Source organism: Colletes gigas, unplaced genomic scaffold (genome assembly GCF_013123115.1).
Source record: "Colletes gigas isolate AHSC1104 unplaced genomic scaffold, ASM1312311v1 Colletes_gigas_Sc00010, whole genome shotgun sequence".
NCBI lineage: Eukaryota > Metazoa > Arthropoda > Insecta > Hymenoptera > Colletidae > Colletes > Colletes gigas.
The window spans coordinates 4,657,956-4,946,313 of NW_025106639.1; the positions used below are offsets into that span (position 1 = coordinate 4,657,956).

At 43.4% G+C, this 288,358-nt stretch overlaps 14 protein-coding genes and 1 non-coding gene across 36 annotated transcripts; 6 read left to right on the forward strand and 9 right to left on the reverse strand.

Moving 5' to 3' along the window:
- Nucleotides 1-4,655: 4,655 nt before the first annotated feature.
- On the reverse strand, nt 4,656-37,747 carry LOC122397798 (LIM/homeobox protein Lhx5). 2 transcript variants are annotated; one of them, XM_043397204.1, is made up of 8 exons: nt 37,675-37,747; nt 29,533-29,725; nt 12,387-12,619; nt 8,601-8,801; nt 7,016-7,257; nt 5,937-6,222; nt 5,379-5,567; nt 4,656-4,778 (listed from the first exon to the last, which is right to left on the reverse strand). In XM_043397204.1, exons 2-8 carry the CDS (start codon nt 29,703-29,705, stop codon nt 4,663-4,665), a joined length of 1,440 nt encoding a protein of 479 aa, XP_043253139.1. In that variant the 5' UTR covers nt 29,706-29,725; nt 37,675-37,747; the 3' UTR covers nt 4,656-4,662. The 2 variants fall into 2 exon arrangements, with proteins under 2 accessions (XP_043253139.1, XP_043253138.1); XM_043397203.1 differs by having other exon boundaries at nt 8,601-8,822.
- Nucleotides 37,748-42,689: 4,942 nt separating this feature from the next.
- Nucleotides 42,690-44,862, reverse strand: LOC122398007 (mitochondrial fission process protein 1). The gene is made up of 5 exons (XM_043397577.1): nt 44,781-44,862; nt 44,580-44,694; nt 43,509-43,616; nt 43,173-43,300; nt 42,690-43,099 (listed from the first exon to the last, which is right to left on the reverse strand). Exons 3-5 carry the CDS (start codon nt 43,564-43,566, stop codon nt 42,791-42,793), a joined length of 495 nt encoding a protein of 164 aa, XP_043253512.1. The 5' UTR covers nt 43,567-43,616; nt 44,580-44,694; nt 44,781-44,862; the 3' UTR covers nt 42,690-42,790.
- On the forward strand, nt 44,422-46,748 carry LOC122398006 (N-acetylglucosaminyl-phosphatidylinositol de-N-acetylase). Of its 2 annotated transcripts, XM_043397576.1 has the most exons (6): nt 44,422-44,716; nt 44,938-45,063; nt 45,145-45,226; nt 45,343-45,539; nt 45,606-45,736; nt 45,796-46,748. In XM_043397576.1, exons 2-6 carry the CDS (start codon nt 44,988-44,990, stop codon nt 45,934-45,936), a joined length of 627 nt encoding a protein of 208 aa, XP_043253511.1. In that variant the 5' UTR covers nt 44,422-44,716; nt 44,938-44,987; the 3' UTR covers nt 45,937-46,748. The 2 variants fall into 2 exon arrangements, with proteins under 2 accessions (XP_043253511.1, XP_043253510.1); XM_043397575.1 differs by having other exon boundaries at nt 44,422-45,063.
- On the reverse strand, nt 44,992-49,438 carry LOC122398005 (neuronal membrane glycoprotein M6-a). 2 transcript variants are annotated; one of them, XM_043397574.1, is made up of 6 exons: nt 49,182-49,438; nt 48,499-48,635; nt 48,233-48,415; nt 48,007-48,157; nt 47,598-47,867; nt 44,992-45,091 (listed from the first exon to the last, which is right to left on the reverse strand). In XM_043397574.1, exons 1-6 carry the CDS (start codon nt 49,183-49,185, stop codon nt 45,024-45,026), a joined length of 813 nt encoding a protein of 270 aa, XP_043253509.1. In that variant the 5' UTR covers nt 49,186-49,438; the 3' UTR covers nt 44,992-45,023. The 2 variants fall into 2 exon arrangements, with proteins under 2 accessions (XP_043253509.1, XP_043253508.1); XM_043397573.1 differs by lacking the exon at nt 49,182-49,438 and adding an exon at nt 48,815-49,062.
- A 772-nt stretch (nt 49,439-50,210) lies between these two features.
- On the reverse strand, nt 50,211-53,522 carry LOC122397744 (serine/threonine-protein kinase PLK4). Of its 2 annotated transcripts, XM_043397106.1 has the most exons (11): nt 53,322-53,522; nt 53,159-53,254; nt 52,835-53,048; nt 52,648-52,760; nt 52,468-52,560; nt 52,112-52,393; nt 51,493-52,038; nt 51,122-51,427; nt 50,772-51,053; nt 50,526-50,708; nt 50,211-50,451 (listed from the first exon to the last, which is right to left on the reverse strand). In XM_043397106.1, exons 1-11 carry the CDS (start codon nt 53,367-53,369, stop codon nt 50,275-50,277), a joined length of 2,340 nt encoding a protein of 779 aa, XP_043253041.1. In that variant the 5' UTR covers nt 53,370-53,522; the 3' UTR covers nt 50,211-50,274. The 2 variants fall into 2 exon arrangements, with proteins under 2 accessions (XP_043253041.1, XP_043253044.1); XM_043397109.1 differs by lacking the exons at nt 53,159-53,254; nt 53,322-53,522 and having other exon boundaries at nt 52,827-52,860.
- Nucleotides 53,523-54,100: 578 nt separating this feature from the next.
- Nucleotides 54,101-58,516, reverse strand: LOC122397655 (tudor domain-containing protein 3). Of its 2 annotated transcripts, XM_043396947.1 has the most exons (12): nt 57,705-58,516; nt 57,441-57,597; nt 57,254-57,338; nt 56,975-57,174; nt 56,751-56,898; nt 56,458-56,691; nt 56,252-56,385; nt 55,937-56,173; nt 55,206-55,860; nt 55,028-55,141; nt 54,851-54,947; nt 54,101-54,769 (listed from the first exon to the last, which is right to left on the reverse strand). In XM_043396947.1, exons 2-12 carry the CDS (start codon nt 57,479-57,481, stop codon nt 54,603-54,605), a joined length of 2,112 nt encoding a protein of 703 aa, XP_043252882.1. In that variant the 5' UTR covers nt 57,482-57,597; nt 57,705-58,516; the 3' UTR covers nt 54,101-54,602. The 2 variants fall into 2 exon arrangements, with proteins under 2 accessions (XP_043252882.1, XP_043252881.1); XM_043396946.1 differs by having other exon boundaries at nt 57,441-58,515.
- Nucleotides 58,517-60,412: 1,896 nt separating this feature from the next.
- On the forward strand, nt 60,413-77,395 carry LOC122397796 (CD151 antigen). Of its 2 annotated transcripts, none has more exons than XM_043397201.1 (7): nt 60,413-60,729; nt 71,842-71,937; nt 72,373-72,567; nt 72,648-72,818; nt 73,256-73,348; nt 75,821-75,961; nt 76,413-77,395. In XM_043397201.1, exons 2-7 carry the CDS (start codon nt 71,860-71,862, stop codon nt 76,458-76,460), a joined length of 726 nt encoding a protein of 241 aa, XP_043253136.1. In that variant the 5' UTR covers nt 60,413-60,729; nt 71,842-71,859; the 3' UTR covers nt 76,461-77,395. The 2 variants fall into 2 exon arrangements, with proteins under 2 accessions (XP_043253136.1, XP_043253135.1); XM_043397200.1 differs by having other exon boundaries at nt 60,417-60,725; nt 76,413-77,393.
- Nucleotides 77,396-83,866: 6,471 nt separating this feature from the next.
- LOC122397637 lies at nt 83,867-132,218 on the forward strand. 3 transcript variants are annotated; one of them, XM_043396909.1, is made up of 14 exons: nt 83,867-84,190; nt 117,380-117,617; nt 118,102-118,210; nt 118,804-118,828; nt 118,904-119,105; nt 119,189-119,538; nt 120,450-120,516; nt 121,204-121,512; nt 122,042-122,180; nt 123,151-123,482; nt 124,702-124,818; nt 126,243-126,329; nt 130,660-131,274; nt 131,709-132,218. In XM_043396909.1, exons 1-14 carry the CDS (start codon nt 84,153-84,155, stop codon nt 131,883-131,885), a joined length of 2,805 nt encoding a protein of 934 aa, XP_043252844.1. In that variant the 5' UTR covers nt 83,867-84,152; the 3' UTR covers nt 131,886-132,218. The 3 variants fall into 3 exon arrangements, with proteins under 3 accessions (XP_043252844.1, XP_043252842.1, XP_043252845.1); XM_043396907.1 differs by having other exon boundaries at nt 83,868-84,190; nt 122,027-122,180; XM_043396910.1 differs by having other exon boundaries at nt 83,868-84,190; nt 118,925-119,105; nt 122,027-122,180.
- Nucleotides 132,219-133,128: 910 nt separating this feature from the next.
- Nucleotides 133,129-135,778, forward strand: LOC122397855. Its single transcript, XM_043397305.1, has 4 exons — nt 133,129-133,256; nt 133,321-134,289; nt 134,349-134,975; nt 135,109-135,778. The coding sequence occupies exons 1-4, from the start codon at nt 133,129-133,131 to the stop codon at nt 135,776-135,778; spliced, it is 2,394 nt and encodes a 797-aa protein (XP_043253240.1).
- Nucleotides 135,779-136,937: 1,159 nt separating this feature from the next.
- LOC122397638 (probable phospholipid-transporting ATPase IA) lies at nt 136,938-161,445 on the reverse strand. Of its 9 annotated transcripts, none has more exons than XM_043396915.1 (23): nt 160,787-161,443; nt 148,594-148,942; nt 145,795-145,887; nt 145,241-145,479; nt 145,049-145,147; nt 144,869-144,979; nt 144,531-144,778; nt 144,177-144,457; nt 143,805-144,099; nt 143,498-143,646; nt 143,035-143,411; nt 142,810-142,947; nt 142,600-142,752; nt 142,323-142,520; nt 142,153-142,252; nt 141,830-142,074; nt 141,622-141,747; nt 141,398-141,538; nt 141,181-141,299; nt 140,965-141,099; nt 140,768-140,872; nt 138,248-138,345; nt 136,938-137,616 (listed from the first exon to the last, which is right to left on the reverse strand). In XM_043396915.1, exons 2-23 carry the CDS (start codon nt 148,925-148,927, stop codon nt 137,519-137,521), a joined length of 3,882 nt encoding a protein of 1,293 aa, XP_043252850.1. In that variant the 5' UTR covers nt 148,928-148,942; nt 160,787-161,443; the 3' UTR covers nt 136,938-137,518. The 9 variants fall into 9 exon arrangements, with proteins under 9 accessions (XP_043252850.1, XP_043252846.1, XP_043252847.1 ...); XM_043396911.1 differs by having other exon boundaries at nt 143,498-143,724; nt 160,787-161,441; XM_043396912.1 differs by lacking the exon at nt 160,787-161,443 and adding an exon at nt 150,888-151,821 and having other exon boundaries at nt 143,498-143,724.
- Nucleotides 161,446-162,243: 798 nt separating this feature from the next.
- LOC122398003 lies at nt 162,244-169,300 on the forward strand. 6 transcript variants are annotated; one of them, XM_043397567.1, is made up of 17 exons: nt 162,244-162,532; nt 163,330-163,447; nt 163,526-163,665; nt 163,754-163,852; nt 163,948-164,061; nt 164,474-164,818; nt 164,897-165,196; nt 165,254-165,502; nt 165,590-165,722; nt 165,787-165,921; nt 166,006-166,438; nt 167,173-167,292; nt 167,372-167,629; nt 167,722-167,896; nt 168,430-168,618; nt 168,695-168,781; nt 168,857-169,298. In XM_043397567.1, exons 3-17 carry the CDS (start codon nt 163,588-163,590, stop codon nt 168,953-168,955), a joined length of 2,814 nt encoding a protein of 937 aa, XP_043253502.1. In that variant the 5' UTR covers nt 162,244-162,532; nt 163,330-163,447; nt 163,526-163,587; the 3' UTR covers nt 168,956-169,298. The 6 variants fall into 6 exon arrangements, with proteins under 6 accessions (XP_043253502.1, XP_043253504.1, XP_043253505.1 ...); XM_043397569.1 differs by lacking the exon at nt 162,244-162,532 and adding an exon at nt 162,545-162,823 and having other exon boundaries at nt 163,330-163,453; nt 163,544-163,665; nt 168,857-169,300; XM_043397570.1 differs by lacking the exon at nt 162,244-162,532 and adding an exon at nt 162,545-162,823 and having other exon boundaries at nt 163,562-163,665; nt 168,857-169,300.
- A 311-nt stretch (nt 169,301-169,611) lies between these two features.
- Nucleotides 169,612-171,034, reverse strand: LOC122397842. Its single transcript, XM_043397281.1, has 2 exons — nt 170,457-171,034; nt 169,612-169,834 (listed from the first exon to the last, which is right to left on the reverse strand). Exons 1-2 carry the CDS (start codon nt 170,863-170,865, stop codon nt 169,740-169,742), a joined length of 504 nt encoding a protein of 167 aa, XP_043253216.1. The 5' UTR covers nt 170,866-171,034; the 3' UTR covers nt 169,612-169,739.
- Nucleotides 171,035-189,474: 18,440 nt separating this feature from the next.
- LOC122397912 (GS homeobox 1-like) lies at nt 189,475-190,541 on the forward strand. The gene is made up of 2 exons (XM_043397409.1): nt 189,475-189,736; nt 189,802-190,541. Exons 1-2 carry the CDS (start codon nt 189,475-189,477, stop codon nt 190,539-190,541), a joined length of 1,002 nt encoding a protein of 333 aa, XP_043253344.1.
- A 7,320-nt stretch (nt 190,542-197,861) lies between these two features.
- On the reverse strand, nt 197,862-197,933 carry Trnap-ugg. Its single transcript has one exon. It is a non-coding gene; the product is annotated as a tRNA-Pro (tRNA).
- A 49,292-nt stretch (nt 197,934-247,225) lies between these two features.
- LOC122397793 lies at nt 247,226-277,448 on the reverse strand. Its single transcript, XM_043397195.1, has 8 exons — nt 277,182-277,448; nt 261,670-261,897; nt 260,745-261,447; nt 256,373-256,524; nt 255,188-255,434; nt 252,387-252,608; nt 250,937-251,132; nt 247,226-247,892 (listed from the first exon to the last, which is right to left on the reverse strand). The coding sequence occupies exons 2-8, from the start codon at nt 261,874-261,876 to the stop codon at nt 247,883-247,885; spliced, it is 1,737 nt and encodes a 578-aa protein (XP_043253130.1). The 5' UTR covers nt 261,877-261,897; nt 277,182-277,448; the 3' UTR covers nt 247,226-247,882.
- Between the last annotated feature and the right edge of the window lie 10,910 nt (nt 277,449-288,358).

The following is a 288,358-nucleotide window of genomic DNA, read 5'->3' on the forward strand; positions in this document are numbered from 1 at the left end:
TGGATTCTCTGAGAGCTCGGCGATAAGGCAAATTGCGATCAATTCCGTTCGAATCTGAATATCTTGTAGTCTGTGCGAAAATAGGGAGGTTTGAGCCATCGCTTCCACCGATTTTTTTTAAATCAAATCTACTCAAATTTACGACTCTGACGCGAACGAAACGAATGGGATCAGGGTTAAAAATGTTTGTGGCTCGCGGGAAATCCAACGATTCCATGACAAGAGGGTTGTAAACGAAGGGGCGCGATCGATCGAAGTTTCAAAGTCGTTGGTAAGAACGTATACCGGAAAGAGGCAGACGTAACGCGTCGCCAAAGGCGGTATACCGAGAAAATAGTGGCAATCGAACGGCAATAACGAGGGTTAATTCCAATTACCTTCCAAGCATTGGTACGTTAATTCGATCCGGCGACGATCAGTAGGGTTGGAACGTGCACGGTAACCAGGGCGTGATTTGTAAGAGCTTCTTGCATAATGACGGAAGAAGAACGAAGGATTTGCCGCGACAGGGGCTTGTTTCCCGACACGTGCTCGGACACGTGAGCGTTCGAAACGCTTTCGACTGTGACACGCAGCAGCCCCAGCGTCCTTCCAACCCCTCCACGGCGGGCTGCCTCTACGGAGCGTGCCTGGGTTCTTCCAGAAAAATTCTCCGCTCGTAAATAATTGATCCTCTGTTTAATTTCTCGTGGATCGTCTTGCGTTTAAATTCGAACGAATATTATTCTCGAATATACTAGATTGTCGAGGGTGGAAATTTTCAAGACAGCTACAGTAACGATTATAGTGGTATCGAAGCTCGAAATATGGGTTTCATACTGGTTTATAAAGTCGTAGTTATATTTGGAGTATGCCAAGAATCTCCCATCACTTTAATGACGATAGTAGACAGAGCTAATTGTAAATGGCATCGCGTCATTTACCCTTGAATATGTCTTTCCACGCAAATGTGCTAAATATGGAAATACACGTAAAGAATGGCTATGGCCGCGTCACGTTTCCATGTACATCGAAACAAAAATCAGTTCTCTATATTAACATAGTTCTAGTCCCAGCGAGCTTATTATCACGTTGACTGCCAGTCTAAAATCCTAAAATTGTTCACGAGACCAGAACTCTGATTTTAGGCAATTGTAAACCGCACAACTTAAACATTGTCGAAATAGTTACTTTTCTAAACTCATTAAAATTAATTTTCTTTAACATTTTAACTTGAGAATTCATTGTTTTAGTTCCACTGTTAAAAGTTCTGTCACCCATATTTGACGTGGCAGTCAAAGTGTTAAGGATATTTTTACTACTCTGAACCAGGACGTCTTCCTTCTGAAAATTAGTTCTTTTTCGAAACGCGAGTGTTATTTGAAGGATCGCGACGTGTAAGAATGTCCTTCACCTTGCGTTAACAGAAGGGTAACAAAGAAATGATACGATAGGGTGAATACGGTACCCGCTGGGACGGTTTGTCTCTGCAAAGCTCCCGCGGGACCCCCGCGGTAGTTCCTGGGGCGCGGAGGCGGGCACGCATCTGTCGAATCTCCCGACGGATCTTCTGCAAGAGATCCTGGCAGGACACGCATTACACGCTACGGTGACGCCCTTCGTCCTGCGAATCGCTGTTACAATGTACACACGCTGTACGAGCCCGCCACTCGATCCAGTTAAATTCCACGATAAACTCCCGCGAGGACCCGCAAACGATCGGGGGACCAAGCTTCGAACTATCGCTTCAAAAAACTTCAATCGCTTCAATTATTCTATTTTATATCGTTCAGAAGAATCTTCTTGATATTAGAATTAAAATCTAAATCTTCGTCTTTGAGCTTCTTCGTTCTTTAAAACCATTTTACCTAGCCAACGAAAGTTTAGCCTCTGGTCCACAGAGAAGTTGAGATCAAAAAGGGATAAGAATCATACCGAATATCCACCGTGGCATAAAATTGTCCCGAAACAGTGCCAAGAAGGGAAACAACGGGGTTTGCAATATTAAAAGCGTCTAGCTTGTCACGTTTTCGCGTTGAAAAATACACGACTACCTGGGGATGCGACGGTAAACTGTGACAGCGGGCCACGAGCTGTGCACACGTACTTGATAGACACGCTTGCCGAGGAGGTCGCGGGGGGTCGATGGCATGTATGTACACAGGCTTGTGCGCGAAACAGACACGGGGGATGTAGCAGCATCGTTTCTGTCCCCAGCGGGACTGTCAGGGATACGGGAACGGCGCCACGCAGCCCCGAAGAACTCGAACAGCCCCCGGAGGGCAGAAACACATCAAAATCGAATTCACCAGATGTCCAGGAAAACGAATCGCCCCCTTTCCTCGTGGAAAACGACGTTGCACCGACTAACGACGTTAGGGCACGCAACCACCCCCAAGGCGCAGATGCGTTTGCGGGCGACGATTTAGAGGGTAGAAAGATTCGACTACGGGCGTCGATGGTCTCAGGTGTTTGGCCCGCTGGGATCGACGATGGAAACCGAGATTTTCGATTTCTTTACGATTACGATACGAGAAGAGGTCCACCGATTTCGACGTGGTTGAGGTCAACGTTCCGGGTATGCTTATAACTGTCGCTCGATCTCAGTTTCAGAGATGCATGCAAAAGTAATTATGCAGAGACGCGGGCCACCTCGCGATTTTAATATGACACACACACAGAGAAGGAATATGTGAAAATGCGTGTACCTTCGAAGCTAAGGTCGAGCAGTGGTTTCATGCGGAACTCAAGTCACTCAGGACGTTGATCTTGACAACGTATCACGAGGTATATATTGTTAATGTGTACTCTTGCCTCCTGTGATACTTATTTAAATTAGTGGATACCTTATCCGTAACCTTGATCCTCGTTATACGCTACACAAGATTTTAAATCTATTCGATTTCTACGATACCACGTGACAAAGAGGTGCAGTCACAGGCTGGGTAAATATAGGAAACCTCTTCAACTAGCCCTGTATTTGAGCTGAATTAACCCTCTGAGACTCGAATTAGTTACATCTTCTAGGACCAGTACTGTTTTAAAGCCACAATGACGGACAATGGTAGGAATATGGAATTAGACTTTGAAAATACAGGTATTCGAATGTACATTGCACCCGGAATATATCAAACTGTAGTTTTAACACCTACCTTACTCACTTTGATTCTCCTCTTTCTTCCATCCATACACACACGCGTCACGTGTCTCCCAGAGCCAGAAATCTCTCGATGCGTTTCGAGCACTCATTTCGACGCGCACTGCGCTCGATACATTACCAATATTGTTGTTGAATAACTGAACTCTAGCTGAAACATCCACTCGATCTCTCCCTCTCTGTTCCAGACACTTGTCATTCACACCTAGCCACACGATCCGCAACGCACAGATATTACTCGCACCCTTCAACAGACAATTATGATAGAATAGCATAGTACGGAGCCTGCTCAACCAATCGATCGCGATCTACCAATGTTATTTACTATAACTTTCTCCACCCTCCACTATTTCTCAACTATCGAAAAACGCCCCTTTTTATAAAATATACACGTGAAACTCTTCTGAGAAAAATATTTGACGTCAAACCTTGTTTCATGCATGAGTTGGAGGGACAAAAATTACGATACCTTCTAGGTGAAAAGGTGAAACGTGAACTTACTTTTTTCGTGGTGTTCCAGAGATCTGCCGACGATCCACGTAGTACGATTCTAAAATGTAAAGAGAACGTGAACAGTATAGTCGGGTGAAAAGAAAACTGGACACAACTGTACGTATACGGAAATACGAGGTGGTTTATTATAATAATATTTATAATCATTATGCATCGCGGCGGCGTGTCTCTTTCCATCGCGTGTTTGTTGCGTTGCAATTACAATTGTAACAGACTTTAATTCGGTGACCAACCACTTGACGTTCGCTCGCCCGCTTTCCGCAAAAAGACAGTTTTATTTACATCGATCGCCGCCTTAACAGTTACGAGTTACACATTCCTATTTATATTTATACTTTAATGATAATTAGTACAGCGTCTTTAAGTGTAGAATTACGCGTGTGTTCCTGTCTGAACCGTGTATATATATATAATATGTTGTGTGTATGTGTGTAACTGTTACAGCGTGTGTGATAACGTACGCAGCTGGTGTGCACGCCGTTCCTTGTACGCGTGTACGATCCTCGAATGTATAACAGCAGATATCTACAGGGTGTCTCTTAAAATTAACGTCGAAAAGTAATCAACAGGGAGGGTATAATATTACACGATAGGACATTCGAAATTTTATACACAATAATATTAATAATAATATTTAATCATTTTTTCCTCGTAATAATAATAATAATAATAATAGCAGCGCCGGCGTTCGCCAACTACCGTAATAATGATAAAAAAAAATAATAATAAAGATAATAATGTTGATAATGACAATGATAACCGTGACGGAAACGAAGTTTAACGGTCGATCGTCTTATCGTATGTACGTGTATCTTACAAAAACGAACGGTACAAGATGCAAGGTCGATCTGGCGACGATTACGTTTGCCGCTCGCCGCCGGGGAAAAATGTCTCTCGAGAACCGGAACAGAGTCAGAAGGCCTCCCCGTCGGGCCAAGACGCAACGATCGAGTTTTTCGCTCGACCGACCGGGGAGCAACGAAATTTCGAAACAACGTTAATTAAAACTCGTACTACCAGGCCAGCCCTTCGCTCTGCATCTGGTGCGGCTCCAGGAACCCACCCCCGCCGCCGCCGCCACCTGGACCGCCACCATTCCCACCGGCACTGGGATTACCCTGTGCTCCACCTGAGAAATATCAAACCCATCGAATCGGTTCCGTTCGCAGCTTCGATCTACCGGGAAACGTGGGATCCCGAAGGTACAAAAGAAAAGAAAACACGTCCCTCGTAGGGCGCTCTATTTCGAACCACAGGATGCAGTCAAGATCCCTACACGGCGCGTTTATTAAAACCACGGTTACAACAAACGCGCGTTCAAGGATTCACCTCACCAAATGGGCCGTGCGCGATATTTAACGCACTTCAACAAGTATTCGTTGTCTTCAAATGGTACAGTCGATATTAACAATATTTACAAGCTCGATGCCCAATACGGGGAGTACAATGTATCGTTAAAATGGATTCTTAGTTCACCGTGCTCGTACTCGTTTTAATTACAGCTCTGCCGACGAGTTAATTGAATGCAACTAGGTATACTGGCCGCGTAAGGGACTTCTCTGAACATCCTGCGCTTCGATCGAAATCCAATCGCGTTACATCGTATCTTCGATGACTGACGTACGTAACGAGGCCGCGAGAAAAACAAAAGGAACGCTTCCCACGCGACTGCGAAAATAGATTCTGCGTTCGTTCGTAAGTATAGCCTTTCAAAAGGATCTGGTCGTACCTGAAGGTGCTAGGAACTCTCCGGGGCTACCGCCAGGAGGTGCAGGGGGCCCCTGTCCAGGAGGGCCCGTGAGAAATTCCGGAGGGCCGCCTCCCGCACCCGGTGGTGGATATTCCCCTGTCACCGCCACTGCGGCCGCCATACCCGCTAAACTCGCAGGGTCCAAACCTGTCAGAAACAGATTACGTACTATTCAGAGAGGATCGTATCCGGCTCGCTATCTCCGAACCCGGGCTGTCATAATTATCGCGACCTACCTACCCGCTACGATGTTTATTATACTCGCGATGGGATCCCGACCAGGCTCGTTCGATTCCAACCGAGCAGATTGCTGGCTGAGGTTTCGAAACTGACGCGCGTAACGCGCGCACTTTAATCGATCAAAATTGTGAAAAATTTACTTGGAAAGTTACGAGAGACCGTAGAAAAGGATAACATTGAAACAGACTTATTTTCTTTGTCGCTTCGTAAGATCGAAAGGTAAACGTATTTTTGTTAATATAAGTTCGTCGAGAGAATCGCGTAAGAGACGAGATTAGTCGGAATTTCGGGACTCACCAGGATTGCCCGGTCCACTGAAGGGCGGTCCGTGGGGATGAGGGGGCGGATGAGCACCAAAGTATTCGTGATGAAACGCCACGGGCCCGCCGTAACCGAATTCGAACTTGTCCGCGCCGAAATACGGGAAACCGGGCGGCGGTCCGTCCTCGCCGCCCAGAGCACCGGGATTCAGGTTCAGGGGGAAGCCCCTCATTTTTCTGGAACCGCCGAAGAACGGGCTCCTGCCCATCGACGTCAGTTGCTTTAACCTACGCTCCTTGCTCCTCTTATTTTGAAACCAGACCTGCGCAAAACGGATACGACCGACTGCTTTCATTGAATTCACCGGCCTGAAAGGGATTACCGTCCAACTTCCCGTTACCCGCGAAAGTTCGATCGCGTTATCCCGCGTGTATCGTCGACAGGAAAGTGGGCTACGTTTACCGCCCGGTCGTAACGATAACGAGAAAAACGAATCGCCGGTTAGACGCGAATGAAATACTGCGCGTTCCTGTTTGAATTAGCGCGACCGATAGGTGTTTGGACAGCGCGGAAAAGATCCAGCGATTGCAGGAATCCGTGTAGGAGTTTCGCAGGCAAGGACGAGTGTCAAGATACAAATTTCACTCGAACGAGAGTGAGAATTTCAATCGAATAACGTCGGGAATATCTTTAGGGGTTGAAATTGAAATTTTTTTTTTATAGAGGATGGCGTAATAACTGTGATTATCGTTATTCTCTTGGTTAATTTTAGAGAAAGAACTTTATTCGCAAGGATATCGCGAAGGTGCAGATAATGGCTTCCGCTAGTGCATTATTCATCGAATTACATACGAAGTATCAGCGATCTATATACAGTGTGTTCCGCGAGGAACTACTGTATCACAGGGGATAATTCTAAATCGAAACTTATGATTCGTACTGCCTTAAAAATCACGTAATTTTTAATTTCAATCGAGGGCAAATTAGTATCGCGTTGGAACAGAGAATTGAAAAGTCGGGACTAGAGGGTAAAACGAATCGTATATTCTTTGAAGTAACGCGTTTCCCATAATCCACGCGATGCAAGGTTACGGAAACAAGTGAATAATATGAACCTGTATCACTCTCATGGGCAAGCCAGTCTCTTTCGCCAACTGTTCCCTGATGTGCCTGGTGGGCTTCGGAGTCGACGAAAAGGCAGACTTCAGGATCTCCAACTGTTTCGCCTTTATGGTCGTTCTCGGACCTCGTCTCTTCGAGCCGGCGCCGCCATCGCCGCTACCACCCCCAGCACCGCCGTCCGGACTTTTGTTCTCCGTTTGGCTATCCCTCGTCTCGGGATCTCCGTCCAGGGAACCTTCGAGCAACGCAAACAAAGCTGTTTAACCCATTGGGCACTTGTGACGCGTGTAAACTTTCGAACCATCGGCCCCGCCTCTCAACATTCGCTGAATATTTCATTACTTCTTTTATTCCCTTGCAAGACAATGCCTCCCAATCTTTGATCGTATCAAGAATTATCATTTTATCCAGATTTCAGAAAGGAATTGGGTATCAGTACAGAATCGTTAAAGGCAAGAAGTCGAAACGAAGATTGCAATACGCCCCAATCTTTGATCATATTATCGCGAAAAGGAATTGGTTATCGATGGTTAACGACACAGAATTATCAAAGTGAAAACGAAGATTATGCTAGAACGTACTATTTCGATCACGATCAGGAAGTGCGCGTGAATTGTTTAGATATTCCTCCTCCCATCGGCCCGGTAAGGGGATTTCCAGCGACAACGAGAGTTATCGGCTGAACAAACAATAACATTTTTTCCGTCGAACGGTTTCTTAATAACGTATACATGTACGGGCACATAATATACATATCTCGGAATCTTGATCGGCTGGGATCGAGGTAACAACAATCGGAGCCAATCCCCCGGAAGCGATGCGAAACCCCCATCGGATTACCGTGGCTGCTCCTCGGTTGAAAGCTATACTCTGCGCCGTGCGTGCGCGTCTGCGTGCGCACGCACAATGTATAAACGCTTACGCACGCACACGGCCGCGGAATAGGGCCCCAACTCTTCACGATAATCTATATACCCGGGGAGGTCTTAACCACGGGACAAAGAAAATGTTTGGACAGTGTCACACCGCGCTACAGGGGCGACCCTTCGCGAAGACACCCCGATTCCCCCCCTCCCTCGCTGGTGGCACGGGAGATGGTTGTACCGGGTGTATAGCGTGGCTCGAGAGAGGCAAAAGCGGAGGGGTCATTGTTGCGCCCGCGATAAAAGAGCAGAAGCGAATAATAGACCCCGGAAGACCTGACGCGCTTAGTAATTCGAAGAGACGCGCTCTCAGGGTCAAGCCCACGAATTTTCCGCCCTCGAGGACTCCGCGATTAAGTCGTTGGACGACCTCGATCGTTTCACAAATTGAGTTTCATTCTCAAATGAATGTTAGGGGTAGAAACCACCTTCGATCCGTTCGAAAATATTTTAATTGCCGGTTTTTAATTTACGAACGAATCTGGAATCCTCGCGGGGTGGAATGTCTGTTATATAATCGATGCGGTAATAAATAAAGGGTTTTATCATTTGAGTGTCAATTCGTGGCTCGCGAAACAGGTATTCTAAAAATTATAGCAGTTCGTAGAAAATGGAGACGCCTGAAACAGGTTCCCGTAGAATATGTAGGACTCACCTTGATCCTCCGAGTCTTCCTGCTTGCAAGGATCGCTCCCAAGAGGTAGATCGCCAGTGTGGCCAACCGTTTGGTCACCAGCACCGGCCGGGCCCAGATTGTGAGGCCCCAGGTGAGATCCACCGACGCCGCTGTGGTGATGATGAGCGCTACCGTCCTCGTCCTCGTCTTCCGATCCCGAACCCATCAGCGAGTCGCCCCCTGCCGAAAGGTTGGACGATTCTGCTCGTGAACGATTCGAACCGTGCGTTTTAATCACATCAATCATCGAATCATTGTCTTGGAAAAGCCCCGCCAATCACTTTTCCCGTTCAACGATCCGTGTACGGTATAATTCGAGCCCGAACATTTGTCCCGCGTTTCGTAATTTCAACGTATTCGCGACACTCGGATTATGTAACGATAATCGATCTTTCGATATATATTATTTTGGCATATAGAAGACCCACAATTTTATAATGATAATTCTTACAAAAATGGCCGATCTTAAGTTTGGCTATCGAAAGGAACACGAGATTCCCGTCCAGCGTATACTCAACGAAATTCTCGTTTACCCGTCGGCAGGCTCGCCAATTCCTCGACCATCGACGATACGTACAACGTCGTACAAAGTTGCAACCGTTATCGACATATTATTCACAAGACGACGTTGAAAAAATTTTTTTACCGCGGAATAATTACGTCGATCAACGTCGAGTTTGGACGCGCGAGGCGTCGTGGCGACTCCATGGCGATCGGCACGATAATTTATCAGCGGCCGCGAGGAAATTTGTCGATGTTCCGTACGAAATTAGCAATTAAACGCGGCTACAATTATTTCGCTTTTGAGCGCGTCCGCGCGCGCTGCCACGATCCACGGGGTTCATTACGATTTTTCGAAAGTAGAAAATTATGCGGCGCACGGTGGCGGGATTTGCATCGTAATACCGCGGCGACAAAAGATGCTAAAAGTTATCGATAAACGTGTTACTGATTAATCGACGCCGCGGTAATTGCCGCGCTGTAAATTCGACGACTGACAAATGGCGGCAACGACGATAGAGATTAATGTCGGAAACGCGCGGAGTATCCCAGACGCTCGGCGGATATCTGATCGTCGTGTAATCGTCGTACTCTAGCCGCACGCTTTTGCGTAAGAGTCCGCGACGCAGTTGAAACTGCTGGAAGTTTCCGGGGTGCGAGTCGTGTCATCTTGGGAAACGATATTGACGTTTCGCCGGCATTACAGTTAGCTTCGCCGAGAGTCTCGAGAACGCGCTGATTACGACGCTGATACCGGACTGGAGAACTTCGCGGTTTAGACGAGCGTTTCCTGAACGGGACTGCGCTCAAATTGCAGTGATCGATGAGTGTAAACCGTCCACGGAACGTTAAGGATGTCAGCTTGGACGGTTTCGTGAAAAGTGGCTTTATCGAGGATTGATATTTCAATGTCCCTCGCACCAATTGGCTAACCCTTCTCGAAAACATCGAAAGGACAATACGGCACTGATTGCCCACGTTCTAACGCTACGGATGTGTTACGGACACTCTTAAACAGCTATTAAGTATTCTGAGCTGGTCTTAACGGTGTAAAATATTTGATAATCTACATTATATACTCTCCAAAGTTATTTACGACCTCTGACATTCTGATTTTGGAACCAATTTCCTATCATTGTAGAAGTTATACGAAATCTTGGGCAGCCATTTTCATTTACTCGAGAACGAATAATGTTTAATAGCGGAGGACGACTTAAATCCGCCATTTCGCGTGCAACAACCAAATGATTTGTTTCCAAAGAGGCAAGTTCCCGAACACGAGCGTGTTTCTGGGCTCAACGAACCAGAACCCTGTCTCGAATCAGACAATTTCGGAGGAATATTGATATTCCGTAAAGCGCGATCGTCCCAGGCATGGTTCTCCTCCCGAAGTTAATCGCGAGTTCAGCCATCGAGACGTCAGAACGATTATGACGCCTTCGTCCTGTCCGTGATGGTCTGACGCGCGTGGAGCTCGCGTCTCGAAGACGAAGGCTCCTCTCCCCCCCTCCCCGCCACGATGGAGAAAACGAAAAAGGAAACGAGTTGTCGGACGTTTTGCGGTTTCGACGTCGGCATCGAAGCGACAAAAGGTTCGCCCCTGCCTAACGACCTTTCGGTTTTCGTTTCACGGCTTACGCACGAACGAGGTCCTCGTGAAACCGAGCTCGCCTCCTCGTCTCTCTCTTCATCCACTATTTTTTCCTTGTGCGTCTCTCTCGACCGGTAGGCCGACGGGTGCTGGTACACAGTGTTTTCACAGCTTGTCGTTCGACCGGGGGTAAAAACCCCGTGAAAACCCCCGTCCATGCCCCTCTGGCCCCTCTTTTTTAGAGCGATCCTGACTCCGTGAAATCTCGGGCGTCGGACGCGTTGAACTGTGATCCCCCGGACTCTCCTAGCCTCCGATCCCCCCACCCTTGGCCCACAACGCTCCGAAACAATGAAAAATCCCGACGTTTGGGGTTTGTTTTTCTTTACCGGCGCGCCAGAAATTATTCCGTGCCGCGAGAGTCACGGGGGGACCCCGACAGGGGAGGAAGAACAACCTGTCCCTCCGCGATTTCAACTTCTGCGGAATGGTGCACGCGGAATAGTCAGGGTAGATGTTATCGCGACGGTGCAGAATACCTTTTAAATACACTGGGCGACAAAGTTGAGATCGTGAAACGAAATCGTAGGTGCACCCTTGTTCGTTTCGAAGGGCAGAGCCTCTACCGCTTTATTCTACGTTCGATAATCTATTCTCGCGTACTTTCGAGACTCCTGTAAACGTGAAACTCGAGTTAATCGACTCTGACCCACCCTGCGACAGGACCTGTTCTACACCCTGCGCGGTACTGTCTCTTTTCCCGCAACGAAATCGAGCAGACTTCGCGCGCAGAACTGTAGGCGAGACGGAACTGATCGAATTCAAATGGGTTTTTAATTACACGGCTCTCGGCCAGTCGAATCGACGACCGTTCGAGCCGAAGAAATACAGCGTTAGGAGCCGATTCCATCGAAACGCGGCTGACGCGGATTGACGCAAGAACCGAGGCGTTTCTCTATAACCTAGGGCACCGGTAACCTTAATTATCTCGAAAATTATCGAGTGACAACATCCCGCGTTTTGCATACTGTGTGTAATCCAAGGTACGCGGTCCTTAATTGCTCGCATCTCGCGCGTTACATATACATCGTTCCGCAAAAACGGTATTAAATCGAGGGAAGACGAAGTTACCGAAAAAGCACGACAATTAAGATCCAAACGATCGGGATCTAATTTACTCGCGTCGTAACGAATACCGTCGATCCCGCGGGGAGGCTTTCCGCCGCGTATCGTCGTCTTCGGGAGTTTTTCGCGCGTTCCTCCGCGAAATAACGACCATTTTAATGCGCTCGCCGCGGCGCTGGGCATTATACCTCGTATCGTACCCTCGTTTCGCGCGAGCCGTATTTTATTCAACCCTCGTTACATGCTAAGACGCTATTTACGCTCGAAAGCGGTATAAAACCCGAGAAAAAAGAAACAGCCTATTGCTCTACTTTTCCGCTATTTCCGGGGCAATGTCCACCGCGGCACGATTCAAGACGGATAAAATAAATTTCACGTTACAAGCCATATTTTGATTTCCTAATTTTGTAGGATCGATATCGTGTCGCGAGCTAGCGTTCCCCCGAAATCTGAAAAAACGAAACACCGACGAGGAATCGTCCCTTTCTCTAGCCGTGGCGATAGTCCCCGCGGTGGATAACGAGGGGCCAATGACACTTGTAACTCACCATGATGACCGTGCACGTGATGCGTGTCCGGCAGCGGCTTGCCCGACAGGTAGTCCTGCTTGCAGACGAACTTGTTGTCGTCCAGGACGTAGAGCTCCTCTCCGGTGCTCATCTGCTTCCGACACACCACGCAGGTGAAGCAATTCAGGTGGAAAACCTTGTCCCTCGCCTTCCTCACGAGATCCTGAGGGCTTATCCCTTGGAGGCAACCGCCGCACTTGGTGCCGTATCGCCTGCAACCGACCAACAACAACCGTGAACAAACGAGAAACCGGCCGGGTACCACGGAGTTTTTAGATTTATCCGCGGCTGCGCCGAAAGGCGGCATAACGAGCACCCGGGCTCCCCACGGGGGCTTTCGAACGTCTCGTGATTAATCGTGCCGACGAGGTTTTCCCGCCGCGAGTGTTCCGCGCCTCCTGGATTCCTAGCTCCTCGAGACCACCTTCGCCGAGCGTTTCTTTCGCCTCGGCGTCGCGCGTTGCGTAACCAGCCTGCGCCTGCACAGGGTATTTCGTAACCCTGCCTACGAGGTGTGACAATAAACTTTCGAGAATAATTTTCTTCCGTCCTCGCTGGACGTCTTTAACATTCAAACTACGTCGATCTTCCCCCTGCAAGTTACGTCTAATCGTTTCCTACCGGACAAACGTTGATACATCGAGGCTGAGGCAAGAAATCTGACACGGTGGCGATAATAAATAGAGCAAGCATGAAACGCATATTTGATGATTACCAGGGATTCCAAGCAAAACTTCTCCGTGGAATTGTGCCTACTAAGGGTAAAGGGACTTTTTAAGAAAAGAAAAAGCCACGATTCGAAAAGAGAGAACTTGAGAGCTTTGTCGTTAATATAGGGTTTATTTTGTTTTGGAAAAGTGTAATAGTCCCAGTTTCGTACCAGAAAAATTGCTATAACTTTTCCATCGATTTTATGCTGTTTATCCCGTGTTACGAAACACCCTTTATAGCTCGGCGACTTTGGAAAAAATCCCTGAAAGGGATAAGACGGGGGACGCTCGGCTATTTATTCTCTCTTTTTTTCGTTTAACGACTTCATTCGCCGTGACAAGACGAAATAACATAATACAAGTTCCTGGAAACGTAACATAGAAGAGGCAGAAAAACGAGAATATAGACATTGGTTAGGCGACGGTGAACGGGTGAGGTTCAGCGAATTGCTATTTTACAACCCGACTCTGGACAATAAAATGCTGCCGAGCACGAGTAGAAGTCGAAAATTAAGAATTATGGGAAATGGGAGGGATTGAAACAACCGGTCGGGACGTTTTTAAAATGCTCGCGTCAATCGAAACAAGAGTAATAGGACAGTCGCTGTGCTCGCGTATTATTATATCGATATTCGTATACCTGCTGAATGTTTAAACCTTCGTCGATGAAAAATGCCTGCATCGGCACTCGTTCGGGCGAAAACTTGGAAATAATTCCGTATCCTCGAATCTGCCAAGTGCGCGGATAGATTTGCATAATGTCCTATTTAACGAACCTCGCGAATACTGGACAAATCGTGTTGAGAATGATTGCAACATTATCCTTGTGTCGCGGCGTTCGCGTCAAGATCGTTACCGCGTGCATAAAACGCAGCACGAATTAAACGTTATATCTCGTAAACCATAAATTGCGCCATCCTCATGTTGCACCCAAATTCAACGCCTAACGTAGCTTACGTAATCACACGAAGGACGATTCTCGAAACGATCTTGGTGTTTTCTTCTCGAATCGCGGACGTCGAAGCGTCACCGAAAAGTGGCCGAAACTTTTAAAATAAAAAATACACATGACACTTTTAGGCAACTTTGAAATTAAATTTAATTCGAAACCTTAAGGGGGTAGACATGGGTAATGCAGAGCGCTGTATACCGACAAAATTTGGCCCGAAATATGGGTTTACGAAATAAGAGATTTTGCCCTTATATGAGCAGCTTTTGGGTCGAATGAGGTCTCGTTCGAAAGAGGAAGGTCCAATGCAGCGTTCGCTGGTCGGTATCGAACGAGATTATGTTCACATATATTAATATCAACGTCGAAAGTCGAGAAAAAAATTGACAAAATACAGCCATAGAATCGAGATCTCTTTAGGTCACTAAAAGAGTTATTTTACTGCGTGGAAAACGGAACTGAGCTGCGAATCTAATTTTTCGAATCATCGGTGAATCGAACCTTTTTGTTTGCCGTCGAAAACGATCGGTAACGCGTGGGTACGCGCACGAGACGAAAAGGAAAGTCAATGTTGTACGACGACGACGTTTATTGGCCTCGGAACTTACAGGTCCTGTCATTAAGCCGCGCCACTCGCAAACGTCGATAAAAGAAATACAGCGGTTTTAAAGAGACGAGACTTTAACGTCTCGATAGAGCATAAAAAGTTTAAACCCTTCGGTGCCGTAACGGCTCGTCTCGCGGTTGCTCGTTCGACGTCTTCCTGGCTGTGTCACACTTGTTAATTTTGTATCAGCCGCTCCTTCTTTCCCGACCTTCTTGCTTACTTTGTCGTAAAGTGCCCCCGATTCCCGAAGGAACGAGTGGAGAACACCGAATCGCGCAGGGAGGGATGATTAGCTTCAAAGAAATTCGCGGATGGAACATCGTGGTTCGCCAGAGATTTCTTGAGCAAGGATTTAGGTATTTAGATAGATTTGTTACGAAAGTAACGGGGGACCTTCTATTTTTTGCAAGAAATGTTACAATAAACAATTCGAGTCAGGGCAAAAGATGCAACAGGCAAAATCTAAGCTCGATTGCATCGTTGACTAAGATTGAGAATGAAAAATTGACCATTTCGATGGACATTGGAGCACATGCGGAAGAGGAACGTACCACGGAGCGTACTCTTTCTCCGATGGCGTACGATCCGATTCGCTCGTAAATTCCCCGAAGAAAAATCTGCGTACGCGTCCGGTTCCTCGGCGCGGCACTCGCGTGCTAATAAATCTGACCAAAACGATTCGTCTGTCCGATCCTCCCGCGGCTGTATTATTACGGAAGCATCGGGACCGTATACTTCTCCGGCCAGCAATCCCCGATCGCTTTAATTACAGGAATCACGCGATTAATTATAGCAATTACCGCGGTCCCTTAGGGCTGCCGCCTTTCGAAAGTAAATATATCTCAATTGATGTCTGGCCTTCCTTTCTCTCTCTCTCGCTGCACTTCCGACGTCGACGACGAGCATTCAAATTCCCCGGTGCACGCGCGCGAACCACCGCCACGCCGCGACGCGTAGGATCCAACCCGCCTAGCGTTTTCGAGCGTATCCGCTGACCCCGATTCCCCCGGCCCGAGGACGCTATTATTTTATTGCTATCGCGTCGACGACGGAAACGCGCGTCCAACGTGACCCGCGACCCACATCGCGAAATTCTTCGACGGCGAATCGAAAGCCGCGTCGAAGACCGGAAAAACTTCCACGTCGAGACCAGCTCGCCCCCGTTTCCTTTTTAACGACGACACCGGGAAAATCGACTTCTCGTTCACCGTCCCCATCCCCGCCTTGCTATCTCCCGTCACACGGTCCGTCAAATATTTTTACTTTCCCGGTTATAGAACTTGACCCCCTTCGGTTGCAAAATTTAGCGCGTACGGAGTTCGATTTTTATCTCACGGTTCTGGTGGGTCAAGAAATTATAAAATATGCGACATGCTTGCTATGTTATACTAATGGTACCCCGTGTGTGTGTTTTTCTTAGGGTGAAGTAGGTGGTCCCAATCTTGGTAACATATTCTACTCTGATCAAATAAATGTAATAAATTTTATTTAAGACGAAGGGGCATTCAACGAAGAATTTGGATGTACCCTCTAAGGGATGTACAACGATATTATTCTATTAAAACGAAATACATAAGCGGAGAATGCAAAGAAAAGATGTGCTTGAGTTAGTAATAGATCAAAGAAAAGTCTCCAAGTTAAACTCTTCTTAAATAACCAAAAATAGATTTAACGATTTTCCATTAACTTCGTGTATTCAAAGTGTTTCTAATATCGCCAATGATGGCATAAATCAGAGTCCGGACTCGATGGATCCATCTCCGTCGGGAAGTTTGAAAGATGCGGTCGAATTTACGAGAACAGTAAAAATAACGAAGACGCGAACGCTGAGAGAGGATCGAGGGGTTTAGAGCGGGTTGACAAAACACGGGGGGGGGCATATAAAATCCGTGAAGGGGAAGAAAAAAAACGCGACCTAACGAGCAAAACAAAGTATCGCTGACAGCCGAGAAGAATGCCCCCGAAGAGTGCAACTCGGTAGAAATGATTCCGGTCATATTTTACCCATCTGCGCATCAGTGGCGGGATGGACAGCGTCGAGGCGAGCGTACGATAGCCGATTGTCCCGGCTGTTTGCTCGAAAAAGAAACTCGCGACTACAAAGAACGAAAGCGACGGGGAGGGAGGAAAAATTGAAGAGAGAAGGGAAAATAAAATACGCTACAAACTACGCGCGAATTCCCTTTATCGATCGACACGGTCATCTATAACTATTACGCGCAGTACTTACGCGGGGCATCCTATAATCAACCGGCACACTTTTTCAAACTATTCATCAACCTGTCCAAATTAGCAGTGGTACACGCAGTGTTCCTAACAATCTTCTCACGGAAGCAGAAGCCGAAGATATTTCTTGACCGACGGTCATTACACTGCCTCCCTTTCTCTCCTCCCCACCCCGTTGGTCGTCGATCTCCGGCACGGTATCGCCTCGCGTATCCCTCTGGCCTAATTACCAGAATTATTTAATTAATTATAGCAATTAGTCGGTCCCGTGTCAACTTCCACGAATGCATACGTCACCGAGCACGTCTCTCCAGCACGAGATTCGTTCCCTTCTAGACCCTCCCCTCTCTCTTCCCGTTCTTTCCGTGCCCCCGCGATTTTCTCTTTTTAAGGGAGCGCGCGAGGGGCAGCAGTCCTTTCTTCCTCGATGGAAGAAAAAGAAACCGGGGGGGGGCCGGCCCGTAAAAATCATTAATAGAAAGGCTTACGTGGTGCTTTTCGTGGCTCGGTTCGTGTGTGAGAAAACGACGGCCGCGGGCTACCACGGGTGGAGGAGGGGGGCTCGAGAAGGGGGTGTGGGCTTCGGGCTCCCTTAAAGAGGAGAGCGTAAAGAGCCACGCAGGAATTCTGACCGTGTAGCAAGAAATATAGGACAGCCGGGCCCCGGATGAAAAAAAAGGGGGTGGGTCCGGGGCCACGATTTGCCACGGACCCTGGGAGTTTATGTGTGCGCGGTGCGTGCGTGCTGGTTCCACGGGGTCCCGTAGACGACCCCGACGCGCGTCTCTCTCTCCCGTGAACCTGTCCGTCGCGACGGCTGATCGTTATACCCCTCGGTGGTGTGCCGGCCGTTTCTCGTTTCTCGATCGATTCGACGGAAACGGCACCTGCCCCGCCATTGCGTCGTTAACTTACGTGGGACGAGCTGTTCAAAGAAAATCCCCAAATCTAGTTTCTGGACGACCAGCTCGAGCAATGTAAACAAACTGCACTCGATATGGCCACTCTTAACTCTTAACCCTTGAGTGGATCATTGGGACCTTTCACAAGTTTAAACTAATATCGTACGATATATGGAAATTTTTGTAATCCTCCATTAGTTTGTTATTTTTTAAACGCTTTAAAGGTTTCTCGTTTCTTGATCAATTCGACGGAAACGGCACCTGATCAAAGAAAATCCCCAAATCTAGTTTCTGGACAACCAGCTCGAGCAATGTAAACAAACTGCACTCGATATGGCCACTCTTAACTCTTAACCCTTGAGTGGATCATTGGGACCTTTCACAAGTTTAAACTAATATCGTACGATATATGGAAATTTTTGTAATCCTCCATTAGTTTGTTATTTTTTAAACGCTTTAAAGGTTTCTCGTTTCTTGATCAATTCGACGGAAACGGCACCTGATCAAAGAAAATCCCCAAATCTAGTTTCTGGACGACCAGCTCGAGCAATGTAAACAAACTGCACTCGATATGGACACTCTTAACTCTTAACCCTTGAGTGGATCATTGGGACCTTTCACAAGTTTAAACTAATATCGTACGATATATGGAAATTTTTGTAATCCTCCATTAGTTCGTTGTTTTTTAAACGCTTTAAAGGAATGTAACGAGAAAGTTATTTACTGAAGGCGCCTTCGCCTTCAGTTTCGGAGTTATCAGCCTGTTGTCCACCGGTCGAATTAAACGGAGGCTCGGGCATCGAGTAGCTGTCGAACGAACGCGTTTATACAGCGACGGAGAAAGCAGGATCAAGTGGAATCGTGCATACGAGAAACTTAAAAGTGTTACGTGTCGTTCGAGCGTTTGTGAAATATCCAGATACCACCGGCGAACAATTAAAACAGTCCCAGCCTCGATGCAACCCTGTCCGAGCGCACTTGGAACGCGAATTAACCCCTCGAGCTCGATAAAAGAAGCGAAGGAGGAGAGGAATATCGGCCGTCGAGAGCGCAATTGTTCCTCGAGGAAGTTTCACCGCGATGACTGTGCTCGCGGGTCAACTCGCGACGACCGTGGCGTCCACCTTGACCCATTGCAGAAACTTTAATTACCCTCCAATTCATTATTTCTCTGCGAACACTCGACCGCCACTGTCGCCACCGTCTATCGCCTTTCCCCGTTTGGCTGCCATCGACGCACATGTGCCGACGTCTCGGACACGACCATCGAGGAAATAAACACACGCGAGATTATTCGCAAGACGGGAGTCTAATTAACGGAATCCAATTAGCATGGAAAGCGAGAGTTCGCGGTCGTCCGGTTATTCTACTCGTAATGGCTGGCGATCATGTTTCCTCGTGATTTATCGCTCTTCGAAATTTGGAGTCCTTTTCTAAACGAAAATGCAATAAAATTCCAGCTGACGCTCAGGACAGCTGAACGAAACGATGCTAATATGCGAGTGTTTCTAATTACTAGACTGCGGATGTTTATGCATTTATGGGAAATTTTAATCCTCAAAAAACTACAGAATGCATTTAATATGTAAAAATATAAGAAATACTTAAAGTAAGATACGAATTATTATATTTAGGGGTTGAGACAGCCCTCTGCGAAGCTTCCGTTTCATTAATTCTATTAATAAAAATGTGAATTTGCATGAAGATCCGCAGTCTACTAATTACTATATAGTAAAATAGAATTAGTCATGGAAACACTAGGCCTAGCTTTCGCCTGTTACTCGTGTATGACTATGTGTTGCTTTAATCGATAGTGTAATATGCATTATATTACCGACGAAACGGTTATTAAAGAAATTCTCTGTCAAGCTGGAAAGCATGACACGTAGGAGTGATTATCGAGTAAAATGTAACGAATCGAAAAACGAACCATGGTCGTGGCCGGTTTCCAAAGGGATCAAAGCTGTCAGAACGACCGCAGGTTTTGAAACGAGCCGCGACTACGCGCGATTTTCGCTCGATCGCGCGGAGATCATAATGCCCGGCCGTTGTCGAGACGAGTTTCGACCGGGGCGTCGATTAATTCGTGAAATATAGACGATTACGGTCGGTAGGTGAACGCATGCTTGCGAAACGATCCATAACAGTTATGCTAATACGCTGCCAGCACCGCGGGCAAACGAGAGTTTTCTGTAAATCTTTGGGAGCCGCGACAGCGACGAAACGAATTCGTCGAATTCGGACCGTACCTTTTCTCGCCATCGCCCTCATTCTTCGTCCAACTTTCTCGATATCCACTGCTCGTTTATTATCACTTTCCCCGTGTGTCGGGGCACACGGATAAGGAACATCGCAGCGAGAAGGCTACGATCGTCGATCGTGCCACGACGCTGAATCTCGACTAACCGAGACGCGTGTGACTCGAGTCGGATACCGATCGATCTAGAACGGATTGGGTCTGTGAAAAAATGTTTACCTTTTCCCTATCCGTGTTCGCGCGATCGCTGCCCCGTGGAGTTTAATCGTTTCTCAAGTTCAGGATTCTTACTTTGAAAAATAAAAATCGCCTCGAGGGATTGCACCCCGAGCGATTCAAAGAATCGAACTTTTCCCCGGTGTCTTAAAAATATCAAACGTTCCTGCGTCGACGTCTATATTTAAACAGATAATATTCCTCTTTAATCCTAAGTACGCACCGGTGAGGATTAACATAATGACACACGCGGTACTTAGCAGGAAAAGAAGATCTTCATTGTTGCAGGGTTTAGCTTACTTAATTTTATGTTACGGGGGGAAGAGTATCGACCTGAAAGTTTAATCATTGAAATCACTCTGGACATAGCGAGAATAGGAGTGTCCAAGTACTTGAAGAGTTTAGTTTTTGTTAAAATAACGCTCGACACGCGATAATTTAAAATTGCACATTAAATCGATGGCGTACGTTGCCGCCTACAACTTTGAACGAAGGTTACAGCGATTCGCCGTAGATTATGGGTACAATTATTAGTTCCAATGCCACCGATGGGGCTCGAGATACGTGGCGAACGGGTGCAAAATACTGCAAAAGAGGCCGAACGAAAATAATATCCATTTAAAATTTCGATATCGGACTGTGCCATTTTAATGTCTGCAAAATGGTTCCAAGCATGGGTAGGATCCATAGTACCTCTCCCACGAGAATGATAGATACGGATCCGACTATTTTTTAATTAGATAAAAGAAAAATTAAATAACCAACGATAACACAACAGATAGTAGCTATCAATTCGTAATGAAACGAATTGGAATTATATGAAGGTATACCCAGTGCCATTTTACGAATCAACTATTTTGAATGGCGGTCGCTCAAAGACTGATATTACTACTGGCGGTTCCATCCATACGCAAAGAACAGCGTTAAAAGAAGAGAATCATAGTTCAGTAGATGTAAACAGTCGGGGCAAACAAACCGAAACCGTGATTATCGCGTGTTTCACGCAAAATGGACGTCACGGGTACGTTAAGAGGTTGCAGCGGGGTCAACGTCTACCGTGTTTCTCGTTAGCGATATCTCCCCATCAATTTTCAACGAGCGTTCCTCGCGACTCGTCAAACCGACACGGCGCGAATGTTTCGCGATCTCGGTCGAAAATCCCGATAAGGGTACGGGTGTACGGACGTTGTCAGCTGCCCGGGCGCCCCCGAATGGCAATTAGCGCGGTTCGGTGTCGCCAGAAGTGGGTAATAAATTCGCGACGAAACGGAAACAAATTCTCCGAGAAGAGATACGTCAACGCGGGACACGCGGCACATGGAGGGGCCAGTGGTTGGCAAAAACGTTCCCCGGTCGGAATATACGCATCGCGATACATACTATTGCCGAACCTTCCTGGAATGGAAACAACTCGAAGCCTCTCTCGCACTCTATCTCCCTTGTTCCCTGGTTTCTCTTTCTGTACGACCGCGCCGGCCCCGTCACGCCCAACAAACTTCTCCTACGGCTCGTAGCGGGCGTCACGGCGCATTTATAATGTTTCCACGTTCGAGTTTCGACGGGTCTACACCCGAGGAGGCCAGCGCCGCGGGTGGAAAGCAAGGACAATGGACCCCTCGTCGGCGCCCTTTCGAGCCCCACCGAGAAAAGCCTCGCCGATCTATGATTGCCTTCGATCGTTTCGCTTTGATTTCCGTACCCGTGTCCCTCCGGTCCGCGCCCCCGGTCTCCGTTTTCCACACGCTATGCGCGAGAAACGAGTGCTTAGGCACTCGTTCCTAATTAATCCCAACTTTCCATCGGTCCCTCCACCACGGGATTAATTGGACGTAATTGATAAAGAAAGCTACGATACGAGAACACAGATTTCAACCCTTAACGGACAGGGAGGATACGACTCTTACACTTGTAGTTTCCATCAAAATTATATTTAGGAAATTATGGAATATGTGAGCCTCGAGAAAAATTGACGTGTGGGATTTGGAAGTAAATAATTTTGAGACAAGATTTTAATTTCGTAGAATTACCGAGACATGCGTGTTTTAGCGTTGATTTGCGGGATGTTTCCGCGGCACTTGGGCCTAGTTTCTGTTTTCCACAGCCACCCGGATGCTCGACTCCTCTACGACGAACGCTCTCGACGCACTAAACGATCCGCTGAATACGATTCGCAATTAATCCGAACTTTCTATCGATCGGTCGGACGAAACACTCGATGGCAAACTCAACCGGGATTAATTGTCTATCGGAAAGTCCGGTGGAATCAGGGACTGATCTCTCCAAATTCGAACAATTGGGTGAAAAGCACATTTGGCGTTTCTCGTCAATAATTGCTACGCGAAGCAAGAGTGCGAGATACAAGAGCGTGGGGCGGTACTCGCGTGCCCCTTCCTACCTCGACCACGTGACCACTGCAAATAACAACACTCGAAGAACAAATTGCGACATTATTTTTACAACTCTTTCGCACAATTTTCCATAACACAACATTCGGGGAACATGAATTTATCCAAGAAGAAGGTTTGTGCATTTAAGGGTTGAGAGTCATGTAAAATGGTAAAACTAGAAGCGATATTTGACAATTTTTTTACAGCATAAAGGTTTCATGAAAGTTTTTGTCACTTTCCATGTATATTCTTTAACATTTCAAGATATAAATATTTATAAATTTGTCGACTTTGGATGAAATAACAAATGTTATTCCTTACATGCAGTCTAGCATTTTTTTCCTTTGATCTAGAATGCAAAATCGAACGACATTTTGTTCACAATATACTACGAGTCGTATGAACTAACATCCTTCATAATAATAATTATTTAAACTATGTTTATTGCACAGTTAAATTAGAAATCTATTGCAAGAATTATTTTGTTGTGTTCAGAGCCGTGTATCTTCGACAATTTTGCATTTTTTAAGAATTCTAGTTCATACGACGCGTAGTACAATTATAAACACCGATCAACGCGATCGACATATGAAATAACATTTATTATTCCACCCAAAGTCGATAAAACATAACAAAAACGTAATCAACTCCTTATGCTGTAAAAAGATTGTCAAATATCACTCTTTTCACCATTTGTACACGAGTCTCCACCCTCAAGTGTTAGCCATTGTTTCTCTGTGTCTCAGCCTGTGCAGATTCTGATAGAAGCTCTATTGCAACGAGTGCCAAAAGGTGCCATTCTTGGCCATTGTCCTCGACTCTACGGTCTCTGGAACTTCATCTATGACTAATCGTCGCGGTAATGCCGGGGGTTAGTAAACCGTGAAACGATTAGCGTTCTCGTAACTCGGTGTCATCCACCCGGGCCGGGAATGGTACTTTATCGAACGATCGAGCACCTAACACGGGGCCCCGAGCATAATACGCGTAGCAGGGCACCAGCCCCGGGTCCCCGCGTCACGGTGACACATCGTCGTCATCCCCCTAGCCGGCAAGTTAATGTTTTCATCGGCGTATTTCGACGACGGCGCGGACCGTATTTTAAGGTAATAATTTTCGGTGCGCGCACCGAACGGGCCATCGACCGCAAGGCAACCGGCAGTCGAGGCGGCGTTGAAACGGGGACACATCGGTCCTTTTGATCCTGGACCCTTTCGGGGGCCCCCACGGGCCATTATCGACCTTTAAGGACCTTGCTGCGACTCGTAGAGCCGGTTACCATAACCGCGCGTACCGTTCTCTTTCGGCCGATACCTCCGGACCTCCCGGAGGTGTTACAGTATTCCCAACGGCGATTCGTTGAAAGAACGAGCGGGGGGAGAACACTCGAAGCTTGCTCGTTCGGACTCGTGAAACGATATCGATAGATTCGTTGCGTCGTGGGAATCGATTCGACCGCCTACTCTCCGTCTACGCTTCGTACGGGGGCTCCGTTACGGCCAGTTTTGGTACGTTCGTTTCGCTCCGCCGATCAGAACTCGAGATTTCGGGTTATCGCCATCTCGCCACCCAGTGTTCCTCGCTCGTGGATTTTTTCCTATCCTCGATGGACCTCGGATTCAATTTTTTTCAACCGTTTTAAACAACGCTCCTTGAAGTCGATACGAAATCAAAGAAAATGCACTTGTATCATTGGTGATATATGCACTCGTTTTTTTGGGGGGGCTAGATTTCAAGGATTCGATAAGTTCACCCTTAGAATAAAGAAATTAGAACTCAATAGGGAGGTTCAAGCTCACGTGCCCTCCACTGTAAATTTTCTATGCGTTGAAGACACAATGTTAAGACATTATTATCGCCCGTTCCCGAAGAAAGCTCTCGATAGGTGTAAATATACGCTAGATAGGGACCACGTGGCGTGTAACTGTCAACAAAGAGGATCGCGCTAATTAACGAAACGCCATAACGAGAATTATTGCCGACTCGAAAGCTTTTCCACGCCGATCGAGCGTGGCATCATCGCGCTCGTCTTGCGTTTAATGAATTGTTCATCGAGATGAAATGCAAAGTGGCTCGTAAAGTATACAACTCGTTCGTTATACGATCGCTCGTGTAAGTATCAAAGGGCCCCCCTTTAAAGACCCCACTTTCCGCTTGTACACGGTCCTTAGGTACAAAGGGGATCGTTCATCGCTTCCAGAAGTCGCGAAAGAAGAACGAGGCTTCGACGAACACAACGACCAACGTTGATACTCCAATTCGACAACTGACTCCTTCGCTAACTGTTAGGAAGAGGGACAAATATTCTCAGGCACTGTCGATTGTATCATTGTGTCATTCCATGTCTATCGTCTCTGTATACCGCGTATTTAATTTGATAAAATGGAAAATAACGGTCGATGCAATGATCCATTTTTCCAAACGTACGTGAATACAAAACAGTAGAGACCTCGTTCAAAGCGGAATTAGATCGAAAATGTCGATGGTAGCGGGTTGAATCAACAAAGTTGCCTCTCTGTCGAACGTTGGTTTCTCACACCGTCGACATTGAGATCCGTTCTTTCTTGGTTCGTTGCGTTCGTTACAGATTTGTTCCGAATCGCGGCATTGCGACACGGTTTCGCGTTCCTCGGTTCGTTGCGCGTTGGTTAACGGATACAATGTCGTTCGCTTTGTGCTCGGTGGAGAGAGAAAAAGAAAAAAAAAAAGGGCGACGAGAAGAGGGACGAGGGGGAGGAGGGAAAAAAATGGCGAAACACAGCCAGCGGAACCGAAGGAGGGGGACAGCGCACCCGTTCGCGCGTTTTCAGCTCCTTCGATCGCCGCGGTCGTAATTAATTTAAGTGACTCGCTGCCGCTTTTTGCAAATCCGCGGCAAAAATCGAACCGTGGCCTCCGCTACGGCGATCTTCACGCTCACGGGGATCGGTTTCTTGCGCGAATGTCAAGGTCCCCCACCGTACGATCCGCGATTTAGGTTATTGTACCAAACGCTCGGGAACTTCCCGCGAAAGCGACAACGAAAACTTTACGCGGGAACGGCTTAAATTATACGGAGACCGCGTGAGGAAATTGGGACGGGTTTTATCGCGAATTTGACGGAAGATAAAAGGACACCGTAAAAGAAAATACGACCTAGTACCATTCTCCATCCTCGTGTTTTAAAAAATTATCATGGAAACATGAACTATAGTATTTATAAAAATTCAAAACTATAACAACTCTAAAGAGTACACAATTCTCTGTTTACTTCAACGAAAACAATGGGATTATTCGTTTTATCGCGAATTTGACGGCAGATAAAAGGACACCATAAAAGAAAATACGACCTAGTACTATTCTCCATCCCCGTATTTAAAAAAATTATCTTGGAAACACGAACCATAGTATTTATAAAAATTCAAAACCATAACAACGTTAAAAAGTACACAATTCTCTGTTTATTTCAACGAAAACAATGATTAAACGATTATTCGTTTTATCGCGAATTTGACGGAAGATAAAAGGACACCGTAAAAGAAAATACGACCTAGTACTATTCCCCATTCTCGTATTTTAAAAAATTATCTTGGAAACACGAACTATAGTATTTATAAAAATTCAAAACTATAACCACACTAAAGAGTACACAATTATCTGTTTATTTCAACGAAAACAATGGGATTATTCGTTTTATCGCGAATTTGACGGAAGATAAAAGGACACCGTAAAAGAAAATACGACCTAGTACTATTCCCCATTCTCGTATTTTAAAAAATTATCTTGGAAACACGAACTCTAGTATTTATAAAAATTCAAAACCATAACAACGTTAAAAAGTACACAATTCTCTGTTTATTTCAACGAAAACAATGATTAAACGATTATTCGTTTTATCGCGAATTTGACGGAAGATAAAAGGACACCGTAAAAGAAAATACGACCTAGTACTATTCCCCATTCTCGTATTTTAAAAAATTATCTTGGAAACACGAACTCTAGTATTTATAAAAATTCAAAACCATAACAACGTTAAAAAGTACACAATTCTCTGGTCATTTCAACGAAAACAATGGGACTATCGAGTCCATATGGGACCCACGTTATAAAAGGGTCCAGTTATTTATTTCAAGCGTGACAAACATAATTTGGGGTCCGCCAATTTTTCGGACACTCGAACAATCTTATCGTCGCTACCGAAGCGGGAGCAAAGAAAGAAATTTGAATTTGATTAAAACCAGGCGGAACGCTTTGAAACGAATCAACCGCGTAAGTGGAGGACTTACCATACATTATAAATACCGAGATTAGCATTTCGGTCAACTTTTTGGTATTTCCAACCACCGTGCGCCAACGACTTCGCCTTTTTTTTTCTCTTTCCCCGCGCGACGACCAGAAACACTTTGAGAACTGGTTGCACGCGCACTATATTTTTCTTCGATTTATTTTTTATTTGCACACACGCGTTTATCCGTTATGTACGACCAACACCGACTTAACGAGCCGCCGCTGGCTCTTTTTCGAACCGGGACCATCAATTTCCCCGCATTATACATATTCAATACGAGCAGATTTGTCAAGCAACCGAGCAAGTTTTCTGTTTTTCACCGTCAACGTGCGCGTACCCGCTAGGTTATGCGTCCCCATCGCTAATTTCCCATGTCGAATAAGTTGCTCCCGTTTAATATTATTCCTGGCTCCAATTGAATAATCCCCGCGAATAAATTAATCTCTTCCGTTTCTGCCGATTTGCGTTCAACGAAAGTGCGTCAAAGTCGATGCAGATTAATATTTTTCAATTTCGAAAATCCCTTGCATTAATTACCCATGCACCAGCTACTCCATGATTCGTGCTGAACTTCCGATCTGCTCGATCGGCGTTTCCTAGCAAGGATCCGCCGTTCTTTCGCGGTCCCGACGATTCGCAAGAAGCAAATAAGAGTCAATCTTTTCTCGATTGGTTCCGTTCGGTGTTTTACGCCGTTTTCTTTTATCAAAGTTTACAGATCTTCGAAGGTATACGATTCCGTGATTGGTGATCCTGGTGCCGTGGGGGAAGCGCCACACCGCGCGGTCAACTTTTTCCCCCGTTGCTCCATTAATTAATGTCCCGTTTCTTGCACGATTTATGCTAAAAAGTCCGGGAACCCAGAACCGACAGATAAATACTTATAATACTTATAACCCTTCACTGCTATCGTGAGGTATTTTGACGTCCCAATCGCCGCGTTTTGGTAAACATGGTACCCTTGCAATCAACATTATAATCCTCTAACTTCAAGATATCTTCCGTCAGACTTTATTCGATCCATTTTGAGAGAAATAACGCGTTGATCCAAGGCAAACATTTGCATCGAGTTCGTTAAAAGTTGATCGTTCGGTTTAAAAATTTTTAACAGCCGTGTCGATGCATAACCGACCGTATAAAATAAGAGCAATCGTAAAAGGCGGCGGTTTTTTGCTGCCCGGAGGGCCGGAAGTAGCAATAATACCGGTTAGCAGCCAATTGTTGCCTTTTTAGGGGCTCGACGATAGTAAGAAGCCTTCGTCGTCGTCACGGGACGCGATGAATCGGTCGCAGTTCGTGGATCGCGCGAGGAATCATCCGGATAAAGGCGGCGGCGTTTCGCGACACGAAATCGACGAGGATTTTTGCTGGAAACCTTATCGAGCGAAACGGACGACGCCGTGGAAAATGTCAAGGCCTCCTTTCCATTCGAAATGCTTTTTCTCTCACGTCGAACAGCCACACCGTGCTCGTGCGCGCGAGAAGAGAGAAAGAAAAAAGAAAAAGAAATAAAGAATCACCATCAAACGACAAATGTCGCGGCGATTGTCTGCTAATGCATCGATCGTAAATCTTTCGATTTCCCTCGGTGTCGACGGGGCACCGGGTAGCGGCCGCGTGTCGCCGATAGTTTATCTAATTACGCCACCGGGAAACGATTCGTTGCGATGATATAAACGCGCTGTCCGCTTTGAGCGTCGACGAAAAAATCGTAACCGCGGTCTTGTCCGACAACGAGCCATCAATTATCGTCTAGTTTTATCTGTCAACGAGCCACGACGGGACAAGCGGAACACGACAGCCAGGCCCCGATAAATCGGCAACAGTATGCCGATTTGGTTATTCGAGTGGAACCGTTTTTCCATAGTCTCGACAGGGATTGCACCGCGATCTAATTACGCGTACAAACAACCGGCTAACGATTTTATCGGCCGAGATACGCCGCTGGGGGATACCGATTTCGTCACTCGCGAGATGGCTAAATCGCTATCCTTAGTTTAGAATGAAAATATACGAGGGTCGTTCGATAAGTCCTTAGAAAAAAACAAATTATTTTAGGTAGATTTTTTTGTAATTTTCAACATAATCCCTGTTTAACTCTATATACTTTTCCAACCGTTTCTCCAACTGTTCTAGGCCATCTAAAAAGTAAAATTTCGAAAGGTCCTCAGAATAGGTGTCTGTTTGGAGGATGACCTCTTCGTTCGACCTGAACCATTGTCTACCGAGCCATTTTTTTAAGTTTGGAAATAAAAAATGTCACTGGGGGCAAAATCCAGTGAATACAGTGGATGTTGCAATAATTCGAACTGTAATTCCATGATTTTGGCCATCGAAACAGCACAGATGTGCAAGAAAAAGTTCCTTGCTTCGACGATAAAAATGAAACCATGTGGTGGATAAAACCGAGACTTTGACAATTGTCTAGTGAGTCACGATGCTCGCTAAAAACATTCTAAAGACTCACCGAACGAGCCTCGTAACTCGAGCAGATGATCGCAAAAATTGAAAACCGTATCTTCTCCGTGGTCTGCTCCGTATGGGACAGCGGTCGATTCGAGATTTCTTTTTCGAAGAGAGAAAATAAACGAGGCAAGTACCTACCTGAAGAAGTCCTCCCTGCAGAATAGCTTGGCCTCCCTGGAGAAGCACTTGTCCTGCAACGTGATTCTGCAATCGAAGCAGCGTACGCACTCGATGTGCCACGCTCGGTCCAAAACATTCAGCAGGTACTGATCCATAATTGGTTTCTCGCATCCTGCACATGACAGGAGCATCGCCAAACCGCGTCTACCTGCTGCGGGAAGAAAGAGAGCAATTCGTGAATAATCGAGAGGCGGCTACGTGTTCGTATTTTAATATTATACGTCCCCCACGTCCACGGACGCGCGATGCAGTCCGAAAAATATATCGGTTGGAGCACGGGGGAACGTCGGGAAAGGCGGTCGACGAGGTGTTTTAATTTTCCGCGCGTCCAAACGCGACCGTGCACGCGCGTCACGACGCGAAAAACGAACCGGTTAACGCGACAAAATTCTGTCACGCGTGCCACGGCCGTTTTGACAGACCAAACCGACGATGAAGCGTTTTCGAATCGTCCCACATACGGCTCTCGCTGTTCCAACGGAACTCGCGACACATTTCCGGCTATGAAAAGGTCTCTTTAACGCGTCGCTTGGAAAATTGTTGGTAATTTCAATTATAAAGTGCGTTAAAAATTTTTAATCTCTGATACACTGGCAGAGAATCTGTTGAAAATTTCATAACTCGATGAACAAAAATCGTACGTTGACTTTTAAGGGATCGTTGCACAGAGAACACTTGTCCCTTTGAATTAATTGTGAAACGAATCACGAGAAAAATTTATTAAGTTCAGTGGAGTCGTTTGAACATGGACATTTTAACTAATCTAACTTAAATTCAAACTAATAATTATTTAATATACGTCAATGTAATTATTTGACAATTTATGTAATCTTCTGTCAGTTAATTATTGTTTAAACGCTTTAAAGGAAGATTGGTTTCCATTTACCAGTTCGATAAAAATCGGTATTATGTGAAACGATTCAGTGGAGATTGAGAGTCCACCGAAGGGTTAAATTATCGACACCTTAATTTTAGGTAATGCGTTCTAATAAGCATCTCGTCTAATTCTGTCGTTCTACGGACGATGGTCGAAGCCACGGAAATTATATAATTAATTCTTCGTCGGGGACACGTGATTAGTACGGGCGTCGCGACGCTCTGCGCGCAACAATTAGAAGCCGTTTATACGGAACACGTGCTCGGCCACATTGAAACATTCCTCGATTGCCGATCAGATTCCAATTTGAAAGAAAATCACGTCGGTCCGAGCACGTGCATAACGAACACGCGCGCTGCGCCCGGTAGAACTTTTTTGTAATTCGAACGGTTTGATTACCGTGCAGTCTACCGAACTACAACGGAACAGAGGAACCGAGGCGCGAGCGTAAAAGTGCACAACAATGCGACTTCCCCATTGTTAGTGTCGAAGCAACCGCGTCCTAGCCCGATCGGGGAAAAAGCGGGGGTTGGCTTTTTCGAACGATTAAAAACAAATAGAACCTCCCACGTGTCGAACACTGATACAGTTAAATTTAATCCCGGGTGTTCTACGGCCACTCCATTTAATCCTCTGTGTGCCCCAAATATTATTTAGCCACGGGACGACATTATACGACGGGACTTTGTTCGAGGCTCGTATTCAGATTTTCGACCGAATTAGAACGTATTGAATCGTTTCGAAATTTCCGTACCTCTTGACATTGATTATCCTCCGTCAACGTGACCTCAGGAATCATGGTTCCTCAGACGTCATTCGAACAGACGGAAATATCCACGTATCGTAAGAGGGGGGTTGAAAAATGAGTATCTTTTGGAGAACTTGCAATTGATTGAGCTTGAAGGTTTAGGTCAAGGTCAATTTTCTGGGGATTATTTCCAACAGATCTCACTTTACTGGTCGTGGAATATAATTTCCTTGGACTCTGCACGTTTCTTTTTCTAGTTATGCGAGCACAGGGTGGGTAATTAATATTTAAAATTCAATTTCCTTGGTAATGTCTTTCCTGTTGAATTCTTAATGCCTCGAGATTACTTTGGCCCAAGATTTTGGGCGACTCAATCGCGATTTCTAACTGACTATGCAAAGAAAACTGAAACGTTGCTCCAAAGTAGGGAACGACTAAATTTTTAGCCAAAGATACCCCTCGGACAAAGCAAGGGTTGAACAAAGAACATACTGGCGTCGGTACGCGAACTAGAAGTCGTTTAAAGGAGAAACTTAGCATTCTGTTCCAGCGAATTAAACGATAGCACTCCGGGTCTCGATAGTTCCATTAATTGATTGTCGATAATCAACGATTCCGCGAACGCTTTTCGATCGAGAGGGGCGCAATACCGTTCGACGAGCTGTTCCAGCGATTATAGTTCATTGTCGATTAACATTCGTGGCCGAGTTTGCCCTTTATTACGCTTTCCTTGCCCTCCGTCTCTCTCCCTCCTTCTATCTACGCGTTCTCTCCTGTCTCTCTCTCTCTCTCTCTCTCTCCCGCCCGACCTCTGACTTCTTTTTTCGCCATTGCTGAACCCTCTAGGGTTCTCTCCTCTCTTTTTTCCGCGGTTTCCGCCAATGGGCGGAGTTCCTCCCTGCTGGCAGGGTTGTCAACCTAGCAACCCTTCTCCCACCCTTAAGGTCTGACCTTGCGCATCTCATCTCCCTCCGTGCCGCGGGAGGGCGAGAAGAAAAAGGAGAAACGCGACCTCGACCATCCCGCAGTTACCTCAAGATTTAAATCGTTCCACGGGAAATCGACTTACGAGTATAATTCCTCCGGCGAAATTGGCTTTCCAACGAAAATTCGGTTTTACGGGGGGAGGGGGTGAAAAAAAATAAAATCAACGCGTCGAACCAAAGTTCGCAAATTTTTGGGAACTCGTCGATCGAGACTTTGCGAAAAATCTGTAGGAAACACGAGTGTAAATTTGAAATTATTTCTACCCTTAAAAACCAGTAAATTTCTTTTAGATTCTTTTCTAAATTGGTTTCCATTTCGGTTTCGGTTTCGGTTTCGATTTCGAGTCGATGGTTAAGCAAGCCAGCGAACCAAGGATATCGCGATCGTCCGCAGTCAAACGGTTAATGGGTGGAAGAAATGCAAGAAAAAAAAGTGAAAGATTATGTTAGATATTCCCCCGGAGAAGGAAAGTCGAGCAATTTCTGGATAAATTGTATCGAGAACGATGCAGCGGTAATTTCTCAATCGTAGTGCACGCGATGCAAATAAACAAAAACGCTTATTAAATTAGATATTACTCTTTTATTACACAATTTGCCTCTTTTCACGACTCGTTAAATCGAACTTGAAAATATTCCTTTATTTGATTCTTTTCTTACGGGATCTGTCATTCTCTATTAGTATAACTCTTCTGCCTGTATAATTAAACGCCAAAGCCCGTAGAAAACGTGAATGCAAATGTTTCGTGCATCAGGATTAATTAGGATCGTTACATCGCCATACCATTACAGATTATCTCACCAACATGTTGGCATAATTTTATGCGTCTATGGTTTGCATAGGCGGTGTAACTTGTGCGAAATAGCGGTGTTTCGCTCGTCTAATAAATCGGGGAATAAAGAAGCACGTAACAGTAATTCCGCTAATCTCTTGCAAACTATCTTGAGGGGCGCGAACGATGGTTTGACGATTTAAAAACATTGAAAAGTTGTAACAGCAGAAATATGGAGGGGAAAACGTGTCTGTCTACATCGTGGATGCCATAGATGGCGGAGATAATGTTATCAGAAATATCCTCCGTTTCCGAAATCAGATTTCACGGACGAAACGCGCGTGCTGAAGACACACGGTGGAACAGAGGGTAAGATTTCCTTGAATCGTCCAAAACCAGATTAGGATTAAGTCTACGTGAGACGAATGCCTGGACTGTCCGGCGAAAACGGTTCGATTAATCCGATTCATTTCTGCTAAACGTGCGACGCGTGCCACCCTTTACCGGAACCGCCACTTTGTCGACTTAATAACAATCCGAAAATTTCACAAAGCGCGTATCGCAAAATATAATTTCGCGAGGAACCGCGGGTGGGAAATTCGATTGACCGTGCTGATGTTCATTCCCTTTGCATCCGACGCTCGAAATTATCTCACCCCCCTCACCGCCAAAAATGTTCATTCCCTTCTAATTAAACGGAAAAGTACGAAAATTGGATAGCGATACTTAACAAAGCGTTTAAATCGATTTGGAAACGCGCTAATCCGATAATTTCGAAGGCACGTTTCGAGCAATTCGACCATTTTTCAATCGGAATCTTTCGATAACGTTCTTTGACTATCGTTTCGTTTGCCCGGGCGAATTAATGAAGAATCTAACGAGCTTGGGAGATGACCAAGAGTCGATTTGCATTCTTCTTTTAAATATAATCACGCCCGGTCCTGGGAGCCCCGATAAATTATTAGTTTCGGGCCTCGTCGATCTGTAGCTGGCCTCCGAAGCAATAAATATCGCTCGTAACGAATCGATCTAATAACAGAGAGTCCGAAGGATCGAACAAATCGATGCTGTTACAGTCTTTGTTAACGTTAATGTATACGTCCGAACGGCGTATTTGACTAGCGGTAAACGATGACTTTCGAAGTAAAATAAGAAAATCAATGATTTAAGAGACGGAACCCTCGCTAAACATTGTCCCGATGTAATTGATAAGACGATAACTCAACCAGGAGCGAACAATGGATGCTATTTAGGACAAAATTCTATTCGTATAATAGGTAATCAATAAGAGCCACGCGTAGCGATTTAACAATGACGTTCAAGATCCCTTGCCCGTCTCTATTTTTCTTCGACCCTTTCCAAAGGGCAACGCCGCCCTAAAACACTCGCGGTTTGAATTTCCGCGCCGCCGCGGTCGAGTCACGGAAAGAACAAAAACAGAGCGACGCTGTTAATGGAATGCCGGAAGCGCGATTTAATTCCCCTCGCTTTAAGAATTTTAGAGGTAGATCGGACTAATTAACGAGAAAAAGAGTAAAAACGAATCGAACGGATACACGTTTTAACGGGTGGGGGGGGGAGGGACTCGTTCGCGATTTACAACCGGCAACGACACGTAAACACAGCCATTGAACCCGATAGAATGTTTTACTATTCTCCATCGACGCGCTAAGTAAAACACTCGTCCTCTGCCCGTCGCTACCATTCTCGATTCTCTGCTTTCCTAAATACTAAAAGGTCGTCGAAAAAAAAATTCTAATTCTATCGAAACGCTCTGAAGACGAAAACGATGGTGATAATTGTATTTTAAGAGATCCTAGACTACGGGAATATTGTATTTCGATGATTCTGAGCGTCGTGAAGAAATAAAATGGCCATATGGCTGTAACGGGGACGATAGGGTTGACGTATTGTTGGGAATTGGACGTTCCACGTGGAAATGGTTACTTTTATTACGTTACAAATCAGTTCCTCTGTTTCACGTTAATGAAAACCATGCATAAACGTTGAGTTCCGAGTAATATGTACTTGTCCGATCGGTACATCGTTCGTAGCAAAAAGACCACCACTCTGCCGGATAATCGGGTCCGTGCATAATCCGGACCCGCGTTCGCGCATCCGCGAAGATGACGATTTCCTCGGATCGCTAGTTCGTTACGCGCAATGACGCGTATTTCGACGCGTGTTCAACCCTGTCCGAGGCGAATTCATCCTCGTTAGATCCGAACCGCGGGACGATCCATCAACATGGGAAAAAAGAAGACGCATTCTTTATGACATCCAAATTACAGTACGATCAATCACGATAAAGGAACGAACGGCGTTTCTTGCCGTCTACAAAAAGTCTTTAAGAAACCGCTCCTCTGAACTCGTATCGCGGAAAATTCCGTGGGACTGAAAAACCCTCGGCCCTTCGCGATCTTCGACGTCCTCTGCGACCAGTCACCGACTTATTTTTTCATTCCGCGATCCGACGATCTCTTTACCAACGCTTTCGTTTAAGTTTGGGACTTATACACGCGTCAGATATCGAATTTTTGGTCGACGAGTTCTTTCGAGACCGAAACAATACATGATAAGTAAGTTCTATGATATTAAATTGGGTCAATATACAATGAATCTCTACGATAAACCGACACTTCGAATTGGAAAAGGTGATGGAAGAAATAGAAATAATATACCTGTCGAATTACGAATATATATGCTCAAGATGAAAAGAGACCAACGGCAATATAGCACAGTATTTGATAACAGATGACTCATCCCGAAGTATGTAGTATTTTTATTGCACAAGTGTAATTCCGAATATTAAAGACGTGAAAGTTGGCAGCGGGAGAGTGAAGTTTGACACGATGGATGATTGGCGATTGGCGTGCAAAAGTTCATTGTGTGCGCGCGCGCGCGTCATTTCGCGGGATGAAAAATAGAAATCGCGCGATAATGATTTTTGTAACGTCGAGGGTTGCACGGTAAATATTAATTACGTAAATTCCGGGTGTTGATTCGATCCTCCGAATACGATAAAATATGTTCCTTTTTGCGCAACAAATTCTTCTTTATATACTTCATATTTTAATTAAAAAAAAAAAAAAAAAAAATGTTTTAATATTTCGGGCATTTCTGCTAAACGAACGAAAGTTAATCGATAATCAATTAACGGAACTGTTGCAACGGTAAATGTTTATTGCTCGATCCGGTCGTTTGAATTTTTAAAAAAATGAAAATATATTTCTTTTTTTTTTTTTGTGTGTGTACGATGAATTTTGTTTCTCTCTTGAAACAACGAAAAAGAGTCGAAAATTGATTAGCGTGGAAGTTATGATTGTAGTTCGGAATTCCAATATACGCGACACACGAGTGTGCGACACTGGGTGGTCCCCGATCATTTATAGTACCTTCATCGAAAGCAGTATTAATGTCTCGCGTTCCCTCAGTCGCGCTATGTCCGAGTTTCAACTCGTGCAATTAACTTATTCGAGTCCTCTCCTTCCACACGGTAAACAGAAACGACTTTAAACTTATTTACGCGCGAAACGCCGCTAGACGCTGGCAGAAAAAAAATGTTTACTCCGAGCCTCTTCTCCGCAAAGGTGCTCTACAACTACGGAGTATATCCCAACACGATTATCAAAAATTCACTGTTTCGCCCCACCTTATGCAGAACAGCTCCGTTGCAAAGAAGGCGTATTATTATTGCTATAAAAGTATGTAAATCCCATGAATATTCATGGCCCCGTATCCTAATGAATCAGCTTAGTGTATCGTATCTCGAAACAGTTGTCTGAGCTCCGAATAATAAATGTTAGGAAGCGAATAACTATGTCGCCTATGGGGGGGAGTTAATCTCCCCCCGTACACGATTTAAAAAAAATTAATGATTCAAAGGAGTCGGAATCTTCCGTATAAACTTCGAGTGCACGTCACACATGCGCAGTTTACGCTATAAAATTATATCCGTACAAGATTATCAACTACGGAATAGTATGTACCATCTTTACAGAGTTTAGTTTCCCTATATATTCTCCCTAAGCATCTACGCAGGACACAAATCTCTGCTCCTCCCTTTCATACCAACTATGTCAGTAATAAACTTATCTCTAGAATGTGTGCAAACATTGCCCGCTACCATGTGGATTTCTTTACGAACTACAATGATTCATATTCTCAAGGCTTGCAGTCACGTCTATCCGTACGCGTTCGCCACATTTTTTTGTCGCGCGTGCTCCAAAATGACGAGTCTTGGCCACCATTGGTGGGGTAAAACTAGGCAGTGCGCCCCCGCCTTTGGAGATAAAATCAGTAAACAAAATATTTTTCAGTGTTTACGACTAAGACAAGTGTCGTCTGCAACCTTGACACAACAGTGGACCGCACAATATTCAGACGTTTAAAAATTTTACACGCAAGTTCGCTAAAATTATGTTCGAGAGACTCCCAGGGGTGTATTGCTTAATTTTACCCGACATAAATTGGGTGATCCGTATACGTAGCAAATAAAACGGAGTAAACAACTAGAACCCTCGTTCAGCCGATCCTCTACCAAAACATTGCACGTCTAGTGACGGAATCGTTTGTTTAACTTTACTTTCGAGCATGAAAAACACTGACCACGTTCGCGGCCGGACATTAAAGACGCGTATTAAAGTCATCGGCTGTTCGAGGGTTGAACGGCGGACCGATCATAGAAATAAAAAATGTCATAATTGCTTCACTTACTTATGTTACAAGCTTGGGTGACGGGCAGGGGTGCGCAGCAAGGCCCGCCGAGGGTCGCGACCCTTATCCGGGGGGTTCCAACCCCCCCGGGGCCCCCTCCCCCGCCCCCGGCGCCCCCGTAGCCCTCCACCTCCCCAGCCGCGACTGCGGCCACCCCTGCCCCCACTCCCTCGCCGAGCCCGGGACCACCACCAGGCCCACCTTCGACGGGCCCGTATCGGCCGAACGGTCCCGAGGGCCCCAGTGCACCCACTTTTACTGCGGTGTTATCCCAGCGGCCGTTAAATCGCACTTCTCACACTTCCCCCCGTCGGCTGCCAGTTTTTTTTGGCACACACTCGATATTTCGACTATTCGGTCCCGTTTCTCTATATCTGTCCGTCTGTCTCAACTTTACCTCCGTGTCTCCCTCTGTACACGTTTCTTCGTTCTCACTAGATGCTTTCCAACCCCTTCTCTGTCTCTCTCTCTCTCTCTCTATCTTTGTCTTTCTCTATTCGTATCGATACTATCGTTTGTTTATTCTCGTCGGGTTCGTCGTCCGGATGGCTTCGTGGTGTACGAACGAACAATAATCACTGATCGGGAGCCGACTGCTATCGGGCGACCCGATGCTCCCGGCGCCGTTCTACACCCTCGTGTTTCTCAGCTGATGGGCCAGCACCGTCGGCACATCGCGACCCCGGTATCGCGGCTCATGATCGTTTCGGCTGGTTTCTAGACACTCCGCGGCGGATCATGGCGCCGATGGGACCGGTATCGCGGCGGATCTCTGAGACGCGACGTGCGCGTCCGCGCGACGGGCCTCATCAAGAGCCCCTCGTGCGCGCCCTTGTAACCTTCGACGCCGGAATCTTGCCCGATTGCCGGGTACGGGCGTGCGTCGGTCGCGCGTCTCAACGCGTACCAATACCGTCTGCGTTTACGGATAACACTCTCGTGGTCCGCCGCGACTACGGCACGGGAACTCGTGCGTCGGGCGGCGATAGTAATCGAAATATATATAGCGGGGGCGAACGGTTGCGCTATCGATAAGCGGGCGAGGAACGCGGCGATTCCCGAGCACGCTCGCCTCGAGTTCGCCAGCCAACTGGCTGCACCTGTGACAGCCGTGAGGGTCCCCCCTCTACCTCGACGGTACGTCGCGCGCCTCGCTGGAAAGGGCTACGCCCATTGGCCACGACCACGGCGCGGGACCTTCCGCGCTCCCCTCCGATTGGACGGTCGTGGCCCGCTCGGGCGTAGCCAACCCCGTGCGCCGGCAGACATGGCCGTGGAATGGCTGCGGATCTCTGGTGGCGGACGGGACGCTTCTGTCGTTGCTACTGCTTCTCTGGCTGCTTCTGCTGCCGTGTGTTGTTGCTCGAAATAGCCTGCCGCCTGATTCTCCTCGTCTCTGACGCGCTATCGATCCCCCTTCGGCGTATACCGAACGGAAGAGTGCCTCGCGAAATGCCACAGGTTTCAGAGAATCTTTGCCTCTCACGCCCGCGAAATATTCCCCCCCTCCCTTCTCCTCCTGCTCCTCTTCCTCCTCTTACCCATCCCACCATAACCCACCTTGCGTGTCCCTTTCTGTACCGCCGCGCACGGAGGATCCCACTCTCGACCGCACGGACTACGACTTTCTTTCCTTCTCTCTTTTTCTACCCTGTCCTTTTTCCTCTTACAGGACAACGTTCTTCGATTCCCTTTCTCTCTCTTGCTCCGTTACTCGCGCCGATAGCACGCTACACACGTACACGCGCGCACACACACCTGCGCCCCTGTACGTGCATGTACGCGCCCTCTGTTCGACTCGCGAGACATAACCTTATCGCGAGGCTCGTTTTGTGACGGAGGCGTGTACCGAGGCGACGCGTTGCTTTCTATCGATTAAGGACCTCTTCGCGCTATTGTTCGACGGTTTTAAGGGTCGGGTGTCGTGGACTTTTTTTAAGCGCGAGAGGCCAACCGTGAGGGCTACTGTCGACAGTGTTCCGGCGGGGGGGCAGTGAGGGGAAATCGTAAGTCGATGAACGATTAGCGTTGTTTCTGCGAAACGGATCGTGACCGACCGGAATACGCGCGTACGTTTCGTATTGTTCGACGTACGTGTAGTGTGATTTGCTCGAACCACGATTCGTAACAAACTGCATTCGCGAGTAACCCGACGATCGAAATGCTCTGCGACACCGTTGGTTTTCTGATCATGATAAATTCAGATGAACATTGTTATCGAGAAAATTTGGCAATTCCATTTCGAAACGAATTACGCGACGGATACATTGGTAAGACAGCCAGAATCTCGCCATGCTAGTGTTTAAAGAGTGCAACCTCTGAAATTACCATACACGGTGAAGACAATTTTGTTGTACCGTAACGAACAGAGTCGCCAACATGGTCTACGAAAATTCCGGGAGTTCACCTGTCAAACTGAAAGGGTTGGTAACCCTAGTAGCACATTGCATACAAGATTTAGAGGAAGTGCAGCATACTTGGAATACTAGTTTATTTTAAACGAATAAAAAATTATGAAAGAAACTTCGTCCAATTGAGAAACGACTTTGTTTGCAAATAACTAATTATGCAACATTTATATTAAGTTTATTAATTCATAAATCGGGGATCGTGTTGACTGAACATAAAGTAAGATCGATCGATATTGTAATTTTCTCTCTTTATAAACCTTACGCGAATATTATTTTGCGATTCTAATTATTAGGTCATGAATTTTTCATGGGTGGCGAATTTGTTGGGACAAAGTGATGTCTCTGAAAGAATTCTAGGCAGTCTGTTAAAAAATTTGGAAACAACGGACACTGTTACAATCCACCTCGGTCCCTTTCGCCTCCGATGTTCCCAGCCCTGATTTATAATTACGCGAGGCAATGTATTTCAAATCGTTTGAAAAATCTGTAGGGCATAAAATGCACTTCGAAACGCGTGACGTGCAAAAAAATTTAACGATTGCCCGCGTGCCACCATAATTAGCCGTAAATAAGTGGCCACTATAAATTACATCGCCGTGGACTGGTTAAGCGTATTACGAGGGTCGACCATAGACTACTGAAAAGCTGTCAAGATTATTATAGGGTCCTGTGAAAAATCGACCGCCACTTAGATGTGTCAATTCGTACCTAACGGGGCGCCTGAATAAGTATAGTCCTTCGCCATCGTCTCCTGTCTTCCTTCCGCGAACGATAACTGTATATTTAATTCAAGGGCCACCCGTTCCATTCCCGTATTTAAACGTGCCCCTATCCTCTTTGTAAATCAAAGATCGATCGCAAAACAAACACGGAATTAACGTTTCGTTAATTCTATTTCGAATTATACTACGACAGAATATATCTGAACAAACATCGACGACAATGCAAGTTACGGTTTGAAACTAAGATGGAGAATCGGTGGCTGTCAGAGAAAGAAAATGGTCTCCCGAAAATGACTCGAAGACGATGAACACCGTTTGGTACATTTGTTGTAAAATAAATAAACTGCTTACAGAAAACCAAAGGTGTCGAATTTTTCAAATGAATTGACCCCCCCTCCCCCTTCTTCGCCAACGGATCTTAATTAACCTCAAAAATTCCGATCAAAATCTTAAGGTAGCAGGTGATTGTCAAAGTTCTCGTCGAACGTACCTACAAAATTGTTCGAAACAGCTTCATCGCGACTGCACTGCGAATCGTTTCGATCCCCCCGTACGATACTCGTGATAAGAACTGTTATTAACACGTTTTTCAGAGTTTATTGCCAGATTTCACTCATTCGTACCGAGCGCTACCGTGGTCGTGTGCTCTGCGATTCGTACGATTACCCGTACTCGATCCTATGTTATTATCGTTATCGAAATACTTTTCTCCCGATGCATCCCGTTATTATTGTGCCGTAAATCTTTTCAACGAAGGCAGGATACGTACACGGGCATTTCGTAATCACGGGAATCCTCGAGGCTCGGATTCTTTACACGGTTTATTCGCAACTCGACCGGCAGTAAATCGTGTTGCGCCAACTGTTAAAAGGCAATAAAACGCGGTAATACGCAATAACTGTACGAGAATTAATTAACGACGAATTGATGCCTACGCGCAAATCAGATTCTACTTAACCTCTAAATATTTCGTCTATAACGTGTTCGAACGGATCGAACGGGTAGGGTAAGTACCTACTCGACTTTACGAGGAACAGGAATTTATTAAGGCAAATAAAAGAACGCAATAATCGAGGGACATGAATTAGCTCCGTGTATACGGACACTGTTGGTGGTCGAAATTCTAACGAATCGAACGTAACGTTCTATCGATATCTAGCGCGTACGTTCGTCCTGTGCGAATAATCGCGAAGTTGGTTACGCGTGGAAAGAAATACGATCAGTTTTTCTTCTTGACTGACGTGACGATTGTACCTGCGACAAAAAGAAAGATGATTATGTGTCACAGGTATGACAGGCTATTCGTTCCTACGCAATACCGAGCCATTGTTCCGCGGCCGGTCTCGCGTGCCCCGACAAGACGATAAATGGAAAAATGAACGCGGCCTACGAGTTACGATCTTCCGTGCACGGTAATTATTATTGGTTTTCCAGCGATTCCCGTGTAGCTTATTCATCCCTCGAGATCGAACTAGGAAGTCGTGATCCCGTAATTGGAACGCTCTATCAAAAATCTCAGCCACGGATTCGTAATTTCACAGTCCAATCTCGATGTTTTTGTTTATCGCGTATCGTTCGATTTTTAATTTCGTAATGGGCTATAACTTATTCCGCGCGTTACCAGCGGAAAGTATCTCGGTAAAGGTATGCGAATTTGTACGTGAAAGTAACGAGAGCCCGGTTTATAGAAATTTTCGCCGTGTCCGACTATGCGCGGATGATTCTACTTGAGGCGTGTTGATGGCTAGATTTTCACTAGCAGTGACCTGCAGACAAATTAATAATGTAATGTATTCTTTTATTCGTAGGGTGACATGTCCCTGAAATACTGAAATAAAAATATTTAATATGTACAATATAATAAAATATACATAATTCCCGAGTAAATTGTACTATTATTTTTTTTTTTATAATATCGTAAGCGGTAGTACTTTCATTTTTTTTTTTGAAAAGCCTATTAGATCTAGAGTTTATTGTCTAGAATTATCTGTCCTCTGTTGGTGGTAATTTAGGGTGATAACCTATCCACTTTCTATATGTAACATTCATTGCTTCTTCTACCATATTGTCAATGGGATGTATTATGAAAGGTATAGAAGTCAGACCAACAATGGTGGAGATCCACCTATTTTTTAAGGCCACATTGTTACTTTTATGTTGTAAATATTGAACAGCAGCACAGATTCTGTTAATTGTAAAGCCAGGAAGTATCACAGATGCGAATGACTGCCACAATAAGGTGTCTGACATAGTAAATAAAGCATTTTTTGTTCCTGATGGAGTAGCATCCTTCTAAAACACAATACATTCAAGATGAATTATTTAATCGATATATTTAAGTGATCTTCCTTTGGATTTTGCTTACATTGTATTCGTTGAAACCTTTGTGGATGGTGTCTGCAACAACATATCCACTGGATACAATGTAACTCAACCATACAACTGACTTGGGAACTATAGGCCTGAAAGCCTCTCCAACCTCATTTGCATAGCCTAAAACAATTAATAAAAATTATGTAGAACATGCAAAATATAACTTCTGCCTGGAACTAATGAAATGAAAAATGCAAATGTCAAAGATCGTCTATTAAATAATCATAACATACTTTAAGAACATTGGTACATAAACGATGACTGCAATTAAATCGAAACCATGAATGAGAAATTAAATAACAATGCTTGATAATCTGTTCTGTATTACCCAGATATCTGACAGCTGTATCACGGTAAATGTCCACGTCTTCTTTGGTTGTTTTCATAACGTAATTGTCGTTTATTGCGATGGTTTCACGTTGAACAACAACCTGATCTAAGAGGTCGGAAATATTGTTCAATGTTATATTAATTGTCCTAGTACATTGGCGTAAGATCGATTCTTCATAAAACGAATCCCGCGTAAATTTTATTTCTATAGCAATCGACTTAAAATTATATAACTTATTTAAAACAGACAATTCTTTTAACGAAATTATAAAAATGAGGTATAACGAAATACCTATCGCCTTGTCAATAGACCTAGAATGTATGTTACTCGAGTTTCCTGTATAGGGAATTTCAAGTGTTGTTCATCCTGGGATATTACATAATTTAAAATGCGACCAAATGATTTATAAACATGAGGAAATTTTCAGAAATCGATAACTTAAATTTTTAAATAAACATCGAATTGTTAAAGTTCAGGTTGCAGTAGGATCATAATTTATGAACACTGCCAAAAGCTTACTCTTCAATCACATGCATTTTTGACGAAAATTTACTCGTCAGAGTTAGATATCGAATTAAATCCCATCAAAAATTACATGCATAATTGAAATATATTACTTCAACAATTTAATTCTGCTTTAAACTAAATATAGACGGATATAGTAAACATTCCAAAGATGGACAGAATTCTCATCTAGATAAAAGCTTCAAACAACGAAAGAGATGACCAACCTTTGATCCGTTTTCGTTCAATAGAAATTACGATATGAATTTTAAAATAAAAGTATGCGTCGCGTTAAATGAAACAAAGTTTCTTTGAAAAACTGCTTCGTGGAACAGAGGCTGCAAATAAATCATACGATACTTTTTATTTATCATCTATTGTTCGAATAAAATTATGCCCATCTCCGAACAGATATTGCAGATGAGCCAGATATAAATCGTATGAAACTTATAGCCGACGAAAAATATAATTCGGAAAGCGAATTTAGACAAATGTTTAAAAAATGTCGGAAGTGAAAATATACGTATACACGAATGCTACCATAGCAATTTTGTATCGACTTACGCAAGTATGGCGTCCAATCCTATTATCTCGTTGGTGCATAACATAACCATATGATGTTCTGTTAATGAAAGAAATCTTATCCCGAGCTTCGAAGGGATAACACGATCTTCCGGAACTATGACAGGACCGTGACATTCGTAAGTGAAAGTAGTTCGTATATCATCGTTCAAAATGCTAGATATCGATTTTATTAGGGAATACCTTAGTCTGCAAATTAACGAAGCAATTTGTTGGTGGTGGTATTATATCAGAGAAATTTCGTGGCAATTGCTAATTGCCGTTGCCGCGTATCTTTGCGTTTGCGTTTGTCTCTATTCAATCTTGAAAAGGGTCAGCCACACAGCGTGGCAGCTTCCAGGTTCACCTGCCCGTATATTGCTAGTCACTGCTCATCCTGATGATGAAGTCATGTTCTTTGGTCCACTGGTATACTGGGTGACAAGATCAAAGGCTACAGAGATTTACCTCCTTTGTCTTACCACTGGTACGTGGCAAACCCATCTTGCCAATTCCTACAAACAAAAATACGTGTTAGATATATAAGAATCGATTAATATTCCTATAGGTGGAAATAGAAGGAGAAAAGAAGAGCTATGGGACTGTACAAAAATATTAGGGATTCCAGAAGCTAATGTAACTATAATAATGTAAGGAATTATTTTGTTTCGTTGATATGCAACAGAATTTTTTTTACCCTTGATTCGAACACAGCTAAATTCTATCCTCTAATCTTCTTATCATAGTTCAATAAATGCATGTATAGGAGTACAGAGTTACCTGATGACCAAAATGTACAATGGCCAACAGAGGTAGTGGCAGAGTGTATTTTACAACACGTAGAATGTTACAAAATCAATGCAGTTGTAACATTCGACAAGCATGGTATAAGCAGACACAAGAATCATATCTCGCTATACTTTGCCATAGCTGCATTATGCATCGAGAAAAAAGTACCATCTTGTTAGTATCATTTCGTCGCGACGCTAAATTAATATTACGAATGTACTAAGTCCAATTTGTTTTCAGACTGTAAGCTGTACGTATTAGAGTCTGTGAATATAATTAGAAAATACGCGCAGCTTTTAGATTTACCGATTAGTTTATTGTTTGCTTCCTACTGGTATTTGGTAACATATGAACAAAAAAAGATCATAAAGGTGAGTGTTAACATGTATTATTTACGTAAATATTTTATAATTGTTTCTCGCCTTTATAGAACGCCATGACTGCACACAAGTCTCAGTATGTCTGGTTCCGTAAATTATACATGATATTTTCACGGTACACGTTCATCAATACCTTCCAAGAAATGAGCGCCCTCGATTTGGAATTGGACCTCCAGTTCGACGACGATTAACTTGCACGGATTTTTACAAGCTTGTACAAATTGTAATTATTTGTATATAATAAAATAAAATTTGTCTATTAATATGCAATTAAAAGCTAGGATTTTGAGAATACTTTTAAACATTTTTAAAGATTATACATATACACATTTCTAATAGAAAGTACTTTTTATTCGACCTTACAGGAATATACAAATATTTTAGACGAAAAACTGTAGCGCATAGTTTTCAAAAAGTAACGATACATCGACTTTTTATTATACGCAATTCGCGCATTAAATTTTCTTGTACAATCCTCTTTGTTGCAAACTTGTATAAATAACATGTAATCTCGATATGTACTTATCAGGTGTGCGTAATATAGTATCATTCATATCTATTTGTCCTAAATTAAATTTTCCCCCATCCCTGACATTTATTACGCGTTCAAGAAAATTACGAATTATTATTGAAAGATTTGAGCAACTACAAAATTATTGCAAGCTTAACTTTATTAATTTACGTATATTCGTTTTAGAATCTTTCTCGGCAATAACTCGCGATATACGTAATTACGCTTTATTCGTGGTTTTAGATCGCGTAAATTTGGCACTATTCCGTTCTGTGCATTGAAAGTACAATTGGATTTAAATTTCTATTGCCTTCCCGATACTTTCTAATAAAGTTTGATCTCTTTGAGTAATTGTACAATGGCAGTAAATCTATAATGTAATACTTAATCACTCATACTGGAAGAAAGTATAATTAGTAAATTAATACGTGGCATGAACTTTTTCTTTTTAACACAAGCGTAACAAATAACAAATTAAAAATGAATGTAACAGTAACGATTTTTTTTTCTTCTTCCGCCAGCATAATTAGAACACTCGTGTAGCAATATACAATTAGTATAGTTTCCTTACTTCGTTTTACGAAGGTATAAAAAAAGCTGCACTTTTTATTTAAACAAAACTTATACGAATGGTATCAACAATACTTAACATACAGTCTTTGTTGATAAACAGTCTTACATAATTTAAAAACATTAGTAATCGCGAAGTTACCATATCAAATAACATATTAGTGCGCAGCAGATATTTGTGTATATCAATGATAAATATATATATATATATATTTTTATATAGCGAATAGTTTAGAAAGTATATATACTCTGTGCGTTATATTCTTTGTCTTGTATGTATTCACTGTACATCGTCGTTTGAAATAAAATTCATTTTGTTTTCGAATACATACAAATGATGGAATGTGTCGTATGTCGTATGCTATACACGTATATAATATATATATATATATTAACAATATATCGAATTACTCAACGCTAGAATAGACGAAACCTTATATACTTTTAAACGTCATCTAATTACTTTGTAACTTTAAGACGAAGTAAATGCTTACAAGACAGTCGCAGAAAATGGACGGCATAAAGTGTTCCCGCAAGATCCTCAGTCAATAAACTACTGCAACAGCAATCGATTAGTAAAATACTGAGTTTAGGTACGAAGAGAATAACACCAAAAGGTTTTCCGTTCTTATAGAGAAAATATTCTTATAGAGAGATCTTCAGCTCCTGTAAATAGGAGTGCTAGATTTTATAAAGGATTCATGGCGAAGATCTCGCGGGCCGTATCCTAGAATCTATCCTTGGCACGATGTGAGCTCAAAGTTCCCATACCAGGTTGAGGAGAATCTGGATCTCCTGGATCTTGCAGGCACTGAAGTTCCTGCAATTCTTGGAACTTTTCATGGTCTCGAATATGCGCGTAATTGGCGGATAGGCACATTAAATAGTGTATAAGACTTAACACAACCAACATTGCGGCCACTGTTGCCAAGATAAACATCACCTCTGCTTTTTCAACAAAATCTTTACAAAACAGTTTCACCTCTTGTGGTCCGCATACCTTCATGTCTTCAACTCTAGTGTTATTTGGAAATATGAAACCTACGCGAAATAAAATATGAGTATAATGAAATAAATATAAATACAGTAGTGCCCGCTTAAGTGACCACGCTCGGGACTGGCCGCGGACATTTAAGTGGTCACTACTGTGTATTAAATTATTATAAACACTAGAACTCACTGAACTGAGTGAAGTCAATGCATTGATCGAGAGACTGAACTCTAGGATTACTGCACAGTCCCCAGAATATAGTGAATATCCAAGTAATTATGACTAAGAATGCGAATATCAAGAGCCAGCCTAATTGTAGGATGTACGTGATCGTCATAAACTAAAAAATACAGTACATGTATTTCCTGCACTAATCTTTTCTGGAATTGTAATCTTTGATTATATAGATACATACAACTGCACAGGAAATACGCCCACCGACTCTGGACCTCCACGCACGATAGACTTTGTGTCTTGTGGCTCCAGTTGCGAGACAACCGACACATAATATCATAAAACCCAAAGCTGCCATGCTAGCACCAATTGTTGCAAAAGTCAATTGTACGGCTTCTAACCATCCAAGCCGTAAGTGAAACACCTGATACATTATACATATACATTATACATGGTGTATGTTTAATACATACCATTTATAAGGTATATAATAATATTATATTTCACCTGATCCATCATTAAAGAACCCAGTGTAACGCCTCTATACATTGTGCCGCAGAATATGCCCACTCCTAAACAACACATTATGGTTGCAATAAGAGTCGCATATGGCACTCTGGCCATACAGTCATTACACATATTCCCTGTAATTATAGAAATATTACATACAGAGTTATAATTTAATATACAATGGTTCCTTTATCTTGCACATGTGCGAATCTCTTAAGAGTCACGTTGCAACAAGCCAGGTTCAACACAGTTATTGCAGATAAGATTAATTAGTCTTTTACAATAACGTATATATTTACGTGAAAAAACTTACTGCAAGATCGATTGTCATAGTCAAGTCCGTGAAGACTTTTTTCGGAAAATCTATCTATGCTAATATTACTTTCAAACCGTCTACGCAATGGTAAAATGTCAGTTGCTTCTTGATTTCTCATGTTTAATTACAAAAAAGTTTCGACAACCTGTTTGAATGAGGCGTGAAGCGATGACTGAAACGATGAATGAGTAATCTTCTCGTATATACTATAGATAAGATTATAAAACGTACGGTACACGACGGTTTCTGCTATCGAACCGTTACTAGGAAATAGATTAATCTGCGTTCGAGGAAAAGGACTTCTCCTTTTTTATAAGTTCTCTTACGCGTAACGAGAGGATGTTGTACAAATTTGTTTGCTTACCCATCTTTCCAGCCTGTTATTGTTCGAGGTTAGGCTCTCTACAAGTGGGCACTGCCCGTTGTTAATTCCAAGATTATAATACTAGAATTCTCCCAATTACTGCGGCAATTGAATGTCTTTCTTCTGTATTAGTGAATGACATCCCACACGCTTCTCGTAATTACACATCGACGCGTCACACACTTGTTTACAGAGACCAACGAGTCCTTCGGGTCTGCCTCGGACAGGCTGATGTAAAGTGATGCTGTTAACTCACAAAAAATCTTTCAAGATGTTTCTCAATGCTTCGCGTAGAGAATTTGAAGGAATAAAACAAAACCCAACGAAACCGAATGACGATCGAGATATTTCAAATTAAAGGTAACAATTGCTAGAGAATGTCGTTATACGTGTATATTTTTCGATTATTCGTTAAAGCCAGTCAATATGGCGACAGAAAGTAAAAGAGAATGGGATCGTTGCCCTCCCGAGAGTTGTAGGGAATGCCGTACCGTAGCAAATCCAACATAACGTTTCTTTTATTACTAACTACATTTTACCAAAGAATGTTAATAACTCCGGGTGACCCCGATTCGACTATTTAACTTTGTTTCTTCGCGTAGGTCATACGCAATATGTGTTTTACGTTATTCAAAGCTACGAAAAGCTACTAATTACCGATAAAATATCGTGAAACTGCTGATTTTTCTAATTCATAGTATCTGGCGTGTCTAAACGCAGCCATACCTATTCAATAAACAGTAGTTTAATTCTTTGTTTGATTAGGGGTATAGCACAAAAAGAGTGGTTACACCCCCCTGCTATATTCATTTTTAAAAATTTTTTTTTACTCTTCTTTACGAATAAAATTGGTTATGTTTCCTGAAATTATTTCTCTGCAAACTTACAATTACACATTTCAGTGTACTCATCTGCTATCAGTGTAATATTAAAAACTTGCTCTTATTATATTTAAAATATCAACGACTTCGTAATTAATTAGAGGGATACAGTATATTTAATACATCTATAAAAATAGTTTCGCTCTTATTGTAGTTAGACTACTTAAATCTACTATACAAAATAATTGATTATCTAAATGCATGTTTTGGTACTATCGGATATTTTTATGTTTCGGTTGAACGAGACATTTGATAACTGTCGGTAGGTGACGTAATTTTTCTCTAACGATATGCGGCACTTCCGAATTCTGATAATGTTGATTGTATCTCGTGACAGTACCATTGTTACACTCATAAATTATGCCACCGCCGTAGCTTTGAGGACTTACCTAATAATGATAAATTCGATTAAAGTACATGATCGCATATTTCGATAATATTTCTAATTTTAAAATATACTAACAGTTAAAGCAGAACCATCCTTATAATCGAGGCGAATATCTCCCGACGATAATTGTGTGGCAGTACCCACGCCCGGGATAACTACATTATTTGTATTGTTACTTGAATTTCGCATAGAGTTCATTTTACGCGATCGAGACGCCACCGTCGAAATAACGGAACAAGTAGCATCGAAAGACGACATCTGAAATATGGACGGTAAAGGGATAAATTATAATTCGTACAGGGCATGGATTTTGTTACATACCACGGGTGTATGATTTGTTGCCTGCGAAACATTTTCTTTTCCTTGTAAACAAGGAGCATCATTTAAGGCCGCGCTTGGCCTACGTCCAATTATCACTGGGAAACAAGAATGACCGGTAGCTGCTTCCAAAGATGTTAAAGTAGATTCTAACAATAAACAGCGCTGATAACATTCCAAATAATGTTCATAATAATCGTCGAAGTGCGGTGGAAATTCACCGTCCATGTAGACAGGACCATCGCTTCTTTCGATTATCTTTACAGCGCCATCAACGCGTAAAACCTGCAACAGTTGATACGGTCATAACGTGTTCCTCATTTATGTGTAATATCCACAACGCGTTTCAGTACCTTAACCCCGTTATAAAAATGAACTTCACAGTCTGGATGTGGCCCGTTTTCCATAAAAAGACACTTCGATCGTTGCGTGTAGAGCGTCAGTTTCGGGGTTTTAGCCCTCACAAGCTTTATAAAGCGAGACGCGTACACATATTTTCTGTGATGACGCGGCGGTAAATTTTCATAGGAATAAATACTATCTGCGCCGCGGGATGGTAACGGGGGCGGTTGTATTCCGATTTCGATCGGGACGTTCGGTTTATAAAGAATAACTCTTAAACCGTCGCTCGATATTCGGCACACTTCGCTTACTCTTTCCTGATGGTAAAAAAACAATTAATTTTAGGCGTTTCGAAGAGAATTTTAATTCTCCTTCTACTTACCACTCCACTCCTACGTTTGATAAATTCAATGCAAACTTCCCCATGGTCTAAAATGGTAAGAATTGCATTCTTTGTTCTATGTCTAGTAGGTTGAAGTCTCTCTGAAGATATGGGCGGAACTTGTAATTTCCCCCCATCTTCAGCACCTTCGAAACAGTTCTCGATCTTTTCCCTTTTTCTATATCTATCAGTTTTATGTTTATCAGTCTCCTCGTACACATCGCAATTACTATACTGCTCACTTTGCGAGAATATTTTGCTTTGAGGCGGTGGTGGTATCCCAACTAACACAGACGCTTCTTTTGGACGATAATCTATCGGATTAAGGTTAGCTTTACGCGAATGAGTCTTTGTGATAGGCTCGGATAAAGCTTCGCTTCTTGTACTAATCATTGGCCCAAAACCATTGGACATTGTAGGCATCGTCGACATTCGTTCCTCGGATCTGGAACGCATTCTTGGTCGACCATAAGAGGATAGTGTTCTTCCCACCCCTGAATCAATCATGCCATCACCTAACAGTCCTTTGCTTGTACCATTTCTTTCCTATTAATGTAACAATGTCTATGATGGACCAAAAATAAAGTATTACTACCTCCCTATCTTAACTGTTACTTACACTATGCAATTTGCTTCTATCTACATTGGTTATAAATGGATGTTTCGGAATGTCGCGCAAACGAATTCGATCCTTTGGATTTTTTTTCAGTAACTTATCTATCAAATCTTTAGCATTGTCTGATAAATGAGCTGGCATTACATAATCGGCCATAACCACGCGTGTTAAGGTACTTTTAACAGCATCTGTATCGAATGGTGGTTTGCCAACTAGCAAGGTGTACAACATGCATCCTAAACTCCAAACATCTGCCTCTAAACCATGAGATGATCTTGTTGCTATCTATAATGATATAGAAAATAGTATACCGAATATATCAATAACATTAATAATTTTTCATAAATCTTCCAACACACCTCAGGTGATATGTAGTTGGGAGTACCACACATAGTTAAATGTTTTTCATCAGGCCTTGTCAACTGAGTAGCTAACCCAAAATCTGCTATTTTCTATATTAAAATTATTTATTTGTAATTAATACTATCAATTAGAATACCACAATAAAAGTATGTTTTACAACATGTTATTTTTCTCACCACTTGCATGTCCCTCGTTAAAAGCAAATTGGATAAGGACATGTCCCTGTGAAGTATTTGATGGGAATGTAAGTACAACAATCCTTGGACTACTTGTCTAATTATACGACCAGCTGTAATAATAAATATGTGTAATGTGTGCAAAACTCAGAAACAGTGAGTACTATGAATTTATCTACATTTATACCATGTTCTTCAGGTAATGCATTCGAGCCTTGTATCTTAAGAAAACGTTGTAGCTCTCCATTGTGACACAATTCCAACACCAAATAAACATAGTTAGCATCTTCAAAGAATGTGTACAATTCAAGTATCGCTGGATGCTTCAATCTAGAATGAATTGCTACCTCCTGACGTACTCTACCCACCATCCCAGCAGCTTGCATCAATTTCTTGTCGATCTAAAATTGTGCAATGCATTTTTTTTCTCAAGTTCAAATTTACAGGGATAGTGCAACAGGTATTTGTAACCACGAAAGCATAACTTAACCTTAGTAAATTCGTGTATTACCATTTTTATGGCGACTTCTATGCCGCTGCGAAGACATTTTGCCCGATAAACGCTGGCGAAGCCCCCTTTCCCAAGTAAGTTCAGTACCTCGTAATCCTGGGGTCGCAAATGAATAATCGAAATGTTAGAATTGAAGGCAAGCGTACAAATTCAAAATACTAACCTCTATTTGTTCACCGAAACCACCCGACAACGGTGGCATTTCCGGCATCCGGATGATCAAACGGTAAAATTGTTTCAATCACCGAGGCCACCAAGTAGCACTTTAATAGTTCTCATGCATGAAATTCGTTCGAAAGGAAATATATTTAGGAAATATATCAATAAATTTGTAAATAGAAATGACATGGCGCCGCCGCCATATACAAATACTGTACAGTGTCTGTTTACGATAGATGGCGTGAACGTACACGAACAGGTTTCAATTGTCAATAATCAAAAAAGTATTTGAAAAAACTAACGATACACAGGTGAGGTATCTTTATCAATGGTGATATATCATCACATAGCATCGATCCGTCTATTACTGATAATACTATCCAATATATAAACATTTTGTTCTTTTAAAATATCCAAGCAATGCAAGTAGAGGTATTCGACCTAAAACTCCCGAACACGACTCGAGAAATAGAATTGTTCAATCATCCTCAATTTTTGCAGTTTTTGTGTAAAAATGAGGTATGTATAACTTGAAAATTGAAAATATTCGAATGTTAAGTTTAGTCTTGCAAGACACAACGGTATCCTGAATAAATCAGTTTATAATTTTATTAAGTTTCGTGATTCCGAGGGCCTGTAAAATAGTCGTAAGTTTCGATATGTAGAATATCGAATATCGAATAGGAAATAGTCATCCAATGAATATTATAAAATAAAATTCGTGTTGGGTGAATAGATCGAACGTAGGTGATTAAGAAAGGCACTACAATTTTTGTTTGTGAATTTAAATGTGCTATCGATTTTCACAGTTGTAATTCGTTCTAAATAACTATAATTACAAATTAGTTACAAATAATATACAGCACAATTTACATTATGCGTTTAGATTAAGTGTTAGCGGAAGTGGACGAAATATCAAAATGCTGCACAATTATCAGACATTAGTACGCGACTGGTCTACAGTATAAATATTTAATGATTAGAGAACATAATAGACACCTTACATTAATGTCTTTAATTGTTAGTTTCACTTTCACTGCTTAAGGAAATAATTCGTACTACAATTGTACACTTATTACAAGTTTCGTTTACGAATATAAATTATTTTGTGGCACAGGACTCATTTATATTGCGTTTTAATCCATCTGATATCTAAACCATCGTACGCAGAGAGCATGTAGAACATTTTTTTTTTTCCTGAGGTCAGTCTTCCAAAATAACACAACTACAATCAATAATTCAGCGAAGTCCAGTATTTTTACTAAAATAAGAGACTGACGATACATTAAAGTAAGGAATTATTTTGAGTATTCATAGGCGTAGAGCTCTGACATCGTTGCGCGGGAGGCTGATAAATAGGCTGGGCGCTTCTTTGCTGACTGCGCTTCTTATTGTAACCAGCCTTATTTGTAGGAACGATTCCACTTCCGCTTCTTCGAAATTCCATGCCCGCTGGAAAATCCATTTTTAAAAATGGATCGTGTGCTTACAAATTTTAAAATAGACGAACGATTCATTAAATTTATAATTTACCAGCTATATGATTCTGTGTTTGATCATAACGAAGTTGTCTGTTATCGAACCGTTGATCTGATTGTTTCTGATCCATGACATAATCTTGAACTTGATGCTGATATAATTAAATGTAAAGTGGTAATTAGTTTGTAGTCAATATTCTATAATTAACGGAGCTATAAATAATTTACGTACATCTTCTGTTATAGGTAAGCAGTCCATTTGGAGTACTTCTTCATAATTTTCGAATCCTTTGAACTGAACAACACACGTTCTATCCGATACCCCGGTTACTTTGGCATTGTAATACTAAACGCCATAAGTATCAATTATATTAATTATATCGCGCCAGTGTATGTTATTTGTTACTCACCATATTATCTTCCCAATATTTAGCTAAACATTTATCACCCACGCGCCAAACCCAAGTGCCGCCGATAGGTACATTCGCGTTTTGATTGTTACTAAAATGATTTTGGCCTCTTTGGCTGTTGGGCCCAATAGTCCCTTTACCGCCAGAACTATCATTTGGTTGGTATCTATTCGGTTGGTTTTTGTCATTTTTATCATTTGTGGTTACAGGATAAGCTCTATGCGTTCCATCTTCTTGCGCTCGATTATGCCTACCGTAAGAAACATCGTAACTTTGCCTATTCCTGGCATCAGTTTCGTGATGATTATAATTCCTGCTGCTACCAAAACTCTTTCCTTGCTGATCCTGCGAAGCTTTATAATAGTTAGCCGTATCGGTAATGTGTGTTCCATCGGTACGTGTTTGTAAACCGGAATTTCGGGAATCGTTCAAGTTAGATTTTTGGTACATTTTGGTTCCTGTATCTTGCAGACCATAACTATGAGTATCTTGATTTCGTTGGAATCGCGGCGGTTTGTTTTGTTGAGAATTGCTTCCCCCGTTATACTCTGAATATTGGGGGGTGACAAGGCTATTAAAGTTTGATTTTTTATTGTTCCTATTTTCTTCCGAATGTCTGGGAGGAACTTGATATCCGCGCCCCCCTTTTTGAGCTCTATTGAAAGCAAAGAGACACTTACTTTTTACGACCGCTACAATCATGCCATCGTACTAGTTTAAAAAAAATATACCTTCCACTTTTTCCACTTTGTGCTTCGTTACTTTTAGATTCAACCCTATCATAATTAGATTCTGTACTCAGTGTATAACTATTCTGGGATGGATTTCTAGTTTCGGTAGTCTCGGATTGTAAAGGCAATTTATCCTCTAGAAAATCAAAAAGAGATATATTCCCGCTACTTGGTTTACTTTCTTCGGCTTTCTTATCGAATCGTTTAGTTCGGGGTTTCCGTGTTTCTTTGAATGTACTAAAATAGGTACAACAAAAGTATTAAGGAACGAGTCGCGGTAACGCGACAGTTTAGAATAAAAGAAAACAGACATACTTGTTTTTGGTATCTGTTTTCATCAAACTTTTCAAGGCTTTATCAACAATATTTCGATTAACTTTCAACGCATATTCTGCCTGTTCTATAGAAAAGCCTCGATCTACTATTTTTTGTACACTGTGATCTAAAAGCTAAAATCCATCAAGCGACAATAAGATTGCTCTGAATGAAAATTGTACCACTAGACATTTAGCGCAACATACCTGTTTATTTCCCCCACCAAAAATCTTTTTGCTACCTTGCTTAGCAGCTTCTGCTATCGCGTCTTTCCGTTGAGTTTCGAATTCCGTATTCTCTTTGGTAGATTTCTCTTTTTCCGCCAATGCTTTAAAATTGTTGTCATGTTCAGTAACTTTTATAATTTTTTTGCCAAACGGTATCCATGGTGGAGGTCCACCTTCTTCGGCAGATCGCACTCTCGTATGTAATGCCAATTTCTGTTACAAAGTAACCTATTGTCTTATTTCCACGAACACTAAATTTAAATACAACTTACTTTGTTTAATTCCCATTTTTCCACAAGATTTGTTACTTTTCCCCCAAGTATTTGTGCTATATGCGACGGTCTTAGTAAAATAATCCCATGGGATATCGGTAAGTTTCCCGAACCAATTAATATTTTTGTACCAGGGGGAGTGTTTAAACTAAAACACAGTTACAACGATCAAATCTGTTCTTTGTACAAACTCTGTAACACGGTGCCACAATCTAGCTTTGTACCTCAATGACGAGATGTGTTCAACTTCTACAGCTTGGTAGTTATTTTTACCATCCGTTAAAGATAATTTCAACAGACGTGGAGCTGCTCTGGATTCCTCGTTGCTCTTAGCAGCAGAGACATTACGTACTTTTTGTACTTGCAATACAATGTTACCCAGAGTGACGTCTCCTTGACCATTACCGGTTTCTCTTAAATCAAGCTACGGAGAAAATAAGGAGCTGAAAATATTTATATGCCTGCTTGTCTTAGAATAAAATTATATAACGAGCCATTCTTACATCCAGCAATCGCTTTATAATTTTGTGGACATCCGTAACATTTCCATAGTCGCTTGCAGTATTATAACCATGATCTGTTATGTACCTAATTCAAACGTTCATGAATATTTATATGCTCTATTGCTAAAAGATATCTGATCTTACGTGAAATTCGTGCAACTAGAAGAACATGAATGTTTATACACACCACCCCTTGTCCTTTAACTTTTCCATAATAGCCGCTGTCATTTTGTCCTCGAACCAGATTTCTCAACGGGCCAATTCCTTCAGTTCGACGGTTTATCCAGGAGAAATTTCATGTGCGTTACATGCGTGTATTCGACTCGTACATAAACATGTGTCAGCTGACGTATAAACCAATATGGAACAGGTTTTCGAAGCATCAATAATTGCGAAACGTGATCAGATCTTTTGGCAGGTGTTTATTATCGTTCACTAAACGCTCTGATACCTTTTGATTCTTCCAAACAATGGATAAAAAGAACCGCGCCTATTGGACCTCAAATTCTCTGCCACCATCTTGAACGTTTAGTGCACAGTGATTTTAAGATCGATATATCGGTACTCCAACGAACGTCAGTATCGATATATCGTCGAATATTTAAAAATAACACCACTACGGTTGACTATCTAATTAATGAGCAATTATTTGCCTATCACTTTATAAAACATTTCATTTTATCGTTATAAACGAAAAATTCTCTAGCTATAAACGTTTTATTATTAAGTTGCGAACACTTGTTACACAGGACAAGTTATCTTTCCTTGATTTTGTAACTATACAAGACCTTTATGTTTTCACAATTTCTTGATCGTTTGACTCTCGTTGGATATAAACGATAAGGAGTACAGTAGTGAGAAAGTTACAAAGTAATTTTATTAAAAACATGCAGAAACGAGCGTATAACTCTTGCGTGAATTCTCGAAGAAATTGCACGCAAGAGTTCAAGCGTATAAGTGGACCATTATCCGAAAACGATGCTCGTACGGTAACATGCGCAAAAAATGGGTCACGCAGACCTTGCGTCTCGCGCGTTAGGTTCTAAAATCAAGTTTCGGTGAAGAGTGAGAGTCTACGTTTCTCAATGCTTGGAATTCTTTAGATCGTGATCGTTCTTTCTACGCAACTTACGTAAATGGAACGACATGTGTCGTCGGCCATAATATTTCGATACAACGTTCTTTGTCGCGATCGAAGTCAACGATGCATCGAAACTTTTATTTTTAGACCTAAAGGTCTACTTAATTATAATTAAAAAAAAAATAATAGTTACGTTCGAATTAGAAAGGATAATTTTCCCCAAAGGGACACGGAATGTGTCTCGTACGATTCGTGAGCCAATTATGGCCGCCAAGTTCACAGAGGTCATTATCGCCAACAACCCCCATGCCGATGAGGTATAAGAAAGGCATTAACTGCTGATCGGTCCAATTTGAGTTGATGATTATTACACGGGTGGAGTCCCGTTTGAATAAACGATGAAATTAGATCAGATAGGAACTAACTTCGGTGATGACGGAAGCGTATAGGCACGGTTAAGAACAAGAAGACCCGCCCATATCGTTGCACCGACGATCCGTAAAAATTGAACGTGCCCGGAACGCCAATTATCATAAATCACTCGTTGTAATTCTACATAAAGAATTAAATCCCCTTCGTTAATGAAACCTCGCAGGTATAAGCGTACGAATAGCTTTATCTTTCTTGTTCGTCGCATGGATTCATTACGACTCTTTGGAAATGCAAAGATCGTATTTTCTAAAAAAAAAAGAAAGCTCCCGGGTATGTTGTTTTCTACTCGCGGACGTCGTCTTGTACACCTTAATTGTGCGTTACAAACGTGGGAGAGAATGATCTTCGAATTACTAGGTCAGCCTTGTCGGGGGAAAAAAATGATTACGATGCCGAAGGTGCGTCGGACGGGATATAAATAATACAGTACGGACTTTTATGCATTTTCGCGGACTAAAGCCACCATTTCTAACTGTGACACGCATCGATTACAATTATCTTTCACGTTTAACCGTTCGAACGCCGGTGAAACGTCGCCACGATATCGTTTCTGCTCAGAGATCGTAACTTAGGTATTAATGTAAAATAATTTTGTTAGTAAACTCAGTTAAAATGTCTGACGATACGCATTCCACCTACGATTTTCACTGTGAGTGACTCTAGGTGTAGTCAGGGCAGCCTTGAGCAGGTTGTTCACCGCACAAGGGTAGCTAATCAATAAGGCTACATTCAAATCGATTAGCCAAGAGTTAAAACTTTATTTTTAACATCGTGTCGCAACAATATTTAACAGATTTAATACTGTACACGTTATGTCACCAACGTAACTGTACGTTCACCAACAATCTCTTTGCGTACCCTCAGAGGGGATGATCGAGTTGTTTGCTAGATTCACGACGTCCCCCCGGAGGGAGCAGCCGAGTTCAAAGGGTTAAAAATGATGATCTTCAACGGGGACGCAAACATTCGAATTCATTTTTTCTATCGTTTCGAGAAAACATGGCGATTGAAAGTTGTTACCCCCGCTTTAACTGGTTGTAATTGCATTGCAGAGATTCTAATGCCTCTGTAATCATTCGTGAAACTATCGTGCTTCGTTTCTGGAGAGGATAAGGGGTGGTTTAAACAAATATAACGAACAAATTTGAGTTTGAGTATGCTACCCCTAGAAGCTATAAAATAGAAGAGATTAAGATTCTGATAGATTTCTAGGTCAACGTGGGGGAGGCTCGAATCCTTGTTGTTTGTTTCCGTGTCTACAATCGACGTAGGAAAACGATTGAAAGAAAACAACGTAAGTTTGCAGCTTTTGCCACGTTTTGATTTCGTCCCGCTGCTCGACGCCACGTTTCGTTACCCCACTTTCGGCAGGTCTCACGAGAGCGTGGATTCATGGTGCGTGGTAACGCACAATGCCCACACGCGGCACATAAGAGCCCACGACTGCGTTGAGTACACACAGGTACGAAGGTAAACGATGACTCGCGGTGGAAAAAGGGGGATTCGAATAAGAAGGAGAGGTAGAGGGGAAGCGTGGAGTTGCTCGATGGACAAACGGAGAGGGTAAATGCAACGCGCGATAGAGAGGGAAATAATCAGGGAGACCGGGGCAACAGAGTAAAGCAGAGAAGGAGAGAGAGGGAGGGACTGGGACAGAGCGCGAAAGAGCTCACGACGGTTTTACCATTTCAGTTTCACTCAGACCCGGCCTGAAATCGCGCGTGTCCACGCCGATACTCGATCCCGCAGCCTCGTGTGCCTGAATTTAACCGACCGTACGAACAAGCTCGGCGCGTCCACCGCGCGGCGATTAACAGAAAATCGGTGTAACCCAGTGATTTCCCAACGGAAGCCGCAAGTTGCGTGCGTGGTTCGCTGCACGGTGTCGCGTATCATCGACGAAAGAAGTTTCTATCCACCGGGCGACGACGAAAGGGCAGCTGCGACATACGGAGCGCCGTGAGTACGATCGTTCGTCGATCCGATTTACCCGTTATGCTCGATCGTTACGCGCGTAGGAGTCACAAATCCCGGATTCACGCACGCGGTCGAACGACGGTTCGAATCGAGGCTCGATAGAAATCGACTGGTCCTCGTCGATTATTTTTTTCGCGGTAAATCGGCAAGAAGGTTCTGACTGTGATAACGCGCGTATTAGCTTACGCCTACGCAGCACGGAGTCACGGTGGCCAGAGATGTTGCAAGAAACGACGGGGTTCGTTCGAGTTTGTTTGCGTTGCCACACATCGAGGCGAATAATTTCGATTTCGAAAATCGATTAAATAACGCGCTCTCGCAACGCTGTCGATTTCGCTGAAATCGAGTATCGAGAACCCGGGATGGCTCGTGGATCGTCGATCGCGACCGCCAGTGATCTCCCAGCATCCATATTGTTACGGAATGTACCATTGTCGCGCGTGTTTGGTTTATGCGCGGCGTCGGGCGTGCAAGAAAACGCGCACGTAACAGTAGACGGCCGAGCATCATAACGCGTTGCCTCGGCGATCGTACAACGGGGATCGTGTGTAAAACTCGATGACCTCGGTCTCCGCAACCGTAACTTTCGACTGAAAGGATCCCTCCCTTCGACTTTTTCCTCGAACGTTCTTTTTTCGTTTCTTCGCCGTATCGCCCCTCCTTTCTTCTCGATCGGACTCCACGAAACGTATCGATGTATCACTATCTACCAAATTGACCTCCCCCCCCCCAGGCACGACGCTACGCCCAATCTCAGACTTGTTACTTCAATTTCAGCGACTTTCGAATGAGTTACTTTATAGTCAAGATGCTAACAAAAATAAATATGGACTCTAAATATAAATTTAAATGAAGGGCCGAAAGGATTTCATTAAGATTTCACCTGGAGTAGAATGCAGGTGCAAAAAACGTGTATGCTGTTTTGCATCGGTATTTCCCCCTTTACCAAATCAGTTTCGAGCCCCATCGGATTACTCGAGTTGAATTATTAGCTATGACCTAACGTTCTCAAAAGTGGCTATCGACCATCGTACATAACGTCAGCTCGAAGCTAATAATTCGACTTGAACGCTCTAGAAACAGAACCTGTTGAATCATAGTACGCGCCCCAGGCAAGATATGTTGGGTCTTACGAGTTCAACAAGAACAGGGTTACCTCACCAGTAGTCGATCACCGCCTGGTTGATCGATTTCTCAAAATTACCACCAGAACCAGCTCTGTCGCGTACTGGAACAGCGAAACTGAGTAGCAGCCTTCTGGGTTCCACTTTAATCACAACTTCTACCATTAGAGATCGAATATTTTTCATTTTATCAAAATAAAATAAACATCGTGATCCACCCAGACTGTACAGACGAGGCTCAACGTGGGCCCAACCGACCGAAGATTACTATATCACGACGTTTAGACGAGAAAGTCTTAGCTCAGGTTTCGTTCAACCGAATCCCAGAGACTTGGCCGAGTAGAGTTAAAAAATTCAGCCACCATGACCTGTAAAACGAGAGACCCGGAGCCCAGACACAGACTTTGCGGACTGTGACAACATAACGTTCGCAAGAGGGACCGAGAAACACGTTTTTAACGATCTTCCTCGTCGTTGACTTAACCTTCGAGCCTGTTGAAACGATACGACGGTTTCACCGACGTTCCACGCGTTTATTTCCTTTGTTGTTTCGCATTTTTTCGACATAAATCAACGGGCGTTGAACAAACGCTGCGCAAAATACCGTCGTCTCGAGAGAAAACGATTCGCGCGCAAAGTCACGACTCCGGCGTGAAACTCGCGTCTCGCTGCGCGTCGATGATGCAGGTATATTCGATGATGTCAATACCGAGTTGGTTTGTTTTCGTTTAAGTGTCTGAATCATGCACCGCTCGATACGACTTTTACGCAATAACAATTCCCTGCACCGCGCGACAAGGAACAAGATATTAAAAGGCAGGTTGCAAGTTACAATCTCCACGCTATTTCTCATGGTCACCTCTTATTTTTCGAACTCTGTTCGTTCGAAATACTATGGAAACCCCTTCGATCACCGAAACGCTATCATTTAAAATCTATCTAGACTCTATCTCGTGCTAGTATGAATTTCACTAGGGAAAACGTTCGTAGACGTTTCTGGATCACTTTGGTGATCTATAGAGCACGTTGTACAAGTGTCTCGATATTATTAGCTACTTCTGGGTGCTTTGTAGGACACGTTGTAACTCGTCAAAATATTATTCCCCGTGAGAAGGAATTGATTGTTCCTATATAATAATTTCCTTTGCATCTTTGTTACCATTTATGGACATAAGAGTATTACCATAAGTATACACTGGTTCACAGAAGAAATCAGAAGTTTACTAACAGTGACATCAAAGCTGAATCCGTGTATAACTAACGACGTAAACAAGACACAGTAATTTCTAAATTGGAAGGTATCGTAAGATATTGTAAACATTTTCTTCAAGATTCTTGGAAGCACTCGAATCGTCAGAATAACGGATTATATACATTTGACATGACTCATTGTGCTATCTAGATCTCCAAGCAATGCTGTTTCGAAGATCGATAAATCAGATGCAAATGCAACATTAGGATGACCCGGAATTCCAGCCATGCTTTAGCATTCAGTTAACTTTCCTTTGGCACTCGTTGCTGTTTACACACTGCGCGGTCTTCTATATGCTCAATTGTCACTTTCTTCGAGTGGTTATTGTTATTCTAATAACAACCACTTTCGAACAAGTTTTTTGTACCCGTTACATTCTATATTCTTTAACCACCAATGTTTTTTAATTAGAAACTTTCAAGAAGTCTTTGCTGAATCGGTACTCAACTTGACGCTACGGTCGCAAAGGAATAAATTTCTACGCCCGAGAAATATTTTCTATCGAATGGTTCCTGGCGTAGATGCGCCTTTTGCAAATAGATTTTATGGAATTACGACACGATCGGACGGAATGGCGAGAAACGGGTGATATAAACGTCTCGTAACAGGGGAAAAAGGGGAAAAAAGCCATCACTTTGCCCGACGACGGTAATAAGAGTCTTAACGATGGTCGCTAAAGTGATCGATACGTCGAAGCGACTTGGACTCTCGCAATTACGACGCGGTGAGGAATTACATTACTCGCAAGTTCCCTGGCCGGAGGCCCATTAAGCGCCAGGACGAGGAAGGAAGCTCCTCGATGACGTCACGCGCCACAGGTCCAGCCATGCTCTATCATTTTTACGTTTTTCATTGCCCGTGGATTACTTAATGCGGACGGGGAGAAGCCACTTTCTCTCTCGTATAACGTGTCTTTAAGCCAGTATGTCGGTGCGTGACTGAGCCTCGAGAGGACTTCTACAGCTTGTTACAAAACCGGTATATCCTCGCCTAGACCGTAGGGTAATTCGTGTACGGCGTCGCGAAACCGGTGTTCGAGGACTTCCGGTTGTCGTTGTTGCCCGATCCATTGGTTACTCGGAGAACGTCGATCAGTTATTTCTCGCAAAGCTTCTTCTCGAGGCAATTTAATTTTCCCTTAATTTGATATGCACGACGATTAGAGAAAAAAGGAACACGTTTCAACTTGTGCTCGATCCATTGCAATTAAATCTAATTCAACCTTTCGTTAGATAGATCGGTATCGGTATCGTCGAAGTTTGTTTATTTCTCGACTTTCTATGAACATTTACCCGGCGTTGAGATGGAACTTTTGCGATAAAAGTTTGCCGGACTCGATGAGAAATAAAAACGAAAGTTGTTGCGTAACGGAAGACAGAGATTATACAAATAAATGCAGAAGCAACGAGAAACGATAAATGATGAAATATGGAAATTGCCGTTATTCATTTTACGCGGACAAATCGACCCACTTTCAAGTATTGGGATTCAGACATCATAGCGTTCGAAGGGTTGTGAGCTTATAGCGTCGACCACCGGTGATCGCCATAGCAATCGTATTAAGTGTGTCACGGGTTGCTATAAATACACGTGGATAAAAGTGAGGAATAATTTAAACCTTCTTTCTCGTAGAATTCTATATAATTTTCTGCCCAATAAGTTTCTCCGACCCGTAAAAATACTCGTGAAGTTATTAAAAAAACGTGTTATTGCGGGTTTTAATATTCAGACGTTTCGTCGCCAAAGGCAGAAGTAATATTCAACCAGTCACGCGACACGCCCCCCAAAATGTATGATTTTTTCCGAAATAGGGCGCGCTTTCAAATATTTATTAAATCGATTACGATCGCGCTCGATTATCGGTAGAGGATCGCCATCAAAGGGAGAGATCCATCAATGTTTCACGAAATAAAAATAAAAAAAGATAATGAACAGCGTCACGTTTCTTTCGAACGATCGATACGAAGCCAGTTCCACGGAGACGAGAGAAATCGATACGGAACAACGAAAACACACGCAATGTCATGTTCGTCGTTACTTTTTTCGCCCGGTAATAAGCGTGTATTAATTATGATGTAAGTTCGAGCAATCCAGGTTAATGAGAACCACGCACGGTAATTAAACGTACGACCTTCTGGCCGCGGTACACGAAACGGTCGCAGTCAAACGGTGAAGGGGATGCTTCGAACTCGGACCTCGGACTAACAACGACCAGTTCAGAACAATTAAACGACGCTAATTCAATTGTAATTAAACGAGCGATGCGTTGATTTCTATTTTTGTAACCTGAGCGATCGTTTCAACGTTTCTTGCAAGCATAATAAGCGTGTTCGATGCATCGTTTTCTTAATAATGGTATCTGAAAGTTTGGCTAGTTCTTTTCGAATCTACACGAGCTTATTTAGGGTTCTACATACGCAAGACACTAACAACGTGGCTTGCAACCCACAACAAGGGTTTTCGACTCAGAAATACCAGTCCTCTCGACATTCCCCGTTCCATCGAGGTACTTAAAACGACACCATCTTGACTCCAAGTACCGTTGCATGCAAGGACGTTTTCCCTCGAGTCCCTTCTTTTTATATTATTCCAGCGATTCAAATTAGCAAAAAATTTCTAAACGAATATTAGTTTCATTAACAACTATTAACGAGTAAAAGTGATCCACGGTTCGCGAACAATGAAGGCCAAAGGTAACGGCGAGGCCACGATCTACGCGCCAGGATCTATCGCGAAGATCTTTCTGAATCGAACTCACTCTCGCCGAAGCGCAGTTACTCGATCAAACTGGTCTTCTATTGCATAACTCTTCACGAGGATCGCGATCTTCGCGCGATGAAGTACGTCTTCGGAAACGGAAACGCGGCTCGTCGCGTCACGGTCATCGATGCAAATGTCTGTTTGTTGCGGTCGATGGAAAAAATAACGATGGAACGCGGCGTGGAATGGTCGATGATTCACACACGGGCAGGGATAAAGGAAAAATCGCAAATCGTCGATTACGAAACGGGGGGAACAAAATGGACGCGGGAAGCCGTTGTACCGTCGCGAAGAATGGTAATTCTTTTTCCCCCCAGTTAGGCGAGGGCTTTTAAAACTGGTCCAAGTTCTAGATCTAGGTCGGGACCGGGTTTGCAGAAAATTACACGTCTCGTGCGAATTAGATAACGCCGGTGACAGTTGGGTAATGTCGCGTGCGATTAACGGGGTCGGGATCTTGGGAACGCGTCGTCCTCGCGGAAACCTGGAAAGACAAATACATTTGTTTTATTCGTTTTGTACAAACCAATATATACGCTATATATACGCTGGTTATGTCACGACGAACGAGCAACGTCCAGCAACAGCTGCGTTGCATCGTAGTCCTACACTTGTAACTTAAAAATAAAACGGATGTCACGATGCTGCTAAGAACAAGAGTCAAAGGGAAAAGAAAGAGTCGTAAGAGAATCTAAAAATTGTATATGGAAAGGGCTGGAGTTAAAATAGTAGAGCACAATTGGAAGGCGAAAGTTTTAAACGAAATCTAGCGATTGAAGTTATTTTTAGTAGGTAAATTGGATGGAAATAAATCAAATAAATATATGGGATCCAAGATCACGAGATTTGTATACGACGAATAGGAGACGGATACTCGAGATGAAAGACGAGGATCGTAATCAAAGAGGGAAATTATTGAAGACTGTTCACGCATGAGTTTGGAGCTGCTTGACGAAACGTGACGAGAAGGATGTGAGAGAGATAATTAGGAATATTCCAGAGAGTAGCTCTCTTGCAAAGCGAGTGTCAAACAACGACGAAAGAGAAGAGTGGGCGAAATGTTGGTAATGACCACGGAAGTTACATCTGCGATCACTGCAAGTGAAGTCTAAGACTTAATGTATTCCTATGTTACGATGTTTGTAGGAGAAAATAATTCTATTATCTTGTTCTTTTAATTTCATAAAGTGAAAGTGAAATTGGAATGCCGCTATTCCAAATTGCCCGCGCAAAATCGAAATGAAATTCGCGATAAAAATGAATTCGTCGTTAGGAGAGGAAAAAAAACGTGACATAGACGAACGACGCATTAAACCATGTTTTCTAATTATAGCCAGCTTTGTGCTCGATCATTTCGTACCCACGTATCTTCGCAGCAATTGCTCAAAGTGATTAACACACGTCACGTGTGAGCCCGCATGAGTACGATAGATTCTCTAGTATGTTCAAATATTTCAGGTATCTCTGTACGTGTCGCAAGAACACCGTCAATGTCCCATAAATAATCGTGTATATTTTCAGCAGCTGTTGCTACGAGCACTACTATCTAGCCAAAGTTTAATAACGAAAGAAAACATTGTTTCGATTTCCTAAAACATAGGCGAGAACAAGGTCTGCGTGCTAGCAGCTGAGAACGAGGAATGCGAGTTCGCGTTTTAGGTGCACCAGAATTAGACGAAAGTGAATTGCTATTATAGATGCGTGTGAAAAGCATACTTTCGTAGCACTGTAGAGTAATTTCAATGATTCGTTTATTCTACGGGGGATATGTCACGTGATACTAAATATAGACGAAATTAAAAAGTCAGAATTTTAACGAATAGTAATTACAATGTACTCTTCCCTTAGATTCGCAGTTCCGATAAAAATAAAAACGTTACACGTTCGCGAGAGTTAATCAAGGCGTGTCGCGTTATAACGAGAGTTCCTCGATTGTTTAACCGTGTTAAAGCAAATTCGTGTTGGAAGAGTGCCGTGTTATAGTGGGGATTCCCGGAATTCTCGAACAGCGTTAGAGCGAAATCGTGCTGCAGAAGTACGACGATTCGGTGTTATACGGCGGTCGACTGTACCCGCGATACTAATAACTCACTCGTGAAGCGTCCACGATGAGTGCTAATATTAAAATTAAATTTAAAACGTCGTAAATTGGAACAACCCGTACGAAGTAAAGCGTCACCGTTCGTTTCAATTTTCTTTGTAGAAAGGAACGCGTAACGCGTCGCTTTGCAGAAGGAGATTTCCACTTGAATACCAACGAAGTGTTAGTCACGTTAAATTAAAAATCATAATGTTCTCTGGAATGTAATCAATTATACGCGGCACGAGACAAGCATGACAAGCAATCTAACAGTTAAGAATATTGTATAAGTGCGTAACGTTGGTAATAATAAAGACTTCGCGGCGATCAATTTACTCTGGTCATTTTCTTAATATTCCGATTGCACCTGCTTTGGAACGACCTCGAAAGTAAACGAAACATCACTTCTCTTGCTCATTTTATTTCTGTGACCGACAAACATCTCTAAGTATCGAGTTTTTCGCTGTTTTAACATAATTCGCGACTCGGTAGCAGAGTGTAAATTTGCCCCGAAGGTTAAGATGACTTTGACGTGTCCGGTCTAATGATTCAAGTCCACGGAGCGAGCGAGTCACGTCGAGATACAGTTGCTCGCGAAAGTATTCCAACGATTACCGTACACATCGTAAACAAATAAAATACCGTAGATCGTTGATTCTTAATTCGAGGGAATGCAAAATTTTTCGTAAATAAAATTCTGCGATGTTTCTCCGCGCGGAGGTCATCGTCGATGCAGATCCCATCGGTAGCTAGGCGCTCGTTGCAGTACACAATTCCGCCTGCATATTGCAAATGCAATTGATTCCCCGCGCGGCTTTCGTGGCAGCTCGACCACAGAGCAGACCAACCGGCGGTTCGTAAATATGATTTCTACGTCGATAAACACAACAGTATATTGTCTGGCGGTCCGAAGTGACCTACTTCTCGTCGGCCTCGAGGAGAGGTCTAGTCGTTACGCCTCCATCTAGCGAAGGTCATCGTTCATCGCGGCAGGTGCAAGGTGTACCGTAGGTATTCCGTCGGATGCTGCACGATCAGCCCCCCAAACGCGGAGTTCTGCCTCTCGAACGGGAATCGCCAGCATTCTCAATGGCCGCGGCATGCAAAGCGATCGATCTCGATTCTTACGTCACGTAGATCCGTGAGTTGGCTGAGAGTTGTGTACGTGTAAGTACGTGATTCGCGTGACAATCGAGCCTGTCTTACTCATTGGCCGCGATGATCTTGGAACCGTGATCTATAGCGAGCAATCGAGCCAAGCGATCCACTCCGTATATAATCATGAATGGCGAATCGTTTCGATCTTCTCTGTTATTTTCCACCATTCGAATACGGCGTTCCTTTCCCTTTTCGCGCTTTTAACGCTGCAACGTTCGCCGATTACGTTTATCGCGATGATTGCAACCGATTTGGAATTTCTACGGTCTCGCGATTTTTCCTTTATTCCAACAATTTTTAATTTCAAGATCTAAATTTACTCCAGGATCTGTCCATGCCTATTGTTCCCTGCGTTCTGCAGCTGGCCCCGTCCGAAAAGAGTTCTCTTCGATCATAGCCACCCCTCGCAAGCACGAAACACCCTCTTTGTACGCCCCATTACTCTCAGCGTCCTTGGAACCCCGACAATGGCAGCTGCCTTGGAATAATTTTCTGCGGGACCGCGACCCGTATCTGGAAGCCAAATAGCTATTCCTCCAAATGGTCCCACAACTTGTACGTTTCATTTTGCAACAGAGCAATTTCTTCGACTTATCAATATATGGATAGCAGCACCTCTAATCGAGGACTGTCCTAATCGCAATGTTAATCGCGAGAATGTTTCGACGGTTGCTCAACGGATTGTTAAACCAAGCCTCGTGCCGCTATCTCTTGGCCTCTAATTCCGCGTACCCTTAATCAGGACCCGACGGGATCGGGCACCGATCAGCGATTAGAAATTAAAAGTGACGAGACAGTGGCGTAACCGTCGCCAATTGCTCGCAAGAATGTAGGCCGGCGGAAGGAAAAAATTGAGGACGATCACGAGGTGCATAGAATACACGAAGAAGTCTTCAGCGCGGTGTGACATCAGCGCGGAAACAATTACTAAACCGACTAAGCAATGTCTGCTCTTTGGGAATCGCAACGACGACGACGATTACGCGATCGCTGCGATCCTGATTCGGGCATCGGAACACGAACGTGGCTGCTCGAGTGAATTCATTCTTCGCCACGGCGATAGCCAGACCAAATTGTTTATATTTTAAAATGGAAGTTCGTGACTCGTATTCAGATTACATTTCAAGAATTTTTGCATCAGCTTTCTAGCAAATGTCCTGTGACTCATATTGTATATGAGGTGACGTGACAATCGACTTGTTAAACGTATTTATCGTATTGCTTCCATCACGACATACAGGGTGTTTTAATGGGAGATTCTAGAGGCCAAAATAAGACGAAAATCAAGAATACCAACTTGTTGATGGAGGCTTCGCCATAAAGTTATTAACAATTAAATTCGAACATTTCAAATCGTTCTGGAAAAATTATTTTCGGTTGCGGGGGTCAATTACAATCATTTTTTATCATTAGAATTACCCCCGAAATCCTACCCATTTTCTAGAAAAAAATTCGAGAAGGTGTGAAATTTTTCGACAGGAAAAAAACATTTCAAATCGTTCTGGAAAAATTATTTTCGGTTGCGGGGGTCAATTACAATAATTTTTGGTGAATACACATACCCCCGAAATCCTATTCATTTTCTAGAAAAAAATTCGAGAAGGTGTGAAATTTTTCGAGGGAAAAAAAAAAATTCAAATCGTTTTGGAAAAATTGTTTTCGGTTGCGGGGGTCAATTATAATAATTTTTGATCATTAGTATTACCCCCGAAATCCTACCTGCTTTCTAGAAAAAAATTCGAGAAGGTGTGAAATTTTTCGACGGAAAAAAAACATTTCAAATCGTTTTGGAAAAATTAGTTTCGGTTGCGGGGGTCAATTACAATCATTTTTGGTGAATACACATACCTCCGAAATCCTATCCATTTTCGAGAAAAAAAATCGAATAGGTGCTGAAATCATTCGTCGAAAAAAAAATTTTTCAAATCGTTCTAAAAAAATTATTTTCTATTGCGGGGGTCAATTACAATCATTTTTGGTGATTGGACATACCCCCGAAATCCTGCGCATTTTCGAGAAAAAAATTCAGAACGGTTGGAACTTCAAACGTTAATAACTTTTTTAACAAAGCCTTCATCAACAAATTGGTATTCTTGATTTTCGTGTTATTTTGACCTTTAGAATCCCCCATTAATGTATAAGTGACAGGATTACAAAAAAAATCAATCTCGAAACGTTAAAGGAAAGAAATTTGGAGTAGATTCAGAAACAAGCGCCAAGGCAAATTTTTAATTATGCAGTCTAAAGTCACAGTTTCGGTGTCGCTGGCTATTTTACGGTTACGGTCTGGCTGTGGACGTGTTAATCGCGGAGTCGTGCGATTACCTCGCCGGACTAATTTACGAGTCAAAATAAAATCGCAAGGGCATCGCTCAAAAACAAGTTTACGATATTTCGCGACTCCGTGCAGGGGAGAACCGCCATTATCTGTGTATGCAGAAGCAGTAATCTGACTTTATTTCGCGTAGTCGACTGCGCAACAGACGTCGTCGCGAACAATAAAGTGCCAGTTATGGATGTCTGCCCAATTATGGGATTAATGTTCGATTGCAAAACCTGGGTGTACACCTGGTGCAATCGAATGCCCCCTGTGGGTCATTCCTCGGAGATTTAAAAAACGATACAATTATAACTAGCACTTTATTCCGTAGATTCTTTGCTTTTCCGAGCAGAAACAGTTTCTTTGAATAAAATAATAATCTTACGGTTTATTTCTGTTTATAGATCGAGAGATAAAGCAGAATGGGATACGGGACGGAGATGGACGGCTGCGGCCGCTGTATGAAGTATTCCCTGTTTTTCGTCAACTTCGTGATCTTTGTAAGCACATCGACTGGCGATAAAATTAATTTTTCAACGATGTTACCACGATAAATCGCTGACCATCACTCTAGTAAAATTTTACTCGTCAAGGATTCCTTGGTTACTTAACGAGTAAGTTAAGTGAATCAGCCGGATGTACACTTTTCCATGGAATAATATTATTGTTCCCTTTGTCGATACGGTCACGCGAGTTACGTGAAAATACTCGCAAAGAATACAGTGACCGTCGCGTCGTTCCGACCTCGTTGCATTTACCCAGTCACGATCATTATTTCCTTATCTATAAATTTGCGATCTTGCAGAAAATTCTTCCACCCTTTCAATTATGCGCCTGATAACTCGTTGGAAAGTTAATTTTTTACACCGCCCAATGTCGCTGGGTATCTCGCGATATTTCAGTCCTCGACTGACGTTACGAATATGTGTCTTCAGTTTGGAGGAGTTGCAATAGTTGGATTGGCGGTATGGGCGCTGTTGGACAAGGTGCCATGGATCGGCGAACTCGTGGGTAACGATTTGCTAACAGGCGCGATCTACGTTCTGCTGGCCGGCGGAGTGATCGTCGCCATGATATCGTTTTTCGGTTGCATCGGAGCGTCGCGAGAAGTCAAGTGCATGCTTCTCACGGTAAATCCCCTGTTCATGCTAGTCGTAATCAACACGGGAATCATTGGGTCGATTAAACGGCGAGGGAATCATTTTTCCAGTACTTTATCATCGTGTTCCTGTTGTTCGTGACGATGCTAATTGGTGGTGTGCTCGCGTACGTGTTCCGTGAGAAATTGGTGAACACGCTCCAGAGGGAAATGTCGAGTTCGATGAGAGTCTACGATAGTCGCAAAGCAGTCAGAGACGCCTGGGACACGACGCAATCCACGGTGAGCACGCCCGGCCAGGAAGTACTTTAATTCGCGTAAAGTATCGCGTGATTATTCCCCTCCCTTGACGCGCGACGATAAAACAATGATGACCGTTGTCTGTCGAATGGTGATCGACGATCGAGAACAATTAATTTTCAACACCTTGCACGATCTTTGCTTAATGTCATTCGTTTGGTTGTAAAAGTCATATCGCGAACAGGCATCATTTGTCCGAAATGACTTCTACTCTGGTGCATGGCATAAAATATTTATTGCGTTACAAAAGCAGTCGAGTCTATCGCGAAATAAATTCCCAAAAAGTGCCTGCAAAGGATGGAAAAGAAGATGACTGCCTCGTTAAAGTTTCAAATAACCGTAGCCAAACGCCCTGTATAAATCAGTGCTAAGTGGGGGTATAAGGTGCAATTAAATTAATTTTTTCTAATCACTTTTAGCTTCACTGCTGCGGCGTAACTGGCTGGAGAGATTGGAGTGGTCTGGGGCTGGACCTGCCGCAGAGTTGCTGTCGCGAGATCCAACCTGGCCAGGTAAAGATTAATTTCGTTAACGAGTCCGTATTCGCGGATGGAATAGTTAGCCGTTCGCAAACTCGTGCATACTGGATTGCAGCAATTAGTAACCCACCGCGCCACTCATCGGGAATATATACGTTCTAACATAATTATCCTACCGAAGTCTAATTACATTCCGAGAGAGTGAAATTAATATTTCACCGCAGAAATAATTGCCTCTGATTTATGACTGCCGCTTTTACTATCTATCGCTCATCGTGGCGAGCATGCGTTTAAAAGAAATATTCATGAACCGAATTTCTAGCTCGTAAATCCTACGAGTGCATCGTTTAAATGTTGTTGTGAAATCTCGAACGAACAGTCACGTTTTTCTATAGATGATATTAATAGTTAATGAAGTAATTCAGAAAAGAACGCGGCTTAACGACTTTACTCACGGTACATACATATTGCATTTTTTTTTTCCACCAATTAGAGTTAAATCGATCATTTGAAAGTATGATCAGTTTAAAAATTGCACCGCTAATTTACTGTCTCCGTTATTGATGAATAAATGCATAATACTTTTGTGGACGCGTTTTATGTCATTTTGTTCATTCGTTTGTCATTCGTGTCAAAACGAACAAGCAAAATTATTTTGGAATACATAACTGGAACGAGTAACATCGAAAGTATATTCCGACCTTTCGTCACAGACGAGGTATACGAGTAGACCTTACATCAAATGTATTTTTTCGCTAAAGAATTTTTTTTCTCGAAAATGCGTAGGATTACGGGGATATGTCTATTCACCAAAAATGATTGTAATTGACCCCCGCAATCGAAAATAATTTTTCCAGAACGATTTGAAATTTTTTTTTCGCCGAAAAATTTGTCCATCTACTCGAATTTTTTTCTCGAAAATGCGTAGAATTATGGGGTTATGTCTATTCACCAAAAATGATTGTAATTGACCCCCGCAATCGAAAATAATTTTTCCAGAACGATTTGAAAATTTTTTTTTCGCCGACAAATTTGTCCATCTACTCGAATTTTTTTCTCGAAAATGCGTAGGATTTCGGGGGTGTGTCTATTCACCAAAAATGATTGTAATTGACCCACGCAGTTGAAAATAATTTTTCCAGAACGATTTGAAAGTTTTTTTTTCGCCGAAAAATTTGTCCATCTACTCGAATTTTTTTCTCGAAAATGCGTAGAATTATAGGGGTATGTCTATTCACCAAAAATGATTGTAATTGACTCTCGCAATCGAAAATAATTTTTTCAAAACGATTTGAAAATTTTTTTTTCGCCGAAATATTTGTCCATCTTCTCGAATTTTTTTCTCGAAAATGCGTAGGATTTCGGGGGTGTGTCTATTCACCAAAAATGATCGTAATTGACCCCCGCAATCGAAAATAATTTTTCCAGAACGATTTGAAATTTTTTTTTTCGCCGAAAAATTTAGGCACCTACCCCCTGTCGATTTTTCTTAAAAATTCGTTTCTGATTTTTAATAAATTTGTTAGTACTTTTCTGTAGGTACCTATGAGCTCTACTTCAGAAAAAAGTTTCATTGAAATATGTTCACTATTGTAGGAGTTATAGCCGTTTGAAAATTGGATCACTTCTATGGGGTTTTTCTTACTTTACGGGGTTAAAGAACAACTTTTCGAATATTCTTTGAATGCCTACATATTCTACATTAAAATACGCGTTATTTGCCGTTTGAAACATTAAAATCCTTCAATCCGTTCAGAAGTTATGACGTTTTAAACATACGCATAAAATTTCAGTGAAACTGGTCAACGATATGGTCAGACATGAAATTTTCGGTAATGAATTTTTTTCTCGAAAATGCGTAGGATTTTGACGATATCTCTAATCACCAAAAATGATTGTAATTGTACCACGCAGCCAACAATAATTTTTTTAGAACGATTTGAAATTTTTTTTTTCGCCAAGAAATTCTAGCATCTCAGGTCAGTATGGCAGTCGGATTGGGTCACGAAAGTTCACAAGGTGTAACGTCTACCCGTATACCTCGTCTGTGCTTTTGTATCTGGGGCATTTATTGTCGCCTAAATAGAAGCACCCTCGGTTCCATGTCGAGGTAAAATAGATTTAAAAAAGGGAGCACAGCGGAGAATTGAGAGTAAGCTCTGCTTTCGTATAATTAAGTTTCGGCGAATTTATGGAGCGTCATTAACGCGATACCTGCAGTCGGTTCGGTAGTGCTATCTCGATACCGACAATCGATAATATCGCCGTGGGTGGAACCCGCCACGGATCGATCTCGACTCGAGTCGAGGTTTCGGGTCGAGGCGTTCAAACCGATGCCACGAAATTTCGAAACATCGGCGACCTATCGATTACTGGCAGAAAATCGTCATTTGCAATCTCCCGATCCGGCCTCGGCACTGTTTCGCCTCTCACGCTTTCACCGGGTTCGATCGACTTTCCCAGGCCGAATTGTTTCTCATGCGGCTTCTCATCGATTTGTTGCAGCGATTCAACTGCAACGCCGGACCAGACACCGTGAATCCCTCGAATGCCTATCTCGAAGGTTGCATCAATGGGACGCAAATTTACATGCAAAAGCACGCGTCGATCATGGGCGGCGCCGGCATCGCAGTCGCGTGCCTGATGGTAGGTGAACACTTCCTCTCTATCCATTTGCATTTTCATTGAACTTAACGCCCACCGTAATCCATTAACAAACACTCCTCGAGCATTGCTAATTCTTGGACATTCCTATTTATTGCGATGATTCTGGAATTTATATAACATCCTCTTCTGAGAAGAACATCTCTAACAAGAGGGCACCAACTACTTCAATTTTAACGATCTATACGTAGGATGATGGAATACGTATCTTCAAATTTTCAGAATTGCAAGGGTAGAACACTCATTTGAGTTCGTCCCCAAATCTCTCTACATGACACGTGACTGTCCTGATTTTGTTGCAAGTAGCGAGGCACTACTGACGAGCTAATTTTATTTCGCTTTAAACATATTTTTTTTCATATTGTACGAATTGTATTATGTTTTAAGTGTGATACTGTTTCCAGTTGTTATTTATTCAACGTTTTGTTCGCAGTTCTTCGGGATGATATTCTCCTGCGCGCTCTTCAAGATGATAGAATGACGCGGGGGTCTCGCGATCTAAAAAACACCAGCGTTCTTCGCGACAAGCTAATGAAGAGTAAGCGGATGACAGCCGTTCTCGAGCGACTCGCATGAATTCATAATCAACGTCATCGTCATTGAGTGTACCTATCCGAAGTACCGAGAATCAAAATGCATCTCCACGCGCATCTTCTTTCCCATGTACAGTCCTCATCATTTTGTTACATTTACCATTACTTAATGTATCTTTATTTACCGTTTCTCTCTCTCTCTCCCTCTTTTTTTGTAATGTATAGTAATATGTTAAACCGTTCTCGTTTAATTCTATATTGTACTATATTCTTACGATAACAAATTATGTACCTTGTACGCGTAATAAATACAACGTGTATAAAAGTATCCCGCCGGGGAGGAAAAACGATCCGTGGAGTCCGCCGTTTCAGTTCCAAGGGAGTCCTTTGTCCTTGGAACCTCGTCTGTCTGGGAACAGTCTCTGAATTCTACCTAAATCGATACTTTTTAATACACGACTGGCCATCGTCTCTCCTTCCTCGTTTTCTACATTATTCATCGCTCGGTGATTTTCTACCTTTGAGATACCCTTTACCCGTGTCTAGTAAACGAAATGGCGGACATTCTCTCTCTCTCTTTCTGTACAAAGGTCCTGTGTGGGGACTTTTCCGTTCTCCGTGCCAATCGATCGCTTAACGAATGGAAATCCACCGCGATAACGAGAGGTTTATCGAATTTCAGCGTCTGGCACGAGTGTTTGTACTTCCTCGACAGATATCCAATCGCGCTCTTTAATTTCGTTAGCGGGACGCGAGTGCTTCAGGACTCGTTCCCCGTACGATTACACGCCGAAAATTCTATTCAAACGACCCTTTTGCATTCGACGTAATCCCGCCTGTCCAACGACGAGACAGGCTTGCACGGAACGATTTGTTATCGGTGAACTCTGGGCGGGGCACGATATCAAATTATTGCGTCAAAAAGATCCATTTCTCTTTTAAATCTTCGAGTCATCGACCTTCTCTCCAAACGAGACGCCAGATAATCTTCAAATATAAATTAATGGCTAAATATTTGTCTACTCTATCGGAAGCTACGAAATGTAATGGCGAATAGAAATGAAGGAAGGGACATTACGTTCAAGAATTGCGCTTATTAAAGTCGCGAGTCCAATTATTCGACGGAAATAGAAGCGCGGAATAGCGTTCTTATTACTTGTCCTTTCTTCGTCGTTGTTTCGTGTTTCTCCGGGGATGGGGAAAAAGGCAACAAAAGTCGGGTAACGTGGCCACAATCTTCGGTAATGAGAGGGCGTATATAGCTTTTGTTTCGGAAACAGCCAGCACGTTGCGAGTCTCCGATACAAAGACACGATGGACCAATCCGAGCCGTATAGAGAGAACGCTGCGCGTCGATATTCCAGACGGTCATTGGTGGTACAGTGGAGGCAAGAAATATCCGCTCGAAAAACATTCGAGTGTCTCCTCATTTCGCTCCACGATATCGCAAAATTGCCTATTAAATTCGAATACCAAAATAAAGATTCAAATGGTCGCGGCTGGAGGCAGAGAACGTGAAATCGTAGATTCGTATCTTGATTGTACTATTGTTCGATACCCTAACTTGGGTTTACCGTTTCAAACTGTGCGTGTCTGATAATAACCCTTGCTGTGTGTTTGCCCACAGCTTATTCACCCCTTTGTCGACAGACTACGCGCCTCCTCGCATCGAAGCACGACGGGTTGTCGTAATTCAGGCGCCTCGCCAAAATAAACTTTCGTCGCTCGGCACACGACGTTCAAAAATTTTTTTAAAAAGCCACAGGCGTTTCCAGTCACCTGAGACATGCTTCATAGAATTCTATCAGATTTTTAAAATACAAAAAAAACAATTTTTCATTAAAGAAAATTATCGAATGGCTAAAACGCGAATTGAATTCGCCTCGTTCTTAAACGGTTGCACCCCTTTCGAGCCGGTAGTATCTACGTGTTCAACCATTATTTTTTATCACACGCTTTCAGCTGCTCTTCTGACAAAGTGCTTTTGCTGATCTTACGATACACAGTCGGGACACGTCATATCGCGGTGCGTTAAAAGATTCACGAGGACACGCGTGTAAAGAGCACTGTGCCTGCCAAATTTTCCAACCCCTCGAGGGCAAGCGGTACAGTCGACCAGGAAACTTTGCGCGCCCCGTGCGTCTCGTACAACCCACCCTTAAAATTTCTACGAGCCGTGCTCGGGATCTCGACTCACCCCGTCGCGTTTGATCGAATTTCCCCGCGACTCAGTCCTCGGTTCCTACGCCGTCTTTCTAATTATTCCGTTCGTGGACTGCCCCCGATACACAGCGGGCGTCCGTAATTTTCCAACGGTGTGTCATCGTCGTTCGCGGGGCTCGGCGTCCTTCCTTCCCTTTAGGTTTATTCACCCCAGCGTGCGTCACCCTACGCGCGTCTTTGCGCCGAGGCGTGACTGGCTGCCATTCCAAAGGCGTTCGAACGACTCGTGCGTGCCGGGACGATTTTCCACCATCCATCCTAGACGTTTTCCCCCCTATTTACGAACCTCTCTCCCATTGTTTGCAACAGTTTCTAATCCCGTAATGGCAGTCTGTAAATTCTCGACGGGGAAAACGTCTTTTCGTAAGGACGGACGGGGATAAAACGAATGTAGAGAATTTCAGAGATGCCACGACTGGAAAGCAATACGCCCCGAAGTATTAGCGGGTTCGCCTCCGACAGTAAAGTATGATTTATTGGAAAAGGGAGGGCTGGTGGACCCCAACCCGGTGGAGTTATGTGCTTCGTTCGAGTGGTGGAAAAAAAGCCCGAAGAACATCGGTACGAGCGAGTCGAACAAACTTCGAAATCACGCGCTCGAACGTGCCGAAAATCGGAGCAACGCGACTCGACTGCTTTTTATTCCAACTCTACTTTCACCATGATTTTCTGCAGTTTCGTATCGTCCCGCGTGCCACGCACGATTTCACGCCTTCGATTCAACAAAAAACCGTACTCTTTCCTCTGCAGTCACTACCTCCACGAGTTTACGTCCGTTTATAAATACATACAGTTTAGTTTTAGAACAGACTCTATTTGAAACGCTTTCGACCACGATTGCATCCCCCCTCGGTAAAAGTACGACGCGTGTTTTATTCCAGCGACGGTGCTCGAGTTTAAAGGGTTAAACTACCCTCCGAGTCCGTCCCCCAAGGCCATCTTGAAAACTATAGATACATGGAGGACCCTCTACGTACTGCGATTTTACCGGGACGATCCGTATTTATAAAAATATTGCACACGAATATTTCCTTTTTCGCGACTCGTCCACGGGGTAAAATAAGAATCGCGTGTACGTGGAACGGGCGGTAAAGTGTGAGCCCGCGTCGTAATCCCACGCGTTTGTGCGTGCGCTCATGATACTCGCGCGTTTACTATTCTCCACCGAATAAGCCTATACGCGCCCGTGAGCCGTTCCCGCGCGTTCCCACAAAGGGTTCTCTCGGACAATGACGAATGAATCGCAACACACTACGGGGATAATGCCACTCGTCCCGTGGTCCGATCTCGACGAGTACCCACGTACAGTCTACTTACCTCCATTCTTTTCCGCGACGCTTGCACGCCATCCCACTTCGGGAAAAAACTGAAAGTCGTTTGCCGCGACAAACGATTGAAATTGAAACGTACGATACTCGCGTCCCACCATCGATCGTTTAATTTTAATAATTATTGCGGAGAAATCAAAATCACTACCATAGAACCGCCCTTCCGCATCGCGGACAAAGGAATAGGAATTTTTAATTGGACCTCGACGAGACATTTGCATGTCTGAGTACCATGAAAATTGAATTTCGTAAGCCTTTCGAGGCTTCCGGCTTGCCGCGGTATTTTTCTTCTCTTTATCGGGACATTTTCCGTCCTGCTGACGTTGGGCTCGCGACGACGGAAACGGTGGAAAGGGGAGGAAAAACGGGAGACACCGGGGCTCGGCGAAACACCGAGCAGCCGAGATATCTATCTAGGTATTGATTTCGTCTCGGGCATTAAATCCCGAATAGGCCGGAAACGGTCGGAAGTCGTCCAGGTGAAACCGAGAGAACCGTCTAAGGCAGTTCGGGAGGCGTCTCCGTTGCAAATTAAATTGTTCTCGAAACCCGGGGAGCCGAGCTACCGAGTAGGCCAATGCAATTGCCGCGAGACCGAACTATTATGCAAGCTAATATTGTCGCGTTTGCGTCATGCGACCATTGTTGGCGACGCCGCTGTTCTGCTCTTACTTACGATGGCGATGCGACGAATCGAGGCGGTCTATCGTAATAATGTGAGAATGGGCGGACCAGACAGCTTAAACAGAACTTCACCGTTGACTAATAACGTAAACAGCTCCGGTGTTAAACAAAGAAACGTAATTAAGGACCAACTTCCATTCGCGGTAACAAGAGCGGAACGGTCCTTTGTTACGAGTGCACTTTTGAACAGTTGCTTATTCGCGTTTCATATTTTGGCACCAGACGTTACGTGGCGTAAAAAAGAGCGAATCGGGGTTGCAAACGGATTGCTCAAACGTTACGATAACATTTAATTCGCCGTGGCAGCTCTCGGTCACGGTTTATTCGACGCTTTGATTAATCCGACCAACCGCGCTCGGAATATGTTTTTACGGGACTTGGCAAATATTTGCGTTTCGCCGCGAAAAATGGCGGTCGAATACGCGTTGTAAGGGTGCATCCGAGCCTCCCCTGGAGTCCGACGGTGGTGGATTCCCGGCTCGAATACGAGGAATCTCGCGGGGGCGGAAAGTAGAGCAGCAGAGCGAGCCCCGCGCGCACACAAGCTCGCCGGGAAAACAGGGAGCAAGACCAAGGAACGAGCAAGAGGGTGGGATTAAATGGAAAAGGAAGTAATAACGAGCTGCCTCGAAGACACGGTTGAAACGCTCGCGCGAGCGCGTGACCTCTCTTCTCTTCGACTTCTTTTCGAGACGAAAGGGTGGCCTGCAACCGAGGGTGACTCCCTTGGACGAGTTAAAGGGTTACGCCACCTTTACGACGAAAACAGAATCGAAATTTTTGTTCCGCGTAGGTTACCAGAGAGAATTTCGAATGGGGTGAAAACCACCCTTGAGTAAAGAGTAGGAAGCAAAAACCATGACGCTGCATAGCTTCGTTCGGTGGTTCCCTGGTAATCAATGGATGAATCCCGGAAGCAGGAAATTTGTACGAGGGTGAAATTCGCGGTTGCGGAATTAGAATCGTTCGTGTACGACGAAGGAGCACAAATGCCCTCGATAGAGCTTCGCGAAGCAACGCCAGCGTTTTCGTGCAAAGACGAGTTCGAGGATGCTTAGCTCGAGGAGATAATGAAGAAGGGTAGCAAAATGACACAGTCACGGGGTAGAAACGAAACTGGATTCGAGCTTCCGAAGTCTTCGTGACAGTGCATAAAAGGGACGGGGAGGGAATTAACAATTGCTTCGTGATTGATCTCGTGCGTCGTAACTTAGCGTATCAAGAAAATTCATTTTCCCTGACACTGTTGAAAACCGTGCCGTGAACTCGAGAAGGTGAAAAACCCACTAGCCCTAGGGTACGAGCTGAATCGTGGAACGAAATATCAAAACTGACACGGGCCATAAAGGGTTAAAAAGTGGGCGCAGAAGAGTTAGCGCGACCCTTTGAAGAGACTTACGACCCCTCCTTCATCGAGGAACGATAAATCCTCTTTGGTCGAGGATCGTAACGCGTCGATCTACCCGTTTATCTTCGACAAATAGATGGATGAAAAATTCGGCTAACTGCAACTTTACGAGATCCGTTTAGCGATTCGACGGGCGTCCTGCACGCCTCGCGTATCGTCGGCTCACGCTTCGCGAACAAGTTACCGCACAGGTGAAAAGGCAGAGGAAAAGGGCGGATCGTTTTATAACTGATTACACGATAGACGCCAGATACGCCGGGAGGAAAACATATTTGCGTGGTTTCGCTATCGCGATGCTGTAACCGCGTCAGGACGCCTACAAGAAAGTTATTAAAGTTCAGCGCACACGCTTAGTCTCCAAAACGAGAGACTGCGATGCTGGAAGAAAAAAGAAGAGAAAGCAAATAAGAATTACCCGGTTCGATAAAATGCCGCCGTAAATCTTCGATTGGAAGCAACGGGGGAACAACGATCGGTGGAATCGCTATCGGTTTCGTGACTGGGGACGACGTATAAAAATTGCTCGAGACGATTTAAAAGTGCGCGCCGTAAATAATACCGATGCGCGGCGTGTTATTAGCGGGGTTCGTTTCAAGGCCGGGCTCAACACGGTGAAATATTGCAAAATGTGCACCTTGACTTTTGAAACGCGAACCGTAGGGCTTTTCGACTCGAGCGCAAGAACTTTCAATTGTCGTGTTAAGCAATGCATCGTGTCGATACATGGATTCCACGACGTCCTCGGGAGTTAGGCATTCCTCAAACTTCCGAAGACTTAGGTCTTGGCCCTCGCGAGATCTAGATAATTCAAGAATGGAAGCTTGGCAAACGTGAGAAACTTTGGCGTAGATTATTCTGTTATGAGAAATATTTATACGCTTTCTATGGTGATTTCACCGCTTGATTTAATGTTAAGAAGTGTTCTAAGCATACAGAGTGTTTCTAGAGGCCAAAATAAGACGAAAATTAGCAATATCAATTTGTTGATTTTGGTCTCTAGAATTGTCCATTAAAATTTTTCCTATGGGTGGCTGAACACCGTGTATATTCGTCACTGTAGCTAGGGGAAAGGAACACCAAAAGGTGTTAACCTATCATGGCTTCCATTAGTGAATACTCGCGTTCAACCCCATCGTTGTTTCTGAGTTGTTAGGGACGTATCGTAATACATGTTATTATTATGTTGGAGATATGTTAATCCTTTGTACTCGGCTGTTTCCTCCGAAGGGACATCCAGCAAAGTTTGGATGTACCCTCTAAGGGAGTACAACGATATTATAATAGAATGCAAAGAAAATATTTGCTATCTATTTCGTAAGAAAGTGTGTGTCGAGTTAGTAGTAGGTGGTCGAAGGGTTAGCAAGAGTGTGGAGAATTTAAGGAAGAACCGTGCAGGGTGTACTGCCCCAAAAATACGCCCACGACGAGTAACCCATAGGTGGCATCGATCTCCGAAAGCTCATCGACCGAGACCCGCGCCATGTGAATGGAACCTTAGGTTTCCTGGCAGCACCTGGTTGTGAACGCGCCAGAGAGCCGGGCAGACGGTCTGTTCTGTCAATCCCCACCATCGTCGTAGCTACCGGAGCTCCTCCGTTGCACTACCACACCGACAGCGTCCCCTGCACCGTCGCCACCACCACGACCGCCGCCTCCACCACCATCATCATCGGCCACTACCATGGAAACCGACGAATGCGCATTCTGACTTCAGTTCACCCGTCGGTTTCAACCTGCCAAGTCGTGCAGGTGTCGAGGAACGTTCGTTGTCGCCCGTCCACCGTCGGATACCGCGGATATTCCCCTCCCTCGGGAATCAAAGAGACGAGTTATCGGCGTGATATCGGGCGATCGCGGGACCCGCGAGAACGAACGCGGTCGTTTCGCGGTTTCGTCGTCGCGTAAAAGGGTGCCACGGTTTTTACCACGGCGGGAAAACGGTCGAGTGTTAAAGAGCCGTGCTGCCTTGGGAGGGCTGCGATTTATGGAACCACCCCATGGATAATAACATGTCGACTGCCGCCTTCATGCACCGGTATGGGAAAAAATAAACACACACTTTTAAGATCGATACTCGTACAACGGGCGTGGGGTTTCGGGGGCCTCGCGGGTATCCCGCGTTCCGTGGTTTCTGCTAGTCGATCGCCGAAAAGTTCGCTACCCGAAAACGCTACCCGCGGTGTCGATCGATCGGTTTGTTGCTATGCAGCAGACCCCGGGGTTCGGTTGAACCGTACTCCGGGGAACACCGACGTCGCGGCGCGTGCATCGTGCCCGATCGGCCAAACGGACGCCGGAATAACCGCTGTTTTTGTCGAATGTTTGCTCGCGGAACGGTCGCCGCGCCGGGGCAAAGAAACGCGCCCACTTCCCGTGTGCCGCGAATCGATTTCACGGATTCGAAAAATTTGCCCCTCGAACACGACGCGCGCGAGAGAGAGAGAGAGCTCGTCGCCGGAAACTGTATCGCGGAAAACCAGTCGATGCCGTGTGGACGTATTTTTATCGAGCGACCGACGACGTTTCCACGGGGCGTTGCGCCCGCGACGAATCTTCGAAATCCAACGACGACCATGGGGAAAATTGCACGCTCGTTTCGGGTGGTCGATAAGACCCACCGGCTGGCAAAGTGCGACGCGCGTATGGCTTTTTACGCGCTTATGAAAGAGCTCGTAACAATGAGATTCGTTGCCGCAATACCGACGGTGGCTTCGAAACAATTGGCTTCTAGTACGATTCCATGTACCGCGGTTGTCGGCCCCGTTTCGACGGCCACCGACCATCCTTGACCGTTTCGGAGCCGATTGACGGAACGTACGACGCGTATCCTACGCGTGTCTGGCGATCGTCGATTATTTCCCACCCAAGGAATTTCGTCCACGTATTTTCGAAACCTTAAACTCGCGTTTTGAATTAATTTTCGAACGATAGAATTTGTTTCGAGTGCGACTGTTCGAACATTGTCGGAGGAAACATGAAATTTTGAACGTTCTGGAACGTTTCCTCGGACGAGGACGCGTGCCAGTAATTCCGAGACTCTTTCTAGACGGCATTCTATTAACCTGCATTTTCACGAGCGCGTCACCTGTTCAGTTCCCCCCAGAACGACACGATGTCGAATCAGACCAGCCCGCTTTCCTTGAACCTGCGGATACCGCAGCCATTGACCGCAGCTCCGCTCCGTAACGAAAGGACCTAAGTGCAGTCATTCTCTATTCCTCTCTTCTCTGTCTCTCTTCCACTCTGTTCGTACCTCTCGCTCTACCTGGGCTGTGTCTCTTCGTGCCTATCTTCACCGCTGGTGTCCCTGTCTCATTTGAATATCAGAATGACGCACTCGATTTATCGAAGGCCACGAAAAATTATTACTAGCAACGCCCGAGAAACCCGTATGTTTCGAGACTATCGGTTACCCTTATTACCGGAGTCTCTCACAGATAATGTCGTGGTTTATTGCAGTCTCCTTTTTACCAGGAATTCCTATTATTCACGATACTCTCTAAGAACCTTGTTTTTAGTGCTCCGATTGCAACCATCGCGCATTTTAAACACGCTTACCCACCGATAACCAACATTTCACTGCAACGATGGTTTTTCGTGTTTGAAATTTTTAAGCCAATATGGCGGGGAGAGAGATAGATACGTATAAACGTATAAGCGAGGTCACGTCGAGGACCCATCATATTCTATAAAACGACTAAAATAGAAACTTGATCTTTGACTCGGAATCGAAATAGTCACAAGTCTCTTACGTAAGCCCGAATTATTACCATCTTGGATTCTTTTCATCGCGCGTCTAGTGTCTTTTCAAATTTTCATTGTTTCTTTCTATGTAAATTCAAATTCAAATAGCGTTCGTAAACGAATGTTTTAAATATTAGGACGGAAGCACACAACAACGACCAATGAATAATAAACGGTGATATAACATTGTAAACGCGAAACAGTTCGCGAAGCAGCAAACTTCGATGAATGGTAAAAGGCCAACTTTGTTCCGCGATCGCACAATACACAGCATGTAGCAATAAAGAGCCCCGACAAAATTCGAACAATTGGGCTACGGAACTTCTTCCTCGTCCGCCTTATTCACCGGTGTGCTATCTACGTAGAAGTTCTCAGCAACTTAAACAAAAGTTACACGTCGAACCGTCCGCGGGAGAAAAATTTGAAGCTAACTTCGAACAAAATTTCAATAATTGGACCACGAACTTCCGTCGAACCGCGCTCTGGCGGATCGCCGTTTAAAAAGTTTCGACGACTCCCGGAAAAGGGATCAACCAAGGTACCCCAAAAATAGATTTTTTGATCGGGAATCACGTAGGCGGAATCATACTTTCACTAATGAAAGTTGCACGCTCGGATAACACGGATCCGTAAGAATCGCTGCGATTCGCGACGCCTAACGAAGAGAAGAATTGCAACACGTATTAGTAGCCTCTGCAGACTGCGAACTTCTTTGCCCGCGAGCCAAGAGAACACGCCCTCGTCGGCTCGCCTCGGATCGCGTGCATTTCCAGACGCCCCGGAACCTCCGTTGCAGCGTACGTTATTTCGTCTTCTGGTTATTTGTACGCGAGTCGATCGAACGACGAAAGTTTGATTCTACAAAAATGTCGATGCGCATCGAATATCGTAAATAGCATCGATATCGACTCCCATCGGTCGGGTACACGCACCGGCGAGTAGTATTTTATCAATAGCACGCGCGCGGAACGCTCGTTCCTTGGTTCCGGCCGACAACCGGCCGCTTAGTCATTCCGCATTAATTCCAGCCGCGTTACCCTCCTATCTTTGACCCCTTCGCGGGCGTATACGCAAAGTGCATCCCCGTGTTAGGAACGGCCCTCGTGTCGCGTACCGGTTGCGTGCCGCGTTTAAAAGCGAAACGCGGAATCGATACATCAGGCCAGGATACGCTCGCGTCCGGCTCGCCGGGATGCTATCCGATTACGATCCTGACCGGCGATCGGAAAAATTTTCGCCGCGGCCAGCCTTCCCCGATCATTTCGTATTACACTCGGGACGAGCGAAGGTTGCGATCATAATTCACGATAGGAGCCGTGCAACGATATTTCCGAGGATACCGACGGATGCGCGTATAATGGAACTATAGCGAGAAGGGAGGGAACAGTCCCGGATTAAGGGGAATGCGGTACCACCAGTAAGTAGAATGTGGACAACGTCGTGCAATTTCGCCTTACGAAGGCTGACTCGTAACGTCTGACCCAATACGACTCGCGCGGAAGGACTTTTTCACTCCACTTAACGATTACTCCCGGCTTTCTCTCGTTCGCGATCTATATTTGTAAACTGCTACGATTTTCGTTCGCTGACGGTCGAAATTTCAAACCGATACGAGGGGGGTCTCTTGTTCGATTTACGAAACCTGATAGAATTCTGTTCCTTTGATTTTCGTTTGGAGGAAAAATTAAGACGCTGGTTGGGTCTCGATTGAGTCTTGAAAACGGTGCTCATGTATGATTCATTAGCCGGGGATGTCGGATATAGGACGCGAACGAGCCACGGAACGAGCCGTGCCCGCTTGAAATCTATTGTCGTCGAAAAGGTAACTGTTTCTCCAGATGGTCGGTGCCGGGGAATACACTTTTCCCCGGTGTACAATGCATACCTTGGGGTCTCGGGCATTTCGCGTCAGCTGTCGGCGTACACAGAATTCGAGGCGACACACGATCGCTAGGCGGCGATACGCGCTGGAAGGCGCGAACGAAAGTCGATAAATTCCACGTAATCGCGTTTTCTATAGGTGTTCGCGCCGCCTGGTATCGGCCATCTACTTTTTCGCCGGTTCGACTGGAATACCAGCGACCGGCGAGAAACGTATCGACGGGCTCGATCGCGCCTAAAGCTGCCACTGTTGCTCGTTCCATCGCCAGGCGAAGAAGACGTGAAACATACGACGGGGCCCTGCGCGTATTAGGTTGTCCCATAAGTCCCCTCCCGTAATTCGCACCCACGACTTTTACGGACTTCTGGAGAAACACGCGACGGAGACCTGACTTTTCTTCAAGTTGGATGATCTCCTAGGGCGAAGCATGAAAACTAGAGGAAACCATTGATGAGATTCGTGACGATTCGAACTATCGAGAGTTCATCGTTTGATTAATCTTGGGTTCCTCAAAGTTCGATCGAGTGTCTGTTGAATTTAAGGGAACCTTTTGGGAAGGAATTAGTCACCGGTGACGAAACTTGGACTTTTTGTAGCAACGTGGAACGCAAAGGTCGAGTCGACAGAGGGCCCTTTACCTGTTGCTTCGTTCGAAAAAAGGTCTGCTGTCCATCTGGCGGCGTTGGAAGGGTGTCCACCAAACGAAACTATCAATTTAGAAGCGAAGGCAGTCGCTAGAAGACACTCGTCGGTGTTTTCATCGTGATAACGCCACATGTTTCTCTGCTCGAAAGAAGCTACGAGGGTTGATCGACGACTTAGGTTCCCAACAACGCCATTGTACGCCATTGTAAACTCAAGAGTTTATTTCAACGTGCAAAGTTTCAGTTTCCTGTGTAGCTTCGTAACAATTAAAAGACAAACCTTCGACTCTTTACCTGATACAATATTTCTTGCTTTAACCATAACCATCCTACGACGTGACTAGTTTATAAATTTATTTTTATAAATTTTATTAAATACCCTACAGTTACTCGAACTTACGGGACCCAGAGTGAAGCATATATTATTGCACTCGGTTCCTTTAGGACGGTAAGGAAAGGTGAAAGTAATTTTCCATCGTCGGAGACTGTCAGTTGAATAGCATAACTGTGCGTTGTTGATGATACCCATTGAACTTTTCCTTCTATTGTTTTCGTTCCTTCTATTGCTAATGATCTTCCGCGGTGTATTTTAAGATTGAAGCCACTTTGATCCTAGTCGAACGCATTAGCAGGCCTGTTCCGTACAATACACTGCCTCGTTTAAACTAAAAATGTACCGTAACGAGACCTTAAATCTTCTACTCGTATAAGTACTCCTGTTAATGGATCTTCCGACTTTCATTCGCTCGTGATATCTAGCCGTACGTGTTCAACGCTAATTTTCAATAAAAGTAAATCCACCATTTAAGGTTCATATTACGCGCGTATATGTTAGATTTACTTCCTTCCATAAATTCTGCAAACGTGTATTCGCAATACACCGACCTACAATTTGATTATCTTCTTTATTGTAACTTGTACATTATAAGCGTTTTAATTAATGTATCAGTGTGAGTGTCGTTTCGTCTAACCAATTATTTTCTGCAATTAACGTGCTATTAAAGTGATTCAATTCGCACTGCCCACCCAGGCAATAGCTATTAAACCTTCACCGTGTTGAATCCAGAACGGATTCTAATTTAAGGCGCTGGGCTTTACCGTTACCTCAATATTCCACGGGTTTTCGTTTATAATCGAAGTCGACCGATTCCACGGCAGGTATACACCGACACTGTTCCTAGTACGTAACATAATAAGGTGTCTCTATTTTCTTCGCCTTCGTCAGGAAATTCTTAACCGCTGTACCGTGGCATACCACCATGGCTGCGAAACCGGCTACACACTTCATCATCCGATGTTCTGTTAAATATTTATTTTTAACTGTTCTTTCTCACATTTCTGTTATAATCTTTCTAAAAATTAAAAATATTCCGGGTCGAAGACCCGTAACTCGCAACTCTTGATCTCACTATAATGTTTTCTAATTTTCCTAAAAATCGAGCTGCTTGCTTCGAATTGCAAAGGGTCGAATATCGAAGTCGCGTTTCGCGGACAACATTGTCTAACTGGAGCAACCGATGGAAGAAAAAAAAAAAAGAAAAGGGAACGAGAATAACTCGGCGACCAACCGGTCGTCCTCTCTACTTTTCCAAGATAAGCGTGACACTTCGCGACGACGGAGAAAGAATAAGGCCATAGCCGTGGAATAGTCGTATTAGGACGGCTCGCGTTGCTCGCGTTGTTCGAAGTGCATTCACACGCGGCTGTGCAACCGGCCAGACGAAGCTACTGGCAAGATGCGCTCGATAGGTGCGTGTAAACCAGGGGTCGGCAAACTTTTTCCGGACAGGGCTGAATAATGCAAACACCGACCGCGATGACTCGCGAAATCAATCAGGAACAACATTTACAAACACTTTACTATGTTTTTAGATTACTTTTGGAGCGCGTTACTTTCATTCGCAAGATATACCGCGTTCGAACGTGATCTGGACGGCTTTCGTTACACCACAGGAAAGCCAGGAACCGAATATCAATGTCACTAATGGGATAAAATATGATACACGAGATTGCTACTACGTCAAGTTGAAATATTCTTACATTGTTCCTGTTCCTGTATTACTCTATTTCTAGTACTTAGAAGCTCTTATGTGTTAATTTGAGCTTCCACGAACTTTGCAAGATCGCTAAGAGGGAAAGGATGAGAAAGGGGGTTAAAAATCGGGTATGGACGATAGTAATGTCCGTCGAGGATAGTTGCAACCCGTTTGGATCCGTGACAAGGAGCCACGGGACGAGCCCCGGTAACGGAGAGCTGCAAAGTGAAACTCGCTGAAGGTTTCCTATAGGGTTACACGGCCATCCATGAGAGAGTGCCTCTGCCCTGCCCCCTTTATGCCGTACCGAAACGAGTTTTACTCGTCGGACGATATCGGTTACCGGCAAGTCGAGCATTTATTACTCGCGTGGAACCCGGAAGATCGATCGAACGGAAGTGGCCCACGAACTTGACTAGCGTCGCGCGAACCGTCCGTTGCACCGTCTTCCCCGAAACTCGAGGCGTTGTAATCACCGAAAGTGGAGTGACTCGAGCGATCCACGCTGACCGAAATTTCTGTAAGATCCTTCCGCGGCGCACGACTCGCCAAAGTAGGTAGGAATGCGCGCAAGATAGCGTACATCGATCTAGGAATAGTTAAAGCGGTACGAAACTTGTTTGAACAAAGATATCGAAGTAAAAGCAGCCAAGTCAATTACATGGAAACTAGTTCTAACCCGGTGGAGTTCGTTTCCAGTTCTACTTGTTTACACGACCTCTTTCAGTCATTCTAATGATTGGTATTCGGCCACTATTAAGTACGATTCTTTAAATAAGCGTATATTTAAACCGGTGGATATTATTATCGTGGCTGCAGCAGCGATGCTAATGAAACGTTACAGGATACCAAATTATTTATAGCGGCTATTTTTACGTTTTCTTTTATATTGAACAGATCGGATGGTATTCTTAAGTCGAAACGTCGGTGTATCAACTAAGAATGGACGCAGACGACATTTACGAAGTGCAAATGCTTACATGTTCATAGAGAATGGATGAATATACGTAAGATATGGGCTAAAGCCTGTACACTCGAGAGAAAACGATAAAATTTACGGTTATGCGATCGCCAGGGAAATATCCATAATATTTATGACTTCGTTGAAGTATTCCTTCTAGCCTTTATCTATTTTTTAGTCGAAGACGAAGTCGATCGAGATATTAATATCGGAGTTAATCTTTCCATTATTTCGAAAATAGTGGTTCCCAGAGAGAGAACTTTCGTAACTTCGTAACTTTCACAATTTTTCGACTTCGCCAATAAAATGGCGACTCGCCCCGTGGACTTGAATTACCGATTTATGGATAAAAAATCGAACATCTGCTCCATCGTCGATGTAATAACGACGAGAAGAATTTTGTCGAGAATTACTATGGTTCTGGAAAGTGTTCCTAATTATTATGAATTGGATACTGTTTTATGAATGGCCAGGCATGAACGGGATGCTCTCATAGACAAGACTTTTTCGATAATGTTCGCTCGGCTATACGAGAGAGAGGACGGTTAGCAGTTACTCGGTTTTGCGGCACGCAGAATCGAAACTCGTTTTACTAGTCGGTCGTTGTGGAATACCGGTGAATCGAGCCGTTCGCTACTTACGTGGAACCCGGAAGATCGATTGGACGGAAGTGGTGCGTGTAACATCGAACCCGATTCTCATAAACGCGGGACAGTAATTAATTACGTCAAGCGCGGAGCTCTTTGCTTTGAAGTGTACGGCGTTGCTCGCTGCCTACCAGTTTCCGATTTCAACGTAAACAACCAGTATAAGGTATAATCGAGTTTCAAAACGATTACGTAAGTCGAGCGGTTAATTACCAGTTTAACGTGCATTAGTTGAATAGTCGAAACGCGTTAATTTGTGCATTCTGCTGTCGGAAACAGTACTCCCGATACTCAATTATCCGCGAAGTAGGCCAGCCCGCGAGACCAAAATGTCGCGAACGTATTTTACCTTTAAAGGCAATACGTCCGTTATGTGATATTAATTTTAATTTGCCGCTATAGAAATTTTCGATGGGAAGTTTGGGCCCGAGGAGGATCATGAGTCGAAAAATTCTGTGTTTTGCTCTACCAACTAACAAGTTCTTATCTCCTCACCCATTACTAATTTGAACATTTTAGTGTATTAATGGGTGTACTTAGATAGAAATTTCATGCATTTCGATTAAATAGCACTTCAGGTTGCTCCAAATCTCAACCATGGAAAATATGTTTCGCGATAGAACGTCTACTGTTTATTATCGTGGTTACAAAGTGTTCTGGTGGCTGGTTTAAGGAACCCGGAAGGATACGCGTAGAAAACCAGCGCGACGCATCTCTGAAAGTCGAGAGTCGGTTCGGGGAAGCAAAGTCGCCCAGAGCTAAAGTGTTTTCTATCGGTTTCATTCGCAGTAACCAGAAGAAAGTCTGAATAATATGGTCAACATTCGCTCGGTCGTAAAACGGGGCTATCCGCGTTCGCGTTCGCGTTCGTGTTCGTGTTCGTGTTCGACGTTTCTAGTCGTTTGAGAGACCTCGGAAGATCCACGACGTTGTAAAAACTTCGACGAAAGGTGACTCGCGGCGTCTCGGTTTTACGAGTCTGCGGGCAACAACGACGGAAACGTTTCGCCGTGAAAACAATTTCTGAAATTTGCTTTTTACGGTCCGTTTCGTACGGCTCGCCGCGAAGTGGAAGGCAATCTCTTACGATCGATGGAATTAAACCGCGTTTTAAGTTCGAGCACGCGGCACGTATCTCCTCTTGCATACGAGGGGCACGTTCCGCGCACAATAGAGAGTCCGGGGCTGGCTTTGCTCGTGGAAACGATATCGGTTACGAGCATTTACCGTACGTACCCGGAAGATCGATCGAGAGGAAGTCGTTCTCGTGCATTAAAGCCCGCTTGCTCCCCTTTTTTTTTTCATAAGCGTTCTTACCACTTCTCCAACTCCTTCCTCGGGCTACTCTATAGAAATCGCGGCGCTCGTTTTCGTGGAGCTGATTAATCGCTGGGCCCGAAGTCGAACAGCGTTTTCAGCCATTCAGCGGCCGTCTCCCGCGGAAATCGTCCCTTTCTGGAACGACTCTTTGGAACAAAGCGGTTGGAAACCCGCGACGTGGACGAAAATTCAACCCTTTGAAGACGAACGTGTATCTAAATGTACCATCGTGTGCTACGTACGACTTTGCGAGCTGTTCTCTCGAAAACTCTCGGAAATAATCGTTTTTATTTATCGTGCCAAACGAGTTGCAGAGCGAACACGCGACGCGAAAGGGCACAGGAATGGCGGGAAGATAAAATTTTATGGGCTCGAGCATCGATCGCTCGGAGGATTATCGACGTCACGAAGGATATTCGTTTCTTGCGTTATCGAAGAGATTGGCGTTTATTAATATTCGATGCAGATTTATTTCTTCATCCTTTAACGCGGCTAATGTATTCCACGTGGCTTTTTGTCTTCCACGGATGGTTACTGCTACGCTTCTCGTTCTTACTAAATCACGATGGGATGAGTCGTCCCTTTTACTCGTACCACGCGCGCTTATTATTTTCAAACCCGAAGAAGAAACTTTCGTTGCTAATATATACTCTTTACAAGCAAAAATATTACTTTCTTGCAACCCGTAACCGTCTTTTTAGCAGTTCCCACAGCGGCCCATGGCCACCCACTACTCCATCTCTCGCTACGCTCGTTCCACACGCTCCTTTTTCTCCTCATCCTCGCCCACCTCGCGATGTTCCGTACTGTGCATATTTAATCGCGTTGTTTCTTCTGCAATCGCTCTTAACACGTCGGCAATCGATCACGAAGATCGCCATTTTTCGACATGCCAACAAGAGGAAATCTCAATCTTTGCATATACTGGGTGTCAATTACTCCTATACACATATAATACAATTTTCTCGTACGAATCTCAATTCTCGGGATATTGCTGTAGACAAGCTTGTTCTACTATTGTCAATATTCGACTATTAAGAAACACAGCTCGAAAAAAACTACTAAAATACTCTCTTCAGAAACTGAACGATCCGCTTCTTGCATACTCTCAATTACCGAATACAGTACTGCCTCGCTTCTTGAGTCAATTTGCGTTAGGGATATTTGCAACGGAATTACTCTACAACTGTTTATGTTTCCTTGGCTCCAGCAACCATCAACTCCTAGGGGCCGACAGCCGTGTAATTAAAAACCTATTTGAGCAGTTTCAGTTCAACCGTGTCCAAGAAAAAGTCTCAACATTTCGTTGGAAATCTATCTATGTGAAATCTAGTGATCCCGAATTTGCAGCCAGAGATTCCCGTAAACTCTACAAATTAAAAAATTTAATATTTCTATCAAGTAAAAATCGAAACGACCATGCATGAAGCAGGAATTTAAACAGCCCATCGTCGACGTGTATTTATCCTCCGTTTATTATCCATCTCTCGACTTGAAAGTAAAGATCGCAAACTTTGACGCCTGGTATTTTCCAAACAAGCTCGAAACCCCTCGAAACGATGACTTAAAGCTTTCCTGATTTCGCGTGGACCGAAGCGTACATAAATCTCGACGAGATCGCTGGGCTCGGACGATCGATTCGACGCTGAATGACCCTACGTGTGCTATGGTTGCGTACCGCGATAAATCTATCATCGACGCAATTATCCGTGACAACGGAAACGCCTGTCGCGAAGGACGAGGCGTCGTGGCGTCGGTCCCGCGAACTATCTGGACGCTTCCGCGCTGAGCGGTCTTTGATGCGGATTAACATTCATCGATTCAAGTACCCCGGTGTTTCGAGGCGTACGACGACAAAGGGAGGAGCACGGGATTATGCGCCGAGCACAGTCATTACGCCGAGAGCGTGTATACGATACACGGCAATAACAGTGCATTAACCATAGCGTCATGCATTGTGGGAGATGATAATGAGAGGAGGCTCGTACGCGCTTTGGAGGCAGAGCTTCCTTCCACGGACGACGGTACGAATTCGAGACGACCTTAATTTCGCCTTTGGCGAGGGCCAAAAGTCGGACGGTTCTCTCGCGTTGAAATTTTCGAGGCCCGGGCCCCCCGGGCACTCGTACGAGGATCGCATCGACGATTTTCAGGGGCGTTTTCTCTTCTTTGTCTTCTACGTTTTTGAGACGACGAACACAGGCTGAATAGAGATATCCTCGGGAGCATTTTATTCGTAGAAACGAGAATGGATATAAAGGATGGACGCAATTTCCCCGTGTTTGCGCGCGTCGAATATCTGTAGAACCCGGTTTCCGTCGTTTTCGTGGAAAAAACTCGAACAGACATCGACGCGAAAGACGAGACGGCTTTCTTAATAACTCTCTTCCCCGTAACGATTCTCGGTATTAATACTTGATATTACAAGCTTCAAATTGCCGGGTGTTTAACGACGTTTATACCGACATCTGCAATTTCTTTTTAAAGGAACGTGTTTCCGACGAGCGGTCTTCGTCGTCGATATTCGTCGATGGCCGTCCTGTAATACTTCCGTAATGCGCGGTTGCACGAACTTCGGGATAAGTGCGCCGGCACGACACGATCGGTTGCAACCGAGTCTCGTTACTGGCCACAATGTGCATTTGCATATCTCGTTAACCGAATGCGAGTTGCGCGTCACGTTTGACCATCGACGAACGCGAGATAGACTTACGTACGTTCGATTCGTGTTTTATACGACGGACACCTTGCAGAGAAGACTATGGAAAAATGCTGAGTACATTGCAACGATGTTTGCAACACTACGACTCTCGTATTAAATCCAAGTGTTGTTTACGATTATCGGGGCAACCGATGCACAAACTATCCCCATCAGTATGCTCAACTTCACTTGTTGCTTAGCGAGCGTCCCCTATACTTGTCGACAGCGTGCAATCAGCGAGACTCTACCGTACAATTACTGAATTTCAACCCAAATAATTAATGTCTCGACCACAGAAATCTTCCACCACTACGTAACAGAAGAAACACATTATATAAAAGTATTACGACTTCTATTATGCGATTCCCTATCTCCAAAACACATAATGCATGGTTTCTATACGGAACTCGTGCATCATTATAACACGCAAATGACGCGTACGAGTGTCGTTAACCCTTTGCCATATACAAGTCTGACTCGTCATAAGTTGTTTGCGGAAAGTTTCACAATAACGAGGCTACGCTCGTCGGGAGATCCAATACGTTAAAATCGAATAATTTTCGAGGTGAATTTTGCAATCTTGCTGTAAAATACAGTAGTTTGCACGGGTCCAAGTTGACCCATGACGAATGTTTACCGTTCGTGACGTGAGAACGTTCCTCGTTCCTTAAAAATCGACGATGGAATTGCGGCGCGCGGAGAACGCCGGTTAGATTAGCCCGATGCAATTTAATGCAACAACGTCGCGGCCTCGGCGCGTACGTATCGGTGGCACTAAACAAACGAACGAAGGCCTGTTGCAGTTCGTAAGTCATTATTAACCCGCGTATAATTATACAGCCCCGCCGAAGCGGGCTTCCAGCCATGCCTAGGAAAAGAAGCCACTATATCGCGGAAAGGTATTTAAATTGGCTTAGTATAGAGATACGTCGTCCTTTAAGAACTCGCCGCGCGATTATCTCGGCCGCTCTTGATGCGCTTGTACAAAGATGCGCGGTGCTCGTACCGGTATGCGCGGTCCGAGACATCGTGTTATTCGATCGAGCATTCCCTTCGACATTCGGAGGTGAATATTCAGGAATGTTATATCCGGAGACGGGCGAAATCCTCCGGGAGCATAACGGACGAACGACGATCATTTATTTCCAGCCGAATATATTTTTCCCACGACGACAACTCCTATCCACTAAACGGTGTTTCTTCTTTTTTTTTTATTCCACCGTTTCGCCGAACATTTCCGCGAATCGAACAATGTTTAATCCTGATTTACGAAAGAAGTTAAAAGTTAGCTAATTTACGTGACAAAAAGTTCGATCCACCTGCTACCATCTGGGCGAAAGGTTAATCGAATAAAAACCTGTGAGATTAAAATTGTCCAGGATCGCGTCTCTCGCTTTTTTTTCCACGAATCTGTAATAACATAACGAGTTAAACATCTGCCATCAGTTTTACGGGATCGTTACAGGGGTTAGAATCACGACAACGGTTTTCAGCTGGTTTTACAACCATGTTTCTTCGGCAAACGCACGCGCGCCCGAAGAAAAGAGCCACGCAGGTTTTACGCGGGTAATTACGATACGACTCTCGCTTTTGCTTCGCGGATGACAATAATGGTCCGCGTATATTTCAAAGAAGCAATGAAAGTCCGAGTGAAAGTTATAGTTTACTGTCACGAATTACGAATACCTGGGCCCGAACGCGCAATTTCTCTTTCGTATTTGCACTGTTAAAACGTACGTTCGATCGGCGCGGAAAAAACAATTCCGATTTTACAACGACGATTATCGAAAGTGAGATGCATTTCGCGGGAACACGCAACGATGACTGCGCGAAGTTACAAGCGGCGGTCGGATCGCCGAGGACTGTCGATTTCTATCCGATGGTGGATTTGCTGGATCTCGGATTTTGTGCAGATTCCTACCGAACGAGTTTATCCGGGCTTATCGTAAGCAAACGCTATTCCAAGGACAGCTTTCTCGTTTTGCGCCGCGCGGTAGAATCGCGCGCACGATTTATGACGCGATCCTTCCCCTTATAAATTGCAAACGACAGGCTTATACGATTGTTATGGTATTCCAATTGGACGCAATAAATTTTCGATGCTACGACGACCGTGAGACAAAAATACATTATAACTCGCGTGCGTGATAATGTTTGCTTAGCTGTCGGAGGTAAATTGATACTCGATAATGCAGCCTTGAGTATTTGAAACTGAAACGACAAGGTAAACACAAATGTTCTTACGGATTAAAATAAGAATTCTCTCGACATTTGTTCAAATTTTAATGTGGAAAAATTTCTAATAACAGTGTTATTTACGTTCGAGTATTTCTTCGCGATCAAGTGACCACGCGAGGAACACCTGTTCTCAGTTTTCACAGCAGGATTCTCGAGCCAGGACAATTCTGGGATTCTAGTTACGAGTTAGCTTCCAGAGTATACTTTTCTGTCGCGAAATTTTTCCGGCAATCGTGTCGGTTGCGCAACAAGACCATTGTCTCCATTTTGAACGACGAGTATAGATCGTAACGGAGGCGCGTAGCGCGCGAAACGAGTATCGAACGAGATAAATCGCTGCCCGCCCGTGAAACGATACACGGGTACGTAAATACGTCGCCTACTTCACGCGCGTCGTTTATATCGCGCATTCGGAGCGGTTCTCAATATCAAGAATTCCGAGAGTACACTCTCAAGGCTCCCACCGAGGTCGATCACCCCATTTGTTTACAATTACCTACTCAAGGCTGAACCACTTACTCCGGGAAGAAGTGGCACGGCAAAAACAACGAGAACGCTACGTTTTCGTTTAACCTATGCGTCTGAGATCGTTCGCGGCGCGTAAGAACGTGGAACGACGAGGGGAAATCTTTTTTCTGGGAAACGCGTCCACGGGACCGTCCAATAAAGCATTCATAAATATTGATTCATTGCCCCGGGTAATTTGCAACCGCGAGCGTAACTTTCAACCGACGGTTGACCATTTAAGCAAGCAATAAATATCGCGAATATTTAAGACGGTTGCAAAATATTCGCCGCGGCGACTCGCGTGAAAACTTTGCTCGCGGCTTTCCCACCGCGACGTGTGCTCTTTTCCCGGCACAATTTATCGCTTAAATTATTGGTATCCCGGTACTTTTGTCATTTTCGACTCACCCCATCGACGCTACGTACTTTCACGAAGACACCATCGGGCGATTATTTCGTAAACTCCTGTTGCGCAACGTGGGACGGTCCGTGCGCGTTAACGAGACGACTCTTCTCGCTTCCGCGTCTCTGCGCATCTCTCTCTAGACACACCTGGCACTTTGCTGAAACGTACAACTTTTGCACATCGCGTGTCGATGATACGCGAGCGTGCACAACCTGCACGCATAAAACGAAACGAAATACCCGGTAACACGATCAAAGAAACGTGAACGCGCGTCGAAGGAAATTCCGAAGACCGCGTTCGTCGTCCTTGTACGCGTTTCAATGTCGATCGAGACGTGGAAACCCGAGAGACACGCTCGCCGATCGCTATCGCGCGCGTTCCAACACGCTCAAAAGTTGACACGTAACTGAACGCCGGAAAATCGTCGACAAATCAAAGGTCGCGGCTCACCGTACCGTTCGCAAACCGATGTCTTAATTAGGTGTCAGAAAATTCGCACGCCGCGCATGCGCGATACAGCGAACCTTCGGGCGCGTACGTCTACGGCTTCCGAACAATTACATCGCTGGATTTGTTTTGAAAAGAAAAAACGTGACTTAAGGACAACGGAAGAGAATGGAAATTTCGTTTATTATAAAATGAGATATCCCTGTGGATCTTGATTATAAAATATTCTACGGTCTTCCCTTAAATGATCTATGACTAATTCTAGAAAGATCAAAAACCCCCTTCCCATGATCCTTCGCGCGATCATTCAACGGTTTAAGTATAATAAACTGTATTTATAGGGAAATTTGCAAGGCAAATCGGCGCGTCGTGTACGCAAAAATAGTAAAAGCATGTAAAAGCAGTTTCAGGAACATAATAAAATATTTCACGACGAGAAGCGAAAACGCTTCCTACTCGATCCACTTTCTTGCGGTAGTAGAGGCGGAATGCAGATGCATCACGCAATCGGAAACGGTTTACCGAGAAGAAAAATACCGTCGTTCGTGACTGGATTGCGCCCGATGCGGCAACGGGGCGTTAAATAGCGCGCAAAACGCTGAAAATGCCGCGGCAAACGGCGATCGGTGGAGCTCGGCATTCGGAAACTCAGGTGCGTGAGAAAACTCACGCTGCCTTGACGAGCAAAGCGAGAGAGTATCGGGCCGAGCCGCGGCTGAATGAGAGAAGAAGAAGAAGAAGAAGAAGGTTGCATAATTAGGGATTGCGATGCCGGTTACGTCGCGGCTAACCTCTCGTGGAAGTGAAGCAAAATACACGCGCCCCTTCTCCGCCATCGTCCTTTCTACACGCGTCTTTCTCCCCCGCGTGAACACGTCTCTATCGGAGATTCCCAAGCGAATGCCACAACATTTTTTTTTCGTTTCGCGCCCGTCCACAATATAGTCGTCAATCCCTCGATCTCTATCAGCCTCGTTTTCTTTTGCAATCTGATTCGGTATTATCCGGCGCCCTCGCGCGAAAAAATTCACTCGACTTGTAGAGAAGAACTCTGTCCGATGGTTGAATGGTTCGATGGTGGAGACCAGTGGTTCTTAACCCGTGGATCCGCGAATCAAAAGGGGTAGATAGATCTTTAGGGGTTCACGAACTTGCACGTAAATATTTATCTATGGAAGTCTTTGACACTAGCTGTTTGACTAAAATAAATCTTGTACAAAGAAATTACAAGCTTCCTTGACTAACAATGTTCGCAGTCTTTTCTTGACCACCATAAATTATCCAGGTAGAAAGATCTGTGCAAGTTTCCACTCATTTCCAACATCGATTAAAGAACATTTAACTAATATTTAAGGACTGTATTCAGAGAACTATTGCACAACAAAAATAGGTTAAGAGCCGCTGGCGTAGACCAGTGATCTCTGCAAGTAATAATCGAGAAATCTGTACGGTCATTTCTTCCTACGCTCTTTAGAAATGGGGGTTTCTTGGTACTCTTACTTCTCAGCGTGTATCGTGACATGTTAATCGCGCGACTGACATTCTAGGATCATTTACGATTTCGAGGTTTGCTCATCTCTAATTATCAGCCTGAAATTAGCTACGATTTGATTGCACGGACGCATCGTGCAACAGGAAGCATTTACCAGGGAGAAAAATAGCATTTTTCCTAACTGCAGAAATTGCAACCGAGCGCTAAATAGCTTGCAAATGGCTGGGAATTTCGTGGAAAACTTCCAACTCTGAATTACACGCCATCAACTCTTTCAGCCCGCGAGTCTCTTCTTTCCTTCCTCCCTTTCGCTGTACCGAATTTTCTGGTTCCTTATCGCGTGCAGCATCTCGCTATTACAATCTCTTACGCGAACGTATCCACTCGGTGCTCGCCGCCTTTTACTTCAAGCATGTGGCTAAAAGCTTCGTCCTGAATCATCCCCTTTTATTTTAACGTATCTTTAATTACATACATCTGATCGTGAATCCTCAACGCATCTGTGCCTCTATAGGTTAGGCTTAATAGCAGCCTCTCTTTTATACTACTCTCTATACACGTACGATAAAACCTCTGCAACCGACGCACAGTCTACATTTTATTTCTTGGGTCAGGAGGATCAACAATTACGCGGGTAATTCGAACAATAAACAGCTTTCTCGTATCATAATTATCGTGTCTCGTTTTCACAGATATCTAATTTAATTTTCCACGTATGTCTGATCCGAATTTATGACGTAATAATAGATCCATTCTTCGAGCCATCGAAGGAAAGCAACAGAGTCTTGATCGATGCCATTGGCGTATAGTTTACGGAGCATGTGTGGGCACACATACTGGGAACCACACTTCGATCGTTTATCCGCAGGTTGAAGCAAGGTGCGCGCACTTGTGTCATGGGAAAGGTCACGTAAAAATGTTCGCTCGCTCGTTACGTTAGCGCGGCAGCATTAGCGGAATAGAATTGTTACTCGGGTACGGATGAGGCTGGTTGGCAGCTATCTCATCGGTGGGCCAATCTTCCGTCGAGATAACGTCCCGATCGGCGTTGCCCAATCGTGAAAGATGGTTCGTAAAATCGAGTAGAAAGCCAGCGGGGGCTGGGTCCGTCGCGAGGATTCTCGCGTTCTCTTTGTTTACGGCGGAGCGGAGTGAAAAATTGGAGCGATCTTATTGCGGGCGAGTTATAGGCATTCGGTAATTAAAGCTAGGGAAAAGGAGGTCGACGGTCACACGGTTCGGTGAATTTGCCCAAGTGGAGTGCAACGTTTCCGTGGCAATCAACGTCGGTAAAGGTCGGCTCGCACCTTTTCTACGGTAACTGTTTATGATCCACGAGTGTAAACAGCCGTGTTCTCTTTTACGCGAGAAAGCCGCCCCGGTACTCGCGATCTTTAAGTGTCAATGGCGTCGCACCATTAGCATCTTAAGCGAGCCGCTGACGGTCTCGTTTCTACGAGCGGTACAGGAAAACCCGCGTACGAAATATAGATCGATCCGAACGAGTCCCGCGAGGCACGAACCATCAAGGCGATGTTATGTCACGGAATGGGGTCGATGATCTTGAGAACGGACCAGAAACACATTGAATCGAATCCTCGCGATTGCATCGCCCATTATGCACCGCGATTATAACGAACGGCCATCGCCGAGAGTAACGCGCCGCGTTACGTAACCGCAGCCGGGGTACGTGCATATCTGCCCGAAGGGTTACGTGTGTACATTCTAGCCCGAAGAACTTGGAATTAACGAATTGACGCCTGGAACTTTCCTTTCCTTATAAGACGGACCGGAGAAAACCGAGCTGCCCGTACTTAAATTAAGTTCCGTCTGCCGTGGACGTAAAAGGAGACTCTGGTTCTCGTCGATCTTATAACATCGTCCAGGATTACCGGCGATTCGATCTGTTGGCAAATATCTTCCATCGACCGCGTCCGCGATGTTGCTTTAATTAACCGTAACGACCGGCCGTGTTAGAAAAATAGCAAATAAAAATGGAAAGTGGAATTGGAATTTAACGACCAAACGCGATTTAATTGGCGATTTAACTCTCGATTGAAAGCGGTTTTGTGTCTTTGCTTAGTTTTGATAGGCCATGAATCTTCCACCTACGAAATTCGAGCATCAAAAAATGATACCGCGTCCTGACACAGATTCCACGCGTAACTGTAGTTCCGAACAATTAATTTCTGCGCGCACCTCCGGCTGCGGCAAATGCGTCGTGCGCATCGAACCAGCACGTATAATATGTTTAACAAAAATAAAAGATCCCTGGTTGCCGTGGTGTTCGTACCAACAACGATTATCGCGAGATGCTCCTTTGGTGGTCGTTAAAATTGGACGGAACGTCCTTCGTCGGGGATCCAACTTTCACCCGGCAAGAACTCGTCGTCTGGTGAAAATGATAATAGGAACCATTGTTTGATAGCCAGACGAGAGAGCACGAATGGCGATAGAAAGCGTAATGGCGGAGTTTGCGGTTTTGTGGAAAACCTTGCGGACGAATCCCACAATCCAAACTATAGTGCCTGACCCGTTGGTGACATTCCAGATGGATCTGCAAGGATGGCTCGGGTCGAAACTTTCATCCTGAATCGTCTCTCTTTACATTAACAGAATATTTTTGTTCCTCTGGTTTCTGTTACTCTTCAATTTTCCTTATTGTGGTTTCCATTTAGATTCTTTCATAAATAATAAATAGAGCGTCTGTTTCGCGAAGCCGGAAAATCGATCGCGTTAGAATGAATCGTATCTTCTAGGATGTCGTTAGAGACTGGAACGCAAACCAGGAAATTTTGTTGTAAAAGCAATCTTCTGCAGTTATGTTCGAAGAGAGAGTAGTAATCCAGGGTCTTGGCGTTCTTCCTGTGTACTTATTTTTAACGTTTCGATCCTCCTCGAGCGCGAAGAAAAAGGCGTAACAATGTTCCGACGATGATTAATAATTCCCTATTTATCACAGCGACGCGAGCCTCGCCTTTTGCGTCATTCCAGTACACGTATCCTTTTTGTGTCGTAACAAGGACGTTGCTATTATCTTCGTATCTGTAAACGATTCGCTGGGAGTCCCTGATCGTCGGTGAAGATCCTCGATCGCCGGTTTCGCGATCGTTTTGTCCGCGATTGTCCGCAATTTGCCAATCGGCCACGAGATGCGACGTTTCCAATGCTGAACGTCGATTTAGAAAGCGCCTCGGACGCGGATCGACTCGGAGCAAAACGATTGCAATTAGCAGCGCGACGGTGCAGCGGACCAAGTCAAGATATCCCGATCGCGCGTTAAAATCGGACGAAAGCGATCGAGCGATTTTTTTCTCGCGTCTAATTTATCGAACTCGTCGGGAAACAGCGTCTATAGGGGGGGAGGGCGCAGCTTCTGGACGGTTTTCTAAATTACACGTCATTAACGTGGAAAGTTGTTCGTTTCAGTTGCATTGCGAAAGCGTGCGTGGACCATGTTTAAACGAAAGTGGTTGCATTAGACGATTAGTAACGTTTGCGACCGAAAGTGTATCTTATGGAGTTGGCCTAATCGGTAAAGAAATATTCCAGCCCGAACATGGTGGGCTGGAAACTGCGAACTTTGAGGGTTTGCATTTTTTAAACGATTACGAAAACAGAGAAACTACGACTGAGCCTAACTTCGATCCTCTATGGACCAGTGTATATTTAAATATCGCAACAATTCACGGACCCCAAGCACGAGAGGTTTTCGATTCAACGGTGAAACGGCCCGTGAAGTTGAACGTCGTAGACCGATTTTACCAAGGGAACGTTCGGGTAGATGATTTTAATCGATGGCTCGTAATAATCGACAAAGGATAGTTCGTTTCACGGTTCAGCTGTACTCCAATTAGGTGAACGTTACAAGGCCGATAACCAGCAGCTAAACATCCAAGTTTGCTGGCCGCTAATGGGTGTCACTGACCCGCTGACACACATCGTCCTCCCCGAACTGCACGCACGTTTCTTGCCCGGTTGCGTGCTTCCTTCGCGGATACTTTTATAGTAGACCACCATATGTCAACGATCGTGCGTCTGTCGATCCGTATCCCCGATAGCCAATAGGGGGGGGGGAGAGGGGGAAAGAGGAGAATTTCTAGCCCGGAGGATCCAGTTGAAGGATTTATTGGTTTTCTGGTCCCATCGATCACGCGCGGCCGTGGTCGATCTTATCTGTATTCGATACGTATGATTCCTACTGACGTAATAAAATATAAATACGGGGGCGTACGATTCCGCTCCGGAAGATTCATCACTTTTGACGATATCCGTTGCACTTGATCGGTAGTCGAAACGGGACGGGAAGATCTATCGTGATATCTATCTCGCGAAATTTTCTGCAGTTAAACGGAATTGAACCGTTACCGTTGCGGAGTTATACTGGCTGGACGATGGCTGCTGCCCACGACCGGCAATATATTCGTATTTTCTTTGGACTTTTCACAACGAGATTAGCGTAACGTTGGTTCTTCAACGTTTCGGCCTTGTTACATATTTAGGTCCGCATCAGGAAGTTGGATAATTAATGTGGCTTATATAAACTACATGTTCACGGTCTGGAATAACCGAGGATTACGGAAAATGAACGTTGTGTCAATTTGTGAGAATTCGTAGCATTAGATGTGAACGATGTTGCATGCGATTTAGTCATTACCGTGGTCATCCTTGGTACAGTAGGTCGGTACAGTTGATATCCGACAAAAATGAGTCGAGTAACTGTCCTCTTTCATCGAAAGTGTAATTATTACTTTTAAATATCGTGGAATTGTAGTTCCACATTATTTCTGACAATTGTAAAACAATCGTACATCCGAGACACGGTAGTAAAATGCAAATCGTGGCTCCGGAGGCCAAAGTGATTGCGAGTTTGACATGGCTGACATAAACTAATGGTTAACAGCATTACTATTATGACAACGCGATTTACGACCGCACGGCGGCTTTTAACAGCTCATTATGAAGCCAATTATAAAACGCCCACCCTGGGTATAGTCTTGTTTTCCAGAGACAAGCATGTCAAACTCGTGTTTGTTCTCGGGCCAGATGTACAAATACTTTACAACGCTCTGACGATACCGTAACAGGCCATATTTCAGCACGAAGGAAAGTTTATAATGGAGAAAAAAAAAAATGTGGGTAAGTTAAACGCTTCGCTATATTATATAACATTCCTTCGATAATTTGTAATTGTAATTTCTCGCCGGTGCAAGCAAATCTTGATCAAAGAAACGCGATGCTCCACTACGAAATAACCGTAACGCGTTTCTCTAGTATTTTTCTTTTTTCGAACGATTTATCTCGGGTGCAAGAATCTTCCATAATTAAAAAAAAAAAAACGGTAAATTGGGAAAACGAGCGCGAATCGCTCGAAGAAACGAGTGGGTCTCGCGTACCATCGTTTTGACACCGCTCCTCGAGACTCTTGTCCTTAATTACTCGGCAGGTATCGCGTAATAAAAAATTAAGTCAGAGATACGATCAGCCGCAACGCGTCACTTTCCATCGCGTGAAAGTGAACACATCCGTTTCGCAAGTCGAAAAGACGCGAATGGTCAGTGACACGGTGAAACGATTACGTCGCGATTCTTTCTCCCCCGTGGAAACGAAATCGACCGTGTCGGTAGGGGGAACAGACGCAGAAAAACCAGAGATTTTCGCCGCGCCTCGTTTCGACGCGAAGGGAAATCGATTCGATCTTCTGCATTTTAATCGAAACCGCGAAACGCCCGTTTCTTTCGCCGAGACGCCGCGATAAAGAACGAACAATTTTGCAAACCCGTCGAATCGTTGCGTCACCCTCGGGTTTCGTGTTAATTACCACGACTTCATTCCTGATTGTGCTTTACGACGCGTATAAAATATACGGACATACGCGACACGCGTACGTTGTTCGAATCCTTGTATGCTTTTCCACGATGAAATATGTCGATTACGGAATGCGGAACGGAATCGCGAAAATATGACGGTGGACGATAACGAACGCTCGGGAATTGTTTCCACCTCGAGGTTCCAACGATTTCGAATTAAAAAGAATTTTTTAAGTTTCTTAGGAAAATTTTCCTTCGAATCGATTAAACTGCTCGAGCTCGGAATTAATTGCACGCAACATCGTTCAAACTTTTTGCCTCCGAATGTGACGTAAAACTGTTGCGATCCGATAAATTTTTCCCTAGGATGATTCATCGGAATACTGCCCCCTCGTTGATTGTTGATCAAAGGACGCCGTAATTACAGTATGTCTTCCTACACACGCAAGGACTAATTCAGTTCATGAGCGATAAATTTTAGTGCTCGCGTCCCGAGACGTTAAGAGAGGCCATATTAGGAGCACGGGCTCTGTATTAGGTACCCTTAATTTATGCACAGTGGCGGCCATTTACCTATCCGTATTTTAATTTCTGAGCGGTGCATACTTGGAAAGCTTGCAAAAATATCTAAGCTACATTGCTGTAGAATTCGTACCATCTGTTACGAGGTTGCGCTGATCGGAAAATTGCAAACCGGCTCTCGTTTTCTCATACTTTCGTTATTACTTTTACTTACGATAAACAACGATATGGAAAAAATAAGGTTTTATGGAACCGTGGATTCTTTTCATGATTCCTAGCATTCTTATTCTGAAAACTATGCTACGACAATACTTTCGTGCGGCGCAGTTCTCCTAACAAGCTCCCACTAGCGTCTACGAAAGCTACTCGAGCTGCGCACGCTTTTCACGTAACGAGCACAAATTGGTTAAGAACGAAGCTCGATGTTAACGAGGGAATACATTTGCATTTTACGAAGTTTCAAGGATGCAGAAGAGGTACCACGAATCGGCGAGCGTTCCCGTTAGACGCGACGATGGAAATTATTTACCATTCTATCGGCGTTTCGCGGCATTAAAGACCATAATCGGACGCCTAGGGACGAACCCGAAGCCTTCGAAAGATGATCACCCGTCGCCGTTCACCGCAAACACGGCGACCAGCGTTGTCGCGGTTCGTCCATCCGGCGTCTCTCGACGCTGCTCGATGCTTTTTTTTCTCCGTTTTCTTTTTTGTCCCCGCGAACGACGAAAAGAAACCGGTAACGAGGCCCGTAAATCGCGAACGTTCCAAAAGAATCGCGGAAACAAAACGACCAGGTGCATTCTTCTTTCGCTCCGCCGGAGAGAGTTTCGATCGATACGCCAGGCGTCGTTTATCACGATCGGACGCTGGTCGCGTTTCGAGCGCTCGATCGTTGCCGTCACGTACACTCTTTTTGCTCTCGTTACCTTACGCGGAAAATGAACGTTAATAACGTCGAACGGATCGTGGTCGATTTTGATATTCGCAAAACAAACATGGCGGACCACTTTGCGGCCATATACCGACGATCAACAATATATCGCGTACTCCGCGCTGGAATCGAACGGGTCAACGTTCGCGTTGAAACTATAATCGCGTAATTCATCATACTATCACGTAACGCTGACGACCGTGATTACGTGCGCTAAGTAAATAGCGCAATTTATAAACGCGCTTTATTCGATTCGTGATGGATCTGCATCCTGAGTGCTCTTACTTTCCAGACCTATTAACTGTCTCTAGGAAAGGTCTATTAACTGTGCTAGGTTGAATTAGTTTCGAACATAATTAATTTTACCCAGGAATAGAAAGCTCTGACCGAACGCAACAGAGTACTAATACCTATAACCGGCAGTGTATTTAAAAATGATCTATATTTGCTTTTACCCCCCCAAAAATTACGTTTTATTTCGAGTTCAGGGCAAACATAACGCGCCATTATTCGTCGAACATGGCGTTCGCGTTCGTTAAAGTCACTCGCCGGAACAATGATCCAGTGAACTTTAAAACGCTCGCGATCGTACTTTTCCGCGCCTCGTTTCTCTCCCAGGTTGGCCGGGTACATCCAATAAACGAGAATATCGGAAATATCTCAAGGCCAGCACCGGCTGTTCAATATCGAGTTAATGGCAAATAAAAGGATGCAGGGGAAACTTGATTACAGTAATTCCATTCTTTGATCAGCGATATCCGGTTTATCGGCATTGCCGACTGGCCGAGGCGCTATATAATTTTTCACTCACCACTCGTACGAATAGTAAAAAAAACACGAATGAAGAAATTGCACCGCGATGATACCGTACGGCGCGCGAATCGGCCAACTTTTAGTGTTCATTTAACACTGGCGCAAACGACGAACCGTTTAAACGCGAGGCCCCCGATTTAAATTGGAAGACGTACCTAGAAACCATAAAAAATGTACCATTTATGTACAGACCAAATTTGGTATAGTTGCATCTCGGTTAGAATAAAATTTAAATAGTTTGACGGGGTAAGATTACGGAATAGATAGAATCACTAGAAGTTTGCAAAACACGACACTTGACACGGTGCGTTTTCCAGTTCAAAGGTTGATTTCACGGCGGTCTTCCATTTCACCTGATGACTGAAGGCTATCGAAGATCATCCTCTCTCTATTAAATACTTAAATACAATCGCAAAAAAGCATCTAAAGAGAGATTTAATTCGTACTTAGCGAACGCTATTTTTCACCCGTTAACCTCAACGTCGGAAGTTGTTTTTAAAAATACGACATCTATCAAATTAAACTTCCTAGCATGAAGGACCAATAATCTTATGAAAATTTATGAACAGAAGAACTCGGGAAAAATGCGACCGGTGCGTGGATCAACGACCTCGTGCGAGAGGATTGATCGATCAAATGGCGCGGATTCTCGATATCGAATGGAACGAGATCGGTCGCGCGTGAAGGGAAGAAACGCGAAACACGCCCGATTCCGTAGCGTTGCCCTTTTCTCTCCCCCTTACCGCCGTGGTAACTCGTTCTAGCCATGCATCACGAGTCCCCGGCATAGTTAAGGCGGCAATTCGGCCGTGACGAAAACGAATTCAACTTTAGAAATGGTAACGCGACGCGTGATCCACGATAACAGGTTCTTCGTACGACGTCGAAACGATCGCAATTTCGTCCGGAACACGGTCCGCGATATCAATTACGACGTTCGCCGATGATACACGGATATCGTCGACCGGCAATTAGCGACCACAATCTAGCAACTTCGGAATTATTTATTCTTCTGCTAAGATCGTAAACACACAGCCCTCCCCGACGATTTATCGCGTCTGCCTCCCGTGGGTCGAATGCACCAACTACCGAAACAAATGTATTTCGATCGTGTACTTTGAAGGTGAAATTAAAATTACGAATATTAATTGCCGCGTTGATCTTTTCTGAAACACGAGATCGACTGGTCGCGCCCTCTAATTCCCGTTCATCGTTAATTATACGCGTATACACGACGCGAATCCGTAACGAACGAGGACGTCGCATAAAATTCTTGTAAACGAGATAACTCATTGGAGAACACGAAACATCAATTAGCGTCCATAGAATATTCTCGTGATTGCTTGGTATCGAGCATCGCTCCGTCTTTTACGCGACGATCGTCCCGGCCGGTTGCATAATAAACTTCTTCATTCACAGAACCGTTTCGCGGTGGAATGGAATTCTTTTGAGGAACACCGATATCGGTTTTATCGCCGGTTTACAAGCAATACCGCGGCTGGAGGAAAACTTCGCGTTGGCCTGCGACAAAGTCGTGGCTTTAATATGCCACGGTCGATTCGCGGGGCTTATTCGATTCGTAGAATTATAACTGTTTCCTTCTGCTGGCAACGAAACACGACCTACGGTCGAGCCACGAAAGTACCGTTTGTTCGCGTCGTAATTATTATTCCTATTACCGTCTGCCTTGTTCGCGTCATAATTAATGTATTTGACCGGCGATGCGGCCCGGGGAGGATGAAACGGAGCGATTACATCCCCCTCGGCGTGCTATAAATTTCCATTTTTCATCTATTAAATTTTTTGTACGCTGTAATAAATCACGGACACTTCCTCCGCGGTGTTTAACAGCGGATCGTAAATATCTCGCGTCGTGTATTTTTTCCGTTACCGTTCGTACGAACCTCGCGGAAATAAATAGTCAAGAACCCCGGATCTGAACGAATATTTTTTAAATATTGTTCCATCAGCGATCGTTGAGAAAAAGGAAAGTGCTCCAGCATTCGAGCACGATCGTGACCCGGCGTCTTCTATTCGGGATCTGCGCGAAGCACGGAACGAGACTCGAAAGGACGAGAATACTCGTCAGGGCGTGTCTTTCCGTGTTCCCTGCAGCCAGCATCGACTTTCTCTGCATTGTTAGCGAGCTGGACGTTCCCCGGGCATCCCTTCGAACGCGGGCAACGCGAGCTCGAATAATTATTCGAGAAACCCGTGTCACGAGCACGGAACGAGGAAAAAGAAAAGTGAAACCTTAAACGAGTCAATAACTGCACCGGCGATTACTTGCATGCGCCTCGACGCGAAGGACGAATAAAGACCAAGGCCCGCTCGCTGAGAAGGGCTGATGCAGGTGTCGGGGAACCTTTTTTCATTAGGGGACCCCCCTGTTTCTTTATAAATTCTTCACGAGCCCACACGCTTCGCGTACGCCGCCTTTTCGCGAAAACGATACCCTCGTCGATGGAATTATTAGGAGTTCCACGCTACCGTCTATTACGAAACATCGATCAGACCGATGGAACACGCTTCTATTATTTAGTTCCCTACATATTTTAAGTATGAAGTAATCCTGGAGAGAGTCCAACACGAATTTCTCAGATTCGCATCGTACAAAATGCATAATACATCGCCCTATTTAAATCACGGCTTCGATATCGAACGCGATTAGCATCGCAACATTGGCGGAATGTAGAACGCTATTAGATGCTCGCTCTTATTAAGTCTCGTTGATTTTCACGCCCCACTTAGACCAATGGTTGCCAAACGTCTGGAAAGCGCAAACCTGCAAAAAATGGCGGGCATTATTGCGCCAGAGATTTACAGACCAAACACTTTTCCTACGTTCGTTTGGCCATGACTAAAAAGTAAGCTAAATTTTGACGAGTTAAAATAAATTCCCTATCCCTGAACTAATGTATCCCTTTTTCTGTGTCATCACACGTGCCGTGTTTTTGTGTCCCTTCGAACGGGCCACAATCATCGTAACGCGTGAACGGAATCCCGATTCGTTCGTTCGAGTATCCTGTTAGATTCATTACGTTAACGCGCGCACGAATGATCGGCATTCGAGCACGGTGTGTCCCGAGCATCGTAATTGATTCGCGATTACAGCTGTTCCGTCGGGTCGACGCGTTGCATCCTGATTAACTTAGACTTTATTCTTTCATATTTCTGATTCGCTTTTTTTACGAAGATCTCGTATCGAATTAAACGCGCGAGCGAATTTCGATTTCTTTCGACGATGCTTCTCGCGTGACTTCCTCGGACGCATTGAAACAACGCGGTTGCTTCACACGCGTCGTTACAGCAACCGGCGTATTAAGAAACAAAATAATTTTAACGAAACGCGTGGTGTTTGTTAATTGCACGGCGTCGAGGGTTCTCTACTTTCCCTCCGAAAACAGACAGAATTGCGGTAGCCCGAACGAGAAACTTTGGCTCTACCTCGTTGACCCTCGTTCCCCGTAGACGAGCTATACAATTAGCATAAAATAATAGAATTTATTAATAGGGTTTCTAGTTAACGTTGTCGCGTTATTCCTGTTTCTCGTTAACTCGTCGGTGGACGTGCTTGTTTTCGAATACCAGTTCTTGGGATCTTATGAATTTTTTATGGAAGGTCTTCTTAGCACGACTTTTAGCAGAGAATATGGCGATATTTCTCATTAAATCAGTGTTATTCAAAGTAGTGGTCTTCCCTCCATTTTGATACGCGCCTCGATCCTCATTAAGGTTCGCGGACGCTCGAGAATGCGTACGCTATCTATCAAAATAAATAAAAAGAACTGTTAGTAAACAAGTTTAGGATCAAACGGTTTACGAGTTCTAACGAAGAGTTTTACTTCGTCGCAGCAGGTGTTCATAGAGACTTCCTTCCATTTTGATACACGCCTCGATAGGTACGTGTTCTCATTGAGGATTACAGGCGCTCGGGAGTGCGTACCTTATCAAAATAAGCACAGAAGCGCTGGTGAACATAAATTTAGAAAACCGTTCGCGAGTTCTGACCAAGTATTTTATTTCGTAGCAGCAGGTGCTCGTCCTCCCTCCATTTCGATTCGCGCCCCGATACGTGTCGTTGAGATTTACAGTCGCTCGAGAATGCGTACACGGTGGTTAGAAAAATAAGCAGAAAAGCGTTAGGAAACAGTGGTCTAGAATTCAATAATTTCCAAGTTACAAGCTATAATATCGCGAGCCAGATATCTCGAGTCCCCATTTTGCTTGAGATTCCAGAGTTTTTCTCGTCGAGAAATGGGGCATTTAAATTTCTACGTATGAAAGTTTTGATTGAAAGTAGCGTTCCGCGGTGAAGACCGCGGCGAATTAACAGAATGTACAAAGAGGAATTTTCTATGAAACCTGCTCGACGCGCGCGATGACGGCTGACGATGATGAGTTTTAGACAGAAAGTAGTGGATTCGCCGCGAAGGTGTGAAAGAGGATCGTAACAGTTGTAACACTTTCGTGGCATGATCGTTAAACAGCGATATCGACGACAGTAACGGTATGTCATTCTATATCGACGAACTGGCTGCTCGTCGGCCAAACCTTTTCAAAAATCTACGCGCGTCCATCGACCGCGAGATTACATAACAGATTTCATCGACATCCAACAGCGTCAGAGACGAACAAAATATAAATAAAAGTTTTATTCGCTGCTCTACTTCTCATACAGAATACGATTATTCTAAAAAAGAGTTTTTAATCAACCTCTGCGGTCGAGTTCGCGTCGAGGCTGAATATTGTACTTCGCCATAATCCAGACACGGCGCAGAAATTTAAAAAACGTAATCGCGTACATGGAAAACAATCTTTGGCCTCGTTTCGAGAAGCGTACGCGGAAACGTTGCAACCAGGAAAACGACATTGTTTAATGCCACGCGCGGGGATCTATGACCACAGAAATTGCGCAAGTCGTACGCGTAATTGATCGATGGAAATCGAATGATTTTTACTCCCGGCCATAGAGTTAACGATCGCGAACGAAATGTTCGAGTTTCGAAGTCCGTTGGGTGAACGTTTCCCAGAGAGATTCTTACGGGCGAGGGTACAGAGCGCGTTTACCGAGCTGTCGAGAAGTGGTACAAGTGTCAGGAGTTGTTGAAAACGCACGGCGTCGCGACTATTTTCCAACGCGTCTGAAAAGGTGGCTCTTCGTCGCAGCAACAACGACTTCCTTAAGAACGTCACGAGGTACGCGTTAAAAATGCGTTAACAGCTTGTAACGAGTGCCTTTCGTGTCAGTGATCCCTGGCCGAGAAAACTTGGACGTCTCTCGGTAGGTGTCGTCGACAGGTATTTCACCTTCGCGCCGAGAGTCGAGCTTCTTCTTTGTGGTGCTTTTCTCTTATCTGCCCGGATCGACGATCCAGAGAGACTAGTCTTTCAAGATCGAACCGAACGTGTGCATACAAGGTTGTGCGCGCCCGTGCAGAAGCCTGGAGCCCGTCGTACGCGAAACGGTTTCGTTACTCCCGATGCTAATTCTTTCGTACATTTTTTTTCCCCCCCCCCGCTCCGCGTCGCCGTGGCCCGATAAGGAACTTTGCAATTTTCCGATAATTGCGTACAAGCTCCCGGGGTCCGCGGTTAACGTAAAACGGTAATTACGCCCGTAAACAGTCGCATGCAAAGTACCTTCGAATAGAAAGTTTCTGGCCTTCGCGGCGCGAGACGTCTGCCCCAGAAGGCGAGCACTCTAAAAAGACAAACCCCACCCGGGGGCACCGTAGGAAAGAGCAGACGATGGAATTCCCTTTTGCCTTCGGTAACGTTCGACGAGCAAAAAGAGCGACGCAAAGGCCACCAGGGTACAAGAGACGGAGGGCAGAGGGGAGGGTGTCGGTTCAAGACGTCGAGCCCTCGGGCTAGGCGGAGTCATTCTAAAACTAGCGTCTCTCGTTCTTTCTAATGACTGTCATTTACCTGGTGTCGTCCTCGTGTCCTGCAGCATCCGACAATCCGCGACGGGCCCTCATACTGCACGTAATCTTTTCAATGTCCGGGGCAAGATGGATTCCCGGCGTCATTAGGGAGCATAAAGTGTCTTTCTTTCCCTGCCCCCGTTCCAACCCCCCTCCCCCCTCTTTCCGTCTTTTCCGTCTGTCCGTGGAATTTGCCTCGACTCCTCCGCCCCTGGCCCTCTCGTAACCGCCTCTGCGCGGCGTTCCTTGCTCACCGTTGGCAATGGTGCGTCAGGTGTGGTCATTAATTTCGCAGCGAGCCGGAAAAAGTTCGCGGGGAACCGAACAAAGGTAACCGAGCGGCGTTCGCCTCGCCGCCCCGACCTGGAGGCTGAAACCAGGATTTTTGCGGTACAATTATTCGCGAAGGCGAGCCACGCAGACGCGCGGAATTACTGTAATTCATCGTCGACGCGAACCCCGGTTCGAGTTTTCCGAAGATACGCAAAAAACAACTACCGGTTTCTAAATTTTTTTCGAGCGTTACCCACCTCCTGAAAAAAGGATCCGTGCGATCGATGCGAGCGACGATACCTGAAACCATACGAGAAAATTATTATCTTGAATTGCGTAAGATCGAGCAGTCGAGTCGAGTACGGGGAACCTTAACGCGTAGTTTCATCCCTAATTTGGCGCTGCGTTCGAAGCCAGAGAAGCGTGAAAGATCACGAATGTTCGGAAAAGGTAATAATGGGAACGCGAGCGAGAGAACGTGGCTCGGAATTTAGATATACGGATTAATCCGGTTAGTGTGTACGAAACGCGATCGTTCCTTATAATTAGCCGGGTAGCAATGAACTCGGGAGAAGGCGGAAATCAATCGGAAACGTTCGATCCACTGCCATTACCGCCACCCCCGCAAGGTATTCGAGGCCACGCGATCGTCTCGCCACCGGCACGCGAGTTACGTTATATTATATACCGAAACGCGTGTGTATACATACCGCAGGCTAGACGGGATCGAGAATTTCCAGCGTTGCGACACACCGAACCAGCCCCGCGACAACGATTTTCAGCTGTAAAAATAATTGTAATTATTAGCGGTGTCCACGATTTTGTATGATTTCGCAGAACGCGCGGGAATAACGGCGAGAAAGTAACGTTGCTCGCTTTACGTAACGAAAAGAAGAGGCTTATTAACGCGGTTAAATCCGGGGTAACATTATTATTGCGAGTATGTGTACTTCGCGGAATCATTCGGGCAAATGAATCGCGCTCCACTTTCTGCGCCGAGTGGTAACGCGAACCGCGAAACAATACGTGCAATAACGACGATCCACGATGGAACTCCTCGTTTTATGCATTAAATTAATTTAAACAAAATCTCTTCTCTTGTCGGTGTTCGATTAACTGAATTCTCGTGCGATTGAATCCACTCGTCTGTACGAGGACTCGGATTGTTTGAACAAAAAAGTTAATAGATTACGGACAATAAATAATACCCCTTTGACAGGTGCAAAATGAAAGCAAGAAAATTATAAAATAAGGCGTAGGTCAATACACGGTTGAGATATTCGAACAATAGATTACTCTTAAGTGTGTGTTGACCTACGCCTCGTTTTATCATTGTAACGAGAATGAAAGGGTCGGAACTTTGAAGAGAAAATTTCTTCCTTTCCTTTTGCACCTGTCCAGCCTTCTATTATTTATTATCTTTGATTCATGGACTACGACCGACCATTAAATTAATATATGATTTGAACAATCAACAGACAGTGGGCGGAATTAGCGACTACCTATTATACGAACGTGTCTAAGTATTTTGGTGCCCGGGGCGATAACGGAACACGGTATCCTTTGCTCGGAATAGATACGCGTGTAGTATCACCTTCCTTTAAGAGGTCGATTGTTATTTCATAATATATATATACTGTCTCATAAAAATGTCGATCTTTCAAAGAAGGAACCGGAGTTAATAAAACAATCTTTTTGTCCGTGTTATCGCAATTCTATTACGAACGATCCAGTTATACTGCTTGGCCCCCGGGGCGGATTAGATAAATAGAGCTCTACTGTGCTCCAGGTTTAAAAGTACAAGTCCCTTTGTTACTCGTTCCGTTCACCGGACAACCTGTATACCAGAACGACGTCGACTGGACACTCGATTACGTACGAACGAAGTTGTGTTGACGTCGCGTTTAATTGTTGCAGGTCCGGTGGTTCGTCCAGCACGCCCAGTGCTGGCATGGTTCCATCGACCGGTGGAGGTCCTGGAAACCCGACAGGAGGCGGCAGGATGGCCGTCATCGGTGTAACCAGGAACGTGAGGCTGAGACGACGCGGAGCGTCGGGGTTCGGCTTTTCTCTGCGCGGCGGTCGGGAATACGCGGCTGGATTTTACGTCAGCGACGTTCAGCCTGGAGGGGAGGCACACAGAAACGGACTAAGGGTAAAGATTTGTATTACAGAGTTCCTTAGCGAGTATCTTAAAAATATACCGTAATAACAGAGATAACTAGACTGCAGGATCTTTATGCAAATTCACATTTTTATTAATAGAATTAATGAAACGGAAGCTTCGCAGAGGGCTGTCTCAACCCCTAAATATAATAATTCGTATCTTACTTTAAGTATTTCTTATATTTTTGCATATTAAATGCATTCTGTAGTTTTTTGAGGATTAAAATTTCCCATAAATAACGATAAATGTCGCAAGGCTCCAGTTACGATTTCCAATACTAATTTGCGTACAAACTAGAAAGTGTAAAACAAAACGTTCGATTTTGACAAATCCCCGGCAAAGACTCGGTCTGGTTAAATCTGTGCAATTGGCGTTAACCGGCACGAATCGATTTTGCAATTAAGAAACGGGTTTCTGCTCTATTTCGTCGGGCACGTTTCATGCAGTTTCACTCGACGCTTGTTGCTTTCAGGTCGGCGATCAGATCATAAGGGTGAACGGGTATCCTGTGGAGGACGCCGTCCATCAGGAAGTCGCGCTTCTGGCAAAAAACCAGCAAGTGCTCGTCCTCAAGATCCGAAGTAATTACCACGTTTCTCAGATTCCCCGGGCAACGCCAGATGTCATCCGTTATCCCGCCAAGGGGTTTTTCTACCACGGACGTTCAAAAACACCGACTTTTTTCGTCGTACCCGCTTGTCGATTCCAAGCATCGGAAACGCGGCTCTGAATTATTACATTTTATATCGTGCTAAATTTTTTGCAAGCTTAAACCGATCGCTGAATATCTGCGGCGAGGATCGTTACGGTATTTACAGTTATTTGCACGGACACGCGTCGCTGTGTCCAATTTTAACGCTGTTTTTCTCAAAACTACTTTCTCCGAGACGATGTTCCTAAAAATTCCAATACTAACGGACCGATCTCCGCGGAATTTGGCACACGTTTAAAGCAAACATATTTTTTGCTGGAGCTACGACCAGTATCATATCTGGAGTCGTTCTCTTTTAAAGAAAACCAGAGATTACTGAATATAAATAATTAAGGAACTTAAAGTAATCACTCCACACTTTAAGAAAACGCAAATTTTTTTGAGACCCCCGTAGTAAGAAAACCCCTCGATCCTGTCTCTGTTATCGACGTTGTGAACTCAATAACCCTGTTTTTCTTTCAGGCGTGGGAATGATACCAGTGAAAGAGTAAGTACCGATCGGTCATTAAACCTTCCGCAAGACAATCCGCGTTCACACGAGGAGCGTTTTCTCGTTTTAAAGATTACCTTATGATTCGCAAAGCAATCCGAACGACCCGGTCACCTGGCACATGGTCCAACAGCAGCAACAGCAATTGCAGTACAACGAGACTGGCGTGGGAGTTGTGCCGAGCACCGAGGTCAGGATTCGGATCCTCGTTGGGGAGAAGGGTCGACTGGGATGCGGCGTTTGCAGGGGCATCGTGCCTGGCCTGACTGTTCAGGTTAACAAAAAACTCTATTAACAATTCCGGATTCGTTGTTACGCAAAGTGACGGCGAGAACTGATCGGATGAAAATTAAACAGGGCACCAGAGACGACGGGCCAGCGAGAGCAGCGGGCTTGAAAGCTGGCGACGTGATCGTCTGGTGCAACGGGCAGCGACTCACCGATCTTCCGTTCGAAAGAGCTATCGAGGTAATGAGAAGCTCCGCCGTTCTCGATTTAATAGTGCAACGATCCGCGCCCAATCACCTTTACGACTGCCCCGAACCTCTCTGGACCCGGGGATCGAGCGGCTACGACTCCGAAACGTCGAGCGTGGCTGCAGCCAGTCCTCAACCTCAGCAGAATCCTTCTTATTCGCCGCAGCATCACCACGACGCCAGGATGAACCATCGATATCCCCGCGACGACGCCTGCAACCGAAACGGAAGGTTAGTGTGGTATATATCCTGTCGATCGCGACGGATATTGCATCTTCCGTTGCACTTACGGGTTTATAGATGTTACAAAAAGCTCTTATCTTTTTATACTGTTGCTGGAATAATGTAGTCTCCAACCGAATAGAAAAGACGACACGAAGAATGTGAAGAGGTCTGGTGTAGTGGTAGCTTCGAGTACACCAAGGTGTCCACACTCTGAAATCTTGAACCAATTGATATTTAGCACACTGTCCTAAGTTAGAACATTTACAATTCTTTGTACGTAGAAATCGTTGTTACGAAATCCACTCTGAAGGATGAATTCCCTTGTCTTAGAGTTCTAGCATACAATTAAGTAACGTAAAATAAGATTCCAGGTTGGAACAGCCGGTGAAGACCGATTACGACGTTCCAATACGATTATCCTAGATTCCTTCGAATAAAAGTTCCTTGACATTCGCGAAACGTCAGCGATTAATTGCATGAATCGCGTGACGCAATCGCGAACGAGCTATACTGTTACAGCATCGTCGAACCTGGGATTATTGTACGTAATTCCAATTAACAACGATCGGTTTGAACGTAGAGTATACAGAGGATCGGAGTCGTACGATCGGCAGAAACGATCGTTTGCGCGTTTTACGGCACCGGATACATATCTCTGTCGTTACGAACCGTTATCGAATGGCATCGATGAATTTACAACGGGAGAAAGTCGTTCTATTAATAGGACATTTCGCGATAATGATCGCGGTGCTAAGCACGACGAATTCCTACCCGCCACACGAACGTTCATCCTGCTCTTAACCCAGCTCGGCCGGTCGAGCTTCCTCACGACGTCGTTTAATTGGGAATTAGAAAGTACCAGCGAGGTGCAATCGACGATGAAAAATCACTCCACCACGTGTCATTGAATTTTCTAGGATCTGCTGTCCATTGGCCTTGTCCACCAGCAGCTGCAGCTCCACGGAATGGGCTCACGTGGATCAGGTAAACACTCTTTAAATCAAAATTAAATTACACGTAACGCAAGAACGTGGACTATAACGTTACGTCTTATGCGATCTTCCTTCGTCGGATGCGAGGGAAACGAGAGGAGCCGATGTTTTTTCAAAGAAAAGCCTACTTCTGTAAGAAACGGAAATAACGACCGGATGAAACTGCACAAAATTCTCTCTGTATTCTTCGTGCGCTCTGCTCTCTTTCCCAGCTCGCTAATTACTATTACCGTCTTCTCGCGTGCCACCTGTTCTTTCTCTCTCTCACACCGATTTCGCTGACATTTGAACCCAATTCCGACGCAACCTACCTCGCTAGTCCCATTGTTGGATCCTTCGGCCTTCATACGTCACTCATCCCACGATCTTCCACGAAATTTCGATGCTCGCGTAGAAAACAAGCACAACAAAATAGAAGCCTCCTGAATCAGCAGACGGTGTCTATCAAATATAATGGAAAGGAATTCACATCGCGAGGAGGAAGATCGCAGATACGTTTAGATCTCGATGAGAATCCTATCTGATCGTATACAGCACGGTTGCTAACTCGGGTAACCACCAGAAAATGTACACTGGTTAGCCTCGAGTGACAACTTGCTTCACCACCTTGCATTTTCACAGTGGTTATCCCTCCTAACCGTTGTTTACCTTTTTTAAATCGTCTTGTTCCGACTTGCAGGCTCAAGAATGGACCCGCAAGCCAAATAACACCACTGTAATCCGTATAAATCAGAACCAGAACCAAAATCACAGGCTCATCGGCGGCCCGGGACACCCGAATTCGCGCGGCAGCTACGAGGACGACATCGACAACGAGCCTCTCTACGATCCGGTGGCGCCCAGGATCGACTACGAGGTGCACGATTTCGACGCGAATCCGCGCGACGAGGCGAATCGTCGATTGGCTTATCGACGTGACAACTGCAGACAGCAGGACTACATGTACGACGGACCAGCGGACGATGTTCTCCCCTATCACGGATCCAAAGTAAGGAAACGGCCGCTTTCTAAACGCCGGCACTCTTTCGGTCGTTAACTTCTTCCACTGGAACGTAAACAAAACCTCGTGGAATTCCCGGTGAAATGAAAAAGAAACTTGTTTAATAATTAACGAGTCATCGACGCGTGCGCTTTCTACCATCGAGCGCCCTCGTAATCGTGCCGATCGTCTGATCGAATTAGCGTGACGATCGACGAACGGTGCACCTTCGGCGCGACTTCGTTAAAAAGAGAAACTACCTGCGTTTCGAGACTGTTAAGAGGGTGGTATGATACAGAACTTTAAAAAATAGCTGTTAACAAACGAACCGTTGATACTAAACTTTTTAACTCTGGTATTGAAATCTCCGTTAACCAGACTTGTTCGTGTAGATTATAATATAAGACGATAGGTCTGATACTGTGTTTAAAATTAAGAGAGCCTGAGTTCGCGTGCTCTGGATCAAGCTACCCCCGTAAACGGGTAGGTTTAATGCCCCCTTCCTGGAACTTGTGTGCTGTAGGAAAACGGTTCGCAGGACGGCAATCGGCTCTCCGACTTGCAGATGATGCAAAAACCGATCGAGGGAGACAGGAAAACGGTGACCACCGTGGAGGTGCATCAGACTGTGTGCCCACCGGCACCTCCGCCACCTCTTTCTTACAAATGGCCGGCAGGTTTGTCAAACTTTCCTGAAACAATTCGCTACATGTACAGAACGATCTGGATCGAAACGGTGAAACAAAGTTTGATAACCATTGCTAGTCGACACATCAACGACGCAGATAAGACTCGAGTGGATTAGACTCCAAACAGTCTTACCAACGTAGCACCGACGCTACATAAATTGATGGGCGTTATCAAAGAAATTTCCATAAACGTCAATTGTTTGACGCTACTAACGTAATCACTGCTGGTTGATTCACCCAACAACGTAGATAAAGTTCCGGTGTATGTGTCTGCCAGAGAAACTCTTCTGTAGGTCGCGTAGAAAATCAAACGATTATCTGCTCCGTTAAGTGTGATACAAGTCCTTAGCGTAATGCAACAACGCTAAACGTCGATGATTATAGCTGTTTCTTTGATAGCGTCCATCTAATTAAATCTATACCTTCTACCATATGTTTATAGAGGTACTTGAACTCTATTCCACAATGGGAATCCTCTTCCTTGTCGAGATCATCTTCTTCCAGATCATTCTGCCACTAGAAAGACCAACGAGAATTATTCTATCAATAAAACATAAGATATACTAGTAATATATGCTACAGACAAACAAAAAGTACATTTAAATAACAGAATCGGGCAAATATCATTCGCCGACAACGAGTACAAATTTTCATCGCTCGTAAACCAGCATCATTAGGAAATTCCTTCGCAAATAATAACCCGTAAACGTAAACGAATTTTTTTAAAGCTACGCGCGGCCGATCGGAAGCTAATTTACGAACGGATCTAAAATTTCGATGGTCGTGCCGCGATATAAAGTTTTCCCAGCCCCGGCAGCCAACCGTGCGCGGATTTTCCGCTTATTGGACGATCCCGGCTCGTTGCACGGTCGATTGAAAATTTCATGCCGCGACCGCCACGGCGACTTCCGAAACGCTGATCGTAAAGTGACACGAGCACCCGGTGATATTCACGCAGAGACCAAGCCAATGAACGCCATGGGTATGCAAATGGGTAGCACGATGTCGATGGGCAGCACAGGCTCGACGGAGACGGAGTCGAGCCTGGAGTCGTCCTGCAGCAAGGACTCGGCGTCCACCTCTTCGTCCTTGTCGACGTCCTCCTGCGAACCACCGTCGACGGTTTCCTACGGCTCGGTGACGGCAGCCTCGACCGGGACCAATAAAACCAACGACACGGCGACCACCGTACACGCGACACCCCGCAATTGCGCCGCAAGGACGTCGCCGATCGCCTGCACCGACCTAAGCACCGCCATAACGCAAGAATTGCAGAGGCGAGCGCAGCAGGTAGGAGCAACGCATTTTTCTCTCCGCGGCACCGAATGGTATACTGCGTCGGTGCCCCGTGCGTGTTTCTAGCATTATCTGCAAGTTTATACGCGATACCGGAATTTTAATTTTCGATACGTTCCCGTGTTGTCGGGGGATCCTTTACATTTTATTTCATCCGAGCAAGCGCGCCTCGGGGCAAGACATTGTGATCCGAGTTTATCTCTGGGGCCGTATCGAGGTTTAAACCAACGTTAGATGCGGATAAAGTACGTTCTTTCGGGCTTAAGAACAATGCATAAATTCTCGTATTTCGAACATTCGATTTACGTTATTAGACCCGAAAGAAGGTCGTCGGGACAATTACAAATGTAATTTAGATCTTTGAATTCTTTTTATCGTAGAGAACAGATACGAATTTTATTAGCGTAGCTTGGATTTAGAATAGTCGCTGGAAAAGTAAAAATTTCTGTCGGGCACAGTGTCAGTCACGCTTTCTTGCGTTTTCGTGCACCGTCTCCTATTTATATGTCTCTTCAATAATTATAAAAACAAGTTTAGTAAAAACAAGTTGCTCGTTTTTTCGTAAATATGACGATACTTTTGACAATATTCTACGCAGTATCTTATACGTGTTGCTTCCATATTTATTACATATTTTTTCATGCATAAATGTCATGTCTACATTGCATATATTGAGTGCATAAACATTCCCACCCTACTTATTACTGACTGCAATAGTTTAGTATAACGTTCGTAGTTTCTAAAATTTAATAAAATAGAATTTAAAATTCTCATCCTCAAATAACTTTAACCTTCTAAACTCGAGCATACAATCTAGTACAATGTGACATTACAGTAATTTTCAAATAATTCTATAATGCTTGACACTTTTCTTTACCAATACCCTATGCGTCACCTTTGAAGATAACGTTTCGCGCTACAGATAATATTTTCTGAGAATCTAGACCCGGCGTTAACAATAACCAATGACTTACTTGTACGCTATGTGCGTTACGGTGTCAGTACTCGATAACAATGACTAACCGAAAAGCGTTCTTTACGTTTACGCAAAAATCGAAGGCAAGGCAACGATCTGTCCTTAATAATATCTGAAGCAGCGATTGAGTCACTTAATGCTTCCGTGTCTACCGGTAGCCGTGCCTAATCGTTTCGTTCTTCCGCGAGATAATTGATTATCGACGCGTGTCACGTACCTATCGGCATTCCATTACAGAGGAGCATGAACAACGCAGCCAAAATGGAAGGTGCTAAGGAGAGGACGCAGGAGACGCGAAAGCCACAAAATCCGGAAGCTCTGAGGGCGCAGGAGCACAAAGTCACACACGACAAGGTACCTTGGAAAAGCTAACAATTACTCACGCTTTACTCGCAGTAAACGTAAACGTAAACGTAAATGTGAATCGAGAGTCGCTTTGCATTGGAACACCATGGTACCATAGGAAGTCTAAAGCTTGTAAGATCGCGAGAAAGGTAAAGAAAGATCGAGTGGATCGGGTATTCTAAAATTAACTACGGAAATGCTAGAAGAAACTAGAAAGATTCCGCGTATATAGTATGATGAGCGTCGAAAGAAAGCAATTACGACGGTAGAGTGGCTGGCAAAAAGCAATACACAAATGAAGTAAATCGTTGGAAAAGATTGCTGTTTGCTCTAGGAAATATCTTTTTCCATAGACTCCGGGTCACTTCGATCCGGAGTAATATAATCGTGGATTAAACGGACGGTTCGTTCTTTCGAAATTTTGGCGTTAATTTGTTTGCTAGTTATAATCGAAGGCCGAGGAAACATTGGTAAATAGAATGCAATAGAAACGTACACACGTGTATCGCAGGTAAATCCAGGTTTTGATCGTCGCAGACAATCCGATAACGGTATTCACACTCGATTTACTTTGATTTTTAATCGCGTATTACTATAGATAGGCGTACGAGGACTCGTGTGAGTGACTGTATCTACGATCGTTGACAACCAAAAGCGCAATCGCGTCTCGTGGTTACGCACGCTTACGATCGACTTCGATCGATTTTTAATCGACGAAGCGTGGTACGGATTTTCAACTGCAAGAGAAACAACGCTCGCGAAAAGTGCAAACGTCGTTAAACGCGAACGGCCGCTGAAAAGATCCGCGGCAATAATGAGTAGAGAGCCGATCTAATTAAAAATTATTGCACGATGTTGCAAACGATTGAACTTTCGTGGGTGAGCGTTCAAACGACGATATTCACAGGCGCAGCGCTCGCTCGAGTATCCTTGCGCAGTTTATAACCGTACGCGGATGAAGCGAGCGGCGCACTCGCAAATTCGTCGTCCTCTTTGCTCCGTTTTCGATACGTTTCGCTTCTATTTCCAATTACAGAAGTAAAAGTGCAGTTACAGAGTAATAACATCGAAACTTTCACACGGAGAAAAGTTCGCGACTGATACAGTCGCTTCGACTTCGGTGCTGAACAAAGCTCCTCGTTGGTCGCCCAAGCATTTATCAAAAACTGTTCAACAAAGTGTTTAAGTGTTTTAACCTTGGTCCTGAATTGTTCTTTACCTTTGGACGTGAGTGAATTGAACTTAATTTTTTAAGAAGAGGCGAAAATAAAATATAAAAAAACGCTAAATCTACCTAGCAAACGACCCAATAAAATTAAATCGTATCGTTTCTTGGTATTATTTTAAATACCGAATTTTTAATAAATGCTCGACCAACGAAGAGCCTTGTTTAAACGTTCGTTAAATCAATTCGATAATTAAATTGTTTGCAGCTGATGGAGGAGTTCAAGCGTGCTCACCGAAAGATGTTCAATTCCGCGCAGCAGAAAGTTCATTTCTCCGATCAGCCGTCCGAGCAGGTAAGAGAACGATAAGCTTATTATCGTGTCGAAAAACAATATGCGACGAGTTCCCGAAAACGTGCTTCTTCGATCGATCGAAAGTCCATTATCGAGTGCGATACCTCCGCGCAACGATTGCAACATTGTCGTTCGAGCCACTAAAATTAAAATCTCGCGGTGCTTATTAAATTAACGAGCAACGGTGCACTTTTTCCGATTACAATTTCGCCGCTTACGACTTTCACCGTTTCCTTCTTTCGCCGACGAAGACGTTACAGCTTCTGATCGCTGAAAAGATCCCCGCTAGCGAAGGTAAAATTCCTCGTTAGATTACGGAACGATAGGCGCGCGCGCGATGGAAAAAGCGGAACTAAGGATACGTAAGCGAGCAATTAAAAAATCCTATTAGCAACACACTCGGAATCGCGACTCTGCGGCAGAGAAGCTTTTTCGATCGGGATTACGCTTAGCAACCGAGGCCAATTATGTATTGATATACAGGGTGCTCGAAACCTTCGAATGTGAAGGAATGTTTCGATCAGATTTTACGCGAGAACGTCGACAAAATTTTCCTGGCCTCTTTAATAAACAAAATAATTAACACGTTCGCTATCACGCATCGCATACCCGTGGGAGACCAACAGTCGCACAGTGATAATTTTCTATTTTACGCCGAGTATAAACAAACGAGTGTTACATTATGGGAGACAAACTATTCAAAACATTCCGCTGACTTATATAATACTATTTACTTGTACGTTGCGATGCTTGCTATTTTTATATTGGTTTATCATCCCTTAAAGTTTGGGGAGCTACCTGTAGTCGAAAGAGGCGGAACGAGATAAACAGCACACGAGCATCCTTCGTCGGATAATACGCGAACATTCTTACTCTGTTAATTACACAACCACGAAGATCTGGCAAAGTAAACAGATAAGGCCTCGAAATTACGAAGCCTTCGGTGCGGTTATTGTCTGCGCGGCGCGAACGAACTGCGCTTCCCTTGTGTTGGTGCACACGCTCAAGTGCACCTGAATTTACGTAGAAGCGTGTTATTAACTGTTATACACACGTACGCGGATCGTTGGAACGAGATAGAGAGCGATCTGCCGGTTATAGTCACGTACATTTCACCGTTTTGTCTCAGTATCTCAATCTCCGCGCGATAGAAAGCATCGACGGTCGTTCGGTCGCTGAAACCACTAAATCACTCCTTTAATTGAGACGTAATTAAGTGATTACAATACATTAACCGCGCGCGCTGAGGACAGCGAAGACTTTCTAAATCGAACCGTTTATACAGGCTATTTCATAGCACGTGGTGTCTATTCCAATAGTGAACAGGGGGCAGAAAAGCAATGTAAAAAGGTCGAGAGACAACCAGAAATTGTTGACAGTTTTGTGCAAACAGTTTGGTAGAAATTGATTAAGAATTAGCGGAGCACAAAAATGGCTATAACTTGAGAACAAGGTAAAATAGGGCACACGTTTACGTGAACTTTTTTCACTGCTTTTACGTCCTTTGTAAACCATTAAAATAGAAACTACGTATTATAAAATAGCCTATATGTCAACGAGCCACTTGATCGGGCGCCTATCAGTGATTTATCGTTCGTGATTTCGCGACGGAACGATCGGAATTGAATTGTTTCTAAGGTGTTCGATGTTCTACGGAAAGATAGAAATAATTGTGAATTCGATGAGTCATTATACAGAGTGTGTTAAAACTGATGGTCCAAACTTTGGGTACGCGTGATATCATCAAAGTAAACAGAGGAAGAATCCCCCCATCGTTTGGGCTCTTCTAGATCCATCACTGAGAGTAAAGAAAAACATGAACATTGATCTAGAAATCAACGATCATCGCAGCAGGTGCCAGAAGCGTTTTCCGCCTATTTCAATAGATGCGTCGAGATTTACATATACTCAGTGAATGAGTACAGTATTCATCAAAATAGACAACAAAGTACTCGATACGCGTATCCAAAATTTGAACCATCAATTTTCGTAGAACGTCACCCTAGTTCGCCTTGAGGGAGCAGTCTGGGGAATTCAGATCAAAGAATAGATGTTATAGGACTTTGAACAGAACTCTGTATCAGTGGCACACAATCTTTTCAATTACTGGGCCAAACAAAACGAAATGTGTGAACAACAAGTGTACGAAGAATGGCATAGATTCTGCAGAATAAGTTTAACACTTGGCCTTAATAAGGTTGTAGAAAATTGCATAATAGAATTTAGATTGCTATCTTTCAATTAGTTCCTGGTTTTGTTTACATTCTTATTCGCGACTAAACACCTTCTTTAAAATTGTAAATACTACCGGATACGAAAGTTACGTTTTACAAAGATTATTGTAGACATAGTACAAGCACATAATGATAAAATTTATCGATAACTAAATTAATCTCACACTCGCTGATAATGATAATGACTTCATGTTTACAAATACCGTAATACCCAACTTATTTACCCAGTAACAGAAATGTAACTAATAAAATGTTAACTATAATGACTCTTGAAGCAAACATCAGACGTAAGATCAAGATCTGCTGAAGTCTTTTTTATCTACCTCTAACCACGTTAGAAAATACAACTTGTCCCAGTCGCGTGGGGCATCCTGTACAGATAAGATTAGAATTAAGTTACTATAAAAGAACTGCATGGCCATCGACTGTCATTTCGATCCACTTATTCCCACTGATGAGTGAAAAAAAGAAAAATAACGAAGGAAGAGTAATTTTCGGACCCGATGTACCAGACTGCCCCCTTAAGTACACGTGCGTGCGGTCGTTCGTCGATTCCGCTTCTTCTTGCAAATTGCGGCAGACGTGCAAAATAATAGGAGGTTACGTAAGACCGCGAGCAACGCTCGTGACCGTTTTCAGTCGACTCGAGTCGCGTCGTGCGATCGGTTTCAAGGCGGTCGGGCGTCAGGATACCGCAAAACTGCGGAGGACCTCGCGCGGCTATGATTAACGAAAACGCCGGGTCGCGATCATCGTTCGCGAAACGCTGCAAAGTGTCCGCGTAATTCGGAAGGGAACGAACGTCTCGCGTCCTCGAATCCCGCGCGCTGAGCGATCCGTCATCGTGAACAGTGGATCGCAATCGGTTTCGATCGCCGCGAACATTTCCTCGAACCGTTAATTGACGCGGCCGGTATAATTTATACAAATTCGTCGGCGCAAAAACACGCTCGGAAATTAACCGTTATCGATCCATTAAAAAGAAGATCGCATCGCCGGCAGAATGGAAAGTTAATCGGGGAGTGATAGCTTTTTGAAACGCAGATGATGAACAATTTAATGAGCAACGGTGAACGGAGAAGGAGCCGCATCTTGGTCACCATCACGCCTTACGATGTTAGTTATCGACCCAATCAGTTCGCTCGATAGTTGGTTAACGTCTTTGATCGCGTGCAATTCGCGTACGAGAGTAATTAACATCGTGAGACGAAAAGTGCTGATAAGAACGTTCGAGCCTGTTATTTTAGCTGAAGTTTTAGCATAATTTGTAGACTGGTGAAAATTACAGAATACGTATTTACTAGTAGCTATAGAGACTGGTTTAACCTTTGGACGTGTGGAAAATTTGCGGTGAATACAAATCATTAATCATAATCCGCGTTTCCTACCGACGAACGATTCGATATTGCTACAAATTTTGTGTTTTTCAATTACCTATTTTATGAAAGTAATCTAATCTGTTGGCAAAGTATGGAAAGAATATTCTACTTCATTAAGTATTTTCATCGTCATCCTTGGTGCACAAGGCCTCGCTGTTATCATGCAATAAGATAGGCTTCCTATCTACTATTGCACTACATTAACTAAGCCATATTTGTTCCTGACGCGGGTTTCACAAATAAAACTTAAGTGACATAGCTTTTTTTAATCAGCGATTTGTCAATCGCGAATGACCGACTTCAAACGAGGAAAGTTTTAAATTACTTTCATTTTATCGTTTCCTGTAATATAACGCGTTTACAAAGTAATGGCCCGCATATCATAAACGAATCACATTTATCACAGTACTTTATTCGCATTGTTGGAGAAATATCTTCTCCTTTTTTGAATCTTATCTCTGACGGTTTTCAGCATCGTAAAGAAGTACATTCCTTTCATTTTATTACTGTTCTCTGTATCGTAACTTACGAAGCTACGATCCGTATATCATTAGCAAATACGCGATATCTATATAACTTCGTGCATGTGCTAACCTTCGTCCACGCAATTCCATTTCATTTCAAATTACCTCTAGGGATAACACCTCCCACTTTAAAGAACATTGTCCGCGCAAAGGAATTTTTCCCATTACCTGAATCTCGTTATGTCACCTGCAGGAACAAGAGAAGAGGGTTTTGAACGCATCGACGACCTCGAACAACATTCCACCGGCGCCCCCAGCACCACCAGTGGTACAACCAACACCTCCCGCGCCTCCTGCGCCACCAGCACCGCCGCCACTTCCTCTTCTAGCGAAGACCAAGAGCAACGAGGACTCCGTGGAGATGCAGAGCATCGAGTCCTTCAAGCTGAAAGAAACGCCAAATCCAGTGATTCCAAAGCCACCGCCCACCTACTTCCCCATACAAAACTCGACGACCACCGTGAACGGAAGTCCCCGACACACTGGGACCGGAAACAAACCACAGGTGAACGGTAAAGAGCCCTCGACGAGTCCCGTGTCGGAGACGCCCAAGTCGATCGTGCCGCCTCCGCCTCCTCTCGCTGTGAACGCACAAAACTTGAAGCCAGCGGGGGGGAAGGTCGCCATCAGGATAGGGGCGTACGAGGGTGAAGCCAAGCAGCCATCCAAGCTGGAATTCCTGTCCCAGCAGGCTCGCGTTGACAGGAACGGGACCAGCGAACTGGCGAACGGCCCGGTGGTGTCCAGGCTGCAAAACGAACTGGCTGCCACGCTGCAGAGATCGAACCTAAGAAGAAAGACTGACGGGGTAAGCTGTTCCCATGTTTATTATAGTTTTATCGAATCGAACTCACCGGTTGAAATCACCTCCATGTGCCTATGCGGCAGCGTAACCGTGTAACTCGAGGATTTACTGTAATCAAACAATATGGTTGGTTAATGATTACATATAAACACGAGTCTATAATTTTACTTACAATTGAAGTGTTTCGTGCATTATGCAGATGTCTCCTGCAATTTCCATAACAAATATCGAGAGCTTACAAAACACTTGAGTGGAGAACCGCGTCTTTGAAAGGAAACGGAGGCACTGGAAATTAAGTTAATAGTACACTTGTTGGGGAACAATGCGATTGTAATGCAGATAATAGTCGTGTATGCGAGACAGATGAGAGACCGACGTGCAGACAGTTCGAGTTTATGGCTAGAAATTTTCTGACTTTTGTTCAAACTTGTTTGCAGGAAGCACAACCAGGCATTAAGCCGATCCCCGAGAACGCAGCAACGACCAACAACGAGACAACGAATTCGGAGTTGCCGCAACCTGGCAAGTTGCCGCAGAGCAACATCGAGAAGCTCGCGTCCGCTCTGAGCAACAAAGTCACCATCAAAGTGAACCCGGATCATAATAATCGATAAAGTACCTAGCTTTCGTTTAAGTCGGACGAATCGATTAGGAAAGTCCACCTTGTACCTCTGCCACAATGTACATTTTTGCACGCTCTTTTGAAACCCTACATCGATTATATTCTAGACGAAAGAGCGCTCCCCCTATTGGCGAGCTTCTTTTTTACGTCTTTTACCCGTACGTCTTTTTTTACATGTTATTTATTATCGTATTATAGTGATTAAGGAGAACCTTAAAAAAACCGGCTAATAATCCTTATTAACCGAGACAAGGCACTGCGGAAACTTTTACCACGTAGGACCGGGTCTTTAAACTTAGTCCCCTCTGTCGCTGACTTTCTGTACGAGTCGTGATACTCGATAGAGGCATCGAACTGAAAAATAAAGACACTGATATAAAGATTCTGCGTTTCGATTTATTCCCGTTAACGTAGAGAGTAGATCCCCTTACTGTGAATCGCGTCAATCTTAAAATAAAAATTTCTGAACACCCTCTATCTTCGATCCGTCGAGAAGTTGTTCGATCATTAATTTTCACAGATCTGTTTATTCGAAACTCGTTAACCTCTCACGAGCGAACATCGGTCGGTTCGGGGCTTTTGAAAAATTCTCCGGTCGCGTTGAATCCCGTACACGACTCGTCCAAACGATCCTGCTCCCCGCGCGTCGAAGGAAAATTGTACTTCATGAATACGTCGCGCAAAGCTCAGACGCCCAGACGTCGAACGACGCGTCGAGAAACGGAGCACAACAGGATTCGGAAGCTGCTGGCCTCCGAGTACTCCGACTTCTCGGATATCGTTCTCGTGGAATCTCCGTTCGCGGAGACCACCAGAAACGGACGCGGAATCCGTCAGGTTTCTCTCGGTCTCACGCCGTCCAAATTGATCGTGGCCGCGGACGTTTTCAAAGGCAACACCGAGTACTTCTGCCCGCGCGGCCTCGATCCCAGCATCGAGAGTTTCGAGCTGATCTCGGTGTATCCTTTGCAGTACGTTACCCTGAGCGTGTTCAGCAGGAGACACCGCAAAACATTAAAGGCAAGGTAGACAGTTCGTTGATAAATACGGCCCGGTACGCAACGTTTAACGGTAACATCGTAGTCGCGCGGATTATTGTTTTATATCTGACCGACGTTGACGCGATTAGATTCGTGAACGGAAGGACCAACTATTACGAGCTGGGCGGTGTACAGAGGAGACAGATTTTCTGGATGAAATGGCGGGAGGAAGTGGAGAGCTTGCTGGCCAGAAGGATGGACAGGAGCTCGTTGTCGGAGACCACGGCCGCGAGTTCTTCCAGCTCCACGACGTTGTACGTTCTCTCCTCGGGGATCGAGATTCGAAAGGAGGCTAAAACTGACGGGAAAATGGCAGTGTGCAGGTTATATTTCAGGGTAACGGTATATAAACTTACTTTAAGGTACTAAAACGTTTAATACGTACAGAGTGTGGACACACTACGGCGGAGCTGGCGATTACTCGTCTCCGACTTGGACTCGAAAGGATCTGTACCTGGGGCGCTCTTACAACGAGTTGTCCAGTGGCATGTACGCTCCAGTTCCCGTGCGATTCGCTGGCGCCAGCTTGGAGGACATAAAAAACGAACTGAAGGATTTCTCGCCGAGCAAAATCGAGAAAGTCAGCCGCAGCTGGCCGACGTGCCAGTGTTTCGAGAAGAAGGATCAAAACGACGGCCTGTGCGACGTGTTGTTCATCAGGGACCACAATCGTAAATACTATAACACGAGCAAGTTCTTTGCTATCTGCCAGAGCTGCCCTCGAAATCGCGCGAACGACGACAAGTGTAACGAGAAACGTAACGTGTGGTACGAGGACGAGGCGCTGGAAGTTACCTCGACGAAAAGGGACAAGGACGAGCGTCGTGGAAAATCGAAATGTGCTACGAGATGTTTGGCAGGAAGGATATCGCGTTTTGGATTCGGTGTACCGGAGAAGTGTCATTCGGGGCTGGTACTCAGAGATTGCAGCCGCGCGAAATCGGAGGCGAAGAAAGCGCAGAATTTCTACGTTCTCATGGAGGAAGGCGTGAAAGTGTGGGAGAGCGAGGGAAAAAGACGTTGCAGATCCACGAAGCGTCCCAGACATTTCAGGAGATACGGCCTTTGCGCGACAGCGCATTTTCTACGCTCGTTGGGGCCTTGGACCGTTCAACCTGGCGAACGAAGCTGCCTCCAAGGACGCAGATCCTTCAGCCAGGTCACCATCCGTCGACAGCCAAGCGATATCGAGCTGAGGCTTCCGGTGTCGAGGCGCCAGCTAGCAGCCAGTATTTCTTACACTGCTCTTCAATCAGGTAGCTTTGGGTCTATCGGATCTACGGCGAGAGGACGCGTAGTACTGTTCTGGACACCGGAATACTGGTACAGACCCAGACCTGCCTCTGCTGCCTACAGGTAGTAACCACAGATGATATCCGGATCGCGATCGATCCTTATCAATTGTATTGCAACAGGGAACTGAGGCAGCACTTGAGCCACCTGAGAGATTATCGGCAGGAGAAGGAACGACCGTCGAAACGGAAGTTATTCTGTAAGAGGAGAAAATGCCAGTGCGAGGAGGACCCCATCATCGTGGCGGAGGAGAAACCTAGCTTCTTAGAACGGATCTTCTCTGGGAACGGATCCGGCAAAAAGAAAAAGAAATACGAGAATCAAGAGAACAGTACCACGGATCAGTTGAGAAGATTGCTGAGAATGGATTTCAGGATCACCATCTGGGACATAGACAGCTCGACTCTGGCCAACCAGCTCACCCTGATCGATCGCGATCTCTTCGTTCGAATTCCTCCGGAAGAGATCGAGATCTTGGTGTTTCAGAGAAGCTCCAGGAACGCTTGCAACTTGGCCGCGTGGATAGCGTTCAGTCACAGGGTGTCTTGCCTCGCTGTCAGCGAGATTCTCGCGATTAAAAAGTTAGGCGTCAGAACTAGAATGATCGCGAGGCTCGTGAACGCGGCCAGCAAGTGTTTCGCCATGGGAAATTTTCATTCGTGCAGGTCTATTCTGGCTGGGCTGCAAGCGCCTCCGATTTATAGGCTGAGAAGCAGTTGGTCTTACTTACGCGTCCATCATGCCAACAGGTATGATGTTCTTTAAACAGATAACTTTGTTCTCAGAGCACGCTTAAGTAAATCCTTACTGCGTACAAGCTACGATCTTTGTCTTCTAATATTTCCTTACATTCTCTCGTGCAAATTATTTTCACGCTTATAGGTACGACACCATGGAAAGGCTCTGCAAGATTTACAAAAGTCCATGTAGCCTGGCGTATCGACGAGCTTGGACCAAGGCAGAAAGCAAAGCACCTTCTATGCCATACGTTGGTGACTTAATAGACCAAATCCTTGGCTTGACTTGCATGGAGTGCCATCAAGACAACGATAGCTTGTACGCAGTACCGGACAAAGCGATTCGGGAACGCTCAAAATATACAGGCTCGGTTAACGTAAACAAGGATGCTGTAAGTCTGAAAAGTAACGAGGATTTAGAACAGAAGCATGGTTTAGGTAAACGTATCCTGGTGTCTGTCATCGCCAAAATGAAATATAAAAAAAATCAAATGACCATCTACGAGGAGGAAAGTGATTTGTTGTGGACGTCGAGACAGCAGGATTTAGCATGGAAGTATTTTTACCGTTGGAATAACATCGTCCTGAAACGCAGGGCTCTTGCGAAGGAACAGGAACGTTTGAGGGATATGGAGCCAAGGATGAAACTGGTCCTCGATGTCGTGTCCTGGCTGACGGATTGCCAGAGACGCGCTCGTGGATACGATTTCCCAGGACACTCGTTTACGCGGGAATTTCTGTTGAAAACTCGATACAGAGAGGATCGAGAGAACTTCTTCATTAGCCTCAAACTGGAACCATCGAAGATAACTTGAACGAGAGTATTTAAATAAATTGGCAATACATTATCATTAATGGAAAGGAAGAGGAAGACAATGAAGTGGATTCTTACGTAATTATTAATCTTCTTAGTAGAATCGTTGACATGTGTAAAAAAAGATATATAAAAATTTCGTCTATATTAATGATTAAGTCTTCTGTACGAATGTTCAGGTATTTTCAACGTAATGGACTTCAGCGTATTCCAAGGACAATCCATTGGCATCGTTAATCTCGTCAACGACGATGAGAGGTACACTGTGTTCTATAATACAACAATGCAGTAAGTAAAACGTACAAACGATGAGCAAATAAAAGAAACGTAAAAGAATTGTAGAAATTAAGTAAATTTATATATATATATATATCTATATGTATATATATACACACACATTTTATATACATCAATCGCTTACTGGAACAGTGTATCTACATGTGCTTTGTACTTGCATACTTATTATCGTTTTAATAAAAATTTCTGATTCACTTGTACAAGATTTCCTCGGAATCTTTTTACAATTAAAGATAACAGATTTCTTCATCATCACTTTATTCCGAACATAATATATGTTTATATAATTGTTGCTATACATATGTACGTATAATCTTTCTATTAAAATTCAATCAGTCGTAAACTTAAAAAATGAGTGTTCGCGATGGGCGGAAGAGTGAGTCCCGAATGGAAAGATCCATATCAAATTCTTGACTAGATAACAACGCAATCATCGTATGTACAGTAATAAAAACATTCATAATCGGCGGTAAAAAATAAAGGGGAACGACTACAGAAATTATCGAAATACGTAGAACAAGTGGGAACAGTCTTTTTCTGGCACGATGTTAAACGTGGTCCTCCTACGATCGATCGATCGCGATCTATAGGAGCGGTAAAATACTCTGTTTCGTTAAAAAATATAATCTATTACTTTCCAAGAAGAGTCTGTGTTCGAAAATGTGCTCGACGACAGATTGCCGTACGATGACTGTTCTAACGCCATTTAGTTCGTTTCTTAGTTTCTGTAGTACAATACATGTTTTAGAACAAACGTTTGCGTTCACGATCGATAATCTAACTCTGTTGCCGCCTTACGTATACTCCGATCGCGCGTTATGCGATCCTCGCGATCTTACATTTTTTTTTTTTTTGTTTTTATCTTTTTATCCATTTAATTTATTCGATAACCGTACGTTCCCGTTGCGCTACGAAAAACGAAAAATCCAAGCGTGTCCCGGTGAGAGACGACTTCCCTAAAATTTCGAATGAAAGTGAAATGCGCTTACAAATGCACTGCATCGAAAATGCACGATAGCAACAAGAGTTATCACGAACGAGTATATAAGGTTTTACAAGACCAAGTTCGAGGTACGCTATAAATACAATAAATCTCGTAGAGTATCAAAAAGAAGTATCTAGGATATCGTCGGAGTTTCTAATGTAATGTTCACGCGCGTAACCGTGTTATAATTTCAAAAAACGATTCGATCGTCGTTTTGATAGTCTTGATAATACTATTTGTTTTGAGGCCCATCGTCGATCAAAAACAGTAAGCTCCCGGTCAGAGGTGAACGAGCGAAACATCGAGTCAGTCGTGAAACGTAGACAGGCGTTACGTAGGGGGCTTACGCGAATACCGTGTATTCCCTAAACGCTTCTAATCTGTTGGTTTTTGATCGGCTTGAGAAGAGGTACCTTGTTTATAATATACATCTGTATAGTTCTTTCGCTATTATTAAGATCACATGCCGCCTGGTTTCGGAAGATTTGTGTCGTAAGCTCTGATCACATCCGTCTGAGTCACCGAGCCTCCTTCCTCTTGAGAGAATGCAAATCCATCTGCATGGTGCAGCGTGTGCAATAATAAAGATCGCAACCTATTAGTCTCTGTTGTCATAACACCAAAATAGTCAACATACATGCAAGATCTACAGGATTATTAGTTTTGAAGCTAGAACGATATTCCTTGATAGTCACTCATATTATAAGGAATTAGTTTCACAAAGGCAGAAATGGACAATTTTTGTCTACAAGATTAAAAATTACAAATGACGAATAAAAGACAACCTTATATTCGTTATTTGAATTTTATAATAAAATGTTGCCCATCTCTGCACGAAAGATTAGTAGGAATTGAAAGACTCTTTGAGAAGGGATTGTTAGTCTACGCTAAGATCTAGTAACATATATGTACACTGTTCAGACATGTGATAGAAACTAGTGCAAGTGCGTTTGTCGTGGAATATTATTCGTCTATCGAAAGACTGCCTTTTATCTAGAATTGAACGAAAGCCGTGGAAGATTGAAGCGCGTGCCTTTGAACATGTTTGTTAGAAAGAAAAAGAAGGTACCGTACGACGAGATTAGAAAAGAAAGAATCTGTACAATCTGATTCGCTTGGAAGTATTTCATGTTTGCTGTTAGTTTTCCTTCTCAATACCAGCCTATTCGTGTAGACAAAACAACTTACGTGATAGCTCCACCTCGACATTAACTCTGGAGGCGGTGTTCGATCGCCTGGTGAAAACACTTTTTACGTTTTTCAGTAGCCGTGCCGTCTCCGTCAATCTGCAAAGCCGTGCATCCAAAAATCGTTTTAGAAACCCTCGACAGACCATTGGCCGTCCTCATTAAATCGTATTATCGGATATTATTTTGCCTCGAGAACTTTTTCGAATCGATGATCTGTTAAACTGTCGCGCGTTGCCTTCTCTTGACAATCTATCTGATGATTAACTATCTATAGTGACTCATGCGGTGCGATTGTTGCTGAATAATTTGCGGTGCGCGACTTTCCTAATGCCTCCTTCCGACCTTCCATGGAAAATAATCATGCCGAGATTCTGTTCAGATTCTTGAGGCTTTCACCGCTTGGGTTCTTGCAGTCGCAAACTATTCGAAATAACCGTGTCCTTTCCGGAAAGAGGATTTCGACATCGCCGCCAACGTCGCGGACGGCGTTACCAAATGTTTGAGAATACCGTGGAATATTTACATTCTGAAGAACCGAAGTGTGTTCTCAGAGTCCAAGAACATAGTTTAAAGACAAACAGTCTCGATGCGATTCTTACAACCTCAGTGTACTCTGAGTAATCTTGAAAGTCCCAATATGGTATCCATAATCCTTCGATTACGCGGTTTTAACTGTGTTTACTCTTATGTCCTCGGAATGAAACATCATTCGGCAAAATTATTTTCCACGTGGTCGCAGCTTACACCTTACACCTTACACCTTACACCTTACATCGTATACCTGGAAGCTCACAGTTTTAATTTAATCGCCATGCAACACCTTGATACAGGAAAGAGTGTTAAAGAAGCGTGAAGAGTATTAAAGACTGCGAGTGGAATACGTGATAGCAGTTGCGCATACCCGCGGTGCACTCGCTAGCGAAACGCTGAACGATCATGCGGTTTGATTAACTAGCAGTGCTTTCGCCGGAAGGTGCAAAATTATAGGAGTGCTACGAGTTACGTACTACTAGGGGTACTTACACCTCGCGAGGTCGGCGATGGCATGCACAGGCCTTCACGGGATACCGCGAATAAAACATACCAGAAAACCGTATTAACAAACAGTACTTCCTTTTGTGCCAAGTAGTTAGTGATCCCCAGCGGGAGAATCGGTTTATTCCCAATATAAAAATCTGTACTATTTACATTGTTTCTGATTACGCCTTATTCTACAGAAGCCTACGTGTGTTAAACGAAATGTAAATTAACGTGCAGGGGTTAAACGATAAAACGTAATTATGTAAACAAAATCATCACTGCGTATGTACGCGTAGTATTTTTTTGTGGAAGCCTGGGTATCTGCACTGCTATTTACAAATATAAATATCGCTTATTAATTCCTACAACAAATAAGGGATAATTAGGTGTGTGCACAACGTTGTGGTAGGATTAATTACTAACAGAGTGAAACGATGAATCGAGTAAGAAATAACATAGGAAATATTATTGTTAATGATAGAAATGATATGTGGTAGCCCAAAACAATTCCTTAACCTTAGAACCCGATTTTACTTCTAATAGGTAGAAGAAGAAAACATTGTATGCCTTATTTGTATATAAATATGTAATAGACTTTGTACTACATAGGTACAAAATTAGTTATAATCACAGCGACATATAAATATTAGGTAACAAGTACGAAACAGTAAAAAAAACTTCAAGGATAGGTAAAGAGGTAATATGTTGGAATGCTTACTGGATCCAGATTAGGTGGGAATTTGTAGAAATTCTTTAGGGTCTTGGAATACGGAATGGTGCAGACGAAGCATGCTCAGTATGATGGGTGAGCCATAAATCACGCCAAACGAACGCAAGTGGGAAGATTCTGATCTTATTACGCCTTCGCGGCGACCAAATCGAGAACCAACGCCAAATTAACCATCGCCTCCTCGAACGTGACTTCGACCACCTGTTGTAATATTTATTTTTCTACTGAATGGGAATCCAATAAACATCAACCGTATTGTTATTAAGAACTTTAGCGGCGTTATTAGCTGTGACTTTATCGCCTGATAAAAAATTGCTACAAAAACAAATCATAAATATCACTTCAACTAACGTTAAAACGATACACTGCGATGTGCATGCACCTAAGTGTTCGTTTTATTAACAATGAATTTTGAAAATTTAATAGGAATCTGAATTTTCTTTTTTTACAAACACGAATTGCTAAAAAAAATTACACCCAATAAGCCATGCATGTTAAAAAATAATCAATGTATTTTTTGTTAATCTACCAATACATCATGCAATGTGTACACTGTCGCATGTTTGTTATTTGCCAATTTGTAACATTTCTAAAAAGTACGACCGGTAACTTGTAGATATTAATTAGTAAGTGTAGTTTCTCGATCCATGTACAACATTCATTAAACATTAGAACCTAATGCGTTTGTATGACGGAATTTGATCTTTGAATGATAACCGTTTGTGTAATACTGACAGATCGTATATAATAATAATAAAAAACACTTACGAGCTTCTATAATCATGGCTGTTAAATATGTCTCCAGGGTCGGATTTCCGGATTTCATTTTCTCTAGCAGCCGCGGTTACAGACTTCCACACTGTATTCTTCACTCTGGAACAGGGTACATTTGGCATACGTTTATAGAACACCTAAGAGATTTAAACTGGTTAGATAATATTATATTATAATAGATATGTACTTACGCCTTAACTGTAACATCCAAAAGCAATACTGCTAACGGTATAAGTACCAAACCCAGCCAAAAGACAGGCGAAGAAAACAGCATTCTATCATTGCCTAACATTACGGCACCCACATTGAATGTAGGCCAAAAGTTACTGAAAACACACAAATTGTTAAGGATATCTTTGACTATCTTCAACACAAACAACGTAATAAAAATAAGTCGCAAAATTTACCTATATATAAGAATAAATAAGAACCAAAGCAAAATAGATCCCCATGTTGCTAAATGAGTGACCCACGTCCAAGAATTTATTATTAAACCTGCCTTTCCGCACACTGTCACTACAACATACTGTTAACAAACATAAATGTTATTACTTGTCCTTTAAAAAAATCGGCTTCATTAAAAATCGATAGTGTACCAATACTATCGTGTAATTTGAAACGTACAGTATACACAAAATTTCCCAAGACGATGTAACCACCCTCTCTACCGTTTCCCCATATTACGTCCTCTTTTAGAGCCATTAGTGATAACCAATAAAGCAGAGATGAATGTATTAAAGCGTTTATGATCCATACCCAAAATACCTAAACAAGTAAGGAATACTTAAATTTTATACAATACAGCATTTCACGTCCAATTAAATATCATCGAAGAAATAGTATAATACCTTAATATTAAATGACGACTCTCCAGTATTCTTAGTAGCATATAATCCCGGATGAGCTAAATGAGTTTCTGCTGAACATACTTTATCAAAAAGTCCCATAGCTAATGGAGGTGCTGCTGTAAATACCTAATGTAAACGATGTACCGTCATTTATTTGTTGCGCTATAACAATTGTATTAGAATGAAATAAAATTACAACGCGACTTACAACATTGTAGAGACCGATAGACCATCTTTCAAAAAGGATTTGCCCGGACCAGCCGGAATACATAGCAAACCACAATTCAATTACATACAGACAAATATTTTTGTAAAATGAGTATAATATCAGTTTACACATTCTACTATAGTTCCAAGAACCATGAACAAACAATAGGCGTTTCAGAAAACGAAACTGTGCGATAGAATAGTCAGAAGCACAGGCTGCTTGAAGACCTTCAACGCCAGAAATTCCTAAAGATACAAAACCACAAAATGTATGGTACATATTCCTTTTTATTTCTAACAAAGCTAAAATACTATGAATCTTACCAACGCCAATATGGGCTTTCTGAATCATTGCAACATCGTTTGCGCCATCTCCGATCGCAAGCGTCACGGCTTTTTTATTACTTGTAATTAAATCAACTACCTAAAAATAATTTCTATGTTAAGGACACAGTAATATGTACACTGCGAATTTTAAAAATTATAAAAATCACCTCAGCTTTCTGCATTGGTGAAACTCTGCAACAAATAACAACTTTGCAAGATGAACATAAATCCAGAAAGTCCATTCTAATATCACAGGATAATGCAAAATCTAATGTATTTCCATCTATAATAAGGGCTACTTCATTCTGGCATTTTAAATCGATCCCGAAATCGAGGCAGCGTTGTATTATAACCTCTCTCGTTTTCTAAAAGTGTATGCCGATTTCAATAATGTTTGCAAAGTAAATTTATGTGAACGAATGTAATCTCATTATTTTGTCTTACATCTAATGACGACTCATTAATAATGTACAATGGCATTCCATGTGTAATCAATCTACAGGAGTAGCCAATATTAATGGCGGTCTCCTGCTTATCCCCAGTTAATACCCAAACATTGATATCAGCTTGTAACAGTGATTGTATCGTTTCTGGTACCTTAAATAAATAATCATTTATTTTTAAGAATATGTGTATTCAATAAAAATTATATACCTGATCCTGTAACTGATCTTCAATTGCAGTGGCTCCTAACAATCTTAATTTTGTTTCAATAAGATTTGCTGCATTATCGATCATTTTCTCACGATTCCCCAAACTGATTGTTGCCGTATGATATGTTTCACGCCACCACTGTTACAGAAAAAAAACAATTCATCATGTTATTCGTGATTTAATACAGTAAAACGAAATAACAAAATAGAAATAAGTAACACATACTTGATAAAAATTGTCAGGTATATCGGCAACAGCAAAACAAAGTGTTCTTAAACCTTCAGTTGCAAATAATTCCAAATGTTCCAGTGTTGCATCTCGGAAATCGTCTAAGCTAACCTGATCCGGATCGCTATTTTCCACAGGAGCCGGGCATAGCCTTTCGTAAATAACGGAATCAGCTCCTTTGCAAAAAAGTTTGATTTTTCCTTCTGGCGTTTTTACGATCAACGACATTCTTTTTCTAGCCGACGTGAATTCTATTACATTCAATACGTCATATCGAAGCCTTTCGCCCAAAGTTACTATTTCCACATAACTTGGCGTTCTAGTATCGAATACATAATTAAATTTACGCGCTCCATCTACTAATGCTCTTTCATCTATGAAATGAGACAAAAATAATACATACAAGATTAAAACACGAACAGTGTTTTACAGAATGCTTATTTGTGAATTAATAAATAACCTGGAGATGCAGCATGGTAAATTATAGTATCATCTATCTTTTCGGGAATAACAGTATGACATACTGATAGCAGAATCATAAACTCATGCACTACTGTTGCATGGTTTGCAATTTTCTTATCACCGGGACGAGAAGAATCTTGTACAGCTCTTCCTTCAAGTATGTCTTTAACTAGTTCATTGTTAACACTACTACCACCCTCATCGTCATTTAAAGGATTTGGCAAACTGCAAGACACAACCGTTTGAAACAAAACTACGAGGTTAAGTATGTGATAAGGTAAGCGATATAATTTAAAAAAACATACTCGTATATTTTACCACCAATTGAACATCGTTTAAATTCCATTACATTTTTCGTAAGTGTTCCAGTTTTATCAGTGAATACATAATTAACCATACCAAGCTCTTCGTTAAGATTACTGGTACGAGCCATTGCAGGAGTATCTGTTTCTGCATGATACATTTCAATGTCCATATTAATGAATGTAGCTTGAACAAATCTCACAACTTCCAACGTGACTTGCAATGAAATTGGTATCAAATTGTTAAATAAAATAATAAATGTTAATAAATTAAAAGCAAAGTTCTTAGTCATTTCCTCTGAAATAAATAAATGATTATTTAATTTTCTAACTATAATATGAAGAAAAACATAAATCAATTAATTAATTTCACACCTTTTAAACCTAAATACCATAATCCGTCCTTGTTAGCTTTTGTCCACAAAACATTAAACACAGCAGATAGAACACACAGCAAAAGAAGTATAAAGAATAACATGAGTATTTGTGTATTGGTCAGTCTGTCTAAGGTCGATCTTTTTAATGGTGCAGTTGTAGTATTGTTCTGCATAAGTTTTGTATCATGTCCTGTATAAATTACCACACCAAATACCCAACGCGTATTCCGTAGCATTGCACCGCGAAGCAGTACTTGATCGGGTCCCAAAGCTACGCTTCTACAATTGTACAAATATGTTACCTTACGAAGTGGTAATATTTTTTAATTTTTATAAGAAAAAAGAATCATACTGTTTATTAGTTTCCCGTAACACTCCATTAAATTCGTATAGATGCCTGTTTGGTGCTTCACACTGGACATTTGCATGAAGATTCATTAATTCTGCAGTATCCAAATAACTGGCAGTATCAGGATGGGCTTGCCGGATTTTCAAGTTTGTCTCCCCATCCAAATTGGCAGTCTCTATGAAAGACATACCCTGTGGTTCTGATGACGATAATAAGATCAAATCAGCAGGGAAGAAATTATTGTTGTGGACCTACATAAATTAAAAAAGAAAGAAACCAATTCTAGCAAGAGTGTATTAATCATTATCACGTTAATAGATCTAGTAAAACTAGTGTACAACCTTAACCACATCGCCAACTGCAACATTTCTCCACTGAATCCATTGCCATTGACCATTCCTCAAAACTTCCACTTCTCTCATGTTTATTTCATCGTCTGCTCTGTGCCTTTTCTGTAATAGAGAATACTAATACAACATATTTTATTAAACAAAAGGAATGTTACAATATAGAATACTTACAATGTCTTCAACTATCTCTTTCAATGCAGATACACTAAGAATAAAAATTAATGGAACTAAAGTTGTGTATCGTCCTGTTGGTGACACATCTGGTATTTGCTAAATTTAAAATAAAGAAATATAAAAGCACTCGATAATTTGTAATATTTCTATTATATAAAATAGGGAAATGTATCTGTATTTTAAAAGTACCTGCATAAGAGCAATGAACAGGAAGAAGCAATTACTATATCGCCGAAATTGTTCAAAAAGGAACATAGGTATGAACGAAAGAAATGAATATTTCGCAGTGGAAATGCGATTGTTTTTATATTTCGCGGGTTGATGAGGGGCATTAATAAAAACCACCCGTTCTTCATTGTTATCGTGTTGCCGTGAGGAGCGTTGATCGCCACCTTGAGACCCGCCATTTTCCGCTCTTATTGGACCAACTACATAAAAAAAAATAATGATTTTCATTATACAAACATAATTTGTCACCGTTTGCTATTATTGCTTTCTTAAAACTTCAATATCGTTGCAATATTAATTCGTTATAGATAATTCGAAAGGTTTCGTAAACGTTCAAACGATTCGAAGAACTGTGCTAATATTTGATCAAAATTGTTATCTAAAAAAAAAAAAACAACGTTATATTTCTTCTCGGAACTTTACTTTTCTTATTTGATTACGATAGTCACGTACATGTTACACGTCTAACCCGATCACTTGTCTAAGTATATTATTTTTTTGATACATTAACTTACGATTTTGAGCGTGCAAATAAAGTTGAATGCGGGAACTGAGTTCGTTGTACCATTGTATCACCTTAGTACGCACTATTTCCATATTGGTGTTTGCTAAATTAAACGTCTCTCACATCACTTCGTCGATTCGAATCATACTTAACCAACGATAAGAAAACACTGTACAAAGATATACTAGCGCAGTACAATGTTGATAAAGCATTGACAATAATACATACAATCTAGTGATTTCAAGATTATAGCGATAAGGATTTTATAATTCGTTCCGAACAAATTTCATCGACCGATAAATTACGTGAGTCAACTTTACGTCAACCACGGCAAGAAACATTTTGTTACGTTATCCAAGAACAAAATGACATATTTGACATGATTCGGAAACGTGTTATCATCTTCGAGGTTATAGCTGTGTATTTAAGGAAGGTTCCATTAAAATGAAATGGTTTATTGCGGTCAGTGGGGATCACATCATCCGGGGAAAAATACTTGGTGAAAATAATCCCCGTATACCTTAGTGTGTTGGGCCGGTTTAAAATACTTTTGATGCGACTATATTTGCGTACGTTACGACTGGAAAAAGAAAACCGTTTATGTCATCACATAAAATTATATTCGTGATATAAGCAATGCAAGGTGATTGTATTAGCAGAGAATGTTTAACCACACGGGCACACACAATACTGTGATAAAGTCCAATTTCGAATCAACTTAATTACAGACCATGCCAAATTACACATTTTTAAAATCGATGGTCTCTCAAGGTCATGGGTATGTTACTACAAACAACATGTGCTAACATAAATATTATCACTTTGTTATAATCACGCGTTACACATTGTTACTGATACGATATACTACGCTGGATCACATTACAGGGAACAAAAAACGTCACTATCAAATTTCAATATACACCGACCAATTACGATGCTATGCATACATCGTTTCGCGACACGAATCCAAGCAAAATATTTGTGCTTGTGTATCTCACAGTTTTTCAACGCCAATCATTGTATAATAACTTCCGGCGATATATTATCTATCTGTACGTCACCACTACTGAAACAAGTTGTATAACAAGTACATGAACGAAATTGGAAGTGAGACAACAGCCTGCTCGAACAAGGAAAATAACAATTAAATGGAATTGAACGGAAAAACAGGAAGTAACGACCTATACTAAATTTAAGAGGCGGATATCAGTAGAACGAGTACCCTCAGATATGCATCTTCGTTCGCTATTGATCAGGTAGTAACGATCGAAATTAATCTCCGATATTGTTTTGGCATCTCATAAACGATTTTTCAACTTATATAGATGGTCAACGTTCCTGCGAAACACGTACATACGCACTGTCACCACGAAACAGTAGTTAACGTACATTAATAGTACGCTTTATCCGCCCGAGATAACGATCGGTTAAACAAACTACATATCTGCGTCATTGTGCCGGAGTGAGCTTCGCGTATCTCGCCACACCCCTGTTGACTCGCAGAACCACGAATATGAGTAAATACAGACTTATAGATCGATGCACAAGAAACAACGTCAACCGAAACTAAACATTCGTATAAGTTCTGAAACTGAAGATTCCTCTGCTCATATCCCGCTTGCAAATTTGCTCGCGATACACTGATTCGAGCCCGTAGGTGGCACTGGATATACAGTGGCTTCTCCGCCGTGGTATATGTGACCCTCATAGATTGTCGACAATCGAATAATTCATGGATGCTATTTACGATACTCATACGATACTTATTTCAGACGTATCTTTTTAATAAACTTTAACATCCGGCATTAATGAATTTCTACTGGCACAAATGGATGGAAAAAGTCGAATATGTTGTTGCAGCTATGAATAAAGTGTTTGGAAAAATGTACGGAAACGTAATAATGCGATTAAATGCATCAATGTCTTCGACATAAAAATTGTACACGTTGGATCAACGTGATCGCAATACTGGAAATGAGATTTGTAGAAGGCACGGGTTTCGTAATTGTTTGATACAACACTGAGGAGGGGGTGTCCACAAAATGCGACAGCCCTGCACACGTGCTACCCCGAAAACGCATGCGCTTGCAGCCGGCAACAAGTTGATGTCAGCACCGTGCTGTACTCCACTGGCACTTGCCGCGTATACGGGGACGTGTACGGTAAGGTTGCGTCAATAAACAACCACGATGTCCGTAGACTACGGGCCAAGGACAACTCCGCTGGGGTGGCTCCACACGAGGGATATCAAACCTTATTGGACAATCCGCTCACGCTACTTTGATAGAGGTGCAGCGCTTCGATGCGTTCGCAAAGCGTGACGCATATAGGAAAGCTATGAAACGAGCATCAATGCGATACAAACTCATGAATATTTAAAATTCCTTTTCCGATTTAGCTGATGTCTATCCCATTCTTTGGAAGTAATTATCATCAAATAAGGAAAACGCATTTTAACACAAAAAATGTTTCTTAATATTAAACCTTTAACCTTTAACGTCGCGCGTGTAGATATCATTAATTTCATCGATGTCTATCACTTTTACAACATTGTTATAACAGTGAAAAATGTTTTATCTTGACAATATTGATCAGCCGCGGTACAATAATCCATTTATAGACCGCCTCAATATTTCCCTGACCTATGCGTCTTTAGTTTAACAACGATCACTCCACTTCGACTCTGTATCCAATGATAGTTTCTACCTCGTTTTTAATTCTTGCTGTGCAGTCACTACTATCGACCATAGAAACAGTTTACAGGCATCGAGTACAGAAAGCATTATTAATACATAGGATGATATCTCACCTTCGGAACTCGACACGGGCGGCCCAGCCTCCTGCAACTCGATGTGCTCGCGTGTCCTTCGCCGTCCGCTCGATAGAGGGTCTATTCGTAGGCCGATATTGTCAACGTTGTCGATACTCCCCAGATCGATGGGACTACCAATTATATAAGGCCCGGGCTGTTCCTGCTTTCCGTCGTTGCCACGGCCACTGGCGGATGAGAAACTGCTACGAACACCGCTGCCTTGCGGGGGTGTACCGTCCATATGAGGTATGGAAGAGAGATCCGGAGGTGTGAAAGGACGCAACGAGCCAGGACTGGGAACCCGGGGGCTCCCCCTGGCAGTTGGTTGCATTGAATGCAGCGGGGCCTAAAAGCAGTTAAAATTGGTTAATGCAGACCGCGGTCATAACGGATGTATTAGGTTTAAGGAGACAGAATCTGCGAACAGTCTGAATGGATCAATTGATAGACCGGTTATCCAGTCGTTGATACGGTTCAGGTTCAAAGCCCGGTTAAACAATCCAGTTTGAATCTTTTTCTCTCTAGAGAGGTTTCGAGGATCGGTATATCGTGTTTTGAATTTTAAGCGTGCGTGACCGAGTACGGTCACGGTCGCCTGGATAGTCGCACTCTATGCGGCAGCCATTTTTCTCAGCGGTGGTTATCCGAACTGCGTGAATTACGGTTATTTGGTCGTACGGTCAGAAATGTTCGCAGTCGAGATATAGAAGGGATACATTACGAACTTACCCTCCCGCCCTTTCATTATCAAATAATCAATATTTTATCACATATTATCTCAGTAGTATAATACAAAACGTACGTAAAAAAGGAAGCCGTCATACAATTTATTTTATTGAATATTTCCTTTCTTTGAACTTCGATCAAAGCTTCCTTGGTGAAAGCTGAAAACTTCTGATATTCCGCCTCCTATTTCTTATTAGCATAGAAAGTAGATGTTACTTATGATCTCGATCAATACCACATCGTACGTTTTCACACAAACAGACGTATAACTTGTTTGGTTTATAACAAAGATGGGCAAAATTCCATTCGAATAATCGATAACCACCAAGACTGACGTGTGCTAATTTATTCCTGGCGTTTATTTGATCGAACAATTAAATTTTCATCTGTTCGTTAGGAAATATTCCATTTTATCATTGAAACTTTAGTTGCTTGGGCGCGCAATTGTAATCGTATAGTGATAATGTAAGCAAATGCGCGATATTGTACAGTCTGTTCGTGAAAGATACGCGCACCTGTATAAAAAAAAATTTGTGCCCGTAGCAACAGCCAGGCAGTAAAGTACAACACTTTACCAGTATGTCGGTGATACGAAGAATGCAGAACGACAATTACATAACGTCGAAGATAAAAGTATAACAATGGTACGGAACTGATAAATATTGACATTTCTTTTTCTTTTACATTTTTGAATAGTTCAACTATTTCAAAATATGTTCACGAAGTTTCGTTTTGAAATTTAAAAAAGTAACTTTTCAATGGTCGTGAATACTTTCGTAACCAGCGAGTTACGTAACAGTGTTCATTTAGATGAAAATGAAGATAGACAGATGTATCGTAGCTAGATGGAATGACGGAACATAAAAAAAATACTTGGGTCATTGTTTGAACGTTCTTCTCGGATTATCTAGAAATGGTAACTCGGTTGATTCAGCGATATCATTAATACCGCAAGTAAATATTGATGCTCTGGGCGTGTACAGTCACGATTCATGGCATGAACACTGTTAGACTCTGTGACAATTAACGGTTGAACGACGATAAATCATTATGTTCGTATTGGTAGTGTGTACGTGTGTCGTGTGTACGTTCCCGTTAACGTGAAAGCCCATCGGGGGAGAAAAACACCGTTCAAGTAATAAAAGTCGATAGTTTCAGCGGCAGACAGGGCAATCCCTCTCATGTTCAAAGAAGAACTAACGAAGGGAATAAAAAATTATTTTTAGAACGGATGTCAGTAAATTGAATCGTTGACGGACCGGTGCAAGCGTGTTAATTTGCGTAAAAGTTGCCTTAACACCAATACCAACTGTCTCTCGAGTCCTATTTTCATTAGAACGGAGGCGCTATGCAAATTCAAACACCGCGTTTCCAATATATTTGTACCATCGGTTACGCAGAACCGGCAATACGGTCAAAGAAAAGAAATTTCCAAAGCACGGGACAATTCTGCCGCCACGGTTCTAGAAACACAACGCAATCGTGCTGCAAACGTTGTGAAATATTTTTTAGTTATCGAGCGTTACTTTCGAAGGTGGAAGCAAGATCAACGTGTCGCTACTCACTACTTTCAATCGGGTCGGCCAAGGCGGATTTTTGGTGGCCGTGTTGCAATCGGTTTTTAAGATCCTGCTCGTCGAAAATTATTGTCGCGCTATCAGGCTCCCGGTGACGTGTGCGTTCGAAAATAGTTCATTCCACCTAATCTATGCCAGAGCTCCCAGACGCGAAACACCTGCCAGCCTACCGGCGCGTAGCCACTTCCTCGACTACTCTTCACGAAGGCACCTTTGATGTCACGGCGAACGCGGAAACCAACACACATCCCCCCTCCGGCGAAACAAAAATCATCAAACTTGTCGATCCACGCGACAAGCTTCAAAATCGAAGTTCGGTTCGTTCACTGTAGATCGTTCGACGATGGTAACGCGGATATTCAACGGCGAACGCACATTTCTGGCCGGTCGAGTCGCGGGACAGGTATTACAACTCCGTGCACGAGTAAAAATATTCGAAATACGTTTCACGAGCGTCCGATTCAAGGCTGAAACAGATCCGATTCGTGGTCGCGAGCACAGCAACGCCGTGACTGTATATTTTTTAACGAGTTAACCGTACGTAAGAAGGGAAACGATCTGCTCAACAGTGGGAAGAGCCTCTTGTCAATGACGCGTAGTGGCGAGCACTGTGTACAAAACACGTTTGCACTCCACGAAGTCTACTCCACGCGAGAATTCGATTCTTCCCTGTGCAACGATCAATCATCGCCGCGGTAATATTACCGGATCGTGATACATGCAACGAGGGCTAGAGTGTGTTAAAAGCTGGCAACGTGACGGACCAGTGAAAATTGACGCCGATAACGATAACGAACGTGCCGCTCTCTTCACGAGGAGTGTTACAAGTCGCGGGTACGTACGCACTTGGACACCGTAGACGTTCACAACCGACCGCACGCCGAAGACTAGATCAATGGAGGAAAGCAACCATTCACCGCGATCGATACAGCCCGATTTCATTGATTCATCGAGTATCGATGCCGTCACGCGATTCGTGGTAAAATTCTTACGAGTTACGGGAAACGTGATTGGGACACGGACGTTACAGCGAGAGAAAACGAACTCGATAATTTACTACGGTCACGAGACACTTTTTCGCGGTTGCGTTGGCCGCGAGTAGCATCCATCAGGGCTCATTACACATAACGAACGAAGTAATTGATCACGTAGGATGAAACGTTGAACTAACGCAATCGAGGCTAGGGTGAGACAATCGTGAACGGTGCACGCGTGCACGGAATTGAGATCACAAGTAAAATTACGCTTTCTAGGAGGCCTCTATTTATTTTTTCAAACAATACGCCGCGAAACGGGGACGCGGTTCGACGTGTGGCGAAGTCGCGGCGCAAAAACTGAACAAGATTTCCCGAAGGACGATGGTCGAGGGGAACACACGCTGCCCGTGGCGTGGGCCTTTCTCATAAAAATCTCGTTTCAGATAGAAATCAGTGGCCACGGGTGTTCCCGCTGTGTATTATAAAATTTTACGCCGATAAGGTTCACGTGACGCGGCAACTTTGTTTTATGCATCTAATCTATTTTCTACGCGGAAAACCGTGAAACACCTCGTCGCGTAAAGAATCTGGTACGCTTTCCATGGCGCGACGAACTTGCAGGAGAAAGAAAGATCAGTTCTATATTCTTACGAGAAGAGGACTTGAATCGTTTGGATCCTATACGCTATAAATATTATTCCTGGGTCGGATGCGTTGGTCAGTAAGTCACGCTGTCCCACAATCTACTTACTCATGGTAATTCAATCCCTTCGATCAGGCGATAGAACTTTCTTTCTCCCCTACAATGCGTCGCGCACTGTTTATCACCCGCGACGCACCACGATCCTCGACTTCTTAATCGTCGAGGAGTTACGAAAGAGTCGTGACGAACGTCGCGAAGTGTGTCGCGCGCGAAATTATCTCTCGAAATTATTTCACGGGGAATACGGTGCCGGATAACGGTGATTAATTCGTGATTAGATTGCAGAAAGTGGATTTCCGGTTCGAGGAACGGACGCGATACCGTCGAAACGTCGAACTCGCGTCCCAGCGATTATTTATCGACTTCAGTCATCTTTCGTGGCGTTCCTTCGTTCGTCACACGTGCACATGCACTATAGTCCTTTGTCTCCCTTCCTGGACGCGGGTTTCCATGTCGACGGGACGACGCATGTACGCTGTTACCTGACAGACGCGTCGACTCTCTCTCTTCTCTTCGCGATACAAACCACCAGCAAACTTTTGCGCGTGCCACTTGCCAGCTCCGACATCGCCGCGATTGATTCGACAAATTAGACCGCAACGTGATTTCGACCGTTACGCGTTCCGCGTATACTTAATCGCATATGGACGAAACACGTGCTGACGACGGTTACGAGCAACTGGACAAAATGGATGTAACCGATCACGGTTCGTTAGACCGGCTAGGCTATCCATTAACTGTCGTAATATGTATCCCGTAGAATGTCTTGTATACTTTCTCGTCCAACACGTGGGTTTAACAACGTAACATGATCGCCTTGTGTATTTCTGTCGCTAGCGGACCGATTTACATTTCTTGTGTCCGATTATTTGGTTCAGTCGGCCGTAGAGGATCATGATGGCGAATCTCGTACCAGCCGGTTCTCTTCTTGGACGTTTTCAAGGTTACGCTCGAGCTTTTACACGGAACCTTGTAATTATTTTCCATCGTCCGGTTTCGGTCGTTAATTATTTTTGAGCAGTTCCAGGCAAGTTCTGAATGCAAAATATACCGAGAATGAACGTTGCATTGTTTCGTAATAACATGTGTATGCATAGCACACGTGTGCAAATATTTATCGTGGATGGTGCAGTGCCGGAATTAGGCACAGGCAAACCTAGGCAGTCGCTTAGAGGCGCCGAACAAAATGGAGCGCTTCGAGTTCCATAAATCATGGGAATTATTTATATTTATTGCACGCCGGTGAACTGAAATTCAAGATACAATCCGTTAGTCAAATATTGATACTATCTTAAGATCTTATACACACGTTTAACAAATTCTTTCGCGGAGCGCAGTTTTGTATTATTTAACGACTACACGCACTGGCAATATAATCTATTTTAGTTCCGACATGGGGGACGGATCCCGACTATAGTGTACCTTCTCTTCATTTTTTCAAAATAATCGTTTTGATTTTTATTACACAAGCGTATCGAATTGTTGCAAATTTGTTAACGTTGCGTTCCGGTTCTTGCGTTAGATCATTTGGCAGTTACAGGTTGCGCTAAATTTAGCAGAATATGAGAAGATGATTGAAAGATTATTACGTAAGGCAGTGGCTCCAAACTTTTTGGAAAAGATCCTTTTCTAAAACAAACAGAATTTTTGATGTTATTAAATATTATCCAAAGAAATACATGTTTCTGCCGATCACTAGAGAACTTCGAATTTCAAACTATTCGACGTTGTACCTTTCTGGCAGAAAATTCTATACGGAACACCTTTTTCCGCCTGAAAGGAGCATTGATTTGCACCATATTTACTTATTTTTAGATTTCATATTATATACGACGACAAATCGATACAACATATTTCGATTTAATTTCGAATTTAGGTTTTTTTCTTAGAAAAATTCACGGAGACGCAGTGCTCCTTTAATTCCTGATTCGATTAATTCCCGGGCACGGAGCTCTCGTTAATTATTTCGAGCAGCACACCTGATTCATTTCAATAACGCGCAATACACGATTGCGAATTACCATACTGTATTTTGAAACTTTTTAATATTTTCGACGAAGAGAAAAGTAAACACTGAGTGAAAACACGAAACGCAAAATAAATATGGAGATAAATAGAAACTTGAAATAACAGCGCGAAGTTGCAGAGAGGAAACAATAATATTCACCAGTAGTATTATTATTATCGCATCTTTATCGTATATGTTTTATTAACGCCGACAAATTGTTTCGATATATTTTAAACAATGGAAGAAAGGGGAATATTTTGGTCGAACCATTCGCCGAATGTACGTAAAACCTGGAACATTCTCGGAGATTATCGACGTGCAGTACGATGTAAGCCAGCTTTTTTTCACGAAAAAAAAAAGATAATGGCAGAGAATGCAAGGGGGTATCAATAATGAAAATAAATCGATTAAAAGACGTCGTAGGAATGATCAAAGAGTCTCCGGAGTAATTGAATCTTATCGATTCTGGATAAGGCACCTCTCTGTCGGAATCATGATCGAAGAAAAATATAGCCGACCTCTATGTCGGAACCTTTATTAGCAAAAGTCGCCCTTTAGCGAAAACGTGTTGGTTGGGCTCGTTAAGGACATTACCGCGTCAGACCTATCGGTGGAAATGTCAATTCCCCGGGGTGCCATCCTGTCCATCGATTTTTCGTGCTTGGTGTCTGTACACTTTTTATCGTCGAGTTTCGTCTACCATCTGATATTATTACAGCCGCGGAAATGAGTTCATCTTCCGGCGCGACGGAAACGAATCTGCGTTCATTAACCTTCGAGGGTTGAAATTAGACGGTAAGAGATATAAGGCGGATCGAGAAGAGGACTATATTTTATTCAGGGCTTGATAGTACCTGGCCCGGAATATCCACGGCGTATTTCAGAGAGAAAAACTCGTAGTACGCGTCTGATTAAATAATGACGTAACGAACGCGTGTCTGATCTGTTTAATCGCGAAAAAAAATTTACTGGTCGCTTCTGTGACTGTAGAAAAGTTTTACGTTGAACCTGATAGGACGCGAGACGCGTGCTTTGTTATGAGCTTCTCAAACCAGGTGAAACAGTTACGGCGGTTCGTTATCAGCGCCGATTGATCAATTTCAGCGATGAATTGGAGCGAAAGAGACCGTTTACTGGTCAAGGAAACCTACGGGTCATACTGCTGCATGATAACGCTCGACCACGCGTTGCTGAGGCGACGAAGGACGTCATCTTCAGCTGAGGTTAGAATCGGGCAAATTTTATTCATGAATAATGAATACAAATTTTAGATTCATTCGAAAATTAGCCTTTGCCCGTGGTTTCGTTCCCTCAGACGTCGGGTTTAAGTAATCCGCTAATGAATTCTAATTCACGAGCGAATATACAATTGAAACGCGAGCAGAAGTCGGTTTACCGACGAATCGAAAATTTTTATTCGCGGTGTATTAAAACCCTCCCCCTTTGGTATTTCTAAGGTTGACCCTAATAAGTTGAATGACCGGCAGGGTCTGTAAATAAATTTATATATCGATGATGCATTTTATAACTTTATAACGCATAAAACGTCGTTGGTATATAAATTTATTTATAGCCCCTTCGTTTACTCGAACTTGTTACGCGACAAAGTATGGACGGAACTTCGCTGTAAAAATTACGGAACTCTTTCTTGCGCCTAATACACATACGAATATGTGACCTGAGAATCGCATGGAATTACAGGGGGTTAATACGTTGACTAACGTGTCAGTTGTTAGATATGGGTGACGCGTAACATCCATAGAGGGTCGCGTCATCGAAATACGGGCGACGTTCATATATTACCATGTCATGCATGATATTAGTTCGTATTTCTGTCAGACTGCGAGGGAACTAATACAATGATAATAATTATGAAAATGATAAACATGAATTATTTATAACATTTCAACACACTGTCACGCGACCCTTACGGAATATCGAGCAGTAGAAATAAAATATTACGTAAATAGTAGATCGAACTGACCAACGACGAAATAATTGTAATACGATAACGCTCTGATGTTTCGCTGAATAAAACTACGAAATTATTTACACGATCCATACTTCTGACCTATCCTACGATACGTATTTCACATTGGAAGTTTCGCCTGATTGATAAAAGCTGAGCGTTCGGAAGCAATGCTTAAAACATTGATGTTAGCGAATTAGAGTGAAATAGCAAGTTATGAGAAAGTCGCGTGATCCCTGTAATTGGTTCGTGGACGAAACTATTCGTCGAATCGGGAGTGAAAGCAGATAACTTGGGAGAATCGTGTGGTAAGGAGGAGCGGCCCTTGTGGGTGCGTACACGAACAGGTGTGTGGGTTGTCTGTATACGGTGTACGGGCTAGGTTTCGTGTTTGCGATCGAGAACGACGTAGATCTGTCGATAGGATACACGTGATGCCGCGCCCTTCTGATAATAAGGGTTTATACGCTTTCCTATCGGCGTATCAGAGTTACTTAAACAATACGAACAGAAAAAAAAACGCAACGTCACGCTGGAAATAAATTTACTAACTGCTACTAATTGCGCCGTTGAATTCGAAGTATAATTTCTCAGATAAAAGGAATTTATTATGCTGTAATCGTAATGCTCGGTGCAAAAGGTTTTCCACACGCGATATGATAATGAAATTTCAAATGACCTAGAACGACCAATTTAATAGCAAGAAATTAATTTATGTATCGCGGGATGTTGTTTTTTTTAAATATTTTACGTTGCAACGGTGCCCTAGTCGTTTCTAAAAAATTTATCAAGTGAAATCACCGGGTAGCCTAAATCTTTATCTTTATTTCGTAACGACAGATTTCGAGAAACGACGGGCACTCCATCAACAATAAATACAATGTCCAGAAAGAAAACGACGCTGGTGAATTTCATTTTAATTACGCACGCGGGCAAGCTTCCAAATCACGTTTTCGTAATTGGCAACGTCCCTAAGCTTGCGGTTGTCGGCGCAGACATGCATCTGCGAGCCACTTGGAAACAGGTTGCATTTCGACGCATCTGTCGCGCACACGTGAGTTAATCAGTTCCAAACGGCATTCCCTTAAACATCAAACTACCTGTTTGCGTATATAAATCGAGTTACGGTTAAAATCATGATTGCACACACTACGTATAAACGATGGATCAATGCCATCAAATTTCGTCGTTATTATCGTTATTTGATAACGCTGCTCGAAGACTGTTCGAAGTAGTCCGCGATAACATCGGTTGGCACGATCTGTTAAGTACCACCCGCGAAAAGCAACGTCAAGATCGAAGGCGGAACTTTTTGCCAAACCGGATTTTTATGACATCGGCATAAATTCGCTAGAACGGGTGAATGGGTGGGGCTGAAACAAAAGCCGTCCCCATTCTTCACAGAAATAACTTTATGAAATTGGGACAAACGAAATGAAAAGCTGGCCGACGTTCAGCGACATATGCGGCTCACGTGAGAGAAAATTCGTTCCGTATTGCGTCGTTGTCTAAACAACGCGTGCTTTAATCAACGTCGAGGCAATTCCATTCGACAAACGTGATTCGGTCTAATCCCTAACACGAGTTTAAAAATACAGTTGAATCTCCCATTACCTGCGTGTTCCGCTATCAGAACGTTCTACTACATTCCTGTTCAACATAAGCCCCGGAGCTTAGGGATGCTTCCCTCACTTTGTGTCTGTTAGTAGAGAACAGGTCCCGCGTTACAAGTAACTCTAACTGTTGCTGCGTTATGTGTGCGTGCTCCATACAAACGCAATACGGTGTGCGGATAGGCAGGAACAAAGCCACGTACAGGATTCTAGTGCTATCTGTTAAAGCTGATCCGGATTTGAGCCATCTAAAGCTACGTTCTTACTTCTGCGTGTTATTTTATCAAGATCTGTAGAATTGGAAAAAAGAGCCATTTATTTCTGATCTTTTCACTTAAACACTATAATGATAATTCAGTGTCAAAAGATGTCGTCTCAAGCATTTTCTTCGAATTTAAAAAACAACACGACATCCTTGATTTTAGTCCCAACCAACAAGATACTTATTTTACGTGTACCAAATTTTATGAAGATTAATTTATTGGTGGAATTTTTCGGGACGTCAGCTAAGAGCAGGTAGTTTAATTATGTATACTGCAACAAAGTTCGGTATTCAAATTCAGTGATTGGTTTAATCACAGCGCGTCCTTCATTAAATGCAAAAGTGCTGATTTTTAAACACGGCTACCTTAAAATTCTCCAATAATTTAAATGAAAATAAACAAAATTGTTTTAAATATCTAAAGTAGAAAACCCTTTTAAAAGAAGAGGATGTATGAAAAAATAAATGAACGAAATAGAAACTTACTTATGCTCCGCTAAAACAGTATCTTACAACCGATTTTCAGCCTAATTATAATTCCAGACAATGGTTCAAATAGCAAGTTTCAAACGACTCCGGTTGATTTTGAATGTTCCGTCCTCTATTTTAAATTTGCCATTCTCAACTCCGGAACTGTAACGAACGATCTCTGAAAACTCTCAAATAAGTTGTATCACTATAAATATATTCGTATAACAGACTGTAGAGAGAACGAAAGATCAGTTCCGCCCGTCTGTTTCTTACCGGATATGTATAAAATAATAACCGTTGGATACAAATCTTGTCGCATTTAAAAAATTACCTCCATGAACGTTGCCTATTGTGGATACAAAGTTGCAACTGAATAGGATGATACGTGTCTACAAGAGCGCGAGTGTGCGAGCGTCACCTTACGAGCACAATTCCAGTAATTAAAAAATAAAAAGATGCTGTAACATTATATTTGATTGGTTGTTTTCAGCTAACTAGGGAGTTTACCGTTGTACCATTTAATGGATTTTAGCGATATATCGATGGATTTTCGATTTGGTACAATGTAAAGTTGCCTTCTCATCAAATTGTTATTCTGCTTCGAAATTGTGCGCAAGAGGGCCCTCGGGAGGACATTTACCTCGAACCCCCCCTTTTAGGTTAAGAGCGTCTCCGCGTTTAACGAAGAGACGAATCAGCTACTTTTGCAACTTGTTCGAGCGAAAAATGAACATACGATAGCGTGAATCGACCCTAGTATTTAGTATTAACACGCCACCGTGTTTATCGATCATTCCAGGTGAAATTTGCCACAAGGCCAGCAGGCTCATATTGTTGAATGAAAGAAACGAAAGGTATCGACTTTTCGTACGTTCGTAACGAAACGTATGCATACCGGGTGTTTCGTATACCTGCCCGACCGCCGACGTTTACTTACGATACGCGTACGAGAGAAGGAAACGCACGAAGACGTTGCAGAGGTAGTTGAGTTAGGTCATCGTGGTCGGTGCATTATGCAACAAGTAGTCAAGTTTAAGTGCAACGGGTATACCGCAGTCACGCGGATATTCCATAAATATAGATGACATTAGTACTATCGTGATATCGTAGTCGATGACGTTCAACGACTCGCCGGGCAAAATTATTCCATGTGATGTTTCCAAGTCGAGTATGTCCTTATACGATCATTGTAGAAATTAGATACAACATGCGAACATCGCAAGGACGAAGATTCAACTACGACAAGAAGAGGCTTTAATTCGTGTCAAGATCAAATGTTTCGAATTTCTGTTATTGTATTTGTAATAAAGGACACGCGAGTCGTCGACGTTTCACGTTTGACATTTTCACTGGAAGTTGCATGGTTCAAAAGTACGTGATTTAAAAGAAACTTGTGGCAACGTGGATTGAATGAAAGTTACCATTTCTCTTGTCAGATATACACAGTCCTACAATTCTAGAATAGTTGCGTTGTAAATATATATAACTTTCAAAGATCGATGTATCATTTACTATAGAATAAAGGAGAACGTATAAACATTCTCAATGATTTATACTTGTCCTATTTAGTATCGTGAAAGGAGGTATAAGATGATAATACGAATTTCTCAAATACTTATGTCAATAGGTGTGTAATGTCGAACTCAATAGTTGAAAAAAAATAGAACTGTAATAAATTATTTCGTTATACGCGTACGAACGATCCTTGTGACACAAGCATGTGTAAACATCACGTTATCTTTGCAATAGTGCGGCTTCATATTCTACCTGTCCTGTCGTTCTGCGTGTACTTTAAATGTGACCATACGAGATATAACCTCTAACGTTTTGCGTACGCATTTGTCGCAGTAGAACAATGAAATATCTGAGAAAACTAGTACTCACAGATACAGAGCCGTGTGTCCGTATGAACTATACTGCCGTATTCATGTTGCCAGCTTGTCAGCATTTCACAGCGTCAGGAGATAAATCCAAGTAAACTCTAAGGAGCTGCACAGCATACACTCACACGCGAAATGAAATCACTAGTACATACCCGTTCTATACCCGGGTAAACTGGTTTCGAACGAAACTGTATAATATCACGTTCGATGCAATAAGAACATACGGTGAACTGATCGACGATCGACTGATCGTCGACGTCGATGCAAACTGTTATTGTGCTTACTTTCGATCTCTATTTGACTCTCTCTTTCTTTTTGAAACGCTTCAGAGATCTGCGTGTATCAGTTGCTCGCGAGCGATACTTCGAGGAAACGCAAAAAGCCGCGTGTGCGACACCATCGAGGCTTACGTCGTCTGTCATAGGCGCTGCCTAGGTTCTAAAGACTGGATGTAAAGCACGTAGGAGTAGCGTACATGTGACGGAATCGGTTATTTATTATTAACCCCTCGGGCCATGGGCGCGAAACACAGCGTCCCTCTGCAAGTGTCATGGCGCGATGCGCTCAGTTTAATGTTTCTTTCCATGGGCAGGTGTCGCCACGTATCAACATGAGCGCTATCTGTAGCAACGCGGAATATTCGTGTAACTAGCGTGCACCGCGGATTTTAATGCATCGGTATTACGGATTTCGTGTGTGTTTTCTTAAATTGCGACACACACGATATTAGCACAAAATTGTTTATAATATTGAAAATAAAGAAATACTAAAAAAATTATGTATCATAACCATACCCTATTAACAACAGTATTGATAATTATCGAATAATACGAGATTGAATAGAGAAATTTTTTAGGCTGTTCTTCCGAATAGCACTCGTGGACCGATCGATATGATATTTAGATTGGCTCGTAGCCGACCGAAGGGCTGCTTGTAGCCTACAAATTTAGGTTGGGTTAGAATAACATATTCTACACTAACATTTTCCGATGAATAAAATTAAAATTATACTTAAAAAAGGCGAGTCCATTTTCTGTGGAATACAGATTTACTTTTTAGAAGATTCAAAGACGTATCCCTACTGAAACATTGTATGTCTGATAGCAGGAATCTGTTCAACGACGATACGAGGGCTACTACACAATGAAGATACTGTACATGTTAGGCAGCTGTACGTACATATAATTTCTAACATTTCTTTATCAATATCTTGGGACCGATTTAATTCCCGAAGCTAAAATATTATATTTGGCATCCGTTCCCTCTCCTTTTTCCCTCCAAATTTTATGTTGATCAGCCATGGATGCCATTCAGAAGAATATCCATTTCTTATTGTAACATTCCAACTATTGTAACGAGCAGTTATTAAAGTATATCACTTTTACATGAATAATTGCAATGTTATCGTACTGTTAATACATGTTGTAATTAACAACCAAACATGTCAAATAAGTATTTAAAAATGGCCGTGGCCACAAGTAACCATGAGTAACCGAGAGTGATTTGTATACTACAATCGATATATTCTTATAATCATCGCGGTAAATGCGTCAATGGCCTAACTTATTTATAGTATCCAATTCTTTTTATTAGTCTGCCAAGTATTTTGACGTAAGAGTCTCGTGAATACCAATTCATACTTTTATACTACCGTCTTATAACATTTGTTAGGACGAACACCGATTCAGTTATTTATTACATGTTCGAAATGCACCTTCTCGTATAATCGACTCTGTAATAGTTACAGGTAAATGACATCCTCATGTTCGTATAAAGTTACGTTTTTCTAAAACGATGTCGCGATAAAAGTTGTGCAACAAGGTTAACCGCGAAAAGTCAACGAACAAAGGGATTTTCACAACGGTGTAAGAATATTTAAACGAAAAGAATGTCATCGGGTATTAATCATGGTCCACGCAACACGGGTACTCTACCAAAAAGCAATAGAAGAAATGATAGAAACAGAGAACAATCAGATGCTAATCAATTTGCAAACCATTCTGCTTATCATGGACATGCACAGCATTCTAACAATTTGGTAAACTGATTAAAAAATATGTATGCTATCTTTACTTGTTATTGCAAGTTATTTGTTAATTATTTGTTAAAATATATAATTCAATGTATTATACATTAATTACTTTTAAGTTAAGGTAACAAGGTAAATAATGATCTTTCTTGTGTAAGTTTAAATACTTCTGTTGTTGTTTAATTTGTATGTTGCTAATCAGAAGTATAGAATACATTTTATCATTGTACGGTGTTAAACATTTTACAATAATTAAAAATAACATAATTTCTAAATTTAATGTAATTTGAACTTTGTAAATGAAAACTTTATGCAGCATCTGTATATAGCAGTTCAAAAGATAATCTATTAATAGATAGCTGAATAGTGGGGAAGTTCTCTCTAAGAATACATATCCAGATACAATTCTACCTCGAAGCAGTAGAGTTACAGTGTTCCACTCACCATTTCTAGAAATTATAGTCATTTCTCTATATATTCAATCAATTTCTTCTATTTTCCAAATTATCAAACAGTATCAACTTGATTGGAAACCGGTCAGTGAAAGGGAACATTTAGGGATAAAGAAGAATAGTAACACAAGATCAGATTCTTCAATACCATCAACAGCTTATCAAGATATACCCGAATTTGGTAAAAGTTTAAATATTCTGTTTTTCCTTGTGCTTTCATAATTTCTTACCTAATAACTTCTAAATCTTATTGCAATGGCATCGTATACTTGTGGATGACCATACAATCACACAGCAGAAGAAATCACATATAGGCGAAAAATGGTTCCACCCACAGATTCTCAAACTCAATCACCTCCAAGATTTCAAGGAACAAAACCTTCTAATGTTGATAAAATGGTAATACAACACTCTTATTTTACTTAAATAGTTGATATTTTTTAAGATAAAATGGGAGTATAATTTTTTCTTAATGAATTTATTACAGCCTGACCAAAGTCAAGTAGAATCTCGTTTAAATGAGATTAGAGAGTGTATCAGAGTTACAACATCACTGATGGATTCACTTAATCAATCTAGCGATTCGGTAATTGTATAGAAAATGATCAAGCGCACGAAATTTTTTTCCCCCGCGGTATTACATACTTTTCATATTTACGTTTTTGTATAATTACTGTACAGCGTGCACAAGCTCAAACTGAAAAGTTGGGTACATTGCTGGAGGGTCTTCATGACAGTGAAAGGAAATTGTCCAGACTATTGGAGCAATATCAAAATCATGGAATATTCTGCGAGGTTACTGTCTATACACAGGGTGTTCAGCCACTCTTGAGAACTCATTTTAATGGAAGATTCTAGTGGCCAAAATAAGACGAAAATCAAGAATATAAAAAGTTATTAAAAAATTTAATTAAAAATTTCAAATCATTCTGGAAAAATTATTTTCGGTTGCGGGGGTCAATTACAATCATTTTTGAAATCCTACGTACTTTTGAGAAAAAATTCTTTACCGAAAATATACCGTGCGGCCAGAAATGTTTCTATAACCTTTTAACGAAGCCTCAGTCAACAAATCAGTATCCTTGATTTTCGTCTTATTTTGGCCTCTAGAATCTCCCATTAAAATTTTTCCCAGGGGCGGTCGAACATCCTGCATAGAAATTTATCATTCATTGAAAATGAAACTCATCGATTATCTTTCTTTCAGAATGGTGAAAATGACGACGAGAATGGTGAATCAAGTAGGGAAGTAAAACTACGCAAGATGGAAGAATTACAGCGAAAACTTGCACACTTATTAAAACATCAGGCTAGTGTAATTGGAATGCAATTACGTGTGTCGGAAACATTAAGCGAAGCCCGTCAAGCTCGACAAGCGCTTGTACAACAAGTAAATCAAAATTCAATTGGTTTAAGTCAATCATTGCCCGTGAATGTTGAACAACTTGAATCTGAAACTGCAAAACTGGCTCAACTTCAAACAAAAAAGAGACATATGGATCACCTCGTAGCCGCATTCCAAGCTGTAGAGATGTCTGTTAGGGGTAGTTGTGTTAGTATATTACTCTTTTTATTAATTTGATATAGATAATATAAAAAGAAATTATTAGATTATATTTGTATATTTCAGAGTTCTGAAGGTTTAAGAAATGCTGGAAGAGATAAAGTTGCTGAGTTAGAAGCTATGAAAGCACAACTTGCTCATTTGAAAGCATTAATGAAAGAGATAACAACAGCTCGTGATTGTCTCGATTCTAATTCTGACGCTGAACCCGAAGTAGATATGAATGGGGAAACTGCAGCTACTATGGACACTAACGAAGAAGAAAATGGGACGAATATTTCGTTCGAACGACAAAGTGATATTGACGAGATAAATAATGAAAAAATTAGAAACATTGGAGATAGACTAACAGTTGAAGACATTGAGGTAAAATCATGAAACATAAATAAAGTTTGTTATAAGTTACAACAATTTATATTACAGGCCGTTATACAAGAACTTCGAGAACAATCTGCTTTGTTACAAACAACTAGGGCAGAAATACAACGATTGAAACGGCCAGTAGCAGCTGCATCAACAATTCATTCGAATTCCACATCCGTCTTTCCGACATCAACCCCTCCCCCATCAATTACATCAACCTCTTCTGATAAAAAACAAGATAATAACAGCAATTCCGAGATCCAACCAAATCAAGGAAAAAGACGTCAAATTGAAGATCTTATGCGGAAGGTATCTATTTTCAAAACTGTGATTATTTTTACATAAATTATTTAGTATTTAACGTTTATATGATTTATGTTTCATAAAAAAAAATAGGATTCATCTCAATCATCTAGCATCAATCGCGACATGGGAGGACCAACCGATTTAAGTAGTCACCGAAGTTCCAGTTCACATATCAGTCATACAAGTACTCCCGCTAACGTTTGGCCCCCTTCAGCAGCAACAGGTAAATAAAATCTATTTTATATTCACTATGTCATTTAATTTCAAAATTACCTTTTGGCATGCAGGAGGGTCTAATGATCAAAGTGTAGATGGCATATCCACAGAAAATTTAATGGATATAGGTCCTCAAACGGCAGTAATTGAAAATGGATTCAATGGGAATTGGTGGATACCACCCCCATTAAATCAGTCACAAATTGGTAAAATATATAAATAGTAGCAAGACAGTAAGAAACTAAAACACGATAATTGCGAGATGCAATAAATTTGATGTTTCCTTCTAGCTTCGTCAGATTATTATCAGCGATTATTGTTAGGGTCTCAATCTCAACAACTTCAAATGATGGGAACAACATTACAACAATGTTGCCAATTGTTGTGGTCACAGCAACGTGAATTGCAAGCTATGCGTGTAGCTGTTACACAGTTACAAGTGCAACTGAGACAAAACCAATCGCAACAGCGAAGTAACAACAGCGAGAATAATGATGAATATTCTAACTTAAGCCGTAATGTTCATCATCTCGGCGAAACATTAGATTCTACATTGCCACCAAGTTCATCACTACCGAATTTGGTGTCATTACCAAATTCTTCTCCCGCGTTATCTCACAATGCTGGTGCAACTTCTGCAAATTCCCAACAACAACAACAGCAACTGAATAATCAAGTACCACCGGGGAACAGAGCAAACAACTATTGGGATAATTTCAGAAGGTAATAGAACATATATGTACGCTGATATAAATTTTATCATTTGCCCTAGCGCTGTGGAAGTGTTATCGACATTGATACAATAGTATCATATACGAAGCTAAGATTTTTCAATTATGTAATCATTTAATAGAAGATTTATTTTCCGATTTATGAAGTTGAGTTTTACAGATCTTTTATTATATGAAATAAACAATGTTCTTTTTTTTTCTCGATTGAATACCATTAAAAAATACGATTTTTTATGAGTTTAGGTATTTTATAATTATTAGATCGTGCACATCCATCTTCCATCTTTGTGTAAACCTAATGTATCATTACATAAAGTAATAAACTTCACGGTCTATCTGTGCACTTTTTGACTTGTACTTCTTACTTATTACTACCCTCGTTTAAACCATATCGCAAGTAAAAACTATTGATTTTGATTCTATAGTCCAATGGTTAATGAATATGAAACTAAATGAGGATAGTATATGTGGTACGTAAACTATGGGTATGTAATACAATGTGTTCAAGGATAAATACTTCTAAAATATTTTGATCTCGACTAACAATACATGCTAAAACAAAAATAACCAGCTTCCCTTTCTTTTTATGTCACCAATGTGTTACTATTTTGTACCCTTCGTTATGTTTTTTGTTCTACCAGACATTTACTCAAGCATGGTATGCACATTTGAAAAATAATCGTGTAATAAAATTGATAACTATATGTTCGTTTTTTAAATTTTCAGTTACTCCAGACAAAATCTACTATCAGGAAGTGTAAAAACTATGACGGATGCAACTTCAGGACCCATTGGAAATTCAACATCGTCTGGAAATGCTATAGCAAGTGTTAATAGCTCTCTTATGTATGTAATTTACATAAATTATTCAGTAAGCATATACAAATGAAATTCTATTTTCATACATTATGAACTTTAACCGCAGAAAGGACAAACGTAATCGGGAACAAGGAGGTGATAATATACCTTTGCCTTCGTTAAACGGAGCAGAAGCACAGTACTCTTTGAATTTGCAATTACAATCGAACTTACAACAGCAGGAAAGAGAGAATGCTGTTACGCGTAGTAATATTCTAACAAATGAAGTATCCCAACCGCAAGTTGATAACCTTTGGGAAGAAGCACATTCATCGTTTCGTCTCCCATCTATAATAAATGATGAACACCCATTTCAAACTTTAAGGTTTAGTTTCTTTTAAACAATTACCTTTTAATTACATTAATCTGAAAATAATATTCTAACTAAGTATATATATTATTAAATGCATTATACAGCTCTGAAATGAAAGAAGTTTTAAGTTCACTTGTTATAGTGAATAAGAAACAACCAGATTATTTAATTACTGTATTAAGGGAAATCAAGACCATAAGCGAAGATCATAGATTACGACCTCGTTTATTGAGATTACTGCGTGCTTTACAAGATATGCAACCTCCAAGCAATCCATTGGTTTGTACACTTCTCATGTTTATTTATATGCATATACAGGGTGATGCACATAAGATGGATCACCCGAGTAACTCACTTTTGATGATATACGAAAATACATTCAAAAAATTTTGTAAAGGAGAGTGTAAAGAAGAGAGATATTTTTGACATTTGTAATGGTATAACTAAAAAAATTAAATTTTGCAGGATATGCATTTCAGTATTTGCAATTTCAAAGAACAGCATACTGTTTATGATTCAGAGGACGAATTCAACTATGAAATTTAAGGTCATTCAAGGTCAAATAGTAATACTTTAGTAGCCAAATCGCTCGAAAAATGTTAGCTTTAGGATAGACGTGCCATAATATTTTCATACTCAGAATTTATTAGTAATTTTACCATAGAAAACTAGTAGTTTCATTAAAAGAAAAAGATTGACCGTTGCATTTCCTTTACACCCCCAGTTACAAAAAAAAACCTATTGCATGTGTGTGAAAACACGCATATACACATATATTTATGAATCACATTCACTTATTAAACTTTTTATAGAATGAAACGATCGATCAAACGGCTAGTGAAAGTTGTCAGTCTAGCGATGAAGATTCTGAAATAGACGCAGTATTAGGCGCGAGTACAGAAAATCAGTCATCTGTAGCAGAATTAATTGTATCATCTCAAGCAGGAAGTTCATCATCTCCTACTATACATCTACCATGGATAGATCATTGGGATATACCAGTAAGCTGTTTCAATAAAAAAATATTATTTCGTACAGTAGAAACAATATTTAATATTTAATATATTTTTTGTACAGGGTCTGAGACCTGCTATTAAACCAGGCTGCAATGAAGATCTGGCAGAAGCTGATCAATCAAGACCTGAATCATCTGGTAATCAACAGGTATTTCGAAGTTAAGACAATTGAATGAGAATTAAAGTGACTAGTAGGAAATACAATTGAATTGTATTTTCATAGCCTTCTAATAACGAAGAAGAAAATGACCAAGGTCAAGAGGAGGCTGCTGGACCAGTAGCACCTACTCAAGTAGCATTTGGTGAAATAGATGTAGATTAGTTTAATACATATTAAATACTGATGCATTGTTTGATAAAAGAATTTCAAGGTCTGATTGCAAAAGCTGAAGAAAGAGGAACGAAAATCAGTGCAATGATATTCTGATGGATTGTTTGATAAAATATTTCAATTTAGTACTCATTGAACCAATGTATCATACAGGTTTTCATACCTTTTCTGTGAATTTCAAAGCTTCACATTCATATTTACATTGGTCGGAATCCAACCTTTATTCCCTTAGTACGTTCGTCGTCCGTATTTGACGCGGCGATGAACGTGTTAAGTATTGTACTTTTATTGTTTGAAGTAATTTTTAAAGCATTAATAATTTAATTTTAAAGAAAAGTTGTGAAAAAAAACTTTCTTACTCGTAACATGTATTATTTAGATTATAATAAGAAGAATGTAATTTAGAAAAGTAAATATTTATTTTTAATCATACAATACAGTGCAATGACATACGTATGCATAATGAATATACACTTTGCATTACAAATACAAAAAATATAAACATTAAAAATGATTGTCAAATATTCTATTTAAAATTCTGTTTCTGTGCAGTCATTATCAAGCAGTTGTAACCGATGAAGGTGATATATAGAGCACCCATGAGTTTCAAATAAAATCTTCTCATATTCAACATTGTTTTCAATCGATTTGAACCCATTGCTTGACAATAAATGTTTACAATCTGAATTATTTAATAGATTATCATTACCTGCTGCCCAACAGCAGCCCTTGTTTATGATAGCGGCTTGCTCCCAGGTCTCATCACCATTTGTATTTAGATGCAGTAGTTCAGACTCATACGACACCTTGGCCAATCCATTGTTTTTTGTATTCCCTGTACCATAGTGTGTGTGGTGGTTACCACCGCCTCTGAAAGAAAACCCGATGAGTTAACAAAACTAATTTAGTTGGATACATCCTATATGTCTTCCATTTTGTCAGCAAATTATGTCCTTACCATCAAAAAAAGACCAAACTTACTAAGTGTCATTAGTTTATGAAAAAATATTAGCACCTGTGCTTTCCATTGCATACCATTATCCATGGTACAGAAGATGACAGGATGCATTAAGCTTCAAAATAAATTTAATGCCAGGATCGGATGAAAATCTCTGTGGTCACATGTAAATATACAATCCTTGTCCCCCTCAGGAGGGAAAATCGGATATTCATACATTTTAATATCTTAATTATGCAAACATATTATCAAAGTGACATTAAATGATAGCATCATTTAATCATTTTCATCGGTAGCGGTTCGTGTATTTTTGTTACAATAAATGTTTTCCCGCGCTCAAAAATTTTCCCGCTTAAACGCAGAGAGGGCGAAGGAAACAACGACCTCTAACAAGATTATTTGAATCACGTACGAATATGAATTTGATGAGGTCGCAGTTTTGTGTAACGTCCACGTAAATGGAAATTTCAGTCGTCTCTCTTCATCCTTCGTACAAAAATATTCGAAAGAATGAAATTACGAATTCTCTCCTACCTTCACGAAACTTTTTCAGCTCGGTGGTAGGACTGAGATCATCGTTGCACCGCTTCCGGTTCCGGCGTCGAAGCGTATCCGCGTCGCCGTGGGCCGCCTGTTGTTGACGGTGTTGTTGGTGATCGTTAGTTTTCAACCGACACTGTGCCGACGCAGCTAGAATCACGGAAGCGTTATTCATATAGCGAGATGCCATAGAATAATCACATCCGTCATCGTCAGTTTCCATAGCTGTATCGTAAGAACAGCGATCAAATACCGACGTTTCATTAACTTCCGCATGCTCGAGCACAGCGTTAGGTTGATTTTCTTTTCTATAGGGCGGCACGTAACCGTAATATGTATTTGACGACATGAACGATGGAACGACGGTTCGCGCGTTATACATAGCACCACTTGTTAACGCCATACTTAATATATCTTAGAGACGATTTTTTTATATTAAATTGGGGAGTGTATAAAAATATGTGCAGTTTGATCACGCGATGTAAAGAAAAATAGAATAGCACCATAGAACGGACACGATCTTAACACTTCTCGAGGCGAACGACGAATGTAGTTCGGAAATCCCGATTCAGACCTGAACTTCGTATACCAAGCCGAATACACTCGAACGTTGAATCGGCAACGTTCGGTCTTCGTCGCTCCGTTTAGTCCGTTTCTTCAAATCCCCACCAACTTTTATTTCCAACAATCGACCCACACATGGAAATTTATTGCACTTATGTTAGCATCTGACTCAAGCATTTAAAAGTATTTTTGAAGGATGATCCTACTTTAAATATGATTTTGAAATGGTTACAATGAGCTCGAGGTCTCTTCGCGTAGTTTACGGTTGTTGGCAATGCTGTGTTCCCATTGGTTAACGCGGTTGCATAACGAGCGGGATTGAAAGCATTTTATTCACAAGAATTGAATACATCCTCGTGCACCAGTGTAACTGAAATAACAAACTTTTCCTCGGCATTTGAAAAACATTTCTCGAAGGTTTCGCGGATTACCGGTTTATTTTAAGAAATCATTTACGCCTAAAAACTTTCCTCTCGCATTCACAGACTGTAGACTGCCCGATTGAATCGCTTTGCTTGAAGAATATATTGTGAGGGGAAGACTTCACCCACTTGGCACACACGTCGATTATAGAACTGTTGGTGAAATGGTCGATTACCTCACTTGTCTATACTTTTAATCATACAAATGTGCAAAACGTGACAAACTTTCCCATTAAAATTTGTTTCAGCAAACCTGACAACATACGATCTATTTATGAATATCGACTGCCCTATGATTCCTGACACGTTCGGTTAATTTGACAAATTAATGACTTCCAATGAATCTACAGAAACAGGTAAATATAATTAAGACAAGAGCATCTAATTTTTGACGAAAGCGACAGGTCCATGTTACCGACCGCAAAATGATCCATAGATATTCCGTAGAAACTTCTGTGTAAGAATTAATATTACTAATATTAATAAAATTGCGAACGAAGTATATGGTAGACAGGATATGTTCGATGAAACCTTCTATTCAAAGACTCTGGGGACTGTAGAAAACCTCTTTGCCAATTCAACGTTATTGATTTAGTATGGAATAAGAATTCAACGCCGTACACGGTGAGAAATAAAACTAAGTATACCGAGAGTCGAAAGTGATCTAAACATGAATCGATCTGTATTTGACCACAGACGAGTGTATTTGACTCGTATACCTCGTCTGTGATACTACTCCTGAGACCTAATTTTGATTGCTTCAAAAATAATTAAATTCTTCCAATATTTAGTCTTCATTCTAAACACCATGAGTGCTAAATTCGAATTCCAGTGTGCACCGATAACGTTGCAAGTGACACAGAAATTATAAGGGGTCTCCAATCTATGTGTTATGAAAAATAATTTGTTGCAACGTTTATTCTATACCTCGTTCGTGTCCTGGATCTCTTAACACGAGAAAACATTGTTTGCAAAGTCTATTTTATGCATCATCAGCAGATATCTACGGCGTCGATGTACAGAAATATGTTCTCCGCTAGATGGCCATACCATTTCATTGCACATTTTTTCGAAAATTTCTTTTGCCTTCATATGATTTAGGATCTTCCTGAAAAGCGATTTGTTATTTGTTCAAACGTACTATATGTCATTCTCATTTTAAGCAACCCCACAGACAGATATTGGAACAAGTATATTCTGGAATTTGAATTTATTTAATTATATCGTTTGCTCAAAATTGTTCAATAGACGATACGGCAGCAAATAGCGTGGTAAAGTCTTTGGTTTCTAATCGAGATCGGTTTCGATTCCCATGCTCTGATTAGGATTTGATCGTGCAATCTAGTCCGATCTCATTTAGAAGTGCAACAGTTTGCCGATCGGATTCTGATTGGGCTGATCCCACTTAGGATTCCAATTCTGTGGTTAGATTCGGACACACTTCTAATCCCGAATACATCCCATTGGAATCAAATAGCTTCTTTAGGTTTTATTTTCCTGTCATTTTAATTATTCAACGTCGTTGAAACGGCTCCATCGACTATCCTGGCGCGACGAAGAACATCGATCGAACGTTAACAAATTTGTTTATCGTAACAAAACGAGGAGTTTAATAGAAAATTAGAAAATAGTACGCTCAACGATGCGTTTAATACGCACGAACATCGTTTCGGATTCTATTTCCAAAATACCGTCGAGTAATTTCGAAATTTGCTACGAAAGGAATTCAAATTATCTATGAAATCGCGAACGGGTTCAACGATGCTTCGCATACTTTTCGAATTTGCAAAATGGCCCTTGTATTCGTGCACGGTCTCTACCTGGACGAATGATTACACGTTACCGTGATTTTGCGCCCTTTTCTGCCTTTCGGAGAGAGCCCTTCCCGGATAATTTCGGTATTTACGGGATTAATGCTCGTGCTATGAACAATATATATAAAGAGATGGGTTTTCGATAGATCGACGGTACAGCTGCCCCATAGACACACGCCGCTAAGCCGCTTATGTCAACTCACCAAAATTTTTGCGCTTTTTTGGAAACATCGATCCTTAATCCGACAGGCGTTGGAATTATCGGTAATTTCGTCGGAATGAAACGATAATTGATTCGGGTGGAGGGGGTCGAGGGGCGAACAAAAAGCCTTCGGGGCACGTCGTTTCCACGCATATATTTGCACGCGGAAATTTAGCAGCCGCGAGAGTAACAGTGCCTGGAACGTAAAAAGTAAACTTTAGCAAAAGCGACGGTCCATACATCAATTGCAAGAAGCTTCGCGGTCTCGTACAGCAACAGACTTCGTTGCGTCACGCTGCAATTCGCTTTTATGCATCCCAATTTGCCTATCGTGAAAAGCCAGGCAAACAATGGGACGCAGTATGGCGGTAGCATTGTCGCGATCACCGACTGCAGTCGCGATTAACTGAAAACACACCGGTTCCTCGACGAAACATCAGAGACGCGCGTTTCACGGTTGCTTAAAGTTCTAACGCGAATAATTATTGCACCATTCGTAACCTAGGAACTAGCGTTGGCGGTGTGTGTATTCTAACTTCGGGGAGGGAAATTCCAGCGACGCACAGTGGACCCAGAATTCATTACTTTTGCGGCTAAAATACCGTCCGTGGTACCGGAGAATGGAATTTGGGGACGAAGAAACAAATTGCGAATGTTTTACATACCGCGAGAGGAACGTCTAACCCAGAAAACTCGTTTTTAGTTATTTTCCATGGCGACTTTGGCTATCCGTCGGATCTCGTTTTCAAGCAAACTTGCTTACGCAGACTGTGCAGGGTGTTCAGTTGGGAAAAATTTTAATGGAAGATTTTAGGGGCCGAAATAAGACGAAAATCAAGAATGTCGAAAGTTATTAAAAAATTAAATTAAAAATTTCAAATCATTCTAAAAAAATTATGTTTGGCCGCGGGGGTCAAATACAAGCACTTTTGGTGAATACACGTGTTCCCAAAATCCTACGCATTTTCGAGAAAAAAAATTTGGTAGGTGAAGAAATTTTTCGGGGAAATTGAAAAGTTTCAAATCATTCTGGAAAAAATATTTCTGGTTGCTGGGGTTAATTATAATCATTTTTGGTCAATAGACACACCCCCAAAATCCTACCCACTTTTGAGAAAAAAATTCCTTAGCGAAAATAGAATCCGAGGCCTGAAATTTCATGCGAATCTTTAAAGTGGCATAACTTCTGAACGGATTGGACGATTTTAATGTTTTAAAATGCAAACAACGCGTATTTCGGTGAAGAATATGTGGACATTCCAAAAATATATGAAAAGTTATTCCTTAACCCCGCAAAATAAAAAAAAACCAATAAAAAACGTCCAATTTCCAAACAGCCATAACTCCTACAATAGTGAATATATTTCATTCAAATTTGGGGGGGGAAGTAGAGTTCATGGATACCTACAAGAAAGTATTAAACAACTTTTCTGTATAGCGCCAACCAAATTTATTAAAAATGAAAAACGAATTTTTAAGAAAAATCGACAGGGGGTAGGTGCTTAAATTTCTCGACGAAAATAAAAATTTCAAATCGTTCCGAAAAAATTATTTTCGGCTACGGGGATCAATTACAATCATTTTTGGTGAATACACCTACCCCTGAAATCCTACTCACTTTCGAGAAAAAAATTCGAGTAGGTGCCTAAATTTTTCGGTTAAAAAAAAATTTCGAATCGTTCTGGAAAAATTATTTTCGGTTGCGGGGGTCAATTACAATCATTTTTGGTGAATACATCTACCCCCGAAATCCTGCTCACTTTCGAGAAAAAAATTCAGTATGGGCGAAACTTTAAACGTTAACAACTTTTTAACGAAGCTTCCACCAAGAAATTGGTAATCTTGATTTTCGTATTATTTTGGCCTCCAGAATTCAAAGGATGGCCGAATACCCTGTACAATTGTTTTAAATTCCAAAATATGGAATCCTCCCGAGTATTATCTTACACGTAGCTTTGCGTTGAAATCGGTCGATCATTTTCGCCGAGTTCTTTGTGCGAATGCGAGATCGAAACGGTGCGGGGCTAATTCTGAATTATGTCGAACGTTTCGAGCAAGATTACAAGTTACAAACGAGACTCATATATCGGAGGATTACGTCGCGGAATTGAAAGGAGGACCGTGCGGCCTGAACAAATAAGGCGAATGGTAATACGTGTGCCTTGGCGCGGCCAGATTGCCAATAGAATTAAGTTAAACGGGGAGGCCGCGTATCGCGGTTGGTTCGTGTGCTAATACAGGGAAACCCGTGGCATATGTCTGAGAAGGCAATCGCATAATTCACGGGAATGTCATTTCCGAAAGGATCGGTCCGTGATCGGTTTGGCAACGTGCCATAAAAGCTTCGCTCGCTGGCAGACGATATTGCGCCTCTTCCATTCTCGTAATAGACACCGTTACGTATGCAGACCGATTCTAGATTGCGTGTGGATGGTTCCGAAAGGATAAATTTAGAGCACCGTTTGCGCGGGGTCCCGTCACAAAACGACAAAACTCGACGCGTTACTTTTTCACTTTTTTCTCTCGACCCGTAAAGAACAAGGTTCGATCGCGTCTATGCTTTTTTCGATTCCTCGAGCAACTAGTTCGCCGAATACTCGATTCGTTAAACAATGACGCTAGATAACGCGCCGTTATTATCTGGAAACTAATATCCAGCTTTTAATTAAGAACTTATAATTAAGATTTCCGACGGGACAACGCAAAGGAATACGTATCGATTATTTTCACCGGTATTATCTTTCATCCGAAGACTTGGTCGTCCGGCGAGCAGACACAGAGTAAACTGCGCGCCCGGGAGAAATTAATTATTGGAGGGTTGTCGATTTGCTAAGCCCGCGGATTTATTGGTCGAACGAGAAGTAACCGGAGATACAATCGCGGAACTTTCGATAAATCGTCGGACCCGCTAACCGTCAATGTCGACGAACGCGTTTCGCTGTCCACGAGGACAAGATTTTCTCTTTAATTAAGCGGCCTCGTCGGCGAGAGATCGATGTATCGCGATCTAGTAGCACGGCGGAGTCTTCCATTATCAATCTTGCGATATTCGAATAAACTTTAACGTTAAGTGAATGAATTCTATCCGTTCTATAAATACGACACTGATGCATCGCTGAGCTATCCCACGTCGCTATAAATTCTGCTGTCAGTATGTACACCGATGGCACACGCCTCTTTGTAGTACTTGATGCTGCATGTACCGCCTATGCAATATCCAAAGTTGAATCGAATCTTTTCAACATTCACGAATGGTCGGTTTCTCACGGACTGCACACCCGAATCCTTCAAAATCTTCTCTTTGCCTGATACTCTATAATATCGCGATACGTCTCCTGCCCTCCCAAGCAAACATCATCGAGGCACAATCATTTTTCACAAACACGATACTTTGATTCTCGTAACTATCACGTCCCAAATATCTTTCTTCGTAAGCTTTTAAGTTTTTGGTTTCGAGCATAATATATATTTTTTTCTCGTTTATACATACGACCATGTCACTTCGTTTCTCATTGAATCCCGGTTGGCTCAACATGACACAAAGGTGGGCTTTACACCTCTATTGCCTCATGCATAAAATTCCTCGCTTTATCAGACCTCCCTGTCTCTGCAACACGGAGTATTTGAATTTTGAATTTCGGTGCCATCAACTCTCTCAGAATCCTTTCTTTCCCAAATTGCCCGATTCTTTTTCGCATTAAAGCTCGTGGCTGAAATCTATTTTATTCTGCCACAAAAGCAAAATCGTTTCTAAATATTATTTTTCCATTCCCGTTCCCGATATTCGCGCTAATTTGCTCGAAACACAGAACCGCTCGGTCTCGCTAGAAAAGCGAACGTTCGAAGCTATTGTCTGGCAATTCTTTCACACCGACAGATTTGTCTCTCTGTTAGGATTGATAATGGATGCTCTGCCGTGTGATGGTCACGGCTGTACGCAGTTTTAAACATAAATAACGACGGTTATCAGGAAATGGAAGGATATCGAGAACGCAGCGACGCCTGTCACGGGCCAAAAGATATACGGTTAACGCTTTTGCGCGATTGCTCTTCGTTCAATCAAATTCCCAGCCGGCCGACGGGGTCGCAGCGTTTCGATAAATCGAATTATCGGTCATATTTTTCGGTGGACGATTTCGTTACCGCGGACCGTGTAAGTCGCCGCGCTACATCGATGCCGATATTTCACGCAAAAGTACGCTAGATAGAATGCACACCCCCGAAACCGACTTTCTCGATCAAAAAACCCAATATTTCGCTACTCTTCCCCGCGAACCTGTTATTTTAGGCTCGCTTTGACGAATCCCCGCCCCGCGGTGATTTATCGAACGCTCGTTCAAACTCGCGGAACCGCCAGTCAACGTTCAAACTTCACCTTGAACGCACCATAAAAAACTTATATTTTTTTTATCGAGAAATTGAAACGATGGATGTTCGAACAAACGATCCAGAATAGGAGCACCGAAATATAATATCTATTTTTGTACAACTTTCACCGGTATCGAGTTTCCGCTTAAAATACCGATGCCGTCGTTAGCGTCGTCTGCGGATTCACGCGATCGTGAGAATAAATTCGATCGATCCTCGACGTTGTCGCAGCATCCGCGTCTCCTCTGCAGCGGGACATAATTTATCGCCAAGTAAGCATTGCGTAACTAACACGCCATAACTAAAGACGAGCCCTGCCCGCCACTCGACGCCACTCGAGCACAATATCGAGATGCTTTCGCTGAAACGGTGTCTCTCTGTCATTCGAGTTTACGTTGGTAAAAGGGGCTCGAGCGCTGTCGACGTTACGAGCGATTCGATCCGCGTTAACGGCAACGGGGAGAAACGTTAAGTAGTCGCTTGCACGGGGTGCCTCCTGTTTTCACCGGCGCTCCGGCTAAATGAAAGAAAATTAAACGGTACAAAGGAAACACCGTCCGACGGGGGAAAGCTTTTCGACAGGGATTTCCGCAAATTAACGTACTCGCGCGAACTTTCCGCCCCCGGTTCCTTTTTAGCGACGAATCCGAGAGACCCCGATGACCGCGATTTAATTTCAGTTCCTTTGTACGAATTCTCGCCCCCCGGCGTCGTTAAATAATTGTCGAACGAGTCCCGGTCTTGCCATATCCTTTATTCCCTCTCGTTCCATAAAAATTTCGAGACACAGCGACGTAATTATTTTCTAGAAAATAATCTTAGAATTTTAGAATTCTCGGAAGAATTATTTCCCTAGTCGCGTGAGCTATGGTAGATCGTCGCATGTCGTAAAAGATACCGGTTTTATTATTTAACGCTGCTGGTTACACCGTGTCATATTAATATTTTATTGGGCCTCCATTTCCCTGCAAAGCTGCCTTCAGCTCTCTGAACATAAACTGCACCATCTTCTCGGTGAGTTTTCAGAACCGTCGATCTTGCAAAATATTACAATTGTCGACAATTATTTTTCCATAAAATCGGTAGTTCGTATTACGGTTCGACAAACGTCTCCGCCAAATTTCGTGGCCCGGTTGCTTGCAACCTTCTACCCCCAGGCAGTCTGGTAACGGGGCCAAATTAAATTTCCGTCCGTGTTTTAGGAACGGCGAAATCCTACCAACTCTTTGTTATCGATTTGCTCCTTCCTCTTAGCGTCTGTGCTCCTTCGTTGGCGGCGAAATTGGTCCAATAAATCGCGCAACGGTTTAGCGACGTCCAGAACGCTTTATGGTTTAAAATTGCACCGGAACGATTCGGGAGCGTTAAAACGAGCAGGCTTCTTTACCGCGTGATCAAGTTGCTTCTTCGAATCGTGTCGCGCCGTTGGATCCTGCAATTAAAAATCAAACAAATTAGTCGTTTCACGGTTGAAACGCTTTCCACGCGATATTTGTTGCAGGTTTGCTTTTATTAAATATTACAAGCGCGGAGGGGAATTGTTTCGCGGGAAATAGTTCAAGGCTCGAACAATATTTAAAGTCCATTAGCGAAATATCGAGGGAAATGATTTAGAGAAGAATTCGTGTTTTATCTCTACCACGTATTTCTGTCGTTATTCTCGAGGCACCTCTCGTTAGCAATAAGTTCCCGTTCCACGTGTTCGTTAATCCAGATTACATTTTTAATCCCTTCAAATGTATTTTTTTCAATTTTTCCGCGATACATTTTCACGAGACATCCGTAGAGCTAGATATAAGTCTTTGTCGAATATTCAGTTTCATCGCATTTATAATAATATCGCGAACGCATGTAGTCCCGTGAATTACGAGTGTTTTTCGACGGTGACTCACAGAGATGCTTAATGCACACTCATATGAACCCCGACGTATCAAAAATGTCCTTGCCTTTTTCGATGAATGCGATTACGGACCATTGGCCGTACAATCGAGACACGCGTTCCCTCCCATTGTCGTTCGTACCTGTTTTTGTGGAAACCACGTAGACTGCTCATCCGTCGACGTCGACTGTTAATCGAGCAGAGGCGTTGGTTGGAGGAAGAGCGACGAGAACGGGCCGACAAACAGAAAATATCGTCGTCTTCCACAAACGGTAGGAGGAAGGCAGAGGACAGAGATTTTTCCCGACACCTGGCGCCGGAGCGGTTTCATCCGATCGGAAAATTGCCGTAAAATTGCCGCAAAAAGCGATATTTTATTCCATTCAGTGGCTCGATTTACCAACCGCGTCGGGTAGATTCTTGGGGATGTTTATGGGATTTTATGGACTCGTGTCGTGCCGTCTCCCTTATTCGATGTCGCCGAGGGGGAGGAATCTATGGACCAACGCGAGCCATGCGCACCTGGCTGGTTCCGGGCCAGCTCGGTGTCAAGGACAATAATTATTTCCACACGGCCATTATTTTACATTCTCGATAGCGTTTCGGGAGGGTTCATCAATATTTGCTCGACGCTTGTCACCCACAGGGAGCATTGTTCTTAGGATAATACGCTTGATCGATACGATGATCGGGAAATGTACAGGGCGATTCCAAGCAAGCGTCGCGAAACGCCATTAAATCTATTGTTTCCAAAATCAAGCTGGTAAATTATGGTTTGCACGATAATTTATTTTACGCCACTCAGCCTCCAATGTGTGCAACACATCGATGACAAGTTTCTTTCTTGTCGATTCACATTTTGGCAACTTTAACGGTCTGGTGTAGGAAAGGGTTAATCGCATTGGTGATTTCGCGTTTCGAAGCACGTTTCGCGATTCGAAAAGACGCGCCACGGCGGCCACGAGGGCTTTATTGGGTTCCGGCGGCGGCACGGGCGGCCGTGGAACCCGTGCCTGGCCATGATAATGGGATTAATCATGGGATTGACGCGACACGACAATGCGCCCGTTAGCGCTAGAACGGTAGCCTTCATCAGGAGGTGTCTTCAGGAATGATTATCCCGGCACGCGCTTATTATGCGGCACGTGATCGGAAGCGGGCTCCCGCGGCACGCATCGAAACGAAGTTACAACGCAATCTATCGTTTATTGTGCCGCGCGCGCGAGTCAACGAACGAAGTTTCGCGATACCGCCCCGGAACGGATTGACCCTATCCAGGTTCCCGCTCCCGCGTTCGAATCGTCTGATAAAACGTATTAAAATAAATAAAGGAGGGTACGATTATTTATTGGAGGAGACGAGGGTGCAATTGTGTTTCGCGTACAATAGAGTCTCGGGGATGTTTCTTATCGAATTGGTTACCTCGGCATTTACGCGAACTTTCAGCCACGATTTTCTGCAATTATCGAAACGACGGAGTTCGCAGCGCAATCATCGTCGTATTGTCGCTGGTTGGTCCAACTTTTGCGCCACGCGGCGGTTAAAGAAACGATATTCTCGCGGTTTCCGGGCGGAAACTTTCCACGATTTTCAACAGTTAATTGCGTTGAATCAGAATTTTCGAAAAGTTCTCTGCATTTTTCCTTTGCGCGAGGCTTCTACGCTTATTTTATAATAGAGCTCGTTTGACTATCGAGCAAAGAGGAAAGCGGCATAACGAGGGAAGATCTTGGGATCACCCTTTTCCCAGGCAGGCCTGATGAATTTATAAAATGGTAGACGTTGAGGGGCGCGGGTCGAAACATCGACGAGGAAGAATAGTTCTCGTATCGCCTTGTCATCGAAAGTTCATTTTTCGAGTTGTTGCTTAAGGGTAGGGGAAAATGGCGAACTTCCAGGCAGCCGGGTCTCGGTGCATTGAATAAAATACGAGCCCTTTGGTCCCCGAACGCTGCTCTAAATCTTACATTGTTCCGTAAACTTTGCCATCGGTCTTCCTCGTTTGCAAATAGCTTCCGACAGACCGCCCTGGTTTCGTGTCGTTGATGCCGACGGAACACGACTCGCCAAATTGGCTTTCGTTTCAATCTAATCATCCCTTTCCAAACAAGCAACTTTCTCGATTCGTCGATAAAAGTAGCATAAATCATTTAAATTTTCATCCTCGATGTATTACAAATATCAAGTTTTATTCACCTTGCGAAAGTTCGCTAATGAATGTACCGAAGTAATTGTTTTCGCAGAACTTATATTATATTTTAAAGAATTCGCCGAGAAAGTTCTCAGATGTTTTCCCCGTAAAAGTACCGCGGGAACAGAAAACGTTTCTGTATTTAAAAACAAAAGGAGTTAACTGTCCTTTTCGAATCCCCTTAAAAATTCCGTTTCACGATGAATCGTAAAGCAGCGCTGCATCAACTCTTCTTATTTCGTTCGCGATGGATCGAAAAAAAGCACGCGGCGGCACGGGATACTTACTTTTACCTTGTTCCACGGCGCAAACAGCGAGATTTAACCGAACGCCCATGAATAATTTAAAAGAAGTCTGAGCGATATTAGCGATTCTCTCGTTCCATTCTCTCGTCTCGGATTTTAAACATCAAAGAACACGACGGGGCGGATTATTATTCCATCGTTATACCTTTAACTGAAAAGTTAGGCGCATAAAATATGCGTGGAGTACGATAACAATCGTGGATAGTTATACCGTGATAACGAATGTACATTGATCTTTGTTAAAAACAGCGAATTTTCATTGGTGATTCTCCGGACCGTGAGATTTATAAATAAGTCATTTAAAAAAGAAAAAAAATAGAAACGTACGCGCGAAGAGAATCCTCCGGTGAATTTTTCGCTCTCTCAGTCACAGCTCGAAGGGAAAATGCGCTTAGCGGTCCTTTATCCGTGAGCTAAAAGGTACAGGGAGTCTCTTAACCTTCTGACGGGCCGATCATTACGTCTCATGATACTCTCACCGGCCGTTGAGAAATTATGAAGCGAACAAGAAGATCGTGGCCGATTCACCGTGTGCAGGAAACCGTGCTGTATCCATGAACCGTTCGACAAATCCGAATCTGACTGCGTTATTCCTGAAGGCTCCTTGGCGCGTGTCAAAACACCAGTACCAAGAACGGAAATAGCCAAAGGACGACGATCGTCGGTGGAACAAGAGCGAGGGAACGAACCAAACCGGGAGGGAAAGAGGGCGCGTAACCCAGCGAAATTATCGAATAACTCACGCTAGGACGATCATCGCGATTCGGGAACGGTTATTGTTGTCGACAATAGCGCGCGAAACAATACTCTGGCCGCCGACAAAAAGGTCAACGATGCACGCTCGCGCTGGATTCAGGCCAAATACATAGTTTCCGAGCTACGAAACCCCGTCACAAGCTAATCTACGAAGTTTATTAACATCGCGAACCCTTTTGCTCCCCCCCCTCGTGGTAAATAGAACTTTTGACATTTTTCTGTAGCGCGATATTCCTGGAAAAAGAATCCGAAAACAGTTGTATCGATTATCGCTGTGTATTTTTTAGACAATACGCTGGAACAGGGATGTTTTTCAATACCCGCAACAAAAGCTCGCGACGCTTTGTGGAATTTTGTCGTTGCTATTTTGGAACGTGCTCTGCCAACGGAAAATATTAAAACGAAATTAATTTCTATTTTTTTTTACAATCGAATTACATCAACGTTCTATGGAAGTCTCTACTGTAATTATCGAGGTCCTCGAAGGGCTCGTGGTAGCTTCGACCGTTTATTGCGCTCGGTGTTAATTGGACAAATTGATCCTTCTTTTCTCGGAGTTCCCAGTGGAAACTTTGCGGAGTTATAATAGAACGATCCGTTTCGCGGACAATATTATTTCTTGCGCGGAATACACGCGGGTTTGGACACCGAGCCTGTTCCTCTGGAAGCGGGAACTCCCACACGATCGTGCCCTATCAGCTGGATTATCGAGTTGCGGACTCTCGAGCTCGACGAGAGTTGGGGATCGCTAAGTACGTAACACGCTTTGAACTTACGAGTGTGTTCGATGGCCAGACGAATACCAAAACTGGTTTCGTGGTCGCGTAAACCCCTTAGCTAAACGATAAAAAGACGATTTTCTTCCTTTTTATAAACATGGAAGAAACAATATCTCCTTTGGTCACGATAAATGGGGTACCCTATAGCGTATAGTGTATGATATTTTTATTTCTGCAACATGTTGTTTCCAGAAAACACTGCAGAGGAGAACGCAAAAAGTACCATAGTAAATGTAATGCTTTATGCGTCGTACCATGTTTCGAAATTTTTAACACACAGACGTTGTTTATTTTAATTAACTTTTACATAAAATGGTAGAACGTTCCGTAAACTAACGTAGAATAATAATTGTCCCAGCTTCCGTGAGCGTGTTTAATTTCAAGCGCGCCATGGTCAGAGGGCTAACGAGGTAATTTACATCAAGTACTTCATGCTCATTCGGAGAAAACAATGATGGCTTATTAAGTTTACTCGACACACCCGCGCACCATTGGAAAGTAGCTGAATTCTAATTACGTTTCCTTTGTTCTTTTTTTGCGAGACGTTCGAGCTTCGAACAATTTCCAACGAAACATTCGCGATCGACGAATCGGTACGATGGATCGAGGAGCTTTCGTTTAAACCCTTCCGCGATCATCTCGGGCGAAGGGTTCCGGGCGATCGGAGTTTAAAAAAGAAAATAAAAGAGAAAATTGTTGCGAGCGATGGCTCGTTCGGATACGTCCTCGACAATGAAGGGGTTAAAGGAGGAATAAAGGATTTTGGCGAAAGTTCGCTTTTCCCGACTATGGACGAATTATTTGCTCCGCGTGGCAGGGACAGCGAAGATCCAAAATCGTATTTGCCATTCCCATGATTATTTGGCCCGAGCCCCGGCACCGTTTCTTTCTTTCGTTCTTTTCCCCAACTTTTTTTCTTTCCCCTTCATCCTTCACCGAGGCCCTTTTATAGATGACCAATAGCGTGGGTTGTGTCTGGCCTGAATGGGATGCTCCTTTGGGACCGGTTGCATTCTGCCCTAAGAATGCACTTTTCTGCTCCGGTGAAATGAGCCGAGGTAATTTCGGTTCGTTGCCTCGAGATCGAGCGCGGGACCAAGGGAACGAAACCAGCCGAATAATGGGGCAGAAAGGAGTAAGTTTACCGAAGACGACATCGATCTCGCAATTCCCTTTTCACCGCTCACCAATCGGGGAAACTCGATCGATCCACGGGATCGATCGCCGCGGAACGAACCCGAACGACGTTCTCCTTCTGCTTCGTGCGTATCTGTCTCTGACGAAGCCACCGAAGCTTCCTCGAACACGATTACGCTCTTCGTCGAATCTTAAGGGTTATTGTCTGCCTGCGTCATTATTCGTTACGCTTTATCGCGTTCATCTCCAAGGATCAACGTGTGTACGCCACCGGCGACTTCTTCTATCGACTCTATTGGATGTTTTCATCAAACAAATTCATTTTATTTTCACCTGGTACAAGCAGGGGTGCGCTTATTTGTTTAATATGGTACATGCAATCGCAGGCTTCGGCGATTCAGCAAAGAAAACTAGTTTGGGGTGGAAAATTGCGCCGGTTAGGAGTCCCGTTACGCGGTCTCCGGAGTTCGGTAAGTTGAAATGAAAACTATCTCCCGGCATTCTTTCAGTCCGCGGCGTATACGACGAAATTTTATCAGGATCGCTTGTTCCAGCGAACACGACGGGCCGAAAGTTTCCCGAATCGAGAAAATTGGAAACCCCGCTGCTTACCTGTTCGTTATCCGAGACTAGGTATCCTCGAAACTTCGAAGGCACGCGAATATGACGGACGGGGGAAATTGAAACAGTGCCGGGACCATCGTAGAAAATTCTCTTCGAGGAAGAAACAACATAAAACGCGAGCCAGTTACTTCGCTCACTGACGTTTCGCTTTGAAGCAAGTTTTCCAATTATATCGACTTCGAATTTTCATCCCTCGTTCGTTCTTCGTAAATTGTACTCTTTTACGTGAGAAACTTCATCCGCGAATTCCGACTGCGATATTAATATTCGATCCAACGAAGAATGTCCTCCGATTTTCAATTCACTATTGTGTACACGGCCCACGAGCTTCCAAGTTTCCATCATTAACGAACGTAACGAACGTAACGAACGTTCGAAGTATCAAAAATGCGACTACTGTATTGTTACTTTCCACGAGAATAATGCGTTTTAGAAACGCGTAGGTATTTGTTAAGTTGTGCTCCTCGCTGTATTGGGAGTACGCGGTGTCCTCGAAGTTCCGTTCGAGGAGAGACACGCCCCAAATAAAAGGGCCAGCCAATGGGGTGGTCCAAGGTGGGGTCGTGCGCGAAATTAAAATATCCTTCGGTGGTGATCATTCGAGATACTTTGGTAACGATGCACGTGAACGTACGAGCGCGGTACGACGCGAGTGTGTTTGTGGCGTTCCGTGAGCGTACCAAGGGTGGTTCCAACCCCTCGCGGAGGGTGCGGCAACCCTTCGAATCAGCCAGATACGCCGGACATATGCTGAAAGAGAGAGAGATGCGCATTGTATTATTCACGAGCCGCTCGTGAGATAACGTTACCCAGATTTTTAATACGAGGGTCTGGCCACGCTCCTCCTCGCGCTGCCTTGGTAACATTGTAATGGGATTAGTCGCGTTATTAGGGGTTTAAAATCACGGACGTGTTTTCGCTGATCTTTCGCGTGCTCCCGAGGCATCGTAGGGCGATTAACACCGCGACTTTCACCCGTTACAACCGGTGTTTCTGGAAACAAGTGTTTCTCATTTCTTAAAACACAATTTTCCATTGTAAATGTCTTCCAAGAGTCGACAAATTTTCATCGAGAATCAATCGTCCGTACGGTTATCGCGCGGTTATTAATAGTCGAAAGTTACAGTTCAGGAAGTAAATATACCACTCGAGGGAAACCTCGTTAATGACACAGAGGTGACTGTAACTATGGCCGTGGAACGGGACAATTCGTGCGAGTTTGTAACTGCTTTCGTCGGTCGCGCAGCAGGTGCGAAAGGGGGGTCCGGGGAGTCCATTCGCACGAAAATTTAACACGAATGACGAAGTGGAAACCGTGGACGATAGCGATACTGGTCGGCCCGAATGGACGTTTCACGTTAAATATTAATTTTCCGCTTTGTGAGCACCGTGGGCGCCGTTCGCGACACGCTCGATAAAGCACCTACGAATAATCAAGAAATTAGACCGCGGCGCTGTTGCGACTTGCACCCGTGCGCGCATATGCAGCCGCGTTTCGGCTGCACCGGGCACTAGGTTAAATCGTTTAATGCCAAAACGTTGTCGTTTCATGGCCCGTTTTATGTTCCATCTCTCCCGTGGCGCACGACGAAAAGTAACGGATTAAAATTTGATCAAAACCCACTTCTTTAATACATAATACGTGGAGGGTCCTCGCAAAAAGGGGGAACGCCGTTCCAAATTAATTTCGAGTTAACAATAATTTCTCTGAGTTTTACATTTGAGGTGAAACAATTCGTCGGTGGTGAATATAGTCTGTCGATAAATTTTAATCGTTTAGACGTGGTTCAATTACAACAATTATTGGTATTTAGGAGGCTCGGTATGATGCTTGCGGTTTGTCGAATAGGGCGTTGCTGACGTCTTCAGATCATGCAGTATTATATCGTTCCGTTTATGTCAAAGAGCTTTATCGGTAAGCCCCGCCGCTCTCGAACCGAAATGTTTCAAGGATTCAATATCGAAGTTGCAGTCCGCGTTTCAAACTTGCATTTCATAAGTCTATACAGGGCTCGGTATAACTTGCGCAGCGGTGAGTAGTTTGTTTTATGGACTCGGTTGGGAAACGATACGCGGATGCATCGGCAATTTCCGAGCCGAGTGTCTTCCGTGGAAATATTTAATATCCGCGGGCATAGTTTCGGGACTATGTAACCGGGGGACAATTCGACAATAAGTTCTCGGAGCATGTGTCTCTCCCGATGGCGACGATTGAACGCAGACCACCCCTATCCGTCGCATAACTGGGATCGTTTGAATTCTCCATCGCGAAAAAGTCCCACAGATTGCGTAGATTTTCGCGACAGATCTATAACTCTCGTTGCACAGGCTATGAACTTTACAGCATTTACATAACTTTGAGCCAATATTTGTCTATGAACGTTGGAGTTATTAATCACGGGAGTATTTTGAACGGAACTCTGTTTAACAGTTTTGTTGTCGAATCGACGAATGATTCGATTTGTATTTCCCGATTTGAGAGATTAGTGCTTCAAAATCTCGTTAGAAAAGTACACGGAGGCCGGGCGGTACATTTTCCACGAATGCAAATCGTCGAATGGAAAGGAAAGAAAAGAGCGGCCGCCCCTCAGGTAGACTGGAGATTCAATTTGGATCTCCTGAGCTGTTGAATATCGATGCGGGAGGGGAACGAAATTACCTCTCAAACGACTTCGGTACGCTGTCGTTTTGTGCAAGCTTTTAAAACAGCAGAGAGGTACTCCTCTATCGTGAATTATATTTTTCTTTGATAGTTTCGAGGAAACGCATATTCCACGTCACGAACACTAGTTAATTCATAATACAAATTCTGTTCGATTTCACATCTTCAAGTATTGTTGTTTCTTCTTCTATGGATTCGTTCATTCATCATCGACTTGGTAGTGGACGTTTGAAAATTTATTTACGAAGATGGTAGATTTTATACTCGAAGCCGACGGATCAGCAAAAAAGTGTTCTCAAAAGTAATTTAACTTCGCGTTTGAAAATTATTAGCGACACTTTCTTTAACCGCCTTGGAAACCTGCATCAACTCCTCTCAGAAGCTTATCTTGATTGACCGTACAGATTCTTCAGCACGTACCGCAGAAATCTAGGCGATTATCGTCGACGACGAGAAAAGCGTACCCCATTGTTCCTCTCCTCAGTCGACGAAAATGGCGTTCCATCTTCTGGAAATCAACATCCAGGGATTCAGATAGGGAATAAAAATTAGTTGCATTTACACTTGAAACTTCATCGTTGCTTCTGTTAAAAGACACAGAACATCCATCACCCAACTATTAGACTTTTTCTCATCAATTCCAACAGACCACGAACTGTCGACGATCTCAAAGCAAACATCACTCGTGTTATCAATGAGATAATAACCATCAGAGTTTATTTTTTCTGAAAGAATCTGAGGTTCGTTTCCATCGATTTAAAGTCGTGTTTCGAGAAGAAGAGGCCTGAAAATAATGAGCAAACGACGCAGGGGTTGGCTCGCGGGCCAATAATAGTGGAAGGATGGGTAGTCGCGGCGCAGTATAAAGTTTCCGGACGTATTAGCCACCCGTCGAATTAGCGTTGCGAGAAAATGCCCTACTCGGTGTCGATCCCAGGGGAAGCGAGCCGCTTGGTCCCCGGTTCCGTTGGGGTGAACTGAAAGGGGGCACCCTTGGAAAAGGGCGGGGCCCCGTACAAAAGGGGCCCCGAAGGAAACCAACCCCTGGGTGGAGTTAGCACCCCGTATATATTCTTGAGTCGTGGTCCTGCAGGGTGTAGAGCACGGTGTACCGTCGTGTCGCGAAGATCTAGCGCGTCCGTTCGTCTCCCGGAGGCGCCATTTTGCGTCGTTGAAAAAGTGAAATCCAGTGAATCGATGGGATAATCCGCGCGTCGATGCTTCAGTGATTAGCGGGATTGTTTGGTGTTTCGAGACCAGTGTGCACGCTAAACGAGGACTGTAAACAAAAAGTTAACACGTGACGAACATGTCGCGTAGCTTCCTGGTGGACTCCCTGATCGGCAACAATTCGCCGCCCGCGTACCCGTTGCCCTACTACGGGAACCAATTACCCAGTTACATGTTCAACTTCTTCAACCTGGGATTGGGCTACCAACCGATCAGGCCTGTCCCCAGGCCACCCACCATGCCCGTACCGGTTCCCATCAGTCCTCCGGCCTTCGGAGCCTTGCCTGCTCCTGGACAGAGCCCACCGTCGCCTTTGAACACCTCCGCCAGTAGACTATCAGGTAAATATCGAATACAATACAGTCGCTGATCGCGAGTTCCGTGTTACCGAACCGTGATTTTTCAGACGTTTCTGCGCCGAGCGAGTCGCCGTCGCGCAACAGCACCCCGACGCCACCACCGAAGTCCCCGAACTCCACCAACAGCAGCTCGAAGAGGATTAGAACAGCGTTCACGAGCACCCAGCTGCTGGAGCTGGAGCGAGAGTTCTCGTCGAACATGTACCTGTCGCGGCTGAGGCGGATCGAGATCGCGACGAACTTGAGACTGTCCGAGAAGCAAGTGAAAATTTGGTTCCAGAATCGCCGGGTGAAATATAAGAAGGAGGATCTGCCCGCGGGGCAGAATCAGAAGTGTTGCTGTCTGAGAACGTGCGGCAAGAAGAAGGAGGGCTGCGACGACGAGTCGTCCAGAAAATGCGACCGAGAGGAGGACGCTGGAAAGTCGTTGAAGAACGAGAAGGTCGAAGCACTCGAGAAGCCCGTCGATGCGATCGGCCACGAGGAATCCTCGGATCCGCCGGTGGATCGTTTCGAGCAATCGATCGCGTATCAGTCGGACAGCCCGCAGTTCCGCTGGGACGCCGAGGAGAAATTAAATCGTCCCGGTTACAAGAGGGATGCGCACAATTTGTCCAGGGTCTCGAAAAGGTCCAGCGGGGACGCTCGAGACCCGACGGACGACAAAAGGAGACGAATCGATGGGACGTACGTTTATCGGAACGCGATTCAGAATGGCGTCGTCAGTCCTGTGTTTAGGAACGTGGAGTGCACCAAGCACACCGTCGAAAGAATCGTTAATTCGTAGGGAATAAAACGTGCACGGATCGTAGAAAAGAACGATCCGGATTATAGATTTTAACGGCTATCGGATATTATTGTAAATAAACTAGCGCTTTGTAAATTTTGTAGATATATTTTTGTACGATTCGAAAGAACAAGGATGGAAAAATGACACTGTATATTTTTAATATTAATTTAAGGGGAATAAAATGGATCGTTTGAATTTATCTGAATACCTTCCATGATAATTTGCCCTTTCACGATTGATTTTCTATTTTTAAACGTTTACCCGAATATGTTATTTAATCATTTAGTTTCGCCGAAGCAGATTCTACCGGCAACGACAATTTGACAGTTTAATGATTTAGCTACGACGACCTTCCTCGCCGTATTTATACAAGATATTAATTAATTCCCGGGCTTGGCGAAAATCACACGTTAAATTATATGGCCCGGTCGATAAACATTTTATTAGTTAAAATAGGAGAACCCTCGATCCTGGTCTCGCGATACGTTTGAACGAACGTTCGCTGATATTCACGAGGCGAAATACTGATAGAGCCTTGTTATTGATTTTCGCAGACACTCCTGTGGGATGATAGTTATTGCTGACGCCCGCGCGAACGTTACATTCACCGTTTTGGATTATTTATGCGCGGACAGTTCGTCGAAGGAATAAAAAACATTAGTTTTATCTACGTCGAAGCGCACCGACAAATTTATTGCTCGCAAATCTCCACGGGAAAATATCTTTCTTCCAATGTAGATACGGGCAGAAATGTTAAAAAGCTATCCGCGAAGCGTGGATATTAAAAATTCGAACGGCTCGTGCATCGTTTGCTCTTTAAACAAAATTTGTTCGACGAGTTGTCGTATTTTGAATCGAAAAATACAACAAAAATTGATCACCGGATGCTGTACCTCTGGTTGTTTTTATACCTTGAGCGTGGTTTATGAAACAGTCGTGTTTGATGCGGTTGTTTCTGCGTACAGGGCATCGGTGTTATTAAATTAAAAAAGAATAGAAATCAAATGAAATTTTGAAAATTAAATACACTTTTTTTAATTTGTCTATTAAAAAGGGGAACGTTTGGCTCGTCCTAAAAAAATCATGGGAACAACGTTGTTTCCTGCTGTCCTCGTAAATTCGATCGCAACACGCCTCTGCGTCAACGTTATGGTTGGCTGAATACACGGTAGAGATGGTATTTTCAACGTTGTTTTGTTTACATGGTCCTTGCAAAGAAAACTGACGAAATTTATTTGTTTAATTTACTCCCCCGTCGATTTATTTTCACACATCGAGAATACTTCTACCGCCAGGTTTGGTATAAATCTTTCTACCAATCCATCCACCATTTTAATTTCTTTCGATAGAAAACCTCAGAGTGTTCAGGATTTAAAATATATTTATATTCAACCCTCTGCCGCATAATGTGCTCGATCAGGGACTCGATAAAGGTTAATAGCCCTTCAGGTTCTGCCAATCATCGTTTAGTTAGAATATTAATTAATTCTCGAATGTATAAGTAATCAGGGAATAATCTATTCTTTGGAATGTGAAATAAAATTTATGTAGCTAGATACTCGTTTGGAATTAAATTTTTTCCTTTCTAGAATTATAGTGACAGTTTTTAAAATTGTAAAAGATAAAAAATTATCAGGTATATTACGTGCATAATGGGTGGTCATAAATCATTGCTTTAATATAAATGTAACGATTCTTTAAAGTGAAATAAAATCTATAAATTCGATACTGTAATTTTATGTCGTTTCCCTACATTTCCTTGATATTCCTATTTCAAAATGTCCCCGCGGAAAGGGTTAATTCCACCGGTTTTTGCGAACTGTGACACGATTTGACATAAACTAGTTATCGCACTGTACTCGTTTCCGTGGAGATAATTACTCAAATCCGGATCGACATAGAAATGGATTAGAAAGGAGGTGAATTTGACAGTTTCATGAAGCACCTATTATCATTTTGCTCCAATTTTGTTTTCGAATATACGAATATTAAGTATTTTGGAAGACTTTGCTCGATGAGGGTTCGTTAAAATTTGTTTTCCTCGTCACGACCGCAAGCTTTACTGCCAATTACGGATGAAAGGGAAACGAGAGCGAGCCGACAGGAGGGTGCGGACGACGTACACCGACGGACAGGGAGGATCACGGAAACGCGGAGTCGCGGTGACGGGAACGGTGGCATTGTCGCCGGGAAATCGGCCGTGATGCCGTAAATTCTTGAAATTTGTCAAGAGGACCCCCACTTTGGGTTAAATTTAAGGTAAAACGTAGTTAATGGTGTTAAGGAGCGAGGTTACAATGCACGGAGGCACTCTCGTATCCTCGTCGATCGACAATGGAACACTTGTGTCGACTTGGTTCGCGCAGCGGGCGACCGAACGTGAAAACCGGCTGTCTTTTTTTCGGTCCCCGGAGTCGTCGGGGCCCCATTGACGTTCCCGAGGTCCTCCGTGGTCCGTTCGTCCGGCCTCCTCGGTTCATTCAGCCGCGTCGCGAGGAAGAGAGACCCGAGTACCGATGAATGACCGGGCTCCAGGAAAAGTCCGAATCAAAAAATTGTCACCCTCGCGCTCGCTTTCTTTCGTCCCTTCGTTCTTTGAGAGAACGTTTCGCGTTAAACGTAAGGGCGGTCGGTACTTTTGACGACCGCCTCGGTTCACAACTTTAAAGGACGTTCAGCGGCGCTGGGAGCGACGAGTTTACTCCGAATTTCGCGGTCCTTCGGCCAACACGCGGCCTCCTCGAGCGGTACGAGTCTCGTTGGAATTTCGCTGCCCGTGTAGACCGATCGAATACGTTTCAAACTCTCGTTGCAGCGCGGCTATCGCGCTGTCCGACTCCCGATCCCGTAAATCCTGTATCGACCTAAATGATTCTGCGACTGAACCGTCGCCGATGGTTCAGCCGGAATTCAATTTTCCGGGCCCTCGCGTGCTCACCCTCGTGACGCCTCGAATTCAATCCGATCCCTGGCCAGGCGAGTGATATGCAGATCCCGGGAACCCGGCTCCTTTACAAATCTATTAACATTCGAGCCGTGATAGGGACGGGGAGAGACGGGGAATTACCGCGATCACCGGCTAACGCGGAGTCAGATAATTAGGCACGTTTCGACTTTGTGCCACTGGTAACTTTGGCGAAAGCGAATTAAACTGGACCCCGGTGGTCGGGTCGACTCGCTGACGGCATACTAATCTCGTTAGACGAACAGCCCTTACGGTGGCCGCGGCTGCGAGCGTTGAATCGTACACCGTGATGTTTCGCGCGAAACTTTGGAAACCCGTGGCCCTACAGCCTCGACAATTTCGGACACAATGGAACGGTTATGGTATGGAAACGCATCGACGATTATATTACCGTAACACCTATTGGAATTGTAATTACGTGGCGATACGGCGATCAACGTTAGCCCCGGTGGTATCGGCGAATCGAGGATCGCCATTAGGATTAATACGAACGAATTTTGCACGGTTGGACGGGAACGAAACGGTAACACCGTATGATTCAGTTACTTTGATTGTATTCGATGATGGCGGTTCCCGCCACGTTTCCTCTCCGATCTACAATTTTACCATCGATGGTACACGTAAGTTTGGGATTGAATTTAACGTCGAATGATGGTATGCATCGTTTGTCCACGTTGTCCTCGACGATATCAATCGTTCGGTCTTCGAGCGGAACGCGTTCCATCCGCCTGGGCAGGTCACACGGTCCAGTGAAACGACGACGAAGCGGCTTAAACGCAGACAAACCAGCCCGTGAATTTCACACGACGGTGGAAGTCTAACTGTTTTCCACTCGGTGTTCCGTTCGAAAAGGTGGAGCTGCTAGAGGGGGGGTCCTGTGGAGTGGTATTAATGAGTTTCAGCGACTCGCGACACTCGAGAAAAACTGTGGTCGCTGTGCCTGGGGAGGAAACCGCAACGGTTCTCGCGCCTGGAAACAAACGTAGCAAAAGGGGGAGGAAGCCGAACGGAGGGAGACAGAACGATCGAGAGGAACGGAAGAAAAGAGTAACCGTACGAGAGAGACGGTGAACCGAGCTTTCCGGTTCCGGAGCCGCTAATTCATTTCATCTTATGCGCACTGAAGAGCCGCTCCATCAGAGGTGAAAAGAGTCAGCGCGACAGCACTCGAGCTCTCGCAGAATGGCGGGGGACGTCACGGCCACTCGTGGCTGTCGAAGGGGAACAGTGACAAGACGACAGAGAGCCAACAGGACACGGTGCGGGCACTCGAAAGTTGAAACCGTTTGTTCCTGTTTGCACGGAGAGCAATGGCGACGCGCGGTTTCAACGTCAACGTTGAGAATCCCTTTTAGCCTCGTTTCCGCGATCAAAAATTCCTCTACGCGTGAAATCTTGCAGCTCGTTCGAGACGAGTTTTGACCTCCTTGAACAAACAATCGAATTTCATCGGAGTACACGTTTCGGTGAAAATATAATTGGACTTTTAACAGGATAAAATAAATTACGCGTGAATTTTATTCTCGAACAATGCGAAATATTTCGCGTAAACTAATTTTCGTAACGATCGCGCGGAGAGTAAATTGAAACACGGACAACGAGGCGGAATAAGTATTCGCGATTAAAGTTGCGTTTGTGGGATTTATTCGATTTACACGGGAACGAATCGAATTTTTGCGGTCGTACGGCAGGCTGGAAAAAACGCGTTACTGCGTAATTTCGGAATGCAATTTTTGCCCGACCGGGCGCGAGGCTATTGCTTCTAAACCTTCGACCGGCGAAATCGGGTCGCGAATAAAATACAATCGAATTCTGTTATAGCGAACTCGAATGTAACGAGATCACGGCCGTAACGAGCAACTGGCCATAACGATTTCGATTCAAGCGATGTGATTCTGTTGCAAAATCTTTTTCTTAAATTATTGAGAACGATAGGAGGCATATTTATAAGTAAATTTTGATCACCTGGTGATGTGGATTAGGTTGACTGCATTTACTTTCTGATGATCTTTGACCCAGTTCCAGTTATCTATGAACTATTTCAAATTGGATGTACATACAATATTAAACTAATTTGTGTTTGTTTCTTGTTATGATGGATGATGGCTAGCGTGCCCAGCCGTGAAATATATTCCTTTTGACATTTACTTCCAACGACATGACACGCGTCTACAAATACTGTTACCTGTCTGTAAATTTTAGAGTTCGGACATTTCCCGCTGGAAACTGAAATCCGTTGACCCTCGAATACTATATTCACCCCGCGGTAATCTACTTTGCAAATCGATTATTAATGTATATTTAATGCGTCGCTCATAAATTCGTACGAAACGTTACTTTCGAATATTCTTCGCGAGTGTCCACGATACGTTTAAAAATGTTTAACTTGTCGCTTATTTGATCGATTGTGATTCGTTTACGGCGTATCACGGCCCTTCAATGAGAATGTACAATCAGAGTCGAACTTTGTACCTTTCGTTGGTATTCAGCAAACAGGCTCGACGTATAATGTCGTCCTCCATAAAGAGCGAATTATTACGGTCCGTTGGCGAGCTCGCGCGCTCGTTCCATTTTGTCGATCCTTTAGCGTCCCGACGCCTGCCGCCTCCCAATGACGACGCACAAAACCCCGGCTGCTTTACGAGAACGTGAAAATCCACGGAGCAGCTTTCGTATTGTGAGTCTCGGGGCTCATTGTGCCAAGATCGTGTGCGTTGCCGATCTCGTCGACGACCGGTTAGCCACTACAGCTACGCGCACTGTATTCGACCAATGACGCGGGAATAATTTCGCTGCACCGCCCACAAACACGCGAACCTTTCGACGGAATTCGATTTAAACTTGTGAACGCGGGAACTTGTCATCGATGGTGACTAATATTAAAATGTTGTAAAGTCTACATTTCAAATACCGAATATTTAAGACACCCTATGCACACAGTCTCCCTAACTAATTATAAAATGTAGGGAGTCGATTAACTCGAAATAGGCAGGTTCCAGCCGTGAAGAAAGTTCTCAAACTCGAAGTAACGGTTCTCCCTGTTTCAGAATTCGAAACAATGGCTGCTTCCGCCGTGAAATGACCCGATTTTCGTGAGTTTTCTCGATAAAGATAGGGTTTCGACGAGTCATTAGGCGATCATTATGCGCTGCAGGTGCGTGTCCAGCGTGTGTAGCGTTCGCCCGAGCGTTGTTTGATTTTCGTATTCCACCGTGAAACACGCGTGTTCCACGCATCAGCGATGGAAGCGTGTCCGTCTAATTCTGTGCTCGCAACATTCAGGAAATTACTCCGGGGACCATCGGTTCGTTTCAACCGAAAGGTTGGCCAACCGTGACGATCGGGATACTTGAACGGGGTCTACGAAGGGTTAATAATCGAACGAAGAAGGAAGCCGTTGCAATAATGTCGGGTTAGATTCGACGTTACAATTTCACCTACTTTCCGGCGCATGAAATCGATACGTCGTCTAATTCTGTTTATTATACGCTTTTTACGCGTGACTGGGTTCCTATTTCCAGTTATTCAGGGGTTCCCCATAAAAGATAAATGCATCTTTTATTTGTTTGATTACGTTCCTCCAAAAGATATGGAAAACCTGCAGATTGCATTTTTGGAATCATAAAAAATAGTATATTTTCGCCGTGCTTCTAATGCTGTTTTTATAACTCGGCGCGTTTTAAATGTACCAGGATATAGAATATTCAGCGCTGTTCAGTCTGGCAGTAATAAAATACAGAAATGCAAATGAGCATCTGGCGCATCTGCGGCAGAGATTGATTTACGAGTCGGATGTTTCTATTACGGCCCTGCACGTGTAGGTACACGATGATATGTAAAAACTTCAACGCGGAAAGATACTCGCGACTATTCGATTCATCAAACTGTTACACATAACACACACCCGGCCTCTGCAAACATGTTTACTTATGTATCAATTTCATTCAGCGCTCTATTTTTTCCGCGCTCCCATAAAAATACAGATATTTCGCCGTGATATTTACACTTTCGTTGGAAATTTATTTGCTCCCGTATTTGATCGAACTTTTATTATTTCTGTTATTAGACGAGAATTTATCGAACTGTATAAAGCAGTGAAATTGTAAACCAGCTTTTATTCATCGTCGAATTTCGGCTTCAATTTTTGAGCTCTCTTCTGAAAATTGTATTTTTTAATTGAAATTAGATAAACAGTGAGACTAAATACGGATTACTCTAGTGTACGTTTCTTGAATGTAATCTTTCGCTGTAAAAAATTATAGTTTTAAATATAATAGGTATTTTCATAAAGCACCATGGAAGAGATGATACAGGTAATAGTGTAATACTTTTTGGGGGGAATAAAAAAAATTGGGCTCAGCCGGGATTTGAACCCGGGACCTCTCGCACCCAAAGCGAGAATCATACCCCTAGACCACTGAGCCGGTTGAAGGAATAGTGAGTTATTGTTATACATCACCGATTATCGTAACACATTTGCAATTATATAGATATGAAATTAATTACTACGTTTCGAGATTGCGTCGCGGCACGACATCAATTATACGGACGGCAGACGCATCAGGCTCTATGATTAAAATTGTTTGGTGTGTAATTCATCATACCCAACGCAGGGAACAAAGAGAATTGTCAATGAAGTTACGATAATTGATCGATGTTTGGAGTGAAAATTATAACGTATCGAATGCAACGAAATTGATTGTGTGGTTTCGTTCTAGTCAGCAAATCCAGTCGTACGCGAGCGAAAGTATCCGCACGGACACATTCAAACGGAAGAGGAATGCGTGAGCGTGTTTGCCTTCACTTTCGCGTGGCGAAGATATTCTTAAACTCTTACTAACGAGAGTACCGTGTAACGACCTCTCGTGTAAAAATATTCGTAACGAACTCTTTAATATTTCTTATGAGATTATCGACTCTCTGTCTCTCTTCATATTTGAAATTCTCAGCTCGCTCCAGAAGCGCGAAGATAACAAAATTGAGAATTAAAACTATAAATCGGGTTTGTGTTTCATTCGATATTGTACCTAATTTGAATCAGTCGTATGCCATAATCTTACATTAAATATTCCGCTTACGTAATCAACGTCTGCGGTTGATATTGCACATAATCTTGCAGACTGTCGCTTCGCGAAAACTTCCATGACGTCCTTTATTTCGGCGACAGTGCACATAACAGATTTGTAATAGTACTTTCAGCGAAAGTAGGCGAACAACTGCTACATTCTGTGCACAGTGTGACCCACTTTCTAGAAATGGATTTGTCCATAGAAGTACATTGAATCGAAAAAGGAGGAGAAATATTTGAAGGTTATTCCATGGTTCGCGCCTTCTTGCAGAATTTCTAAAGCATACCATCTTGTTACGAACGAATACAAATGCACCTAATTCATGAAAAATAATAATCAATTGCAGTTGGATTCTGACTTCCGAGACTCGATGTCGCCCAAAAGTTTCGCCAGTTTCTCGGTGAACGCCGGAGGAAATATTTGTTCCGAACTCCTTAGGGACATCTCGAGGGTGTTTGTAATTTGACATTCTCGTTGGTTAAGTTCCGACGTGTAACGAGCAAGCTCGCGAAAGTCGAAACAGCTTCTAAACACGAGGCTCTCGCGACGTATGTTCAACGCGATGACGTCTACAGAAAGTGTCACGCCTATAGCAGGGCGAACGATTTTCATTGAAATTCGCCACGCGAGCGTCGTGGAAATTGACTGACGCGTAATGAGACATACGTGCACCATGATTGCAAAGTACGACTTCGCCATCTTGGACCTCCAATCAATCGGGGACAACACGAAGAATAACGTTCCAAAGACTATGTGAAAGGCTGGTACGCACCGTTTGGAACAAGGAAGGAAGGTGGTATTTGTCACAATTAGTGACATGAAATGGTTAATTTCGAGCTACCCTCAGGATACAAAGTGCTGGTCGTTCGTCACGAGGTCGCAAAAAAAGCGTTCATTGTGTCTCAAGCGAGAGTGCATGGCGTCACCCTTTGAACCGGTCACGAAACGCAATCGTGGGGCAGGGTTCAGCTGGCCACGAAGGGTCCGAGAGATTTGTAGCCGTTTCACGATTGCTCGTCAGCCGGATTCTGGCAAAACTTAATCTACTATCGACGCGCCAGTCTCGGTCTCTCGCTCCCAGCCTCGAGGCGATCCGGAGAAGTGGACACAACCAACCGAAAGGTTCAACCAACGGAGTGCTTTGAGTCGCGGGACGAATGTTCTCCCGTTTGCTCGGGGCGATTCGTTGTCGTTTTGATGTTTCGTGATCCAACTACTTCGCCCATAGTTGCTCGTCGATAGAATACCTCCGGTGGCGGGGCATTCTTTCCCCAAAGTTCCACCACCCTCGATCTTCAGAGATCTCTCTTTTCGATCTCACAATGTTTCGTTCGCTGTCTAAATTATTTAAATTCAGAGAAACAGTCTGTCTAATTCAATACGCGAAGATCAAAGGTCTGCGAAGACAGAGTCGTCTCGATCTTACGATCCTCCGTGACGAAGTTCGCCTTTTAACGTCGCTTTAACAGGTCCCGATACCGATCGTTCCTCCATCGGGGGGCTACACTTTGCTCGGGTGAAAATCCGATCTGGCCGTGATTGGCTCTCTTCGGCGAAGCTGCGCCGTCGATCGACCGGTCAGGGTCCTCGAGTATCGTCGAGTCATCGCGATAATCCTTATTTAACCCCGAGTCTATCGGCAGGATCGAACGGCGGGATTAACTTAACCGTCTGGACAACAATGGGGCGCACGAGAAGACACCACTTAACGCGGGGGACCTCTTCGTCCCGGCGGTATCTTGATCGACGGGCGCGAGGAAAGTTGTCAGTCCTCGTCGTGGTACGTGTCAGCGGTGGCCGTTCCGTAATGGAAATTGAGTAAGGAATGCAATTAGCAGGGACACCGGGGCTACGAAAGCGACAATTAGTGGCGACACGCCTGACAAGCCGCCGGTGCTTAGACAATGCGATAATAATGATCGTTATCAGCGGAGATATCGGATCGAAGATATCTCGAGCATGTTGATATCCGTTCATTAATTAACGTCGTACAAAATTTCGGGCATCGATGCAATCTTTATTCCTATACCCGTAACAGTAAGTAATCGAGCAGAGGCAACCTAAGGGCAAGATCGATGTAACGATCCTGTTATGCGACGCTTATGTGACAACGTACACAGTGTAATGCATCGATATTAAGATCTCCCGCCTTGTTCAAAATGCAGCGATAAGGGTTAGTTATTGACGAAGGCACGCGGCACGGTTCACTGCGCGGAATGTCTAGTTTGGTTTCAAATATGCAATACATCGACGTGCACGGCTTCTGCAACTGAAACAAGAATCGTTAATCAAGGTACGGAGTTTCTCGTAGGTTCGAGTTTCAAACTGTGCGCATCGGGTTAAGTTTCGAACTGCGAGCACTGTGTGGCAAGAAAGTTTACACAGGGTAAGAAAAGGCGCAGACTTTTTGCGAAGTTTGTACTTCTGCAAATATTATTGCACCGCAACGATATAAAAATTGTCAGTCGATGGGCTCCATTCCGTAACCAGACGAATAAGAAACATTTTGTAAAAAAATAATGAATTATTTAATTGTCCTGGAGAAGCATTCACAGACGTTGCAGATTAATTAATTTCCATAACTGGAGGTGCGTTCGCTTAGACGCTCGAAACGAAACGGAGGTACGACAAAGGTTAACGAAGGCGCGATCGTAATTATTCACGGCGACGAAAATCGTTGACGTTTCAAGATTAATTAGAAGAGACGCGCGTAACGTTGACATCGCCGAATGAACGCCGCTACACGCGACAAACTCGTCGTTTCAAGTGCAGGGCCGCTAATGAGGAATTTGCATAACATTAGCCACCCTTCGTCGGCGAATTAATGTCCCTTCCCCGTCGAGGACATAATGGCAGGACAATGAGCACCGGTCGGGGTACGACGCCTTAACCGGCTATAAAAAATCGTGCCCACTTATGTTTATGCTAATTTTATTTTCTGGCGAGACCAATCGAGCCATTGAATCGGCCCGCAGCGATCCGTGGAACGAGCGTTAATTAGCCCCCCCTCGTAACACCGGGTAGACACTGTTGCACAAAAGTTTGGAACAATCCTCGATCTTCGTAGAAATAAAACTCGGAAAAATATTTAAATTAAACGCAGCAACAAGAGTGGCAAGAATTTTTTTTTTCTACGTTCCAACGAAACGGAGTAATAGACAAGAATAAATCGAAGCAAGGATGAGGTTTCGTCGAAGGAGATTTCTTGTTATCGTAATAACATTGATTACGTTGGTTTCGTTGCAATTTCTCCGAGCGCATTGACTGTTATTCCGAATCTCCGCCGAGCTTCGACGGGAAGCACTACTCGTTCGTTCGACATTTATTTTCGTTGAATTTTTTTCCCGTGGACGAGAGAGTAATTTAATTAGCTTGGGATTTTCCGCTGAATTCATCTTCTCGAAAATAAAACGAGACTTACTAACGTAACGACGGCCATGCAATTACGGTTCCCCTTGAATTCGTCTTATTCTTTTCTTCTCCCTTTCGACCCGGTGCCGCCGCTGATAAATTCCAGATAATGACTTCTTTCGTGCCTGTACTTCGTAAGCTCCTTTCCACGAACACATCTGAAACTTTGTCAACCCAGAAGCCAGGGAAACCTTTTGGAACCTCGTAAGATCGCGCATTCGCGATAGGTAATTTTACCAAAGTCGTAAAGAGACGAGCGATCGCATAATTGAATAAATTAAATACCAAGAAGAGTATACGTGTTACTTTTCTACGTCGTCGCACGAGGAACGCATCTAAAATTACTGTACAAATTGTCGGAATGAAACTCGCGTGAACGCCGTTCTCGAAGTTTAATTAATTTTAAATTGAAAATCTGTGCCCCGAACGCGCGTTTATTTTGTTTGCCAAGCAACACGTGTGTTTGACGTCATGTGCAAGACAGGGTTCCTCGAAGATGCACCAATCTGTTTCAGAAAAAGTTTCAGCTAAACGAGACCACGATTACTTTTCGTAACTCGAATGGATTACAGACGCCCGGTAATCTCGGATCGCGTTGCCCTAAATTCTGGCATTCGAGGAACGGACGGTGGCCGAACGCGCGTATTAATTACGCCCGACAGTGTTGTATCGTCGATCGTTTGTCGGCCAAAAGGGGTTAACGTCCCGCGGAAGTTGCCAGTGCCGTGATTTATAGCAGAACTCGACTTCCGGGGCGATTGTTTTGGCAGAAGCTTCGACCACCGACGATAATGATTAATAGTCCCGCGATCAATCGGCGCTGGCCTTTCGGAAGTTGATACTTTATACACAGGATGCCAGAGACTGTAAAACTTTATGATTTCCCCGGGGATGGACGCGTGACTTCACGATGGTATCGGCTCGAAGCCACGCGAGCGAAACTCTGGAGACGGCGAGGAGCAGCCGAGCGAAAACTACGGGTTCCCTCGTTACGTGCACGCTGCATCAACTCATTAGGCATTTGCGGCGGGGCGTGTTGGGTCATCTTGTAAGTACAGCGAAGCGTGGGGTTATCGGGAATAATAGAGAGACGGAACGTTCTCGCTAAACGGAAGTTTTACATAATCGATCGATGGGGGACGAAAATAAAACGAAATGTTTTATCAAATGATGAAACTTTGAACAACCTTTCCGTAACGAGCTTTCCAAAGATCAACGCTCGGTTTAATGGGCATTCCACTTGGTCCTGGTCCAGCAAAGTATAAAGTAAATTTGTTTCTGTTAATGGTTGCTTGGCGGCTTGGAGTTATCCCGCTGGAGCTGAAGCGTTAACTAAATCTGTTCATACTCGCAATTCCTGTAGTTCCCGACCGCCGAGGAACCGTTGAAAAGAGTCGAATTAAGTTGTTCGGCTAATTCCTCCGCAGTTACAATTGGATTTCGTTCACCAGCAGCCAATAAAATGTCCCGCGTAGAGCTTTATCGGTCCCCAGGCTCGTGGCTGGTCCGATCGAAACTTCTCGAACCATTTTCCTTATTAAACTAGTACTCCGCCACTTCCACTCCGAACTTCGCGAGCACGTAATTCGACGTCCGCCAATTAAATTTGTACCAAAAATGAATTTTTATTTCTGGGACGACCGAACGTTTAATTAATTGCTCGTAACTTTATTTACTGGACACGGCACGGCCCGATATTTTTCGAAAGCCCGTACGTTTGTTACGATTCACGGCACGAGCCGGAAATTTTATCAGCCGGAACGATACCCGCGAGTACGAGAATCCAACGATTAAAATGATCCTTGTAATTACGGTCGGTGGGTGGATCGCATCCCTAAGAGCTCTCGGAACTTCTAAATACCCGCTGTTTCTTAAACGAGAATACTTTCTCGACGCTGTTAATCGCTCCTCCCATGATCAATGCCTTTAACATTCTTTGTTTCCCCGCCAACTTTTTATTCCGCTTTCTTAACGAACGCTTAACGGGTTACGCTGCGTTTGACGTCCCGACTTTTTATCATACCTTTACTCGTGGCTCGAAAATAAAAGGCAGAGAATCACGTGCTGTTTTTTGCACATTCCGTCGAGAACTGTCTATGCAGATTGCGTAATCTCCGATAGCTTATCGCGTAACTAAGACGAGACTGGGTCCACCGTCGCGGCGCGCACAAGTCGACCTATTTTCCTCGGTTCGAGGGGTCGAAAGGTTGCCTGGCAAGGACGCTCAAGGTTCAACGCCAGCAGCCTTTGTTCACGAAATTAAATATTGAGTTTCTTTGCGAAGCCGGGCTTCGTTTTCTGAATTGTTTGGCATGAACAGTGCAGCTGGAAGTGCATTCTAATTGCAACAGGGATAAAGAAATACAGAACGTTTCAAGTAAAATTCCATTGCCCTTAACAATCCTGAAACATTTCATCCTGGGTCTCTGCAGTGAGGCTACTTTTGATCGAAAGGGGAAATTTTGCACTTTTATCGAAATTTCTTTAGAGGTCCTTTAAATGCAATACTATTAAATAAATCTTCTCTGACAAAGGGTGGGACAGCTGATGAAATTCGTGGCTCGATTTCTTCCGCATCGCGTGCGAGAGGTACTCGTAAATTATGGCGAACGTCGACGGAATGGATTAACGCGAGCCAAGTTCCTCCCGGGCAAAGAGTAACGTAGAACGTTGTACGGGTTGGCTTCTTTTCACTTGGATCTACTGGAGCGGAGTAGCGCACTTAATTAATGGCCGACCCGTTCCGCGGTCACCCCTTTTGCTTAATAGCATTGTTACCGCATTGTTACGTCCCGTGTGTTTGCGGATCGGGCACATAGCCGGTCGTTTGACGTTCCAGTCGGCGATTCGGCCTGGCAAGTGAACCGTTAAAGCCACGCAAAGCGCCACTCTGACCGCGTTATGCGAAATCGAGCGCAATCGAGTCGTGCTCGAGCATCCTCCATCCGAGACGTTTCCTAAGAAAACAGACGCGATACCGCCGGAACCGACCAGCAGCTTCTGACGTCTACGACAATGCGTTCTGGTCCTCGAGGATCCCTCGAACCCGCTTAACGTCGGTCCACTGGCTTCGTTTATTCGTTTCGTTCAACCTCGCCATCGATCACGGTCTCGAGATCCAGCGTTGTTTCGACGCAAATATATTTATTTTTAAATATACATCCTCCGTAGTATAGTTTACAAAGTTTTGGTCGACATGCGTTAGGCTCGACCCAATAAATTCCTCCGCGACGAGGGTCAAACGTTTCTATTATTCCCCTAGGCTCGCGTGCAACGCATTCTACTCGGGTTCACGCCCCGTAGTTATTTGACATCGGTCTCAGAGATCCTTTCTTGCCGCTCGTGTTTGCAGTTCCGTGTGTGCAGTGTCGTCCGATCGTTAAACGGATTAGAAGGGGGTGCACGACAAACCGCGTTGCGTTTTGACTCGACGATTAGACGACGCTTTGCGGAGGCTGCGTGCAGGCTTTGTGCGACCGTCGGTTCTCACCGTGTCGCGGCGTACAACCGCATTTCCTCGGGCCACGATGAATCTTTCAGCGTCTCGGCGGCAGGGAATAAGCGAATCGAAGGTGAACGCGGCGGACACGACAGAGAAATAAGCCAACGATGTTACTGAAAAATGCTTGCGCTAAAAAACTGTCGCAGTCATAAATCAGATGTTCATGAAACACGAAGCTCTCGCATGCGTTTACGTTTATCGTGGATTGAATCGCGAGTCACGTCGGAAACAATAAAATGTAGACGTAACTCGTTGCGATAAGCTTCTCGGTTTTCTCCCGTGGGACACGAAAATTGTTTATTAAATGCACCGTGGATCCGGCGAGCTAGCGTGCACCGGGTTCCACGTCGCCTGACACGGTTTCACCGTTGCACGACGCTTTTATCGAAGATTTCGCGACGGATTGAAACGACTGGCCAATTTCAGAGTGCACCGAGCGCACACCGCCTTTTCTCCCGGTAAAAGGGATAGTGGGATTGGCAGTCGAGAGAATTGCACGCCCCTGGGCAGATCTTGAAAAGATTTATTCCGTTCGAAAGGGGGAGGGATCGCACGGTTTCGTTTTCATACGCGTACGTCTTTCTCCGCGAACATCAACTTGGGCGAATTTAATAGCTGTTGGGACTATAAATATTATTGCTTCCTTACAAATCCTCCGAATGGAAGGCGAACGTTCTTCTCTGCGCGAGAACGCTTCCACAGATTCATTCACGAAGAATAACGATTTTATTGGAACATTAATAAAGCTGTAGCTCTCCGCGAACGAGATTTATCGGAACAACGTTTTATTTCTTATTTAGGAGGGAATAAACACGATTTATAAACTATCGACAAGTTTGCAAGGAATTCTAGACGATTCTAATAGTTCTTTCAGAAAGGAGGTCTTTGTGGAGTATCACACATTGAACACGATCAATTAGCGACACTGACAGGTTCTGTTGAGTTTAATATTCGCGTAGCATTCGACCCTAAAAACAAGCGTTCCTTTCTCGAGTGTTTTTAATTAAAATAAGAGGGCCTTTTTCCGCGCGCGAGAACGTCGTTAAAAATAGCCGACGCTCCGCCTCGTTAGCGTAAAGAATACAAATGCGTCCGGCGTCCAATTGAAAAATTTGTTCGGAAGTGGTGAAACTGTCAGCGAGGAAAAATCGCGCTGGAACACGCGAGAATTGTTCCGCGCCGCTATACGCTGATACGTTCACGTATGCGCGTTCTTAATCGCATGCAGAAACGAGAACTCGGCGAATTTGCAATTCGTTTGACGAATTTCGGCTCGTTGAATATAAATTAGATATAATTCGAAAATTCAGAGGAGCCGGATCTTTCCCGCTATCAGTCGGCGCTCGCTTTCAAATCGTTTGCGAAGATTTGCATTCGCGTACGAAGTATAATTTGAATTTCCATGAATACGCGTATGCTTGCAAGACCTTCGTGGATTAGTAAATAGTTTATGCGATACGAAATCCGGGGCATTAGTGAAATAACCTCTTCCGGAGATACCCGATTACTAAATCAGAATTCCAAACCAGAGGCGTTCCCTCCGGTTTGCGAACATATGTGGCCCTTTTTGGCATTTCGCGGATAGTTGGACGGGAACCGGTCGCTGGGGAACGTTTCACGTCTTTCAAGAACTCGGGAACGATCGTTTAACACTAAACCTACCAGCACTTTATGTATATCCATTCCTACCATGAACGGTCAAATGACCAGTCTTTCTTTTTCTCTTTTACGAGGCAACGTACTTACAACTTTTGTATTATAAGTAAGATATCCATCTCTTTTATGTCGTATATTTTTTCCTGAAGCATTGAATTCTAAGAACCTGTAAAAAAATAGCCAATACTTCTAATCTAAACGTGCATTAGTACTTTAATAGTATTAGAAAATTAGTCATTTTCATTGGAAACGCTCTTGAAAACGAATTTTGTTTCATAATTAATCCAGTTGCATTTCACACAAGTCGTATATAATCAATAGGAATAGCTGAAACTTGTTTAGGTATGTAGCGTCAAAGTAAATGTTAAAATAAACATAGAAGATGACATAAATAATATTAGATGATAGGGTCATCGGATAGGGGATGAAATGCCCTTTAAAATGAGCGTTCGAACGAGTCGATAGCTTTATTAGTTCCGGAGATATAGCGATTTTAATTTCCAAGTCGATGCAGTGGCCAGATGCGGAAGCGCGAGATCAATGAACTCTCGCGCGCGCATCAAAAGTAAACAATGCGTAGTAAATTCTTGGAAATACTACGCCCGAAACTAGGTCACGGCAGTCACGTTCGCGAGTCACGTGCGACAAAGAGGTCCGACGCCCAAGACGGAGACAGAGACAGTCGAATTAAAAAAATTACCTTTTACATAAATTATGATATCTCGAGAACGAAAAGTCGGATCGACAAAAACCGAAAGCCATTTTAAAGAGGAAGCCTTACCGCTTCTAACAGTGGCTCAATAATTAATAAAATGCTAGTAGTTTCGGAACTGCACGCGTCTGAAGTTTTAGTATTTTTAATACGCGTGAATAGGCTATTGTACACGCGACGGACAGTGAGAGAGTCGGATAAAAAAAAATTACCTTTTACATAAATTATGATATCTCGAGAACGAAAAGTCGGATCGACAAAAACCAAAAGCCATTTTAAAGAGGAAGCCTTACCGCTTCTCACAGTGGCTCAATAATTAATAAAATGCTAGTAGTTTCGGAACTGTGCGTGTCTAAAGTTTCAGTATTTTTAATACGCGTTGTTAGACTGTTTTAAGACAGTGGAAACAGAAGATTCACTCCTTTCGTCTTTGCTATGCGTATATTTCCTATTTACATCGGAAGCTAACCAGAATCTGGTACAGAATTTTATCCAGTTTTTTACAAAAAAAATATAAATCATTCAACCGGTCGGATGACCGGTCGTGGTAGGTTTAGCGTTAATGGCTCGTTAAACGTGCTAGCATTATGCGAGAGGCTCATACGTTGGGCAAACAGAGATCAAAGTTATGGCAGGCATCGCTCCGGGCGGTTGGTTATAATTTTTCCTCGCCCATAAAGAGCGGAATGATCGAGAGCGCTTTGAACGGGCCTAAGTAAACGGTATCCTGGATCGTTTAAACGTCAGTTGTATTTTATTAGGCAAAAAATTCGAATCCCTCCGTGATCGTCCGACCTAACGAACCGAAGTCGAGGGAATAACCATTCGGTATCCGAAACTTTTCCAATTTCTCCCGATACTCTCAATTAAAGGAATTTTCTATTCTGCTCGCGATCCACAATTTAGAACGCTCGAACTTGCCAGCACCATATTATATTAGCCCGTAAAATCGGAATCGAAACTTTCGGTCGGCGGACGCGCCCGGAACTTTTCGCCGGACGTACAGCTCAAACTTTTCATCGGGTAGCATTCATTAAAACTGAAACGCAGTTGAAATGTCATTTCTGGTACATTACGAACGGATTTCCAGCGCCCACATTATAAGCAATGGGTATTAAAACATATTAAACTCGTCCTCCCATGCTGTCAAAGCGTTCCGTTCGTGCTCTAATAGAATTAATTGTAGGTTTCGGATATATTTTAAAGAAGCCTCAACGTTCGGCCCAACGTACCAGTGTTTTTGTCCTAGTGTCGCGTACGGCGATGCAAGTATCGTTTTAACGGCTCCTACAGTTCGATTTAATTATATTCGACCCGCAGGGCTGCAGTTATAATAATTCTCCGTTCGATAAACAGACAAATAACACGGATGATCCCGCGATACCCACGAAGGGACTTGAGCAAACGGACGCGATCGTCGAGTTGCCGGTCGGTGAAAGCTAGCCGAGTGGATACGGTTACGTGTGTATCGTTGGCGAAAACGCTCGGTGCGCGTTTGATCGAGGCACGACCTATTGTGCGCCGATAATACGCGCCAGGATGGTCGAACGGGCCGAATCCATGGGGCCCGTGGGTGCCGCCATTGTTGCCCTCGACGATGCTACCCTCGGCTGTGTACAGAAGTGCTTAATGCAATAATGCACTATAAAGATACCATCGGGAACTCGATGGCCCGTGTTCTTTGCTCGGCACACAGGCCTAACCCCGTCCCAACGAGATTTCCTTCCGACGGGAACGTAAATTAATAAGCATAGACCACCGACCACCCCTCGACTCGGTCCCTGCTTTTGATTCGTGATCCCGTAATTGCCTAAATTAAGGCGTCGCTAGCTTTGTTGACGATCGTGTCGCCGAGGGTGCCCGGCGCGGGAAATATCTGCCCGGGAAATGTAACTCGAAAGACGATACTCTTGCGTGCAAAGTACCAGAGTCGATTAAATTTCGTTTTGGAAATTTTCGATCGGAAGAGAGTCCAGATCACGCCCGGGAACACTCGTTTCGTGACCAGCGATCCGCACGTCAGGTATTTGCCGCATTACGCTCAGGATCACGGATTTACAAGCGTACGAATAATTAACTAGGTCAGGTCAGCTGCCACGTCGGCTACGAGTGTCGTAAAACCGAAGAAACCGGGCGAACGTAATACCCGGTTTATAGGTCTGCACAGGTGCACCCGGTGGCCAGTAGGATTAAATTTTGTCAGGTACGGATTTATCAAGATGCAGAATACTGATGATGTTTATGGCGAGCTATTAGCCGGGGATCAGGTCTTGCTCATGTAATTACACGACGAGGAAGGAGACGTCGTGCCATCTGGGTCATAAGTTACTGACCTTATTTTCTTTTTGCCTGCGTCAGTACGTAATCATCCCCCCGCGGTTCCCATCAAACATTCAAATAGAAAATTAAACTTTAATCGCCTAACTCTACAGACGATTGTTCTACATTTTTTATGATTGTAACACCACTTTAGAGGGACATATTCCGAATAATAGAAAATTCATATGATATTCATTTTCGACGGTGTCCAGCGTTTTCGTAAACGATTTTGCCGTTTCAACGAAAAAGAGGTGAAGATCAAGAGGGGTTTTGTGCTCGTGACTGACGACCAGGTAAATTACGTCACACCCCGCGGTGTCCAGGTATCCACCAGGTGTCACCAGACCCTGCCCGTAGAACCATTAACCATTCGAATTCCTACGGTCCTCGAAAACGTCTCTCCTCTAAGCGCCCCCTCTTTCCGCGTTCGAGTTCCAGGCTATGTTTTGCCACAGTGTGAAGAGCAAAGTTGCTCGCTTCTAACAGTTAGTCTTTGTCGGCGACACGGTGCCTCGTTGGTCTTCTGACAAATTGGGGGAGTCGAGGGTCGCCGGTAACAGAGTGAAAACAAATTTGTCTCCGCGCGGCCAGTGATGGATCGAGCATCCGTACTACAATTTCCAATTTCCACCAACGAACTCGTAATGTCGGCGTTCGATTAATCGTGTCGACTGGTCTCGCTACCAATTGCATCTATGTCTTGATCACTCAACGAGGAACGACGCGATCCGATTGTCCTTCGGGGCATAAATCTTGACGAAACGCTCGATCTTCGTACTATCTACTCGTTTCAGCCACTTAATAAGTGATTTGGGAACATTGCAGTAGTTAAAAAACTGATTCTAGCGACTGAAGTCTGCGTAGAGTAAAAATTATTAAAAAAGAATTGTAGCCACGTTCGCTTTTTGAAGGCGATTGTTGGCAAACCGTGCCACCCGTGATCTCGAGTGCCGACGATTCTCGTATTTACACGGCACGCTGTCCTCATTGTCGCGGTGAAAGAAAACTCTCGAGGAACCGTTCGGTCAAAACGACTTGCGGCAGCTGCTGGATCTCGAGACTCATTGCACACCGATTTCGGGGACCGAACGATTTGTCGAGAACGCAGTGGGCCCCCATTTTGAATTTGATACGCTGGATCTTGGAAGGAACCCGGGCACCCAAGGATTTCACGCCTCTCGAGGAATACCGCCGAACGCTTCTCCGTCGGATCATCTACGCGGAATCAACGCCGAGGGAAGACGAACACTCACGTGCTCGTATACAGGGTGTTCAACGATTCCTGGTAAAAATTTTAATGGAAGATTCTGGAGGCCAAAATAAGTCAAAAATCAAGGATACTGATTTGTTGACTGAGGCTTCGTTAAAAAGTTATAGAAACGTTTCCGGCCACACAGTATATTTTCGGTAAAGAATTTTTTTCTCGAAAGTACGTAGGAATTCGAGGGTATGTGTATTCACCAAAAATGATTGTAATTGACCCCTGCAATTGAAAATATTTTTTTTTAGTCGATTTGAAAAATTTTTTTTCGCCCAAACTTTCAGCACCTATTCGAATTTTTTTCTCGAAAGTGGATAGGAATTCGAGGGTATGTGTATTCACCAAAAATGATTGTAATTGACCCCTGCAATTGAAAATAATTTTTTTAGGTCGATTTGAAAAATTTTTTTTCGCCCAAACTTTCAGCACCTATTCGAATTTTTTTCTCGAAAGTGGATAGGAATTCAAGGGTATGTATATTCACCAAAACTGATTGTAATTGACCCCTGAAATTGAAAATATTTTTTTTAGGTCGATTTGAAAAATTTTTTTTCGCCCAAACTTTCAGCACCTATTCGAATTTTTTTCTCGAAAGTGGATAGGAATTCGAGGGTATGTGTATTCACCAAAAATGATTGTAATTGATCTCTGCAACTTAAAATAATTTTTTTAGGTCGATTTGAAAAATTTTTTTTCATCCAAACTTTCAACACCTATTTGAATTTTTTTCTCGAAAGTGGATAGGATTTCAAGGATATGTCTATTCACCAAAATTGATTGTAATTGACTCCCGCAACTGCAAATAATTTTTTTAGAACGATTTGAAATTTTTTAATAACTTGTTAACGAAGCTTCAGTCAACAAAGTGATATTTTTGATTTTCGTCTTATTTTGGCCTCTAGAATCTCCCTTTACAATTTTCCCCAGGGGTGGCCGAACCCCCTGTATGCGTGTGAATGAATAGCAGGCGTCCGCGGAAGTTTTAAATCCGTTCTCGCGGTGAACGCGCGAAACCGTGAAGAATTTACGACGAACCGCAGACTGTAGCTCCCTCGTTACTCTTTTACCACGCTTCTCTATCCCTTTTATATCCGGCCACTTTCGTATCGAGCTTTAATATCGTTTCGCGGCACGATGCTCCAAATCCGGCATCGATTACAACACTTTTCAACTACAATATGACATTTTGATCCCGGTAACGGTGATAGAGTATCGACGTCATCCCCCGGGACGTCGCGGCAGCATTTTCTGGATACCCTTTTCGAGGATCCAGGCAACGTCACGCTCGTCGTTTCATTCCATACAGCGATACCACGTTTCCGGAATCTCTCTTTTCCTCGTCTGCTCCTTCGATGCCAGGCAACGATATCCGGAAATATCGCGAAGCAAAATTTGATCACGTTTCCGTCAATTACGCGGGCGTAATTTTCGAGTTGATATTTCCGCGCTGGTGGAAAACAGGAAGAAGTCCTTTTAAGTACAGCGACGCGCGAACGTATTTCGTCGAGGGCCATTAACGGCTTAGTACGCGCTCTTACGTCGTTGTTGGATCAGCGACATAGTCTCGGAGGAGCGCTCGAAGCGGACAATTAGCGAGAGGGAGTTGGTCGGGAAACGTTTGGTGGAAACCGTACGGTCGTTTCAAAATGTCGCTAAATCCGGAACGAGCCCGACGTAATCGCGGCTCACGAACCGAAACGTCGCTGCGGAGAAAAGGTTAAAGGCACGTTAAAGCGGAAGCCGCACGCTGGCTGGTTCCATTTCCTCGCGCAGAACCGACAATTTCCGTTTTATCACGGCGGCCCGGAGTGCCCTTATCAAAATACTGTCACTCCGCAGACCGATGCGGCTCGATATCCAAACCGTGCCCATCCAGAATGGACGCGTCAAATCCTCTCAAGTCGTTGCGATGTCCCGAGGACAGCTCGGAATAGCCAATCCCGCTTTCCTTTTCGAAACCACCAGCAATCCATATAAATAAAATTACAACTTTTTACAGGGTTACGAGCCCTAAATAATAAAACGAGCCAAAATTGATACAATCGAATACAACGATTCGAACCATTTCCTCGTCGGAGTCTTCGATCACAGTTATTCCGTGTAACGCTACCAGTTTGTCGAAGAACGTCAAGTTTTAACAACGGTGAAATCAATCGCAATTATACCGCGAATCAATGCGGCAGAAAGGATGGAAATTATTGAAACTTCCGTCGGTATTTCCCATTTCCCATCGATGCTCGTCCGTTCGAAGAAATCCGATCGACGACAATGGAATTTGCCTTCTTTTTTGCTCGACGCGGCGAGGAACCGCCGAGCAAATTGATTCGCGAATCCTCGCGGGAAACGTCTGCATCGTACAACTTTTTGTCGTCGCGAAGCTTCTACGAGCATTGGCGTTCCTTAAATGCTTCGAAACGCGTAATTGGAAAATCGTTACGCTCGTTGACTTTTAACCCCGCGGAACGCCAGCGTTCGTAAGACAAAACAGAGACGTTTCTTAAGACGCATCGATTTGCAATTTGTCAGTATCCGTCGTCCATTATCTCCTCCCTGACCAGAATACCTTTCGTACGATTTATAGTGCAATCTATCCTCGAACTTCGGAGGCAATTGAATCGATCGTTTAATCTGAATCATCTCACGTAGTTTTTTCGCCCGTGCATTTGCTTTTTATGATATAATTTGTAAACACTGACGTCTAGGTGTTAATATTTGCGATGCTTTTGGGCGCTCGAATCCGATTACGAAGTTCCCGACAGCCAATTGGTTTGCACGGGGCCGGCCGCGATAGAAGAACGTATTATTCCGTCGTTTGTAAGTTTCAATTTCCCTCGACGTCGTTTCGCGAATTTCAAATCTCTCGTAAACGGTGCCCAGGAGCAACGGCTCGTAAATCGCGCCCGTTTCGGCCGGGACTTCACCGCCCGACGTTCCAGACACGATAAATTCGACTTACTCCCGATCCTATCGTTAATTTCGTTCCGCGAACCTAGTGAATGCGATCCATTCCGTCGGAAACGGGTTCAACGATAAGGCAAATCATTTTGAGATGCCAAAAATTTCCTTTCAATGATAAGTTCAAAGTTCACTATTTGGGCCTCCATTATTAACGTTATTGAATCGTCAACTAGATAATGGTTGAAGGATCGATGACGGAATTCGATCAGAGGCGGGAAAATCGAGGTGAAAGAGAACGCGGGGGCAGGATTTTTCAGCGTACGTCAAAATATTCGCTCGATGGCACTTGGATCGCTGACCTCTTGGCTCCCTTTCAAGATGCCACGCGCAGAACGGAATAAAAGCGTCGTCGAGGCACTCGAATCGAGACGAGGCTTTATTCCAGCTCTGATAAGCGACGATAGGCCCTTCGACGATACGCCTCCTACGACAATGGCGGAGGAACAGAGCGGAAGGGAAAGGAATATCAGTTGATCCAATGACGCGTACAGCATTTCTGAGAAATTCTCACCTGTTCGGCCGCTAATACGAAATCGATAGTGCGAGGCGTCCAGGACTCGGGAAGGAGTGGGAAAGGGAAACGGGAGGAGGAGGAGGAGGGGCTCTTAGATCCTCCGGAACCCGGTAGACGCGATTTTCCATTGAACGCGTGTCCGTGCCATCCTTGTCCAGGTCAAGCGATACGGGGATCTTTCGCAGGGTGCCATAAACCGCCATAAAGAAGAAGAGAACGATCCTCGAGGTTCTTCGAGGCTCAATGATCCCCGAGAGGCCATTATTATCCTCGTAGTAAGTCGGGCTGACCAGATGTTAAGACTCTCCCGTTCGCCTCCGACTTCTTCTCCGGCCAGTATGGATTTCATTCACAAGATCCTCGAGTCGTTCCATTGTGACTTGGAGTACCTGTAACCTAGAAGACCCCGGTGGATCTTCTCTGTCGCGTTCTCGCTCGGTGCGTACCGAGAGGAACGTAAAATTCAAATTTCCTGCGCGGGAGGTGGCATTTAGAAAGGATCCTGGACGCTCATTGAGAGGAACCGTGTTGTATGAAACGTTTCGAGGCGACGACGAACAAACGGAAGGAGGAGGTCGAAGCTGGGTGCAACGGAGACGAGACGAAAGGATATCCTTACGCCGGCCATTCAGTAAAAACACGATAGGCCCTTCGTCTATCTCGCTCTCTCGCTCTCCGGGGTGTTTTCTTCCGTGCAATCCTCGCGCGAAAGCCAAGTGCCCTCTTCCAGCTTCATTCAGCGTCGCCAGGATGAATGGGAACAGAACGGTCCACTAGTAGGCGTTGGATGGAGTAATGCCATTCCGTGAAACGCTCGTCTCTGCAGGGTGTCTTTCGTAGCTGTTCAAGAAGTCGATCCTCCGACGAAGGGGTGGAACGAACGGGACGCAAGGTCGCCTGCGAGAAATCTGGATCGCTGGTATTTGTTGCGATTTTAATTAATTTTAGCAATATTGACTCGACTAAAGCGAAATCGCGGTTCTACTAAAAATTCTGTACTTTTTTATTTCCATTAATTGCATCGATCGTTCGTCAAACGACCATCTGCCATTTCTTTTTTCGCTTTTTCTCTGTTAAGCCAATTCGACGCGCGATCGTTGCGGAAATAAAGGGGAAAAATGGATTTTATCGTGATTGATAAGTCTTCTCGAAAAACGCGAAGAGGAAATGGTTCGAGGAAATCGACGGGAACGCGGCTTTCAGGCTCTGATCCCTGAAGTCTTCGGAAAAGATGAGAAACGAATCGCGGGGGAGGGATCGCGTGGCGGAAAACGCAACGGGAAGTGGTGGGTGCCGTTCTGCGGGATCATCGACGCGAAAGGCTTGTATTCTTCCGCGCGTTCGCCAGCGAAATGTTCCATCATGGTCTCAGGGACGATAACGACGTATAATCATTTACCAGACGCGTGGGTACATCGTTATTTCGCACCTGTGACACCGTACCCGGCGTTCGCGCCGCAAAGGCCGAGTAACGACGCTTTTTCACCTTCCTCGTCGTTCCTGGCGGATATATCGCGTGGGCGTCGCGACTTAATCCCGCCGGGAATTATTTTTCTCCTTGGCTAAAAATAACGTTACGTGCTTCGGGTTATTCGGGGTTTAATCCACGGATGGACGCGTATCAGAGCCCATAGCTGGGCAATAAGTAGCGATAAAAATGGTTTGAAGCTTTCGAGCCACCATTTTTACCAAAGGGTACTTTCCGAAGTAACGTAGGATATTCTAATAACGTTCATTTCAAGAATACAGGCCACTGGGTGAACCCAATCAGACGCCCCTCGCAGTTTTTTAATTTCTCAGACGAGCAATTAAAAAGTAATTTGATTGGTGGTCAATGAACCGAAATATGAACATGTTGGAGGACGAGCAATCTTCGTTATAATGACCTCTCGATGATACACACCAGTATCAGTTCGTTCTTTAGAATTTAGAATCGAATTGTATCGCGAATCGAGATCGATGGACACGAAGGGGTCAAAGGTTGCCGTGAGCATTACGTAATAGCTTTCAGCAACCTGGGGGGTGAAATTGTGCATGGAATCGAGGTCGTTAACGACGTCTTCCACAATCAGTCACTCGTTGGCCGAATCCATCGGCGGGACGCGGCGCATCGTTAAGTAAATTAAGCGCAAAACGAGCCGTCGAATCCGCAAGCTTCACCGCCAAGCGTTAAGTTTACCCTCGCGCTCTATAGGTCAACGGATCCTAATTGAGATATCCTGATAGGACGGGACGCGGTTTGACCCCATTCGCGGCAACGCCGACTGCATAAATTTCTGGTAAAACCCTATCCGAGATAACGAACGAAAACACAGGATATCATCCACGTTTGCCTTTCGATATTTACATAAACGTTGAGAGCACCGTAGTATTATTAAATACGAATTAAAACCAAATCGGGTTACGACGCTTTAATTTTATCAGCAACGTAACTCGGGGGGATTTATTTGTCAGTCCTTTCTTAAGCCCTGCGGGTTGTCCGCGACTTATTGAGAATCTGAAAAATCGCAAATTCTCGTTTTCCGGTCGAAGCTCAATCGTCCTTGCATCAGAAACTGATATCGCCGGTGATGTACATTGCAGCCCTGAATGAGCAGAGATAACCTAGCTATAAAATTCGACGCACGAGCACACGGTGGCGACCGGAAGCTGGAAGCGTCCTGGATCAGGAACGTAGAATGTGAAAGAGGACTCCAGGAGGAGCTAGTGTCCACGAATATCGCGAAAAAAGGCGGTCTGGTTCGAACGTGTGAGAGTACAGTATTTTAAAATGGCTAGAGATCCTTAATAAAACAACATTTGCTATTCCTATAGTTTTCTTTGTAATCAACGTAGACTTCTTCAATTTCGAGCACGTAGTACATTCCCAGTTTCTATTTTTCGAGGACAGTTCACAGTGCCACAAAACCACATTTGTAGGAGTTCGAAGGAATGAAAAATTCAGCACCGCGAGTCGACGAAGGCTACCCTCAACACTTTGGAAACGTGCCCACTCGCAACTTCGATTTCTATGCATGTCACGTAACGCGCCAGTACGCCGGTACTAATGTCGGTTCTTTACGCCTTCCTGCCAATGACTAGTAGCCAAAATGCTCGGAGAAATCGGTGCCGGCTTCGTCATAAATTTTTATTTTCCCGAGGCCCCGGAAACCCGTTGGGCTTTCTTAGATCGCGGCGTCGAAAAGTCGCGCTAGCTGACGGAAATACGCTCGAATGCACGGGGGAGGCGCCAATCTCGAAGCCTGGCATCGACACACTTTGTGTTTGATGTTTCATGCACGAACGCCTTCGCAGACTTTCCGAGCCGGTGTTTGGAAAATTCCGCCCGGCACGATGTCTGGGATTTTCTTTTAAAAAAGGACAAACGTTCGACGTTCGAAATAATTTGTACGCCAAGTTGAATCGAGACGTTGGCTTCGAATTCATTTTGCCCCTATTATCCTCGAATGGCCAGTCAGCTATTCCCAAGGACTTAATAATAATTAAGTCTAACAGCTACTCCGCTTTCATAAACGTGTCGTTCGAAAGGAGCTTTAATCAAGTGGCGTCACAAACAGCGAAAATTCTTGGAACGAGAAATTTATTAAGATTTTAGTATACTTTTCTCAGTAACGAGTCACGTTCGCGCTTTGGGGTACCGATAAATCCGGTTTCTAGAAATTCGTTTCGTCCGACGCGGCTTCGGTTACCGTCGAATCGAATTATTCGCGCAGAACTTTCAGCCCCGACGTCGAAACGAAATTATTCGTAACAAATATCCTGGCGTAGGTTTGGTCGCGGGGAAATTGATCGGCTCCGACATAGGTGTAGGTGGGAAAATAATTTCCTCCCCGCGCCACCCCCATCGTTCTCAGGGACGAACCGCAGCCCCCGCGTCGCTTCCTTTCAGTAGACGACGTTTATTAAATTAGAACCGAAGGGAGCAATACGGTGGATGCAACTAGCTCGAATACAGCTGGGGCCAGAAACATCCGGACTACGTGGCGTGGAATCTTTGCGACGAGTTTCGATAAAGTGAAGCCTTCGCGAATACGTGTGGAATCCTCTGTGTCGACGAGGTGCCGTTCTATCGATCGAAACTCGAAATGAAGCTTCGAGAACGCTAAAAATATTTCTATCGGCGACGTATCGTCCTCGCGACAGCATCGAAAATTTTCCACAAATAAATACGTAAAATTAAATCAACCATCTAATAAATTTCTGTAAAGGTGTAATTGCCTATTATCGCGATCTCTCCAACACCGACCGCGAAACGGATCGCCTGGGGAATCTTCAGCGACAAATTCGAGCGCCAGGGAGTCGTTTAAACTGGATTCGGGGGAATTAATATCGCATCATCGCAGATTCATTACGCCGAGAAAGAAGATTCATCGGTTGCCACCGGTTCGTTACATATTCATGGAGAGTCGAAAACTAATAATTCCACGATCGTTATACCGTGAGGTAGCCAGCAGCCCCAGTTGGTGGTCGCATTAATCTTGCAGCCAAACTTCGTAGCCTTAATAAACGCGTGATATGACAGTTTCGACGTTACGGGGCAGATCTATTGTGAGACATCCTTCGTAGAGGACCTCGTTACATTTAACTCTACGAGTCCGTCTCACTTCGTAGCAGAGGCTCCTAGTACGTTTACGAACCAGTGGCCCGAACATGCAATTCCGAACGACTGAACTTGGAACGATTCTACGAACGTCGTATAACGTAGAACCAAAGTTTCGTGAGGTCTGACGCGAGTTTCTGCACGAAACCGACGTTTTCGGACGACGTTAAGAAGAAACTAACGTTCGATTAAAAGATAACCGCTTGATTAATAGTAACCGGTCGCTAATGGCCAAAAGTATTAATGGGATTTTAAATCCAAACTGGAGGTACAGGGGAATGCACTTAACGACAAAGCAGATCCGAAATTAGAGTTGAAACATTGCCAAAACGTTAATGGAATAAATGGTTACCGTCGAAATACACTTTTCCGAGTTATTTTGATCGCGAAAACGGGCCAATTACGGTACGACGGGTAAATACGATGTTTGAGTCGTAATTATTCGACTAAAAGAAGACGGAGCTTTTCATAATTGCACGTGTACTAACGAACGAGATATTTTATTTCTCGTTTTAAGAAACTTAATTTTTTTAGTAAGTACTGCTCGATGCTCGTGGTTCTGACCGTCAACGTCCGCGTATCTTTTCGTTCCCTGTAACTGGTGTTTTATAGTCGTTCCAGCGTTCGAATTTCAGAAAAAATTCTCATCCCTCACTGTCACCGATATCGCACGGTCGCGTTTGCATGGGCAAACAGAGCAGAAAAAAAATCGTGTAATTTCGTTGTAGTTGCAGCTGATCGGTCGTCGTGAAAATCGCGGGTTTTTAAGTAGGACCGTGGCCTGTCCGGATGACGCGCGATATATCATAATTTTGTAACTGGTCCGTAAAAAAAGGAGAGGAGAGAGGGGGAGCCGGGTACCGGGGGGGCAAAATTGAATATGTTTCGTGTATTCATAACCCGACAATGGACACTTGAACCTGCCTTGTTAGATGGGAGCAGCGAAGCGAGAAACTGGGTGGAGCTGGCACCTATAGGTCGTTTCAGGATCCGTTGAACGTTATTGATGGTCCTGCGAACGAGGGCGACCGAGTTCCTCGTTCTGGGATGAAATCGTTTGACGGATATGTCCCGATAACAAGGTACTTTCGACCGTCCAAGGATTCGACGACACTCCGGAACGTGCTTCGCGCACTTTTGCAACAAATCCCCGCGATCGGGCGGATAACAAAGTACACCGATCGTCGTACAATTTTAATCGAGGAGGAACTTGTAACAGAGGCAACGTTTCAAAGACGATGGCGTTGCCTCGAACGAAATCGTTTCGATTTTTAGAGAAAATTCCGTAGGTCTCGTCTTTACGAGGACTTGCCTCGATGCAATGACGTACGTTATGAAAATTTATTATTCCATCTCTGGTAAATCCAACGGGCGCATATAAAATGCAGATCGTTGACACACATCTGCAAGAACGAAGTTAAAAAATGTTACTCGCTCGGAGGAATCCAGACATCCTGGAAAATGTTTGTGTATAACGAATTCGAAGCATTTTAAACATTTATTTATTCTCCGGAACAGTTTATTCTTTCGTGAACGTTTAATAGGGAAAATACACGAACGTCGTGTTTCAAGTGCGTTGCATTCAGTGGAGACCATGTATCGAATCGGAATTTTATTCGAATAACAACCAATAAAGCCGGGGTATAACAATTGACTCGTGACGTTTATTCGATACAATATCTACATTATTGCCCGTTCGTTTGAAAATGTATCATTCTTTTATTGATGTTTTTGTTTCTATCTTCTATCCGTTCGAGAGTTCTGTCCATTTTTCCATCAAATACGCGTCGAAACGTAAACTTTCAAAGCGCACTATCGTTAAGAGAACGAGTTAAACCAACGGATGATAGCTACCGGATAGTGTTTGGTGAATGGATAACCAGGTCGTACATAGTAGATACATGTTTAGCACTATTTGTAAATACGATAGAGTGTCGATTACACACCGACACATAGGTGCATCTGCAGCTGCAGAGGCTGTACTGTTTACACTTTGAAACCAGAGTATCCGCTATACGTAAACAATTTTACTAATATCTACGATTCAAGTGCCCCAGTTCAGTGTTTTGCGCACATCACGTGCAAATACGTATTTAAAATTAGAGATACCGTGGGAGTAGAAAAAAGGAAAATCGATGCTGAAATTTGAAAAGGACATTAAATATTGTCGAGCACGTAAAAACGGGCGTAGGAATCTCTAGTTCAATCACGCTGGAAAGTCAAACGGAAAACGATCAATTTTACCAGAAATTGCAGAAAATAGAAGCTGTTCGAATATTCGGTTCGAAAGAAACGCGAAACTTGGTTGCAACCGGAAATTACAATGCGTAGAAAACTCGATGGACGAAGCAGGCTGTCCCCGTATGTTTGTTCATTTCCGTCGCCAATAATTGAAAATTCTCGGTTTAATATGAAATGCAATCGATGATTAAATAAATCCCAATTGACGCGAGACGGATTAAACCGCTGGTGGTTATAATTTCACGAAATAGTAATTGGAAACGAAATACACGCGATACAAATTACCGCGTGGCCAACGGGACGTCGTGTAACAACCATGGAAAATTCAAGCTCGATGGTTTTTTATCCGTCCAGTAATTTGGCCTTTCCTCGCGCAAATAGGACGCGGGAAACGCAATTATTTCGCGCACGGAATCGCCGTCGAACGCGTCCCAAATTCGTTTCGTCGTTTGTCAGTCCCTCGCTAAATTAACCCTCGTGGATCGTGCATTGAAATAACCGTTGCAACGAGACTAAAATTGAAGCGGAGTAACCAAAAATATTAAAATTTACGTATGATTTTCTACGGGTCTCCAAAGTTCCGGTTATTTGTACGAATAAAATTTTTTCCCATCAACGAGATTACGCCAGCTACAGGCGTCGGTCTGTCGTCGAACTTAATTCTTAATTAAAGTACGAAACGAAAGTTCGATTCGTTACGCGCCGAGGACGGGAGCCACCCTCTTCGGTTTTCGAGCGCACCTGCACGCTCGCGCCATTCCACGTCGCCACGTGGAATCCGTAGAACATTAAAGCGTCGAAAACAAATACGCATCATCCGGGACAAGTCCTCCATGCGTAGGCAATATGTGTCCTCGACCCTAAATCGTCGAGTTGAAAAAGATGAGGCGACGCGTTCAATCTATGTACACCTCTTTGATGGCGCAATGGCGCAGGACTCGAAACATTTTACTGCGACATCGCGTTCATCCCAGAGATGGGCAAAATTGTATCATAATATTGCAAAAGATAACAAAATCAACGTACAACAATTTATTTTTATTACGAAATATTTAAGAGTCGTTTAACGAGTGACGTACGACGTTTCGATCTGGAGAAGCATTTCGACGAGGAAGTTTCGTTCGATCGGTTCGTGGCGACGCCACTGGATCTGGAACACCGTAACTCGGGGTTGTTCTCGCACCCCATCGAGCGCTATGCGCAATGGCGCACGTGCGCGCTCGTAGAATTCGTCATGGTCCTGGTTTCCAATGCGTCCTACAATAACGCGCGTTAATACGCGTTAATGTGCGTTATATATCGGGGACAGTGTTTATATTGGATACCAGTTAAAAGATATCGCTTCCTATAAATATCAGAACCAAAATACTCCATGGATCGCGCTAAAGATGGAAAAAAACTCGAACGTTTCGATGTTTGCCCAACCGCTGCTGCGACGCGGTGAAAAAAATATGTTTACTCGTGGGGGGAGTATAGAAAACGTGGCAGAAAAAATTAATGATCCTTCAGTGTTCGTGAATGACCGCGTGCCTCCGTCGCGACGGAAATGGAGTCGTCATCGATTACGTTCGATGGTGGCCGGTACGACAAATTCGTATTAATGACCAGGCAACTTTCCTTTCGACTTTTTGCATACTCATCCCTGGCACAATGTGACGTAACAGTTGGGCCCGGCGATCGTTCGGCGATCCAGAGTTTCTTTTATTGTCGGTTTCCGATACGGTCGGAGATCATATGTCGGAGGAGCTGCGAGGAGGCACGTTGCGCGTCTGTCATGCAGATTTCGTCAACGTCTACGACGGCATACGGCTCGATAAACGCGACATGACACCGTCTGCTCGGTATAATTAATTTGCCGCCGGGAGTAGTTTAATAATAGCGCGTAGAAGCACCTCGTCTTTGCACAGCCACCCTCTCAGCCCGGATGACAGCGACGCGTGCTCGTCTATGATTTTTCAACCACGCGTAAACAATTTTGCAAATTCCAACGACATCGCGACTTTGTGGAAACAAAAAAACTGATCGAGATCGAATTGAACTCGACACTTTTAATATTTTCATACCGTACTTTATACGAATGTTTTTATCGCGCGATCGTGCAAAGAAGCTTGAGTCTTATCGTTGACCGTGTTGGAAGAGCAAAGGAACATTTTACCCTTTCTTTCCATCGATAAAATAAATAGTCATACCGACGGTATTCGCAGCCAGCTAATTAGACTTCTTATAGACTGTAAAAATCAAAGGCAGGTGCTCGACCGTTGCCCGCGAATGTAGATTCAAGTGCTTTATCGATTTTCAATGTTGCGAATAAAACCCCGGAGTTGTTCGGACAGTACTATGAATAAATAGAGAAGCGCTCCGTTTCAAAGCATACGGTATCGAGTTTTCCTTTCGTCGAATCAAAATTTTATTCGGAGAAATCGCGATAAATTGTTCCCAGAATCCGTCGACGAAACTTTGTCCAGTTAATCGAGGCTCCGATTACGGTGTTACGCTTCGTTCTAAGGGTAAAATTATTCACTGTAAGTCGAGTTCGCTCTTCAATTAACAGTTTCACAGTCGACGATTCTGGCGCGCGACCCAAAATTTGAAGGTCCAGCATTGGAATGAGAATTTGAGTCGTTGAAAAAGAAATGTCTTCTATCTATTTTTCATAAAATATGAAATATATTCATATTTCATAAAAATACATGTAACTTATATTTACAACACAACGTACACAAAATCGACCGACTGTATAATAGCGCTCATAATAAATTTTCTGGCGTAACGATGAAAGTGTAAATAACGTTGGCATCGATTACAAATACAACGTAGTTTGCATAATGTTATTTGCAAATAATTGTCGTTATTTTATAATACAATGGTTCTCGTTCTCTTGTTTCGTTACAACGTTATAGTCCCGTGGACAAGTCGATCAAACATTATAATCTCTTATGTTCCGGATAGTCCAATCGTTAATAATATCGGATAGAATCGATGAGTCGGCGAGCGAATTAAATCACGCACGTGGAGATATTATCAGGGAATGGTACGAAGTATAATGCGCGATCATGACGTTACCTCTTCATAAATGACAATTAGTATAGCACTTCTTCGGCGTACGGTGGAAACAATGGCTCATTAGTTGCCCGGTGAAATTACAAATGCCCCATTGATACGATTATCGCGTCGATGCGTGATATTGTCGCTTATGCCGCGTGTAAACCGAATCACTGCGCGCGAATGTTGTGTCGCACAACAATTATCCATAGTGCACGAGCTCTATGATTGACCCTAGGGCTTGACCCTTTCATCGGAGGCGTTATTATTGGCTCGGGACAATAGTCTCTCGCTTTATCACTTTTCTGATTGGCCAAGATATTTTTTGATCACATTCTAGGCTCTTTTCAAATCACAAGAGGGGTGGAATCGAATACTGATTGTTGAACTCATCTTGCAGTCGATACGATTAAAAAACATGTAGCAAAGGGTAAATGAGTTTGACACTGTCCCCAAAAACAGAAAGTACACCGATGTCCTCTCGATCTCCGAGAGGTCCCGGTAGCGAACTCGTTCCTTTGAAGCCAGTATTCATCTTTGTCATCGAGTTAATCCTGTAATCCTTTTAAAACGGTCCCACCTCCTCCTCTGTTTGCTACTCGTTATCTCTCGAGTTGTCAGCGTTCAGGGATCACGATCATCGTCGAAACACACACGGTTCTTGTCGGTGGTTCCCCGTGGGACTGTGTCCAAACACACGCACTGGTGGTAACCGGCGAGCGTACACACGCGAGGCCGCACAATCGGCCGCAACCGGGGACCGAGGAACACAGTCGGTGCACGCGTCTTCGGCTTTGCTGCACAATCAAGTGTCCCTCATTATTGTTAGCGGTTATTTGTCTGGCAAAGTAGTCAATGGGAAGTGATTTAGTAAACAAGTAGCATATTGCCGATGGCCGTTCGCTCGACCGTGTGATTTAATGTATCGTGGTATACACCGGGTGGGATCGATTCGCTCGACACGATCATTGGTGGGAAAACCGGGGGAACCCTGCTTTCTGATTTAAGTGCGCGAGTGGCCAAGCAAATTCGCGACTCACTGAGCATCTCTAACGCACGCAATCGGATAATTAAAAGCGTGGACAATTAACTGCTACCCCTCTCGATGCTTGCTACGCCATTGGTGTTTACGTTGCTTCGATTTAGGCTACTTGCTGATTAACTCGATGGACACGGTAATAGTTAGGGGGTGCTACTAACTCGAACACATTTTCTTACGAGATAGATAGTAAATATCCAAGTAAACATGTCTTTTTTTACATTCTCCTACTTTAAAACAATAATAACGTTGTAGAGTGTGGGGTAACCGAATGCAAAGGGTTAAAGTTGCGTTGCGTTTGAGGGGTCGACTCTTACAAGTATTTCCAATGCTACGTCGCTTCCCGAAACATTCCTACGAGCCAGAACAATCCACAAATGTTTTGCCTCTGGAGGTATTTCGTCCCGAACGATGCTGCAACTTTTGCTATAACGTTGACGCGATCGCGCGTCTAAAAAGTTAATGGGCCAGTTTCAAGGAGGTCAAAGATGGGCGAGAGTTTAGGGAAGAGCCGGGCTGAAGCATGCACATCACCCGGAGCTTCCCACCGCGCTGGTAATGTAAGTAATCTGGCAATTTTCCGGGACATTGGCTCTCCACAACGCGAACTTCGTGGAAGTCGTAGGAAGTCGGGTTAGTTTAACACCTATTTGTCGATCGGTCCATTCGGGACCGTCACGGGATATTTTCTGTGGATCCTCGATCGCCGGACCCTGGTAGCACGCTCCAAGAACATATGTCGATCCTTTGTTGCGAGATCCTCAAGATTTTCTCTTTGTCGCACCCCCTACGATTTTTTTCCAGTCGCTTCGTCCCTTTGGGCCTCTTCGACGCGATCATTGGCGCGTGTTCGATCCTGTCGATGATCCACGCCCGTCCACGGGTCTCGTTTCTTCGACAATTGGGTTGCTGTTTGACGGGGTGGATCGAAACCGGAGTCGATGCATTAAAGGTAGCTTAATTAAGTTAATCGAATGTGAAAAGGTTGTTTCGAACACGGTGACTTCGAAACGATCAATTCCGATAAGTGGTGGCTGCGGAGATTAATTTGAAATCCGTTCGTTTTCAATGAATTTTAATTCGTCTGATCTTTGGTCGAGTGGTTTCGAATTTATTTAAGAAATACAGGGCGTTGAATTTTGCCTATTTGAAACGAAACGAGCCTGTGCTTTAATTTTAGAACTTGGTAATTTTATTTTACACTTTGGTTATCTAATTAAGCCGTACGAAGTTTTTTCCACGATACTGTGAACTGTGCCGAGTTGCTCGTTCTATTTTCAAAAGTGTATTTTATTAATTGGAAGAAAGTTCCAGGTTTTTAACAGTGTTTTCAGCGTGGTATATCTCTATTGATTTTTCCAGTTAAGAATGGGAATCTAGATTCCTTCGATCATCGTTCAGATATTGCGAGTTGATTAATTACGTTGGACGAATGTCCAGGGAATTCGAATTCTCATAAAATAGTATTTAAAAAAAATTATACAGACCAGCGATTTTCAAATAAAATTTCATCCAGGTGTAAAAAAACTTTACTGCTGTTCGTACTATTAGGCGAACCAATTTCCTTTCGCGCTTTTCCCCTTTTGGTTTTGCGGCTTTCGTGCTTTTACGCGTCGCGGCGGATCGATGGTGGCTCGTCGGAGCGATATTCGAGGAGAGAAACGCCGATTGTTTGCAGTTCCTTTTTTCCCCTCTGCTCGCAGTGTCGAGCGTCTCCCACAAACATTTGTTCCTCCGCGTCCTTGTCCTCGGAGCTTCGTGACGCGAATTCTCGCGCGAACGGTTCCGAATCCGCTTAAATCAGCGACGACTCACGGCCCGGGTCCGCGAACGGATCAGGATATTTTAACATTTGTCGACACGTGTCGCTTTTACGATTTTACGCGAAAACTCCCGCCGGTCAAGGGCGAAATTTTCACGGAAATTCTATTCGCAAGTGGCATCATAAGCGCATTAGCTTTTGCTCCAAGCTTCGCTCGCGTCGACTTTACGCGTTACGTATTATCTCGAAAACAAAGTTACCAATTTTATTTTCTGGAACACTAAATAAATTCAGTGTCCTTGCACGTATTTGTACCGAGACATGAAATTTTGATATCACTGTGCTCTGACTTTGAGAAAATACAGAACAAATTAATCCCAGGACTTTCATGGATTCTAAGACCACCGAGTCGATAGTTCTCACGCAGTGTCCTCCGCACTGTAACCCACGAAACGAATGGAACTCGTCGAACGCCATTCAATACCAGCACTGTTCGAGTTTCCGATTCGTACGTCGGTCGATTTGAGTTCCATCTGCCTGCTACTTCCCCCGATCGGAGATTGCATCCTGGAAAAGGTTGCACGCCGGTGTTTACGACCCGCGTGCAACCTCCTCCATTTATATTCCGCGCGAAAACCAACGGGTAAACTGCGTCGATGGAACCGCAAACGACCCCACGGTCGCTTCGTTCCGTTTAATTCGAGACCGTGTTTATCGAGCCTGTCCGCTGTCCCATTTACCCCGAATTATCGGGGATCTCCGGCGTGAATGTCCAGAATCTTCCTCGAACAGCGACGCAAGAAACGGAATTGGATTTTGGGAAGATACAGCGTCGTCGGTCCGTGTTTCGCGATTTAAACCGAAGGGGTACTCTAATTTCGAAACGAAACAAAGACGAAGCAGTTACGAGCGTGCAACTTTATCCTCGAAATAGTTTCTGGATAATTAACGTCGCACTATTTTAGTTTCACCCTTTGTGCGACCAATTGTAACCCGAAGAGACCGAGTCGTCGGTTCCGCTTTATTATTAGAGAATATTCCCATTTCCGTCTTCGTTAATTCCACCGCCATTAATCAAGTCCAAGTCCTCGAAAAGTCACCATCTGGGACCGGGTTGGAATTTTGAACACCGTGTCTCCTTAGTTTATATTCATCTCGTCGTGTTCTATCCGTTCCGCGGAAATTCACGGTCTTTCGTAATATCTCTCTTCGATTATTGTACGTAGTTTGTCTTTCCTGCCGACTCCTACGTGTCGAAAATTCCCTCTATCGCGCACAATGCTGGTAAATTGATCGTATCTCACCCCTATAGAACTCTGGGCCTTCCACCTTTGTCGTCCGCGAGACATTCAACACGGGTTCGCATTTTTTACCCCGTCGATCCCATCCGTGCCACTCTTTATTCGATAATAATGCGTACCGTAATAAAATGCCTCGACGATTTCCATATTTAATATTACTTCATGCACGCTTCGCGTTGTTAATCGGCATTTGCGTGACTTTTCTTTCGCTCGACGCAGTTTCACAGTGTAAAAATGAGGGTCGGGCGAACCGAACGGTTAAACATTGCTCGACTGGTGGGTTCGACGACCGCCCGGTCTTCATTAGAGGATCTAGGGTTAATCTCGTGGCTCCGAGCGACCGATCGCAATTAAACCGAGCGGGGCTTTACGGAACCGGCGCAAAAACCACCCCCGAAAAAGTCCGATCGCTTAAGCCGGTTCGTGAAAGTTTCCGTCCAAGCGGAATGTCGCCGTACGGTTTCCACAATCGGGCCGACCGCCACCCCTGCAAATGGCGGAAGACTGGCAAGTGCGGGACAGTACGAAATTCTCCGGCCACGCGTGACAGGGCTTCTGCATCGGACAACGTTAATTGGACAAATAACCTCGCCCTGTATTACCGGATCTTGCCTCTCCTCTCGAAGGATTAATTTGAACATTCCCAGGAGTAAATCTCCTTTGTCTACCGGAGCATCGCGGGCACGAGCAATTCGCCCTTTACAAAATTACACCTTTGACGTCACCCACGCAGACCGCGCAACACGTTTACGTTTCTAAGCAAACTGTTCTCGCATCGTTTTTGCGATCAGTCCGCTGTCAAGACAGTCACGGTTTTTGGTGAAAATTAAGAGAATTTTCCAAACTGTCTCCAATCTTCTCCGATATATTTGCGAGTTCTTTATCCGAGACTTCATCCTTTCAGTTTCAATCGAGAAAGGTGGACTCCATTCTTCGGTAACGAGGAACGTCCGATACGTTCGAGGGTGGATATTCCGTATCCAATTATCCGTCCCCCTAGACTCCAAGAAGAAGAGAGTCTTTTCCGGGAACAATCGCGCTGAGTGGCGTTCGTTTGCAACCGTGGCTGTTTCCGTGGCAGCGATTTACACGGAAGCCTGCGTTTTACGATACTCCTCGCGGAGGAACGGTCATTTCCTGAGAGTTTTAGACGCGATCTAAACGGCCGCGATCCTCTGGGAAGTTCCGCGGGATGAGACGGGGATGGCCCGGGGCAAACGACCACGCGAAATCCCCAGGAAACTGTTTCGAGGGTGAATCTCCACGAAGTGACTACCCCTACCCGAGAAATTGCGGTTCGACCGTCGAGGCTGGATATCAGAAGTCTCTTGGTCCTGGCAATCATCTTGGCATCCACCCACGTAACCCCCCCAAGAAAGGAAACTAATGCCCAATGATAGCCACCCTCCGTCGCCGGAAGAACGAAATCAATAAAGCGGCCACTTCTCCTGGACCCGTTTCGCTCCCAGGTTCTTCGTTTCTTTTAAATTTTTCACTCTGTCATCCTGATAACCTTCCCCACTATCCCTGCAGTTTCGTGTTTCGTTGTTCGGTGCTCGAAGCAGACACCTCTGTCCTCCAATAGACACGGGAAAAATTCTTCATTCTTCGTTCATCAATGGTTGACTAAAAATAAAAATTTTAATCGTAGAATAAAATATTTCACAACGAAATTCAAGTTTGTATTAGATAATATTGTTTCGAAATCTTAGAGTTGGAAGTCCGAAGAAATCAACGTGGGAAATAAATTTTAACGTCGTCGACTTTCTAATCTCCGCCTGTAAAAGTCAGGATTTCTTTAAAATTCGATAGAAGTCGGAAGTTAAGCCAGGAATATATGCGGCAGGAAACTCTCGTTGGAATTCCCGCAAAACTCTGTTGCAACTCTTAAAGAACGGGCGGCGAGATCGTCAGAATGAAATATGATTCTCCAGTGCAATTTCCCGAGCTTTCTGTTGATCAACGTTGCGTACAATTTTCTTGGCGTCGATTCATAACTGGCAATGGCGAACGTTCATCTATTTTCAAGCGTATCTAATGCCAACGTGTCTTTAATATCGCGGGGGAAACAGTTGGGTGTTGCACGATGATATTTAGAAGAGTTAATTAATTCCATCGCGTGCACGGCATTAAACAATGTGACATTTAAGTAGCGCGCCAAAAGTTTGGTGAAATTTTGATCGGTTTCAACTCTGTGAAATTCAGCTTGGGATGTAATTGCTGAGCTGGTGGGAACGTTGTTGATCTTTAGAGTACAGTGTTTAAATGTTTAATATTTTAATGCCTCCGCTGCGTTTACAACGATTCTCATGGGAAATTGCGATATTATCCATACGACTGGCGACAATATTTCACCGTTCGTGCAACGTCGAAGGGAACTGATCGCTAAAAATACGGTCAGCTTCGGGCGAAACTATAACGAAGCGTGAAAATGTTCGGTCGCGTACAGAATTGTCTGGGGCCGCGGACGAGCGCGAACACGATAATTAAATTGAACATTAAAGCGAATCTTTGCTGGAGCGGCGGTAAATCTATTTCGGAATAATTCACGCGAGCGTGAACACCGTTTTGCCGGAACGTAAACGAGCGCACCGCCGGCACTGCGCGCGACAGAACGAAATTGCATCGATGCGGATGCGAGTGCAATCGCGAATATTGTCCAAACGTTATTTATTTACGTCGTTCCCAGCGTCGGAGTATCGGAATTAACGATCTAAGAGCTAGACAACATTCTCATCCACATAAAAGTGTCGAGTAAAGGCGATCGATTACCCCTCGTTCGTCGAATAAATGTTAAATTCCCAATTACGGAATGAAATATTTCGCATCGAGCAAATAAACGTTCGACGGTTACGATGAATTGTTGTACGTTGGTTTTATCGGATGTATATTACTCGAATTAAATGTTACCAGTCTCTGATTAACGGTGATACACCTCGCTGATCAAAGGCGAGCGTTTGAAGGTAGGATGAACTGGGATCAGAGGTAACAGGTTCGAATTAAATAATTTAGAATCACGTACGAGAGATTATGAAGGATCATAATTAACAATTTACTCGTGAAGAAGCCCTCGAAAATTAAATTAAAATTCTTATTCACTATTAGACGCTACTCTATTCAGATTGGTTTTCCTTAAAAGTCGATCACTGGAATAAGTATTTTTTAAAACAAAATTCTATATCGTATTCACAGCATGGCTGACCGCTGGCATCGCGTTAACCGTGATCACGGTTACTCTGACACGGGGTGCGACAATAGAGGGGATGTTGCGGTCTGAAGGCAAACCCCACGTGAAAAGTTCCGGCGGGATCGGGATCCGGTTTTCCGGTTGCGTCGCGAATCGTCCACATGCGTGCCTCGTTCACGGTAGGCGTGCCGCGCACGGCAAATCATCTTTCGATGTATGCCTGAGCGATTTCGAATAGAAGCAACGACGTCGCGGACGGTACGTCGTGGAAACAAGGGGTTGGAACCATAAATATAGTTTTTTGTTGACCCTCCGTGTGCGCACGCATAGTTCCGCGAACGCTAGCGTCGCCTTCGCAACAGGTTTCGCAACGGAACATGGACTCTGTGCGAATGCAAGTCGAGAACCTCGCATAGAAATTCACACCTTCTTCCGGTACAGTTTACAAAACAATTGCAGCGTTCGTTTGTTCCCGTTTGCACGGCTTCCCTGGCGAAAAGGGTGCATCGAGGTGAAATCACTCGCTAACGAACGTTAACGAGCGTCCCGCTAACGGAAGCTGCGAACGATACGAGCCGCGTTTGGCACACAGTGGCAAACTATCGAAGCCAATCGATCTCGATACACCGTTGCTGTCGCCAGCGATTCATCGACGCGAACAATGAGAGATCCAGCGGAGCTCGGCCACAATATCAGAACACTGTACGCATTGTCGTTTCCTAGGTTTACCTGTTCCTTACAATGCGCCCTTTCAAACCTCGATCCGTCTCCTCGAGACTCTCGATACGTACCAGGGGCCCTTCATCGACGTATCGAAGAGGTTAAACGGGCGGATCACCGAGAGCAATCGGGTGGGCCCATCTGCAACGATCGGGTCCGAGGTTTCGGATTGAAAGTGTCGGTGCTCGACATCGGTGGATCCATCCCGGAGAGGCTTAATTCGTTTCGACAACGCTTAACCCTCCTCGAACGTCTCTGCGATTCGGTAACCGAGTTATACACAGCGTTGCGCACTTTGGCAGATGCTAGATCTGACGATAAACCTCGAACGTAGTTCGCCTAACAGGGAGAACCAATTTACTACGATAACTCGACTAAATCCCGTTTAACAATCGACCGTGCCTCCTCTGACCAAGTATCATTCATCGTTGTCCAGTCGAAATCAAAAGACCGAGATTTACTCGAAAGTTTTTAAATTGAAAATTGTCGTACGCTCTGCAAGGTGTTTCTTTCATCGTTTTTTTCGTCTTACGGGAACGTCGATCGCAGTACGTGACTCCCGAAAGAGAAAGAGCCGCAGAAACTTTCAATCTGCCCGCGGGAAGTTTGCCCTTCCAATCTGCAAGGATTCCGCGTCGAGTGATAAGGGATTCGAAGAGATTACGGCTGGAATGAACGAGAAACTGCCGCAAATCGAACGTTCCTAGCACGCGATTCACTTTGCGCGGTTCTATCAACCGATCGAACGCTTTGAGCGCTTGAAACTCGAGCATGTGTCCGGCGCGATAAAGAATTTGAATGTTACCCGCGACCATAAATCCACAATATTTTGTAAAAATTGTGGAATACACCGAGTCGAATTTCATTTTATTCGAGATCGCAGGAACAGGAAAATTTTTCATTTTCGGATCTGTAGCTCACCGGAAGCATTGAATTTTTCGTTGCTGATTGTCCCTTCGACTGGAACCAGCGCGAATTTCAATAGCTCCAATAGCCGGGGGTCGACGTACCGGACTTTAATCCCTCGTTAAAATCCGCGGGATATTCATTTCATTTTTCCTATTATTCAATATTGAATCTCTGCACGACACACAGGATTGAATTTATATTTTTCATTGAAACGCTCCGATACGAAAAAGCGAAAACTCGAACTCTGGAACAGAGCGTATGTCCATACTATCGCGATATATTCATTTCTATTCGAATATACTCATGTAAAGTATCTGAAAAGTAGCTTATTCGTAACTAAACTGCGCGTCGCGTGTTGTCAGAGTCAAATAGAGAACAGAGGGTCGAATATGGAAGTTAATGGCCCATTAAGTGACCTATAATAGAAAAACTTTGAGCACAATGCGAGTTTATCTGGCGGTCCAGCCTCGAGATCGCGCCGTTTGTTACGCGTTGGCCAATATGGCGGTAACGCGACACCGGGCTGCGTTACCTCTTTAATCATAAGCTCCAACGTATGTAATCTCCGCGCTGAGGAGAATATTAACTTCCGTCGATAAGATCTCCCCACTAGCGAGCACAGATTCCGCGCCACTCTGGACGGAAACCATTTGATACTGATTACATCCCTGCGCCGTCGAGCGTCGGATTCTTTTTTGTCGAGCAACTCCGTCGGCGATTATTCACCTTTAAACGTCAACGTACGAACTTCCACCGCGAGAGACCGTGCACCAGCTGTACGATACTTTTCGATCGATTTATCTCGTGACTGTAGGCATTAAAGCGCGAAGCTTCCGCTGGAATCTCGGCAAAGTCACGTGGAATTATCGCCGCCCCGATAGATCTTTCTTCTTATTTATATCGCGTAGCGATAGACGGGATTAAAAATTAACGGAGACGAGGACGCTGGAATAATTTACAATACGTGGCTCGAAGCGGAGCTTGATTAAAGTTAATCGATTATCCAGTAGCGTGGCACGAACCTCCTGCGAAAGATTGAAAATATCAAAAATTCGAAGCTTCGAAATTTTACGCGCAGGAATTTCCGAACTTCGTCGATTAAGATCTTCGACAACGCGGTCCAGTTGCCGGGGAATCTCAGCAACGGCACGCAACCGAGGGAGGATGTATAGGAATTTCGGTTTGCAATGTTGCTATTTAATAATGCACCAACATTACTTCCGGGGCACGGACACGAACGACGAAGATCCCAGCGATTAAGCGTGCAAACGATCCCTATATCTGAATCGTTTAAAGCGGTTCTCGACTTCCGGCGACCTTGGCCTCCTTCCAAACGACACGGAACAAATTTCCATAAGCTGTTTCATCGGGTTCAATCCGAAATTCCATGGGATATTAAAGGGTCCGTTGTTTTAACGTAAAAATAAACGATCGAGCAATTTCAACGAATAATCCAGCGATTTTGCAATGTCGCGCGAACGAAACTGTGCATTATTAAAACTATTATACATTTTCATACGGAAAAGTTTTAGCAACTTGCTAAGATATGCATCGATAACGATGCAAAGTTTCCAGCCAAGATATTAAATACTTTTCGTTCCATAAAATTCCAAAGGCGCCCTAGTTTTTCCGTGGTCGGACTAGGGCTAATATTAACCGATTTGTTGCAAAGAAAAGAAATTAGCGGCGACAACAATAATAATTTCTGACGTCAAATCCCGCGGTACGATTTCCACGATAGTTGTCGCGTATCTGGAACGAATAATTACGCGTCGAAATTACTTGGCATCGATTCGATCGGTTCGCCATAATTTTAATTGATCCCGTCGCAATAACATTAGGCACGACGATTAAACGGCTGTCACGTCGTGCCTCCATCGACCGACAATTAACGCCGCCTCTTTCAGGCTTTCTCCAGCCCCGGGATCCTTTGTCGGAGTCCTTTTTTTTCTTCTAGGTCATGTGTCGCGTGACGAGTGTAGAATTGCTCGAATGAAATCGTCGCGTCGTCAAATGTCAACCCCAAAGTGCAGCCACTCGAGTTACTCGAAAGGGAAATATGACTCCCAAGGAACGGAGCTGGCAGACTTCTTTAGCGCCGACGATTGCTCCCCGGCGGTCCAATTTTTACTCAACAGACACCTAAGCTACTGTAAAGCCCCGGACAGCGCTGGAGATAGATTCACCCGACGCCCCGATGCACTATACAATTTAGATTCGCTCCTCTAATCGAATCTGGAAACCACATTTTGCGATACTTCAAAATTATTTTATCACACGTTCTATTCCGTAAAGGTAACAAACTACGACTTCTCTCAATTATCTCCGTTGCATCGTCGCTTCTAAAAACGCGGTCCTTAAGGGCGATAAGGGTATTTCCCCAGCAGCCATCGCCGTTCGTGCTTGGTAATCTTCTTACTCGCCACGGTGAAACGCCGACGACGATCTTCTCGTTGCCAGTGGAATTTAAGCGTCTTACGATGGGTCTGCGAGAATTCAAAAACGTTCGCGATGAAGCTTCTCCGGCCACGAAGAATTCCAAGGATTACTTTCACGTGTTCGCTTGCACGCGATCCCGTCTCGATTCCCTTTTCGTCGAACGACGAAACATTTTCGCGCACGGTTAGCATTTTTCGAAAAAACGATCCACGAGGGATCAGCTGCGAGAAATCGACGATGCCCTCGCGGAGGAGCTTCCGCGTCCGTTGTTTCCGCCATCCCTGTTTCTCCCGCGCGAGTACTTCCGGCAATATGTCCCGGCGCGTATTTACATTTAGATTGAATCCCGTATTCGGCGGAACAACCGCGCAACCGTTGCTTGACTAACATGATCTCTGACTAAATTCAAGTTTTAGAGACCCATGAGGCCCTTCGAAGGGTCTCCAAAGTAGTGTCTCTCTGACTTTGATACAATAGATCAGCACCAGAATAAATTACTATTTTATGCTGCAAACTGATGGCCGAAAATGAGTAATTGATGTATAATAAATTACCACGTTATTGATTTTAAATCTACAATTTTTTCACTTCAACATGCACGCAAAATTTCAATAATGCGGAAACGATACTTAGGCTATATGTAGGTTTGTGAATAATCTCTGAACGATTTGCTCCGTGCCATTTTAAAATGAAATTGAATTCGATAACTTGTATCGAGGCAATATCACGAAATGACTGCATGGAAAATGCACGTTCTCCTATCGGGATATTTACAGAAACGGAAATCTCTGGGCGCAGTTATATTCGGAGCTTCTCCTACAACGCGATGCGATATGTGGACACTTCCGGTTACTGTTATGTCCAAACATACGCGGTCCATAACAATTTTACTTCTCAGAAACGTACCTAAAGCAGTTATTTGCCTCCATCGCGAGCGTTCTTGGCGAACAGGGCGCAGTTGTTCCTTCCCCACGGCAATAGTTTTATGACTTTCCCGTTTTTATGGAGTCTAACAAACCGTCGTTGGAATACAATGCAAGAAAAGTACAGAACGAACCACGGAATAATTTGAGAAGAGTATAAACGTCCGTGGAACGGTACGATAAAATATATTTAAACGCGTATTAAACGAACAAAGTTTGCGCGATACAACGAAACGTAATTAAGATTCATGCTGTTTTTAATTAGGAGACGTAATAATGTATCTCTACGCTGCGCTATTTATCAACGTTAGAGGTGCAGAATAATTATCCTATCTCATCCTTCAAAACTTAAAAATGTATATTTTATTATACGACCCAGATCTCGTTCATTAAATTCATTTAATCACGCCTCTTAGCGAAAGGAAATATTTTTCCATACGCGTTAGAGAAAGATGGCTACCTACCTTCGATCTTCCCATCCTTTTTGCACCCGGCGAGTAATGACTATTAGGTCGAAGGGTTGATGGAGAGAGGGATGGAAAGGGTTGTGGTTTCCGGACTAAAAACGAGACACACCTGAACGTATATACCACGTAGACACTTTTTTATTTTCAGTACTCGGCGGTTACGTTGTAAATGGGTCACAATACGAGTCCAACATGCTCGCTTACAATCATTCTTCTTCTCCTAACAGCGGAATGTAATAACGTACGTACGGATGCGTACAGTAAATAGATCATTCTGTACGTATCGTTCGTTCGAGTCCACGATGGCGTGCGCGCGTACTGGCGTTGCACATTTAAACGTTGATTTATACTGTAGGTCCCGACACGAAGTAGAACAGGAACGCTTAGAGTCAGACGAGCGTACTTGGCGCTCGTACCTGTGGCTACCAAAGACTCACAGCGTCTATTTCTTGGCAACGACGTATTAAAACTATTCAGAAGTTGAATATCCATGCGATTCGAACGATTTTTTCAAGTGATCGAGTTTGAGATCTACGAAATTATTTTCAACGCCTCTTATCAGCAAACTTTTATCGTTAATGTCTTCATTTAAATGTATCGTTAAATGTTTTTGCATTCGTTGTTAGAAAATTGTATCTAGAGTTCAGTAGATTTAGCCCGTATTGGGGAGACACTCTCGACGAGGATGCTGGATGACCGTCGTCTGAATTGCTACGCGTTAGAGGGGATCTGTGATAGTCGATCAACCGAAGTGTTGATCTTATAAAATCCAATTATCGGTAAGACCGATCATCGAAACCGACGAGGTAAATCATTTTGGCTTAACGCGTTGATCGTCATATGTATTGAACACCAATTCTATCGTCTATCATCGTACCAATTGGAAAACGGAATCACGCTATTTATTCCAGTTATGCACTCGTATTAAACGCGTGTCGGGACGGACAGTATAAATCAGTGATTCGACCCAAATCTCGGGTTCTGTAAATGAAATGTCGATCGGTAGGAATCGTACAACGCGTGCCCGAAGTAAAGAAAGAAAGATCCAATCTCGTTTACTTAATCGAAATTAAACACTTGTACCCTTTCTAATCGACTTCGAGGCGTTTCGATCTTCGTCCCAGAAAAATCTACTCGGTTCATTAATTTCACGTAATACAGTGACAGCTATCGAGATCGTTCGACGATGGCTTGCACGAGACGAGAATTTTTCTGGACGGTTGATCGAAACGAGCGTTCGTTCGGCTGGTTCTGACGCCCCCGTATGGATCTCGCGCGCCATGTAAATGGAATGCGCGCAAAAGATTCTATCGCGTCCGCCTTTGATTAGGGGTGGCGACGCTCGCGTAGGCGTTGGCACAGAAACAGCCGGGTTCACAGGTTCGAAGGTAATTTAATTTAACAAAACATGTCGCGCGATAAGCCCCCGCATTGTACCGGGTCGCACGGAGCCTCGCAGCCTGGCTACGTGCAGATAATTCGCCGGCGAATTTATTTTTAACGCGATCGCGGGACGTCCATCGACGAGACAGCGATGGAAAGCTGGCCGTTTTGGTCTCCCGTTTCGACCAGGGGCTGAAAATTTGTCCTCGACGGTTCGACAATTCGCGATATCATATCATCGAGGTTCGTGCAATGATCGAGGCAACCAATTTTAGCTGTACGCGGTTCCAGGTTAAGTACTTACAAGGACAGTATCGAATAAATGTGAAAATTTTATCATTTACACTAGAGACGAGATGTTAGAACATTGTACGTACTTAGTTTCCGTACCAAAAATTCCAAACATTTACGGATAACCCTTTATTTTGCGCATCGAGGCGCATCAAAAGTCGTTTCATCTTCGAAGTCCCATAAGCTGCGCTGACTTACTGAAATATTTAATGGATAACTCTTTATCCCCGGCTCAGCGTCACGTAGAGAGGATAAATTCTACTGTCGGAAGACTGCAGGAGTCTCGCAACCCACGTCATCAGCTCCGACTAACCCGCGCGTAGAACCGTTCTCCATTTAATACGCGACACGTCGAAATAAACCCAGGAAAGTTTACACGATCCAACGCTCTGCACTTGAAACGACGACTCTAGAGTCGTTACATGTAATTATTAGCGATCTATCGGATAAACTTTTGCGGTAGCCTCGTTTCTTGGCGCTTGGATCACCCGAGTGTTATACAATAAGGGAGCAACCCTTGCAACGGATCGATGAGTTTAAGGAATGCCCGAGGTGACGTCGGAGGAAAGAATTGCGCGCATCCTTCTTCGGGACACGTTCCAAGCTGAAACCTCTAATACATTCCGAGAGACCGTTTTACACGCTCGGGTCGTGGCATGTTGCCGCGACATTACCCTCGATGTAACTGCACGTTACAACGACACGTAACACGGGTAGGAACTGTTATCGATGTGCATCTACAATACGCTACGACTACTCGAGGGGCGCGGCCAGAGAACTATGTGTTCGGAATCTCGAATTCTGGTGGGACAACGAGAAGTCGACTGAGATCTACAAACGTTATGTGTGTGGAGCTCCAACGCGTTGACCCACATACGGGTTCCAACGGTGTCGTTTAAATATAACACACCGATCGTAAAGGAGTTTTTTAGAAAAATATTTAACATCTCTTTTATCAGTGGTTTATCACAGAGATACAGCATGAAACACTGAAACCAATTGTGGCTTTGTGGGTATTTGATATTAAAGTTTTCAAACTCGATCCTTAATCTCGTGGAAGCGAAGTGTTTGGAGAATTTAATCGCAACCAAAGTTAGATTTGCTCGAAAATAAATCGTAAGACAACTCATTTCGATACCTCGACGCAACGTGTCGTTTGGATTGGTCCCATCGGTAGACCAGGTCGTTGGTTAGAGGGAATAAATTTGGTTACCTCTATGATTGCACGAGTCTCGAAGCTAGCAGCAACTTTCGGGGATTTCTCCTGCGTCTATCGAAGCCCCGCTATATTCGGTTCCTTGGTTCAATTAACGCGTGACGTTTCAGCGAGCCCCGTTTCCAAAGGTAGCCTTTTCGATGTCGGTTTTTTCCGCGCACGATCTACCTCTTCTTTCATTCCGCATACAGACGATCGTGATGTATAATACCGGAACGTTCGCGAATGGCGATCGTTCGCGGTGGAATGGTGCAAATGGTGTAGAAAAATGTAATCGATGTCTGCGATAGCCCGATCCGCTCCGTGAATAGCGCTGGGAACCTTTATCTTCCAACGGAAACGAACAACATTTTATTCGAATAACAGGCGACGAACAAAAGCACTTTTGCCTCCTAAAAAATGCCTCGTTACGCTAACTAATGGGAAATAAAGAAAACGGTGTCGAAATAATAACGATACGCATCGAGATTTACCAAACAGAACATTCGAAAATTTGCTACGAAGGTAACTACGTGGAATGTTAAACCGAGACAAAGCATGGTAATTTCAAGATGTTTCAAATAATCTCATTCACGTGTACGATTCCATTTTATTTATTATTTTCTATTTCGAGTACTTATCTTTCCTTTCGTTTATACCAAGCTTCGAAATTGGTCTGTAGGTATACGTGTTCAAGCCATAATGCAGGGAGTACGATTTCGGTGGCTATGTTGTACTTATTAATTTAGAACAGACTGAGTTTCCGTTATTCGGCTTACGGGTTAGGAGCTTACGGCTCAGGAGTTCCCAAAACTTTTTCGACCGCGTACCCCACCCACTCCGCGTTATTCAACCCGGCCGTTTCGACCTCGGAGTAATAACATAAAGCTGAAAGAAAAAGGAAATATATATTAACCGAAGGAAAAAAGTTACGGAACAATCTGAGACTGGCGGTCGCTGAAAATCCTCTGAGGTTTTTTAACGTCGCGATATTTTGTCTGTGACACGCTATCTGATTATAAATGGCAAGCGTATCTTTCCTTGGGAACTCCTGCTCTAGACAGTACCTCTAGACGGCTGCTTCATTTGTTTCTTTATTAAGCAAACGATTCCATACGTAGCGAGCACAAATTCCATCTAAGGTATGAGTTACTGGACCTAGAATCCTCCAGTAGCGTAGGACGAGACGTATTCTCTATGAAACGAACAGTTTCCGTCAAAGAGCGTCCGTTAAATCTTCCCAGAAGACGATTCACGCGTATTCGAGCGAACCAATTATTATTCGGTGGTTATTAATATCGTGGGGTCAAAATTTGATGGGTCAATTTTGTAATTACGGATCGTCGGGCTAACAATCTGTTCCAAAGGTAGATACGAGCGCGTATTTCCGGTACGATTCCCATCGCTATTTCCGGATGGAAGGAGGGAAACACTCGAGTTACGACGGTGAATGCTACGTTAAAGCCTGGACCACAAGTTCGCGACGTGGCGCGTGCAAATAATTCTAACCCACTACTGAATACATACGACAAGACTAAACGCACTTCCACGCGTCTCTAAAATCCGACGGAAATAACGTAATTCTACGTATGAGACACACGCATATAATTATAGATACGTATAGTATGTACATGTACACGTATGCGAATAATTAGCCATGTAACGATCGGTAATTATCGGTAAAAATCAACAACTGATCCGCTGGTACGGGCATCGAAAATCTCGGAACAAAGAAACACCGCGTGACAATAATGATACAATAAGTAGCCTCTCACGTCGTTGCACGTTGTTCAATTAAATATATGTCGGACGCTATCAAACCATTCAGTATAAAAATAAATAAGCTCTCTATTCTATATAAATCCAACGACACGTTAACAGTAGATATATTCAACAGAATTTGTTAATTCTTACACGCTAGGGATGAGAGGAGTCGAGACAGGGAAACAGCCATCGATCGTCGATTTCGACGAATCGTCGACCAACGAGAGATCTCTGTTTTTCTTTCTCGCCTCGTATATAGATGTCTATGTATAAACGTATATTACATTCACGATAAAGTGAGCCAGTAATTTATAAGCGATGGCCAGCGGGCCGTTCGGACCGTGGAAACGTTGAATCGAATCGAGAATGAATTTGGTCGGTTAATGCGATGTTTCTCAACGTTTTAATTAAAATTTCAAAGTCCCGCCTCCCTCTATGTCTTATATCCGGTGTCAGCTACAAGAGAGGATATCGAGACGTTGGATTTATTTACGCCTGTCGATAGCAAAATGGCTAGCAAAACGTCCACGATTTTTTTGTAATTATAGCTCGTGCGCTTCCTTTGGGACAGTGTTTCCAAAGTATAGGATGCCTCGAATCGATAAATATTGAATTATTGTAATTTTGTTCCTTCGTGGAAAATAATACGTTACTTGAAACAATCGATGCGTTATTGATCCCTGTTTAAGCGTTTCTCGTGATTATTGGTGACATCTGTACGAAAAATAAGTCATAGAAATTTTTCTTTTATTTAAACCACTGCGTTGTCGGTCTCCTGGCTTGGTCGACTGTTCCCAAGCGAATCGAAATTAAAAATGAAGCAAACGAGAACGGTGACGAAGAGACAGAGGGAGGAAAAAGGTTAATTGAAAAGCTTGAAAAATCTGGTCCAGTATTTTGATCGAGCAATCAACGTTTCCACGATTCCTCGCTGTTTTCCATTAAATCGACAGATTCCGAAAGTCCAGCGAACGTTGCAACACGCTCACGCGTATCGTTTACACATCCATTCATTAGTGTACGGTTCTAACGATAATCCAAATAAGTAGTCAACCCCTTCGTGTCCACTGTTTTGAATCCCCCATTGTCTTCCAACAACGAACGCGTTAATATTTCTCTCGACAGCTTGTATTTGCGATTAATTGGACCGATACGCGTTTAAGTAAATAATAGTCGCTGGATCGAAGGACAGACACGAAAAAGTTCATCCGAAACTAAGAACGTAAATGCATGCAGCTATATAATTAACCCCGGAAATGTACGTTTCGTTGATCCTTCGACGCGATTATCAGCTAAATGAGGATTCACCGATGCGACAGCGTCCGTGATTTATTCCGTCGCGTCGTAAACCTTTCGACTGCTGCAACAGCAGTCTCCAAGATAGTTAAATTAAACACTGGATAAGCAAACTTAAGCTTCTTCGTTCGATTCTAACGTACAGCGAGTCGGTATTGTTCGCAAATATAATTACAGAGGCTCTTTTTATCCAGCAGTGGAAAGGTCAACGGCAGGAACGACGGAAAACAATGCGAAATGGCGAAGGAAGATTCTGTTTCGCGCGAGTCGGTTCGCAGAGAGGTTTGAGCATACGGTTTTCGCGAGTCTACGGTGAACAAGCGCGTGAACTTAGCTGCCATCGAGATATCTAACGTTATCCATTTTGTTATTCTTATCCTAGTAAATTCGCGCATCGCGCAAGATCTCCCTGAAAAGTCACCGTGCTTCCCAGCGAAACCTTTGAATCGCGCGACCAGCGTCGGTCAAGCGTAACTGCATGTTCAGGTCCCTTTTTCGTTCGTGTGCCCTAATTTCGAATAATTGCGAGTCCGCTATCTTCGTTCCCATTCACGCAATATTGTTTCTGTGTACGTGTACGTGTGTGTGTGCGTGTGTGTTCTCCCGGTGTGTTTCTCTTTATATTGTTGGCCCTTCTTTCGTATTTGTACTTCGTTGTGCACACGCATAGCACTCGTGCCCCCCGGTAGTTTCGCGAGCTCTCGTTGGCTTCGTTATTACGTTGTTGATTTTTCGCTCGACTCCTGACAGTTCGCGGAAAATCGTTTCGTTTGCAGAATTCGCCAATTTCACCCATCGGTCGAACAAAGTGGACGCTTTGTTCCGCGATTGTTCCGTGTCGTACGAAGGAGAGGCTGGAGCATTTTTTACGCGAATTTCGCCGCGCAGAATGGACGTTTCGACTCGAAATGCGCGAAAGGTCCGACCTCTTCGACCCCGTTTCGCACCTCCGACGGTTCCACTCGCCATCTCGAGCGATCATCGGCGACAGCTGCCCGACGAAGACGGTTTCGGGGACGTTTACATCGACAAAAGTTGTACACTCACGATACAGATTAATATAACGCTAACTCGTACGGACGATTATGTATGGACCCGTGTTCGAATCGTCGCGCGATCGTGGGGCTTCGTTTTCGCGCCCGGTCGCGACTCTCGACGCGGTGAAATTTTCACTTTCATCGTTCCATATGAACATTCAGAAGCTCTATTCGGCGCCTGTTAACGTCATATTTCAGTTTTACGTGTAGAATTACCGCGTCGAAAGTCGCGACGTCAAGTGAAAACAACACATACGCGGTCTGTCGCGGAAGTAAACGAACTTCTTAAAAAATAGGAGAACGCAGCCGAGAGATCCAGTCGCTAGGAACAGTTTAAAACGAGGTCTTTGGAGGAATTTTACGGACTTTTGAGAAGTTGGTTCAGCGACAGACCGAGCATTCTGAACGCGTACCAGTACGTGTACCCCTTAAACTATCGATCTCTCCATTGGTCGATTCTTTGATAGCGATTATTTAACACACAAGTGTACATGTATTTATATATTTACATATATAGAATGTACGTGTATATATATATGTATATATGTGTATATATGTGTACAGCAAATTGTCGTCGACCGTTTGCAGAGTACGGCGTAGAATAAAATCTCTGGATGCGTTGGTTTAATTGACACTTACTGATCTTCCCCTCGGCTCGTCCCGAGCGATATTAGTCGTACCCTAGATAGACAAGATCCGAGTTCCTAGAGAAACGCTCTAGGTGATTAGTTTAAACGGAAAGTTACATCACCGCGCGTTCGCGTGGTCTCCATTTAAGAGGAACGACATGCTACCATGCGTCTTAAAGTAGTAAACAGACAAACGGTTCTCTAGTTAGGCTGTACAATTGTATCGAGTTGGTTATCATACTTGAATCTTCACGGCTAGTAACGGCTTGACAAACAGACACAGAACGGAATACATCGTTGTTGTTTAACACCGACACTTTGGGCGCGTATCTCGTCGCCTGGATCCGAAGACACGGATCGAGGATCGACTAAACACCAAGCGCCATATTTTACTTCGATCGCGAATTAGTTCGCTTTAACCGTTAACCGATTGCACGTTGTGGAAATTATATTCGATCCATAATATGCTTTAACTAACGTTAAAGAACGCGACATTTAGATTTAGTGATCGACGAATAAGAAATATAAAAGATCGTCCGATTCGTTTTCTGTTTGCTGGTAACGAGAGGATTCGGTTTCACGGCGGCCGTAATTAAAAGGTTGGTTAACGGAAACGGGTCGAACGGTCGTTTAGAATGCAAATAAATACGCGAGCGTCGCGACGCCGGGCTCAGAAGCGATCCGAATAAATGAGAAAAAGAATTGGAAACGCTAGGCTATCGGTTAACGGTTAAAAGGATTTGGTTTCAACTGCGCTTCGCGTAACGGTCAATATGAATGAAACCCCATAACCGCCGATAAAAACATTTATAAAAAGTAACACGTACAACAAAAAGTTCCCACCAACGGAGTCTCGTCGTCGCAATTAAACGTTGCCCGGTCGATAGTCGCGAGAACCTCGTCGATCCATTTGGACAAAAGTCATCGTTCGTTCCATTATTCACCGATTCGATTCAAGCCTCGAAAGCGCGGAAAGAAGCAACAAAAACGCTTACCCCAGATTTCTCCAACAAACATTAAACACCTCCACTCGTTCCTTATGAGACGAATGTTGCGTGAATTTTTTAAAAAATACAATTCAGAGGTAATTTTGCATCTTCTTTCCTTGCCAAGCATTCTCTTTGGTATCCCTTGCGACGTATGGTCTTCGCAAGCTATCATAATCGTTTCACGAAACCCTTAAGATACGTTTCTCGAGTGTTAAATTTCATTCATGATATATATTTTATGCGAGACGAAGTCATCAAGCCTTCCCTTTCCATAGTGTTTTGTTCTTTGATACTCTTCCTCGCAAAATGTATTTTCGTTTCGTCAAATCCTTCTTTCGTAACATTCGTGAAATATATTCTTGCCTCATACGCGAGTTGTTCAATCTCCTTTTTGAAATCCTCAGAATCTGCTCATGAGGTATTCTCTCTCTTTCCAATCCACAGAAATGCGTTTCTCTTGCGAAGTATTCAATATGCTTCGCGAAGTCCTCAACAACCTTTTCACGTTGAAATCCTCGAAATAACCATTCGCTTCTAAAATCAATTTTCTTCGCGAATTCTTGAGACACGTGTCTTCGTATCTTTAATTCCTCCACCCTCGATGCGAACTTTTCTCTTTTCTTTTCGCAACTGTTGCTACCGAACTGTTCACCCATTAATGTGAATCTTTATATCCGTTTCCTTAGATGCACTTAGTCCGACAAGTTCTTAACAGAAAGAACTCGAAACTTCTCTAACGCGTTTGGTTCGTTGGGTTTTAAAGCTGTTAGCGCGGTATCGTCGAAAGTGCAGCCGGAAAGGAAGGTTGGCGAAAGTGTTTCGAACGGATCCGCATTGGCAGCCTCGCGTCGTAGGATTCGATTCGGTGAAGTAGATTCGGCCGATCGACTGGCAGATCGACGACGAAAGGGGCCTCTTTCGGACGTATCGATGAGCAAGTACGATTTTTAATTGCAATTGCGTGTAGTTTAAGAGAGTGCACGACCCAGGGAAAGGAAAGTACTAAGAAGAAACGGATTTACTACCTTGCAAGATGTCCGAAAGGGGCCTCGAGATCCAACATAAGCTTTTCTCCATTCCTCCTGGAAACAAAGCCCGCACGAAATCCTCTTGGCGAAGTGTCGTCCATTCCTACGCGGTATCAGCCACGTTTTCGATAATGGTTCCTAAGAATCCCTAGTTCCAGGACACCCGTATGAGATCGAAAGCTCGTTGCAACGATCGTCGCGATTATCCTCTCTGGCTTCATCGAGAGAACTGCCTGGGTCTTCTTCGATCGAGCTTTATCGAGATTAATCGCCTTTCGACGACGCTGTCGGTCATGCTCCTGGTGTAATGTAACTCTTAGCGTCGCATCGTGTTGACGGGGAATCTTTGTCTACGTTTGCCTCTTCCGCCGGTGGAACGTCGTTTTCCTGAAAATTGGTAAGTCACGATCTTCGTAGTAGTTACTGTTCTACGTCGGGTTAGTCGTATCCCGCGGGATTGCGAGCCCCTCTGTTATTTTCCACTCTCTTTTTCGTTTCGACGTCTATGTCCTGTTGCTCGGATAGGTATAATCGCGTCTCGTTCAGACAATTTCGCATGGCCTCGTCGTCGGAAACGCTCGCGGAGCTTTTCAGATTCTCGCTGTCCTCGTTCTGCTCCACGACGGTCTTCAATGTCTGCCCTTGAACGTAACAGATCTCCTTGTCCCCGGCGTCGATGTTCCACCTCCTCGCGGTTGTCACTTCTCGTACTCGTGCGGATCGTCGTGGTTATTTGTATCTGGAATAAACGAAACGAGTCGCGACGACGGTCAGTCGTCGAATATTTACCGTCTTCGGCGTTGAGAAAGAATAATGGCCAGCACCGAACCGCGTGAAAGATTCCGTCGATCTAAAGATAGGGTCTCTCTACTCGCGTTTCCCAAAGCGCCCGATATCGAAGTAGTAAGAGTCAACGATAGCCAGCCAGGCTCCGGGGATAGACGTTTCCCCCATCTGGGCGAGATAAAAGCTTGCCCTTTTCCCGGCCAAGCTATCCCCGTTCACGAACATTGAGATAAAAAAAATGATCGTGCTCCGTATTGCACGTGATCCCGTAACAAACGCCACGAAAGAGAACCAACGATCGCGTGATCCTACCTCCGGTCATTTTCCGTCGATCACGCGAGTCGCTGAACGCGAAGATAGGAAGAAACGAGAAAAGGGTGGTCCTTATATTTTAACTTCGGAATTTTATCCGGTTTCGCCCTTCAGAATTGTTTCCACCGTTGAGAAAACTTCAAGGTCCGCTAGGAACATTTTCCCGTTACGCAATTGAGCTTGCGTATATATTACTTTCTATAAGTATATAAAAATTCTCCGCTATCTTTCTATTCGTCTTAGAACAGTCTAACAACGCGTATTAAAAATACTGAAACTTTAGATGCGTGCAATTCCGAAACTACTAGGGTTTTATTAATTATTGAGCCACTGTTAGCGGCTGTGAAGCTTCCTCTTTAAAATGGTTTTTGGTTTTTGTCGATCCGACTTTCCGTTTCGGAGATATCGTAATTTATGTAAAAGGTAATTTTTTCCAATTCGACTATCTCTGTCTTCGTCTGACGCGTCGCGCCGGACCTCTCTTTCTCGCACGTGACTCGTGACCGAGCGGCCGAGTGACCTAGTTCCCACGCGTCACGTGCCGGTCAACGACCTTGACAAGGCCGTAGTAAGAATGTAAACAAACGCTTCGGTCCCTCGTATCTCCCAAACTAGCCACTGCATCGACTTGAAATTAAAATCGCTATATCTCCGGAACTAATAAAGCTATCGACTCGTACAAACGCTCATTTTAAAGGGCATTTCATCCCCTATCCGATGACCCTATCATCTAATATTATTTATGTCATCTTCTATGTTTATTTTAACATTTACTTTGACTCTACACACCCAAAGAAGTTTTAGCACTTCCTATTAATCATAAATTATTTATTTAATTGAAAATGTATTTAAATTTGTATGCAGGATGTTTGAGTAATTACTAGCCAGCATTATTTCCTAAATAATGAACAAAATATTAAGGAATGTTTTGTCTACTATCCGATGAAAATTAAATTAAAAATGAAAGACAGATCATGATATGAGTGGGTATACGCGAAGTGTCTGTAGGTTAATATTGTTTCAATTTTTGTTCGTACTGGAACCAATCTAGGAAGGAGACTGAAAAAGCTCGGAAATAAATTTCAGCCGTCTATAGTTAAGGACCAACCTATTTTCTAGTTGCACGCGAGACGGGAAGCGTGTTTCGTTCATCGTCGCGGGCCGGCGATACGCGTCGAGCGGGCTCCTCGGTATTTATGAGCCTTTCTCGCGGACACGCGACCAAATTCGTTGACCTACTATTTTGCACGTAGATCCAGTTAACGCCGGCCGAGTATGCACGTGCACGTACGCCGGGTGATTGCTTTCCGAGTACGGAATATTTAGCTTCGATGGCGTACGCGGAATATTCGCGTCGATGAACGGTGACCCAATACCCTCGCGGAACGGGTGCAGAGCGTTTCCGTGGAAGCGACGATCGTTTCGAGTATCGGCAGGCTTAGCGCGAAAGAATTTGTTGACATATCGGATGGCTTAATCCCCCTCCAACGGTCTCGATACGCGATATTTTTAGTTCCTTTTTCTTTTCGTTTTTATTTTCGGTGTAACCGTTTCGCCCGTGACGCGTGAAATTTAACACGTTGAATTTCGTGAGTTTTAAAACAACGCCGAAAACAAGTTTCCAGGTTATTTTACATTTTCCCACATTCCCTACGCGTACGCGTACATCAAAAGCATACTTTCGTTTACTCTTTTGACAGAGAATGCATGTATTTCGATATCGCCGAATAAACGAGTTATTTAATCGCTGAAATTAGTGTGACGTTTTCGTGTAAATTCCGCGAATCGATTAACAACGCAAAATAGAGATTACATTTTTATTTCGAGGTATTCCGAGCCCAAGAATGTAAAAAACTGTAATAAACTGAGAAAAGAAGTTCGTAGAAATACAGTGGCACACGCCCAGGAAAAGGGCAAGAAAATAATTGCATACCCGTGGGTTACTAATATTCGTTTTTCATCCATTATAATTTTGTTATCCCTCCATCTAAATGGAAAACATTACGTCTATTTTCGTCTATGGGAATGACATCATTCTACCATTCGTTTTCTTTATAAATAGAATCTCTCGCGAAATTCGCATGGAAACGAAGAGCGAAAGGTAACTGAAATTAGTCTTTCCTTTTTCGAATAATATTCATCGTCGAATTTTGGAGTTCACCTTTCGGAAACACTCTGTACACGCAGGAATTTGCGGTGAATGTGGATCACCGCACCGTATCGCGTTTTACCTGGGAATCGCATCGGCTGAATTCCGCGGTTCCGTGATTTAATGATTCCCGATGAAATGTATCGCGAGGATGGGGCACATTCGAATGATTTTACCGAAATGCATCTGAAACCTACGTATGTTAATAAATCTGTAACGCAGACACTTTTGTAACTTTGATTTTCCACCATATTTTTAATACTAAGCGACATCAAAGCCCGCAAATGTATTTTTAGAACTTTCGTTTGCTTTCCCGTCTGTTTCAATATTTATTCCGAAAATGGCTCATCGTATTTCTATACAGTGCGTTTGGAAGCTTTCGAATTTAAATAATAAATTATTCTGTATAGGGCTTTGCTCGAAAAATAATTTTCAGTGATTTTTTTTTTAACCAACCAGTAACAGACGGTTATTCTAACCATACCTGGTTATTTTCAGGTGCATTTCGTCTCTTCGTCGTGAATCGAGTCTCTTACCTTTGCGGTAACGGGCACGCTAAAATTCTAAAAGACGCCAGGACTATCATTACCAGCAGCGTGATAGCGACAATCGTGTATATCACTACCAGATGAAACAACGAGAATTTGTACAGGAGCTCGTTGCAATAGTCGTCAGGCGAGTAAGTAGGGCGGCTAAAGGACGGCCACATGATGCTGAGTATCCAGTAATTCCCTGCGACAGAAAATTAGAGATCGAAGCTGAGGAAAAACGAATCGTACCTTCAGCTCGAAGACGGATCGTCAAAGCTTTGCTGTGAACGATAAACTTTGAAATAATTACTCTTCCAGAGGTTCGTTTCTATCATAACATCTTCCAGCGCTTGTTATTAGACTTCTTTAGGAATAAAACGAAAAATAACTAAGACCATATGGATGGTTATCAAAATTTGAATTATCTGATGTAGTTTCGTAATCGTACGAACTCCTGAAGCACGAAGGATCATGGCAACGAGTTCGTGTTATATCGTGCTCCAAACGTGGGAGTCGTTCATCGGTAAAAAAAACAAAAGGTAGAAGGATACCTCGTATCCAAACCGATGCAATTACGTCGGAAATGTAAAAAGGTACGCTTATAACTAGGCACGATCACGAACGAATATTAGGTTGTATCGAAACAATTTGCAACCCACGTCGAGCAATTGCTCGCGGACGTAGCGATCGATGGCTTCCGGTGCATACGTTCCGGAATCGCGTCGAGACTTGGAGGTAATATTGGTTCGAGTAGTTTTCGGAACGAACGCAATTTGCGTCGATATACCACTTTAAAACTCTTCGTTCCTGTTTTTCTTTACTTTATACCGAATGATCCGCCCACTGGATCCTCAGAAATTTTACTGCAGACATTGAATTACTTCTCGCAAGAGAGGTTTAAATTACACAATTTAAATTACGTATAATAAATGAGACGAGTACTTTAAATAAAACTATCGGCAACAATACGGTGGACAAGAAAGGGTCCCCACTCTTTGAACGCGAACATTAACCGATAAAAAAACACGCCCACGCGTTTCATATTTTTCGACGCTCTATCTGCGTGCAAAGTTTTATACAAAAATCGACATTTCACGGTTGAATGACGTCCCAAGCGAGGCTGAATGCTCGGTGTACCGGACATTCGAGCACGTACGTGCGCTAACGATCAAAAATCTAGGCAGAAATATACCTTTTAAACAGCGTGACCCGAAAATGAAATTTTTTTCGCCTAAGCAGTCGATTTTTTATAATACACAATCCACGAAACGTAGGAGCAATTTTATTTTTACGGTTACACGATAAATGAAGTATCGACGAACCGTGGAGCACGTTATAATCGAGAAATTATAAAAAATTTATTTAGAAGTCAACCCGCGCGCCAAGAGAAGAAGTAAAGACCCAGTATTTCTCTCCTGTCGTCTCCTCCGTGCGTCGAGTTCCCATTTTTACTTACCCGCCACGAACCAGCACATCAGAAAGAGAGATAAGGTAACGATGATCACTTTGGAAAGGGTTACTTTAGGTCTCTGCGATAGAACCGACATAACCTTCGCCCTTCTCGATCGTATCTGCGAGTAAATCATCAACACCATCAATATCATGCCACACGCCCCGCCTATGATCATGTAAATCGGTAAGCTTTCCTCCTTCGGACACTCGTTCGAGTACTTCCAGCCTGGAACAGAATTTTTCTGATCTTTACAAGCGTATCGAACGCTTAACGCGATATGTTCGGGAATATAGACTCATCGGTATACAATAGTTTTCGAATTGCCTTGAATAATCTAAAGCTAACGACGTAGCCTGATTTCCATCCACCGTGTCAAGTCCTATTTAGATACTCGATCGAGTAACGCGACATGCAAGCCCTTTCAGGGGCGTTCTGACGATCATTTATTAACAAACGTCGGATTATTTTTTAAAGAATCGTCGACCGACTTATTACGATTGTCCTCCTTCGTCGACGCGTTCACCGTGACAGTGTCCCTCGTTCGATCGATACGATTAATTCCGTTGTGCCTCGATAAAACGTTCTATCGATTACAAGATTCACCGATTTAGATCAAACGAATCGTTCCAACTTAAGAACTATACTGCATTTCGGTGCTTCTACTTTTCAATATTAACTATAATCGAATGTGTAATGAATACAAATCTTCAACTGCACCTACTCTCGAGTGAGTCATACTATTGCTTTAAAATCACAATCACTGTAAATTACTGAGATAGAATGTTTATCCTAATTATAGTAATATGTAATTTCGTGTCAATAAATGGTGTTTTGTCAACCCTCCAAACTTTTATTTATTTCGTAGACTGGGGCAAACAGCTCCCCAATATAGTGTTAACGAGGTTAGGAAGCACCAAGTTATATTTGTCTTGCGAAGAACAGGAAGTTTGCCAGGAACATTTACACTGTAGTCTAAGATTATATTCCGATCCCAAACAATATCAAACCCACGCACACGAACAGAGAAAGGCAGAAAACTGTCTGAAAACTACTACACCCAATTAAGGAAATGAATTTCGTTATTTTTCAATGTAAAAAAATTGTTATCTCCATAATTTCATATTATGATCGTATGGAATAGAGTTTTTGTGTTCCAGGTAGGCCGCGGAACGATCAATGGTGGAACGAAGCCCGCGCGAGCGTTCACCGAGGGTAATTCTAATTTCCACGTCCACATACTCTGTATCGATCTAGAGAGGGTTCTATACGCGACGGTTGCTCGAGGAAGAGGTGAATGCGCCGTCCTGGCGAATCTATGCTTCGCAGGAGCGAGCAGCGGGCATGAGCTAAAAACTAAATAGGCTTGCATGTCGTAAGTAGCGCACGCCACCGGTTCGCGTGTCATAAACTCGTCAATTAGTTCGGAAACGATGCCCGTGTTTCGACGAGATCTCGAAACGGATCTACAGGGTCGCCCAGCGCGTTCGAACAAGGATCGATCGAGTATCATTGGACGTTAAAGCTTGATAAAGGAAAACAGAGGGTGGAAATTAACATTGTAACATCGAAATCATTATATATTACGTTTTAAAATAAACGATGACTTTCGAGACACCCTCACACGCGTTATTAAGCACTGCTCGTCGTATATTAAAGCGTTCGTTTCAGAACTTTTATTAAACGGCACCTACGATGGAACATAATTTCAAGCGCGACGACCTGTGCTATTCCGCCATCGTTCTGAAAGCAATTGCAGTCGCGAAGAGGAAATATCACTTCGGTGCGTTTTAACCAAACAGAGTTCTCGAAGGGATGTATGTCAGTCAGAAAATTGTTTAGGGACGATTTTTCCTCTTTACGTTTCAAATTACGCGGTCAACAGACTACGAAGGTAATTGATGCGACTCGCGCTAATAAGCTGCTTCAATATTGCCGGAGCACTTTCGTCGCATTGACGTCGAAGCGCATGCAAATTGCACCTGCGTGCACTTCACACATTGTTTCCCTGTGTAAACAGCCTACAAAATGGAACGTTTCGTGCAAAGAAAACGATCGTGACGATACGAGAAATCATCTTTGCAAACTCGTCGTTTCGTGCGAGCCATTTGTTGGGACAATTGTCTCGAATACGAAGCCTACGTTTTCGATTTATTGGTTGTACCGCGATTAATGGAACAGCCTGTACGTTGCATCGCGTCGGGTCGATCAAAGATGCATTCCTGCGACAAGGACGTTGATTAAGGAGCTGCATATTTCGAGCTAATTCGGGACGCGTATCTCGAGCGAGATTCGTGGTACATGAAAAATTAATTCTTTTCGTTAATCACGTCGCCGCGAGCGAATTCTCGCAGGATTTCCAGGATGTCGCGATCAACCCAGGACTAACGGAGGTGGAAGTCACGGTTTCGCTAATTATCGGCGAGCCCAGTACCGAGCAAAGTATCGATTCGACGAACACTTGGACAGCCGGCGAAATATATTTGGCAAAAGCCGGGCAAACGTGTTTTACTAATTGCGTGGATAAATATAGACCCGCGAGCGCTTGTCTTTAATCGGAGCTGTTCGCAGCCGCGCGTCAAGTTGAACTAATTTCGCGCGCCGCCTACGTTCCACGGTCCAAATTACGCAAATTTCTTGCCCCGAGGATCCGTCCGTGCCCGGAAAAAAAAAAATGAAAGAATAACAATGCAAACAGAGAAGAACTAATTGCACGGTCGACGTTTGCTTTCCGGGATGGTTCTAATTCCGGCGCTTCTCGACCTTACGAGTACGTGGAATAACGTGCAACCCGGGACTTCACTCACCGAAGATCAGCATCAATACCGGGAACGTGAACAGACACACCAGACACACTGTCACCACTCGCGTTTTAAAGACGACTTTCAGCGCGCGGAACACGAAATCACAGGTGCCGTTCGCCTCCAAATTTGCATCCTTCAGCTGGAACACCACCGAGCCGTACGTTATCACGCCCAGATTTCCGTTCTCCAGGGTGTTCTTCGGCACTTTCGCCACGCTGTTGAACAGTCTGCGTGACTCGTCGCCTGAAAACTGAAAATTAACGCGGTCTCGTGTTATTGGGTCGCCGTGCGCGACAGATCGTCCCTCCGAAGTTACAATTTTAACGAGTTTAACGCTGTATATTAACGGGGACATTATCAAATTTGAAAACTTTAGATTCGATATTAGTTCGACATGTTTCCTCAAAAATTAGAGACACGATGCTTAAAAAAGAAAGCAACGAATAAGACGAAAATTTTGCTCGAATAATAGTTACAAAATACTAAAGTACGTTTCGATAATGGCCGCTTTTGTTTCAAAATGAGGAACGTCGAATGCTCGTTACGAGACCCTCGTGAAACTCGAGGGTTTCGAGCGGAGTTTTTGGCGATTTTGGCAACGGAAAGGCCCTTCTCCGTGTATTTGTCGGTCGTTGCTGCAGATGCTGCGTTTCACGTCGAGCAAGACACGGGATTGGATAGAGGAAAGGTCTGTGGAATACGCGACAGGGTGAAGAATAAGCGCGCGGGCTGACGGCGAAATTGCTGAACGCATCGTTACCCTTCTGCGCCGTGCAACGTTTTCAACGTTACAGCTGGCGAAAATTCAATAACCGTGCCGATGACGCGAAGGAAAACAATTTCAGACGGTCGTAAATTACCTTTTACCCGCGGAATATTCCGTCGAAACGCGCGAGCGTGATCGTGATAGCAAAAGTGTTGACGTTTAAACGACGGCCTCGCTGAAATTGCACGCTCGTCGATGATTTTCTATAAATCGTCGCTATTTTTTTCGACGAAATGGGAAAGAACAAAGTACGGAGAAATGAGGTGAACGCATTTTGGAAATTGCAGGATCTGCCATGCGCTTTGCTTAACGAAATTTGAGTATACGGAAAGGAGCTTTCGGTTCCTTCGAAAAGGCGACTCGTCGAGTTTTCGTTCGTGGAAATTGGTGTATTTGTAATTTAATAGATTAATATTCCTTGCCTGAGACACGGAACTGCTGGCTCGTCTTGAATCCTCCACAGCGTTCTGTCCGTATCCCAGATTGATCTGGATCGTACTTCCGCCAGACTTCACGCTCCCAGAATTCACTTCTTTCGTTCGGTAAGGCGAAGAATTTCTGCTTCCGCTCAAACCTGAGCAAACCAAGAGCGCAACATTTATCCCGGATAAAAATTTTCCTCCGATACATTATACGCGCGTTACAACCACTTACACGCGTCCAACCAATTATTCAGCTTTTCATCCGGTCGTGATTTAATTTTATTTTCTTCACCAATTAAAATTATTATTTCTAGTCGACGAGCAACGAATACGAAATTTATTACCTCCGATCCCGTACTCGAAATTTATACACGGACGAGAATCTCTCCCATCCCTGGCGCGAATCACATTTATCTCGTTCCGAGAAATTAATGTTCAATGCGCACCGTTCGGTACAAAGAACAGGAACGTGGCGGTAACTTCATTTTCACACTCCGGAGTATCGTTTATTAATGTGGAGTTAAATAATAAAATTGTTCATTACTGTTTAATATCTATGCATGAAGTATCAAAATAAAATTGTTATGCACCGATAAAAATATTGAACCTTCAAATATTGTGCTCCATTAATTTCTCACTGGGTAATAAAAAAATAATCGTGGATATTTTTCTGTTTGTTATCGAATTTGAGACCTGATTGTTAGTAACTATTGCGACGTGGCGAGCAATAAAAGCACCGGTTGCCACGATCCTACGAAGAAAACGATACCCGATTCAGACATACGTCCTGTCGCTGCGGGGGCGGACAATCGCCCTCTGGCTGTCTAGACAGACAAATTGAAAGAAATAAATTTCGTTGACTCGCGTTGCTCGTCCCATCTTCCCTCTCGTCCCACGTGTCTCTGAACAATTCAGGAGACAGTCTCGATACGAGAGACAAAACTGATGCTATGTATTTATTACGGGAACACCTTCACTCGCGCGTCGACAAAAACCAGTTAATAATTTTTTCCCCCTCGAGTTTCCCCGTTGTCTCGTTTTTTTTTCTCGCCAGATCCGGTCGTGGAAGAGTCTGGAGGACGAAAAGTGTGTTGCAGCAAGTAATTCTTAACGCATCGGCAATTTATCGACTGCCTTCGAGCAAGTAAACGTTGTCTCGCATTGTGACCGCAATCTTTCAATTTATCGCGTCGTTCTATAAGCAACGCGTTCAAGGCGAAAGTAAACGATTCACTGTTTCCCCGGGTTTCTTTCTCGTCTTCTGCCCCCGTACGTTCTCCATCCCCCATTTAGGAAACTTATTTCGTTTCGCGTAGTTCCTTTGTCGAACGTTCCACGTCGTTCCCTTTCATTCCCGTCTCCTTTCCATCCCAATAATTTTTTATACCCTTTATACGCTCTAACGCCCGATGCCTTCGTCGACATTGTGTTTAGCGACGAGTGTGTGCACGGAATGATTTTAGAAACTAGGACAAATCGCTGCTTCCCTGGAGACAAGAAATATCAATATTTTTCTTTGAACGATTGTCCCTAAATCTAAATTAACTCCGTAACTATGCACAGTAAAAGAGAATTCGAGCCACCGTTTTATATTTTTAAAAATCTAGGACAACTTCTTTCGTTTAACCCCTTAACGCTCATGCTTGAGTCTGACTGCTTTGAAAAATGATATTTGTTTAATGGATCGATTTAAGGGATGACAATATTTGTTTTCCTTGAAATTATACGTTAGATACAACATTGTAATTAACAAAAATCACATTTTTAAACAGCTTAGAAACAAGTCCAATAAAGAAAACTGATCATTGTTGGTCCACCCGAAAAATGTGAGCGTTAAGGGGTTAATGGTTTCCGAGGAAACGGTTTCAAGTATAATATTGACACTTTGTCAGGAACACGAAACATGCTCATTTCGAGGAACATTGGCTCCTTGACAGGGCCATTTTATCGAAATTTCCGTGGCTCTACGGTGGCTGATTCTGAATATGGTCCGACGGGATCCTACTAGGGTTTCGAATCAATCCTGTATTTGCGCATGTAGGTCGCTTATGTGTGAAAGCGTGTGCCGTTGAACAGGAATGTAACGAATACGTTCGCAAGATTGGCTTAGCCAGCTTAATGCGGTAGCATCAACAACGACGAAGCTTTGGAAGGATATCCTGGTCCTGCCATTATCTGCGATACATTCAGCGATAATAGCTCCGGTGATCACGTGAGATTATTAGACTACCGGGAATGCAGATTTCGACTAAACAAACGTCATCGTAGGCCTTGGAAATTCATCTCGTCAACGAAAAATTCATTTTGGATTCGCGAAGGTTCTGCGATTTTTGGTGCGTTCTGTGACCTGGAATGTCTCAGAAAATATTCAAGTTACTTTTTTTTTTAATTCGATGCAACGCCAATCAACTTGTTCTCGGGTTCAATTCCCCTCGCTCGAATTACAGGCGAAGGTGTCGAGCTTGGTATCTGAAATTCGCCGTTGGAACGAGAGAAATTCACGACACACTTGAGACACCGCGTCAAGCTGTACTGTAATGAGCATCGAATTGCCATTAGGTTCTCGATACGGGTAAACGCAATTAAATTGCATTCAGTGCTCGCCAATTTTGCGCAGACACAACGCCCGCGCTTCGACGAGACAGGAGAATTATTCCAGATATTAGTCGAGCACGTATTGTCATTTTTAGTCAAAGGAATAGTTCGCTCGAACGAAGGCAGTCGGTGATTCGATGGAATGCACGTTTATTTTGCATCGAATTCCGAGAAATTTTTATTCCATTTTTGTTCCAATCTCGAGCACTTCATCGAGATGAAACAAAATGATTGCTCGAATGCCAAATAAACTTGGCCACCGTCCAGCCACTAAATACCTCCATTTGTTTTCGTTACTAGGAACAAACGGGGAAACAGTGTCCAGAATTTTCCGAATAAATTCGCTTTGCGCGGGCAAAAAGCTACTGAAACGCTGCACGGTTATGTTATCCAAATTGCATTACCTATATTCAGGCATTACAGGGAACTTTGTACCGCTATTTTAAGAGGATGATAGTAATAACTGGGTTAATATAATTATATCGTCGAACGGTGGGTCCGTATCGACGTCAGAAATGTGAGTTAGCACGCGCGTGTTGGTTTTTAAGGTGGCCTACTTTAAACGTTGAAAAATAAATCGATTTCATCCTCGCAACTTTTTCAAATTTAAGGTTTGAAAAATTGTCGAAACCTTGTGCAGGTAAAAATCGAATCGCTGGCCGCACACAAAGGGCTTGATTAAATGTTTGATACAAAGCTGACTCGGTTAGCGTAGGATGTAATACGATTGAACTAATCACTGAATTTCAATGGCGAACTTCGTTACAGCGTGCACAATTACTTGGGCGAATGGAACCGGCGATGTAACCAACGTTGACGAGGCTTCTCTGGAAATTACTTTTTCCTAATTGGCATTCGTAAAAACTCCTACGCTTTTAAAATATATTTTCAAAAAATCTGACACAGATATAACTAACTGTTACTGAAACTTCCTACGAAAAGTTTAGCTCTCTATCTCATCGTATTTAATTTCACGACTCTGTCTAAAAGTACAGCTTTCTAACTTAGGATGGCGGAATATCGAAATGGATTTCACATGTTAGGATACATCATCGGATATAACCCACTCACAGGGATAGGATTAGTCCTTAATCAGATTACATATTGTCCAACAGTCTGATTGACGTGCGATTACTCGTGGTCTGTAGTGTGTCTATTCGCTCGTAGACATCGAGTGTTGTTCTACGTGGCGACTAGCCTACATAACCACTTGATTCGAATATCACAGACACTTGTTATCCATCCTTTGGACAACCCAAAATTAAGGATTTACGGCTCAGAAGCGATTCTGGCTCTTCCACCATGACTATACTTATTTCGAATCATGTTTATTTGTTATTAAAGAACTCAGAACTCTTATCCGGCTCTTGGCGTCCCTAGGATCAATGATCTTCTTCAGTCTAGTCGACCTAACTTGATTTGTGAACAGTATCTACCACTCTGGCCCTTTACATCAAGGGTGGTAGACCCAGAATCGCTTCCTCGTACAATAAAGGGTATTTCAACAACTCAAGAACGCTACAGTTCGCGTACTCCCCAGTAGAGGGCAACGCTTAGCTTGTCTCTCCCACAAGTACTCGACAGATTATCAAAAACTCAACTTCCTAGTGTTTACTGATAAATCTAATCTCCGCTACAACTACCACAAGAAAAATGCAAGGAAGAAAAAGAAGACTCTTGCTGAGAGTTTTACCCATTCAAGCCTCGTTCCAGTCGCGAAGGAGAATAATAAAAAATGAGAGCAACGTTGCCAGCAAAGTCCAAAAGAGTTTCTCACCCTGATCGGCGGAAGCCCTCCTCGGATCCTGGGCCATGAGGCTGGCTTTCGTGGGCCTGGTTTCCGGGAGACCGCCGAGGCTGCCCCTCGGAGTCCTGTCGATGATGTCCGGATCGATGGTGCGTCGCGGGCTTCTCATTTCTTCCTCGTTAGCCCCGATGGATCCCCTGGGAACGTCGTTGACGCCGATGCTACCGCGCGATGACCTGCTCGGTTGTGGCTCGTAAGGAGCAATCGAGTTCCTCGGACTTTGATTCAGGCACTCCGAGGCTATCGAACACCGCGGACTCCTCTGGGGGCTTCGATCGATCAGCTCCATGTTGGTGATGCTGCCGTGCGGACTCCTCGACGAGTTCGGTATCAAAGACGGCCTGGGGCTGCGACTCACCATGGGTTTACCGTTCTCCGACATCAGAGACGTCCTGGAGCCGGTCAGAGGCACCAGGCTGTTCCTCGGGCTTCTATCGTACGGCATGTCCGGGACCAACGAGTTCCTGGGACTCATGGCCACCTCGGGGACCAACGAGTGTCGCGATCCGTACATCTGCATCTCAGGCGTGACCAAGTTACGTCCGTTCCGTGGACACCTGTAGTAGTCGTCCGGCACCAAAGAGTTCCGCGGACTCCTGCTCATTCTCTGGTTGATCATGCTCCTAGACCCGCCGTACTGGTCTCGCTCCGGTAGCATCCTGTGGTTCATGACCTGAAAGGGATTTTAAATTGGCGAACGTTGCACAGAGTGAATCTCTGCGGAGGGAAACTTTTAGCAATTAAACGCAGGGAAGTTTCCCGACGGGTCGGAAATTGTTTCGCTGGACGCAAATGTACGTCGGGACAGTTGCTTTTGGAGTTGACGAGAAAAATGTATTTTAAAACATGACGTTTTGCAAAGTGACGAAATTTACTGGAAAGTGTTGTTAATAACCTCGTCGGAGGAGTCTGTCTCGGGGTCCAGAGCAATATCTGGAACGAAACTGCCTCGAGGAGATCGTTGCCGTTCCATGGTTGATCTAGGACTCGTTTGCGGCATGTCCACTGGTCTGTCGGTAGCGACGCTGGCGCGTCGTCCCCTTGGCCCTGCGACCGCCGTCGCACCCCTACAGCGTCGCGACGATGTGCTTCGATGCAACATCACTGGGGCATATTCTCATCCCTGGAACATAAAAGCGAGAAGTTCTGAAACAGCCCCGGGAACTCGATCTCGCGACAATAGCCGTGGAAGAAATCCCAAAACGACCCGCGAAAATTCGTGATCGAAAATGTTGGGAAATTCTTGGCAGCCTTGGAACTCTTGAACGTCTTGAAAATATCGTGGGTGGTTCGTAACTCGTGGCACGAAGGGAGGTTAGGGAGATTTTATGACTCGGCGCGAAACGAAATTGCGTTGGAAGCTTCATTTTGGAGAAAAATGATTTTGCACAATCGTGGGCGATAATGGATGCTCGTATACGATATTCGATAATTTACGATTCCATATATTGTCGAATATAGTATGATTACATGTCGTGTAATCAGATAGAATCCTATACTTTTTTGGTGAAAAAAAAAATTTCAAATCGTTCTGGAAAAATTATTTTTAATTGCAGGGGTCAATTACAATCCTTTTTGGTGAATAGACATACCCTCGAAATTCTACGCGTTTCCGAGAAAAAAATTCTTTACCGAAAATTCCATGTCTGACCATACCGCTGAGCTGTTTCACTGAAATTTCATGAAAAACTTTAAAATGTCATAACTTTTGAACGGATTGGACGATTTTAATGTTTCAAAATGCAAACAACGCGTATTTTGGTGTAGAATATGTAGAGATTTAAAAAATATTCGAAAAGTTGTTTCTTAACCCCGAAAAGTGAGAAAAACCCCATAAAAGTGATCCAATTTTCAAACGACCGTAACTCCTACAATAGTAAATATATTTCAATGAAATTTTAAGGAGAAGTAGAGCTCATGGGTATCTACAAAAAAGTACTAACAAATTTATTAAAAATCAAAACCGAATTTTTAAGAAAAATCGACAGGTGTTAGGTGCCTAAATTTTTCGTCGAAAAAAAAAATATTTCAAATCGTTCTCGAAAAATTATTTTCGGCTGCGGGGGTCAATTACAATCATTTTTGGTCAATAGACATACCAACGAAATCCTACGCACTTTCGAGAAAAAAATTCGAGTATGTGGCTGTGGCATCGGATAGGGTGCCTTAGTATTTATGGACCATATTCAATCGTATATGCTCGTGTCTTACGTGAATCTGATTCATATTTATTCGTGTATGACCACATGCATTCATACTATATATATTTCGAGAGAAAACTTAAGAAAATTGCACAATAGGATTCGATATAAATACTTATTCGTCTCTAAACGCGAACACTTTTTATTCGCGTCGATAAAAGTAGTAATACAGTTAATTTAAGAAACCATACAATCCACGCTGAGAAGTTCCGTACACAATGGTTGCTTCTCCCAAGCACTTGCAAGCGAAACACAGCAATAAATCCTTGAAAGAAATTTAAATAGAACTGTTTCCTGGCACAGATATTAACCGTGCACTTAAATATCCCCAATTCTTTTTGTACTTCGTGAAATCGGACGCTTATCAGCGAGCCACGGAAGTTTCTAATCGTCGTTCGAACAGCAGGCACGAAAAGGAACCACGAATTGCGTTCCAGCGGCAAAACCGACTGGCGTGCTTCCTTTCTTTCCACAATATTTTTACTCGACCGCCATGCAAAGTGTCCACGGGCACGAAACGCGATCCTGTGTGTGCTTTTAGCTTGGACAAGATAACCAACAGTATCGAATCAATTTCCCGTGAGGCACAGGACACGTCAGCCACGTGATAAACTACCCTCCACAAAGATGGCCTAAATAGGCGCTCGTCGGCTACCATTAGTTCAGTTTTCTCGGCGATTCCAACGAATATCTTCGCGGGAACGCGATTAATATTATCTACGTCGCTGGCCAAGGAAATAAAAACGATTCATTAATTAGCGAGAGTCGACGTTTAACGAGCAACAGGATTTTTAATTTGATTTCAACGCGATCGCGATCACTTTTTCCCTTACATTTTCTCGGCACGAATTTATTATATAACCAGCTACTATGTTGCGAGGAAATCGATCAACAATTCTCATTGCGACATTCAAGCCACGTAAATTACAGTGGAGGGACAAATTATTAGTTCTACATTATTCTTAGCTCCCAGGTAACTCTACATTTTGATCGGTTGCCCGATGAAAATTCTCATAATTTTATTATTACACAAATTTAAAAAGCAACCTCTATTTTTCGAAACTTTATCGCGGCGTTCCACCTCGACAGTTACTTTCAACTAACAATTTGGCGACTCACAATTTTCAGTGCGACATTTCAACTACGTAAATTACAGGGGGACGTAAAATTGTTTCTAGATAACTCTTTACGTACTAATCAATCGTCGTACATTGTAATACCAATTACGTTCACGGTTCACCTAATATTTTTCGAACCTTCGTCGTGGCTTTTCACCTTAATAGTTATTTTTAGGACAAATTTCTCGGCCAAACGCGAGCATTTTTCAGACGAACGGAACGCTGGCCGCTCTTTTCCCGTCCGTACTGTTTTCGTTCTTGTCGAAATTCCGTTACCGAGCGAACGGAAAACAAGCGCGCAACAACGAAGCTTTTTTCTCCCTGGAAAATTGCATTTCGTCGCGGCCATCGGATTTTTAATAGGGGAACGGAGAGACAGCATTAAGCTTCGCAGAGGATGCGCGGTCAGTCGTAATTAAGCTTTTGCAGTCCAATGTCGAGGCGGACTCGACGTTGCGTTTTATCCAAAGCTCCATATCGAGCCGGCCTCGAGACTAAATTTTATAATAATTTCCATATGTGTTAAAATATACTGTCACAGACGTAATTTCGTTTCTGTAAACGCATCCTCCGGATCAGTGGTTTTTAACGGTCCTCGAGCGACCCCAGATAGATTTCTGGGGATCCACAAACTTTATAAATAAAGCAAATAAAACGTTGAATATTTCTTTAAATATTTGGTGACCATCTTTAACCGTGGACAGACTTTGTTCGTTTAATAAGATCTTGAAACGCGAAACTTAAATATAAAGCGACCCGCATCGTCGTAGTCGACTGCTCTGGCACTATACTGACGAGCATACTGACGCTACCAAACTACTACAAACACAAAACTTTTAATTAAAGTCTGGGAAACGGAGGCTTATCCTGACGAAACTCATTAGGGTTTTCTATAACTCCGAACCATCCCGAAAGCGATTTGTACATCCGTCCTCTTTCTAATTTAATTCGATACCAGAAATTAAACTTAAAACTACACGGTTCTGATTGTACGATATATACATCTTCTCGTCAACTGTTCCAACAACGCTAATTAATCCCTCTGGACCGAAGCAGTGTGTCGAGTGAAATCGTGGAAAAGTTCACGTACGAAATTCTGAAACTCCGAGTTATGGACGTCGTGTATGGAATCGTCGGTACGGAACGGGTTAAATGATCGCTATGTCGCCTACGTCGGCGGTGCAACGGTTCAAGATTTTCCGCAGCTTTCGAGTAGTTGGCTGCGTGACGAGGGAAACGTTCAACAACATCTCCAGAGCGGATTCGAACGCCGCTAATTAATCCGACGACTAGCGAAGTTGCGAGGTAAAACGGTTCCCTGCGAACGGGAAACGACGGAGCAAGAGTTGCGAGGAGGTAAGTCAACGAGCACCTTGAGAGAAAGTTTGTCAAGATCTTAAATCAAAAGTTCACCGTGCAAGCTGTTGCCTGAAGGATGATATATAACGTCACCTTGGCCGTACGTTGCTCGCCGAAGAATTGTATTAATAAGTAAATAGTCGGCGTAGCACCGGGAGGGACGCGTCGTCGAGTTTCATGGACGCGCGTATCGACGGCGTTGCGAGTTTCAGAAAATTCTACCCATCGATAAAACTGCCAGATCGAAATTAATAAGGCCGCTCGAAGATAAACGACGCGGATAACGCGGACGTCTTCGATAAAAGCCGCGAGGTTAGATTCGTAGATGGATCAATTTATCGCCATTTTGTTCGCGCGAGTTCACCTGGTATGGAATATAAAAATTGATATTAATAATAGAATCTTTCTGACTTTGCAGACGTCTGGACGTGATTAATTTGAGGATGAGATTGTATTTATGTAACTCTGGATAGCGAGGATAGTGGAACGAGAAGACAGAGAATGGAGAACATTTTCGTTTGCGAGGGAAAATAATCAGGACACCAGACGACGGATATAGAATTACTTTCTTCGTTCGCCGAAAAGCGAGTTGTATCTCAGGATCAGAGTAAGAAATTGGATCCAGGGATCGTTTTAGTCCTTGGTTGCTCTCGAAGGGAACGGGGGATTTTGATGGATTCCTCCGGGTGTAATCAGGCGTGGACATTTTATAAGAAATAAAAATCTCAGATTAATTTACGACCATTCTAATTGATCGTGTCGTTTTTTTTCTTTTATCGTGCAACTTCCAAGGACGCCCACGCGTTCACGATGGCTGCTTCCATTTCGACACACGAACTGTTGACCAACCTTTTAGGAAACCCATATACAATTGTTTCACGAGAAAGAGTCGGTTAACCCGTAGAAGGATCAGCGGCCGTCCCATTTCGATCTTCCAGCCTCTCTTGTTGCTGTCCCACAGACGGTTCCCTCCATCATTTACCCCCCCCCAAAATCCATTTGTTTTCATCCCGTGGCGGCTTGACGAGGGAAACGCCGCGTTGAGTGGAATTGGACGGAATTGTGGCCAATTTTGGGGAAATAGCCACGGTTTCGGGTGCTGTACCACGGTTCTTCTCAATTTCCACCCTGACGGGATTATTCTGGAAGACGAATTCCTCCAACCTTTGTCTCTCAGCCCGGGATAAGTGTGTTTCATCGTCGATGAAATATTCCCTGAGCCAGATACAGCTTTTCATCGCTACTGAAATTTATTTGCGATGATCCGAGGAACGTTTATCGTCCTGAATTCTCTGAATTATTTCTGTATTTAATTTCTTGGTGCATGAATTCTGCACGTCCAGAATGTCAGAACGATGCTGTGCACGAGTCCTTTATTACGCATCCTTTGTTCCATAGCTGGAATCTGTCCAAGCAGCCATGTTTCTCATTCTGATATCAAATTGTTTTCTTTTCGTCGTAAGATGGTGTTTCGAGCGGAGTCGTTTGTCGTGTCGCGTACCCAGATATTTTACGCTGGTATTTTTATTTTCCATTTACCGATCCGCTCGTGTGCAAGATTGTGCGACGATAAAAAGACAATGTTACTGAAATATACTCTAATAATACCTGGTTAATGCCTGAATAATTCTATACTAAATGGAGACGGAAGAAAAGCCGTGGAAAAGAGTTTCGCGTTGCTTAATGACTTTTTTTATCTCCCTATTATCTCATGATACGACTTCTTCTCTAATTGCGTCAGTGCACTCGCGGAAGGCAATTATGCTTTTATCGTAAAACGAGGCGCGTAAAAGGTGTAAGGTTATCGAAAGCTCTATATTTTAGGAGCTCGAGACGAACGCCCAAGGCGTGAATTATGCCCGATCGAGAAGCAATCGTGACAATTGATTTTCTTAATCTTCCGACGCAAGACGAGGACTAGGATCGAGACGATAATTAGCAAAGGATTGGCTATTTCACGGTGTCAAGGATATTCTTCGTTGTCTGTTCTCGAGGAAATTGCTGGAGAAATGGAACTCGAGCGACGAGGACACTCCGTCCAGGAAGCGTGGTGGGATGATTACTTCCATCGGATAGGAAATTTATTCCAATGGTTCGCCGGAAATGAGCATTGTCAGTTGAAATTCCAATCTTTATGCGATCGTTTCTCGAACTGATCACTTCGAGGAATTCGTTTCTCAAGTAGACATCAGGTTTTTGTCCTGTTACGTTGACAGATGTTTCTTGCTTCTTTGGCGAGGGTATTATCATTTAAATTAGAGAAATTTCACAATCATCCATCGATGGAACCACCTTTTAGAATTTCTTTTTAAAAAGCTTCTAAAGTTTCACTTTTTTACGCCATTTACTGGCTTTATTCAGCGTACTAAACAGAAAAGTATAAAAGGACCGTATTAAACAGGTTGAAAAGACGAGGTGCAGCGTATGAGGTCGTTTTATAAATTAACCCAAGTCACGTTGCCTCGTGTGTACGCTGTAAGATCAAAGTCATGCACGAGAGGCCAAAGTCCATAAAATCAACCACTGGCACAATAGAATTTCTTAATTAAACGAGGGCACGATTTCATCGTTATTTAAATCCTTCTTTCGTCCCATGGAAACAGAGGAGCGCGGAGAAGTCACGGGAAATACTTTCGATCGTAGCTAATAAATTCTATTTCACCGAGCCGTGTAATTCCCAGTTTCTTTGGCGAAAGAGAGGGAAGTTGATTAATGACAACGAAGCTTTCACGAAGGGTTCGGAAACTTTCCTCCCGCGGGAGGAGGTAATCCGAACTATGGATGTCCATTCTTTCGACGGTACTTCGTGGCAATTAAAAACAGAAGAAAAAAACGAGGACAACGAACCAAAACGCGGCGCTCGAACGCTAATTGCCTTAATGAGTTTCTCGCGATCGATCAACCGGACGACAGGTTCCACAATAACGAAAGCGTTTCTCTTTGTCTTAAATTAAGTAATTTTTATAAGAAAAATCTTGCTATAGGAAGTCTTGCTATAGGACTGAGAGTTTAAAAAGTGGAGCTAGTGGGCGGAGTCGACATGTGGCCAATAATAAACGAAAGGCGTGACTCGTTCTTTCCTTCAAGCTCTGCACGGTACTTTCTTGGTGGGTGCTACGAGGTTGAATAGGTGGGAATCACTGCCATAACCGTCGGACTTACTGAATGCAATGGGAAAGGAAGATGGTCGTAAACGATATTAAAAGAAAAAGGAGATAGAGAAAGGGGGACGTGTCGGTGGCGTTGTTCCCGGACATTTTTCCGGAAAAAAAGAGACGATGCACGTGGAAAACCGTACCAGTCGCGTCGAAAGCTGCTCGCGAAACTCAAGGCTATAGGCAATCGACCGAAGCTTCAAGCGCTTCATCTGTTAAACGTCCAAATGCCATTCTCTCTGTTAAATGGGTGGCCGTCGGAGGGCCGGGATTCCCTTACAAAGTCATCGGGACGCGTTCATTTAATTTTACGCCGAGAGTTTTAATCCCCTGAAACGATGAGAGATGCCTATCGCGACGCAAACTCCATTTATTTATTCCCATCACGTTCGAATGCCGGGGTCCGCGTCAAATACAGGCTGAATCGTATAAAGCGGTCGTCGAAGGTTATTCTCAAAGCCTGCCAGGGCAGGTGGGAACGCATCCTGCGGCGAAAGCAATCGCTTTAGGGAAAATAAAAACGACAGGAGTCTGAAAAACGTATTGTGTTTACCGAATCGAATAAAATAAAATGGAATAACCGCGGTAACTACCGACATTCTACGTAGAAAAATTCGATAGGGAAATTTCCAAGTTTAAACGAGAGAAGCCAAAGGGACTGTACGAAAGTTTTGAGCCGTAACGAAAGTCGTCGAAATTCATTTAGCATTGGAACGATAAAGAGGTGCTCGATACGAGCCGGTCTTCGCGGTCGAATTGCCAAGAAATGTAGTTCCTGATGGAGGGGGATCGATCGAATCGTTTCCAGCATGCTAAAATAAACGAGCAGCGGTCGTTAAATGAATGGCATAAAGTTCCTTGGATCGATCAGCCTAGGTGTACAGACGCGTCGAATTTATGTGCAATATTCGAAGAAAGGATGTTCAATAACTGTGTGGGGATGTTTTGCAGCATCTGAGGTAGGGGGTTTGATCAGAATCGATCCTATTCCGCAAAAAGTAGAGCTCAAACGGATTCTACGCGAACATGCGATCCCCTCGAGGCAACGATTAGCAAAGGATGCATTATGCAACGAGACAGTGTTCCCAAATATACTTCTAACCTGTGCAACGTATACTTAAAACCGTAGGAACAAGATTTTTAAAAATATGCCACGACCTCCTCTGTCTTCTGATTTGAATCCGATTAAAGATGGAAAATATTTAAATTAAATTAGAGATAATCGCTTGAATGCTTCAAATTATACCAGACGGGGATTTTAAAAATATTTAAACTCCAGTGAGAGTATTTTCAATATAATTTTTGTATATTAAAAATGCTTATTCAACGTTGAACGATCGTAATTGTGAATTGTGCCGGGTTTATCAGCGACCCTAGACTCATTATTTCGCGAATAACTCATTTACTTAATCGAATCAATGCTTACCGTTTTAGGTAATTCCCACGTTATTCCCTTTAATCTTGCACCGTGGTTATACGCTTCTACATTATTTCGAATCGATCGAAATTGAAGAATTTTTGGGGTGACGCTTCGAATAGAAAAAGTATTCTACTTTTACAAGATAAATTATCCAGTTAAAAAGTTACAAGAACGTCTCAGGGTGAGCAGTGAAAAATGTGACAGTTCGCGAAAGACAAAAGTAGAACTCGAGATCTTCTTAGCTTTTCCATTTATAACAAAATCGAATGTGTCGAGCCGAGCTTCCCTTTGATTCCAACGTTTTTTACGCGGAGAAGCCCTCCCATACGTTGCCCTCGAACGTGATCGAAATTCTCCCTTTATTAGAATAAAATTCCGACCGAACCTCGCCAGAGTAAATCGACATTTTTGTGAAAACTTTGTTTCATCTCGATCGACGAATGCATCGGAACGAAATATCTTCGTCCGTCCATCGTATCTTATTTTCATATTTTTCTCGAGAAAAGTTAAACTCGACTTCGGAACCGTTCGATTATTCGTTCCGTAGCTACTGAAAATTCATAACTAGTGGCAGACGACTAATACTCCCGTCTTTGGTCTAATGGTGTACAAATAATTCCACGGTCGTTGTTTATTTAAACCAGTATACGGGGCACGCGAAACAAACTTTAATACTCGCTGAATATTCATATAGCAGACATCGTCGTCCGCGGGATAATGGTAACAATACATTAAGGAAAGAATAAAGCGTGGCTTCCGTCCATTTTTCGCTAAATGCTCGCTCGCTAAAAATAATCCCCTGGCATTTAATTTCCCATTGTGGGCGCGTGGAAAAAGCGAACTATAATAAGAAAACCCCGGCCAGTGGTTGAACATTCAAGAGAGAATTTTTATGGAACGATCGCGTATATCGAAAGAGAAAGAAACGAATATAATAAATAATCGTATCAACGTGAAAAAAACCGCTTTAAAAACGTTATATCGAAGCCGTCAGTCCGACGCGACGCGCAGTGACATTCAGTGCAGCAACTACGCCAATTATTTCAAAAAATTTACTCCACACAATATTCCACGCGCGTGAAACTTTGAAAAAAAAATGGGGAACAATTTCCCGAATTTTTCGAAACTGTCAGAGTTGACAGATCCCTTCGATGAATTCCTCAAAGTCGGCGAGCGTCGAAAACAGCAGCGTGATCTGACCCATATTGCCGTAGCGTATATCATGCTGCATTATCGTTTCCATTACTTTCAAACGTACTCCTACGATTAGCTAGGAATTATGCTTGTATCTTAAACCACGCGCTCGAGCAGCCTTTTATTAGGGACAAACGAGGGTGAGCGAGATTGGAAACGATAGGGGCTCCGGTAACGTGTTGACAAACACAATTATGTTAATAACGTCCCGGATAAACGGACAATGTAATCGTATAAGAGGAAACTCGTCCTGGCCCCCTTATTCCACGAAGTTTGCATAATAATGTTCCGGGGTTCTCGGAATTTCGAGAACGCGTCACTTCGGATACACGCAGGGACCAAAGTTTCTCAACGTTTGGTCGTACCAGATAACGCAGAGGTGTCGGCCAACCTATGGTGTTAGGAGATTAGGATGACGGACCATAAACTAAGGATTTTGGAAAATTTTGTTTGGATACATATATTATAATAGAAAACAAAGCACTTCTGTGTATCGATATTTCATTGGAAGAAGAAAAAATTCAAGAGATGCCTTCTTTTAGTGTTTCGACGACGATAAAAGGCAGGAGACACGATCGAGGATAATTTATTTTACGTCAGCGAGGAATTGCAACGAGAACCTTTCGTTTTCTCCATACTGGAAAACAATTACGTGGAAGGTTCTGCAGAGAAGGTACCACACTAGAATGAGTATCACGTTCGCGTCCTTGATGCGAATACAGAAGGCTCTCTGCAATTTGGATAGCACTTGAAGACACTACGTTTTAGAATTGGAACAAAGCATGCTCGCCGTCATGTATTTTGAGAAATATACCCGAGTCGAGATTCGAAATTCTATTTATTCAGTAGAGAATTAGACTTTATTATAGAAATAGAGCTGTTTTCTTTATAAAGAATTAATCTGAAAGTGGTGAAAAATGTAAGTATATTGTTTGCTGCTCGGTCAATGTTTCGTCAAAACGTCGTTCGAAAATGTTAATAATCGCGAGAGCAGCATTCAATTTCGTAAATGCGTGGTTTTTCGATAGATGAACATAATTCCGGACCCCGAGGGAAATTCGTCGATTTATAATTTAGAGAGACTCATTTTCCGGAGTGTCGAGCGCAGAACGTTGCAAAAAATTTTGTTTTCGATTCATCACGAAGCATTCTCAATTTCTCGATTTTCTGTTATTTTTAAGGGACACCGAAAGTTTGGATGGTCTCGTGATTGTATGGAATTAAAATAAGTCCACGTACCCCCGCTACGAAACAATAATATAAAACGATGTTCAGCGCATCGGGTTGGCTCTCTAGGAGAGTTTCAATCCGTTTCATGCACCGATGGCTGGAAATTTACCCCTGACAGCGTTGAAATGCGGTAATTTCTAAAACACGGGAACACCGGTCCGCAATCGCGTTTAACGTCTATAAATGCGATACGTGACTGACACTGTACGACTTCGTGTTCTACGATCGATAGGAGCCAGGCAAAAATAGAACATAGCGCGCTTATTTCATCCGGATGCGGCCAGATGCAATAAAAACCATTCGAAAATGATACCGCCGCGGTAGTTAAAACGTTTCGCGAGTCGGCTGGTGTGCTTGGAGGGCGCTACGTAAAAGAAACCCCGGTATCATGTAGATTTAGACGAGCTAGCGCGTAAGATTCCACGGCTTACGGTCGTTCTCTCCTCGAATATACAACGCCTTCTACTTAAAATGCTATGAAACGCGCGCCTTTTGGCTTTGTAGCGCGGAAACGGGAGGAAACGGCGTTTACATAAAAAATTTCACGACGTTTTGCGGGAATCTCGAGAACGGAATATGGAGATTCAGGAATCGCAGTTTAAATACAGGTGAGTTCGACGAATGGATGGGTGGAATAAAATCGACTCGATCAGCTTGCTCGTCGAATAAAATTGAACTTTTGTTTTTGGTCCTGTGGTCGAACGATAAAACGTTCTCCAATTATCTATTCTCTAGGAGCTGGTGTTCTACGCGAGAGTGTATGTCGAATGTATGAAATAAAAATTACCATGCAACGCTTCGTTCTCGAGAAAATTGATTTCGAAAGTTCGTCGAGTACGAGTCACGACTTGGCTAACGTGTCTGACTATACTCGTTATCTCCACTTGAAACATCGCTCGCGGTATGGTATCATCTATTTTCCATCGATTTTATCGTGTTCCAACTAGTTGAAACCAGTTGAAGCGCACGATACAGTGCCGACATAATTTAGGAGGCAAGTAGAAGCAACGAGTAATGGTCAGACACGTTGGACGAGTCATATTCAATCGAGCGAATAAACTGATAAATTTCCCGTGTCATTTATCTCGAATATAAAATTTCACGACGATGTATTATTCTATTAAACGTTGGAGATTCACGTATTATCAATAATACGCTTTTAACTTTATCACTGTATTAATTGAAAATTATAACCGGAACCCTGCGAAGAGTTGAAGCGCCCAAACAAGTTGCCCAGTCGAGTGGAATTACTACGTTTCGCTCGAGTATGTTGACATTATAAATACGTTCGTAATTCAGGAAAATTTCAACGACCAGGGAAGCCAAACGTTTTCACCCGAGGGGCAACGGAGTACCTAAAAATTAGCGAAACTTTCGTGAATTTTTAACGAGTGAATTTCCCCCGGCATTAGCCTAGCGGCCGTTTGTCCGAAAACGTTGGATCGAGAATAAATATTTCGAAAATACGGTCCAAGTGGCAAAGGCAACATTAAGCAACCCGCTATGAACGAACACGACGGCGGAAAAACCTTTTTGACGTAATTCATCATGGTCGGCGAATATACGTCTCGCGATATTATATCTGTGCCAAGGATTCCGTACACCGATGCGTCGAAATTCACATTTTTCGCCCGGGTTTTTTTCCCACGGACAGGATGGAAAATTATTTTAATTGAGCCACCTAAAAGCGTATCGCGTAACGAACACACGCAGAAATAATACTGTCCTTTCAGAAATTTCGATTTTACTCCGCGCTGGAGTTCGGTTCGTCGTCTCTTAAGTAATTGCACTGAATTTTAAACGTATATTTACCAACGAGAACTTCCTTCGCAAGGTACATCGATATTAAAAGAAACATGGAATAAAGTTTCCACGAACTGCTAATTTATTTCCTTTTCACAAATTGCTGCGATTCGTGATTGGAGGAAGATCATTCGCTAATATCCAAGTCAGTTTTCCAACGATATTAATACGCGCGAAGTCTAAAAGTTTAATAACAAAGTACACGAGAGGTACACAATATTTTACTTACGAGTGGAAATAAATTTTAGCGGACCAACTTTGACTCCGGTCTAAGAATAAACGTTTTCTACATTAAATTATAATAAAACGCATATCTCTGCCTTTCCATAGTTTTCTGTCCGCGCTGCTAATCAAATTTTATTCGCCCCAGCATTGTACGTGTTTTGCGCAGCACGACTCATTAAACACAATTACTCGCTGCAACATGAAAACTACAAACGGTAGAAGCATGTCTGCCCTTTCAATTCTGCTGGGAGCTGTAGAAATTTCCACCCACGATTAAGCAATTCATGCGATAAATCCATAGAGATTAATCCGCGGAAAGGCTTGCTAATTATCTTCGTTAGCGTTGACGATACAATCGTAGAATACAAAATCGGACGTTTAAAACGATACTCGTTCCTTTCGAGGGGCTGGAAGAGAGTCGAGACCTTTTTACTTAGCCTGTAAGTTCCGTGTTAAATGTTATAACGAAATTCGAAATAGGAGTTACAGAGGTTTAGTGAAGTAGGTTGCGTGCGGATAGAAGATGACCTGAAACGATACCTCAAACGCGTTTTTCTCGAAATTACCGTTTTCAAACTGTTTGACACGAAATCTCGCTAAGTAATGCACCGATTAACTTCGAACTATACATGTAGTCTGTTAGAATTGTATTGGTACACCCTCGAGACAATCGTACGACCTGCATCGATAAAGACACGTGAAGTTCTACGTATGGCTGGCTGCGATGTTTCTTTACACAGCAGCGAGAGGTATGCCCGTAGCTGTAAATTACTAATTTACTATACGCTTTCACACCTAATTGCCCTTTTAACTTGCGAAATTTAATTCGAGCCGTCCTATAGACCGACCGCACTAAAATTCGTGAAATATTTACGATCTTGACCCACTTGGTCCGGGGAATCGCTTTCAGCCACGGCGAAGTCTTATTTCGCTATCGAAACTGAAGCTATGCCAATGAAAATAAATACAATATTGCCCTGCGTATGCCCCGGAGTTCGGAAAGCTATTTTTGTACACAAAAACTTTATATTCCTTTGAGCCATCGAATCTTCTTACATTGGTATTTTTCCTCCGAAGTTCCTTTGACGCAAAGAATTTCCCTTCCCTTTTTCTATCCCATCAACGTGTTTCCGTTTCGCCATATATTTTTAGGCTTACGTTCGACTCCCACGCGACGAAATCATTTATTTCGTAAATAGAACCGTGTCATTCGTCTCTCGACTCTTCTTTACAAATCCGTCTCATTTTTCAAGTATCGATATTTTGGAAATAATTATTTTCTAACCCGTTATTTTGAAATAATCTGTCTATCTCTCTTATTCGTGTCTATATATTCTACAGTATTGATTCACCTGAAGACAACCGTGTGCCTATCGATCAAAGTGTCGTTTTGATTACAATAAAACGTGTGCTATTTGCTCTTGGCCTAAGTAGCTTAAGACATTGATTGTCTGTTGACCCACTTGCGGGTCAAGTCGGTCTGCAATCAGAAGTCCGCTGAATAAAAAAACAAATACCACCTGTCTTATTAAAATATTGACTACATCTGTCCGTTCACATGGTGAATTATTTATAATTCGTTGTTAAATTCAATTCCTCTCCAATTTTAACCCGTAACGATTTAGTTCAAATCCGACATTTTGTTTCGTGTGACCCGCGACCTGGCTGGACAAAATCTTTTACGGGCTCGAAAGAGCCTGGCACACGCCTTAATTAAAATCCTTCGTACGGAAATTAGCGCAATTGGAGCGTGACATTCGAGAGCGCACCAAGAAGAGGGTCAATGCCCAAGCTGTTTCTCTGTTTACAAACGTCTTTGCAAAGAGCGAACGCGTACACGGAGGATAATTATACAGCATGCATTTAGCTCTTTTCGCGCAGTTGCCTCAACACGTACCAGGAGCCCTTTCGCGGACGACCCGAAAAAGGGGCGACTTTAATCGTGTCGGGAGGCTCGTGCGCCCCCGGGCTCTGCTCGACGAGTTCGCCTCAATTATTTACCCCTTTCTATTTCCGTTCTCCATGTCAATAACATTCACACGTAAAGTCAACATTACGCGTCGCGATAACCACTGCCACCATCGATCCATCGTTCCATGTCGTAAGTTGGCCATTCGACGTCCAATGAGCGAAAACGTCACGTTTTCTTGTTCAAACAAATCATCCCTGACTAAATTTCCCCTTGAATATTTACGTAACCGATTCTCGACATCGATTTGTATCTGGTAGATCTAGCAGTACAAACCTTTACTGGGTGATACCCTTATTTCGAAAGAATACGATTAGATCTACAATGTATACGTATATCGTACGTCTCGTTAATCATAAATGGAACACACGAAAATCTAGAATAAAAGTTTCCCTTACGAAGCTTCGTTTTCGAGATAACTGAATCAGAATTCGTCCGAATGAATACGAGTTCTGGCGTCCGCCCAATACTCATTATTTCTACTTGCGTGGAATCACTTCTTTCTTAATCGTACCATAATTACTAGGAGACCTGTACGATACAGTGAATCTTTTAAAAGATCGACACGAGTCCACGGAATCTTGCAAGAGTTCCAACAGGGCAAATCGATCGAAATTTACATGAGGGGTTCCCACTGTCAAGTTCGAGGTAAGGTAAAAGAGTTTGAACCGATTTCTCGCCCATGGGCGACTGCATGCACGTGAAACGACGAAAATGTTCCAAGTCGACTTACCACCACAGAGTCCGTCAAAATGTACGGTCGCGAGATTTCCCGCCTTTCCGTGGGGATCATATGTTAAACCGGGCTTGGACGCGGTCTCTTGAAACGGTGCGCGCGGCGTACGCGGGCTGTCGTTGCTTTCCCGACTCGTGGTGCACCCGGTCGAACGAGATCGACGTGTCCTCGACGAGAATCTAGACCTTGCCTGGATCCTGACGGCGGATTGTCTCGAGGTACGTTTTGTTTTCGTTCGGTTACGTGGAATCGCTATACGAGTGGTCGCAGCCGCGGCTCGAAGCAGACTGAACGTGCCCCGCAGCTCGGCTCGGGATATAGCGCGACGCGCAGTACGAAGACGCACGCTCTCACCGATACGCCCGTGATTGTGGCCTTGATCGACCTTAGGCGTGATTCGCCCACGATCGCCCCCGGAAATGTTATCAATCGTTCCTCTCCGCGGTCCACCTCGTTTCGGACTTTCGTCCACCCTGAAACTTACGATCATCCCTTTCAAGCTTGGTCCTATTTTCCAGCAAGAAACTATGTACTGAATATTGTTTACATCGAGCGTGGAACACAAGTAGTTCCTTTTTAAAATGACAAAACTAAAACTACTTTTTAGAACAATTAAAACTAAAACTGCCACCTACAACTTAGGATCATCCCTTTCAAGCTGAGTCCTATTTTCTAACAAGATACTATTTACTGAATATCTTTCACATCGAGTGTGGAAGAAAAGACATTCTATTTCTAAACATCAATGTATCTTCGAAGCAATAAGATACCGAATTTCTAATAATAAACATTGCTTAAGGGTAACCCATAAGTTATTTACATATCGACACCGAGATCAAGAAAACCATAGGCAAGTAAATGAAGTTACGCCTGTATATAGCCAAGGTCAACATTCTGAACAACTGTTCCCTATGCATCTAACCACCGACAGCTGTAGTTTCCAAGTTTTACGCGAAAGTATCAACATCGTGCGTTCGATTCGTGGCGAGGGCTGTTCAAGTTACACGCAAGGCGCTGACATCAATGGGATTGTATTTGAAATAATCCTCGTGTCGTGAAAATGCTCGTAAAATGGGGTAATTTGCTTTGGAAACAGTTTGTGCACGAAACAAACGAATACTCGTCCGGGGCGGGAAACAGTTTCGGGATATTTAAAACCTCTCGTCAGCGACAGACGATATTTTTGGCGTTGCATGAATTTTTCATTCGCGATGAATTCCCCCGTGGAAGTCTCGCGTGCTGGCTTCGTCTCGAAACTGTGGGGACATGAACCTCGGTGTGTTCGATGTGTTTTTTCAACGCGTTTGTTATCGGTTTTATAACGAGGCATCGCGATCGAGAAATCCCGAATACGCGAATGCCTCGAACGTCTAAAACTTCTACTTCGAAAATCGTGTCACGAGAGAGTTATTTTTATGCAACCTGCTGTTATATACATGGAATGTTATATATACGGTCGCTTAATTGCACTAAATTATTCCGATCTCGATGTGCCCCAATTAATCCAAATTAACTGCATTTGCATAGCGTGATGGGGACTATGAATCAAGCACAGCACCGTTGAGAAATCGATGTTTCTCTTATTTAATTACCTTCTGTTTGATAAAAAGATATTGTTAGAACCTGTCAAAACAGCCATCGAGGTGTTCGAGCGTCTATAAAATATTGGTATAATCGACAAGGCGGATCGATGCACTTTTGCAAAGTACAATGGGAAATTACCGAGAAGTTGCATACAGAAAGGAACTAATGGTACGATCGATCGTCGCCAGGAATGATTTAAATTCCGCTTGAAATTTTAACATGCACCGGTCGCATTTTTAGCATCAGACGTATCGAAGCTCGATAATGTTAGCCACGGTGTTATTTTTTATCTTTCCTGCCATTACACCCTAATGTAACGCGAACACGAAACGATCGCCGGTGTTTACGCGAACTCGGGAAGAAAAGAACGCGTACACGCGTTTTCACGCGATAATGCTACGATCCATTTTCTCACAACGACTGGCTCAAAGTCCTACAAAATTTATCGCCAGGATCTCGCTGCAAAGAAGCCGCTAAAAAATTCCCATTGCCCATAGAATTTTTACATCCGCGCGCTCTTTGCGTATCGCGACTGTGACCCGGGCGAAAGAATTTTTTTCCTCGTTTTTTAAATCCCGGTTAACGAATGCATCCTCTGGTAGCTGTTGTGTATTATTTATGCATACGTGGTTCATAGAAACTTAAAGATAGATTTAAACATTTCTTGAAATATGTTTTCGGCTGTTCTTGTCTTGGACTGATTAAAATCGAGGATCTTATGGATCGTGAATGAATCTTTAGAGACCATCGCGATTCTGTAAAATAACGCCGTGCCAAATATCCGCCTTCTACGTTTTCCTTTGAGCGTGGACCAGTATATTTTTGCTTAAGATTCTTCTATATCCTCTTAATCCCTCGAAATGGACCAACTTCTCGAGCAAAGGAAAATCCCCAAATTATAATGTTTATTCCGCCGTAGCGGCTTCCCGGATTCTGGCAATGTGGATTTTAAAACTGTACAAGTACGAAACGTTTACTTCGAGCCATAGAATTTCTCCAGAATTCTCGTCTGATGGGTCAACCGAAAATACAATTGCAGTGAAATTTGACCATGAGATATAACATTCTATACTTTGATATTAAAAAAGGAGGGTATAAATACTAACGACATCGATGTTTACAAAAACAATGTTTCAGAGCCATCCATGGTCAGATTACTCAAATTACATTCCAATCTATCTAAACGATATTCAAAATCTCGAATACGAACTATCGAATACGAATTCTTAAACTCAAGTATTAAAGATGCAACGAAAACGCCCGAGGAAAGGAGAAAATATTTGCACCTGCGATGTTGCATAAACACGCCATATTTACCGACAACAATGAGCTTTCCATCATCGAAAATTGCTGAAAGAACCAGCGTCAGCAAACAGCGAACAACGCCGAAACGTTGAATATTTAAATTCTTTCAGGATGCCGGTAAACATAAATATGCATTGTACGATGCTCGAAATCCATCTTAATTGAATCGATTAGAGCTCGGTTTGCTCCTTTAACCCGCGTCCTTAGAAAAATGTTCGACATGGTTTCCTTTAAACGAGTCTCGCTTCACGTACTCGCATCGCTGGAACGCATTTATCGTTTCCACGACGTCGAGACGCATAACGACGAAGGATTTCAGAGACAAGGTCAGATTTTACAATACGTCTCGCCCTTAGGACGGATCGAGTCTTTCGTTTCTGCGTTCTCCGCCCACGTAACAAGCCAGACTCGCTCCGTAACATCGAAACGCGATCGAAGCTTAAACTGGGGATCGAAGCTGCGTAAATACGATCGAGAATTGTATCAACCGGTTTACAACAACCGCAAAATAAAACGTGACGTGTCAATTTTTGTTCTATATTCACCATTATTTATACTGTCGTTCAGAAATAACAAAGAAATTGGATTTTACGAGACCGGTACGCGGTAACAACCGATATGCTAATAGGCATTAGCAACTCCCCTTTATTACTGTCATGAAAACGCTTTTTATGGCCGAAAAGAGGGATTCCTTTTACATCGTGAGCATCGTGCATGAGCTGCCTTTATAGCTTCACACAGCACCTACTTTGCGTTTGAAGGAAATCGCATGGAACTGCTCAATTTGAATACTGCAACTCACGCACGATAGAGGCAACGTTCTAACGACCGAGTGAAATTTCGTGACAAGTTTAGGGGGCATCGAACGATTTTAAATATCGCAGAAAAATGCAGAGTGAAATTCTTTCGTTCGAGAAAATTTATTCTAAAAAGTCCATAGATGCGTGGCTGACCATTGCTCGTTGTTACTACTTGTTTTGACTTTTGTAAATATTAATACTGGTATAATATTATCTGATTTCTGTCGATCTTGCTATCTGGAAGCTAGTTAGAATCAGTTAAAGCGGATAATACCGTGTCACCGTCAATGTTTCCAAACGCCAACGCAAGTAGAAATAGTCGATATTGGTCAGACGTGGATATCAAATCGAACGAAATTGCACAAGCTTCCGAGACAGTTTCAGACGTGAACCAAAAGTGGTATTAAAAACTGTTAATTGATTCTATTGTTAACCACGCTTCAAAAAATATTCAATAAATAATTCCTCCAATTTGTACAATGATGAATGTAAAATTTGTGGGTGCAATATCTCGTATACAATTATGTAAAATAAATACGTGTGAAAGGAATTGAAATCTACACCGGTGTCTAAGCCAACTTTCGTTATATTATTAAGTCTTGAAGTAGACAAGTATGCTCTGGCTGCGTATAACAAGTTGGCTACACTTTTCAGTTCACGGCTGCATTGAAATATAAATTTAATTTTATTTAGTACAGTTAAATATATGCACGTGTTAAAAAAACTTTTACGTTTGGCTTTTCAGAGAGATTTGTTTGCACGACTTATTGAAATCTTTCTCGTTATAAATAGCTGTTTTGTTCTTTTTACGTGGGGTTTTGAAAATTGTGGAATGAAAAATACACCGTCTTTCACGCGCTGTTTTTAGAAAAGAGCTTGCTCGAGTCTGAACAGTGTATACGTATTTGGGTAGCGTAAATATTATATCGATCACTGGAAAGAAACAAATTACCGGGTTGACTGAACGATCCATTTTGAGCAGAGAACTGGACACAGACGCTTGCACTGCTCTTAATATAAATTCGCCTCGAATGTTAGGCAGACAACAATAGTTCATCGTCAATCCAACTATTGTAATTGGATTCCATGAAACCGCTCGTACCAAACAGTTCGTGAAGTCTGGCATCTAAGCAAGTTGACATAGTTCGTCTGCTTCGAGGGTGAATGCAGTTAAACCGTTATCTTTCATTAAGAGTTTCATGATTTGATAACCGAAGTAGGTGCATGACAAGACGGTGGATTCTAATTCTGCGAGCGTACGATGTACACGCTGTATAAATAAACTATGGATGCAAACTCTGTTTGTCAAGAGATCCGAGTAACAACGAAAGGGTATAAATAAATGTAAGTCTAGGAAATAATCTATAATGAAATCGGTCCACGTTAAAACAACAATCTTCGATAATAAGATAAATGGAATAAAACGCGCTCGACTGGGTGCAATTTCCAGCGTCGACATCGCGAGATAAACGGATAAAATACTATCAGATTGAAAAAAGAGTGCCCTTTTGTAACTTCACAAATGCGTCCCGATAATCCCGGATAATGGGCTAGTTAATAAAGCAAGCTTTTAGCAGAATCAATTCTGCTCCTGATGCGTTGCTGTAATGTATGGCTGTTAAAGAATCAAACGAACTATTTCACTAAGTAAGATGATAGACACCTGAAGCTTTAATAAGGTACTCTATAGTCCCGAGATTTCTGTATAGAAATAATTATTTATAGAAAACAAGGTGGGTAGGTCTAAAAAGAAAGCAGATGAAACGAAGGACGTGCGATGCGAAAGAAAAATTACCCTTTGAAATCAACAATCTCCAATGTCTTACAATAATTTCTCTGAGATCTATAGAATGTGCCTTGTTAATATTTTAAGCACCAGAAAATTTCAAGGTTTTCTACCAGCCTTCTTTGCAGTATGTGGAACACGTAACAGAACGTGAATTTGATTCCATCGAATTGGAATCGGAAATGTTAACCCTCCGAGGCATTCTACGAAGCAAATAGGTAAGACAATAAGAGGCTAGGGAGAAGAGAAAAAATAACACCCGACGCTTCCCTCGAAACGACTCGCCCCTAGTCTTTCATCAAATACAACAACGGTCGAGTTACTTTTCTCCGAAGATCGATCGTTTCGTGAAATCGGGTTGCGTGACACGCGTATCTACTTCGTTCGAAAACTTTGACTACAATTTTTTAATGGAAACTCGAATGTAGGGGACCGTGATTCTAAATTCGCAGCCATTAGCTCGGTGTTACCCACGATAGAAAATCCTTTTTATTGTGGGTAACACCGATTACCAGGTCTCACCACGAGGAGGTTGCTGCGAGCGGAGACCCAAAGAGAGATAGATGGAATCCAAGTTCCATCGATCTCCCTTTTACATCCTTAGAAACTAGATTATTCATACCAAGTAATTATTTTGTTTAAAAAGGGATGAAGCTAAATTGTTGGAGACGCGACGCGATGCTGAACCGTGCAGCGGATCTTCGGATCGAATCAACACTACCCTTGGTAGATTGATTTCTATTTCTAGCAATCGATCTATCATTGGCAGGCGATCGGATCTTTTGGACGGACTGCACGGCCGGTCACATGTTTCGATCGATGAAACAGCGGTGATCGAAGCTAGGAACCAGAGAACGTGTCGAGAGAAGCTACTTGTTAAATAATTACTTGGCAATATTGGGAGACGCATACAATAGGGACTTAAAATTAACGCCGAAGCTCTAGTCTAGTCAAGTTGAAACTAAAATTCGGACGATAGAAGGAAACAAAGTTCCTTGGATGTACCAAGCAATTATTTGGTTAAAAAGAGGGACGAAGTTAATTTGAGGGGCACGCGAAGCGACGCGACGCGACGCTGAACCGTGCAGCTAATCCGAGGATCGAACCTACTACCCTTGCTAACTAGATCTCTACAGGATAACGGACGGCTGCGACTCCGAATCTAAGGTCTCCATTGCTCCCACGCAACCCGCCGGGAGCCCGAAGGACCCGACTCAAGTTGTCTGACAAAGAGAGAGTACCTCTGTTTCAGTGTCGACTTCCGCTGGAAGGTATGCGTTTCCGCAGGATACGGAAACTCCACACCTTCCAGCAGAGTACCATTTTCCCTGGATCGAGCTACCAATGGGAAGGCGATTAGATCTTTCGGATCAGCTACACGGCCGATCACATGTTTCAATCGATGAAACAGCGGTGACCGAAGCTAGGAACGAGGGAACGAGCAAGAGAGAAGCTACTTATTGAATAATTGCTTGGTAGGGCGCGGAGATACGTATGTATAATAAAGAAGGCTTCGACGTTAATTTTAATACTCGCGACGAAGCTTAAGACTAATCAACTTAGAATTAAAAGTCCCTCGGCGGCTGTGTCGTTCTCCCTCGATGTCCTTGCGATTAATTCGAATTGAAACTGAAATCAAAACTAATATTTATATTAGTGAGGCATGGTAGGAAATTGAATAGACACTTAAAAATCATCTATCACCTAACTAAAGGGAATTGAACAGAGTATATTAGCAAAACAAGAATTTAAGCTGAAACGTAAAAATAAAAATCTAATATTAATCAGTGTCGTCGAAACAAATATGGTATGTGCGTCTGCACGATGTTATATATGTATATCGAAACGAACATTCGTAATGATGAAAGAAACTTGGATCGAGACACCAAATTGAATCAACACCGAAGAATCAAACGAAATGGAAGAATCAAAGAAAGTACCTTCGTAGAATATTACGAGAATTCGAGCGAGAACGCAAAAATCGAAATTCGTGAAATTGTATAGAAACATTTCACATTTCACAACCAAGATTACATTATTATATCCTGCAATATTATACATATCAAAGCAATAACATAAATTCGACAAACAATGTAAAAGTAGAAACGGAGAAAAGGAACATTCATAATAACCAAATAAAATCAGATAGATAAATGAAGTTGAATTCACATCAAATAAAGAAATAAAAATAATAAAATATAAATAAGTGGAGTGGACTTACTACTTGTTGTCAGTACATAGGATAGTTACCACTGGGCCAGCTGTAAAGTAAGAAAATATTCATATTATAGCAACGTCGGTTAGACAAGCAAGGCAAAATCAGTTTATTGAAGCGAAATTGGTATATAACGATAGAATAGAAGAGGGGAGAGAATTTTCAAACAGTTCTTACCGTTGGTCATCACCGTCCGGCACTGGTCAGTAGTGGTCAGTAGTGGTCAGTAGTGGCAGGAGCGCTAGTCAGAACTGGTCAGTAGTGGTCAGCTCTGGTCAGCGGAGGTCACTAGTGGTCAGCGGAGGTCACTAGTGGTCACCCATGGTCACCAGTCCCCAGGCAGTTCACCTCTGGCCACTTGTACGCTCCCGAAACCGCGACGCGACTGAAGGATTAATCAGCGGTAACCCCACTTATGAAGCAGACCCCCAGACTAAGGCAACGGAAGGGTGGGGAGATTCACGGTCAAAGGCTCAGTCAAAGATAACAATTAAGACTGTCAGGTACGCAAACAAACTATTTCGATTGGTCCTATCTCTTGGCGATTCCTGGGTCTTCACTGGACCTCTGACCATGATTTTGACCTTATCGTGGACTATCGATGACCATAAGCTAACCACTGTTGACCATCGAATAACCAATGACGCATTAAAATCATCACGAAGTCAAAGATAAAAGGCTTCTTTCAATGACTCTTACAATTTGATGCACGATCTCTTTAACATTTACAGAAAGTGTGATCTAAAATCCATATCTCATATTTTAAGGTTTTGGCCATGTTTTCCCGGTCTCGGCGTGTAAGCCTCGAAAGTCATCGTTTGAAGATGTTCGCGTTAAGAACAGTCGTAATGAAATTAATTAAAACTATCGTCGTGCACAGTCGCCTTGTTCCTGACGTTTATTGCCGCGCGGAGCAGCCAAGTCGGTCTTGTCGCGATATTTCAATTTTCTCCTCGGTCGCGATGGGGTTTAAATTTTAAACAAAGCCGAGGAAACTGAATTATCGCGAGCACCGCTAAGTTCCACGGACGTATTCTTAGCAGTGACACGGGATCGCCGGTTATCCTGCAGAAATGCGCATCGACGGGGCGCGATCACGCGATCAGGATTTGCGGCTGCCCCGTGGAAAAACACGAGACTTCCGTAATAAATATTTTTCCAGAGGTTCGAGCCACTTTCTTGTTCTTACGTTATCCGCGTTGGAGGGCAACGAAGCGATAAATACCGCTTAAAAGGCACTCGAGAAGCCGGCTAAGAATAGAAGCGTTCTTCTTCGGTGCGATTGTACAACGTTATTGCGCTGGACTCCAGAGGTGGAGTAAAAGAAACACAGAATTCAGGAATGGACGACGCGAAAGAGTATCGAAATGTTTTTTAATAAATCGTACCTGTCACTTTCGTAAACATCAACTTATTAATTCTGTCGCGTTTTGACAAGAATGCGAATTAATATCGTTTGTGACATGATAAAATATGAGCGTGACCCGTATTCGGGCGATGTGGCCCCTCGTGGATTTTACGTGTCACACATACTCGCCCGACACACCATTCAACGCGATACAAAAGCTGCTACCTTCTTCCGGTTCTCTTCTCCTTCCTTCCTCGTATACCGAGTTCTTTGTTCGTCTAATGTTCTTGGATCAACTGAACCATTTGTGGTGTTCCGTACGGAAACGATAAAAATCCTCATCACGCCCTCAACAGTGACAAACCTAATTCAAAAACGTTTCTCTTCTAGACCGTCCACGGTCCATTGGACTTTCTTCGAGACTCGAATTACCATGCATATTGCGAGTAATGGAATCCGACGTGCGAGGAATGACGCGGAAGAATGAATCTTTTGTTGAGCGATCGAGAGACTTTCATTCTCATCGTAATCGAATTTCGGTTCCAATCAAAACGACGCTGCCCACCGTCGAGATATTTGCCATGAAAATGAGCTTCGTAATTAAATTCCGTTCGTCGGGAGCGAGCAATCAATTTACAAACTGTATTAATGAATCTTCCCGGAAGAATCGACTCGGTGCTGTTTGACAAGTCGTCGTTCCGACAGTTTCCTTACAAATTACACGATACCCCGGCGAATAAATATCATTAAAAATGCGTCGTTTCATGCAGTTCTTTTACTCCTCTCAAAGTGCTACTTTTCCTCGCTGTCCTTTGTATTTCATCGCGAGGAAAGTCTCCTCATATTTATCGTTGTTGAATTGCGGTCCTTTTTGGCGTCTGGGAACCGAAATGGCGAATATCTCTCAGCGACTGACAAGGAATAATAGCCAGTCAGTTTCGGTAATATCTGCAGTCATATTTTTCGTTCGTTCCAAATAAATCCACTTGGGTGTTATTTTCTGTATTTGTTGCGACGCAACATCAACCTTAAATATGTCTTTTTCCAGTCTTCCTTTCTCGATGATTCACGACCACAGGTATCGTACGATTTAAAATTATATTAATATTAAAAACACGTTTCACGCTTTAGGAATTTCGTGCGTCGCCTGTTTATGATAAACGAGCTAGAGACCCTGGTAATTCCATGGGAATCGAATGTCAAGGACGATCGTTGAGCCGATCTCGAAATGTCGCGAACGTAAGAAAGAAGGTGACTTGCCAACTCCTGTAACGAGCATCTTATCTCCAGGCCAACACACTCGATATTCCTGAGGGAGCGAGGGACATTCCCGACCTATTTCCAACGCATTCCTGCGATTCCCTCTGAAACAGATCTCGCTGACCTCGGGAAGATCACTTCCACTTTGCTTTCCGATGCAAATACTATTTGGAGCCTTTATTCAAAGATTCCAAACCGCGCTCGGGGTGTCGTACCGTTTGGAGATGAAACTATGGCTCCCGATTCCGATCTTCGAATATAAGGGAACGTTAACTGTATAAATAATGTCATCCTGTTCCTCGACAAAATTTTCTTACCATAATATTCTCAGCCTTCGTAGAACACTGTTGCGTTCTGTCAGAGGTCGTGAAAACATTTGTTTCTGGGTATAAGGGTCGAAACGGTATAGTCAATAAGGGTGAGATATTAAAGAGGAAAGGACACGAAGAAGACACGGTTCTACGTCTTTGCTTTCCAACCCTGTAATCATCCCCTGGAATTTTGATTTAAATGACTGCTTTACGCCACTGATTTGATTAACCCTTTCATTTCCAAATAAAATTTTACTGTCGCGTACAGAGCACTGGATTTTCTAAAAGTAGACTGACCAAAATAGTTTGGTGTTCTCGCTGACTATTTCGTTCCAAGTTTGTGGCTTGAAAACCGAAATTTAATTCTAGACAATCATAAATTTAACGGTATTCCAGACGGCGAGAGAAAAAAGCTCGGCGCATCGCCGTGTCGTAAGTCTTGCTTAATTTAAATTTACGGACCACCAATTTCCCAGCGAGTCTACTAACTACTAATTAGTTCGTGATCCGTATTATTCTTCTTTCTCTCGCCTGTTGCCTGTATCGTCGTTCCCGCGTCCCGGAA

Bases quoted from the DNA above. Each gene is read 5' to 3' on its own strand.
- LOC122397798 (XM_043397203.1), bottom strand. From the start codon at position 29,705: ATGCTCCTGTCATGTGCAGGATGCGAGAAACCAATTATGGATCAGTAC. The intron at 5,568-5,936 runs GTGAGTCCCGAA...CTCTCTGAATAG, and splicing joins CAGTGGACCGGGCAATCCTG to TACGTAATCTGTTTCTGACA. The intron at 4,779-5,378 runs GTACGACCAGAT...GATATTTCTCAG, and splicing joins AGAGTTCCTAGCACCTTCAG to GTGGAGCACAGGGTAATCCC.
- LOC122398007 (XM_043397577.1), bottom strand. From the start codon at position 43,566: ATGAAAACAACCAAAGAAGACGTGGACATTTACCGTGATACAGCTGTC. The intron at 43,301-43,508 runs GTAATACAGAAC...TAATTGTTTTAG, and splicing joins TACAGCTGTCAGATATCTGG to GCTATGCAAATGAGGTTGGA. The intron at 43,100-43,172 runs GTAAGCAAAATC...ATTGTGTTTTAG, and splicing joins AAGGTTTCAACGAATACAAT to AAGGATGCTACTCCATCAGG.
- LOC122398006 (XM_043397575.1), top strand. From the start codon at position 44,751: ATGCTAGATATCGATTTTATTAGGGAATACCTTAGTCTGCAAATTAAC. The intron at 45,064-45,144 runs GTACGTGGCAAA...ATATTCCTATAG, and splicing joins CCTCCTTTGTCTTACCACTG to GTGGAAATAGAAGGAGAAAA. The intron at 45,227-45,342 runs GTAAGGAATTAT...ATGCATGTATAG, and splicing joins GCTAATGTAACTATAATAAT to GAGTACAGAGTTACCTGATG.
- LOC122398005 (XM_043397573.1), bottom strand. From the start codon at position 48,935: ATGAGAAATCAAGAAGCAACTGACATTTTACCATTGCGTAGACGGTTT. The intron at 48,158-48,232 runs GTATGTATCTAT...TGTATTTTTTAG, and splicing joins GGCGTATTTCCTGTGCAGTT to TTTATGACGATCACGTACAT. The intron at 45,092-47,597 runs GTATGGGAACTT...TTTTGTTTGTAG, and splicing joins TCCAGATTCTCCTCAACCTG to GAATTGGCAAGATGGGTTTG.
- LOC122397744 (XM_043397106.1), bottom strand. From the start codon at position 53,369: ATGCCGGAAATGCCACCGTTGTCGGGTGGTTTCGGTGAACAAATAGAG. The intron at 52,394-52,467 runs GTGTGTTGGAAG...ATATCATTATAG, and splicing joins CCAACTACATATCACCTGAG to ATAGCAACAAGATCATCTCA. The intron at 51,428-51,492 runs GTAAGTAGAAGG...TTTTACCATCAG, and splicing joins TCAAACGTAGGAGTGGAGTG to GAAAGAGTAAGCGAAGTGTG.
- LOC122397655 (XM_043396947.1), bottom strand. From the start codon at position 57,481: ATGACAGCGGCTATTATGGAAAAGTTAAAGGACAAGGGGTG. The intron at 56,174-56,251 runs GTATGTCTGTTT...TACCTATTTTAG, and splicing joins AAAACAGATACCAAAAACAA to TACATTCAAAGAAACACGGA. The intron at 54,948-55,027 runs GTACGTAAATTA...TAATTATATCAG, and splicing joins GCTTACCTATAACAGAAGAT to CATCAAGTTCAAGATTATGT.
- LOC122397796 (XM_043397201.1), top strand. From the start codon at position 71,860: ATGGGATACGGGACGGAGATGGACGGCTGCGGCCGCTGTATGAAGTAT. The intron at 72,568-72,647 runs GTAAATCCCCTG...TCATTTTTCCAG, and splicing joins TCAAGTGCATGCTTCTCACG to TACTTTATCATCGTGTTCCT. The intron at 73,349-75,820 runs GTAAAGATTAAT...GATTTGTTGCAG, and splicing joins GCGAGATCCAACCTGGCCAG to CGATTCAACTGCAACGCCGG.
- LOC122397637 (XM_043396907.1), top strand. From the start codon at position 84,153: ATGGATAATAACATGTCGACTGCCGCCTTCATGCACCG. The intron at 117,618-118,101 runs GTAAAGATTTGT...TGTTGCTTTCAG, and splicing joins CACACAGAAACGGACTAAGG to GTCGGCGATCAGATCATAAG. The intron at 123,483-124,701 runs GTAGGAGCAACG...ATTCCATTACAG, and splicing joins TGCAGAGGCGAGCGCAGCAG to AGGAGCATGAACAACGCAGC.
- LOC122397855 (XM_043397305.1), top strand. From the start codon at position 133,129: ATGGACAGGAGCTCGTTGTCGGAGACCACGGCCGCGAGTTCTTCCAGC. The intron at 133,257-133,320 runs GTTATATTTCAG...TAATACGTACAG, and splicing joins GGGAAAATGGCAGTGTGCAG to AGTGTGGACACACTACGGCG. The intron at 134,976-135,108 runs GTATGATGTTCT...TCACGCTTATAG, and splicing joins CGCGTCCATCATGCCAACAG to GTACGACACCATGGAAAGGC.
- LOC122397638 (XM_043396911.1), bottom strand. From the start codon at position 148,927: ATGCAACCAACTGCCAGGGGGAGCCCCCGGGTTCCCAGTCCTGGCTCG. The intron at 145,148-145,240 runs GTACTTTTAAAA...TTTTAAATTTAG, and splicing joins TGTTCATTGCTCTTATGCAG to CAAATACCAGATGTGTCACC. The intron at 142,075-142,152 runs GTAAGATTCATA...TTGTATCTTTAG, and splicing joins GAAAGCCCATATTGGCGTTG to GAATTTCTGGCGTTGAAGGT.
- LOC122398003 (XM_043397569.1), top strand. From the start codon at position 162,674: ATGTCATCGGGTATTAATCATGGTCCACGCAACACGGGTACTCTACCA. The intron at 163,454-163,543 runs GTTTAAATATTC...ATACTTGTGGAT, and splicing joins TATACCCGAATTTGGTAAAA to GACCATACAATCACACAGCA. The intron at 165,723-165,786 runs GTAAATAAAATC...TTTGGCATGCAG, and splicing joins GCCCCCTTCAGCAGCAACAG to GAGGGTCTAATGATCAAAGT.
- LOC122397842 (XM_043397281.1), bottom strand. From the start codon at position 170,865: ATGGCGTTAACAAGTGGTGCTATGTATAACGCGCGAACCGTCGTTCCA. The intron at 169,835-170,456 runs GTAGGAGAGAAT...GTTTTCTTTCAG, and splicing joins GCTGAAAAAGTTTCGTGAAG to AGGCGGTGGTAACCACCACA.
- LOC122397912 (XM_043397409.1), top strand. From the start codon at position 189,475: ATGTCGCGTAGCTTCCTGGTGGACTCCCTGATCGGCAACAATTCGCCG. The intron at 189,737-189,801 runs GTAAATATCGAA...GTGATTTTTCAG, and splicing joins CTCCGCCAGTAGACTATCAG to ACGTTTCTGCGCCGAGCGAG.
- LOC122397793 (XM_043397195.1), bottom strand. From the start codon at position 261,876: ATGTTGCATCGAAGCACATCGTCGCGACGCTGTAGGGGTGCGACGGCG. The intron at 255,435-256,372 runs GCAAGGAATATT...GTTAATTTTCAG, and splicing joins CCAGCAGTTCCGTGTCTCAG to TTTTCAGGCGACGAGTCACG. The intron at 252,609-255,187 runs GTGAGTGAAGTC...ATTCTGTTCCAG, and splicing joins GGTATTGATGCTGATCTTCG to GCTGGAAGTACTCGAACGAG.